Source organism: Chiloscyllium punctatum, chromosome 22, assembly GCF_047496795.1.
Source record: "Chiloscyllium punctatum isolate Juve2018m chromosome 22, sChiPun1.3, whole genome shotgun sequence".
Classification (NCBI taxonomy): domain Eukaryota; kingdom Metazoa; phylum Chordata; class Chondrichthyes; order Orectolobiformes; family Hemiscylliidae; genus Chiloscyllium; species Chiloscyllium punctatum.
The window spans coordinates 13887339-14158435 of record NC_092760.1 but is presented as its reverse complement, the minus strand read 5'-3'; the positions used below and the strand labels follow the sequence as shown (position 1 = coordinate 14158435).

At 42.8% G+C, this 271097-nt stretch overlaps 2 protein-coding genes across 2 annotated transcripts; both read left to right on the top strand.

Moving 5' to 3' along the window:
• The first annotated feature begins 15506 nt into the window (after positions 1–15506).
• Positions 15507–23430, top strand: fjx1 (four-jointed box kinase 1). The gene is made up of 2 exons (XM_072591840.1): positions 15507–16905; positions 22454–23430. Exons 1-2 carry the CDS (start codon positions 15931–15933, stop codon positions 22562–22564), a joined length of 1086 nt encoding a protein of 361 aa, XP_072447941.1. The 5' UTR covers positions 15507–15930; the 3' UTR covers positions 22565–23430.
• A 13929-nt stretch (positions 23431–37359) lies between these two features.
• trim44 (tripartite motif containing 44) lies at positions 37360–157486 on the top strand. The gene is made up of 6 exons (XM_072591841.1): positions 37360–38065; positions 62891–62968; positions 80363–80602; positions 82203–82222; positions 152081–152182; positions 155060–157486. Exons 1-5 carry the CDS (start codon positions 37634–37636, stop codon positions 152163–152165), a joined length of 855 nt encoding a protein of 284 aa, XP_072447942.1. The 5' UTR covers positions 37360–37633; the 3' UTR covers positions 152166–152182; positions 155060–157486.
• Positions 157487–271097: the final 113611 nt, after the last annotated feature.

Here is a 271097-nt window from a genome sequence, read left to right as displayed (position 1 = left end):
ATGTATTCTGACGTCTCTTTGTTGCATTCTGTTATTCACGTTGCAAGTCTGATGTAACTATTAAGCATTGAAGTAAATTGGATAAGTGTGAATGCATTTCCTTGATGGTACACAATCAATCTAATGCTTACCTTACTACCCTGACTTATCAATACAATTTATTAATGCATCTCTACAGCTTTCCATTCATTATCTGAAATGTACTTTCAATATAAAACACCAGTTTAGAACTTGGTTCGGTGAAGAAAGGGAATTCAGATATTGTATGCAGCATAACATGCCAGTATAACTTCTATATGATAAAAATTACACAACATCAGGTTATAGTGCAACAGGTTTAATTGGAAGCACACTAGCTTTCGGAGCGACACTCCATCATCAGTTGGTAGTGGCACCTGATGAAGAAGCGTCGCTCCGAATGCTAGTGTGCTTCCAATTAAACCTGTTGGACTATAACCTGGTGTTGTGTGATTTTTAACTTTGTACACCCCAGTGCAACACCAGCATCTCCAAATCATTCTATATGATATGCAATTACCTCTTTACATTATTGTTCCACACAAGATCATTTTAATCCATGTGACAGATATTTATTGTGAAAATCTTTTTAAAGCACATTTGGACATATGACCAGTTGTTAGAGGTATGTTCTTTACACAGAGAGTGGTGAGTGCGTGGAATGCACTCAGTGGTAGTAGACTCAGATACATTTGAGACATTTAAGCAACTTTTGGATAGGCACATGGATGGTAGTAAAATGTTGGGTATGTTGGTTAGTTTGATCTTAGAGTAGGATAAAAAAGTTGGCACAACATCGAGGGCCAAAGGACCTGTACTGTGCTGCATGTTATATGTTCTAAATCTTTTGATCACTTTTTGAATATTAAGAGCTTGAAGTATTACATGCCTGAACAAGTTCCTGAGACTTGATGCCCAAAACGTCAACTCTTCTGCTCCTCAGATACTGCCTGACCTGCTGTGCTTTTCCAGCACCACACTGTGTGACTCAAGTTACTGACAGCTTGACAGAGACATTAGGAACAAAAATGAAAAAAAATGCATCATTATCTAAGCCACATGTTAATGAGCACAAAATGCAAATTCCTCCTCAACCCAACAACTAAATTAAGAAAGAAAGTATCTAAAAGACTGTAGAAAATGTGGTAAACAGTAATTAGATTAGTTAACCTTGGATTGGAAGCATCTGGAACCAGAGGTAATTGTTTAAGGAAAAAGAACACCTATTTAAAAACAGAGACGAAAGAACATATTTTTTCTGTGTGTTTTGAGTCTTTGGAGTTCCATTCCTCAAAAGGCAGTTGATGCAGAATGTTTAAATATTTTTATTATACTAGTTTTTTTTTATAATATTTAAGGAAGAGATAGATAGATTCTTGATTACCAAGGGGATGAAAGATTATTTTAAAAAGGGAAGGAGGCAAAAACAGGTAACGATAAGCCAGTTAGCTTAACATCTGTTATTGGGAAAATGTCAGTCTATCCTAAAGGATGTAACAGCAGAGCATTTACAAATGCATAACACGATGAAAAAGTGTCAGCATGGTTTTATGAAAGGGAAATCATGTCTGACAAGTTTACCAGAATTTTTTGAGGAAGTAACAAGTAGGCTAGATGAAGGGGAAACAGTGGATGTATATATTTGGATTTTCAGAATGCAGTTGGTAATTAATAACGACTGGCATGACATTTGACAACTTAATAAGATGAGTGCATCAGGTTGGAGGTAGTATATCAGTATGGATAGAGGATTGGTAAGTTAATAAAGACAGAGAGTTGGGATAAAGGGGGCATTTTCAGGATGTCAATTTGTAACTACCGGTGTGCCACAGCAATAGTGCTAGTGTCACAATTTATTACGATTTATATACTTTATTTGGATGCGAAAAGTGAATGTACTATAGCCAGGTTTACAGTAGATGGGAAGATAAGTGATGAGAATGACACAAAGAGTCTGCAGAGGGATAGATAGACAGGTTAAGCGAGAGGGCAAAATCGTGGCAGATAGAATATATTGTGAGGTTATGCACTTTGGCAGGAAAAATAGAGGAGTTGAGTATTATTCAAATGGAAGAAAACTGTAAAATTCAATAGAACAGAGAGACTTGGAAGTCCTCATACACAAATCACATCAAAACTAGCATCCATGTTGGATGAATACTAGGAAAGAATATTGGTCCTTATTTTAAAGGGAAGGGACTATGTAAGTAGAGAAGGTTTGTTACATATGTACAGGTACTAGCTGGAACGCTATGAATAGTTTTGGATCCCTTATCTAAGGAAAGATGTACTGACATTGGAGGCAGTTCAGATAAGGTTCATTAGGCTGGTACCAGGAATGGGATGGCAGTTGTCTTGACATGAGAGTAGAGTCATAGAGATGTATAGCACCAAAACAGATCCTTCGGTCCAACTTGTCCATGTTGACCACATATCCCAAACCAATCTAGTCCCACCTGTCAGCACCCGGCCCATATCCCTCCAAATCCTTCCTATTAATATACCCATCCAAATGCCTTTTAAATGCTGCAATTGTACCAGCCTCATCAGAGTTTAATCCAAACACTTATGTCTAGGATTGTCACTGAACTTAGTGTCCTAATTTAGTTTTACTATCTTCTCCCCTTCTCTGGAGTACTTCTTTATACATACATCTTCTGCAAGAACTTCACAAAACTGCTCTCAAACTGGAAAAAAAATCTTTTTTCCAAGCTGCAGGTACTTATCTTATTTCCAGAATTTCTAACAGAAACCTTGATGCAAAATAGTTTACCTTGTTTAGTTGTAAGCAGTCCTAAGGTAAATAAGCCCATTTGGTCAGAAAGGTGCTCCATCAAGATGTCATAGAGTCAAAGAGATGTACAGCATGGAAACAGACCCTTCGGTCCAACCCGTCCATGACAACCAAATATCCCAACTCAATCTAGTCCCACCTGCCAGCACCCAGCCCATAATCCCTCCAGACACTTCCTATTCATATACCTATCCAGATGCCTCTTAAATGTTGCAATTGCACCAGCCTCCACCACTTCATCTGGCAGCTCATTCCATACACGTACCACCTTCTGCATGATAAAGTTGCCCCTTAGGTCTCTTTTATATCTTTCCCCTCTCACCCTAAACCTATGCCCTCCAGTTCTGGGCTCCCCCACCCCAGGAAAGAGACTTTGTCTATTTATCCTATCCATGCCCCTCATAATTTTATAAATCTCTATAAGGTCACCCCTCAGCCTCCGATGCTCCAGGGAAAATAGCCCCAGCCTGTATGACCTCTCCCTATAGCTCAAATCCTCCAACCCTGGCAACATCCTTGTAAATCTTTTCTGAACCCTTTCAAGTTTCACAACATCTTTCTGATAGAATGCAGACCAGAATTGCACGCAATATTCCAAAAATGGCCTAACCAATGTCCTGTACAGCCGCAACATGACCTCCCAACTCCTGTACTCAATACTCTGACCAATAAAGGAAAGCACACCAAACAACATCTTCACTATCCTATCTACCTGCGACTCTACTTTAAAGCACTCCTAGGTCTCTTTGTTCAGCAACACTCCCTAGGACCTTACCATTTAGTGTATAAATCCTGCTAAGATTTGCTTTCTCAAAATGCAGCACCATGTATTTATCTAAATTAAACTCCATCTGCCACTTCTCAGCCCATTGGCCCATCTGAATAAGATCCCGTTGTAATCTGAGATAATCTTCTTCACTGTCCACTACACCTCCAATTTTAGTGTCATCTGCAAACTTACTAGCGATACCTCTTGTGCTCAAATCCAAATTATTTATATAAATAATGAAAAGTAGTGGACCCAGCACTGATCCTTATAGCACTCCATTGGTCACAGGCCTCCAGTCTGAAAAACAACCCTTTACCAACACCCTCTGTCTTCTACCTTTGAGCCAGTTCTGTATCCAATTGGCTAGTTCTTTCTGTATTCCAAGAGATCTAACGTTGCTAACCAGTCTCCCAAGGGGAACCTTATTGGATGCCTTACTGAAGTCCATACAAATCACGTCTGCCACATTGCCCTCATCAATCCTCTTTGTTACTTCTTCAAAAAACTCAATCAAGTTTGTGAGACATGATTTCCCATGCACAAAGCCATGTTGACTATCCCTAATCAGTCCTTGGCTTTCCAAATACATGTACATCCTGTCCCTCAGGATTCCCTTCAACAACTTGTCCACCACCGAGGTCAGGCTCACCGGTCTATAGTTCCCTGGCTTGTCCTTACCACCCTTCTTAAACAGTGGCACCACGTTTACCAATCTCCAGTCTTCTGGCACCTCACCTGCGACTATCAATGATACAAATATCTCAGCAAGATGCCCAGCAATCACTTCCCTAGCTTCCCACAGAGTTCTAGGGTACACCTGATCAGGTCCTGGGGATTTATCCACTTTTATGCGTCTCAAGAAATCCAGCACTTCCTCCTTTGTAATATGGACATTTTTCAAGATGTCACCATCTATTTCCCTACATTCTATATCCTCCCTGTCCTTTTCCACGGTAAATACTGCTACAAAATACTCTTTTAGTATCTCCCCCATCTCCTGCGGCTCCACAGAAAGACTGCCTTGCTGATCTTTGAGGGGTGAAAATGTGTTGCTGGAAAAGCGCAGCAGGTCAGGCAGCATCCAAGGAACAGGAGAATCAACGTTTCAGGCATCAGCCCTTCTTCAGGGCTGATGCCCAAAACGTCAATTCTCCTGTTCCTTGGATTCCTGAAGAAGGGCTGATGCCCGAAACGTCGATTCTCCTGTTCCTTGGATGCTGCCTGACCTGCTGCACTTTTCCAGCAACACATTTTCAGCTCTGATCTCCAGCATCTGCAGTCCTCACTTCCTCCTCGATAATCTTTGAGGGGCCCTAATTTCTCCCTAAATACCCTTTTGTCCTTAAGGTATTTGTAAAATCCCTTTGGATTCTCCTTAACTCTATTTGCATGTCCCCTTTTTGCCCTCCTGATTTCCCTCTTAGGTATACTCCTGCTGCCTTTATACTCTTCTAAGGATTCACTTGATCTCTCCTGTCATATGCTTCCTTTTTCTTAACCAAGCCCTCAATTTCTTTAGTCATCCAGTATTCCCTATACCTACCAGCCTTCCCTTTCACCCTGACAGGAATATACTTTCTCTGGACTCTCATGATCTCATTTCTGAAGGCTTCCCATTTTGCAGCCGTCCCTTTACCTGCGAACATCTGCCCCCAATCAGCTTTTGAAAGTTCTTGCCTAATACCATCAAAATTGGCCTTTCTCCAATTTAGAACTTCAACTTTTAGATCTGGTCTATCCTTTTCCATCACTACTTTAAAACTAATAGAATTATGGTCACTGGCCCCAAAGTGCTCCCCCACTGATACCTCAGTCACCTGCCCTGCCTTATTTCCCAAGAGTAGGTCAAGTTTTGCACCTTGTCTCGTAGGTTCATCCACATACTGAATCAGAAGTGTTTCTTGTGCACATTTAACAAGTTCCTCTCCATTTAAACTCTTAACACTATGGCAGTCCCAGGATTATGTTTGGAAAGTTAAAATCTCCTACCATAACTACCCTATTATTCTTACAGATAACTGAGATCTGCTTTGAAATTTGTTTCTCAATTTCCCTCTGACTATTAGGGGTCTATAATACAATGCCAATAAGGTGATCATTCCTTTCTTATTTCTCAGTTCCACCTGAATAACTTCCCTGGATTTATTTCCAGGAATATCCTCCCTCAGTACAGCTGTAATGCTATCCCTTATCAAAAACATCACTCCCTCTCCTCTCTTGCCTCCCTTTCTGTCCTTCCTGCAGTATTTGTATACTAGAACACTAAGCAGCCAATCCTATCCTGAGCCATGTTTCTGTAATTGCTATGATATCCCAGTCCCATGTTCGAAACCATGCCCTGAGTTCATCTGCCTTCCCTGTTAGGCCTTTGCATTGAAATAAATGCAGTTTAATTTATCAGTGCTATCTTGTTCTCTGCTTTGTCCCTGCCTGTCCTGAGTGCTTGACTTGCTTACTTTCTCAACTATACCAGCCTCAGATTGATCTCTTTCCTCACTATCCCCCTGGTTTAAATCCTCCCGAGTAGCTCTAGCAAATCTCCCTGCCAGTGTATTAGGCCCCCTCCAATTTAGGTGCAATCTGCCCTTCTTGAACAGGTCACTTCTATCCCAAACGAGATTCTAATGATCCAATAATGTGAATCCTTCTCCCATACACCAGCTCCTCAGCCATGCATTCATCTACTCTATCTCCTATTCTTGCCCTCACTAGCTCGTAGCACTGGGTGTAATCCAGATATTACTACTCTCGAGGACCTCCTTTTTAACTTCCTGCCTAACTCTCTGTAATCCCTCTTAAGAATCTCAAGCTTTTCCCTTCCTCTTGTCATTGGTTCGAATGCATACAATGACCTCCTGCTGGCCCCTCTCCCCCTTGAGAACATTCTGCACTCTCTGAGACATCCTTGATCCTGACACCACTCTGATTTTTCACTGCTGGCCACAGAAACGTCTGTCTGTACCTCGGATTAGAGAGTCCTTTAACACAATCAATCTCTTAGAACCCGACATACCCCTCGTTGCATTAGAGCCAATCTCAATACCTTTGTGCTATGTTCCCCTGTGAATCCATCACCCCCAACATTTTCCAAAACAGCATACTTGTTTGAAATGGAATAGCCACAGAAGACTCCTGCACTACCTGCCTACCTCTCTTACCTTGCCTGGAGTTAACCCATCTATGTGACTGTATCTGCAACTTTTCTCCCTTCCTATAACTGCCATCCATCACATCCCCTTGCTCTTGTAAATTCCTCATTGCCTCGAACTGTCTCTCCAACCGATCCATTCGGACTGATAGGATTTGCAACCAACCGCATTTATTGCAGATATAATCCTCAGTAACACACTTTTACTCAATGGAATTTAAAACGATAAGTGGTGACCTTATTAAGCATATAAGATTCTTAGAGGACTTAACAGGGCAGATATGGAATGGTTGTTTCCCCTTGTGGAGGGTCTAGGACCAGAGGGTGTAATCTCAAAAGAAGGGGTTGTATATTTTAAGACTGAGGTGATGAGGGATTTATTTTCTCAGGGTTGTGAATCTATGGAATTCTTTAGCACAGTGGGCTGTTGAGACTCTGACATTATGTATATGCAAGATTGAGGTAGACACATTTTAATCAGGATCAAAGGTGATGTGGAAGAAGGAGGAAAGTGGAGTGGGGGATGGTGAGATAATTCTCCTTGAATGATGGAGCATACTCGATAGGCTGAATGACCTACTACCTTTGTCTTAACGTTATATTATCGGAATATGCAGGAATGTAAAGTGAAGAGCAGAACAGGCTCAAAGGGTCAAGTGGTCCATTCTAGTTCCTTGGTTTTGTATGTCTGCACATTCTTAATCATAGAGATGTACAGCACAGAAACAGACTCTTCGGTCAAACTCATCCATGCTGGCCAGATATCCTAACCTAATCTAGTCCCATTTGCCAGCACTTAGCCCATCTCCCTCTAAACCCTTCCTATTCATATACCCATCCAGATGCCTTTTAAATGTTGTAATTATACCAATCTCCATCACTTTCTCTGGTAACTCATTCCATACTCGCACCAGCCTCTGCATGAAAAAATTGCCCTTTAGGTCCCTTTTAAACTTTTCCCCTCACACCATAAACCTATGCTCTATAGTTCAAGACTTCCCCATCCCAAGGAAAAGACCATCTCTATTTACCCTATCTATGCCCCTCATGATTTTATAAACCTCTATAAGGTCACCCCTCAGCCTCCAACGTTCCAGGGAAAACAGCCCCAGCTTATTCAGCACTCACTGTAGCTCAAATTCTCCAACCTTGGCAACATCCTTGTAAATCTTTTCTGAACCCTTTCAAGTTTCACAACATGCTTCCAATAGGAGGGAGACCAGAATTGCACACAATATTCCAAACGTGGCCTAACCAATGTCCTATACAGCCGCGATATGACCTCCCAACTCCTATACTCAATGCACTATCCTATAAAGGAAAGCATGTCAAATCACTATCCTATCTAGCTGAGATTCCATTGTCAAGGAACTAACCTGCACACCAAGGTCTCTTTGCTCAGAAACACTCCCCAGGACCTTAATATTATGTGTATAAGTTCTGCCCTGATTTGTCTTTCCAAATTGCAGCATCTTCTGTTTATCTAAATTAAACTCCACCTGCCACTCTTCAGCTCATGGGGCCATCTAATCAAGATCCCATTGTACTCTGAGGTAGACTTCTTTGCTGTCCACTACATCTCCAATTTTGGTGTCATCTGCAAACTTACTAACTATACCTCCTCTGTTCATATCCAAATCATTTATATAAATGACAAAAAGCAGTCGATCCAGCACCGATACTTGTGGCACACCACTGGTCATAGGCCTCCAGTCTGAAAAGCAACCCTCCACCTCTGTCTTCGACCTTCAAGCCAGTTCTGTATCCAACTAGCTAGTTCTCCCTTTATTTCATGTAATCTAGCCTTGCTTACCTGTCGAACGTCTTGATGAAGTCCATATGGATCACATCCACCACTCTGCCCTAATCGATCCTATTTTTTACTTTTTCAAAAAACTCAATCGAGTTCGTGAGACATGATTTTTCACGCACAAAGCCATGTTGACAATCCCTAATCAGACCTTACCTTTCCAAATGCATATAAATTCTGTCCTTCAGGATTGACTCCAACAATTTGCCTACCACCAATGTCAGGCTCACCGGTCTATACTTCCTTTGCTTTTCCTTACCACCTTTCTTAAATAGTGGCACCACATTAGCCAACCTCCAGTCTTCCGGCACCTCACCTGTGACTATCAATGATCTAAATATCTCATTAAAGGGCCCAGCAATCACTTCCCTACCTTCCCACAGACTCAGGAAGTGCAATTTTAAATTATAAATTGAAGTTCAGTAATGTTAAATCAAACACTCACAATCACATGCTTCAGTTTATTATTATATGGATTAGAGTGTTCAATCATGTTTGTGGGGAGGGAGGATTTTGAATGATCATTGGCATTTCTTGAGGATCAATCTTAAGGGAGGATATATAACATTCAAAACACTAAAGGGTTCAGACTACATTCAATAAGGAGAAATATAATGGCAGATTTCTAATTGCTTTTACTCTCATCAATATTGTTAAGATTAGTGACAGAATAATGACCTCCATTTATAGAGTCACAGAAATTTCCAGCTTGGAAACAGACCCTTCAGTCCAACGTCCATGCCGACCAGATATCCTAATCTAATCTAGTCCCATTTGCCAGCACTTGGCCCATAACCTTCTAAACCCTAACCAATGTCCTTTACAGTTGCAACATGACCTCCCAACCCCTGTACTCAATGCTCTGACCAATAAAGGAAATGCCTTCTTCACTATCCTATCTACCTGCGACTGTACTTTCAAGGAACTATGAATCTGCACTCCAAGATCTCTTTGTTCAGCAACACTCCCCAGGAACTTACCATTAAGTGTATAAGTCCTGCTCTGATTTGCTTTTCAAAAATGCAGCACCTTGCATTTATTTGAATTAAACTCCACCTTACACTCGTCCGCTAACTGACCCGTCTGATCAAGATCTCGTTGTACTCTGAAGGAACCTTCTCTGCTGTCCACTACACCTCCAATTTGGGTGTCATGTGCAAACTTACTAACTATATACCTCCTATGTTCACATCCAAATCATTTATATAAATGGTGAAAAGTAGTGGACCCAGCACTGATCCTAAATATAACACATTCTGCAAGAAACCCAGCAAGTGTGTTTATTATAACACAATACAAATATTGAAAATATCTGTGGTATGACTTAACATACTTCTCAAATTCATCTTAATGAAGTCTAGCTATATTCCATTTACTTATGAATGCCAGTTCAAAAAAGCCTTTATGGCAGAGGGTTGGAACTCTTGTGTCAGCAGCCATACTTTTGCATGAAAATGTTGTGCTGATAGATCTGAAGACATTTCATGATTGATCTTCGCAATGAAAGATGGTTACCCCTTGTGTGAGAATTTTTCAATTTGAAGATTGGTTTTGACAGATCAATCACACCTTCTGTTCTCTTCCTCAAGGCATATTTGCATGGGCACTTGTTTCTATTACATTTTCTTTTGCTCAGTACTGACACCAAAGGAAATTGTGTTTTCTAAAACTCTATTTCCAGTATTTGAGTTTTTTTGAAGCCACTGAATTCTGGATGAATTAGAAGAAAAATCATATGTTTGAATCTTAATCATCCTTGTGTATGGGAAATCATGTCTCACTCATTTGAGTTTTTGAAGAAGTAACAAAGAGGATTGATGAGGGCAGAGTGGTGACGTAATCTATATGGACTTCAGTAAGGCATTCAGCAAGGTTCCTCATGGTAGACTGATTAGCAAGGTTAGATCACATAGAATACAGAGAAAACCAGCCATTTGGGTACAGAACTAGCTCGAACGTAGAATACAGAGGGTGGTGGTGGATGGTTGCCTTTCAGACTGGTGGCCTGTGATAAGTGGTGTACCAAAAGGATCGGTAATGGGTCCACCACTTTCCATTATTTATATAAATGATTTGGATATGAACATCGAAGGTATAGTTAGTAAGCTTGCAGATGACACCAAAATTGGAGGTATAGTTCACAGCGAAGAAGGTTCCCTCAGAGCACAATGGGATCTTGATCAGATGGGCCTATGGGTCGAAGAGTGGCAGATGGAGTTTAATTTAGAGGTGCTGCACTGTGAGGTGCTGTACTTTGGAAAGGCAAATCAAGGCAGGACTTATACACTTAATGGCAAGGTCCTGGGGAGTGTTGCTAAACAAAGAGACCTTTCTCTTAACCCCACTCCCTACACATTTACAATCCCTCTTTCCTGAAATAGACCAATATTATCCACATACCTATTTAATTACAGGTCATACTTACATATGATACATAGGAGAAAGTAAGGACTGCAGATGCTGGAGATCAGAGTCAAGAGTGTACTGCTGGAAAAGCACAGTACGTCAGGCAGCATCTGGAAAGCAGGAGAATCGATGTTTCAGGTATAAGCCCTTCATCAGGAATGAGGCTTGTGGTTTGGGGCTGATAGATAAATGGGCGGGGGTGGGGTTTAGGGAAAGGTAGCTGAGAAAGTGACAGGTGGATGAAGGTGAGGGAGAACATTATAGTTCAGAGGGGGGAGTGATGGACGGGTCCGGAGGGCTGTGCCAAATTGGAGGCTTGGGACTGGGATAATGTGGGGGGAAGGGAAATGAGGAAGCTGTTGAAATCCACATTTATCCCGTGTGGTTGCAGGGTCCCAAGATGGAATATGAAGCATTGCTCCTCCAGGCATTTGGCAGTGGTGGAGAGCGAGGACCTGTATGTCCTTGACGGAGTGGGAGGGGGAGTTGAAGTGTTCAGCCACGGGGCAGTGGGGTTGATGAGTGTGGGTGTCCCAGAGATTTTCTCTGAAATGATCTGCAAGAAGGAATCCTATCTCCCTGATGTAGAGGAGACCACACCAGGTGCAACGGATGCAATAGACAACATTGGTAGGGGTACAGGTAAATTTCTGACATGTGGAAGGATCCCTTGGGGCCTTGGACAGAGGTGAGAGGAGTGTGTGGGTGCAGGGTTTGCACTTCCTGTGGTGGCAGGGAAAGGTGCCAGGAGTGGGGTTTGGGCTGTTGGAGGGTGTGGAACTGATGAGGGAATCATGGAGGGAGTAGTCTTTTTGGAATGTTGATAGGGGTGGGAAGGGAAATATATCTCTGGTAGTGGGGTCCATTTGAAGCTGATGGAGGATGATGTGCTGTATGCGAAGGTTGGTGGGGTAGAAGGTGAGGACCAGGGGTGGGGGTCGGTTCTGTCCTTGTTGCATTGGGAGGGGTGGGGTTCAAGGGCGGTGGTGCATGAAGTGGAGGAGATGCGCTGGAGGGCATCGTTGATCACATGGGAAGGGAAGTTACAGTCGTGGAAGAAGGAGGCCATCTGGGACATTCTGAGGTGGAATTGGTCACCCTGGGAACAGATGCAGTGAAGGCGGAGGAATTAGGAATAAAGGATGATACTTTTACATGAGGTAGGGCAGAAGGAGGTGTAGTCTAGGTAGCTGTGGGAGTTGGTGGGCTTGTAGAATATGTCTGTGGCTAGTCGGTCGCCAGAGACAGTGATGGAGAGGTCCAAGAAGGGGATGGAGGTTTCTGAGATGGACCAGGTGAATTTGAGGTCAGGGTGAAAGGTGTTGGTAAAGTTCAACCTCCTCATGGGAGCACAAGACGGCACTGATACAGTCATTGATGTCATGGAGGAACAGTTGGGGGGTGGTGCCAGTGTAACTGTGGAAGATGGATTGTTCCACATATCCGACAAAAAGGCAGGCATAGCTGGGTCCCATGCGGGTGCCCATGGCTACCCCTTTGTTTTGGAGGAAGTGGGAGGATTGGAAGGAGAAGTTGTTGAAGGTGAGGACCAGTTCAGCCAGGCGGATGAGGTTGTCAGTGGAAGGGTACTGGTTGGGACAGTGTGAGAGGAAGAAACAGAGGAATTGGAGACCTTCATCATGACGCATCGATGTGTACAGGGACTGGATATCCATGGTGAAGATGAGGCGTTGGGGGCCAGGGAAATGAAAATCTTGGAGAAGGTGAAGGGCATGGGTGGTGTCGTGAGCAGAGGTTGGGAGTTCCTGGACTAAGGGGGAGAGGACAAGGTAGGAAGAGATGAGTTCGGTAGGACCGGCGCAGGCTGAGACAATGGGCAGTCAGGTTTGTGAATATTAGGAAGGAGGTAGAATCGGCAGTGCAGGGTTCATGGACAATGTAGTTGGAGGCTGTGGATGGGAGTTCCCCAGAGGTGATGGGGTTTTGGATGGTCTGGGAGATGATGGTTTGGTGATGAAAGGTGAGGGGGCAGTAGGAGGAGGTGCCTGCGAGTTGGTGCCTGGCTTCAGCAGTGCAGAGGTTGGTATGCCACACGACTACTACACCTCTGCCACTCCTCCCACCACTCCTCCCCCGATTGTGGGTTTGATGGCGAGATTGGGGTTGGAGCAAAGGGAGTGGGGGGGCTGCACATCATGAGGGAGGGAGGTTGGAGAGGTTGACACGGTCGATGTCACAGTAACAGTTTGAAATGAAGAGGTCAAGTGTGGGTAACAGTCCGGGGCATGGGGTGTATAGGTGGATGAAGTGTGTTGGAGATGGTAGAAGGGGTCCTAGGTAGGTGGGCGGGTGGCTTGGTTGAAAAAGTAGGCATGGAGGCAGCGGAAGAAATGTTCAAGGTTGCAGTGTGTGTCGGAACTCATTAACCTGGGACTGTAGAGGGATCAAGGTAAGGCCTTTACTGAGGACTAAACGTTCGTCCTCAGTGAGGGAGGTGTAGCAGGCCACCTGAGTGTTTCTGTGAAGTTCCGAGAAAGTCCAGGATGCCAACTGAGTCAGTGGGTGCCATGGAGAGGGGCTGCTAATTGAGTGAATGGGGGGGCTATGGGGTGTTGGAAAGAGGGCTCCTCAGCGTGAGTTGGGGGAGATTGGGAAGAAGGGTTGCTGAGTGAGTGTTAGGGAGGATGTGTGTGCAAGTTGTCAGTGCTTGGCAAACCTCCCTGGCAGTAGGAGTCTCTGCCTTTATTCCTGATGAAGGGCTTTTGCCCGAAACGTCGATTTCGAAGCTCCTTGGATGCTGCCTGAACTGCTGTGCTCTTCCAGCACCACTAATCCAGAGTCTGGTTTCCAGCATCTGCAGCCATTGTTTTTACCTTGTAAATTGGAAATGTCAGCTGTGTACAAAAGACGGCGCTAGTCTGGGTTTCGAGTTAAAACACTTTGGAGAGGGGAAATTAGGTGCGTTACTCTGATCGGAAATGATCCGGATGAGACTGTCTAATTCTGACACTGGCAGTGACAAGGTTTATGCTGCCTCAACTCAAATAAAATGTGTTCGATCCGGCTGACGAAAGTTAGCACTGAGCGTGTTAACAGTGAAACTGGAGGATATCTACTTTCCACAGACATCTTCCCCGCAAATCAAACTGCAACCTGGAATTATCAACACTTCATCAAAAGCAAAACAAGCCTGGGCAGACCAGATCTCTTCCCGCTGTCTTTACTGGGTACCCTTTAAGCAGGTTGTTGCTGGAATGAAACATTCCTAAATTTTCTCCAATTTTACAGGGCACCCAGACATGGTCTCTCATTGGCATTTACAGTTGAAACAATAATTTGTATATGTAGAGAACCACTTTATACAAGTCAGCAACGAACTCTTGTTTGTGCTGCTTGAGAATAGCGCGTATAAATTTTGTATACGAGCAGGTTTGTATGCGTGCGTGTGAATGTGTGGAAAAGTGTGTGTTATTCGTATCAGTTGAGTGTGGTTAACAATGAGAGTGCCTGTGTCTTTGTGTGTCTGTGTGTGGTCGAGGACTGTCTGCGCTGTGGAATTTGCCGAAGGACTTCGTTAGATTCGGGGCGGCAGAAGACATCCGAAATAGATAAAGCTAAAACAAACATTGCCACCTCCAGGTTCTACGAACCAAATTGGGACTTTCCTTCCTCGTTATCTGGTTTGGTTACAAGTTTGATCATTGCTCCGTTGTCAGCCGTTGTCAGCTTAATAATGCACAGGGCAGATAGGAATTGGTGAACAGAAAAGGAAATTACGTTCCTGAGATAGATGATCTTACATCACAGAAGGGGATCACCGAGAGGAGGGATGAGGGCGTTAAATTGCCCAGCGAGTGAGTGGAAAAGGGAGACAGGGAAGGGGAAACTTGGGATCGGAAATGAGAGATATGGAAAGAGGAAAGAAGAAACAAAATCAGAAATTGCTGGTAAAACCCAGCAGGTCCAGCAGCATCTGTGGAGAGAAAGCAGACCTAACGTTTGGGCCCATTGACCCTTCCTCAGAATGGGAGAGAAGAAAAATTGGGGAAATGAGAATAGAATGTGGGGAGAAAAGTAAAGAGGGAAGGGGGAATTTATTCGATGAGAGGGAGGAGAGTGAGGGTTAATTACGGGAAGAAGAGGGTGTTAATCCTGAGGAGAAAGAGATGGGCAGTGAGGTGGCTCACTGGTTAGCACTGCTGCCTCCTAATACCATGGACCCCGGTTCGATTTCACCCTCTAGATGTCTATGTGGAGTTTGCACATTCTCCCCGTGACTGCGTGGGTTTCCACTGGGTGCTTCGGTTTCCTCCCACAGTGCAGAGACGCGCAGGTTAGGTGGATTGGCCGTAGGAAATACAGGGTGACAGGGCTAGGGATGAAGGGTAGGACGCACATAGGAGGGAAGGTGTGAACTCGAAGGGCTGAAAGACCTGCTCGACACTGTAGGGATTCTGAGAGGCTTAATTCTGGGGGGGGGGGTTTAATCCGCCGAGACGGAGAGCTGGGCGACGCATTGAGTGCTTACCTTTTGAGCAGGAAGGGGTTAAACTGAGGGAGGGGTTTAACCCACTGAGCAGGAGGGAGGGGTTACGCCAGTGAGGAGGGGAGGGCCGGGAGCACTGGGTTGAACGCGAGCACTTCATTGTTGTGGCGAATATCCGCCGACCCGAAGGGCTGCTCTTTTTTAAAAAGGAGTTGGACGATCCCAGCCTCTGATCACATGGGGACTGCTTCAACAACAGAGTGAGAGCAGTCGGTGCCCGGGAACTGAGTTGCCGTCTTTGCGAGCGCCTGGAGTGTGTATCGGTGTGAGAGAGAAGAGGACGAGGCTCGGGCACTGAGCTCAGAACCCCCCCCCCCCTGTCCCCACCACCCCCACGGTCCCCTCGCCTCTTCGTGTGTCGGACGGCGGCGGAGATGCGAGAGGGTGGCTGGCCGGTCAGCCGGAGCTGGGAGCCCAGCTTCCAGGCTGAAGAGGGACCGAGCTCTTGGGGATTGAGGAGGGTCAGGGAGACGGCACCATGAACCGCCCTCCTTTGACTGGCCGGGCCGGGATGAGGTTGCTGCTGGCCGCCCTGGCTCTCCTCCTTCCCCCGGCTGTGCTGGGCGAGTCCGCCTCCAGCGCGCCGAGCCGAGCGAAAAGTTTGCGAACTCTGCTCGCCGCCCCCGCGGTGCCGAGCCGGGGGCCCCCAGCCGGAGGGGTCCCTCCCCGGACCCACGGCCTGGACCGCTCTCCGGCCGCCGGTTTCTCCGAGTTGCACGTCAAGCGCTGGCAGCTGAAAGCCCGCTCCTCCCGCCTGGTCTCCCTGGAGCCAGGCTGCGGGAGGTTGTCCAACAGGCTGGCCAGCTTCTCGGATGGCACCAGAGCCTGCCTCAGGTATGGCATCAACCCCGACCAGGTGCTTGGCGAGACTCTCTCCTTCTATCTCTCCAGGCTCCTGGGTATTCGCAATGTGCCGGCCCTGGCTCTGTCCAGGGTCAACACCAACACCGAGCAGTGGCTGGGGGTCAGACGCGATGTTCAAGACTCTCAGTGGGCGGATAAACCCATCGTCAGTCTTAGCGAGTGGATCAGCAACCTCAGCGAGGTGGTGACCCCGCCATCCCTTCGGACAGAAGGGAGGACGCTGTACCCCAGCCTGGAAGACCTCGATGATGTGACCGACCGAGAGCTGGTGCAATGGTCAGACCTCATCCTTTTCGATTACGTGACCGCCAACTTCGACAGACTGGCCAGCAATCTCCTGAACCTGCAGTGGGACCCCAGGGTAATGGAGAGGTCGACCAATAACCTCCACCGGACGGCGAAGGGGGCTTTGGTTTTTATCGACAATGAGGCGGGACTCGTCCACGGTTACCGGGTGCTGCCCATGTGGGACCGGTACCACGAATCACTCCTGAAGACAATCTGCATCTTCCGGAAGGAAACCGCCAGGAAAATCGCCGAGCTGCACAAGTCCCAGAATGTTGCCCAGCAATTATTGGATCTGTACAGGGTAAATGAACCCCTGGCCTCCCAAATGGGATTCCTGTCTGAGGAACATGCTCAGATGTTGCAAAATAGGACTGACCGTTTGTATGAACACATACTGCAATGTAAAGCTAAATATAGTAAATAAGTTTTCATGGCTGTTTAAATTTTAGGTCTTGTTCTACAGTTAACCCCCTCCTCCGACACCACCCCTACCCTATGTTTTTGATTACAAGGAAATCGTACTCCAGCCATATGGGTGATATTAACCAATAGACCACAAGGAGGTGCTCTTGATAAAAATTATGAGAGATGTCTCTGACTAATTCTATGGGCAATTGATAAACTCCTGGCCTGAAGGAAGGGAAATCTAAATTTGTATGTTGCAGAGGGCTGGGAGCAATGTGTTGAGCAGAAGCTGGTTGTGGATGTGGGCTAGCTGGGCCTGGCATGATGAAGCAGTGACAACGTAAATCAGAGAAGGCATTGGGAGATTCTCATTCAAATTGTGTACACATAAACATTCTTATTGTAACTTGGTTTTATTGTAACATCTTGGAAGTCAAATTCGTAACTTAAAACAGCTGCCAATTTTAAACTCAATCTCAACTTTGAGTTGCCAAGTTGCTTGTGTCGCCCACTTGCAAATTTAATTCTTCCTTGCACAGTTTTAAGCTGAGTATACACCATGAATTTGTTGTTCTGGAATTACTCTAAACAAAATAAGACTCTGTTTCCTTTTAGTTTCTGCAACGTAGCTGCTTCCCATCAGGTTCTACCACATGCCTAGCATATAAAGTGACATGATTATCTCAATGCAGTTCTCACCTTTCTCTTGCCTGATTCATTAAGACAATCCAGATAGTTGCATGTCCACTATTGTGTAAGGAGTCACACATTTTAAAGTTAAAATATAATACATATTGCATTACAAATTGTTGATGGTAGAATCTTATAAGTAGGAATAGTCCATTTAGTATCTTAAGCTTGTTTGCCATTCAGTAAGATTAGGGCAAATCGGCATATTAATTCCATATCCCAGCCTTTGCTCCATGTCCTTTGATGCCCGAAACATCGATTTCGAAGCTACTTTGATGCTGCCTGAACTGCTGTGCTCTTCCAGCACCATTAATCCAGAATCTGGTTTCCAGCATCTGCAGTCATTGTTTTTACCTTTAACAAAAAAGGCTAATCTTGTTAGATTTTCATTGGCTCAGTCTTTTGGGGGAAGAGTTCAACTTTGTACGAAACATTGTAAAGAAATGTGCTTCCTGATTTTCCTGCGAAATGTATTAGTTCTTATCTTAAAATTACAGGCCCCTTATTCTGAATTCCAACATTAATCATTATTTGCCAGCAATCCTAAATAATGTTAAGAATTGTTACTGCATATTTGAAGCTTGATTGAGTAGCCTGGGTTCACCATTGGAATATTCAGTTATTATATGAACATAACACTATCAGTTCTAGTTTCATTCAGTCCAATTGAAGCCCACTTTTCTCTCTCTCAACTTGACAGACAAGAAACAATTGCTCTTGGCTCATCTGTGCCACATAGTAGAAATAATTGCTCGTGCCTGGGTCATGTCGTGAAACAGTGAATCTGTTCCAGGCACTGGAATATTAAAGTGCCAGATTAAAGGGGACTGTCTTACAAACTCAAAGAAAAAGTTGCCCATCTCAGATGCATCGGCGGAATGAAATGAAAATTCCATATTTACCACTAGTTTGATTTTTGATACATGTTATATTTTTTAAAAACCTAACCAAGAAGTAATGGAACAACACGGGAAATAAATTGGGAATTTAAAATAGGAAAATATACATTTCCCTTCAGAATCTTGCAGCAATGATGTGTAAATAGTTATTTTTGTGGGTGTCACTAGATCACCAATAATTAAATCCATCCAAAAGATTGCAACAATTTCGAGTTTGGAGAGTATATGAATCATAATAATATTCTAACTTTTTGAATGTGAAGCTTAGTCTAGTCAAACAGAATTGACTTTGGTTATAACTGTAACCAGGCTTGTCTCTCAAACCGACTAATTTCTATTTGGAAATGTGACCAAGCACTAATGCAGTCAGCATCTGCCTGACACAGGTTAGGTCCAGTTTGGAAATGAGACAAATACATTGGTAAGCAGGGATTAATATTTTAAAGCATTGGCACAAGAAATAGTGGAAAATGAGAATTGTTTTTCAAAGAGGGTTGTTAATTTTTTTGTAATATGTAATGGAGTGTTGGAAGTAAATACAGTAGGAGCTATCAAAAGGTAATTAACCATGCACTTAGAGACTAATTTTCAACATTATGGGAAAAAGTTGGGATTTGGGACCAAATTTTACAGCATTTTTATTTTTTAACAAAAACCCCACATGGTTCTTCTACGCTGTATGAATCTATGATATGGAGTTAGTTTTGTTTCTAACTGTGATTCGGATCCAGTACTATCTAAAGGGAGCTGATAAACAATCAGACATGTTGTAACTGAAGTTCAGGCTTGTGATGGCTTCTTGTGACCTGTGAATCTTAATTGAGTATCTTTGAAATGCTCAGAGAAATTAATTGATCAATTTGTGAAATATACAGACGTGTAGGATTTACTTAACTATTGGAAACTTTGAAAGCTTGAATGTACCAGAATCATGCAAGCAGGCAAGTGAGTTCTGTAAAGAGTTCAGAAGTTGCAGTTTGCTGTCTATATACATGTGGTGCTTATTAGTTCAGACAAAGCAATCTAAACCTAAAGCAGTTTTTAAATGCTTACAGTGTTGACCAGATTTACGATGTTACAATGAAAACATTTGGTTTAGAATGAATAAGTATTAACTGCTGCTTTGAGCCTTCAGTAATTTGACCTGCTCATCTCAGTATACGAATTGAGTTGTTACAGTGTGTATAAGGTGTTTACATAGGCTTACATACCACATACAGAAACAGACTATTCAGCTAATCATTCTACATTGGTATTTTAAATATATTAGAAATGACTAATGACAGGGTCAAGCCTCTTGCTTGTAACTGTGCTGATAGTCTTGTGATTTTTTTTTTGTTCAGGGAAGGGTGATTGAATGTGACTGGAAAGGTTGCCACATGCTAGATTATGGTCTTAATATAAAATGAGGAACCTTCTGGTTTCAAAGCAAATGCCTGACAGCATGTTGCATGTTTTTTTGTGTTGACATTCAAGGCAGCGAAGTTCCAAGGAAATGGCTATATACCACCTGTGTCTAAAATGAAAGCCGTCTGTTGCACATTGATGCTGCTTCTCTAAGAAGACATTGTAAAGCATATAGGTTAGAGGCAAAATGCAAGTCATTTTAATAAATTAATGTTTTATATTTTAATCATAATCCAGCTATTTTAATTAAATCTGCTATTTCTACTGGTTAGACACGAGCAGTTGAGGAATAATGAGGCTGTAAAGCAACATATCTAAATGAAAATGAGATTTTGAAGCGAATAGCGAACCATTAATCTGCTATTTACTGTTGTAGATTTATTGTCATCCATAAAGAAAAATACTCTTCATCTTTTCAAAAACCATCCAATCCAAACTGTTAAATAGAAGATGTTATCTGTACATTTCCTCATATCTCGCAGGCAACACTTGATTAAGCAATTTTTGTTTTAGAATTGCTGTCAGAAACGATCTGAGTGGAGATGATTTGTGTAGCAAGTTCCTCATCTTAAGTGGCACCCTGAACAGATCCAGTCATAACCCTGTGAAGTACAGAGCAAAATAGACTGAAATACCAATACTTGAGCAGACAGCAGTGACAATTTTATGGTCATTTTGTAGGTCAGAGTTCTCCATTAAACTTCGTGTTTAGACTGAGCTTCCATCAAAATCAATGGGTATGAATGATTGGGAGTGAGGAAGCACGGGTGGGTGTCTCCATTTTAAAATCTGTAACATATTCATTAAAACTGCAGTACACTCTGTAACCTCATGGACAAGTTGGTTGATAATTGACATGATAGCTTCGTAACTGCTCCATTCATATTACAATTTTATCATCTCTTAAAAAATATTCAGGAAGTTTCTCAGGTGGAACAATAAGTAAACAAATTACCTTGTGTGGTACTAATGATACATACCAGTGTCGATAATTCAGTGTTCGACCTGTGCTGAATTATCAGTTTCATGGATATTTTTAAACATACCTTCCCATAGCCTTGGCCAGATTTGGCACAAGCATGAGTGTCTTTTAAAATTTAATATAATTTCCAAGTAAAGTGCAAGGACTATAAAATGAATCTTTGCACAGCATTCCAACAAGGTAAACAGTGCTCTTGGTTAAACCGTACTCAATGTACCTGTCATCTCCAGATAGGCAGAATAGGCAAGGGCAGAAAATGTGGGAGGACAAATGAGTTCTAAGGATGTTGTCATACATGCTTCCCCTTTAAAAACATTTAATGGTTGCTGTTCATTACTTCCTACCTGCCCGCCCTCTAACCTCTGCTCACACACATACTGTCACATAAAACTGTCCATGCAAGGTATAATTAGCTCTCTCCAGGTGAAAAGCATAAGAAAAATAAAAATGTTTTCTTTGTCCCTCTTCTGTATCGTGAAAGGAGAAAGCAAGTGAAAGTGGTAAGAAAGAATATGAAAAATTAGTTGCTTGGGAGCACTACGTGTGGGCACGTGGATGAGATCTGGGATCTTGTGACATTAACTGGGTGTAGATTGTGCCCCCACCCTGCCAGTCCTCACAACTAATTCAGAGGACAGATGGGTGGTCTAATGTACTTTACTGTATCCATACATCCTTCCTGTAATTACACGCACAGTGCAGTGGTGGGAGGATTACATTATGGAGCAGATGAAAGAATATAAGCAGAGCACACACTAAGAATTACATACTAAATGGAATTTTCAGCATAAAAAAGACTTTGAATGGTCTATATCTGTGATTATGCTTTGCATATAATGTATATAAATAAATCATAAATGTCTCTCCTTTATTCAGTTTGCAGAAATGCAACTGGTTATCTGTGGTGTGGATATATTTAAGAATGATTATGGGTGAAGGGATGGGATATGATTTTGTAATGGATACTTTCTGTGGCACTGCCAATCAATGACATCTGCTTGACTCGCTCTTTTATTTTCTTGAAAAACTCTGTAGTATTGTTTTTGCTCACATATTTAAAGTGTGACAGTTACTGATTAAAAAGAAAATCTTTCGCTTGATTATCAAAAAAGCTGATGTGTTGGTTGCAGACCTAAGCCTGAAATTTTCTGTGGTGAAACCTCTGGAATCGCAACTCATATCAATTACTTTTTTGAAGACATATTTAAAAATGGGGTCAGATTCCAATTCAATCTGACTCTGCTATGGCAAGGAGTAAGTTGTGAGTCAACAGCCGAGGAGTTTGTCTCGTGTACTTAGCCACAGAGTGGAAACCATTTATTTTAATTTATTGGAAGAATCTATTAGGAATTTGAAAACGCATATTGGTTCTAGAATATACATTTGGTTTTTGTTCCTCTGGTGGTAATGTATTGTTAGCACAGCGTATGACTGCACCAATTCTATCCCCTACTGATTTATTGCAGAATAGGCGCCTGCACAGTGCAAGATGGATGCAATATGGAAGGCTTCATCAATTCAGTTCCTTTTCATCACATCTTGCCAAACATCCATTCCAGATATTCTTCAGTCTTTGAATGGAGAATCTTCTACAATCAATAGCTTAAAACTGTATTTCCCTGTCCTACTTCCACGGCTCATCTAGAATTGATATTTCAGTCATTATACCACGATGCTATTTTCAGTCTTTCACAATTCCAGGGCATTTCCTGAAGATTGAAGAATATAGGTTTCTCTAGTTCTTGGTAATCAAATCCTCCAGCACTAGGAATCAAATGTATGGCCCTTCTCTGGGTGACAGTGTTTACTGTCTTGAAACATTCCTAAGGTCTACTTCACCTCATGGTTACTCCAAACTAGATCTAAAAGTGTCATCTCACTTTAGGAGGATTTTCTGTGGTCACAATGTTAGCGACATCATGAACATTATGGAAAGTTTTTTTTATGTTTGTTATTTCTGGTGAAATAATATTAAATTGTAATCTTTATAATTTTACTCAAAATAGTGCTCAGATGTCACCAATGCATGTTGATTGTTGAAAGTCCTTCTCCAACAATTGAATAGCTACCACTTCAATCTTGAAGTCTCCAGGTCACTTTACACAGACTCAGAATGTGGTGGTTCCGCAATGTGTAGCTGACATATGACATCTTTTACTATCTGCACACCACTCAGCACCAAGCCCTTTCTTTAATGAGAAGCCATTTATATTTGAAGTCTGTGGCAATGTATAACTTTTATTTAAATTTCTGCAGTGGCCATTTGATGTCAGTGGAAAAGTGAAACTTTGTTTATTATTCACAATTGTACAACATTTCTCTAATGCACCTTATATTTTGTTAATATGTTTTTAAGGATGTCTGAATTATTGTATTAAGATATTGGAAGGCTTTATCAAACTAAAATGCCACGCATTAAAATAAAAGCCCATTCCTTTTGTCATTCTGGACTTTGTTGCCATCAATTCTAATTTATTTGAACTAGGGATTTGAGCACCCTGGGAAGGCCAGTATTTGTTGCTTATCCCTAACCATCTTTCAGAAGGTAGCAGGGACTGCTGCAGACTATCTGGTATAAATACATCTATGAAGCTGACAGGGGGCTTCCAGAATTCTGAGCAGTTGCCGTCAAAGAACAATAACCTAGTTCCATGTCAGGATGATAAGTGACTTGGAGGGAAACTTGCAACCACTGGTTGTTCTCATGCTTTTGCACTTGTCCTTTTGGTGACAGAGATTGTAGCTTTGGTACTATTTGGGGAGGCTTCATGATTTGTACCATGGCATATATGGTCCACAATGCTGCTAAATTCATTATCAGAGAAATAAACATGTGCTTGAATTTGCAAGAGCAAAAATAACACCCAAAATGTAATTCCCAGAAAAAAAGTCATTATTTCAATCATTGGATCATAGCAAAAGTAAACTGCAGAGATCTTTTTATAGAGGGTAACAGAAAGAGGGACATATCTAAGTGTAGTTGAACAAAGGACATTACAGTGGTTACAGATGGATCACAATGAATGTATAAGGATGCACAAGGCACAAACATGTCAGCAGATCTCCCTAAGACATAAGAAATAGGAACAGGAATAGGCCAGTTGGTACGTTGAGTCTGCTCCACAATTCAATAGGATCCTGGTTGATCCAACATTCTTTGCATCTATTTTCCCTGTAATCCTTGATTCCCAGATTGATCAAGAATCTATCTACCCCAACCTTATAAATACACAAGGATTCTGCCCCCACCATTCTCTGTGGCAAGGAGTACCAAAAGCTCACGACCCGAAGAGAAGAAATTCCTCCTCATCTCAGTCTTAAATTGCACCCTTTTATTCTGAGACTATACCCTCTGGTCCTTTACTCTCCCTTCAGGGCGAACATCCTTTCAGCATTGACCTTGTTAAGCCCCTTAAGAATTGTATGCTTCAATGAAATCACCTCTCATTCTTCTAAACTCCAGTGAGTACTATCCCAAGCTGTTTAGCTGTTAACCTGTTAACAAAAGAGGTGAAAACACAGAAAAAATCTCCCTCGATTCTTTCAGGGAGTCCAAAAGTAAATAACAATGATCCCTCCCCCCCCCCAACAAGATGGGCACCATATCAAAATCAAAAACAAATAAAAAAGTAGAATGAAACATACAGAATCTTATTAAATCAAAATGGCATAGTCTAGGCCAATGATACACTCCAGCCCCTGTAGCGCCCACTGGTCTCAAAAGGCTTCAACTGTGCCGGTGAGACATGTGAAGACATTTTTGGGGATCATTCTAGCCAAACTTCTTTTCATGAAATGATATCTATCCTAAAATAAGGGCTCCAAAACTGCTCACAGTACTCCAGATGTGGTCTCACCAGCACCTGATACAGTTTCAGTTTTATCTACTTTTACACCCCAACTCCCTTGAAATAAGGACCAACATTCCATTAGCCTTCCTGATTACCTGTTGCACCTGAGTGCTAGCTTTCTGTTTCATGTCAAAGTATCCCCAATTCCGTTTGCATGGCAGTTTACTGCACCTTTTCTCCAAATAAATAATATGCCTTTGTTCTTCCTTCCCAAATGAACAACTTCACATTTTTCCACATTTTACTTCAATTGTCAAGTTATGCCCATCTATCTATTTGTAAAACATGTCATTCCACCTATTTTGTGTTGTTTGTAAATCTGGCTACAGTACATGCACATCCTTCCTCCAAGTCATTAATATATATTGTAAACATTTGTGGTTCAGGCACTGACCCCTGTTGAACCCCACATGTCACAGATTGCCAATAGAAAAGAGAACTCCTTATCCCCACTCATTAATTCCTGCCCATAAGCCGATACTCTGACCATGTCAATATACTACCTCCAATACCATGGCTCTTATGTCTTAACTCTTTGTGGGGTACTTTGAATGTCTTCTGGAAGTCCCAATACAACACACCTACTGATTCCCCTCTATCCATTCTGGTTAAGACTTTCTTGAAAACCTCCATAAATTAGTCAGACACAATTTCCATTTCATAAATCCATGCTGACTCTGCTTGATTAGATTATGATTTTCTAAATGTTCTCTTGTTACTTTCTTAATAATTGTATCCAACACTTTTCCAACAAATGAGTTAGGCTAATCGGCCTATAGTCACCCACTTTTTGCTGCCTGTTCTCTTTGATTAGCGGTGTCACAATGGCAGTTTTCCAATCCTCTGGTACTTCTCCAGAAACCCAAGAATTTTGGAAATTTACAACCAATGCATCCACTATCCATACAGTTACCTCTTTTAGGATCCTAGAATGCAAGCCATCAGGACCAGGGGACTTACCTGCCTTTTGCCCCATTAGTTTGTGTAATAGTACTTTGAGTGATGGTGATTAATTCCTTCTCTATATTCTTTAGAATTAATGGGGTGTTTGATGTATCTTCTATTTTAAAGACTGATGCAAAATAATCTGTTTAACTCCTCAGTCATTTTATTGTTCTCAATACTGTCTCCCTAGATTCATTTTCTAAGGAGCTGATGTTCACATTGATCTCTCGCTTCCTTTTTATAAACTTAATGAAATTCTCATTGTTAGTTTTTATATTGCTCGCTAGTTTGCCCTCATAACTTATTTTCTCTGTTTTCATTATCATTTTAGTCCTCCTCTTCTAGATTCTGAACTTTATCCCAGTCTCTTGGGCTGTCATGCCTTTGGCCTCCTGGTACGTAGAACATAGAACATTACAGCGCAGTACAGGCCCTTCAGCCCTTGATGTTGCGCCAACCTGTCATACCAATCTGAAGCCCATCTAACCTACACTATTCCATGTACGTCCATATGCTTGTCCAATGACGACTTAAATGTACTTAAAGTTGCCGAATCTACTACCGTTGCAGGCAAAGCATTCCATACCCTTACTACTCTGAGTAAAGAAACTACCTCTGACATCTGTCCTATATCTATCACCCCTCAATTTAAAGCTATGCCCCCTCGTGCTCACCGTCACCATTCCTGGAAAAAGGCTCTCCCTGTCCATCCTATCCAACCCTTTGATTATCATATATGTTTCTATTAAGTCACCTCTCAACCTTCTTCTCTCTAACAAAAACAGCCTCAAGTCCCTCAGCCTTTCCTCATAAGACCTTCCCTCCATACCAGGCAACATCCTAGTAAATCTCCTCTGCACCCTTTCCAAAGCTTCCACATCCTTCTTATAATGCAGTGACCAGAACTGTACACAATACTCCAATTGCGGCCGCACCAGAGTTTTGTACAGCTGTAGCATAACCTCATGGTTCCGGAACTCGATCCCTCTATTAATAAAAGCTAAAACACTGTATGCCTTCTTAACAACCCTGTCAAACTGGGTAGCAACTTTCAAGGATCTGTGTACCTGGACACTGAGATCTCTCTACTCATCTACACTACCAAGAATCTTACCATTAGCCCAGTACTTTGCATTCCGGTTACTCCGACCAAAGTGAATCACCTCACACTTGTCCGCATTAAACTCCATTTGCCACCTCTCAGCCCAGCTCTGCAGCTTATCTATGTCTCTCTGTAACCTACAATATCCTTCGTCACTATCCACAATTCCACCAATCTTAGTGTCATCTGCAAATTTACTAACGCACCCTTCTACGCCCTCATCCAGGTTGTTTATAAAAATGACGAACAGCAGTGGACCCAACACCAACCCTTGTGGTACACCACTGGTAACTGGACTCCAGGATGAATATTTCCCATCAACTACCACCCTCTGTCTTCTTTCAGCAAGCCAATTACTGATCCAAACTGCTATATTTCCCATAATCCCATTACTGCGCATTTTGTACAATAGCCTACTGTGGGGAACCTTATCGAATGCCTTGCTGAAATCCATATACACCACATCAACTGGTTTACTCTCATCTACCTGTTTGGTCACCTGCTCAAAGAACTCAATAAGGTTTGTGAGGCACAACCTACCCTTCACAAAACCATGCTGACTATCCCTAATCAACTTATTCTTTTCTAGATGATTATAAATCCTATCTCTTATAAACTTTTCCAACAGCTGAAGTAAGGCTCACGGTCTATAATTACCAGGATTGTCTCTACTCCCCTTCTTGAACAGATGCCGCTCTTTTCAACTTTATACTCCTTAACTTCTTTGGTTAGCCCAGGGTGGGTTTAACCCTGTTTTAAAATCTTTTCTCATAACTGGGATACATTTATTTAAGAATCACACATTACCTCCTTAAATATCTGACCCTGCCTGCTACTGTTATTCCTGCAAATCTATCTGCACAGTTCATTTTAGTTAACTCTATCCTCATTTCATTGGAAGGCACTTTATATAAGTAAAGTAGAATTGTTTCTGACCCAAGTTTCTCAGTCTTGATCTGAATATTAAAATCCATTACATTTTGATTACTACTTCTTAGGGGATCATTCATTCTGAGGATATCTATTAAACATACCCCATTATACATTGCCAGATCGAAGACAGCCTGCTCTGATTGATTCCCTGATATATTGCTCTGGGAAACTATCCCAAATGCACTCTATGAATTTATTATTGTAGCTACCCTTTCCAATTTGATTAACCCAATTGACACAATGACTAGTTACCCATAACTATTGCTCTATCCTTTTTTGCATGATAATAGTATTTGCTAATTTAGAGATTTCCTATTGAATTGCTACTGTTTTGCGAGTCTGCCTACTACTGCTTCCAATGTCTTCTTTCTCTTGCATCATCTAAGTCTAGATCATCTCTCCCATCTGGCCTCATTTAATCTCTTATGAACAGTGCTAGCTCACCACCTTTTCTATTTCCTGTATCTCTCCAAAAGGTCAGTTATCCCTGAATGTTCAGTTTTGATCTTGATAGAGATGTACTGCATAGAAACAGATGCTTCAGTCCAACTTGTCCATGCTGACCAGATATCCCAAATGAACCAAATTGCCAGCACTTGGCCCTTATTTCTGTAACCACTTCCTACTCATATGCCTTTTAAATGTTGTAATTGTACCAGCCTCCATCACCCTCTCTGACACTCATTCCATATGTACACCACCCTTTGCATGAAAAACTTGGCCCTTGAAGGCCCTTTTAAAGTTTTCTCCTCTCATCTTAAACCTATGCCTCTAGTTGTGGACACACAGCACCCCCCCAAAAAAAAAAACTTGTCTATTTACCCTTTCCACTCCCCTCATGATTTTGTAAACCTCTATAAGTCTCAAGGGAAAACAGCCCCAGGCTATTCAGCCTCTCCCTATAGGTCAAACCCTCCAATCCTGGCAACAAACCCTCCAACCCTGGTAACATCCTTGTTTATCTTTTCTGAACCCTTTCAAGTTTCACAACATCCTTCCTATTGGAGGGAGACCAGAAATGCGCACAATATTCCAAAAGTGCCATAACCAATGTCCTGTACGGCTGCAACACAACCTCCAAACTTCTATACTCAATGCCCTGACCAATAAAGGAAAGCATACTAAATACCTTCTTCACTATGTTATCTACCTGAGACTCCACTTTCAAGGAGCTATGAACCTGCACTCCAATGTCTATGTTCAGCAACACTTCCCTGACCTCACCATGAAGTGTATAAATCCTGATTTGCCTTTCCAAAATGCAACACCTCACATTTATTTAAATTAAACTCCATCTGCCACTCCTCAGCCCATTGGCCCATCTACTTAAGATCCCGTTGTGCTCTGAGGTAACCTTCCTCACTGCCCACTTCATCTCCAATTTTGGTGTCATCTACAAACTTACTAACCATACATCCTATGTTCACATCCAAATCATTTATATAAATGATGAAAAGCAGTGGGCCTGGCACTGATCCTGTGGTACACTACTAGTCACAGACATCCAGTATGAAAAGCAACCCTCTGTCTTCTACTTTCAAGCCAGTTATGTATCCAAATGGCTAGTTCTCCCTTTATTCCTTGTGGTCTAACCTTGCTAGCCAGTCTACCAGGAGGAACCTTGCCTTACTGAAGTCCATATAGGTTACATTAATCACCCTGCCCTCATCAATCCTCTTTGTTACTTCTTCAAAAAAACTCAATGAAGTTAGCAAGACATGATTTCCCATGCACAAAGCTATGTTGACTATCTTGAATCAGTCCTTGCCCGTCCAAACGCTGGTAAATCCAGTCCTTCAGGATCCCCTCCAACAACTTGCCCACCATTGATGTCAGACTCATCGGTCCATAGTTCCCTGGCTTTTCCTTACCACCTTTCCTATAAATAGAGGCACCACATTAGCCAACCTCCAGTTGTGTCATCCAAAATTCTTAGCAAGGGGCCCAGCAATCACTTCCCTAGTTTCCTACAGAGTTCTTGGGTACACCTGATTGGGTCCAAGGGATTTATCCACATTTATGCATCCTTGTAACCATATTTCCAGAATGGTTATGAGATCATATTAATTTACTTCAAATTGCATCATCACTGCATCTACCTTATTCCAAATGCTTCATGCATTAGCATACAAAGCCTTGAAGTTTGTTCTATTATCAAATTACCCTATTGTTCATTGGTACAAGAAAGCAGTCACACTTGTCCCTTCCTTTTATTTTCTGGTAACAATCAGCCCCAAGACAAACTTGTGTGGAAAATACAGCAGCCAATGTTTACACAACGTGTTCCCCCAAAAAAATGTATGATGATGACAAGGTAATTTCTTTTGTGATTTTGTTGAAAGGATAAGTGTTGGTCAGCATACAACAGATAAGTGGCCTGATCTATTCAAAATAGTGCCATGGGATCTTTTACAATCACTTTATGCTGCAAGCAGCAACTCAATTTAACTTATAATCTGAAACACTGAGTCCCAGTACAGTATTCCCTCAGAACTGCTCTAGTTTATCAGCCAATATATTTGTTTTGAAGTCTCTGGAGTAGGACTTCCACTCAAAACTTTTTGACTCGGATAAGATTGCAACCAAATGAGCCACAGTTGCAGTATTTAGCATTAGTTCCGTTTCTCAATTACAAGTTTCTTTGAATGTTTTGTATTTTCACCTCTTCTTTAGCTGCCTTTGCTTTTAAGTTTGGCTGCGTTTGCTGATGTTGCTGACACATGTTGTTCCTCCTTTCCACCCCCATCCTCTCTCCCCTTGCCCGTTCTTCTCTCCTTTTCCCTCCCATCCCACATCTTTTCTCTCTTCCCTCCCATCCCATGTCCTCTCTTCCCTTCCTTCTTATCCTCCATTCCCACCCCTGCCATCCTCTCTCCTCTAAAAGAAGCAATTAGAGTCAACTGAACATAATCTTTATGTTCGAATTATTTTTGTAACAATGCGTGTTTAAGTTTGTAACTGTAAAATCCTTGAGAATTTCTTACTTAAGACTATGTACTGATTGAATGTATAAGGATATCTCATTACTTCACTCGTTATACACACCCTGTCTGACAATTTATTTCAATCAGTGATCTTCTCTCTTAGTTTTCTATAGTTCTGAAGTTATAAACAACGTTTCCATTACATCTTTACTTCAAAAAAGGCACCAAAAACCACAGAGACAAAAACATCTGATGAACAGCCCCTTCAAAAGAACAAATAATCAATGTTTGATTTAATGAGTAACCTGCACCAATTAAGTGAAAACTGAAACGATGAGCTCAAGAGTATCAGTCACGGGGGGAGGGGGCCTGACAATATATATATCCTTAACCTAATCAAATCAGCAAATAAAGCATCTTCTTCTTAGCAAACAGTCATAAAAGTAACAATAACAGACAATAATGAAGAGGATTGGCCCAGAGCTAATTGACACCTTAAGGAACCACTCAGAAGATAGTGAGATGTGGCGTTACTTCTCAGTTCTAAGGGTCCCACATTATGCCATTTCAGTCTTTCCTGGTTCAATGAACAAAATGGGTGAGCTAGATATTTTATGCAGAGTTACAAATGGAAATCTGTTAAATCTTTGGAGGAAGCTCCTTGGAGCTCTTGTGTTCTCTTAAATTTCCATCTGCGAAATCAGAAGAGGAGGCCGGTCTTCATGAAGAAGTAAGTTACTATCTCTGAACCTTGCAAGCAGAAGCTGTGATGTTGGTACCATGTACATGTTGTGGTTGTGTTCGCCGAGCTGGGAATTTGTGTAGCAGACGTTTCGTCCCCTGTCTAGGTGACATCCTCAGTGTTTGGGAGCCTCCTGTGAAGCGCTTCTGTGTTGTTTCCTCCAGCATTTATAGTGGTTTGTACCTGCCGCTTCCGGTTGTCAGTTCCAGCTGTCCGCTGCAGTGGCCGGTATATTGGGTCCAGGTCGATGTGCTTATTGATTGAATCTGTGGATGAATGCCATGCCTCTAATAAGCACATCCAAATACCCAGCAGATAGGGTTTTTGGATATTTAAGTTATTCTGCATTCTGTTCTCTTTGTGTTTCATTCCGTAATCTTGGAAATAAATTTTGTTTTGTTTAAAACTAAGGTGGTTTGACCAGCTGCATCACTTCTGGAATATCCATGTTACACCTGGAGAATTTATGTAAAACTGGAAATATAATGCTATTTGAGTAACTGTGTTTATGTAATAACTGGATAGTTAGAAAAATGCATTTAGTTCATTGATGTTCTTTAATGAAGAAAATCTGTGCTGTTCTCATTTAGTTCATCCTAAATATTACTCCAGACCCACAGCAATGTAGTTGACTCTTAACTGCACCAGAAACAGCTGAACAAGCCATTCAGGTGCCTCAACCATCTTCTCAAAGATAGTTAGGGATAAGCAACAAATGCTATAATATCCATTTATCATTAATTTTTTTTAAAGCAAAGCCTTCCAGTGAAATTGTGCACAATGGTTCAGACCATAGAGATGTTTAAACCTAGCATACTGGGAATTTCACATAAACCATGTACATTCTATTGTCCAAAATGAAAAGACTTATGCACACCCTAATACAGCTATTGCTGACAGGTCAGTCTATTTCCCTGGCAGCATATATTACTGCCATGAAATATTGGGTGGTTGCTATCTTGGCTGACAAGCCAGTGTTGTAAGGAGATTCCATTGCATTAGTTGGGGGTCAGTTAACTCAATTGGCTGGATATAACAGTGTGGGTTCAATACGCACACTGGCTGAGTTTACCACTGAAGGACTCTCCTTCTTAGCCTCTCCCATCGCCAGAGGTATGGTGACCCCTCAGGATAAATCACCACCAGTCGTTTCTCTATTCAGACAACATGCCTTTAACCTTTTACTGCAGTGATCTCGCATTCATTCTTCCTTTAGCAAAAAAATGGTGCTGGAAAAATTGATAAAATGGAAAGCTAATAAATACCCAGGGTCTGATAATCTATATCCCAAAGTACTTCAGGAAGTGGCCTTGGAAATAGTGGTGTTTATCTTCCAAGATTCTTTAGACTCTGAAATAGTTCCTACAGATTGAATGGTAGTGAATCCAACCCCACTATTAAAAACGGAGGTCGAGAGAAAACAGAATTATAGACCAGTAAGTTGAACATCGGTCATGGAAAAGAGCTAGAGCCCAATCATCAAGGGTTTTATAGCAGAACACTTAGAAAAGAGTGAGCACGGATTTACAAAAGTGAAATCATGCTTGACAAATCTGCTGGAATTGTTTGAGGATGTAACTAGTAGAGTTGAACGGGAGAGCCAGTAGATGTGTCAGAGTATTGAGTACAGGAATTGGGAGGTCATGTTGTGACTGTACAGGACATTGGCTAGGCCACTGTTTGAATATTGCATGCAATTCTGGTCTCCTTCCTATTGGAAAGATGTTGTGAAACTTGAAAGAGTTCAGAAAAGATTTACAAGGATGTTGCCAGGGTTGGAGGATCTGAGCTACAGGGAGAGGCTGAACAGGCTGGGGCTATTTTCCCTGAAGCGTCGGAGGCTGAGGAGTGACCTTATAGAGGTTTACAAAATTATGAGGGGCATGGATAGGGTAAATAGGCAAAGTCTTTTCCCTGGGGTCGGGGAGTCCAGAACTAGAGGGCATAGGTTTAGGGTGAGAGGGGAAAGATATAAAAGAAACCTAAGGGGCAACGTTTTCACCCAGAGGGTGGTACGTGTGTGGAATGAGCTGCCAGAGGAAGTGGTGGAGGCTGGTACAATTACAACATTTAAGAGGCATTTGGATGGGTATATGAATAGGAAGGGTTTGGAGGGATATGGGCTGGGTGCTGGCAGGTGGGACTAGATTGGGTTGGGATATCTGGTCGGCATGGCCGGTTTGGACTGAAGGGTCTGTTCCCATGCTGTACATCTCTATGACTCTAAGTGGTTTTATGTGGACTTACAGAAGGCTTTCAACAAACTCCACATAAGGGATTAATGGGTAAAATTAAACTACATGGCATTGGGGTGATGTCTTGAGACAGGGGGTACCACAGGGGTCAGTACTGAGGCTCCAACAACTATTCACAATATATGTTATGATTAAGATGAGGGAATGAAATATACAAAAAGCTGGATGGAAAGGTAAGCTATAAGGAGGAAGCAGGAATGTTGCAGTGTCATTTGGACAAGCTGAGTGAGTGGGTGAATGCATGGCAGCTGCAGTATAATGTGGATAAATGTGAGTTTATCCATTTTGATAGTAAAAATAGGAGCGCAGATTATTGTTTGAAAGACTGTAACTGGAGAGAGGGGAATGACCTGGGTGTCCTCGTGCACCAGTTGCTGTAAGTAAGTGTGCAGATGCATCAGGCTGTAAAGAAGGTAAACTGTATGTCGGCCTTCATAGTGAGAGGATTTGAGTATAGGAAAAAGGATGCCTTGCTGCAATTGTACAGGACCTTAGTGAGACCAAGGAACTTTGTGTGTAGTTTTGGTCTCTGTATCTGAGGCAGGATGTTCTTGCTCTAGAGTTTACCAAATTTATTCCTGGGATGGCAGTATCAACATATGAGGGGGGAGATTGAGTTGGTTAGAATTATATTTGCTGGAGTTAGGAAGAATAAGGGGCAACTCTTATAGAAATCAGTAAAATTCTAACAGGACTAGACAGGTTAGAGCAGGAAGGATGTCCGTGATGATTGAAGAGTCCAGAACCAGGGGTCATTGATTAAGGATAAGGGGTGAACCTTTTCAGAATAAGAGGTGAAATTTCTTCACCCAGGGAGTGGTGACCCTTTGGATTGAGGTCTAAACAACATGTTTTCAAGAAGGAGATAAATTTAGATCTTGAGGCTCAAGGGATAAATGGAGAGAGTGGGATTAGTTTATTGAGTTGATGATCAGCCATGATCAGGTTACTGAGCTCAATGATCAGCTGTGATCATATTGAATGGTGTAGCAGGCCTGAGAGGTCAAATGGCCTACTCCTGTCTTCTATGTTTCCATGACATTTTCAACTCTCTGACTGAAAGTTATCACATCCTGGCAATTTGTCAACTTACAGTTTCATCGATTTTTCCAATACTACATTTTAACCATTATTAATTTCTTTTAATTCTACACATCCTCTAGATTGTTCAGTCTTAATTATTTGAGGAAGATGTACTGTGGCTATGTTCACAGTCAAAGGCACTAAAGAGTTATTTAGCTTCTCTGCCATTTTCTATTCCCTATTATAACTCTCTTGTCTCTGCCTATAATAGACCCACATCTGTCTGTTCAAATCTTTTCCTTATCACATATCTCTAGATATAGATTGTATATTTTTAAAGATTCTTGTGGTTTTATTTTCATATTGATTCTCTCATTCTTTAATAAATTCTTTATCCTCCTTTGGGTGATTTCTAAAGTTCTCCCAGTCTTCATGCTCACACATGTTTTTTTGGCAATTTTATAAGCCTCTTCTTTTGCCCTATTACCATATTTAACATTCATTGCCAGCCATAGCACTCTTACTTTTTCTGTTGTGTAATTTAATCTTAAATGAATGCATGTTTTTGATAACCAAGTATTAACTATTTAAATGCTCGCTATTATATATCCACCATCAAATCTTTTAATATATTTTTCCATTCCATTATAGCCATTTCCTCTTCATTTCTTCATAATTCTCTTGTTGAGATTTATAACCCTAGTTTCAAATTGAACTACATCTTTTTCATACTGTTTGAAATATTCAATCATACTATGGTTACTATTACCTAAAATTTCTTTCAATATATGCTTATTAATTAGTACCTTCACATTACATAACACTAGACTAAAATAATCCCATGACCTTGTTACTTCCTGAACACGATCTTAAGAATGAATTTTTCCTTGACAACATTGGTGCTCATTAGATTTACCCAGGCTATGTAGATTGAAGTCTTTCAGATTACTGCACTTGTCTTGCTACACACACTCTACTTTTCTGATTTACACTGTGTCCTACTGAGATCCTGTCTCACTAATAACTGGCGTTGTCCCTTACAATCAGCACTACTTCCACCCCATTCCCAATGAAGGGCTTTTGCCCGAAAGGTCGATTCTCCTGCTCCTTGAATGCTGCCCGTCCTGCTGTGCTTTTCCAGCACCACACTCTCCACTACTTCAACCCCAGCCCCACCATCCCATTGATCTCTCCACCCTGGAGGCTTCCAGCCTCTATTCCTGATGAAAGGCTTTTGCCTGAAACATCAATTTTCCTGCTCTACGGATGCTGTCTGATCTGCTGTGCTTTTCCAGCACCACTCTGGTCTAAACTCTGGTTTCCAGCATCTGCAGTCCTCACTTTTGCCTACTTCAACTCCTGTCTTGTGTCGCCTATATCTGCTAAATGTCAAATATCCTTTCGTATTAGTTCCCCCTGTATTGATCACTCTGCAGCTATATTTCTATAATGGTAATTAACTTGAACCCTTTTAGTATTTCTAGCAGTATCATTATCCCATTGCAAATGTTGCTTGCACTCATACAATGTTTTATTTTTTTAACACAATTTGAATATTAAACCCGAGTTGATTCTAGGATTTGTTTCTGCTGATTTCCACTTTCATTTATAGCTTTTCTTCATATTTTACCAGCTTTTTAAAAATATTTTGGAATTGCCTTGTAAATTCCCATTGAACAATAGCTTAATTTAAACCTTCCCGGATTGCATTAGCATATCTACCGAGAAAGGTATTTATTAGTCCCTGTCCTGTACAGGTGTCACATATCCTCCTAGTTCAGGTTTCACTTAGCCTGGAATTGGTCCCAGTGCCTCAAATCTAAAACCGTCCCGCTTGAATCTGTTTTCCAGCGATCTGTTCAGTCGCTTGATCTTGTATTTTATATTCGCTAGCATGTGGTCTTGGAAACAATTCTGAGATTAGCGCCTTTTCGTAGTCTTGGCCAGCTCCCTAAACCCTATTTTCAGAATCTCCGCGACCTTTCAAAATTAAAACTTTAAATAAAGAATGGCCTACACCGCTCTTGATATCCTGAGGGGACAGCATACCATTCTTAAGTGACATCTGCAGTGGCAGAAATCATTCCTCTAATAAGTGTACCTTTTCTGGTCAATTTGAACTTAGTCCTCTGGTTCAACAAGACAGAGCACTAGCCACTGCTGCCCATGGCACAAAACCATTCTGGCTCTTACCAACTAACACTTTGTCCTAGTCTTCAGACATTCTGTTGAGGGTCTGTTAAACTGTTGTAGCAGTTTCTCCATCCCAGTTGCAAAAAGAACCACGTCAAGGGTCGAACCACGTGTAAGTAAAGGAGTTTCTCAGAGCCCCTGGCAACCTATGCATTCCCATCAATGCTTCAGAAAAGGGAAGGCGGAGAAGAGAACTGGAATAAGCTTCTAAAATAGATCCAACATATCTGGCCATCTATTACTAATCGCTTTTATAATTGTGAATGGCCCTGAGGTCTAGAAAAATAATCCTTACTTTACATTCAAATTGGATTGATTTCCCAGCTATGCAAGTGGCGTTTTGAAATCAGGACGCTTTTTTTTACCCTCAGCTGTCAAAGGTCTCCGAGGTGCCGTCAAACCAGGAAGTTGTGTGTCTTTTAAAAAAAAGAAAACGAGCTGAGAACGCGATTATCAACCTTTCCGCTTCCTGTAGTGCCTGTTCCGTGATAAATATTTTTTTTTCCCCATTTTCCCTAATCTTGTGGCGGGTTGAGGGAAGCAGGCTGTTTTTTTATTTGTTTGTTTGAAGAGAGAGGTGATCAGAGGTTTGCACTGGGACAGATACATTGTGGCGGCGTGGTGTGTGCCGCTGATGTACATTGTTGCAGCAGCAGCAGCAGTATATAGTGGGCCCGAATGGCGAGCGAGGGTCCCAGCAGCAGCAGCAGTACTGGGTACACAGACGAGCCTGCCCCGGACGGCTTCTGCGATGTCTGCGAGCCGGACGAGGCACGGCCCGCCCTCAAGCTCTGCGACGTCTGCTGCCTGTCCTTCTGTGAGCCGCACGCCCGCCAGCACGACGCGAAGCCGGCCTGGCGCCAGCACGGGCTCCGGGACTTCCAGGCAGCCGCCGAGAGCCGAGAGCCCCGGCCCACGGACGCGGCTGGCAGCCAGGGAGCCGCCGGGGGAGACGGCAAGCAGGGCGAGAGGAAGAAATGCGTGGATCACAACCAGGAGATCACACTGTACTGCAAAGACGACGAGAAGATCATCTGCGTGTTGTGCGCCCTGGGCCCCCACTGTCAGCACCAGTTGATCACGTTGGATGAAGCCTATCTCGCCCTCAGAGTAAGTTGCGGGCAAGCTCACAGGGATCCCACTAAAATAAGAGAAAAAAGTTCGCCGCTGTATTTCTGGGGGCATACTACATACTTAGAATACACACGACCATTGTACATTGTCGTCAGGAAAGGCCCCTTGTGGTAGTGCCCCTACCTCTGAGCTAGGAGGGTTCACATTCCACCTGCCGCAAAGGGTGTGTAGTAAAGTTACTGAACAGAATGATTGGTGACTACCGACAGTGCAGTCAGGTTGGTGTCTGGGTGGGATGGTGTTCGGAGGGTCTGTGTGGACTCGATGGGACAAACAGCCTGCGTCCACAAGATAGGGATTAAATGATTCTACCTCAAAACCTTTCAGACCCCGTGCTCCTGTATGGGGATCAAACCCATTAATGGACGCTGACAGCAATTCCTTTTAGACTGAATCACCACCGCTCCTTAAGGTTTCCCTTCACTACAACCTCCACACCTGAGACACCAACAACTTGGATTTGTGTAACCCTGAACATCATAAAACCTTGTAAGGCATTCACAGGAACATTGCAAAATGAGGTATGGCACCAAAACATAATGTAAGAACATAAGAACTAGGACCAAGGGTAAGCAATTCAGCCCCTTGACCCTGCTGTACCATCCAGTATGGTCATGGCTAATCTCATCTTGATCTTAATTCCATTTTCCTGCTGGCTCTCTATTACCCTTCAATCCATTACTAATTAGAATCAAACTCGAGTTTAAGAACTCTTTAATGTAACAAATCACGTCAAATAATATTGCTTAAAAAAAACATATGAGCTGCTGAGATCATTGTTAATCCTAGTCTACCATTGTTTCCAGTATTTGGATTCTTTTAGCTTCGATCTCAAGCTTTGTTATTCATTCACAGGAGGTAAAAGTGAGTTGCTTTCTTGAACTGATGCATTCTTGCATTGCACCTATAGTGCTGTTAAGGATGGAGTACTAGAATTTTGATTAAGTGAAAATGAAGGAATGGCGGCATAGTCCCAAGTTAGCATGACATTTGGAGGGAAAGTTACAGATGGTGCTGACCCCATACATGTGCTGCCATTTCCCTTCCACAAGGCAGACATTATGTGGTTTGGAAAGTGAAGTCAATTTGGTCATTTGTTGCAGTGCATAGAGTCATAGAGATGTACAGCATAGAAACAGACCCTTCAGTCCAATCCATCCATGCCGACCAGATATCCCAACCCAATCTAGTCCCACCTGCCAGCACCCGGCCCATATCCCTTCAAACCCTTCCTATTCGTATAACCATCCAAATGCCTCTTAAATGTTGCAATTGTACCAGCCTCCACCACATCCTCTGGCAGTTCATTCCATTCATGTACCACGCTCTGCGTGAAATAGTTGCTGCTTAGGTCTCTTTTATATCTTTCCTCTCTCACCCTAAACCTATGCCCTCTAGTTCTGGACTCCCCGACCCAAGGGAAAAGACTTTGTCTATTTATCCTATCCATGCCCCTCATAATTTTGTAAACCTCTATAAGGTCACCCCTCAGCCTCTGACGCTCCAGGGAAAACAGCCCCAGGCTGTTCACCCTCTCCCTGTAGCTCAGATCCTCCAACCCTGGCAACATCCTTGTAAATCTTTTCTTAAACCTTTTCAAGTTTCACAACATCTTTCTGATAGGAAGGAGACCAGAATTGCACACAATATTCCAGCAGTGACCTAACCAATGTTGTGTACAGTCGCAACATGACCTCCCAACTCCTGTACTCAATACTCTGACCAATAAAGGAAAGCATACCAAGCACCTTCTTCACTATCCTATCTACCTGCGACTCCACTTTCAAGGAGCTATGAACCTGCACTCCAAGGTCCCTTTGTTCAGCAACACTCTCTAGGACCTTACCATTACGTGTATAAGTCCTGCTAAGATTTGCTTTCCCAAAATGCAGCACTTCGCATTTATCTGAATTGAATTCCATCTGCCACTTCTCAGCCCATTGGACCATCTGGTCCAGATCCTGTTGTAATCTGAGGTAACCCTCTTTGCTGTCCACTACACCTCCAATTTTGGTGTCATCTGCAAACTTACTAACTGTACCTCTTATGCTTGCAAGCAAATCATTTATGTAAATGACAAAAAGTAGAGGGCCCAGCACTGATCCCTGTGGCACTCCACTGGTCACATGCCTCCAATCTGAAAAACAACCCTCCACCACCACCCTCTGTCTTCTACCTTTGAGCCAGCTCTGTATCCAAATGGCTAGTTCTCCCTGTATTCCATGAGATCTAACCTTGCTAATCAGTCTCCCATGAGGAACCTTGTCGAATGCCTTACTGAAGTCCATATAGATCACATCTACTGCTCTGCCCTCATCAATCTTCTTTGTTACTTCTTCAAAAAACTCAATCAAGTTTGTGAGACATGATTTCCCACACACAAACCCATGTTGACTATCCCTATGCAGTCCTTGCCTTTCCAAATACATGTACATCCTGTCCCTCAGGATTCCCTCCAACAACTTGCCCACCACTGAGGTCAGGCTCACTGGTCTATAGTTCCCTGGCTTGTCTTTACCACCCTCCTTAAACAGTGGCACCACGTTTGCCAACCTCCAGTCTTCTGGCACCTCACCTGTGACTATCGATGATACAAATATCTCAGCAAGAGGCCCAGCATTCACTTCTCTAGCTTCCCACAGAGTTCTCAAGTACACCTGATCAGGTCCTATACACTTTTATGCTTTTCAAGACATCCAGCACTTCTGCCTCTGTAATATGGACATTTTTCAAGATGTCACCATCTATTTCCCTACAGTCTATATCTTCCATATCCTTTTCCATGGTAAATACTGATGCAAAATATTCATTTAGTAGCTCCCCCATTTTCTGTGGCTCCACACAAAAGCCGCCTTGCTGATCTTTGATGGGCCCTATTCTCTCCCTAGTTACCCTCTTGTCTTTAATATACTTGTAAAAACTCTTTGGATTCTCCTTTATTCTGTTTGCCAAAGCTATCTCATGTCCCTATTTTGCCCTCCTGATTTCCCTCTTAAGTATACTCCTACTTTCTTTATACTCTTCTAAGGATTCACTCGATCTATCCTGTCTATACCTTACATATGCTTCCTTCTTTTCCTTAACCAAACCCTCAATTTCTTTAGTCATCCAGCATTCCCTATAATTACCAGCCTTCTCTTTCACCCTGACAGGAATATACTTTCTCTGGATTCTTGTTATCTCATTTCTGAAGGCTTCCCATTTTCCAGCCATCCCTTTACCTGCAAATATCTGCCTCCAATCAGCTTTCGAAAGTTCTTGACTAATACCGTCAAAATTGGCCTTTTTCCAATTTAGAACTTCAACATTTAGATCTGGTCTATCCTTTTCCAACATTATTTTAAAACGAATAGAATTATGGTCACTGGCCCCAAAATGCTCCCCCACTGACACCTCAGTCACCTGCCCTGACTCATTTCCCAAGAGGAGGTCAAGTTTTGCACCTTAAAATCCCCTACCATAATGACCCTATTATTCTTACAGATAGCTGAGATCTCCTTACAAGTTTGTTTCTCAATTTCCCTCTGACTATTGGGGGGGTCTATAATACAATCCCAATAAGGTGATCATCCCTTTCTTATTTCCCAGTTCCACCTAAATAACTTCCCTGGATGTATTTCCTGGAATATCCTCCCTCAGCACAGCTGTAATGCTATCCCTTATCAAAAATGCCACTTCCCCTCCTCTCTTGCCTCCCTTTCTATCCTTCCTGTAGCATTTGTATCCTGGAACATTAAGCCGCCAGTCCTGCCCATCCCTGAGCCATGTTTCCGTAATTGCTATATTATCCCAGTCCCATGTTGCTGACCATGTGTCTTGTAGATGGTGCACATTTCTGCCAGTATGTGTCAGTGGTGAAAGGAGTGAATGTGAAGATGATGGATGAGGTGCCAATCAAGCCAGATATTTATCCTGGATGGTGTAAGCTTTCTAAGTCTTGTTGAAATTGCACCCATCCAAGAAAGTGGGTAGTGTTCAATCACTCTTCTGATTGTGTCTTGTAGATAGTGCACAGACGTTGGGAGGTCAGGTGGTGAATCACAGCAGCAGAAATCCCCCAATCGCTGACTTCCTTTTGTAGCCACAATATTAATATAGCTAGTCCAGTTTAGTTCCTGGAAAATGGTTATCAACTTGATTGTAGTTCAATAGTAACACCTGGAATGAGCAGAATGTCTATTGAGGAAAATCTAGAAAGGCTAGGCCTGTACCATATGGAGTCTAGAAGTGTCAGAGCTGACTTAATTGGAACATATAAGGTCATGAGGGGACTTGGGTGGGTAGGAGTTGAAAGGATGACTCTCTTATGTTAGTACCTAGAACTAGGGGGACATTGTTTAAATGGGCAATGCCATTTTTAAGCTGAGGTGATGAAACGTTTTTTCTCTCAGATGGTTAGGAGTCTATGAAATTCCCTTCCCTTAAGTGCAAAATCCTTAATTATTTTCATGACAGACATAGATCCTCATTATCAGAGGTATGCAGGAGTCGAAATGAAGTTAAAATAATCAGCCATGATCGTATTGAATGGCGGAGCAGGCTCAAAGGGCAGAGTGGCATACAGAGGTCCTTGCTTATATGATTGGAGGGGAGGGGAGTGGCAAGTTTCTGTTTTGTTTGAGATGGTAATTGGCACTTGTGTGGCACGAATTTTATTGCCAAGCCTTGTATATTCCTTTTTATGTATTCTCTTGTGATATGTGGGCATCATTGGCTGAGCCAGTGTTTATTGTCCATCCCCATTGAGAAGGTGGTGATGAACTGCCTTCTTAAACTGCTGCAGTCTGTGTTATATGTAGATCCACAATGCTATTAGGGAGGGAATTCCAGGATTTTGACCAAGCAACAGTGAAGGAACAACGATATATTTCCAAGGCAGGATGGTAAGTGACTAGGAGGGGATCTTGGAGGTGATTTGGAAGATGCTTTCTTAGGATCTTTGGTGAATTTCTGCAGTGCATCTTGAAGATAGTATACACTGCTGCTACTGCGTGTTAGTGGTGGAGGGAGTGGATACTTGTGGGTGTGGTGCCAATCGAGCAGACTGCTTTGTCTTGGATAGTGTCAAGCTGCTTTAGTATTGTTGGAGCTGCACCCATCCAGGGAAATGGGGTGTATTCCATCACACTCATCATTTTTGCATTGCAGATGTGCATGAGGGACTCAAGAGGTGAGTTACTCACCACAGTACTCCTAGCCTCTGACCTTCAGTGGCCACTGTATTTATATGGCAGGTCCCTTTGAGTTTCTGGTCAATGGTAACCCCGAAGATGTGATAATGGGAGATTCAGTGATATTAACATCATTGAATGTCAAAGGGTAGTGGTTAGATTGTGGGGTGCAAATGTTACTTGCCACTTGTAAGCCCAAGCCTGGATATTGCCCAGATCCTGATACATTTGAACATGTATTTTCAGTATCTGAGGAGTCATGAATGTTGCTGATTGGTGAATCACTAGTGAATATTCCCACTTATGACCTTATGATGTAGGGAAGCTCATTGATGATGCAGCTGCAGATGGTTGGCCGTAGGACATTACCCTGAGGAACTCATGCAGAAATGTCCTGTTGCTGAGACAACTGACCTCCAACAACCACAACCATCTTTCTATGTGCTAGGTCTGACTCCAATCAGCAGCAAATTTTCCCCCAATACCCATTGATTCCAGTTTTGCTATGGCTCCTTAATGCCACCCTCATTTGAACATGGCCTTGATGTTAAAGGCTGTCACTCTCACCTCACCTCTAGATTCAGCTCTTTTGTCCAAGTTTGAACCAAGGCTGTAATGACGTCAGGAGCAATGGAGCCCAAACTGGGCATCAGAGAGCAGATTATTGATGATCATGTGCTGCTGATAGCAGTGTTGATGACACCTTCCATCACTTTACTAATGACCGAGAATAGACTGACAAGGTGGTAATTGACCGAGTTGGATTTATTCTTTCTTTTGTGTACAGCAGATACTTGGGCAATTTGTCATATCTTCGATAGGTGCTAATGTTATAACTATACTGGAACAGCTTAGCGAGGCAAGTGGCGAGTTCTGGAGCACAAGTCTTCAGTACTCTTGTTGGAATGTTGTCAAGTCCCACAGCCTTTGCAATATCCAATGTCTCCAATCAATTCTTGATATTATGTGGAGTGAGTCGAGTTGTCTGAAGACTGGTAACTGTGATGCTGGGGACCACTACAGGAGGCCATGATGAATCATCCATTTGCACTTCCGGCTGAAGATTGCTTCAAATTGTTCGACCTTATTTTTTGCACTAATGTGCTGGGCTCTTCCATCATTGAGGATGGAAATATTTGTGGAACCTCTTCCTCCAGTGAGTTATTTCATTGTCCACCATCATTTATAACTGGATGTGGCAGGACTACAGAGTTTAGATCAGATCCGTTGATTGAGGGAATGTTTAGCTCTGTCCATCATAGAGTCATAAAGATGTACTGCATAGAAACAGACCCTTCGGTCCAACTCGACCATGTTGACCAGATATCCTAAATAAATCTAGTCCCGTTTGCCAGCATTTGGTTCTCATCCCTCTAAACCCTTTGAATTCATATACCCATATGCCTTTTAAATGTTGTAATTGTACCAGCCTTCACCACTTCCACTGGTATCTCATTCCATACACACACCACCCCTTAGGTCCCTTTTTAAACTTTTCCTCTCTCACTATAAATTTATGCCCTCTAGTTTTGCCCCCCACCCAGGAAAAGATTTAGGTTTTACACCCTATGCACGCCCCTCATGATTTTCTAAACCTCGATAAGGCCAGCCTCCAACTCTGCAGGGAAAATACCTCCAATCTATTCGGCCTGTCCCTTTAGCTCAAATCCTCCAACCCTGGCAACATCTTTATAAATTTTTTCTGAACCATTTTAAGTTTCACAACATCCTTCCTATAGCAGAGATACCAGAATTGCATGCTGTATTTAAAATGTGGCCTAACCAATGTTCTATACAGCCACAACATGACCTCCCAACTCGTATATTGAATACACTGACCAGTAAAGGCACGAATACTAAATGTCTTCGCTAGCCTGTCTACCTGGGACTTCACTTTCATGGAACTATGAAACTGCACTCCAAGGTCTCTTTGTTCAGGAATACTTCCCAGGACCTTACCATTAAGTGTACAAGTTCTTCCCTGATTTACCTTTTCCAAAATGCAACACGTCACATTTATCTAAATTAAACTCCATCTGCTACTCCTCAGCCCATTGGCCCATCTGATCAAGATCCCATTGTACTCTGAGGCAACCTTCTTTACTGCCCAACTACACCTCCAATTTTGAGGTCATCTGCAAACCTACTAATCATACCTTCTGTGTTCAAAGCCAAATTATTATGTAAATGACAAAAATCAGAAGACCTAGCACCAATCCTTTTGGCACACCGCTGGTTGCAGGCCTCCACTCTGAAAAGCAACCCTCCACCACTCTCTGTCCCTATCTTCAAGCCAGTTCTGTATTCAAATGGCTAGTTCTCCCTGTATGCCATGTGATCTTGTGATCTAACCTTGCTAACCAGTCTATCATGAGGAACCTTGTCAATGTCTAACTGAAGTCCATATAGATCTACCTTTGTCAATCCTCTTTGTTACTTCTTCAAAAAGCTCAATCACGTTAGTGAGACATGATTTCCCATGCATAAAGCCATGCTGACTATCCCAAATTAGTCCTTGCTGTTGCAAATACATGTGAATCCTGTTCCTCAAGATCTCCTCCAACAACTTGCCCACCTCTGATGTCAAGCTCATTGGTCCATAGTTCCCTGGCTTTTCCTTACCACCTTTCCTAAATAGTGGCACCATGTTAGCAAACCTCCAGTCTGGAAACTCACCTGTCGCTATCAATGATACAAGCCAGAGGATCAACCCTGGTTCAATGGGAAGTGCAGGAGGGCATGCCAGGAGCAGTTAGGTGAAAGTAAGAACTGTAGATGCTGGAGATTAGAGGTGAGAGTGTGGTCCTGGAAAAGCACAACAGGTCAGGCAACATCCTAAAAATGAGGTGTCAGCCTAGTGAAGTTAAGTCTGCAAGCCAAACAGCATAAGCAGCAAAGCTTCACTAGATTGACACCTTATGTTTTGGTGTGCCTGGCACTGCTCCTGGCATGCCCTCCTGCACTCTCCATTGTACCAGGGTTGATCCCTTGGCTTGATGATAATGGTTGAGTGGGGTTGAGTGCAACCATGAGGTTGTAGATTGTGATGAAGTACAATTCTGCAGTTGATTGCCCACAGTGCCTCATGGATGTCCAGTCTTGAGTTGGTAGATCTGTTTGAAATCTGTCCCATTTTATCATAGTGATAGTGCCACACAATACAATGGAAGTTTTTCTCAATGTGATGGCAGGACTTTGTCTCCACAAGGATTGTGCAGTGGTCACTCTTACTGATGCTATCATGGGCAAATGCATCTATATCTGGTAGATTGGTAAGGATGAGGTCAAGTATGTTTTTCCCTCACGTTGGTTCCCTCACCACGTGCTGCAAGCACAGTCTAGCAGCTACGCCATTTAGGACCCATCCAACTCAATCAGTCGTGCTGCTGCTGAGCCATTCTTAGTGGTGGACGTTGAAATTCCACATCCAGAGTACATTTGTGTCCTTGCCATCCTCAGTGATTCTTCTCAAGTGTTGTTCAATATGGAGGAGGATTTACCAGCCAAGGGAGGGCGGTACATGGTAACTAGTAGGAGATTTCTTTGCCCATTTTTAATTTAAAGCCATGAGACTTCTGGGATCCAGATTCAATGTTGAGGATGCCCAGGCCAATTCCCTACTGATTGCATCCCACTGTGCTGCTATCTCTACTGGGTAAGCCCTGCTGGTGGGCAGGACATATCCAGCAATGGAGATGGTGGTGTTTGGGACATTGTCTGTCAGTATAACTATGTCAGACTTGACAAGTCTGTGAGACAGCTCTCCCAGTGTTGACACTAGCCCCCAGCTGTTAGTAAGGAGGACTTTGTAGGGTTACCAGAGCTGTTTCTGCCATTGTCTTTTCCGGTGCTTGGGTCGATTTTGAGTGGTACATCCGGTTTCATTTCTTTGTTGAGACTTCATAGCGATTGATACAACTGAGTGACTTGGTAGGCCATTTGAGAGTTTTTGGATGTAGGTTTGTTCGCTGAGTTGGAAAGGTTCATTTCCAGATGTTTCGTCACCCTACTGGATAACACCTTCAGTGGGCCTCAGGCAAAGCACTTTTGAAAATTCCTCCTTTCTATTTATAGGTTTGTTTTTTTGGGTTGGTGATGTCATTTCCTGTGGTGAAGTCACTTCCTTTCCCTTTTCTCAGGGGATGGTAGATGGGGTCTAACTCAATGTGTTTATTGATAGAATTCCGGTTGGAATGCCATGCTTCTTTGTTTGGCTTGTCCTAGGATGGATGTGTTGCCCCAGTCAAAGTGGTGTCCTTCCTCATCTGTATGTAATAAGTGGAGGAAGGACATCACCAACCCAAAGAAGCCCAAACATATAAATAGAAAGCAGGAATTATCAGCAGTGCTTTGCCTGAGGCCCACTAACCTTCCAGCTCAGTGAGCAAACCTACATCCAAAACCTCAACCTGAGCTACAAATCTTCTCAAAACTCATTTGAGAGTCAACCATATTGCTGTGGGTCGGGTCTGAAGTCACGTGTAGATCAGACCAGATCAGGCTGGCAAATTTCCTTCCCTGGAGAACATGAGTGAGCTAGATGGGGTTTCCTGACAATCGACAATGGATTCAAGATCATCAGTAGATTCTTAATTCCAGATATTTTTTGATGAATGTAAATTCAACCATTTGCCATGGCAGGATTTGAACTAGGGTCCCCAGACATTAGCTTCAGTATCAGAGGAGTGACAAGTGGTGCTGAACATTGTGCAATCATTGGCAAACATCCCCATTTCTGACTTGACAAAAGGAAAAGTCATTGATGAAACAGCTGAATATGGTTCAGCCTGGGATACTTCCCTTAGGAACTTCTGGAGAGATGTCCTGAGACTGAGATAATGGACCTCCAGCATTCACAATCATTTTTCTTTTGTGGCATGTAAGACTTCAACCAGCAAAGACAAAATATAGCAGGAGGAAACAAGTCAATGGTAGCCCCGAAGATTAGGATGAAATAAGAATCCAACAAAGGAGAACTGAAAAGATAGTAAAAAGAAAGAAAGAAAATAAAGTACAAGACAAACAAGCGAGGAATATAAAAAGTGATAATAAGAGCTTATTTAAATATATACATAGGAAGAGAGAGGTCTAAGTGAACATTGGCCCTTTAGAAAATGAATCTGAAGAGAGAGTCCTGGAGAACAAGGAAATAGAAGAGGAGTTGAACAAATATTTTGCATTAGTCTTTGTGGTGGAGGATATGTCCATCATCCCATTCATACTAAAGAATAAGGGGAGATGAATTATTTACCATCACCATCACTAAAGAAGTAGTAATAGACAAACTAGTGGGACGAAAGGCAAATAAGTTGCCTGGCCCTCATAGTTTACACCCTAGGATCCTAAAAGAGACAGCTCCAAAGATAGTGGATATGTTGGTTGTAATTTTCCAAAACTCCTTAGGTTCTGGAGAAGTAGCAGGATTAGAAACCTGCTAATGTGACACCCTATTCAAAAATGGAGGTACGTAAAAAGTAGGTAACTATAGGTTGATTAGCCTAACATATGTTGTTCGAAAAGTGTTGTAATCAATTATCAAGGAAGTATCAACGGCATATTAAGAAAATTATAATCAAGTCAAACTAAATAAGCATGGCTTCATGAAAGCAAAATTATGTCTGACAAATTTGTTGGTGTTTTTCGAGGAGGTCTCAGGAGGAGAAAAGGTTGGTGAGCAAAGGCTATACAGGTTGGGACTCTACTCATCAGAGTTATATAAATGAGAGGCAATCTCATTGAAACACATAGGATCCTTAAGTGGCTTAATATGATAAGTGCTGAGAGGGTGTTTCTCCTCATGGAAAAGTCTAGGACCAGGCAGCAAAGCCTCAGAATAAAGAAGTGCTAACTTACCGACAAATTTACAGAGGTGTTTTCAGAGTTTAGGGTCCAAGCGTCTGAACCATCCACAAATGATGGATCAAAGAAAGTCACAGATACATTGGCCAAAATTGGAGGAGCACATGGATCTTGGTGGTGGGGGGGGAGGGTGGGCAGGCGGGGGCGGGGGCGGGGGTGTTATAGAAAATAAGAGTGAAAGTGGATGAGACTGGGGACAGTTTTGTAAACAAGGAGAGAATTTTTAAATTGTCAAACCGGAGTAAGTGGGATGAAAAGCATTTTCATCCCTACAGAGAGGGTAGCAACAAAATGGAATCCAGGCTTGTTTGGTGATGTCATATTGCCCAGACAAACAATTGCCTTGCTCTGCTGCAGGAGACACCAGCTAAAGAAATGCTGTCTCTATTTTCTGAGATTCTAATAATTTGTGTTTATTGTTTTGGCAGAGTTTTGCACTTGCGGAGTGGAGGGTCGCAGAGTGAAGGGTAATAGCTGTTGGAAACAATGTTTTCTTGCTTTTACCAACAAAGTGTCATTCCCCAAAAGTGGTGAAACATAAATTAAATACAGGTGAAGCCATTATTGTTGCATATTCCACCTCTATGACATGCCACATACTTGACCCAAATCAAAGGCATATGGGTGAGTTTTACAGGGTGACCAAAGACTTAATAACCCTAGTAAAGGATCAACATTTTAAAGAAATTAAACTGAAAATGGGAGGAGGAGTGTTTAAAACAACTAATTAGGGACCTGGAGGAAGCAATTTGTGTTCGCTGCCAACTGTAGTGAGTGCAGAGTGGTCTCCACTGCTTGTGCCTGGCCCTAACCTACATAACATAATTCTCTAACTGGGTGGGTTCTTATGAAGCATAATATCAGTTAATTGTTGAAGGAAACCATTTTCTAAGATAGTTTTGATTGTCAGAGGGGCTCAATGACTTTTTTTCTCCATCCTGTTTGACCCTAGGTTTGTCTGAGGTTTTGTTTTCCTTTTCTCAGGTTACATATTGATGAGGATCAGGGTTCCTGTTGGGTATGCAGGAAATGTTAAGTCTTGCTTTTTCCATCGTCGTAAGTGTGGGACAGGCTCAGTAGGCTACTTGTCCTTTCCGACCCAGCATTTCTACAGTCAGTGGGACATGTTCAGCAAACGTTTAAACTACCTGAACCCAAACAGGGAAACTGTGGAAAACACCTCAGCACAACATTGTGGAGAGGTAAGATTTAGGGTGTGAGAGTGGCCGAGAGAGCCTTCGGGGTCAAATCCACTGCCAGTGACTGCACCAATTAACCGACAAAGCAGTACTCTCTTTTTTAGTCCCAGTTGATGACCAGCTGAATAACTGAGAACTTGGCATCGCCGTCAGTGGCTAAATAAGGGACATTAATTATGGGCAGAAGGCAAAGAACTGTACGTTCTAGGAATATGAAGTAAAAATGCTGGGAACACTTTTAGCAGGCAGCAGCAATGGAGAGAGGGATGAAAGGGTTAATTTTCAAACTAATGACTTGTTGACAGATCTGATGAAAACTCATCAACTCGACACGCTTGGACGTTTGCTTTCCCACTGATCCTGTACACTATCGATGCTCAGTAGCTGTAATATTGTTCTTTAATGGAGAGAGGAATCTGTGGCAACATCACAGCAGCCAATGCTACTACACATTGCCTTTTAAGATACAGCGTGTTGTTATTTATGTTTTTTCCACAACTTTCTGTGGGGAGGAAAAGATTCTTTATTGCTGGTTTCAGTTGCACATCTACATGCAGATTGTAACAATACATCTCTCAGTAAGTGGTTGTTAATTTATGCAGGGTATTAAAAGCTAAATAATGGCTCCTTTCATACAGGGCAAGTACAGTCTTGCAAGAGTTTGCTTTTCTTGGGTATAAGCCCATTAACTGCGGGAGTTACTTTAGATCACAAAGTACACTCTGCACTGGACAAGTGACAGAGGATGTGGTAGTTGGCATCTATACTCAGTGAGGTCTCATAATCAGTGATGACATTTCTGTGGAAAACATCCAAAATGGGACCATTTTACCAAAAGTCAAAATTCCCAACAGTCAATTGTCATAAACTAACAGTAAATGTAACCTTTGCTGCTTTAGTTGCCTTTTCTGGAACCCACAATGTGATTGAGACTGGACATTCATGGCTTTAAATGCTGTTGTGCCACCTATTTTTTTAACTGTCCCTCTCTGTACAATAGTAGCCGTGACCTGTGTTTTAATGTCCACTTACTGAATAAAGAAAGGCTCTGTTCACATTGTAACCAACGGTCATCTTCACCTTAGTCAGTAGGATGTTAAATTGACAGTACAGATCACCAACTGTTACGTAACCCATCTGTTGTCCATCTGCAAAAAGACATATTGATGATTTCATCGAAATGTTCAAAATTTCAAGGGCCTTTTAATTAGGGAGATCAATATCTGCTTTGAGTTGTTGGTAATGAATGGCAACAGACATAAGATTATTGTCAAAAAAAGAGCAAGATGAGGTCAATTTCTTTGCATAGTGCATTCTGACTTTGAGTGCACTGCCTAAGAAGGTGGTACTGCAGAAGCCATCTGAACTTTCAGAAAAAACTTGGATACAAACACGAAAAGAAACATTTGCAAGCCTCTGTGAAATGAATAGATGAGGCTAATTGAACAGCTATTTGGAGAGTTGGCACAGGTATAATGGGCTTCTGCTGTAACATTATATTATTCTGAATCTATACTCTGGATTGACTGTTTATATGAAAGCTGTCACTGATGCCTTGCAGGAGTAACAAAAACGTTAGTAGATGGTAACTTTTGTGTGTTCTGTAAAGTATCGGGACACTTGGTTTGAGATAAATGTCGAACGTGGAGTATCCTGTTGAGATGTTTGGTTTGAACAATAAGTTTTCACAACATAGAGTCAAGTAGGAAGCAGAGCTTTTATTATTATCACAAGCACGTCACTGGGGAAATAAAATGAATAATGCTCAATACAATGCACAATAATGCACAATGCACTATACCATAGAGAAAGTGAAGAATGGTTTGTCAAACATTTCTTGTGAAGGCACCTGTATCCCTATGCATTGAACAAATCAGAATTATACACAATTGAAAGAGAGGCTGGAGGTAAATTGTTAAAAAGTAGATATTTTTAATCAACCTGTTCAGACGTATTATAACAGACTTCTGGAGCAGGTGAGACTTGAATCTGGGCTTTTTTGCTCAGAGATAAGGATACGGTCATTGTGCCACAAGAGCCTCTTAAAATTTCTTTTAATCAACTTAGTCAAACATGTTATGACACTTCTCTGAGTAAGGTAGGACTTGAACCTGAATCTTCAGGTCCAGAGGTAGGAACATTAAGCCTTAGTTATTAAAAAGAAAACTTCATTTTATTCAGATACTTTGAGAATTAGCCATTAATTGTTTATTTATTGTGTTTAATTGTTTGCAGGTGATGAACATTAATTGGAAAATAAATAACAGTTTGTAGGTTAGGAATTGTGTAACTTTATAAATACATGTTATAAATGTTTATAAAGATGGGCTCCAGTTCTGTAATTTACCACTTGGCTTCCTGAGATATAACAGGTCGTCTAAGGGTGAAGGCTGGGAGTTAAGAAAAAACATTGAGGGCGTGGTTTTGAGCTTGTTATTATCCTAAGAAAAGTAAAGTCAGAAGTACAATATTTTGTGAGCTGAATGTTAGCCAGTCAAATAATAATGGTGGTTTGGATCTTCTTCTGAAGTTTTTGGATAAGATTTGGAAGAAAGATGATCTATTAAATTCCTGAAGCATGGTAGGACTTTGCTAAATTCTGGAAAGCAGATTGTGCACGGAGAAAGAAATCATGGACATTAACGGCTTGTGCAGACGATTGACAAAATTCAAGTTGGGAATCCCTGCATAAGTACTTGTGTTTAAATTGCTACATTTTACTAATAAGCCCCATATGATTTTAGTTAGTGTTGAGTCATCAGAAGGTCAACCTTTTGACAATATCTGGGCAGTGTGTTATGATCCTTGAGGAGACCAGTAATTTTTGACAAAGAAATTCAAACTCAATTTATGAACTGAAAGAATTTCACCACAAGACTATTGTGTAAGAGTTAAGTAAAGCAAGTCTGCTAACTTGACACAAGATTTTGTGAACACTTTTGTTCAACCCAACCTACGAGGTAGTGAGAGCAGGAAGAGGAGAATAGAGAAAATGAATGCATGGCTGAGGAGCTGGTATATGGGGGAAGGAGTTACATTTTTGGATAATTGCAATCTCTTTTGGGGTAGAAGTGACCTGTACAAGAAGGATGGATTGCACTTAAATTGGAAGGGGACTAATATACTGGCAGGGAGATTTGCGAGAGCTGCTTGGGAGGATTTAAACTAGTAAGGTGGTGAGGGGTTTTACCCAGGGAGATAGTGAGGAAAGAGATCAATCTGAGACTGGTACAGTTGAGAACAGGAGTGAGTCAAACAGTCAGGTCAGGCAGGGCTAATAAGTTAAACTGCATTCATTTCAATGCAAGGGGCCCAACAGGAAAGGCAGATGAACTCAGGACATGGTTAGGAACATGGGTCTGGGATATCATAGCAATTATGGAAATATGGCTCAGGGATGGGCAGGACTGGTGGCTTAATGTTCCAGGATACAAATGCTACAGGAAGGATAGAAAGGGAGGTTGGCGGGGGGGGGGGTGGCATTTTTGATAAGGGATAGCATTACAGCTGTGCTGAGGGAGGATATTCCCAGAAATACATCCAGGGAAGTTATTTGGGTAGAACTGAGAAATAAGAAAGGGATGATAACCTTATTGTGATTGTATTATAGACCCCCTAATAGTCAGAGGGAAATTGAGAAACAAACTTGTAAGGAGATCTCAGCTATCTGTAAGAATAATAGGGTAGTTATGGTAGGGGATTTTAACTTTCCAATCATAGACTGGGACTGCCAATTTTGACGGTATTAGGCAAGAACTTTCAAAAGCTGATTGAGGCAGATGTTTGCAGGTAAAGGGATGGCTGGAAAATGGGAAGCCTTCAGAAATGAGGTAACAAGAATCCAGAGAAAGTATATTCCTGTCTGGGTGAAAGGAAAGGCTGATAGGTATAGGGAATGCTGGATGACTAAAGAAATTGAGGGTTTAGTTAAGAAAAAGGAAGTATATGTAAGGTATAGACAGGGTAGATCAAGTGAATCCCTTAGAAGAGTATAAAGGAAGTAGGAGTATACTTAAGAGGGAAATCAGGAGGGCAAAACGGGGACATGAGATAGCTTTGGCAAATACAATTAAGGAGAATCCAAAGAGTTTTTACAAATAAGTTAAGGACAAAAGGGTAACCAGGGAGAGAATAGGGCCCCTCAAAGGTCAGCGAGGCGGTATTTGTGTGGAGCCACAGAAAATGGGGGAGATACTAAATGAGTATTTTGCATCAGTATTTACCGTGGAAAAGGATATGGAAAATATAGACTGTAGGGAAATAGATGGTGACATCTTGCAAAATGTCCATATTACAGAGGAGGAAGTGCTGGATGTCTTGAAAAGCATAAAAGTGTATAAATCCCCAGGACCTGACCAGGTGTACCCGATAACTCTGTGGGAAGCTAGAGAAGTGATTGCTGGGCCTCTTGCTGAGATATCTGTATCATCGATAGTCACCAGTGAGGTGCCGGAAGATTGGAGGTTGGCAAACGTGGTGCCACTGTTTAAGAAGGGTGGTAAGGAAAAGCCAGGGAACTATAGACCAGTGAGCCTGACCTCGGTGGTGGGCAAGTTGTTGGAGGGAATCCTGAGGGACAGGATGTACACGTATTTGGAAAGGCAAGGACTGCATAGGGATAGTCAACATGGCCTTGTGCGTGGGAAATCATGCCTCACAAACTTGATTGAGTTTTTTTGAAGAAGTAACAAAGAAGATTGATGAGGGAAGAGCAGTAGATGTGATCTATATGGACTTCAGTAAGGCGTTCGACAAGGTTCCCCATGGGAGACTGATTAGCAAGGTTCGATCTCACGGAATACAGGGAGAACTAGCCATTTGGATACAGAACTGGCTCAAAGGTAGAAGACAGAGGGTGGTGGTGGAGGTTTGTTTTTCAGACTGGAGTCCTGTGAGCAGTGGAGTGCCACAAGGATCGGTGCTGGGCCCTCTACTTTTTGTCATTTACATAAGTGATTTGATTTGGATGAGAGCATAAGAGGTACAGTTAGTAAGTTTGCAGATGACTCCAAAAGTGGTGGTGTAGTGGACAGCGAAGAGGGTTATCTCAGATTACAACAGGATCTGAACCAGATGGGCCAATGGGCTGAAAAGTGGCAGATGGAGTTTAATTCAGATAAATGTGAGGTGCTGCATTTTGAGAAAGCAAATCTTAGCAGGACTTATACACTTAATGGTAAGGTCCTAGGGAGTGTTGCCGAACAAAGAGACCTTGGAGTGCCGGTTCATAGCTCCTTGAAAGTGGAATCGCAGGTAGATAGGATAGTGAAGAAGACATTTGGTATGCTTTCCTTTATTGGTCAGAGTATTGAGTACAAGAGTTGAGAGGTCATGTTGCGGCTGTACAGGTTATTGGTTAGCCCACTGTTGGAATATTGCATGCAATTCTGGTCTCCTTCCTATCAGAAAGATGTTGTGAAACTTGAAAGAGTTCAGAAAAGATTTACCTGGATGTTGCCAGGGTTAAATGGTTTGAGCTATAGGGAGAGGGTGAACAGGCCAGGGCTGTGTTCCCTGGAGCGTCGGAGGCTGAGGGGTGACCTTATAGAATTTTACAAAATTGTGAGGAGAATGGATCAGGTAAATAGGCAAAGTCTTTTCCATGGGTTGGGGGAGTACAGAACGAGAGGGCATAAATTTAGGGTGAGAGGGGAAAGATATAAAAGAGACCTATGGGGCAATTTTTTCACAGTGTGATACACATATGGAATGAGCTGCCAGAGGAAGTGGTGGAGGCTGGTACAATTGCAACATTTAAGAGGCATTTAGATGGGTATATGAATAGGAAGGGTTTGGAGGGATATGGGCCAGGTGCTGGCAGGTGGGACTAGATTGGGTTGGGATATCTGGTCGGCATGGACGAGTTGGACCGAAGGGTCTGTTTCCATGCTGTACATCTCTATGACACTCCATGTTTGACATTTATCTCCAACCAAGAGTGTCCCTACACTTTACAGGATCTTTAGAATTACTTCACTTCTCCTGGCATGAAATCAAGACATTTTGTTTCTACTTGTCTCAAATCTGCTACAAGGCTGATTTAAGCTATTTATTCCTGTGAAACATCACACAAATTAAAAACACAAAACCAAAAGAAAAAAATCTCCCTCCAATCTGTCCCCGTTTCAGTTTGGAACACTGCAAGACATCTGAGAAAGAGATTTAAACTAATTAACTTAACCTTCAAAATGGACTTGTTGGGCCAAATGGCCTGTTTTCACAGTGTAGGAATTCTATGATGATGGTAATGATCCGTTTGAACCATATGAATAGTGTAAAGCTGTAGATTTGCTGTCTCCATCATGAAACTCAAAGGGGCAAACTATTGTTTGCTGTCTTCCAACTCCAATTCAGACTTTATTAAATGAACATATTTCCATTCAGATAATTTCAATTTCTAAACTCAGACATATTTGTAAAACAGAGGAATCATAAAACATGATTCATAACCAATAGAACATTGAACAGTACAGCAAATGGGAACTGGCCCTTCAGCTCACCAAGCCATTCATCTGCCTCACATGGTCTGTATCTTTCTATTCTCTGCCTCTTCATGTGTTTGTCTAATTGCCTCTTAAGCGTTGCTATCATATCTGCTTCCACCACCTTCCCCAGCAGCATGTTCCAAGCACCTTACATGCTCTGTGTTAAAACAAAAGCTTGCATTGCTCATCTCCTTTAAAATTCCCCCTCTCACCTTAAATATATACCCCTTGCTATATGACTTTTTCACCCTGGGAAAGAGACTCCAACAATCCACCCTATCCATGCCTGTTATAATTTTATATACTTATATTAAACTGCCCCTCAGCCTCTGATACTTAAGCAAAGACATTCCAAGTTTGACCAGGCTCTCCTAATGCACTTCAGTCCAGGCAAAAACGGTGATAAAAGTCTTTTGCACCCTCGCCAAAGCCTCCACTTCCTATAGTGTAGTGACCAGGACTGCACACAGTATTCCAAATGTAGCCGAACTAAAGTTTTATATAGATGCCATGGCTTGCCAACTTTTCTACTCACTGCCCCAACCAATCCAGACAAGCATGCCGAATGCCTTCTTTATCACTTACTTCACTTCTTGTTGCCACCTTCAGGGGTCTATGGATTTGTACCCCAAACTCCCTCTGTATATTACTTCTACTAATGGTCCCGCTTTTTACTGTACACTTTCCTCTTATGTTTAACTTCCCAAATGTATCACTTGTCCAGATTAAACTCCATCAGTCATTTCTGCATTCAATTTTCCTACCGATCTATATCTTACTGTATCCTTTGACAACCTTCCTGACTATCCAGACCTCCACCAATCGTCATGTCACCTGCAAACCACTAGTTGTACCATCTATATTTTCATCCAAATCATTTATGTTGCAAACAACAGAGGCCCCAGCACCAACCTTTGTGGAACACCACTGATCACAGACTTCCAGTCAGGAGAAAAGTAATCCTCTGTCTTCCATGCTCTAGCCAATTTGTATTCAACTTACCAACTCACTACGGATCCCATTTGGCTTAATTTTCTGGACCAGCCTACCATGAGGGACGTTGTCAAATGCTTTCATAAAGCCCATGCAGACAATATCCACTGCCCTACCTTCAATCATCTTCGTCACTTCCTCAAAAAGCTCAATCAAGTTTGAGAGGCAAGATCGCCACCACACAAAGCCGTGCTGGCTATCCATAATAAGTCCATTCTTTTTGAAATGCAAGCGAGTCCTGTTCCTAAGAATCTTCTCCAATAATTTCCCTACCAGTGATGTAGGGCTCACCGCCTTATAACTTCCTGAATTATTCCTGTTGCCCTTCTTTAACAAAGAAACAACATTGGCTATTCTTCTGGGAGCTTGCCTGTGGCTAAAGAGGATACAAAGATCTCTGTCAAAGGCCCAGCAATCCCTTCCCTTGCCTCCTTCAGATGCTGGGACTTACCTACCTTAATGTTTTCGAGACACCCAACATCACCATCTTTTTAATGTCAACATGCCCTAGAATTTCAACATACCCCTCCCTAAAATTACTATAATCTATGTCTTTCTCCTTGGTAAATACCAATGCAAAGTACTTATTATAGATCGCAACCACTCCCACACATAAATTTACTCCTTTGTCCTTGAGTGGACTTAGCTACCTTCTTGTTCCTAATAGTTGTCCCCAAGTGAATGTCATAGATTATTCCACAACAAATGAATGAAGGAGGAAAGGTAGCAGATTGACTCTGCTGCCTTAAAACAAATGCAGTAGAGAAAGCAAATCTTTAAAATTAACATTGGTGGATGCTAGCCATCATCTGTTTGATTGTTTAACAAGGAAAATAAAAGCAAAGGTTAAGCTTACCAGACCACAGGACTGCTCTTTCATTAGAGGGAGATGACTGGTGGTAGTTTAACCTTACTGTCACTATGTCTCAGGTGAGGGGATAGGATGAGAAAGATGGTAACCTCAATGGTGCAAGAATTGAACTCACACTGTTATACCAAGTAGGAGTAAATTAATTGTTGCCGAGAGGAGGGGAATCCCACATTAACTGAAGGCTTTTGATTTAATTTGTGTTAAAGTTTTAGTTGTATAAATATTAACTCTTTATTTAAATGGAGAGAAGAGAATATGTTCATTGTTTTATTTTATAGTGTTGATCAACATAATCTAGTGATTTCATTTGAATCTGTAGAAATACAAGCTGTGGTTGTTGAACTGTGGAGGTAGCTGATCATAATGAACAATACAATAAACAAATAAGTATAAATATTAAGCTGTGTGTAAAGTTGAAGGACAAAACTGGAGCCAACCACTTTCTCAGTTATGATATCAGCTGTGTAATTGCACATATAATCCTGATGCAGAGGTGCTGATGTTGGACTGGAATGGACAAGGTCAGAAGGCACACAACAACAGGTTATAGTTCAAAAGGTTTATTTGAAATCGCAAGCTTTCAGAGCACTGCTCCTTCATCAGGTGGAATGAAGAGAAGCACACAGGCACAGAATTTATATGCAGAGAGATAAAAGATGGTATAAATGGTGTAAGTGGCTGAATAACAAGTCTGCAGGTAATCAAAAGTGTCAGATGGTATGAATAAAGTATCAACAGCTGAATAGCAATGGAAGGGATCACCTATGATCCAATTAATTGAGGTAGGGAGAGAATTACAAAAAATTAAAAATAAGATGGTGCTGGAGACAAACCAAATGGCTGGAATAATATGATAGGTATAAGAGTCACATGCCGAGGGTCTAACCAAAGTAACAAGTAATCCAAAACTGTACAAACTAATGCAGGTAGAGAGACCATTGCAAGTTATCAAGGTGATGGTGATATTAGTAAGGAAGATTTTACAAATACAGAAGAGTATGGTGGGGTTACATGTGGCACGACATGAACCCAAGATCATGGTTGAGGCCATCTTCATGAACCTTGGCTATCAGTTTCTACTTGCGATTCTGCATTGTGGTGTATCTGAAAGGCCACTTTGGAGGACGTTTACCCAAAGATCAGAGGCTGAATGTCCTTGACCACTGAAGTGTTCCCTTACATGGGAGGGAATATTCCTGTCTAGAAATTGTTGCGCAGGATCCATTCATCCGTTGTCGTAGCATCTGTATAGTCTCACCAATATACCATTCCTCAAGGCGTCCTTATTTGCAGCATATGTGATAGACAACATTGACCGAGTCACATGTATCTGCCATGTATGTGATGGGTGGTGTTCCCATGTGTGATGGTAATATCCACGATGATCTGGCATGTCTTGCAGAGGTTGCGATGGCAGGGTTGTGTGGTGTTGTTGTCAATGTTATCCTGAAGGCTAAGTAGTTTTCCCCCTGGTCCTAGAGTCTGCCAGACAAATGCCTTAAAAATGAAATATTGGCATTTTCCCACATTATACTCCATTTGCTTACTTTTTTCCCCATGTACTTAAACAATCAATATATCACTAAGTTGCTTCTGTTTCTTGCACAATTTGCCTTTCTACCTATTTTTATGTTGTTTGTAAATTTGTTTCCAGTACATTCACTTCCTTCCGCCAAATCATTAATATGTATTGTAAACATGTGTAGTCTCAGCACTGTCCCCTGCAGAACCCACTGGTCACATGTTGCTAATGTATAAAAGAACCCCTTATCCCTATTTGTTGTTTCCTGCTCAAGCCAAATTCCTATCCAGGCCAATATATCCTAGCATCATGTGTTTCTCTTACCTTATGATGTAACCTTATGAAGTATCTTGTCAAACAACCTTTGGAAGGCCAAATGCAACATGTATACTTGTTGGCCTGGTTCCCCCCTTAGTCGAAGCAAAACACTCAGAGACCCAATATAGTTTTACCTCCTTTGTCTTTATTTGGAGCCCTGAAGGGAGAGAGAATGATCACCCACCTGCCCATGGTCTTCTCTCGAACAACAGTTTCTCAATTAACTATATAGTCATTTTACAGGGAGGAGCATCCAAATAAGGCAACATACATGTTAATTGGGTGACTGTTAAAATCAATAAATCAGCAGTAAAGATTAAGCCATCTGCTGTTACGCAATGAATAATTGACTTTATATAATGAATGCTTTTCACCTTGTTACATACTGAATGCTACCTCATCTTGTTAAATGGCTCTACATAGCGAATGATTTTCCACCTTGTTAACCCATTACCCTGGCCTCCAACACCCCAGTGTTAACTGTAAGTTCTTGTCTGATCTGAGGCATGCTGAGCTGATCTTCTTGTTTCACAAAACTCAGAACTTAACTCTTTCTCTCTGCCTGCTTATACCCTATACACATTCTCATTCTGGTTCCCCTCTATCCATTCTGGTTGAGGCTTCCTTGAAAAACTCTAATAAGTTAGTCAAACATGATTTCCCTTTCATGAAGGAATATTAACTCTGCTTGATAAGATGATGATTTTCCAAATGTCCAGCTGTTACTTCCTTAATAATTGATTCCATTACTTTTCCAATAATAGATATTAGACTAATTGGCCTATAGGTAACCACCTTTCTCCCTTTATGAGTAGGGGTGTCACATTAGCATTTTTCCAATCCTTCGGTAATTCTCCAGAATCCAAGGGTTTTTGTGAAGTTACAACCAATGTATCCACTACCTTGCATCTAGTACCTCTGAATCTGCCTCTTCTAGGATGCTAGAATGGAAGCCATCAGGGCCAGAGGGATTATCTGCCTTTAGCCCTATTAGTTTGTCTAATACTACTTCTTTAGTGACAGAGGTGGTACTTAATTTCCTACTGATATTCTTTAGCATTGATGGAATATTCAAAGTATCTTCCACCATAAAGACTGTTGCAAAATATCTGTTTAACTTCTCTGCCCCTATTTCCTTACTCCTTATAGTCATCTCCCCAGATTCATTTTCTAAGGCTTCAGTTTTCAAGCCTTCCTCCAGCAACTGAATGTGTATGCTGACAGGGAACTGGAATACTGAGGGAGCACTGCATTAATTTTCCTTAAACACATGCTTTGACTGACTATTCAATGAATCTTAAAAATCCCAGGGAGTACTTGATGAACGATAGGGAGTTCTCCCAATTTCTTGGCCAATGTTCATCCCTCAAGCAGTGCAATCCAAAAAAGGAATGAACTGTTCATTCACCTATGCACATGATAGTGATGATTGTATTGCAAAGCAATGAACTATATATGAATCACTCAGATCTTTCAGTGAAATATGATGAAGCACTATGTAAATGAAGGTCCCTTTACTGAGCTGTTCCTTTTCTGCTAATAGTAAAGGTATGTTTCTAATCCTGCCAATTGGATTCAACTCTAGTTCAATATCAATGAATCCAAAATTATATTTTGTGGGAATCTGTGTGTATTGGCACTAATCTATACTAGTACTTTTGGATTATTTTGCAGGACTGCCAACACACTTCTTTTAACCACTTATCAATTTCGTACTTAATGCACGTGGTTCTCAGAGATAGAAAGGAGAGAGATATCGCAAGTGTTGGCAAGATTGACTTTTCTGATTGAAGTTGGAGAGTTTTTTTTATCGCTGTGACACAGAAAGTTGATGTTTAATCACTAAAGGGGCAAGATTTCCATTTATAAAGGTTTGTGATTCACTTGCACAAGTACACAGAGTCTGTCATGTGCTCATATTATGATGATCACAGTGATCACTAGCTTTTACTAGTCCCAGTTCCTATCCAAACAATATGCACTTGATCTCAAAGCAAAATGCTGGATGTGAGATTGTTTCTTACATTTCTGCTAACAAGTGAATAAGAAATCATCTTTTCCTAGTTTTCCAAAACAAAAGTTGCTCCTCGGCTGGGACCCCACCATCGTTCCTTGGTGACTGAAGTTAGACTATCCCCGTTCCCCTTTTGTTCTCCAGTGTTCATTTCCATTTAGGGAATAAATTACTCTTTCAAAGGTATAAACTTACTTTTTAAATATCCTTCACAGTATGTTTAATAGGATACAAAAGGGCGTGTGTATATATAAAAATGAAATAACATTGGGATATCCCTAGTGTCTTGTACCTATGAGGTCAAAAGCTGAAAGCTAAGCTGGGTGTGTTTGGACTTCTTTATGATTTATCTCCTTTCCTCTTCCTTAGAATCGACCTCCGATTGACCTGAAGGGTGCCATGCTGGAGATGGTGGAACGATTGAAGATGAAAAGCTCAGACCCAAATGTAAGTGCCTACTCCTCTGTATCAATACTCTATTCTTTTTTACAGATAGTTCCTTGCGCTTGAGCTAACATGAGACACCATTCTTAAAATAACGTTAGGCAAACAGGTGATATCTCGTAGACAATTTGTAGCTAAACAACGGGTGATGTCCTGGCTAATATTTCTCCATTGGTCAACACCATCAAAAACAGTTTATCTGGCTATTTATCTCCTTACTAGTTGTGGAACCTTCTCATGTGTTACATTCTGACTAAGTAATAACACTGATACTGTTTCAACATTGTATGATTCAGTCTGATGTGTTCTTAGAAAATTCACTGTACATATAGATCTTTGAGATAAATAAATACAGCAGTTGTGATCTTGTAGTTCATTTTAAGTTTTAGTCAAGAATAGAGTTCATACACTATCCCTGCTTCACAATTTCATGTCAAGTCTGACCCAGTGGTAATACTGTCGCCTCCAATTAGAGGTTGATCATTTCCTGTTCAACTGCAGTGAATTGAACATATAATCTCAGTTGGCCCTTCAGTACATTCTGAAGTGCCATCTTTCAGATAAGATGTTTTTAAAAACTGACCTGCCACCAGACCTCTGCTGGATGTAAAAGATCCCATCGCACTATTCAAAGCAGAGGAAAGGAGTTGTCACCCGTATTCTGGTCAATATTTACTGTTTGAACCACACCAAGGAACAAATTATCTCGTCATCATCACATTGATAACTTTGCTTTGTTGAAACTGGCTTTGTACTCCCTACATTGCAATAGTGACTACAATTCAGAAGCACTTAACTGGTTTTAAAGTTTTTTGAGATGTCCTGAGGTCATAAAACAACAATAATTAAAGTAACATAAAATGTTCCAAGGCACATCACAGCAACATTTTAAACCAAAACATGACGCTGAGTGACATAAAAAGAATTTAGGTTGAAAAGGTTGGTCAAGGGGTTGGGTTCTAAGGAGCAACTTAAAGGAAAAAAGTGAGGTAAAGATGCAGACAAGTGTAGAGAGGAAATTCCAGAGTCTAGGAGTGAGGTAATTGAAGGTATGGTCAGTAATGCTGGAGTGATTAAAATTGGATAGAATTAGACAGCAAAGATACCTTGGAGGATTGTGGAGCTGGAGGTGATTTCAGAACTAGTGTGCGGTGAAGCCAAGGTGGAATTTGAAAACAAGGATGAGGATTTTAAAATCAAGACATTGTTTGATCAGGAGCCAGTGTGGTCAGGGATAGGTGAATGGACTTGGAGCAAGTGGCCAAGCGTGTACACAGAGTCACACACCACCAGAAGAAATAGGGGCAGAATTAGACCATTCGATCCATCAATCCTGCTTTGCCATTCAATTATGTCTGTTGCGTTTCTTAACCCCATTCTCCTTCCTTCTCCCCACAACCCATGATCCTCTTACTAATCAAGAAATTATTCATCTTTGTCATAAGTACACATAGTGACCTCCCTTCCAATCATCCTTCCTGGAAGGGGTTTTTCCTACTGATTCAACCCATTCAATTGTTTGACCTTCCTGCCACCTCAGAGACTAAGGTTTGGGCTGTAAGACCCATAGTTGACTTTTCTGTAATGGTCAATTAACCGTTAAGGGCCCCATCCCTCAAAGGTCTGATTAACTGTGTTCCTGGTACCTTTTTCACTCAAAATAGGGTGGCCTACCAGCTGGATTATGTGTGTGGAGAGGCCTTGATCTGTCCAGTCTGGGGTAATTATTGACATAGATTTTGAAAATCACCTCCTTGTCGTTGCCTCTGTTCCCTCCTACCTCATAAACCCTAGCCTATGACCAAACATCCCCACTTCACCCACCCATCCACCCCAAAAGTCACTTGCATTACTGTTCCTTCTGGTCTTCAGTGCTGTTGTGCAGCTCGCTTTCTTATTTGTGTCTCGCTCATAAAGATGTCCTCTCTGCACATTGAAAAGAAAGGGAAAATCCTGCCCTTTGTTTCAGTGGAGCTTTGTCATTTTATTTGGCAGTTCTCATAACTCATGAATACTTCTGTGTTCTAAAGTCAGGGATTAGGGTTAACCTTAACATTAACCCATCCAGCTGAATATTGGTTTTCAGCAACCACCGTGTTAAGCCTTTTGATAATTTCAATTTGATCAGTTCTCATTACTTTTAAACTGTATGGAGTTTAATTTTTTTCAAATCTGTCCTGCAAGACTATTTTGTCAGCCCAGGAACCTATCTACTAAACCTTTGTTGCACTCCTCCTAGGCTGCCCTTATATAAGGGAGCAAACTGTGCATTATACTCTGGGTGTGGTTTTGTAAAACTCTGATTCCAATTCTATTCTTAGGGTGGAAAATTGTCAGGGGAGGTGGTGGGAGTTGGTACTCAGTTGGTGGCTAGCTGAGTAACCAGTTGGAAGCCTCCCCCTATCCATCTATCCATAACATATTACAGACAGGCTAAGTTGAAGCAAATTAGGACTTCACCCTCTCGAACTCCAAAACAATCCCATGCTTTAGGCATGATTTTCTCAATTTTACTCAAAATATTTGTTTTATGTCTCTGCCCTTTCCTTATTTCCCCTGTTATAATTTCATTTGCCTGTGCACCTCATGAATCCATGTTTACTTTCACATGTTTTTCTAGATACATATGTAAGGGAACAACAGCAATCTGTTTTTGTATCTCTCGTGATTATATTCTTTCTTTTCAATTTCTTAGTCCTTCTTTGCTCAACTCTAAAATCTTTCCCATCTTTAGGCTTTTGTTAATGTCGTAAACTTATTGATTTGATGTCATATTATCTTTAATTCTCATGAGCTGCAGTTGGACCACTCTGTATGTGGGGGATTAATAACATAAAAGCCACTAGGCTAAAAGAAGGCTCCTTCAGATTCTGATAATCAAGTTGAGATTTGAACCCAGACAATTGCTATAATTTTTGTGCTTTTAGGATAGAGATTTATTGTCATCAGTTAAGTATTTCAAATTTACATTTTTAATTGCTCCTTTCTAATAATCAGTTTGCTTTTCAACTTCTTATTGCATATATTACACAACACTCCTTGAAGTCAGTAATGTTGTATTTCCCACCCACTTTCTCAGTGTTATCTGGTATGCTGCCATTGTTGAGCCACTTGCTGTGCTCTGTGCTCATAGTAGCTTCAAGATCTATAATTTCTCACAGTTGTGTAGGAATTAGCTCCTTCATTCCAGAAATTGTATTTGTCAGATGGCCTACACCAGGAATCCGCCACTTCTCTACTGCTTAATTATTCCTCTAGTTGTTCAGCATCAGCCGGTCAGCACTGAGGAGAGCTGCAGATTCTATTTTTTGTATCCAATGCATTCTACTCCTATAACAAGCGCGGCTAAGTGAGGCAATGAGACAGAACACAGATTAAATGTGACGTAAAATTTCCTTGACACTGCCTTATCAGAGGTTCCCACAGCAAATATAGCATATGTTGAAAAAAGACAAAGCTTGAATCTGCATAATCAAATATTCCCAAGTTATTGCATAATAAAATTCCAATGTAGAGATCTCCATACCATGATAATATTCCTTCGCGCCAGTCTCCTGTCTGAATACCTTCCCATCCCATCACTGCAATGAGCCTAGGCCTTGTTGAAAGGTGCTGAGACTACCCAAAGTCATGGCAACTATTTTATCGACCTTTTGCTATTACTGAAACTTTGCATCATCGTGCTCTCTCTTAATTGTGTGTAATCTTAGGCAGGTGGTGGGCACTAATTGGGGATTCACTTGTGCCATCTTAAGTAAATGTTTGCTTATAATCTGTAAATGTGTAAAGGAATGCTTATATAACTGTATAAAACTGTATATCCAGTTTTAACGTACGCCAACTGGCTTTCTAAAATATAAGGAAAAAATGGTTGCCAAAAGATGAAGAAAACTAAGAAAAAATAAATTCAAATGAGAAATTATGATCCTAGAGGCTATTATAGAGTGACAGAAAGCAAGTATAAATTGTTGGATTGTGATTACCCTCCAATGTTCTTAAAGTCTGAAGTACCTCATCAGAACAAGGAAGTCGAAATATGGATATGACTTCCATCCCTAATCTTATGAATAAATGTAAATTTAATTAATATTTTACAGTAAGGTTCAGGTCTTGGACTTCAACAATTTACAATCTAATACATGATTGGTAAGCAGGGACAGAGTGTATCATAACAAAATTCATGAATGATTCTAAGATAGGTGGGAAAAGCAGGCTATAATGAGGAGATAAAAGTTTGCAGATGGATTTTGATAGGTTAGGAGAATTGGGCCAGAATCTGGCAGAAAGAGTTTAATGTGGATAATGTTGTTCATTTTGGCCAGAAAAATAAAGGGACAAATTATTACTTAAATGGGAAGCAAATACAAAGTGTGTCAGTGCAGAGAGATCTAGACGTCTCTGTACAAGAAAGTTGGTCCCCAACAACAGTGGACTTCACCAGTTTCCTCTTTTCCCTTCCCCCTACCTTATCCCAGTTCCAACTTTCCACCTCAACAATGTCCTTATGACCTGTCCCACCTGTCAATCTTCCTTCCCACCTATCCACTCCACCCTCCTCTCCGACCTATCACTTCACCCCCACCTCCATCCACCTATTGCACTCTCAGCTACCTTCTCCCCAGCTCACCCCCCTCCCATTTCTCCCTCTACCTCCGAGGCTTCCAGCCTCTTTACTGATGAAGGACTATTGCCCGAAACATTGATTTTCCTGCTCCTCGGATGCTGCCTGACCTGTTGTGCTTTTCCAGCACCACTCTAATCTTGACTCTAATCTCCAGCATCCACAGTACCCACCTCCGCATGGTTTCCAACAACAGCCTATAATAAGAAAGGCAGTTGGAATCCTAGCATTTATGCAATGTCTGGATTATAAAAGTAAAAAAAGTGTTGTTGCAATGATATCAGATGTTGGTGGGACCATACCTGGAGTCCTGTGTCCAGTTTTGGTCTCCTAACTTGTGGCACTTGAGGCAGTTCAGAAGAGGTTTACAATGTTGATTTTGGGTATGAAAGGAGCAGTTGAATAGCTTGGGCTTGCAGTTGCTGGAGTTCAGAAGAATGAGAGGGGGATCTGATTGAGGTGCATAAAATGCTAAAGGGGATTGATAAGGTGAACATTGAATAGATGTTCCTTCTTGTGGGACAGTCTTGAATAAGAGGTCATAGATTATAGAGTAAGAGGAGCTATGTTCAAAACAGAGATGAGACGAAACTACTTCTCAAAAGGATGTGAATCTGTGCAACTCCCTGCCCAAGGGTGCAGTGGAGGCAAAATAAATCAACAGATTCAAGAAGGCAATAGATGGTGTTTCTGATGAAAAGTGGGATAAAGGGCTATGGGGAGTTGGCAGGAGGGTGGAATTGATACCAGGATAAAATCAGTCATCAACATGTTAAATGGCAGTGTGGGCTCGAATTGCCTGCTCGCACTCCTAATTCCTATGTTCACATGTGTTACGAAAGCAGAGATAACATTTTAGTTTTGATTTAGATTTGTTCTTGTGGGCTTGATATTTGAAAATCAGGAGGCCTGTCTGTCAATGTGTGTGTTTTTAATGAGGTTTTCTAACCTTTGAAATGAAGAGACAGGGGTAATAGTTTAGTGCGTAAAAAAAGGTAGCAAAATAAAGTGTTGTTAACTCGCAACAGGGGTCCAAATACACACACACAAGTCTGGAAGTAGGTCAATTAGTCAGTGTTTGTGTGTGTACAAACAGAGAGTGGATGTAAAACTTCATGTTAAGAAATCCTGCGAGGCTATTGGAACTGAAGTTTAAGGAACTCCTGCTTACTGTTTATTTCAACCTAATCATGAATTTAGTTTGTAGTTTATTTCAGGGGTCTCAGGGAGCAATCCTAATTCAAGAAAAAGTGTCGCGTCAATGTGCAGAAATTCATCAGAAGGAAACTGCCTACAGAGTTGCCATCTGAACAGGAAGCCTTAATGTGGAAATTGTTGTAAATCTTTGCTGAGGATTTGGTGTTTGTAATGACACAGCTCGGATAGAAGCTATAGTGTCAGTTGAAATAAAGGCAAACTATAGCAAATGCTCGAAATCTGAAACAAGCACAGAGTGAGAAACACAGCAGGTCCAGTAGCATCTGTGGAGAAAGAAGAACAAGGTTAACCTTTTGAGTCTGATAGAAGTCTTTGTCTGAATTAGTTTTAACCCTTTCTGATGGTTGTAATGAGATATTTCCAACCTATTCTGTTTAGTGTCACATAGTTCACACTTTTCTCTTGTTTAAACAATGTTGTATGCTTTATGTTGAAGGCATTCTGGGAGACTATTGTGAACAGATCAGTAACTGACTTTCACAGGTTAAAAAAATTGGATCTGTCAAGGCAGGTTTCATACTGGAATTCAATTTGTCCATCAGGTGGGATCACAGTACTTAGCAAAGAGGAACAAGATATGGTTTTGGTGTTGTCACTTTCTCCAAAAAGTGAAATACTTTGTAAAATAAATGACAGTTGGATAGTGAAGAAGAATTAGTCTTTATGGACGAAATTTGCAGGAAATATTATTTGTTTATTATAATGAAGCATGGTTAGACCTTGATAGATTCCCGAGAACAGATAGTCATTCCACGAAGAGATATATCATGGATGTTTTGAAGGATCGATAAAATTCCGTTTAGATATCCATGGATCAGTACTGCCTTTAAATCGCTGGATGGTGCTGAGGTACCTTACATGGGAAAGGATCCTAACCTGACTGCTGTTCAGTTCTTGAAGAGGGTGGATTCTGTTGGATGAGATATTTGCTGTTTTGAAATTGTTTCTGTGGAAGCTAACATCCCCTTCACCTTTTGTGGAACAGATTAAACATTCTGGATTACCATCAGGAGTAGAGAACACAGTGATTGCCAGATTTCAAAATGGCCCAGACATTAGACAGAAACATCAATATAGCAGAGGGACAAAAGATAGGCAGAATAAGGATGGAAGCCCCTTAACAGATCTGGCTTTTGCAGCAATAAGACAGAATTGGAAAGTATTAACAGGCAAATGAATCCCAGGAACATCTGAAGAACACAACAGATGATTTAGTGTGACTGAAAATTTATTGTGTGATGAAATGCTGAAAGTGGAGAGGCCGGGTCTTGAAAATGACACCAACGTTCTGAGGAGTGGTTTCAAGATATTGTTGAATCCAAGGAAATTTTTACTTGTCACAGAGAATTATGATCATGAATGAGTCATTTGCCTCAGTTTGATTGTACTGGATTAAACTGGTTAAAAGTGTTATGTACACACGCAAGTAAACAGGACTGGTTTAAAGTAAAGGAGTATTTGCTTTACATTTGGGGATGGCAACACATTGAGTTAACAAAAGAAAGTTATGATTGCATATAAAATAGCTGGAGTAAGCCATTTACAGATAGTGATGTCGGGCTGAATCTTTTGGCACTGTTACTTTCTTGTGAGTTTCATGAGTGGTTTTTCTCTCCATGAGGCTGAGCAAGTTTTCTCACACTATCATCTCAAACCTGCCTCATTAGCTATCCACCATCCCCTTATGGCACCCCTTTTGTCAAATGCTGTCCCACTTGCTATGGCTGGGATGTATTGGATCCTGTGCCATCTTCGAACCCCAGCCATGGACCTGTTCATGTGGTAGTAGTCTGGAATTGCCCTTCATCCTTGATATAACTGCGCAGCAGCTGTAACTAAATCTTCTGACATCTTCTTGCACTCATATATTCCTAAACCTGTTGCTATTTAAGCACCAGGCCCCTCAGCTTATCTGGCCTTAGCCACATCTTTAAGTCACTGCTGCTTTTTCCCATGGCCTACTACAGCCCAGCATCTCATCATTGTTCAAAGTGGAACAATCACATACAAAGAAACTTTCAGTTGCCTTAAAAAAAATCATTTTTATTTGCAAACATCTAAACAAAACAGAAATCAAATAAACATAAGCAGCATTTGTCTCAGAAATAAGCTACCTGTAGTTCAACAGTCTTACAATCAGTGAATGATCATTGCACCCAGCTACTACGAAAGTACAGCGCATTCTGTATGGAATATGCTAAGATGGCAGACCTGACTGTCATCTTCAGCCAGCTTATCATCTGCTCCACAATGGCGCTGGATGATAATGTTTCAGTCAGCAGCTTGTGGAAACATTAGCTATGATCACAGTGGGTAATCCTTGTCTTTCAGTAAAGACCATTGTAAAACATCTGGATCCTCACTCATAGCCAGAACACAAATGTTCTCCAGGATATAGGCATTCTGCCAACTCCAGGATACCAGGCACAAATGTGTATGAAGTGAAGCCAATAATCACTTGTACATTGATAGAATTCTATTCTGTTGATGAAGTGATCACAAGCATCATTAAAAACAAAGGTATCTCTGGGTCACAATGCACATGGCTAATGCAAGATCTCACACAGTGCCCTGGGACATTCAATTGGTTCCCTCTCAACCTGTACAGTAAGCATAATACAAGACTCTCTTAAATGTAAAGGTACCTTTTTCAATGATGCCTATCATTGCATCCATTTCACCAAGATATCTGTCTGCAATAGGCAAAGACCAGCAACATCGTCAACGTTGCTCGTGACCAGCATTTCACTCCACACACTTGTACACTGCATACATTTCACATGCACAATGATCTGAATGAAAATGATTTCAGTGATTTGGACATGATATGGCAGTTATGTTTAAAAATCAGTCAATCCGTGGTTTACTCTGTCAGGACAATTTTGTGGTGTTGTGATCCCAGTTAATGATATTACTGAACAAAGTCTAAAGGCTGATTTGAAATCTGGCTTGACAGATCATATTTTATTTTGTTTTAGTTTTCGTGAGTTTTTTGCTGAAACATAGGAATGTCATGTTGCTGATTGAAGTTAAACAATAAACCTAAAGTTTTTTTTCAGCAAATGGCATTGAGGTAAAATACTGTCTAATAAACTTTTAAGGATTTTGAAACATATAATAGAAATTTAACCCCACAATCCCAAAACACTCTTTTACGAATTCCAAAACTATCCCATCCACATCACCAAAGTACAGTACTCACTCCAAAAAAATTCTAATACTTACGTAAATCATGACTTCAACTTCCACTCTGGAAAATCTGAAAGCTTTTTTCCTCGGGCTATTAAACATCTGCGTTTTTATGTTCATGGCTTCAAATAACCTCATCAGAGTTTAATCCAAACACTTATGTCTAGGATTGTCACTGAACTTAGTGTCCTAATTTAGTTTTACTATCTTCTCCACTTCTCTGGAGTACTTCTTTATACATACATCTTCTGCAAGAACTTCACAAAACTGCCCCCAAACTGGAAAAAAAATCTTTTTTCCAAGCTGCAGGTACTTATCTTATTTCCAGAATTTCTAACAGAAACCTTGATGCAAAATAGTTTACCTTGTTTGGTTGTAAGCAGTCCTAAGGTAAATAAGTCCATTTGGTCAGAAAGGTGCTCCATCAAGATGTCAAAGAGTCAAAGAGATGTACAGCATGGAAACAGACCCTTCGGTCCAACCCGTCCATGCCAACCAAATATCCCAACTCAATCTAGTCCCACCTGCCAGCACCCGGCCCATATCCCTCCAAACCCTTCCTATTCATATACCCATCCAAATGCCTCTTAAATGTTGCAATTGTACCAGCCTCCACCACTTCATTTGGCAGCTCATTTCATACACGTACCACCCTCTGTGAAAAAGTTGCCCCTTAGGTCTCTTTTATATCTTTCCCCTCTCACCCTTAACCTATCCCCTCTAGTTTTGGACTCCCCAACCCCAAGGAAAATACTATGCCTATTCACCCTATCCATGCCCCTCATAATTTTGTAAACCTCTATAAGGTCACCCCTCAGCCTCCAATGCTCCAGGGAAAACAGCCCCAGCCTGTACGACCTTTCCCTATAGCTCAAATCCTCCAACCCTGGCAACATTCTTGTTAATCTTTTCTGAACCCTTTCAAGTTTCACAACGTCTTTCCGATAGGAAGGAGCCCAGAATTGCACGCAATATTCCAACAGTGGCCTAACCAATGTCCTGTACAGCCGCAACATGACCTCCCAACTCCTGTACTCAATACTCTGACCAATAAAAGAAGGCATACCAAATGCCTTCTTCACTATCCTAACTACCTGCAACTCCACTTTCAAGGAGCTATTAACCTGCACTCCAAGACTCCAAGGTGTCTTTGTTCAGCAACACTCCCCAGGACCTTACCATTAAGTGTGTAAGTCCTGCTAAGATTTGCTTTCCCAAAATGCACCACCTCGCATTTATCTGAATTAAACTCCATCTGCCACTTCTCAGCCCATTGGCCCCTCTGGTCCAGATCCTGTTGTAATCTGAGGTAACCCTCTTTGCTGTCCACTACACCTCCAATTTTGTTGTCATCAGCAAACATACTAACTGTACCTCTTATGCTCACATCCAAATCATTTATGTAAATGACAAAAAGTAAAGGACCCAGCACCGATCCTTGTGGCACTCCACTGGTCACAGGTCTCCAGTCTGAAAATCAACCCTCCACCACCACCCTCTGCCTTTGAGCCAGTTCACCATAGCCACAGGAATATCAACAATTTAACTATATGCACAGAAAAAAATCTATATGTCACTAATTCAAAATTCAAATCCAAATTTAAAAATTCAGATTCGAAATAAATTGTTAAAAATTTAAATCACACAATCTACATCACAATATCCTTTGAACAATATCCTTTTGTTTCATGTCATTTTTAGATAAATAAAAACCAATTTTCTAAAATTTGCATAGATTCCTCATCATATTTGTCAAAGGTCAAAATCCTGATGAAAGATGCAGATAATTTTGATGAAGTGTATAGAAGGTGAATACTAAAACCTAAGTGAAAAGGGTGAAAATTGAACAGAGTGGCAGAGAATGCCACCATATTTTATGAGAACTTTTCCATTGGTACACAACTTTAATGAGGTAATTGCCATGGATCTATGGGATTAAGACAAGGACAAGGGCAACAGTATTTACATTTATCCTTTATAGATCCTAATCAACTTTTGCCTTTCTTCAATTATACATATCAAGGACAAAAGGATTATGAAATGCAAAGTTATGGTGAAATGAACACAGATTTAGACTAGGAGGACCAGGAAAGTTTCTGATTGGTAAATTCTCCTCCATTATTAATGTCAATTTCAGGGACATCTGGAAAAAAAAATATGAACATGATTGCTGAAATCCTTTCAGCAGTCCCCTGTCTGGACCTAACTCCAATCCTTAGCAATAAAAGCCAAAGTATAATTTGCCCTCTTAATTATTTGCTGCACCTGCATGCTAACTTATAGTATTTCATGTAAAAGAAAACCCAGATCTCACTATGCTGCACTTCTTTTTAAAGGCTGTCTTCTCTTAAATATTGTTTTTTCCTACGAAAATGCATGACCTCTCCAATTCCTACATTCTACTCCATTTGCCTAGTCTTTGCCCATTCACTCAACCAGTCTATATCCCCTTGTAGATTCATCACACTGTGCCCTACCACTTATTGTCGTATTGTCAAACAGAGGATGACTTAATCAAAGAACCAAATTAAAGGGAATTAGACAGTTGGAGAGAGTTTGGAATTTATTCTGAAGCACCAGTTAGATGAATTGGCCATACCAAATTGCCCATGGTGTTGTGTAGGTTAGGTGCGTTAGTCAGAGGAAATGTAAAGTAATAGGGTAGGGGAATGGGTCTGGGTGGGATATTCTTCTGAAGGTCAGTGTGGACCTGTTGGGCCAAATGGCCTGTATCCACACTGTAGGGATTCTGTGATTCTATGATCACTAGATGAGGGGCATTTGGATTTAACCCCCAAGTGGACTTGCAAGTGAATATGCAGATGGAATAACAGGATAAGGTGAGTTTGGTATTCTGAAGAGAGACTGGGTGATACAGATGTTAGCATGAACTCTCCTATATGTGATAAAGTAACTTTGAAAACATTTTTGAGCGTTTTTGACCGCACATCAAGGCATGAATAAATCAATCCACACAAGGCATATTTATGTAGGACTTTACTTTTCAAAAGAATTGTTTCTGAAACTGTTCAAAGAGACAACAGATGCAGATGGTAAACTATAGACTAAAATGAATCTGTGGCCTGAATGATGCCCTCAGTGTATGGTATATTTGGGTAAGATCAGCTCAAAATTGGCTGTGTTCAACTAAGAGCAGATTCCACAATATTTTACTGATATCATAAAGGAAAAGTTACAGGTATCTTCATGATGCAAGTTGAAGGTTTCGAACAGTGTCACACTGCAGGATTTGAAAATGTATCAATTGAGATTAAGTGTTATTAATAAGATTGGAGCAGAGGTAAAATTTAGAGTCAAATGTTTTAGGCTTTTAATTATGTTGGTTTAAACTTTGAGCAGAATTGGTCTGGAATAACTTTTAAATCAACAACCTACTCAGACTACAGCAAATGTTAGTTTTGATGTGTTTGGAGTTAAGTAGTATGATGTTGAAACATCTATAGCTAAGAATATTTAAAGGGGGAAATAAAATATGAAAAATATTTTAAATCTGGAAAAGTGTGGATGATTTGTCATATTTAAATTTCAGGGAGGCATTTGATAAAGTACCACGTCAAAGATTATTGTGAAAAGTAAAAACTCACTATAGGGAATAACATATTGGCATGGATAAATGATTGGTTAGCTCACAAGAAACAGACAAATAACTCCTTTTCATGTTTGGAAAAATGTAACAAATGATGCGCCACAGAGATCAATGCCAGCGCCTGAGCTTTTTACAATTTATATAAATGACTTGGTTGAAGGCCGAGGTATTTGCTGATGACACAAAGCTCATTAGAAAAGCAAGTTGTGAAGAGAGTATAAGGACTCGACAAAGACATATGGATAGTAAAAGTAAGTTGACAAAAATATTTTGTATAAATATGAAATTGTCCATTTTGGCAGGCACAAGTACATTATCTAAATGGTGAGAAATTTCAACCTCTGACTTGCATGTGTCCTAATATATAAATCACAGAAGTGTAAGTGCAGCAAGTAATTAGGAATGCGATCGTTTATCATAAGGGAAATTGAATACAAAAATACAAAGGTAATGTTTCAACTATAAAGGACTTTGGTTTGATCACATCTAGAGGATGATGCACACTATGGGTCACCATATTTGAGGAAGCAGGCAAATGTTTAGAAAGCAGTTCAAAGAAATTTGACAAGTAATAATGGGAATGGGGAGTTTGTCTTATTAGGAAAGGTTAGACAGCTTAGTCTTGTATTCACTGGAGTTTAAAGTCAGAGGTGAATTGAACATGGAAGATCTTGAGGGGTCTTGACAAGGTGGGTTTTCACTTGTGGGAGAATCTAGAATAAGGGGTGACTGTAAAAATAAGAGGTTGTTCACTTAAGAACATGACAACCATTTTCTGTCAGAAAATCATGAATGTTTGGAATTCTCTTCTGCAAAGGTAGTGGAAGCAGCATCCTTGAATATGTTTAAGGTAGAAGCAGATGGATGCTAGATAAGCAAGAGGATAAGACGTTATCAGGGATAGGCAGCAATGTGCAGTAATCAAATCATCCATGATTTTATTGAGCAGCAAAGCTGACTCAAGTGACCCACTGGGGAGTGGTCCACTTATGTTTGTACCTCGATCAAATGAAAGCCCTTCAGGCACTTGGCAGCAGAGAAGCTTGTGGATGTGGGTTTGCTCACTGAGCTGGAAAGTTCATTTTCAGACATTTCATCATCAGTGAGCCTCCGGATGAAGCACTGGTGGCATGGCCCACTTTCTACTTATGTGTTTAGGTTTCCTTGGAGTGGCGATGTCATTTCCTGTGGTGACATCATTTCCAACGGTGATGTCACTTCCTGTTCTTTTTCTCAGGGGGGTGGTAAATGGGATCCAAGTCAATGTGTTTGTTGGTAGAGTTCCGATTGGAATGCCGTGCTTCTAGGAATTCTCATGCAAGTCTCTGTTTGGCTTGTCCTTGGATGAATGTGCTGTCCCAGTCGAAGTGGTGTCCTTCCTCATCTGTGTGTCAGGATAGTAGAGAGAGTGGGTCATGTCTTTTTGTGGCTAGTTGATGCTCATGTATCCTGGTGGCTAGTCTTCTGCCTGTTTGTCCAATGTAGTATTTGTTACAGTTCTTGAAAAGTATTTTGTATCTTGGGATCAAAGCCCTACCCTCTGAGAGCTGCCGACAAGGCAGAGACCAGCAGCTCTTTCTTTCAGCAGCACCAGTGGGAGGTGTTGGTTGCTGTCAGTGAGACACCCACTGGAGACAAATCTCTGGATCTCAAAATAATGCTGAGTGATGTCAATCCAGGAGATTTGTAGGGGGACGATGCAGCGAGCAAAAGTAAGAGAATGGTTCTCAACAGGCTCCAATTTTCTAATGCTGCGTCCCTCAGTCAGGCACTGAGTGACTTTGCCTGAGGGAACTACCCAGGAGCCTGCAAAATTTGTGCTCCCTACAAGCCAAGACCCACCAAATGCACTTGGTTCACACCTGTGGCAGAGGGATCGGAAGGCTATCCACAAGCTTACTCTCCATGGGCTTAATCAGGGTGAATGTGGGAAGGTGACAGAGTCGAACCCATCATCTTCTCACCTGATTAAATCCCCAAATACCAGTCAAACATTGTCCAGGCAGTGAATTAAACTCTGTCCAATGAGTGAGAAGAGTTTATGAATTGACCTTGCTAATTTGGAACAAAGAGAAAAGGGAATTGTTCAAATTAACTGGTTGACTCTAAGTAATCAACCGTCTAATTCATAAGAAGAAATGCATGAATGGAAGAAGTAGTTTGGAGCAGGTGGGCATTACTCAGAGATTCACTTGAGCCCCCATAAATAAATGCCATGGCTGTAAGAGTTCAAGGTGCTTGTTTGGAATCTATAACTGTGAGTAAAAGTTTTTATGTGTGCAGAGATTTGCTCCAGTTATGTCCTTCATTAATTGGCTTTCCTGAATCTAACACCCCAGTTCAGGATCCCAAGAAGGCTGTTTTATCACAGGCAATGTCATCCATCTGTTTGGAAGCAGTTATTTAGTCTGAGAAAGAAGAAAATGGTAGAAAGAGTACTATACTAGTCTGGGTTTGTCGTTTTAAGAGCAGTCACCTTCCAGGAAGCATCAGTTCTCAATTGTTACCTTCTATTGTTAGCAATGTGATAACTCATGATGCCAGAAGGTTCATCAAATTTCAGCCTGTCTTCATTCAGCCTTTCTTCAATGGCAGCAGTCCCTAGTGAAGGTGACCATACCTATATTGGTGTGTTTCATTTATCCTGCCACTGCACCTGTCAGGTTTGGGACATCGCTTGCCCTTGACACAGTTGTGTTTGACAGCAGTGAGGAACTTGGAAGCCTTTGTGTAGTTGTGTCATCTGAAGGCTACTGTCTGATTAGCAGAAAGCACTACATGGCATTCAATTAAAACTTTTCTCCCAGAAGCTTTCAGCCCTGACAGGATCTCACGGTTCACTGCCTTTTTTTCTGCTGCTCTACTCACAGTCATTGTTCCCATTCATAGATTCAACAGTCTATACAATAACTGTAGAATTGTATTCTGAAGCCATTTCTTTTTTAAAAGTGTTTCAAAATAGCTAGACTCATTCTCTATATACAGAAATTGGAAAAAACCTGTTCCCCTTGGAAAAATCCTTGGTTTCTAATGAAGTCTCTGAGGATAATGAAGGGAATTTGTCAGATGATGTAAGAATATTTATTATATAGACAATAATGTCTCTGTAGCTAGTCAACCTCAGTAAAGAATGAGGTCAAAGAGGGGGGAAGCCACTTAATATATTTCTCATTGTGAATCCCTGCAGTTCTGCATCTGTCTTTGGAATGCACACCCACTGACTACATCAATTTCACAAAATACCACTTTATATTTCACAGAAACTAAGCTATAAAAGCGTTGAAACGACTGATGTCTGCTACATCAGCCTCCTCATTTATTTCAATACAGCCTGCTATCGCTCACTATTATACCAAAGCCCCTCACTGTTTCCTATTCCAAATCTCACTCGGCACAATATTATCTGATATATATCAGGCCTACCATTCGACAAAGTATTGTCTAAAATTGCACACTGCTCATTCAATGCATTGGTATGGGCTCTCAAGCTTTTTGATTCCAAGGACTCCTGTCCCATTTATAAATATTCCAGGGACTCCTGAAACAAAACACAGGTTCATTCTTCTGTGTAGAATTAATCGTGTATACTTATTTTGTTTTGTGATTTATCGCATTCTTTCCATCGCCATGCTGCATGAGAGAGATTGGAAACTAGATCTCAAAAGTTTTCAGAGAACATAAGCTTTTCTATTCTGCCACAGGATGAATGAGGTCTTAAAGCATTTGTCTTAATATGTGTTTTTGGACACAATTCTGTTACAGAATTAGGAGAAATTCTTCTTTATTGATACTCAGTTTGTTGTTAACTACTGAGTAAGCAAAGGTAACAGTCATGTCATAAAGCAACATCAAATGCAGTAACATTTCTGTCATTACATATCCTTTCATGAGTGTGTGAGAACCTCTCAGTGGATGTAATCCATCAAGTTCTTTATTTAAATAAGAAAAATGACCTTAATATATTGCAGTCAGTGAGTGTATTTATTAGCTGATTTAAAACATTTTTAATCAATAACTAGTAGTAGCTGCAATTTTGTTTTCAGCTCTGAGAAAGTGAAGAGACAAACTAACAAAATTGAACTTGAACCAGTCCCTAAACCCAAGCGTTGCTGGCACCTATTGGATTGATTATTGATTCTACTTCAAGGTTGATTATTTATTATCCACTTTATGGCTTCTCCTTATCAAATGGACTAAGAAAATCCTTTTGATGCCTTAACATTCTGTTTGTCCCCTAGTCCAATTCCGGCTGTAATCACTGCGTCGATTGGATTTCCAGCACCTGCTCAAAGCGCCAAATAAACTGAACATCCAGATTGTCCATAACTCAAAAGTGCAAATTAAGCATAAATTTTAGTCAGCTGGACAGATGAATGGATCATAGGATAAAAGAAGTGCTATTGTGTCTCTTGCCTGTCTGAAATTTTCTGATGGATGCCTAAGGAATTGTGGACCCTTTGTTGGGAGCTCCTGTGATATGGCAAATCCTTTATGCAGTACAAGACAGTATTGTCTGATGTAGGATACCCCTCATGTAATACAACATTGTCTGATGTATATCCTTATTTAGTACAAAATTGTCTGATGTACCACGCTGTTAATTCACTCTGTCTGATATAGCACACTACAAATTGTGTGACAGCCTTTACTTCCTACATGTTATTAGATCTACATCCTTCTGTCACTACCGTACACTCATATCCTCAATCAGTGCCACACTGTCTGTCCAATGTGTTTTCTGACTGACCTTTTATTGGTGCAGGTGACTCAGGGACAGATGGAGGACTGCATTAAACAGGAGTTTGCTAAAATGAGGCAGTTGGTGACTGAGGAAGAGCGCAAGGCCCTTCACCTGGTGGATCTACAGGAGGCAGTGGCCACAGCCCACGTAGCTGAGCTGATTGCTGAGATTAATGTCACCATGGAGAAGCTCACTGAGGAGATGCAGGAGATCACAAGACAGTTGAATGCCTTCAATCAATTGGCACTGCTGAAACCGAAGGTAAGTGATGTGCACTCACTGTATTTGTAGAGAGGCTGAATGAGAAAAATGGAAACGGTTGGTGAAGACTAGTCTTACTGGAATTAAAGTTCCCACTCCCAATTATACCATGTCAATACTGACACTATCACTAATTACTGCTCAGGTAAAAGGCCAGGTAGAGAATAGGAGCTAACTACACAGCTCCTGTGAACATTGTAAAGACATGATAAATTACACAGATGCTCAAGTAAATTTTTGTTGATTTTGAAAATCCTGATTGCCGGTTTGATTTTCCCACACGTCCTTGCCCACAGCCTACATCTGCTGACTTCCATGAATTCACTTTCTTCTAGAGTCACTCAGCATGGAGACAGACGCTTCAGTCCAACCAGTCCATGCTGACCATGATCCCTACCTAAACTTTTCCCACCTGTCCGCACTTGGCCCATATCCTTCCAAGGGCAAAAGTGAGGACTGCAGCTGCTGGAGATTAGAGTCGAGAGTGTGGTGATGGAAAAGCACAGCAGGTCAGGCAGCATCCAAGGAGCAGGAAAATCGACGTTTGCCTTTGGCCAAAAGTTGATTTTCCCGCACCTCAGATGCTGCCTGACCTGCTGTGCTTTTTCAGCATCACACTGTCAACCCATATCCTTCCAAACCTTTCCTATTTATGAGCTTATCGAAATGTCTTTTAAACATTGTAACTTTACCCACATCCAACACTTTCTCTGGAAATTGATTCTACACATCAACCACTCTCTGTGTTTAAAAAAAAATGCCCCCATGTCTTTTTTAAATCTTTCTCCTCTAACCTTAAAAATATGCCTCTTTGTCCTGAAATTCCCACCCTAGGGAAAAGATATTTGCTATTTACCGTATCTATGTCCCTCATGATATTATAAACCTCTAAAAGGTCACCCCTCAACCTATGATTCTCCAGTGAAAGAACTCACAGCCTATCCAGCCTCTACTTCTAACCAGCAACATCCTCATAAATCTCTTCTGAACCCTATCCTGTTTAATAATATCTTTCCTATAACAGCGCAACCAGAACTGGACATAGTACTCTAGAAGAGGCCTCACCAATGTCCTTCGCAATGTCAGCATAACATCCCAAACTCTCTGCTCAAATGTCTGAGCAATGAAGGCAAGCGTACTAAATGCCACTTAACCATCTCTTATACATGTAACGCAAACTTCAGAGAGTTCTGTTCCTTATGCCCTGCTGTAATGATGTGGGTCAAATACTTGCTAACACCCCCCATCATTGCCGGCCATTTTGGATGGTAGGTGTTGATCCAATTCGGTGCTCAGTCCCACAGAAAGCTAGACAGCTCATGCATGTTTAACCTGCGTGACCAAGATCTTTGTGCTTCCCCTGAAGAACATGATCTCTTACAAAATTGGGTACAGATCCTAAGGGGGTGGTTAGATAGGGCAATGTTTGTTGTACGAGTTAGGCTTGTAGTACAATGGCATTTTACATCATGATTTTAATGTAAGCCATATTTCCCAATAGACGGGAAATATAAAGAAAGCCCATTGTGTAAATGTACAGAATAGTGTGATTATAATCAGTTGGGTGACTAACACTGAACCTTTGTATTGTTTCTTGCAGGTTATTGAAGAGAAACCCAGGTACTGTGGTCCTTATTGTTAATGTTGTGACAAGAAGCATAGCAATTTAGAACTTTGATTCATAAACATGGTCGTTGTGTGTTAAACAGGGAATGACACAGTCTGTATGAGGCTATGCACAAGAACTGATGTACAATGTTTGAGTTGGTAGAAAGTAAAGAGGGTCTAAATTTCAAACGTCCCACACACTTCCATTTCTAGTTTGAACTGAGGTGAATGTTGTGGGGAGTGGTCACTGATATCCTTACACTCAGGTGGTGGATTGAAACCTTTTAATGAAGCTGTTTGGGTTTATTTTCACAGGGATTTTCTTTTTAACCAAGTTGGCAAGGTGTCATGGTCCTCAGGAAATGTGGCAGGAGACCTGAAAGATGAAGATCAGTAAAATCAAAGTCTTTTAAGTACTACTAATCAAGTTGGGAGAGGTCAGACTGTTTACCGCTACCACAACAATTGATCCAGTAAACTCTGCAACCCCACCTCCACCACTTCCCCTGAACATACCGCCCAAAATCACTAATCTCCCCATGATCACAAACTCTGCTCTGACTCCATCCTACCCTGCAATCACATCAAAGCTCCCAATCCCTACTTTATCCCCATCCCCTCAATCACTGAAAATGAGGTAGGTTTTCAGGCAAGCATTCTGAAACAAAGGGTTGGATATTCCCTGTTCCAGTTTTGTGTGCTTTTTGTGGTGCAGAGTGGAGGTATACATAATTAGATCAAGTCTCCTATTACGGACTAGTCTAAATCCACGTATCAAGGAGATAGCCTAGTCCCCACCTTTTATCTTACTTAAAAACAAGTGTAAGGCACTGCATTCCAGATGTGCTTTGATTGGTCAAATAACTAGGCTTTAAGCAAAACACACTTTATTCTTACACCACAGTTAAAATACAAATAACGAAAGAAGAATCTGCAAAACTTTAACTCTGTTAAAATATTTCACCAAATAATATATATTTTAACTACTACTCATCAACTGTTCCAATTAGCAACATCCCATAAGCATACCCTTGGCAGGGGCAAATTCTGCAAAATAGCTTTATTTTCTTGCTGTCTCCTCCAGTCTAGGAGAAGGAACACTGACAGAATGAATCGAGCAGCAGAGAGAGAACTCAAGTTTATGCAGCAGCAGAGAGACAAAGCGATATCTAGCAGCGTCAATTCCAAAAACCCCATTTCAACAACTGAAAGCAAAACTAAAACCCTAGATCTGTGTGAGCATGACTCAACACAGTCATGCTTCTTTTATCTAATTTTTTAAAAAAGCACAAAGCTTTCCGTGGAGTAAACACGGCAACACCTGGTTTACAACGTACCTCTTCAAGAGAAACAAGACAGAACAAATCCCTCTTAAAGGCACATCTTGTCACACTCCATCTGACCAACTTCCCATCCATGTTGAACTCAACCCCAAAATATGGAAAGTGAGCAGATGCAGAAATTGGCAACACATTGACCACATGTAAATAAACAAATAAGAATCAGTCGTGTTTATTGAAATCTCAGTTTACTATTTCCCTGCCCATGCAGGGTAGTATAGTTGGTGTGGGAGGCTGGTGGTTGACGGCAGTGCTTTGTTTTTTAACCAAGGTTTTATAAATGTAGGAAAGAGAGGGGAAGCCATATTGTAATGGGTGTCCTTTGTGCATCAAACTCACCTTTCCCCCTCAGTCCTGTGAGAAGATACTCTGCCCATTCTTTCTTCCCCACATGAAATTGAAGAGTTTAGAAGTTCAGAAGAATAAGGACGATCTCTCTGATATTTACAAACTTCAAACAGAAGGAGACAGGAAGGATGTTCTGGATACTGGGTTTAGAACCAGGAGTCACAGTCAAAGGATACAGAGTAAGCCATTTAGGACTGGGATGAGAAGAAATGTCTTTACCCAGAGAGAGGTGAGCCCCTGAAATTCTCTGCCACAGAAAGCAGTTGAGGCCAAAACATTGAATGTTTTCCAGAAGGAGTTAAATATAGTTTTTAAGGCTTAAAGATGAAAGGGAGAAAGCAGGAGTTGAATGATCAACCATGTTCATATTGAATGGCAGAGCAGACTTGAAGGACCTGCACCTATTTCCTACATTTCTGTTTCCAGCACCCACAGTATTTTGTTTTTACTTGAGCTACAGAGCTCAGTCTCTGCCAGACAGCTGGATTTACTGACTAATCTGATTGACCAGTCAGCTGTGGAAAGTGTAACCTCCATCCAGTGAAAGCTGTAAGTTCCCCACTGTATTACCCTTTGGTTATGGTTGAAAAGTGTGGAGGTGGAAACAGCACAGCAGGTCAGGCAGCATCCGAGGAGCAGGAGAGTCGACGTTTCAGGCATAAGCCCTTCATCAGGAATGTAGTGGTGGAAGGGGGCTGAGAGATGCATAAGGGGAGGAAGGTCGGCTGGCGATAAGTGGATGCAGGTAGGTAGTGATTATGATAGGTCAGTGGGGCGGGTGGAGAGAATGGGTGGGAAGGAAGATGGACAAGTAGGTCAGGTCAACAGAATAGTGCCAAGTTGGAGGGTTGGATCTGGATGAGGTGGCAGGCGTGTGGAGATTTGGAAACTGAATGTTGATGCTGTGTGGTTGTCGGATCCCGAGGTGGAACATGAGGCTATGGGACAGGCTTGTCACAGTCTGTCAGCTAATCACTGGCTTACCTTCCAAAGAGCCAAACCAAGATTTTTAGCCCAAAATCTCTGACACTGTGAAATTGAAGCTCTGCAATTGTGGAAAATCCATGATTCAGGGTTTCCCAATCACATCTCCTCACACCAAATTACCCAGCCAAATAAGTAGAAGTATTGGAGTGGAGAAAGATTTGAAAATATGCAGGGAGCCATGCTGCCCATCACATCCACACCAGCTGAAAAGAGTTACCTAACTTCATTCTGCTTTCTAATTCTTGGTCTAAGGCTCTGTAGATTATGAAACTTCAGGTGCATATGCAAGTTTTATTATAATTCACTTGTGGCTGACTAGCATTTATTGCCCGATCCTAGTAGTCCTTGAGAAAGTTGTAGTGAGCTGCCTTCTTCAACCATGCAGCCCACATACCCTTAGGGAGGGAATTCTAGGATTTTGACCTAGCAACAGTGAAGGAATGGCAATATAATTCCAAGTTAGGATGGTGAGTGGCTTGGAGAGGAACATGCAAGTTGTGGTGTTCCTATGTAACTAGATGGAAGAGTTCATGCATTTGGAAGGTGCTGCCTAAGGAACTTTGGTGAATTTCTGAATTGCATCCTTTAAATAGTCCACCATTGAATGTCATGGAGGGTTAGTTTCATTGTTTCTTGTTGGAGCTAGTCATTTGCGGCAAATGGTCTTGATCATTGTGCAATCATTGGTGAACAGTACACTTCTGATCTTATGATGGAAGGAAGATCATTAATGAAGCAGCTGAATATGGTTGGGCCTAGGACACTAATTTGAGGGACTCCTGCAGAGATGTCCTAGAGCTGAGATGACTGACATCCAACACCCACAACCTACTTCCAATGTGTGTCAGGTATGACTGTAACCAATAGAGAGTTTGTTACCTGTTACCCATTGATTCCAGTTTTACTAGGGTTTCTTTGATGCCACACTTGGTTAAACACAGACTTGATGTCAAGGGCTGTCATTCGCCCATCACCTCTGGAATTCAGTCCTTTTGTCCATGTTTGACCCAAGGCTGTAATGAGGTCAGGAGCTGAGTGGCCGTGATGGAACCCAAACTGGGCGTTGCTGAGCAGGTGCTGCTTAACAGTATTGTTAATGACACTGTCCATCACTTTACTGATGATCAATAGTAGACAGTAATTGGCCAGGTTGGATTTGACCTGCTTTTTGTGTGCGGGGCATACCTGGGCAATTTTCAACATTCTCAAGAGTATCCTCAGTGTTATAATTCACTGGTTCTCGCAGCATTCTTGGAGACCTTCTGTATTATTTCTGGTGCAATCATATCCTTTTAGTAGTGCACTGACCAGAACTATGTGCCTGCTCCTAGCTGTAGCCAAACTGGTTTTTAATCTGGTTCTAACATAACCTCCCTGCTGCTTTATTATAGCCCTCAGCCAATAAAGGCAAGTATGCAGTATACATTCCTCAATGTCTTGTTAACCTGCCTTGCTGTCTTCAAGGATGAGAGGAGGCGCATTCCAAGTTTCCTTTTGTTCCTCTGTAATTCCTCAGAAATCTGCCACTTACTCTATATTCTCCTGCATTGCTTGCTTATTCCTCCCAAGTGCATCACTTCATACCCAGCAGAATTCATTTCAGGAAGTTGAGGATTTCAACCAAATGACTGTGAAGAAATTGTGATATACCTCCAAGCCAGGATGATGCCTGATTTGGAGGGTAGCATGTAGATACACACATGCACATTTCTATTTGACATTTTCCTGCCAACATGATTATTACCTTGATATCTTCCTACACTCAACCACTTTCTTCCTTCTAGTCATCTGCATGGCTTATATTTTGTATCATCTGAAAATCTCTTAAGCTTGCCCTACATTTACATCTAAACCATTTAATAGATAATACCAAAAGCAAGGGACCTAGTATTAATCCTGCAGAAACGCACCAGAAACAAACTTCCAGAAACAGAATACCTGTAAATAATTGTTCTTTGACACCTGCGACTGAGCCAATTTTGAATACTATTCACCACTTTCTCCTGAATCCTATAGATTGTTATTTTTCTGACCAGTCTTTTCACTTGGGTCCGTGTCAAAACCCATATAGGTACATCCGGTGCATTGCCTCAGGAAGCCCTCTTTTTACATCCTCAAAGAAATTCAATCCTGAAATTAGTCATACATGACCATCCCTTAACAAATCCTTGTTGACTTCTGATTAACCTGTGCCTTTCTAAGTCTTGATTAGTACTGCCCCTCAACTTTTTTCCAATATTTTCCCACCACCAAGGTTTGGTTATCTTGCTGTGTTTACTCGTGGTCTCCCTTTCTCCCCTTTGAAGTTTAACAGTACAAGGTTAGGAATTCACTACTCTGAGGCATACCTGTAGTCAGAGAGGCTTGGAAATGGATACTTTCAGCATCTATTATTTCCTTCCTTTCTTCTCTTGCATTTACATTTATATTTAATTGAGGTTTCAGAATTTATTCAATTTCAAAGGTCACAAGTCCTTAACATTTATCCTCTTACAATATTTAATCTCATCCAATGTTTCACACTTCTCCCTGTAAATGTAGTGTCTGCATCATCCCTCTCTTTTGTGAGGATGGAAGCAAAGTATTCATTAAGATGAGGTGAGTTACTGCACCTTAAGCAATAGGATTTGACTGTGTGTGTGACATGGAGCCCTAACAAAACTGGTGACAATGGAAATTAAAATGAAAACACTTCACTAGCTCAACTCAGACCTAACACTAAGGAGGATGGGTGTGGTTGTTGAAGGTCAGTCAACACTGTCACAGGACATGTCTGCAGACGTTCCTCAGGATAGTGTCTTAGGCCCAGACATCTTTAGCTGCTTCATCAATAACCGACCCTCCACCATAAGGTAAGAAGTGGAATGTTCACCATCATTCGCAACTCCTCAAATACTGAAACAGTCTGTGTTCATGTGCGGCAAGATCCAGCTTTAGCTCTTAGGTGGCAAATAACATTTGCAGCACACAAGTACCTGATAATGACCATCTCCATTGACAGAATCTAACCGTTCCCTTGATGTTCAATGTTACTATCACTGAATTCTCCATTGTCAATATCCTGTGGGTTTCCATTGACCAGAATCTGAACTGGGTTGCCCTATAAGGCAGCACAGTGGTTCAGTGGTTAGCACTGCTGCCTCACAGCGCCAGGGACCTGGGTTCATTTCCAGCCTCTGGTGGCTATCTGTGTGGAGTTTGCACATTCTCTCCGTGTCTGCGTGGGTTTCCTCCGGGTGCTCCGGTTTCCTCCCACAGTCCAAAGATGTGCAGGTCAGGTGAATTGGCCATGCTAAATTGCTCATAGTGTTAGGTACGAGGAGAAAGTGAGGACTGCAGATGCTAGAGATCAGAGCTGAAAATGTGTTGCTGGAAAAGCGCAGCAGGTCAGGCAGCATCCAAGGAGCAGGAGAATCGACGTTTCGGGCATGAGCCCTTCTTCACGAATGAAGAAGGGCTCATGCCCAAAACGTCGATTCTCCTGCTCCTTGGATGCTGCCTGACCTGCTGCACTTTTCCAGCAACACATTTTCAGCTCTGATCTCCAGCATCCAGCATCAGGGGAATGGGTCTGGGTGGGTTACTCTTCGGAGGGTCGGTGTGGATTTGTTGGGCTGAAGGGCCTGTTTCCACACTGTAGGGAATATAATCTAATCTAATATCTAGAACATTATACTTCCAAGTGACTTCTGTGCCATGAACTCATGTACCTTATTCACAAAGCTTCTTGCATTGAATTATATGTTATGTCACCAATTACTAAACAACTCCTTTGTCGAGTTTCTAATCCTTGGTTTGTCTGTCTTTCATACTCAATTACTGGTTTCACATTTTTGATTTTACTAATGTTTAATTATTGGGCCCTGTGTCTTATACTGAGCCTGAAAGGTAAGGTGAAGTCACCATAATCTTACCAGTCCGTAGGGCTGCTCTCTCACTAGAGAGACAACTGGTGGTTGTTTAACCTAAGAGTCACCATACCTCAGGCAAGGGCAGAGATTGAGAATGATTGTCCTTTGTGCTGTTGACATTGCTGCATCCAGCCAACTGAGCTAAGCAATGCTCACTAGAAAGACCATTCAGTGTGCAATAAAGACTGACATGGATACAATGTATTATCTGAATCCTTTCATAATATTCCAACCTGTAGTATAATATGAATAAACTGTTTAAATTGCTTGATTAGATTCTGGTCTATAACCTCATCGTGTATATTTTACAATGTTATTGTACTAATTTGGAATATAATTGTGTTCTCACCTAAAAATAGTGATGCTACTTTCTTGATATGTTTGAAAGAGTTTGCAACTATTTAGATTTTATTCATTCCCGAAATGAGTCTGAGGACTTTAACCCTGAAAATTGGGATTCTTTGCATAATGATAAATATTCTACTTTAATGTTCCCTTGGCTCTCACTTACCAAAATATAATCATGAACATCAGAGCATTTTGATGTTCCAGAATACTCCAAGGGGGGCTGCCTCAGATTGTGCTAACATTGAGTACCTTTTAATATCCTTAATATCCTCCTGTTCTCATTGAAGCTTGCAATTATCGTCAACTATGATTTCATTTTTTTTGTCTGTATCTCCCAAATCTAAACGATTTCTGCAATAATGTAAGGTTACATAGGACACAGCTTTAAACATGCTGTCAACTGAATACATTTTGAGCAGTTTGAGCTTCAAGTGAGACTTTAGTTTTTTAGCCAGCTTCTATCTGATGAATAATTGTTATATAATTGATATAAGCACCAACAATACTGGGTGGCACAGTATTTATAATCAGAAGATCTCCAACAACAAACACTGGTTTGAACCAGTGCTAAAGCTTATTTTGAGGTTAGCAAGTTATAGCTAATGTTGTTGAACTCCTTTCAAGGTTACGTGAATGTGGCTCGCAAGGTATCTTTAATCACTAAATTTCAGCATTAAGTCCAAAAACAAATTAGAGGAAACCTACAACACCATCAATAATATCCTCACTGGCATAACCTTCACAAAAGAGAAGGAGAACAACAACAAACTGCCACTCCTAGGTGTCACAGTAGAGTGAACACTCAATGAGGAACTTCAAACCTACATCTACAGGAAACCAACACATACAGACCAAATACTTAGCTACAAAAACAATCACCCCAACACCCACAAACGAAGCTGCATTCGGACATTATTTCACTGAGCCACCACACACTGTAGCACTGAGGAACTACGAGCAGCAGAAGAGACATGGGTTGGTACCTGGGATTTCAATGTTGTGGCTATTACGGAGACCTGGGTAGAACAGGGACAGGATTGGCTATTGCAGGTTCCAGGGTTTAAATGTTTTAATAGGGTCAGAGGTGGGGGTAAAAGAGGAGGAGGTGTGGCATTGCTTGTCAAATATAGTATTACAGCGGTGAAAAGGACGATGGATGAAGACTCGCCATCTGAGGTAGTTTGGGCTGAGGTTAGGAACAGGAAAGGTGAGGTCACCCTGTTAGGAGTTTTCTACAGGCCTCCTAATAGTCCGAGAGACATAGAAGAAAGGATTGCGAGGATGATTCAGGAGAAGAGTGAAAGTAATAGGGTGGTTGTTTTGGGGGACTTTAACTTTCCAGACATTGACTGGGAAAGCTATAGCTCGAGTTCGTTAGACGGGTCGGTGTTTGTCCAATGTGTGCAGGAGGGTTTCCTGACACAATATGTAGACAGGCCAACAAGAGGTGAGGCCATACTGGATTTGGTTCTGGGTAACGAACCAGGCCAGATGTTAGAATTGGAGGTAGTGAGCACTTTGGGGACAGTGACCACAATTCGGTGACTTTTACTCTAGTGATGGAGAGGGATAAGTGTGCACTACAGGGCAAGAGTTATAGCTGGGGGCAGGGAAATTATGATGCGGTGAGGCACGACTTAGGATGCGTGGCTTGGAAAAGTAGGCTTCAAGGGAAGGGCACAATTGATATGTGGAGCTTGTTCAAGGAGCAACTATTGAGTGTCCTTGATAAGTATGTACCAGTCAGGCAGAGAGGAAAGGGTAGTGTGAGGGAGCCGTGGTTTAATAAGGAATTGGAATCCCTTGTTAAAGGGAAGAGGGCGGCCTATGTAAAGATGAGGCGTGAAGGTTCAATTGGGGCAATTGAGAGTTATAAGGTAGCCAGGAAGGATCTGAAGAGAGAGCTAAGAGCAGCAAGGAGGGGACATGAAAAGTCCTTGGTTGGTAGGATTAGGGAAAACCCAAAGGCTTTCTATAGGTATGTCAGGAATAAAAGAATGACTAGGGTAGGAATAGATCCAGTCAAGGATAGTAGTGGGAAGTTGCGTGTGGAGGCTGAAGAGATTGGGGAGACACTGAATGAATACTTGTCGTCAGTATTCACTCAGGAACAGGACATTGTTGCCGATGTGAATACTGAGTCACAATTAATTAGAATGGATGGCTTTGAGGTATGTAGGGAAGAGGTGTTGGAAATTCTGGAAAGGGTGAAAATAGATAAGTCCCCTGGGCCTGATGGCATTTATCCTAGGATTCTCTGGGAAGCAAGGGAGGAGATTGCAGAGTCATTGGCCTTGATTTTTATGTCCTCATTGTCTACAGGAATAGTGCCAGACGACTGGAAGGTAGCAAATGTGGTTCCCTTGTTCAAGAAGGGGAGTAGGGATAGCCCTAGTAACTATAGGCTGGTGAGTCTCACTTCTGTTGTGGGCAAAGTCTTAGGGAGAATTGTAAGGGATAGGATTTATGAACATCTGGATAGGAATAATGTGATCAAGGATAGTCAGCATGGTTTTGTGAAGGGCAGGTCGTGCCTCACAAACCTTATTGAATTCTTTGAGAAGGTGACTAAGGAGGTGGATGAGGGTAAAGCGGTAGATGTGGTGTATATGGATTTTAGTAAGGCGTTTGATAAGGTTCCCCATGGTAGGCTACTGCAAAAAATACGGAGGTATGGCATTGAGGGTGAGTTGGAGGTTTGGATTAGGAATTGGCTGGCTGGAAGAAGACTGAGGGTAGTAGTTGATGGTAAAGGTTCATCTTGGAGTGCAGTTACTAGCGGTGTTCCACAAGGATCTGTTTTGGGACCATTGCTGTTTGTCATTTTTATAAATGACCTGGAGGAGGGGCTAGAAAGTTGGGTGAGCAAGTTTGCGGATGATACGAAAGTCGGTGGAGTTGTTGACAGTGAGGAAGGATGTGGCAGGTTACAGCGGGATATAGATAAGCTGCAGAGCTGGGCAGAAAGGTGGCAAATGGAGTTCAATGTAGGTAAGTGTGAAGTGATTCACTTTGGTAAGAGTAACAAATAGCTGGGGTACTGGGCTAATGGTCGGATACTTGGTAGTGTGGATGAGCAGAGGGATCTTGGTGTCCATGTGCACAGATCTCTGAAAGTTGCCACCCAGGTAAATAGTGCTGTGAAAAGGCATATGGCGTACTGGCTTTTATTGGTAGAGGAATTGAGTTCCGGAGTCCTGAGGTCATGTTGCAGTTGTATAAGACTCTGGTGCGGCCGCATCTGGAGTATTGTGTGTAGTTTTGGTCGTCATATTATAGGAAGGATGTGGAGACACTGGAACGGGTGCAGAGGAGGTTTTCCAGGATGTTGCCTGGTATGGTAGGAAGATCGTATGAGGAAAGGCTGAGGCACTTGGGGCTGTTTTCATTGGAGAAAAGAAGGTTTAGGGGTGACTTGGTAGAGGTGTACAAGATGATTAGGGGTTTAGATAGGGTTGACCATGAGAACCTTTTTCCACGTATGGAGTCAGCTATTACGAGGGGCATAGCTTTAAATTAAGGGGTGGTAGGTATAGGACAGATGTCAGGGGTAGATTCTTTACTCAGCGAGTCGTGAGTCCATGGAATGCCCTGCCAGTAGCAGTGGTGGACTCTCCATCTTTATGGGCATTTAAACGGGCATTGGATAGGTATATGGAGGATTGTGGGCTAGTGTAGGTTAGATGGGCTTGGATCGGCGCAACATCGAGGGCCAAAGGGCCTGTACTGTGCTGTATTTTTCTATGTCCTAGAAGTACAGCGTATTCAAGAAGAACGGGTACCCAAAAAACACAGTCCGCCAGTTCCTCAGCAACAAGCCCAAATAAGCAGACACAACACGCCCAGAAACCCTAGCCACTTTCCCCTACATCAAAGACATCTCTGAAATGACTTCCAGACCGCTCTTAACTCTTCTGCTGAACATCATGGTAGACCACAATCTTATCAACACACTTAAACAGCGGCTAATGAACTTAAAAGACCCTGTACAAACAACAAGCAAAACGAATGTCATTTACAAAATACCTTGTAAGGACTGTAACAAATATTACATTGGACAAACAGGCAGAAAACTAGCCACCAGGATACATGAACATCAACTACCCACAAAAAGACATGACCCACTATCACTAGTCTCCTTATATACAGATGAGGAAGGACACCATTTAACTGGGACAACACATCCATCCTAGGACAATGTTGAAAATCACACAACACCAGGTTATAATCCAGCAGGTTTATTTGGAAGCACTAACTTTCAGAGCACCACTCCTTCGTCAGGTGCTTCAGCAGCACTCTAGCCAACACTGGCACTCCAATCCTCAGACAAGCCAAACAGTGACACCCACGAGAAGCATGGCATTCCAACTGGAACTCTCACAATAAACACATCAATTTGGACCCCATCTACCATCCTCTGAGAAAAGGAACCCTCTGAAAGGCATCACCCACTCAAACAAACCTAAATACATCAATAAAAAGTGGAACATACCACCAGCGCGCACTGATGATGTTACCGAGGATCATGACGAAATGTCTCAAAACAAACCTTCCAGCTCAGGGAGCAACTTACATCCAGAACCTCAGGCTGAGCTACAAATCTTTTCAAAAATCGCCTTTGGCTATTTTCTGTTTATTCGACCTCTGCAGCACTTTGGGATATTCTTCTTGGTGAACAGCACAAGCTGTTGATGTTATTTTTATTCATTTGTGGGATATGGGTGTCGCTGGATGGGCCAGAATTTATTGCTCTGCCCCGAGTTGCACTTGAAAAGGTGGTGGTGAACAGCCTTCTTGAACCACTGCAGTCCATGTGCTGTAGGTTGACCCACAATGCCATTAGGGAGGGAATTCCAGGATTTTGACCCAGTGGTACTTCAGGAATGATGATATATTTCCAAGTCAGGCTGGTTAATGGCTTGGAGGGGAGCTTGCAGGGGGCGGTGCTCCTATGTATTTACTCCCCTTTATGTGGAAGTGGTCATGGCTTTGGAAGGTGCCATCTGAGGATTTTTGGTTAATTTCATGGTGGATATCATTGAGTCATAGAGATGGAGAGCATGGAAACAGACCCTTCGATCAAACACGACCTTGCTGCCCAAATATCTTAAATGAATCTACTCACCCATATCCCTCTTAACCCTTCCTATTCACATACCCGTGAAGATACCTCTTAAATGTTGTGATTGACCCGCTGCACTGCTCCACAGGCACCACTGTTGCATGAAAAAGTTGCCCCTTAGTTCCCTTTTAAATACTTCCCCTCTCACCTTAAAGCTATGCCTTGTAGTTTTGGACTCACCCACCCTGTCTATTTGCCCTATCCATGTCCCAAATGATTTTATAAACTCCTATAAGGTCACCCTCTCCACCTCCAATGCTCTAGGGATAACAGCCCCAGACTATTCAGCCTCTCCCTATAGCTCAAACCCTCCATTCCCAGGCAACATTCCTGTAAATCTTTTCTGAACCCTTTCAAATTTTACAATATCCTTCCTATAGCAGGGAGACCAGAATTGCACGCAGTATTCCAAAAGTGGCCTAACCAATGTCCTGTACAGTTACAACATGACCTCCCAACTCCTATACTCAATGCACTGATTAATAAAGGCAAGCATACCAAATGGCTTCTTCACTATCCTATCAACCTGCAACTGCACTTTCAAGGAACTATGTATCTGCAATTCAAGGACTCTGATCTGCCACACTTCCAGGTCCTAACCTTTTAAGTGTATAAGTCCTGCCCTGATATGCCTTTCCAAAATACAGCACCACACATTTATCTAAATTAAACTCTATCTGCCACTCCTTGGCCATTTGATCAAGGTCCTGTTGTACTCTGAGGTAACCTTCTTTGCTATCCACTACGTCTCCAATTATGTGGGCTTCTGCAAACTTAGTTAACATACCTCCAGTGTTTATATAAATGACAAAAAACAGTGAACCCAGCACTGATCCTTGTGGCACACCGCTGGTCACAAGCCTCCAATCTGAAAAGCAACCCTCCACCACCACCACCACCCTCTGTCTTCTACCTTCAGGCCAGTTCTGTATCCAAATGGCTAATTCTGTCTGTATTTCATGTGATTTAACCTTGCTAACCAGTCCTTCATGAGAAATCTTGTTGAATGCCTTACTGAAGTCCATATCGATCATGTCTACTGCTCTGCCCTCATCCATCCTCTTTGTTACTTCTTCCGAAAACTCAAGTTAGTGAGACACTATTTCCCATGCACAAAGCCATATTGATTACTTAGTCAGTCTTGCCTTTCCAAATAAATGTAAATCCTGTCCCTCAGGACTCCCCCAACAACTTGCTCACCACTGATGTCAGACTCACTGGTCTATAATTTCCCGGCTTTTCCTTTCCACCTTTCTTAAACAGTGGTACCACGTTTGCCAACCTCCAGTCTTCTGGCACCTCACCTGTGGCTATCGATGATACAAATGTCTCAGCAAGAGGCCCAGTAATCACTTCCCTAGTTTCCCGCAGAGTTCTAGGGTACACCTGATCATGTCCCAGAGATTTATCCACCTTTATGCATTTTAAGACATCCAGCACCACCACCTCTATAATTTAGATATTTTTTAAGATGTTGCTACAGAGGAACCTCGATTATTCGAAGGACAAGGGCAGGGAGTATGTCATTCAGTTATTCGAATGCTGGATAACATAGTGAGCCAAGCATCGGGACCTTGCAATCTTGTTTGTATAATCCGAAATTTGGTTAATTGAATGCCGGATAATCGAGGTTCCACTGTATTTCTTTCCCCATGTATTATATTTTGAATATTCTTCTCCACAGTAAACACTGATGCAAAATATTTGTTTAGTATTTCACCCATCTCATGCGGTTCCACAATTAGGCAGCCTGGCTGACCTTTAAGGAGCCCTATTCTCTCCCTTGTTGCTCTTTTGCCTTTAATGTATTTGTAGAATCCCTTTGGATTCTCCTTAACTCTATTTACCAAAGCTATTTCATGTCCCCTTTTTTCCCTCCTGATTTCCCTCTTATGTATGCTACTGCCTTTATACTCTTATCGGGATTCACTCAACCTCTGTTGTCTATACCTGAGATATGCTTCCTCCTTCTCCTTGACCAAAACCTTGATTTCTCTAATCATCCAGCATGCCCTACACCCTAACAGAATCGTACTGTCTCTAGACTCATTATCTCATTTTTGAAGGCTTCTCATTTTCCAACTGTCCCTTTACCTGCAAACATCCAGCCCCAATCAACTTTTGAAAGTTCCTAGATTAGATTAGGTTCCATACAGTGTGGAAACAAGCCCTTCGGCCCAACAAGTCCACACCAACCCTCCGAAGAATAACCCACCCAGACCCGTTTTCCTACATTCCAGTGATCCAAAAATGTGAATTCTTTTCCCTGTACCAACTCCTCAGCATTTATCTACTCTGTGCTCCTATTCCTACCCTCACGAGCTCATTGTACTGGGAGTAATCCAGGTATTACTACCCCTGAGGACCTCCTTTTTAAATTCCTGCCTAATTTCCTACATTCTCTGCTCAGAATCCCATCCTTTTCTCTTCCTGTGTCATTAGTTCCAATGTGCACAACAACCTCCTTATGGCCCCACTCCCCTTTGAGAATATTCTGCACCCTCTCTGAGATATCCTTGATCCTGACACCAGGGAGGCAACACACCATACTGATGTCTCGATGTCGGCCGCAGAAACATCTGTCCCTGACTAGAGAATCCCCAAATACAATCGATTTGTATCGATTTGACATGTCCCTCGTTGCATACGAGCCACCCTCGTTACCAGAAGCCTAACTGTCAGTGCTACAGTCCCCTGAAACTCTGTCTCCAGCACTTTCCAAAACAGTATACCAGTTTGAGATGGGGACAGCCACAGGAGACTCCTACACAACCTGCCTCCCTCTTCTACCTTTCCGGGCAGTAACACATCTACTTGATTATCTTTGGTTTATCGCCCTGCCAGCAACTGGCATCCATCACACCCCCAGCTCCTGTAAATTTTTCATTGCCTCTAACACCCGCTCAGACCATCCATGCGATCGGATAGGATTCACAACCAAACACACTTCCTGCAGACATATTCATCAGTAACATGGAAACTCTCCCTGATCTCCTACATCCAACAGGAAGAGCACATCACTCTACTAAAGGTCATCTTTGCTTCGTAACAATCTACAGACCCAGAAACTTGCACAGTCTTACAGCTCCAGGCTAACTTAGAACCTAAATTTTTCATTTTTAAAGTTTAATCAATAGACAAATCTCAATAAAAGGCATATAATCAAAAAGGAACCCACTCTACTATTGTATATTTCTAAAAAAAAGACTCAGTAATATTACACTTTAAAACTAGCCACTTAGCTACTCTCTGGCTGTGAGCTTCCATACACAGGTTTCTGCAAAGTCAGCTGTGAATTTTGCTGTTTGTTAAAAATTTTTTAGACAGCTCCAATGTCCAGAGCTATTTGAATTCTAACAGGAGAACAGTCAACTGTGCAGATTCACTTCTGGATCTGACAGCTGTGTAAGTTTATTTCTTTGTGTGAATCACTTCCTATGTGGTCACTGCCATTGTCTGTCTTCCTTTTAAAATTCCATTGTTTTGACTTTTTCCCCCCCAAGGTTTCAACACAATGCAACAGCTTATAAAACAGTATATTACTCCTCCTAGAATCCGAGGAAACCAGCTTCAACACTGAAAATACCTCAACAAAGGAGCAATTCTTACAGCCACAATTTCTTCCCATCCCTCCATCTTGGATTACCCAGAATTAGGTAGATCATCAGCTGTGAACACCTCTCACTTGCATTATGATGCACAACCTCGAAGTATACATGTATATACTGTTATTCTTCTGCCTCTCTTATATCCAGTATATATGTATATTTTTAATGTGTGTATTGCAATTCCTGCACTGCAATAACACATAGTATTCATTAAATGTGTGCACATGTTGCAGTTTCTCATATAAGAACAAAAAATGTGGAGAAACGCAGAAAATCAGGAAACGTCTGTGGAGAGAAACAGTTGACATTTCAGATGGATGTCCTTTCATCTGAATTGAAGAGAAGTAGAAATGTAAGTATCAAAGTGAGGGGAAGGGGAGAGGGAGAAAGACAAATAAGGAAGAAGCTTTGTGGTAAGATGGAGACGAAAAAGATTTCACAGTGCAGCGGTCAGATGAAATGGTATTGGATACAGTAAAGGAACAAAGGTTGTACACAAATTAGGCATGAAATGCTGCAGTAGAAACCACCCAGAACAAAGTGAATGGACAAGATAAAGATTAACTCAGCAAAATGAGAAAAAAATGGAAGAAACATATTGCAAGAGGTCAAAGCTGACGTTATGATCTAAAGTTGCAGAACTTGTATCTTAGTTAATATAGTGTATGTTTTGATGCTGCAATTTCTCCTACCTTGTGCAGGTATACTGTGTATGTGTACATTTATTTACATGTACACTGGTCCTCAGGCCTTTGTTGGTAGTTAATATGAGCTACTGTTGGATTAGCTCTTAGAGAGTACATGAGCAGGTGCGTGTATCTAAACTTCATTTGAAAGAGATGCATCGTAAATCAGTCCCCTGTGTTTGAGAACGCCAGGATACATGGAGGGCTGTTATACAATGAACTGGAGCAGATGTTTAAAGTCGTTCACTGCAGCAATTTGCAAACAGGAACAGGCACCATTAGACCATAATAAATGTAAACAGTGCTCTGGGGTTCATTTCTAAAGGAATCAAATTTCAAACAAAGGGAAATTATGTTAATCTGCAGAGAACTTTGCTAAGGCCTCAATTCTTGTCTAATATTACAAAAAAGATATAGAAGCACTCAAGTAAATGCAATGGAAAATTGCAATAATCATACTAGAATCCAAAAGTCAGGATAGATTGAGCAGATTCCACTTCTTTTCCACAGATAAATGAAAACCAAGAGATGGTCTGATAAAGGTTAAGATTATGATAGGATAAACATAGATAAAATGATTCCTATTTTTTGGCAAATCCAAATCTTGGGGCAGTATTTTTAAGATCATCAGTCATCAATCCAATAAAGAATTTAGGAGAACCTAATGTATCTAAGGAGAGTAGTTGGAATATCGGACTCAATACAACGTGGTGTACTTAAGGTGAATAACATGCATATATTTATTTCATGAGGAAGAAATAGGAGGATGTGTTGCAGAGAAGTAGGAGGAAGGGTATGTGGAGCATAAGCACAGTCATAAATCAGTTGGACTGAATTACTTATTTCTGTGTTGTAAAATTCAGTGCTGTCCAATGTCTTGCTTCTTGCTGCCTCCTTACAGCATGACTGCTTAATGTGCAGCAGGATCTGTCCTTGTATATCAGTGAAAGTATGCTGCTTGGTGCACAGCCTTACACTGCTTCAGTCTGCAACCTATTGCTTTCTGCTTAATTGTGCACTAACAATAAGGTAACCTTAAAAGTATACCACACGTTTTTCCTGCCATCATCATTTTTGAAAATAACTATCGGAAAACCTGTGCTTCCTGTGCAATCATATAGAATTGCTGTTAACTCATCAAGCAAACCAGAGAAGATAACAACACTGCACTAATTCATGTTCTATCTTCCAGTGCAGCACGCTGCTTCACTTTGTCTCTGTAGCTGCAATACTAAGGAAACCCCAGTGACCTTAGTTGAGAGATTTGTCTGGGGAAGCTTTGTTCTATTGCTGCTAAACTCCAGTGCCAGTATAGGTACTGATGTGATGCAAACAGGATTATCTTTGGGGTCAAAGTTTCTGGCATTCTGCCTTGGTTCCCTATACTTATGTCAGCTGTGGCTGAGAAAAGGTTATGGATTAAAGAACCACCACAGGCAAGCATTAAAACCTAGGCTGACACGCCGTGCAATACTGAGAAAGTGCTGAACTGTCAGAGGTGGTGGAGTTTGGATGAGAAATTAAATCAGACCCTAACTGTCACCATAGGATGATTTTATAGCATCATTTCAAGGCAAAACAGGGCTCCGTGCTCTGGTCAATATTTGTCACAGAACGTGCCTCACCAAAACTATGGTTTGGTTGTCATCTTATTGTTGTTTGTGTCAATTAGTTCTGTGCCCTTTTGCTGTAAAACTTTAGAATACAAGGCTCATCATTACTGTTGGTGATTGTAGTGGGCAAATAATTGGCACATCGATCGAACATTTTTTGTTTGATTTTCACTGGAGGTTGTAACTCAATTAATAGAATTGGCAGAAGAATATCTGTCAAATGTGTTCAGCACTCATTGACTTTATCAATGATAGTAATTTCTACCCTATTCTCTCAGCTATGTCAATAACATATTTTCTTATAGTGGAAATCAAAACTTATTGCATACGACATCCATTAAAAGAGTCTGGAGTGTGCTAAGAGATGGCTTGCAAAACATTGACTCAATTTTAGGCTCTCTCAGGATCTGGCTGCCTACTGTCTAGAGTTTGCAATTTCTTATTCAATATTAATATCTCTACTCACATTTCCCAGAAGATGCATGTTGTATAAGGAATTTTCTTAAAAAGTAAGTGAAAAGGGTGAATTCAGATGTAGGGTATATGGTAGTGACAGTAGCTGAGACTAGCAATGAACTGGGCATAGCAAGGGAGATAAATATTCCAGGTTATAAGACTTTTGAAAGGATAAGGAAATTGGAAAAGGAGGAAAAAACAACAAAACTGACGAGGAATAACATGACAGATGCCATCAAGGGTTGACAGTCAGGAGAAACTATTTGGGTAGAATTGAGGAAAACCAATAAATGCAAAACTTTGGATGCAATGTCAAACAGATCCCTGAATATTAATGATAAATCAGTAAAACACAAAAATGCGGAGTTTTGGAAAAACCTATTACAAAAGGCAATGACTATTGGAATCTTAACTTTTATTTAGACTGAGGAAAACAGCACATCTCCGGTACAAAAGGAAAATTGCAGCTTAGTCTTCATAAGAATGTATAGATGGGAGAGCGAAAACAGAAAATAATGAGCCTATTAATCTAATGTCAGCTGGAGGAAAATTATTAGAATCATAAACAGAGAAAGGCAGCATGGAACTGCCTACCTAAAAATTAGCTGAATTATTTGAGAAAGTAAATAACATGCTTGATGAGGAATATTGATATATTTTATTAATATGAACTTCTAGAAGGCATTCAGTATTTTACCCCGCAGCGATAAAAGTGTTTGCAATTGGAGACAAATTATTTGATGTGCTAGAGAATGGATGAGAATGTAAAGAGAACAGGCAGAAGGAACAATGGGAGCTTCCTCTGATTGGCAGGTTGTGTCTGGTTTCTTCCAACAATCTGTACTTTACTGTGAACTGAGTTTTTCAGTGTTTTTCAAAGACTTAGATGAAGTAATAGAAGGCTGTGTATTCAGGTTTCCTGATGGTATTAAATTGAGTGGCAGAGTAAATAATGTGAATAGAAGCAGAAGATTGCAGAGATATAGTGATAGATTGAGGAATTGAGAAAAACTTTGACAAATAAAGCTCAAACTGGTGAAATTTGGTCATTTTCTTTGAATCAAAGAAAAACAGTGCTTTCAAAATAGTGAGAAGCTAAGAACTGCGGAGGACCAGAATGATTTAATAGTCAATTGGAAGAGGGGTATAGGGGAAGCTGGAGCCGAGATTGAGAGAATGGAACAGTGAAGTTGGAGGGGCTGATGTCCAGGGTGTGGTTGTAGAAAAGAAAATGGGAAGGCCACAAGGGCGGTGTTAGTGTGCTCATCTCAGGGTGTTGACTGACAGAGTCTTGTGGTTCACTTGCAGCCTTTCATTTATCTCTGCCGAGACTGATTTTGGACAATGTCCTTTACAGTGTATAAAAGGAAGGGCCAATTGAGCCTGCAAGTTCCTTAACATAGATATAAACATTCAATAAAGAGTGAATGTAAAAGCATCACATTGTTTCTTCCACAATAAAGGGAATGTCCCTAACTCCCCTGTAACCGTCAATTGAGCTGCCAGTACATCTAGCTTTTTGAATAGACTAAGCTCAACAAACAATGCACACATGAATAAAGTGAAACTGATGTCGTGTGAAATATTTGCAAGTGAAATTTAATTTTGAGAAACACCCTTGCGACCTTTGTTCTCTCAAATCTTATGTTAATGTTAATTGAAAGTTGTGGCTGTGATGCAGAACCTCTCTATTTGACCAGGAGACTTTTTATTAGGCTGTTCGTAGATACAGTGCAGCGGGTCAGGCAGCATCCAAGGAGCAGGAGAATCGACGTTTCCGGCATGAGCCCTTCTTCATTTCTAGTGCATCCAAATCCTGAGAACATGTTGCTTCACAGAGAGCATCTGATAATGTATTTGGTTAATTCTTGTGTAGTGCTCCTTCACCTCGTTCTTTTAAATATCTTTGGAGAGAGAAATTTAATGTTTCAAGTTCGGTATAGGACTCAAAAATTTTGACTATGTGTCTCTCTCCATAGTTACTGCCAGACCTGCTATGTTTCTCCAGCATTCAGTGTTTATTTCAGATTTACAGAATCCTTAGTATTTTGCTTTTATTATCTAAGTATCTCGTAATTTTGAGTTGTTTGGGATCCAGCTACAGTGAATGGGACATCTTACAGATAAAGCCACAAACCACAAGATGAGGAAAGCCATACCTTCGCCGGATTTTCTCAACTAATGTTGAGAAAGCTGCATTTTATTGACAATTCTTTAGATTAGATTAGATTACTTACAGTGTGGAAACAGGCCCTTCGGCCCAACAAGTCCACACCGCCCCGCCGAAGCGTAACCCACCCATACCCCTACATCTACATCTACCCCTTGCCTAACACTACGGGCAATTTAGCATGGCCAGTTCACCTGACCTGCACATCTTTGGACTGTGGGAGGAAACCAGAGCACCCGGAGGAAACCCACGCAGACACGGGGAGAACGTGCAAACTCCACACAGTCAGTCGCCTGAGGCGGGAATTGAACCCGGGTCTCTGGCGCTGTGAGGCAGCAGTGCTAACCACTGTGCCACCATGCCACCCATAGTTTCAGTTTCAGTTAGGAAAGTAGAGGGAGTGACGCTTCTCGTACAACCACTGTAATCCTTGTAATAATTCTACTCCTGAGATAGTATCAGCTGGGAAATACTTGTGCATGAGATGTGGGTGTTGTGACTAAGCCTTTGTTTATTGTCCCTAACGGTTTCGGAGAACATGGTGAGCTGCCTTCATGATCTATTTGCAGTGCTTGTGATGTTGGGAAGAGAGTTCGGGATTTTGACCCAGTTCATTTACATAAATGATTTGGATGCGAGCATAAGAGGTACAGTTAGTAATTTTGCAGATGACACCAAAATTGGAGGTGTAGTGGACAGCGAAGAGGGTTACCTCAGATCACAACAGGATCTGAACCAGATGGGCCAATGGGTTGAGAAGTGGCAGATGGAGTTTAATTCAGATAAATACAAGGTGCTGCATTTTGGGAAAGCAAATCTTAGCAGGACTTATACACTTAATGGTAAGGTCCTAGGGAGTGCTGCCGAACAAAGGGACCTTGGAGTGAAAGTGGAGTCGCAGGTAGATAGGATAGTGAAGAAGGCGTTTGGTATGCTTTCTTTTATTGGTCAGAGTATTGAGTACAGGAGTTGGGAGGTCGTGTTGCAGCTGTACAGGACATTGGTTAGGCCACTGTTGGAATATTGCATGCAATTCTGGTCTCCTTCCTATCGCAAAGATGTTGTGAAACTTGAAAGGGTTCAGAAAAGATTGACAAGGATGTTGCCAGGGTTGGAGGATTTGAGCTATAGGGCGAGGCTAAGCAGGCTGGGGCTGTTTTCCCTGGAGCGTCGGAAGCTGAGGGGTGACCTTATAGAGGTTTACAAAATTATGAGGGGCATGGATAGGGTAAATAGACAAAGTCTCTTCCCTGGGTTGGGGGAGTCCAGAACTAGAGGGCATAGGTTTAGGGTAAGAGGGGAAAGATATAAAAGAGACCTAAGGGGCAACTTTTACACGCAGAGGATGTGGTGGAGGCTGGTACAATTGCAACATTTAAGAGGCATTTGGATGGGTATATGAATAGGAAGGGTTTGGAGGGATATGGGCTGGATGCTGGCAGGTGGGACTAGATTGGGTTGGGATATCTGGTCGGCATGGACAGGTTGGACTGAAGATGCTGTACATCTCTATGACTCTATGATAGTGAAGGAAAGTATTTCCAAGCTAGGAAGGTGTGTGGCTTGGATGAAAACCTGCATGTGGTGCTGTTCCCATATATCTGCTCCTGTGTTCTTCTAGGGATGGAGGTCATGTGTTCAGAAGGTGCTGTCTAAGAAGTCTTAGTGAGTTGCTGTGGTACATGTTCTAGATGGTATGCTCTACGGCTATGGAGTGTCATTGGTGGAAAGAGTGATTGTTAAAAGTGATGCACGGGGCCAATCTGTGGGCCTCTGTAGCCACAGGCAAGTGCCAGAAGAATGGAAGACTGCTAACATTGTCCCATTATTAAGAAAGGGGGTTGGCTAATCAGTCTAACCTCAGTTGTCGCGAAGTTGATGGACAAAATGCATCTGTACTTGGAGATTTAAGTCAAATCAAATCAAAGATCATGCTGACTATCCCTGATTGATCTATTATTGTCACATGTACACAGATAAAGTGAAAAGAATTGTTTTGCGTGCTATCCAGGCAATTCATACCATACATAAGGGTAATAGAACAGAGTGCAGAATGTAGTGTTACAGATATACAGAGAAGGTACAGAGAAAGATCAGCTCTAATATATGAGCGATCCATTCAGAAGTCTGTTAACAACAGGGAAGAAGCTGTTCTTGAATCTGTTAGCACATGTTTTCAAACTTTGATATCTGACAGAAGATGGTGGAAGAGAATATAACTGGGCTGGGAGGGATCTTTGACTATGTTTTCCTGAGGCAGCAGAAAATATAGGTGGAGTCAATAGATGGAAGGCTGGTTTGTGTGATGGACTGGGAGAAGTTAAAGATGTCTGTAAATACTCCTGCCAGTTGGTCCATTAAGGGAAGATTGCATTTGACAATTTTGATCTAAATTTTTGCAAAGGTAACCGGGAGTATTGTTGAGAGTAATACATGTGATGTAGTCTATGTGGATTTTGGTAAGGCGTTTGATAAGATTCCTCATGGCAGACTGTTCAAGAAAATACAATTCTCTGTAATTTCTTGCAGTTTTGGGACAGTTGCCATACCAAGCTGTGATGCATCTGGCTAGGATGCTTTCTATGGTGCATCTATAAAAATTGGCAAAAGTCATTGTAGACATGCAGAATTTTCTTAGCCTTCTGAGAAAGTAGAGATGTTGGTGTATTTTTTTAACTGTAGCGGCAACTGGAATGGACCAAGATAGATTGTTGTCGATCTTTACTCCTAGGAACTAGAAGCTGTCAACCATCTCCACCTCAGCACCCATTGACGCTGACATTGAGGGAGAAATTCTTGTCTTTCCGAAGCTCTCTGTCCGTTCTCACACTCTGTCTCTTCATTATTTAAGACCTGACCAATTATGGTGGTGTCATTAGCAAACTTGTAAATGGAGTTAGAGCAGAATCTGACCACGCAGTCATGAGTGTATAAGGAGTATAGTGTGGGGCTGAGTACACAGCCTTGCAGGCCACCGGTGTTAAGAATTAAAATGGAGGAGGTCTTGCCACCTATCTTTACTGATTGAGGTCTGCAGGTCAGGAAGTCGAAGATCCAGATACAAAGAGGGGGAGCCAGATGAGTTTGTTTGTGGGGATGATATTGAAAGCAGAGCTAAAGTACAGTTTGGTGTAGGTCTTCTTGTTATCCAGATGTTCCAGGAATGAGTGTAGGGCCAGGAAGATAGTGTTTGATGTGGATGTGTTGTACATGTAGGCGAATTATAGAGGAGCAAGGCATTTTGGTAAGTTGGAGTTGGTGTGTTCCATGATTAATCTGTGGAAGCATTTTATAATGATGGATATTAGAGCCACCAGACAGTAGTCATTAAGGCATGCTGCCTGATTTTGTTTTGGAGCTGGATGATAGTGGTCTTCTTGAAAAAGGTGAGAGTCTTACATGATAGTAAGAAGAGATTAAAGATGTCTGCAAATACTCCTGCCAGCTGGTCCCTTAAGGGAAGTAAATTTTTGCCAAGGTAGCTGGGAGTATTGTTGAGCGTAATGCATGTGATGTAGTCTGCATGGATTTTGGCAAGGGTTTTGGTAAGATTCCTCATGGCAGACTATTCAAGAAAATACAAGCTCATGGGATCCAAGGCAAAGTGGTACATTGAATCCAAACTTGGCCAAGAGGCAGGAAGCAGAGGGTGGTGGTAGAGGGATGTTCCCGTGATTGGAAAAATGTTTCTAGTTTGCATTGCTGAGGCTCTTCTTATTTTTGGGGGGGAGTACATTAATGATTTGGACTTAAATATCGGGGGTATGTCTGTTCAAGAAGTTTGCAGATGACATGAATATTGATAGGGTGGTAGGGTCCTGCCTGAAACGTCGATTTTCCTGCTCCTCGGATGCTGCCTGACCTGCTGTGCTTTTCCAGCACCACTCTAAACTTGGTAAATAGAGAGGTTAGCTGTAAACTGCAGGAGGATGTCAATGGACTGGTCAGCTGGACAGAGCGGTAGCAAATGAAATTGAAACTATTAAAGTGTGAGGTGATGACTAAGGAAGGGCTAACAAGTCAAAGGTTTAAACAGTGAAGCATAGGGCCTTAGAAAGTACAGAGGATTCTTGGTGCTTAGCCACAGATCCCTGAAGACAGCAGGACAGGGAGAAAAGATGGTTAAGGAGACATATAAGATACTTGCTTCTATTAGCCATAGAATATAAGAGCAGGGAGGTTATGCTGGAACTGTATTAAACAAAAGGTCTTAAGTAGAGTACCGCATCCAGTTGTAGAACCATTGAATTTTACAGTACAGTTCTGGTTCCTACATTTAAAGAAAGGATACACTACACAGAGTGCAGAACAGATTTACCAAGATGTTGCCTGGCTGTAGAGGCTGAGCTGTGAGGAAAAATTGGATAGGCTGTGTTTAAGCAGTGAAGCAGAGGGGATCTGATAGAGGTGTAAAAGATTATGAGGGGCCTGGGAATGCACTTTTTTCATTAGTAGAGGAGTCACTAACCAGGAGGCATAGATTTGAGGTAAAAGGTAGAGAGCTAAGAGAGTTGTGGAAATATCTTTTCCCCTAGATGTTGTTGAGAGTCGAAAGTGTCTGGAGCCCTTAGACTAAAAGGTGGATTAGACAGAAACTCTCCTAGCATTTCAACAATATGTTATGAGTTTTTCACTAGTGATAAAGTACAATCAGGATAGTTTCATTTTGTGTGAGACTGGTCACAGCTCATAGATACAGTGCTTTTAACTTCTTTTAAATGAATGCAAGCACAATCAAGCTCTCCCTTCCCCATCTCATCACACGAGTATTGTTGCAGGTGAAACTGCATAAAGGCAGGGAGCCAACGTAGAAATAAGGCAAAACTAGAGAACTTTAGAAAGGAATATTGGTTCATTTAATCAATATGTTCAAGGATGGCAGTACAGCAAAGAAAAGATTGGACAGAGGACATTCAATTAATTGCTACCATGTCATTTGTTCTGCTTCATTATCTCTGTCTCATCTACATTTGCTTTGTCTTGTAGTTTCTTGCCATTCTGACTTTGCTTCGTGCATTCTGCCATTCTCATTTACTTTGCCTGTCTCTTTTATCGTGCTCTTTCTGTCATTCTGGTTCCCTTGTTTACTTTTTCTTCTGTTTATAATTTATTGCTTACTTTATCTCTTTCTGCTTCAACCGTGCTTTGCACCACCCCTTGTGCATCTCTCCCCATTCCTTTGTTTGCTCCTCTAACTTTGTGACCCTTCCCTCTCTTGCTGTGCCTTTCTGTATGTGTTGGACTCAGTCTTATGTTCCTCCTATCTGATTAAATTACACCACACACATCCAGCTAATTTTATTTGATGTTACTTTTTTTTTTCATTTGTGTACATTCATGCTAAACACTTGGGCACATGCACCATAAATACTTTACACTTGATTGTAGTTGACTTCTGTTTGCTGGATACTAACCTTCCAATCCTGATAGGATGCAAATTTGACTGTCTTTTCAAAATGATGATCATTAGTTAACCTAATAAAAGAGAATTTGTGCTGGCTACTGAAGGTGATCTAGTTATAGAAGTTTGCTGTGTTCTGTCTCTCAGTATGTCGGTATTACTGTGTGTACGTGAAATGCATGGGATTGGATTCGACAGGCTGAACTTGGCAATGCTGTTCTGGTCATTAATTTTCCTTGAAGCATAAAATAATCAAATCAGAAACATTCGGACAGGCTGAAATCTGAAGGAATTAGGGAAGGACAATATCTACTTGTGGGTTTTCTTCACAGATTGGCAGAGCCTGTGAGAATATTGCTTGTTTCCACCTTGTTTTAAGGACCTTGGAGTCCAATTAACTCTCTGGGCAGACATTACTCAGCAGTCAGAACAAGTCGAGCGTAAAGCTGTGAGATGGAGTAAGAGACAAAAGGCTGAAGCAGTTGTTTATCAGCCCTGCCTCCAAATTCTTAGTTGTTTCTTTCGCCACTTTCCCGCTGTGTGCTCCCACACCTCAGGCAATCAGCCCTTTGCGTGTGCAGAAAACATCCAAGAAAATATGTTGTTCTGTGTTTTGATTCATCTCCTTCCTGCTGCAATTTTAGCCCCCCTGCCATCCTACCCAATTTGTAGACCATGCATTTGAGCATGTCCTGAAGAATAAACTCTCTTTTCACTTTGCAGTGGACTCCTGTTTAATCTGCCACCATATCTCATGATACTTGGGTAAACTGCATCCCCGATTGAATGAGTTGGCCATGCAGTTTACCTGGCCACGTTTCACTTGGGAGACCTCTGTGGTTGCTTTAGAACCTGACAGAGGTCCACTGTTGTGTCTGAAAGTTTCAGTGGATCCTACCTCACTTGTTGGAGCCTAACTGGGTTCACTGCAAACTTATATAGGTTGAAAATTGCAAGCTTTCCTCTCTTTCTGTCTCAATAATAGATTAGTTGCATGGTTTAGCTGATTTACTTTTACCTGTTTCCTTGTGCCCCCAAGTGCAGGGGGGACATGTAGTTTCCATGGCGACAAACCATATTGGCTTGATTTGCTTTAATTTCCGCAATTATCATCACTTATTTTGATTACTGAATTGAAAGAAGAGGGGGCATTAACATAGTACGACAGAAGTTGATAGATTTTTTTTCCCACAAACTATTCAGTTGAAGTGTGAACTATGAAGTAATTTATTTTCCTCAACTGCCTTTCCTTACCTATTGTTTGGTTGTGTCTCTTCATTAATGCGAATGCAGCAGTTTGTGGAAAAGTTCAGTAACTATCTCATCTTACAGAGCCCTCTGGGAACCGAGCTGTCAACTGTTTAGTGAGGCAGTACAGAGGAAATCTTATATTAAGGTCCAGAAAACCTCTACAGAGTTTCTATCCTGTGAACTTATTGTGAAGATAGAATTTGAAGAAACATAAAAAATAAATCATCTGAAGGTGTTTAAATTGAGGTCTGTGGCAGAGCCACCAACAAGCAGGGCAAGGGTTTTCCATGGGACCAATTGCCTTCGTCTCCAGGAGGGAATCCAGGTGGAAAACAGGTACCAAGCAATGACGAGGAGACCAGCATCCTCAATTCCCCACAGCTGAGAGCACATTCAACCTTTGTCAATAAAAACATTATGAACCTAAGAATGATCTTTTCCCTGCTACCCCGTAGTGTGCACCTCGCAACTCCAGTCAGCTCTCAGTCACTTTCCTGTCTGAGCCCCAATTTCTCTAACTTAGCTCGTAGCTCAGTGCTGTGACATGATGAATCAGTTCCTGGTTTTTTTTTCTCTGAACAATATCTAAGGCTAAATGAATCCTGGTTTCACAGCAATTACCCCAGTACTGTTCATGGTGGAATTCAAAATTCATTCTCAACAGGAGCAGCTGATTTAGAACTGACCGTTTCTCTCGTACTAGACCACATATTGTTCGAGCGCTGTAATAGTGATTTATGACGATAACAACTCCATTGTCACTGCAATAAAATATGATCATAAAGGTGAGAGACAAATTAGACAGAACATTCCCTTTCCCCATCCGTGATGTGGAGGTGCTGGTCTTGGACTGGGGAGGACAAAGTTAAAAATCACACAACCCTTGGTTATAGTCCAACAGGTTTGTTTGGAAGTAAAAGCTTTCAGAACGTTACTCCTTCATCAGGTAGCTAGTGGGGCAAGATTAAAGGACACTGAATTTATAGATAAAGATCAAAGTATCACACAACTGATGTGATGTATTGAACAAATCTAGATTGCTGTAAAATCATAGAGTCATATAGGAATACAGCACAGAAATAGACCCTTCGGACCAATCCATCCATGCCAACCTGATATCCTTACTCTATCAAGTCCCATTTGCCAGCATCCAGCCATATTCCTCCAATCCCTTCCTATTCATATACCTATCCAGATGCCTTTTAAATGTTGTAATTGTATTAACCTGCATTACTTCCTCTGGCAGCCCATTCCACACACGTACCACCCTCTGCGTGAAAAAGTTGCCCCTTAGCTCCCTTTTATATCTTTGCCCTCTCACCCTAAACCTATGCCCTCCAGTTCTTGACTCCCACACCCCACGGAAAAGACTTTGTCTATTTACCCTATCCATGTCCCTCATGATTTTATAAACCTCTATGAGGTCGCCCCTCAGCCTCTGACGTTCCAGGGAAAATAGTCCCAGCCTGTTCAGCCTCTCCCTATAGCTCAAATCCTCCAACCCTGGCAACATCCTTCTCAATCTTTTCTGAACCCTTTCAAGTTTCACAACATCCTTCCAATAGAAAGGAAACCAGAATTGCACACAGTATTCCAAAAGTGGCCTAACATGACCTCCCAACTGCTGTACTCAATACTCTGACCAATAAAGGAAAACATACCAAACGTCGTCTTCACTATCCTGTCTACCTGCAATTCTACTTTCAAGGAGCAATAAATCTGCACTCCAAGATCTCTTTGTTCAGCAACACTCCCTAGGACCTTACAATTAAGTGTATAAATCCTGCTAAGATTTGCTTTCCCAAAACTCCATCTGCCATTCCTTAGCCCATTGGCCCATCTGATCAAGATCCCATTGTAATCTGAAGTAACATTCTTTGCTGTCCACTACACCTCCAATTTTGGTGTCATCTGCAAACTTACTAACTGTACCTCTTATGCTCGCATCCAAATCATTTTTATGAAAGATGAAAAGCAGTGGACCCAGCACTGATCCTTGTGGCACTTCAATGGTCACAGGCCTCCAGTCTGAAAAAAAACCCTCCAGCACCACCCTCTGTCTTCTACCTTTGAGCCAACTCTGTATCCAAATGGCTAGTTCTCCCTGTATTCCATGAGATCTAACCTTGCCAACCAGTCTCCCATGGGGAACCTTGTCGAATGCCTTACTGAAGTCCATTTAGATCACGTACACCACTCTGCCCTCATCAATCCACTTTGTTACTTCTTCAAAAAACTCAATCAAGTTTGTGAGACATGATTTCCCACACACAAAGCCATGTTGACTATCCCTAATCAGTCCTTGCCTTTCCAAATACATGTACATCCTGTCCCTCAGGATTCCCTCCAACAACTTGCCCACCACCGACGTCAGGCTTCTTGGTCTATAGTTCCCTGGCTTGTCTTTACTACCTTTCTTAAATAGTGGCACCACGTTTGCCAGCCTCCAGCCTTCTGGCACTTCACCTGTGACTATCGAAGATACAAATATCTCAGCAAGGGGCCCAACAATCACTTCTCTAGCTTCCCACAGAGTTATCGGGTACACCTGATCAGGTGCTGGGGATTTAGCCACTTTTATGCATTTCAAGACATCCAGCACTTCCTCCTCTGTAGTATGGATGTTTTTCAAGAAGTCACCATCTATTTCCTTCCATTCAATATCTTTCATGCCTTCTTCCACAGTAAACATTGATGTTAAATACTCGTTTAGTATCTCCCCCATCACATGTGGCTCCACAGAAAGGCTGCCTTGCTGACCTTTGAGGAGCTGTATTCTCTCCCTAGTTATCCGTTTGTCCTTAATGTATTTGTAAAAACCCTTTGGATTCTCCTTAACTCTATTTGCTAAAGCTATCTCATGTCCCCTTTTTGCCTTCCTGATTTCCCTCTTAAGTATACTCCTACTGCCTTTATACTCTTCTAAGGATTCACTCGATCTATCCTATCTATACCTGACATATGCTTCCTTCTTTTTCTTAACCAAACCCCCAATTTCTTTAGTCATCCAGCATTCTCTACACCTACCAGCCTTCCCTTTCACCCTAACAGGGATATACTGTTTCTGGACGCATGTTATCTCATTTCTGAAGGCTTCCCATTTTCCAGCCATCCCTTTACCTGCGAACATCTGCCCCCAATCAGCTTTTGAAAGTTCTTGCGTAATACCGTCAAAATGAGCCTTCCTCCAATTTAGAACTTCAACTTTTAGATCCGCTCTATCCTTTTCCATTTCCATTTTAAAACTAATAGAATTATGGTCGCTGGCCCCAAAGTGCTCCCCCACTGACACCTCAGCCTTATTTCCCAAGAGTAGGTCAAGGTTCGTACATTCTCTCATATGTACATTGACATACTGAATCAGAAGATTTTCTTGTAAGCACTTAACAAATCCCTCTCCATCTAAACCCTTAACACTATTGCAGTCCCAGTCTATGCTTGGAAAGATAAAATCCCCTACCATAACCGCCCTGATATTCTTACAGATAACTGAGATCTCCTTTAGATCCCTTCTTCAACAAAGACACAATATTAGCCATTCTCCACTCATCTGACACCTCACCCATAATTACAGATGGTACACATATCTCTGCAAGTGGCTCCGCAATTTCTTCCCGAACTTCCCAGAACATTCTGGGACACGCTGGGTCAGGTCCTGGAGACTTATCCACTTTTATGTATTTTTAGACTTCCAGCACATGCCCTTCTGTAATGTGAACTATTTTGAAAACAGTTCTTCTCGGGCCTTAAGCATCCTGCTTTAGGACACACACCCTCCCTGGTTCAGACTCCCCTCGGGCCTTACCCATCCTGCTGTGGAATACAACCCTTCCCGTTATAGACTCCCCTCGGGCCTTACCCATCCTGCTGTGGGATACAACCCTCCCCGGTATAGACTCCCCTTGGGCCTTACCCATCCTGCTGTGGGATACAACCCTCCCCGGTATAGACTCCCCTTGGGCCTTACCCATCCTGATGTGGGACACAACCCCTCCCCGGTCCAGACTCTCCTTGGGCCTTACCCATCCTGATGTGGGACACAACCCCTCCCCGTTCCAGACTCTCCTTGGGCCTTACCCATCCTGATGTGGGACACAACCCCTCCCCGGTCCAGACTCTCCTTGGGCCTTACCCATCCTGATGTGGGACACAACCCCTCCCCGGTCCAGACTCTCCTTGGGCCTTACCCATCCTGATGTGGGACACAACCCCTCCCCGGTCCAGACTCTCCTTGGGCCTTACCCATCCTGCTGTGGGACACGACCCCTACCTAGTGTGTTCTTTCCTTGGACTTTACCCAATAGCTAGAAGGAAATTAGGAAAAATATGTAGAGAGATCTCAGATATAGGTAAGAATAATAAGGTTGTAATAGTTGGGGAAAGGGGGTGATACAAGATAGCCTTGGCAAATAAGGTTACGGATAATCCAAACAGATTCTGCACATACATTAAGAGTAAGAGAGCAAATGAAGAGAGTAGGGTCCCTTAAAAATCAAAGAGATCAACTTTGTGTTGAACCTGAGGTGATGGGAGAGATATTAAATGAATATTTCACATCAGATTTTACTATGGAGGAAGAAATGGAGGCTAGAGAATGCAGGGAAATAAATATTGACTGTTGGGGGACCTATAATGCAGTGACTTTCACTGGATGACTTTTCAGAAATATCTTCTCTAGACACAGCGATAATGTTTTCCTTAATGAAAAATGCCACTCCCCCTCCTGACTTGTCTCTCTGTCGACAACATCTAAAACCCAGAACTTGAGCTGCCAGTCCTGTTTATCCCTCAGCCTGGTTTTTGTAATAGCTATGATGTCCCAATCTTTTGTTCCCAAACATGCCCTGAATTCATCAGCCATACCTGTAGGACCCTTACATTGAAATAAATGCAGTTGAAAACTTCAGTTACTTATTTTTCTGACTTGCTCTTATCTGTCTTTTCTACTTAGCTTGCTCTTTCTGGATTCATAATCATCCTTATATATCTTTCTATTTACAATGCTACTCATCCCCTTGTCCAGTAGTTCACAGTCTTCCTTAATAGATCTAGCAAATCCCCCCGCTAGGATATTGGTCCATTTCCAGTTCAGGTGACACCCATCCTTTTTGAACATGTCTTTTCTGTCTGATGGTTTTTATTTGATGTTGCTCTAAATTCTTCTCTCTCTACTACCTTCTCAAATCTATCTACGTTGAGGAGAGTCGAGACAAGGTCATTGCCATTTCATGAATAAGTAAAATAAAAATGTATAATCATTTTTAATTGCAGGGAGAATCATTATTATCCTATTATACTGTTAACAACAACATAACAATTAAGTATGGAAATTAGTCACCATTTTGAAATGCAAATTGCATTAATATTGGACTTGACTCAAAATATATTCTGGCTAAATGGTTTTTGAACAGTATCGTCAATGCTTTGTTTAGATCAGAATATTATTGTACTCTGGTAAATAATTCTAATATTCACATGCAAATTATATTATTTGGACACAATTACTCAGGATCTGCAAATTACCACGTGTGTAGGGAGATAGAGAAATCAATGTGCATTTCTGTAGAGCTTTTCTTGACTTTGGGCCATTCTAATGATCTTTTCATTCAAATCTATAGTTCACTGCTGAAATATTCTTTGTAATGTAAGAATTGTACCTCCTTATTAACACTCAAGCAAACTAGGTAATTATAGCAAAGGGAACAAGAAGCACTGCAAGGTTCACTAAAGAGAAAAAGAATTTGGAGTTAAAGAGAGTTTGTTGAATCTTGACAGAAATACACAACATCAAGAAAGCTCTGCTAGTGGGGAAAGCAAAAATAATAGGTCCAAAACAGATCTGGTCATGGTGTGGAATAGATTATAAAATCCATGAGGAAATGAGAGAGCAAGAGCATAATAAGACAGAAGCAGAAGAGAACATGATCAGAGAGAGGACAGAGACAACAGGTGAACAAGAAATCAGCATCAGTGATGGAAGAACATAGCAAAGGAAGGAAGATGGATTGTGGAACCAAATAGGATGGGAATACAGAAGAGAGAAAAGATGGCGAATAGACTTGGGGAGTGGAAACACATTTGGAGAAAGGAAGAACATGAGCCAGGTTTGGGAAATAAGGAGGGTGATATAGGGCTCTGACAAAAGAGACAGTGAGATTGTGATTAGGGTGAAAGGGGCAGTGAGTAGAGAAATGGTGGAGTGTGAACAAGGGAGATGAGATGGACAGACAGACAGAGAGGGACAATGAAGACTGAGGGAAAAAAATGGACATGGAGGAGGGTGAGTGAGGACATAGAGAGAAAGGGACAGTGAGAAGGGAGAATGAGAAGAGATTGAAGAGTGAGAAGAGATTGAGAAAGGGACAGTGGGAGGGGAGAATGAGAAGAGATTGAAGAGTGAGAAGAGATTGAGAAAGGGACAGTGAGAAGGGAGAATGAGAAGAGATTGAAGAGTGAGAAGAGATTGAGAAAGGGACAGTGAGAAGGGAGAATGAGAAGAGATTGAAGAGTGAGAAGAGATTGAGAAAGGGACAGTGGGAGGGAGAATGAGAAGAGATTGAAGAGTGAGAAGAGATTGAGAAAGGGACAGTGAGAAGGGAGAATGAGAAGAGATTGAAGAGTGAGAAGAGATTGAGAAAGGGACAGTGGGAGGGAGAATGAGAAGAGATTGAAGAGTGAGAAGAGACTGAGAAAGGGACAGTGAGAAGGGAGAATGAGAAGAGATTGAGAAAGGGACAGTGGGAGGGAGAATGAGAAGAGATTGAGAAAGGGACAGTGGGAGGGAGAATGAGAAGAGATTGAAGAGTGAGAAGAGATTGAGAAAGGGACAGTGGGAGGGAGAACAGAGAGAAATGGATAGTGAAGAGTGAGATGTGAGAGTAATGATAGAAAGAAGTAAGGTGGTTCTACAGGAATTGAGATGGGAGAACCCCAGTGTCCATATGTGGGTCAGTTTTAGCGGAGCAATTCAACAGATGTTCAAGTTACAGCTGGCTGGGTCACTGTGTGTAATTGTGACAGTAATTGTATTCAGTAATAACAATTTATTTAGTGCCTCAGACAAGGTAAAACATCAAGATGTTTTTCAGGAAAGCAGCATACATTGAATGTATAGTTGTGTGAAAAACATGCTTGCAGCAAGAACCCTTACATAGTGAGCACGGATCAAAATGAGAGATGTGCTTTCTATATTTTCAATACAGTTGTCAAAATGTTTATTTGCCAGTATTAGAGTCACAGAGACAAAATAAATTCTTAGGAGCCGTCTTTCATTATAGTCTTGGTTGGAGAAAATTGCCAGCAATATTTATTGCCCCCAGTAGCTTTTCAAGTTTTTACAATGACTTCTGGCCAAACAGACAGGAAGGTCAATCCCTATGTGTACTGTGTTAATTGAAAAATCTGTCAGAGGTACAGTACTTGTCTTATATTGATCTTCGTGTGGCTGCATTAGATTGAGTTGATAGAGGGAGGAGCTGGCCTGTGATACTGCTTTTTATCATTTAGGTTTGGACAAAATTCAATTGTCCACCCCTACATGGTGCAACAGATGAACATTACATTGCTCATTCTCAAATGCTTGTATGTCCTACACCAGTTGAACCCAGGGGGTGATGTAGAATCTGCATGCAAATTTTAAAAAGAATGATACATTTTAATATGATTGTAAAATAAGATTCATCAGCAGAATTAGAAATGGAGCCAGTTATGTCAAGTGAGACATTTTTGCTTAAACAATGAAGAGCATTTAGAAATTAACAAGATATTTGTAAAGGGCGATTGAAAGGGGCAAAATAAAGATGTGCCTTGAGTATGACAGAAATGATTAAAAAGTGCCTGAGCAGTAAATCTGACATTGTAGAGGATGGAGTGATAACTGTACAAAGTGCGGGATGGAGAGACACTGCTTCTATCGTACTGATTAGTATTCTGCTCAGTCCAGGTACCTTGGTTACAATAGCACATCATTTTCTCACTCTTGAGTTTTGAATTACACTTCTAAATACATTAGAGAGAGTTCATTTTTACTACCTATGTAATGGTCTGAGAGTGGTGTTAATTCCTCTCTAATTAGGCTATTAAAGGTCAGGGTAGATTCCTATGTTAAAGGGGATTGTTTTTCTGACCATTACTTATTAAATCAGATGAATTTTAAGAGCTGGGAGGCTGTCAAATTGATCACACTAGGTGCCAGAAGAGAAATTAACTACTTCAGATCCTTTCTCCAATGAAAGCTGTTCTCCCACCCTTCCTGAGCCTCTGAGAAAAGATTAAGCCCTCAAGATATCGTTGATGTGTAAGCATCTCTGCCAGAGTCAGACTGGCCCTTTAGCTGACCATTTCTGTCTCTTCCGTCAATATTCACAGCTGCAGATGAGGTCATCTGGCATTGCCTCCAGGTCAAGGACTGCGCCAGCAATGAGCCAAGTGGCCCCATCAATAGTTTTGTTTTGTGTGAAGAGTGCTTGTGTACTTTAATTTAACAGTAATATGCATGCTTTTTATTCAGCTCATGCAGTCTCTTCTAATAATTCTGATCACATGTTGGATTTAGATGGAGAAGGCTATTCAGCCCATCTCCAAAACCCTATCCAGACCAAAGACCTATATTTTCCTCATCTTCACCCACTGTCTTTGCTAATCCTGTACAACAGTTGCATTCATTCTAGTGCCACCTTTTAGTTACTGGTACAGGAACAGAGGAAGAGAAAATTCAATTAAATTCCTTTATTTGCATGGAAATAAATGTCTTCCTTTGAAGTAAAGCACCCTTGTCACATGAGAGGCATTACCAAACTTTAGGAGAATGTCAGGGAAATGTGGACAGAATCAAGATAGGAGGTGAAGCAATAAGGAGAATATGAAAATAATTGGGTAGGTCAGTGGTTAGCATTGCTGCCTCACAATGTCAGGGACGCATGTTCACTTCCAGCCTCTGGTGACTATGTGGACTTTGCACATTCTCCCCATGTCTGCGTGGGTTTCCTCCAGGTGCTCAGTTTTTCTCCCACAGTCCCAAGATGTGCAGGTTAGGTGGATTGGCCATACTGAAATTGTAGTGTTCAGGGATGTGTAGGTGAGGTGGATTAGCTATGGTAAATGTGGGGTTACAGGATACAGTAGGGGATGCTGTGGACTTGATGGGCCAAATGGCCTGTTTCTGCACCATAGGGGTTCTATGATTTAAGAATTGCTTATCAAGTTGAGAAGTTGGGAATAAAAGAAAAAGAGTTACATCGATATAATATCCTTCATGACTTCAGGACACTCCACTTCAAGAGATTGCCATTGGCTGTAAAATCACTGTTTATGAGGTGCCACAATACAGAAAGGTCCTTAAAACAGCAAGGAGGTAACATCTAGTTAATTTGTGTTAGGGCTGTTGTTTGCAGGACTCTAGAAAGAACAATCCTGTTCTTTGAATAATGCTACTGGATCTACTAAAAGCACTTGAGATAACAGACAGAGGCTTGGATTTTCCTCACCTGAAAGACCAACTAAATTTGTGTCTCCCAACATTGAGCAAATCTGTGTGGTAGAACAAAGAGTGAAGCATATGGGACCACTTTTTTATGCTTTCCCTGCAGTCCCCCTGCCTACCACTTCTACCAGCCCGGAAATATGGCAGGTTGCAATTTGATACTCACTTAAAATGACATGCTTGCTATTTAAATACCTGTTGAATATTCACATTTCTGTGTCATTGCTGTTTTCATCAAGGTGAATGGGTTCCTGAAGGGTATGGAAGTTTTACCACCTAAGTCAATTTGTGAACCATAGACAAAGCCAACTACAAGGAGTTGGAAACCTGTTGTCAGGTTTTAAGTTTAATAGCTCTTGCCATACTGAACCATCATGAAATAATGGTGTTTGATAACTTAACTATGTTTTCAGTACAATAGGATTCCATCCTTAAAGATAAGAGACCAGCACTGTGTAAAAGTTCAGATACACTTGAGTCCTCTCTCAAGTTAATAAAGTCTCTATCTGCATTCTGCAGTGTGGATAATTTGACGTCAGTATACATATAGGAACCGTGTCGTTTGATCTTCACATCGATTTAATTTACTTATCTGTTGAGCTTTTGAGACACTCTTCCAATCTGCACTAAGTACATATATTTTGCGACATGTAATTCTTATGCCTTTTTCATGAACTGTAGAAAATAGCCAGCCATTCCAAAATCCCTGACATTCTCAAAAGAAACAATAAACACAGACGTGAAAGGCTTGTTGAAGAAACCTTTAATCTTCCAAACATCTTATAATCTTATCCAAATGTGCAGAAAGGCATTGAAAAGCAACTTCAAAGGAAGACACATACTATAAGTTAATAAAGTCAATCAAGCGAAGCTGACAGTCCCATTCAGGTTGGGTAAACAACGAGTGTTGGCTGAATGCAGTATAGTCCGTCTTGGAGATCAACTATAATGGTACCATTTGGCAGGCTAGCAGTCTGGCCATTTGTTTAGGCTGCCTCTGTTAGTATAGCGGTGAGGTGTGAGGGTTAGAACATATGACAACCGTGACTAAAACGGGGCCAATGACTCAATATATGGAGGCAAGCCTTTTCAGTTAGCAGCCTCACCATCCCACCACCATTTAATCTACCATGGGAGGTGGCATACCAGACCCCAGCCCGCAGCTGACTCCCAGAGACTAAACAGGTTTATAGAGACTGAACAGGAAAGTTGGGTTAAGGCCAAGATAAGATCAGCCCTGATCATATCAAGTGGGAGGATGGCAGGACTTGGGGTGCTAACTTGCCAATCCTGCCCCTAGCTCTTATAATCTACAATGCCAACTAAATAGGTTCCCTGGTGGAAGGTGATGCGACTTCACATTCTTAAACTGAAGACAGATATCTGACTCAGCACTTCTGACAGTTCAGCACTCCCTCAATCTACATCAATGTGCCAGCCTAGCTTTCAGAGTCATGACCATCTTCATATCTATATTATCAGTGATCAACCCTTTAACGCAAGGAGTATCAGGAATAAAAGTGATGAACTTAGAGCATGGATCAGTACCTGGTGCTATGATGTTGTGGCCATAACAGAGACCTGGGTTTCAGGGGCAGGAATGGTTGCTGGATGTTCCAGGGTTTAGAGCATTTAAAAAGAATGGGGCGGCGGGGGGAGGTGGTGGGGGGGGGAGGGGGGAGGAGGGGGTGTAGCACTACTAATCAGAGAGGGGATCACAGCTACAGAAGCTTCCATTGTCGAGGAAGATCTGCCGACCGAGTCAGTATGGGTGGAAATTAGGAACAGCAAGGGAGCAGTCACCTCTTTAGGGGTTTACTACAGGCCCCCCAATAGCAGCAGGGAGGTGGAAGAAAGCATCGGTCGGCAGATTTTGAAAAAATGTGGATGTAGTTGGGTTGTTGTAATGGGTGACTTTAACTTTCCCAATATCGATTGGAACCTCCTTCGAGCAGAATATTTGAATGGAACTGTTTTTGTAAGGTGTGTTCAGGAGGGTTTCCTAACTCAGTACGTTCACAGGCCGATGAGGGGAGAGGCCATTCTAGACTTAGTGCTTGGAAACGAGCCAGGGCAGGTATCAGATCTTGTGGTGGGAGAGCATTTTGGTGATAGTGACCATAACTGCCTCACATTCTACATAGCTATGGAAAGGAGAGGATTAGGCAAAACGGGAGGATATTTAATGGAGAAGAGGAAACTATGATGTGATTAGACATGAGTTAGGAAACATGGATTGGGAGCAATTATTCCATGGTAAAGGCACTATAGACATGTGGAGACTGTTTAAGGAACAGTTGTTGCGGGTGATGAATAAATATGTCCCTCTGAGACAGGCAAGAAGGGGTAAGATAAAGGAACCTTGGATGACGAGAGCGGTGGAGCTTCTCGTCAAAAGGAAGAAGGTAGCTTACATAAGGTGGAGGAAGCTAGGGTCAAGCTCAGCTCTAGAGGATTACAGGCAGGTGAGGAAGGAGCTCAAAAATGGTCTGAGGAGAGCCAGGAGGGGACACGAGAAAGGCTTGGCAGAACGGATTAGGGAGAACACAAAAGCATTTTACACTTATGTGAGGAATAAGAGAATGGTCAAAGAAAGAGTAGGGTCGATCAGGGATAGCATAGGAAACTTGTGCGTGGAGACTGAGGAGGTAGGGGAAGCCCTAAATGAGTTTTTTGCTTCTATCTTTACAAAAGAAACGAACTTTGTAGAGAATGAAACCTTTGAAGAGCAGGTGTGCATGCTGGAATGGATAGAGATAGAGGAAGCTAATGTGCTGAAAATTTTGTCAAACATTAAGATTGACTAGTTGCCAGGCCCAGACCAGATTTGTCCTCAGCTGTTTTGGGAAACGAGAAATGCAATTGCTTCGCCACTTGCGAAGATCTTTGCATCCTCGCTCTCCACTGGAGTCGTACCTGAGGACTGGAGAGAGGCAAATGTAATTAAATTAGATTAGATTACTTACAGTGTGGAAACAGGCCCTTCGGCCCAACAAGTCCACACCACCCCGCCAAAGCGCAACCCACCCATACCCCTATATTTACCCCTTACCTAACACTACAGGCAATTTAGCATGGCCAATTCACCTGACCTGCACATCTTTGGACTGTGGGAGGAAACCCACGCAGACACGGGGAGAACGTGCAAACTCCACACAGTCAGTCACCTGAGGTGGGAATTGAACCCGGGTCTCTGGCGCTGTGAGGCAGCAGTGCTAACCACTGTGCCACCGTGCCACTCTCTTCAAGAAAGGAAATAGGGAAATCCCCAGCAATTACAGACCAGTAAGTCTCACATCTGACGTCTGCAAGGTGTTAGAAAGGATTCTGAGGGATAGGATTTATCTGGAAGAGCATGGCTTGATTAAATGCAGTCAACTCGGCTTTGTGAGGGGCAGGTCACAAACCTTATCGAGTTCTTGGAGGATGTGACTAGAAAAGTTGATGAGGGTCGAGCTGTGGATGTGGTGTATATGGACTTCAGCAAGGCATTTGATAAGGTGGGCTCATTCAGAAGGTCTGGAGGAATGAGATACAGGGGAACTTAGCTGTCTGGATACAGAATTGGCTGGCTAACAGAAGACAGCGAGTGGTAGTAGAAGGAAAATATTCTGCCTGGAAGTCAGTGGTGAGTGGTGTTCCACAGGGCTCTGTCCTTGGGCCTCTACTGTTTGTAATTTTTATTAATGACTTGGATGAGGGGATTGAAGGATGGGTCAGCAAGTTTGCAGACGACACAAAGGTTGGAAGTGTCGTTCACAATATAGAGGGCTGTTGTAGGCTGCAGCGGGACATTGACAGGATGCAAAGATGGGCTGAGAGGTGGCAGATCGAGTTCAACCTGGATAAATGCAAGGTGATACATTTTCAAAGGTCGAATTTGAAAGCTGAGTACAGGATTAAGATTAGGATTCTTGGCAGTGTGGAGGAACAGAGGGATCTTGGGGTGCAGGTACATAGATCCCTTAAAATGGCCACCTGAGTGGGCAGGGTTGTTAAGAAAGCATATGGTGTTTTGGCTTTCATTAACAGGGGGACTGAGTTTAAGAGTCGTGAGATCTTGTTGCAGCTCTATAAAACTTTGGTTAGACTGCACTTGGAATACTGCATCCAGTTCTGATCACCCTATTATAGGAAAGATGCGGATGCTTTGGAGAGGGTTCAGAGGAGGTTTTCCAGGATGCTGCCTGGACTGGAGGGCTTATCTTACGAAGAGAGATTAACTGAGCTCGGACTTTTTTCATTGGAGAAAAGGAGGAGGAGAGGGGACTTAAATTGAGGTATACAAGATAATGAGAGGCATAGATAGAGTCGATAGCGAGAGACTATTTCCCAGGGCAGAAATAGCTAACACGAGGGGTCATAGTTTTAAGCTGGTTGGAGGAAAGTATAGAGGGGATGTCAGAGGCAGGTTCTTTACACAGAGAGTTGTGAGAGCATGGAATGCGTTGCCAGCAGCAGTTGTGGAAGCAAGGTCAATGGGGACATTTAAGAGACTGCTGGACATGCATATGGTCACAGAAATTTGAGGGTGCATACATGAGGATCGATGGTGGGCACAACATCATGGGCTGAAGGGCCTGTTCTGTGCTGTACTGTTCTGTGTTCTATGTGACCCTTGATTCTGGGCAATAGAAAATGTGGCATGAGGAGGAAAAGTACTGGACAACAGGGCCTGGAGTGAGCTTTTATCATCCATGCATGTCCAGGCTAGGAATTGTGCCTGCTGGGTTAAGGAAGATTGTATTAGCAGAGTTGACATCCAATGGAATCCACGAGAGAGCTCAGTCTGTTCAGCTGATGAGAAATATTCGAGAGTTACAAAATGTGTCAAATTGGAGGCCAACCTAAAGTGACATGATCGCAGAACCAACTTTAATGTTGGTTCATGACCTAAGGGGAGGTCTAGAAAAGGTGTAGGGGCTAATGGGATTAAGCTGTCCTTTTAAAAGGAGCTCTGTGTGTCCTCTTGCATTTGATACAGGCATTATAGTTAGCCCCAGTATGTTGGACTCAGGGAATGGCGTAAGCAGCAGCAGAAGTAATTTACATATTGGAGGGTAAAAGATCAAAGGCTCCACCTGAAGAATGTGCATTAGGTTCCATCACCCCGTTTCCACATAGATTTTGCTGCTCCCTTACCCAAACATTTGTAGAAACATCATAGAAAGTGTAGGCCTGAATGTGAAAGCAGTGACTGAGAAAAAAGCTTAAACAGCAGAGATTGTGAAAGGGGTGAGTGGGAGATGCAAGCAAGACATACGCTGCGGTATTTAATGTAGATGATGGGAATTTCTCGCAGTGGCTGGAGGGCCAGTGAGAGTTTCACATTGCCTCCTTTCAGGAAGGCTTTCCAAATGAAGTAACAGTCAAGCACTGAAGTGGCCAACTTGAGGAATTCCCTGACTCCAGGCCATTGGGGATAGATGCCCCATCTCACCAAGAGCTGCTGACCAAATAGAGGCCAACATTGCATTACTTAGCAATGTATTTAGGAATGCTGAGAGCAGCCAGTAATGCATCCAAGCCCAAGATCACTGAGGAACCCAGGCCACAAGTGAGTGACAATGGGGTGCGGTTTATAGGGGTAGGAAATTGGCATCAGCGGCAAGGGTTTGCTCAGAGCACAACCTCTCCCTCCTTCTGATGCTGGCAGTGTTCAGTCAAGCACTGAGGGCCTTTGAACATTAACTACACACACACATATATATATAATAAAAACCCCGGTAACCCCTTGTCCCCATCCAATCACCCAACACCGGAAGCCTGCAAGTAAACTACCTATAGATTTACATTTTCCCACATGGTGATTCCCAGGACCCCATCAGTGATGAAACAAGGCCTGTCTGCAGAGGACTGGAAAGCTGCCCACAAGCTTCTCTGCCGTGCAGAGCCTGAAGGTTCCTTCACCAGCACCCTACCACTCGATTAAATGCTTTCCTGCTACCAAATCCATCTCTTGAGAAGATATTAAATGCCTTTCGCAGAGAGAAAAAGCAAAATAGTTTACAAGGGGCCTGTGAATCACAGAGACACAAACAGATGTGGAAAGGCCAAAAGACATAAAAGGGAGAGGAACTTGAAATATTTGTGCTAGACACATAGAAAACCAACACATAGGTACAGTGGGTAACCAGGAAGACGAATGGAATGTTGGCCCTTATTTCAAGGGGATTGGAGTATAAGAGTGGGAAAGACTTACTAAAACTGTACAAGTTGCTGGTGAGACCACATCTGGAGTACAATGTGCAGTTCTGGTCCTTTTATTTAAGGAAATATATTATTTCATTGGAGGTAGTTCAGAGAAGGTTTTACTAGGATGATCCCTGGTCTGGAGGGATTGTGTTCTGAGCAAAGGCGAAACAGGTTGGCCATCTACTCACTGGAGTTTAGAAGAATTGGAGGGGATCTCGTTGAAACATTTCAGATTCTTAAGTAACTTGACTGAGTAAACGCTGAGAGGATGTTTCCTCTCTCAGGATGGGAGTGTCCAGCACCAGAGGGCATTATCTCAGAATAAAGGGGCACCAATTTAAGATTGAGATGAGAAGGAATTCCTTCTTTCAGTGGGTTGAGTGTCTTTGCAACTCCTTGCCACAAAGAGCTGTGGGGGCGGAGTCCTTGTGGAATTTAAAGCTGCGATAGATTTTTCATTAGTCAGGGATTTGGGAGTTATGGGGAAAGGACAGGCAAGTGAACGTGAGGAATTTTGGATCAGCTATGATCCAATTGATTGGTGAGGTGGGCTCAAGGTGCCAAATGGTCTACTCCTTCTTCCTATTGCTTACAATCTTATGATGTTACAGAGCTCATTCGGGGGAGAAAGTTTTAGAGATGGTCAAAGCAAGAGAGAAAAACAGGAAGAGATATGCTAACTAATTCAGTGGTTTATCCAGTTTGTCCTAAAAGCAAAACTAAAACACCTCGCATTAATTCATATGTAATACAGTTCAGTCAGGCATTTAAATCCCTTCACATTTGAACAGTACAATGAGCAAATATAAAAAGTCTCCAGTGTGTTAGCTGTGAAATAGAAGCTGTTATTGAGGTCTGAACATTTAACCAATCTGTTACACATTTTGTTGTTGTAAACACAGGCAAGATATTATAAATGACACAAGTTGAATAGCTGCATAGAGAATTCAGTCTTCCCTCAAGCCAGATTTGCGATAGAAAGAAGACTCCAATATGCTATTAGCATACTGAATGAGATTGACCTGCTGCACTTTTCCAGCAACACATTTTCAGCTCTGATCTCCAGCATCTGCAGTCCTCACTTTCTCCTGCTGAATGGGATTTGCCTACCTCCACATTAGCCAGGGGCCTCCAGAAGATACACTGCTGAGTTCTCAATGTATCCCTGGAGAAAAATCTTTTGAGACTTGACCAAAGTTTGGATTGTCATTTTCTTTGAATGTTTATCTCTTCCTAATATAAAAATGCTGAAAATGGGGGGGAAAGGTCAGTTGACAGTCAAGCATCATCCAATCAGATAAAGTCTTCTTACCTTCTGGTTGCTAGAGGAAGGTAGCATGTCACAAGGATGGATGTTTTAGCTAATAAATGGCTAGAGTGTGGGAGCAAATGATGAAATGTTTAGGAATACATTTACGCGCACACAGCACCATCTGTCATACCAAATCATATTTCTATTTGCCTGTACCATATTTCCTTGAAGCAGTGTGGAACTCAGATCAAACACTTCCCAAAAGAGGGGGGATGTAAGTGAATCAATATTGCTTTCCTCACATCTCCAAACACTTGCATGCAGTAATCATATACTAGGGTTAGGATGAACACAGGATGAGCTTATTCAAGCTTGTGTCACCTCTCAAACTCTCACTGCATCTATCTGTTGCTTTATGGCTTTGTATCTTCCTCACTTTCAAACATTTACCCACATTTTTCCTGCAAATGGCCTCTGCTGTGCTCTGTATGAACAATCTTCTCCTAACACACACATACTGATCATTTTAAACTGTTGATTTTCTTGTCATTGATGTCCTAACTGGAAGTTTTTAGCCTTTCACTGTCAAAAAACTCTTTTTAATTTTAAAAAAATTAGTCTCCTTATAGCCTACACTGTTTTTGTGGAAATAGTTCCAGTATAAGAGTCTCTCTTCATGACAATAATTGACAAACGAAACAATAGTGCAAGTGGTTCTGTCATTCCAGGGATGATGCAACAGTTTAAGAGCTGGTGGAGAAAAAGTCAGAGGCATGTCATATCCTGACAAGATCGAACAGGAATGGAGCAAAACATCAATGGAGCTGAAATCCCTTTGCCTGTTAGCAGCACTGACAACTATCATCCAATGATTAAAGTGACATAGTTAAAATGAGAATTCAAGTGTGTTCAATATCATGACGAGGGCCATCAAGCTGATTACTTTTGTCAAATATAGGTCCCATATTTCCACATAACCATTGAAATATTTATTGTGAGTATAGCTGTGTAGAACACTGCATGAGACTACTTTCTATCATACCAATCAAACTACTTGTTAGCAATCACCTGTAATTGATTGCCACTCGAGTCAAATCCTAAAGGAATATTGGAGTAATTATTTGATGCTTTTATCATGTTCAGACAGCCTACAAACCTGCCTTTAATACAGAAGTAAAAAATAGAATGTCATCACTGAGATCCGTGTCATCCTTAGTCAGCCTGGCTTCAAACACACTGGGCCAATTATTCAAACCACTTTAACCACTGGATGACATTGTCAGTTCTGCTGGTGGGCAAATGGTCTGTGGTCCCATCAAAAGTTTTGCTCTGTTTCTGTTTGATCTTGTCAGCATAGTTCAGACCACTGCAGGATTTCTGATGAGTGACTTGTGGTGGATTATTCATCTCAAGGGCTTTGGTAATTTTCAGAGAAAAGCAGAACGAATCCTTTCCTTCCTTCAACTTTGGGGAGTAGTACATTGCACTGGTCGAGCCGCAGGTGAATAATGCTGTCTTTGGTGGTGATCACTGCACTTTTCCATCACTGCGAGTGTGACAGTTTCCCAGACAGGAGAGAGCTATCAATCGCATGAAGAATCTCAGGATGATATGCTCAGTTAAACCTGTGATCTGTTGTCTGGTCGAAAGAGTATTTTCACATTTTTCTGTTTGAGTTTCAAAGCTCGAGAATTGGCTTTTTTTTTGCAGTTATTTGTTCACTGAGCACAAAAACGGGGTTGGTTTCACCAATTCATTGGCAGTAAGCACAATACCTAGTTCCATAAAGACAAGTTAATTACATAATGGTTGCACTCAATTAGCAAAATGTTTACTGTGTTCACTGACCAAACAGCCTGTTTGAAGATGGATACTGGTTTGTACAGACACTGATGTTTCCATTTGATATCTTATTAGAGACAACACGCTGTTTAACAGTCAGCTTACTCTCTTCAATGGTACTCACTCAGTACCAGTCACCCCAGGGAAATGGGTCAGATCAGAGCTTCTCCAGAATTACTCATCCAGCACCAGTCTCCCAGGAGGATGGGGCAAATGTTTTGGAATGCCCCTTACATAACACACATACCTCAACAGTACTCTTAGCTGTGATTCAAACCTGTTAAAAAGAATTGTGAAGGAGCACAGTTTCCCCTCACCTTTCAGAATGGATGGATGTACCAGATGGAGAATGTGTGCAAATTACTGCAGTGTGTCTCTGGAGCAACGTAACTCTGTGCTGACAGTTATGGGAGTATAGTATAGTATAGACTTACTATGTTAACCCATTGCCATCTGATTTAAACTTTTCAAGGTACCAAGGATGCACTACACAGTTAGCGATGTCTCTTTTAGAGGAGATGTTAAGTCGTCTTTCTGAGCTGAAAGTGAAAGATTCCATAGCAGTAGTCTGAAGAATTGCAGGGAAGTGCTCTACTCACAGTTATTGTATTATTGTAAGCCTAGTATTAAAGGTTTACCAGGATGCTGCCTGGACTGGAGGGCTTGTCTTCGGAAGAGAGGTTGACTAAGCACCAATATTTATCCTAAAAATGATAAATTATCTATTTGTTGTTGCACTGTTGTTGTGGGAGCTTGCTGTGCACATATTAGCTGCTCTGTTTGCAAATTCTCAACAGTAATCATATTTTAAAAAGTATTCATTGGTTGTCAAGCTCTTTGGGATATTCTGAGTCCTGAAAGATGCCATAGAGGTTTGTGTCGTTTGTCCAGGATAGACAGCCACATCACAGGAGGAGAGAAATAAAGACAAGAGTAGCAGCGATGACTAAAGTAGGGCTAAGTGCAGCAGGATTGCACTATGCTGAAGAGAATATGTAGGCTCATGTTAGATTGTTCAGCACTTATCAGAAGAGGTCAATGTTCCCTGCAAAAACTGTTACAAGGACTCTTTCCTCATACTCAATTACAGGCATTGTGTGGTGCTTGTATGAACTTGTAATAAGTGCTTCTAATGGCAGCTTGATACCAGATATCTTGTCAGAAACATTGCGAAATTCAGCAGCAGTGATTTCAGGTACTCTGAATTCAGCCAGGGCATCTTTGTTAATGCTCTACATTCAGAACATAGAACATAGAAAAGTACAGCACAGAACAGGCCTTTTGGCCAACAATGTTGTGCTGAGGATTAATCCTAATGTAAAATAAAATAACTTAACCTGCGCACCCTTCAATTCACTGCTATCCATGTCCATGTCCAGCAATCACTTAAATGTCCCGAATGACTTTGCTTCCACCACCACTGCTGGCAACGCATTCCATGCATTCACAACTCTCTACGCAAAGAACCTTCCTCTGATGTCCCCTCTATACCTTCCCCCTAATATCTTAAAACTATGACCCCTCATGCCAGTCAATTCTGCCCTGGGGAAACGACTCTATCTATTCCTCTCATTATCTTGTATACCTTGATCAGGTCACCTCTCTTCCTCCTCTCCAGAGAGAAAAGTCCGAGCTTAGTCAACCTCTCTTCCAAAGACAAGCCCTCCAGTCCAGGCAGCATCCTGGTAAACCTTTAATACTAGACCCCATAATACAGTAACTGTGAGTATATAGACCTCCCCGCCTCTCTACCTTTAACTTCCTTCCAGGCTCTCTTTAAAGCTTATCTCACCTATCCGAACCTCTCCTTCACTGACGGTGTCAGTTTTTGTCTGATTTATGCTCCAGTGAAGTGCTATGGGGTGATTTACTGCACTAAAAAAGGACAACTTGGGGTGGCTGCCCTGTCCTGTTGCCACTGCGGTGAAATGTTCAGAAAAGATACCTGTGTCCATCTGTTTGCCATAAATGCCATTTACTTAACTGACTTAGGATTCTGAAGGTCGGTCCAGGCTCCTGTCTGGATTTTCTCACAGGGAAAATGAAAACACTGCTTCCAATACACACTTCTGTCATTTCAGGTTTCTTGAATCTGCACTCAGCTGGTTGAGTAGCATCTACTGAGTGGAAAACAGAGTTATCATTTCAGACAAAATGTCACCCAAGCTGAAAAGTTAACTCTGTTCCCCATTCCACAAATGCTGTCCAGCCTGCTGAGTACTTCCAGCATTTTCTGTTTTTATTGCTGACACACTCTGACTGGACAGCTTGTTTCTGCTCCATAATTTCTGTGTTTCAAAACCAACCTTGAGATAGTGAAGTGTTGGCCTGGATTTTCCGATGGCCAGACAGTTGTTATTCCAGTCATTACCCTATGGAATTCCCATTGGAGCAGACTCCAAAGGAATTGCCTGGCAATGGACAATTCACCTACATTTGGAACCTTCTGAAAGTCTTAACTTCATCAGAACTCTCTGATTTAAATAAAGTAAAATAGAAGCTCAGAAAAATTAGACTATTATTTACATAGTCTAACTCCCAGGTAATTGTTAAACTGATGCCATTCTTAGTCAAAAAATGTGGCACTGGAAAAGTACAGCAGGTTGGGCAACATCCGAGGTGCAGGAGAATCGATGTTTCGGGTGGGGTTGAAGTAGCTGGGAAGGCAATAGGTAGATGGAGGTGGATGTTTAATAGTGATAGGTTGGTAGGGAGGGTGGAGTGGATAGGTGGGAAGGAAGATGGTCAGGTCGGACAGGTCAAAAGGGCAGTGCCGAGTTGGAGGGTTGGATCTGAGATGAACTGGGGGAAGGGGAGATGAGGAAACTAGTGAAGTCGATGTTGACGCTGTGTGGTTGGAGGGTCCCAAGGCGGAAGATGAAGCATTCTTCCTCCAGGCATTGGGTACCTTGACCTGTCCTACTTGTCCATCTTCCTTCCCAACTATCCGCTCCATTCTTCGCTCCAACCTATCACCATCATCCACCACCTGCAACAGCCTATCACCTTCCCAGCTACCTCACCTCCACCCTCCTTTTATTTCGCAGCCCCCATCCCCCTCCCACGTTTCTATGAAGGGCTTATGCCAGAACCATCGATTCTCCTGCTCCTCGGATGCTGCCTGACTTGCTGTGCTTTTCTAGCATCACACTTTTGGACTCTGATCTCCAGCATCTGCAGTCCTCATTTTCTCCTGATGCCATTGTTAGCTCACACAGTCCCAACAGCATTCTTCCCAAAGATTACTGAGAACCCCCAGACCCTACCCAGAAATCCCACTGACCCTGTCCCACCAACACCCTCCTTCCCCCACCACTGGTTCCTCACTCCTGGACCCAACTCCCCCTTGCCCCGTCAAGTCGCGCCACAATCCTCACAACGTGATCCCCAATTGTCCCTGCCAGATCTTGTTTCAGATGTAGAAAGCCCCCTTCCTTACTTACCCCACTCTGGATCTGACCCAATCCATCATTCACTCTGGATCTATATTCCTTCACCCTGGGGATCTGAACCCTTACCCCACTCCAGACTTGCTCCCCCTTCCCCTGCCCCTCTTTTCCCCCACTCTAGACCCGGTCTGTCTGCACCTCTGCCCAGGTCACAGCCTATCCCTTCACCATCTCTAGACCTCCAGTCTGTGACTCTGCATACCCCTCTCCTGGCATACCCTAATCACTACCTCACTTACCAAGCCCCTGTCACGTTACTCCTTGAAATTCTATCCACCTGGCACTCTATACCCCACCCAATAGCATCCTACCCCTGGCATCCTGCCTCCTGCCCATGAGCAACTGTCAAAGGAGCAACTATCAAAGTGACTGTGAGGAGTTTTAAATGTCCTGTCATCCTATCCACCTGTCACTCCACCCCTCTGTTACCAATCCCTCCCCACAACTGGCATCCTGCTTACCTGACATTCTATACCATATCTGGCACACGAACCTCACCCTTCACCTTATGCAGCTGTCAAGGGGACTGTCAGGTCTTTGAAATGTCTGACTGCGGAGCTGACTGCTGTGAAAAAAGGGGATGGTTTGCCTTCCCCTGACAGCTCGATGCTGCAAACAAACAGTCAGAATGGAATACGGCTCTACACTTCTGGGGGAGCCCTGAGTGGAATCTCTTGTCAGAATTACAGAGCTTTGTTCTTTCATTTAAAAAGAAGGGGTGGAATGGCAATCGGTGTAAGACAGTTAATTCCTGGAAAATCCATCCCATTGTATTGTTGAAGTCCCTCAGCAGCTGAATCATACGAGTCCTTACGTTGGTGGAGTGCGTATGACGTAGCAGTTAAACTCCAAGGTCGTGTCTGTCGGTGAATGTTAGCTCTTTCATCGTGAATTTGAGTCTGAATTTAAACCAGCTACTTCATTGCCACTCCAGCCTGACAATTAGCTGTCACCACCATCTCTGAGAGATCTGGTAATCCACCATGGAAACTAACCAGTACTTGATGCAGCCACTCCCCATTGTGTATCCCATCCAGCACCTCCTCAAGATGGCATACCCTGCATTAGGAGCTCTCTCTGCGTACAGTGGAGTGGAGGCAATGCACAGCCATCTTTGCCAGAACCTTCTATTAACTATAGAGCTAATCAAAGCAAAGAGGACCATACTTGCCCTCTGAGGTGAAGAAAAGGGAATTAAACAGAGGTCATTAAAGTTTTGACAGTCTAGAAGTTATATTTGTTATCACACACTGAAAATGTTGATTACTTTTAGAATGTAATTGAAATGTCAAGGAGATCATTACCAAGGTAGCAATAATGGTTTCATCCTCTGAAGAGTTGCCATTGCCAAGTCTTTACCTCTCCTATATTCCCTTCCAGTTCAAATTGGTGAATTCTCCTTGGGTCCAGTTCACTATCAGTGATGAGGAATTATCTCCTAGATCTCCCAAAGTATTATGGTTTTTGCTGAACTAAGTAGGGGAAGCTTACTTCAACTGATTTTTGGATATTAGTAATTAAGAAGCATTGAATTAAAATCAACGCTGCAAAAATGAATGGAGGTAATTTTTTTTAAAGTTTCCATATGATTGGGTTCTGTTAGCCGTGCTACAGTGCTGGACTAGGGGTCCAATTTCTTCTAGAATTGAAGTTTGTAAAGCTAAGATAGATAATTATTTTGAATAATAAAGGAATTAAGGGATGCGGTGATAGCCTGCATAAGTGGAGCTGAGTCCATGAAAAGATCAGCCATGATCTTATTGAAGGCTTGAAGGGCCAGATGGCCTACTCCTGCTCCTGGTTCCTATGTTCTAAGTGATTTTTTAATGCACGTTGTTATTGGAATGTTAGGCCTAGAAGCAGCAGTGGCAGGAGAATCCATAGTTATTTGTGAAAAGGAAGGGGATAAATATATGAAAGAAAATTCAAAGCAGGCTTGGGAAAAGTGGCAGGGTAATGGGATTAAGGGAGGATTAACTAGCAGTTTTACTCCTGTGCGACAAAACATTGCCCTTTGGCAATTTGCTGCTACAGTGCTTCCACTCTCACTCGGGCCAAACGTCAGGGGATCCAAGGACATTCAGACATACGTTTTAATGCGTTTCTCTTGCATGTCAGTTTATGAAGTAGTGGTACTCCATCACATCAGGGTGAGGTGTGCCACCACCAACCACTGCTGCTGAGATCAGAGTGAGATGAGCCAGTGAGAGTAGCAAAGAAGAATTACACCAGACTTGAAACATTAGCTCTGTTTTCTCTATCTCCAAACAGTTGCTGCCAGGCGTGTTGACTCTCTCCAGCGTTTTCTGTTTATTTCAGATTTCCAACAGCTACATTATTTTGCTTTCATTACAATGAGGAACTGGCCTGTATCTCCCAGTTTCAATCCATCTCCTGGTTTTAGTTAACAGGGTCTCAGGCAGAATGGCAGGGACGGGCCACAATGAGACCAGTGGGTTAGGATGAGGAAGATTCACATGGTCCTGATCTCGACCTAGTGAGCCATACAGGAAAGCACACTGTTTATTTGAAAATCATCACTTTTCAGCATGTGGGCATCACAGGCTAAGCTGACATTGTGTGCTTGTCACTTGTTGCCATTTAGATCCCAATCGTGAGCTGTCATCCCTAATCATTACAGTCCATGAAAGCATTACCCATTATTGTTTGATAGGGAATTTCAGGACTTTGAGCCAGTGGGGATGTAGGCAGTGGAGATCTGGCTGAGGAGACCTTCCAGTTTGGATGGTTGTCATTGTCTCAAAACAGCTACAGAATGATCACTAAGCCCAGATTCCCTTAGGGTGGTCTACATTCATGGTACAATAAGTATCAGAGCCTTCAGAGGGGATAAAAGAATGTTTGCTTTTGAAATTGCAGCAGATATGAATATAATTAAATCGCAATTTTTTTTGGAGTCTTTAACCCACTTCTGGGGGGTTGGCAGGGATTAACTATCTTCCGCTGTGTTACAGCAACTACTCTGGAGATTCCGCAGGTAATTGCTTGCTGTAAATTATACCGTTACCATGGAGATGGTGTCGTATGCGCTGAAGCGTGAAATGCTTTAGTGCTGAAAATGGGAAAGATTCATGGTCCTGTCATGTTTTATTTCTTCATATGTGGCACCTCTGAAAGGCTTATAAAATACCGTATTTTCTCGAATAATCGCTGGCCCTAAACCATCTTCATTAACACACATTATTGTAACGTAAACACTCTGGTCCAGACGGTAAGAGATTTCTCTGCTACTCAGTAACATTTCCCTATTTTCTGACTCTGCTTAATAGGTCAACTGACAGTTAGTTTGATTGCTACGGTCAGGTCTACTCCTTACTGCACATGAAAGACAGAGGATCTCAAATATCTGACAAACATGAATATTCTTCATGGATGGGCCTAGCCACTTGTTCATGGACTTGCTGGCCTATAGTTTGCAGCCATGGGTATGTCCTCTCCCTGTCATCTGCCAGTTGCCTGTGGACCAGTCTGCAGTCAAATCTCTTCTAAAAGATTATTCTTCATTAGATGGCACCATACTCAGGTGACCCCCTACTTACCTGGCACCCAACAACCTGGCAACTTACACTCCTACCCATTTGGCAGCCCATTTAATTTGTACCATACCCAACTGGCATCCTACTTAACTGGCACCCATCCCTTCTTACTCTCCCAGTACCTCTAATGTCACATTTACCTTATGTACTTAGACATCAAGACCTTTAAAGGTCTGAATACGGCAACTCCTGTTGGAGAGAGGAGACATGAATTGCCTTCCTCTGACAGTTCGGTGTTACAAAACAACCGTCAGAATGGGAACAGCTCCACATTTCTGGGGACCCTTGATCAGGGTGTCCTGTCTGAAATGTGGAGCCTGAAAGAAAAAGTTGCCTCAAAAAATCCATCATACTACACTATTACTTTGAACTGATTTGGAGATGCTGGTGTTGGACTGGGGTATACAAAGTTAAAAATCACACAACACCAGGTTATAGTCCAACAGGTTTAATTGGAAGCACACTAGGTTTCGGAGCGACGCTCCTTCATCAGGTGGTTGCAAGGAACGTCGCTCCGAAAGCTCATGTGCTTCCCAGTTAAACCTGTTGGACTATAACCTGGTGTTGTGTGATTTTTAACTTTGAACTGAGTTTTGCAATGGTGTTAACTCGCTGCACCACCAAGACCACTATTATGATTTGTTGCTCTGAAAGCTCGAAACAAGGCATATGGGTTGTGGCTGGATGGTACCCAGGTCCATCTGTACGAGGAATATGTATAAGTGAAGCTATTACTGTGTCACAAGTTATAGCCCATGAGTGTTTTCGTTTTCACATCCTTGTGGATATGTTTGCAGCCCATGAAGGTGACATTCCTCTCAAGTGTAAATCACATCACGTGTTAGTAAATGAAGATGAATTGTCTCGGGTGAACTCATTTAAACCTGAGCCTCTCCGTGCCCAGAAAATAAATCAACCATCCTAAGACAGAGTTACATCCTTTTTTTTTCCACTTAACCAATTAGACTGCTACTCATCATCCCTTGTCATGTTCCTCACCAATGTTGCTGATTACTAACACATGTACGTGTCTCAAAACACAATCACCAATCATGCACAGTTGCCAAAAACAATTAATATGCATCACCAAGCTATTAAGCAATGTCATAATCTAATCAGGATAATACTGACATACGCAGTTCCTGTCAGGCACCACAGGATACTATTGGCATGCCTTTGTATACAGTCTTGGAAGAAAATACATTTTGCAGTAAATCAGAATATGCATCTACCTTAAAGGATATGAAATAATGACCACTAAGACACTTAATGACAAACTGGCTCGAGTAGGAGCTAAATTTTTGGGACCTATGAAGAAGAGTGAATCTGAGAGGAGTAGCAACATGAATAAAATGCACAACTCCAATAAAAAAAAGGAGTGTAGTAAGTTGAATCAGTCAGTGAACACATGATAAGTAGAAATAAAGATAACAAAGCATGCGCAATTTCCTAAATTTTAGAACAGTTCCCAAGGATTGGATGGTTGTAAACATAACCTGGCTATTTAAAAAGGAGGAAGGGATCAAAGAGGGGCGAGAGGCCAGATGGGTTAACATCAATGGAAAACAAAGGATTGGAATCTGTTAGTGATAATTAGACACACCGAAAATCATAATATGATTAAGCAGAGTTAACCTGAATTTATGGAAGAAACATATTTGTTCACAAGTTTTTTTTTTACAAGACTTTCTTCAGGAGCTTGCTTTGTTTTTGTTGCCACTGAAATAACTCTGCAGAGGCTGGTATCCCATCACCAAATCACACTTTATTTACTTGTGGAAAGTCCTTGACACTGATCCAGCTCCCTCAGACCTACCTCTCTAGATGAACAGGATGTCTGACACTCATGTTTTATCTGTCAGCCAGATTAACTGCCTCAATCAGGGAACTCCTATTCTGTGAGGTCCACCTAGCTGACCTCATTACAGTCACTAAACCCATAGCTTTGCTTTTATATAACACTGTAAAATGTTGTAAAGAGGTGCAGTTTTCAGATCGAAATGTGAATGTGACTGACCTGACAAATCAACTTCTAAAAACAATGCTTAAAAAAACTACAAGCATAAAAAGTAATTAATGTAATTCTCCAGCATACACTTTTCCACAGACGTTTCACAAAAAATCTGAAAAGAGCAAATCTTGAGGCACCAGTGCACTGAATTAACGTACAGGACGCAAAGTTAGAATCATAGCTCCTGAGATGGAGGATTTCAAGACTGGTGGGGGCAGGAAGGGGTTTTTTTTTTATATAGATATTTTTATTAGAAATTTAACGTTTTTACAAGTTTACAAAAATAAACAAAACTCTCAAGTACAAACATTGATATACAATTAAATCTTAAATATATAATAACCAAAATTTAACAAAAGAAAAATACCGAGGAAAAAAAACAAAACTCAACTAACTACTAATCTAACCTACAACTAACCAGAGTGTATATTTAAGTCTCTTACATTATTCAAATAAGAGAAAGAGAAAAAAAAACAACGGATAACACAGAAATTGGGTCGTGAGATACCTGCTCGGAATGTGTTAACATCAAATGTAACAAAACCCGTATTCATACAGGATTCCTCTCCCAAGGGGCCCCGGATCAGCCAGGTTCGTAATCTCCATTAAATAAAAGCTCTTGTTAGGAGAGCCAAAATATCTGTATTCATATAATTCAAGAAGGGCTACCATATTTTATAAAATAATTTGGTCTTTCGGTGCACCATATTTGTAAGGAAGTCAAGGGGAATACATTCAATAATTAATCTGTGCCAATTTGAAAGTCCAGGGGGGGCCCTCAGCCACCCAGTTTACCAAAATATTTTTCCTTGCAGAGAAAAAGAGAATAGAAAATAATCTCTTCCCGTGCATATCCAGGGAGGGTAAGTTTGAAAAGCCCAAAAGTAGAGATACAGGGTCCACTTTAATATCCATTCCAAATATTTCTGTCAGGGTACTTGCTACTTTAGTCCAGTATCTACGGATCTTATGACAGGTCCATAGGCAATGTACAAGAGTGCCCACCTCTATTTTACATTTGGGACACATTGGAGATGCTCCTGCCTTAAATTTTGCCAATCGATCCAGTGCTATATGAGCCCTATGAAGTATCTTCAGCTGGGTAGCCTGAGTTCTGTTACAGATGGTGATTCTTCTGGTGATAGTGATGTCATTCCACGTTTCTATAGAGATTTCTAGTCCCAATTCCTGACCCCATGTTTTAAGCAGATTGTCTATATCTCCCGATACTTCATCATGTAGTAAATGATAAATAGTACTGATGGAAGATACCCCCATTGGTCGTAGTACTCTACATTCTCTATCTGATTTATAAAGACTATCTAATAACGTAGTCTTCTTCTGTATATAATCTCGAATTTGGAAGTATCGATAGAGGTCTCCATTAGGTAATCGGAATTTCTGACGCAGCTGTTCAAAAGACATCATGACCCCATCTTTAAATAGGTCCCCTAGACATGAGATACCCCTGGATCTCCAGAGTTTAAAAGTGGCGTCTGTAAACCCCGGTTGGAATCCCCATGCTCCCACTATCGGCGCATAGGGGGATGTTTTATGTGAGTTGCCCTCATTTTGCCACATTATATTCCAAGCCTTAATTGTATTTAGTATTATAGGATTTTTACAGTGATCCGTAATGATTTTCCTCTTGTCCGAAAATAAAAGGTTAAAAAGTGGGCATTTTACTTGAGAAGCCTCGATGTCCAGCCAGATTGATTGCGGGTCAGATAAGACCCAACCAGCTATGTAACTTAATAGGGAACTTAACTGATATTTCCTAAAATCTGGGAAGTACAATCCTCCCCTTGCCTGTGGAAGCTGTAGCTTCTTCAGCTTAATGAGGGGCCGTCTATGATTCCAGATAAAGGAACGCAACCAGCCATATAATTTACGTAGAGCCATCCTGGGCAGCATCACCGGAAGCGTTCTCATAGGATATAGGAGATGGGACAGGACATTCATTTTAATTAGTGCTATTCTACCCAGCCAGGAAATTGGAAGGTCTCCCCATCGCTGGAGGTCCTGCCTTATCCTTTCCAGTAAATGCACAAAGTTAGCCTTATACAACTGACCAAATACTGGGGTAATAAAATACCTAAATATAAGAAACCCTCCAGGGACCAACGAAAGGGAAAATGGGATCCGTCCAATAAGTGGGGTGTCATAGCAAGGCCACCCATTGGCATAGCCTCCGATTTTGAGAAATTAATTTTATAGCCTGAGAATGCACTAAATGTATTAATACTTTGGATTAAGCGAGGTATGGACATCAGAGGATTGCTGAGGAATAGAAGAACATCATCTGCATACAGGGTAATTTTATGTTTGTTTACCTGTACCAATCCTCGGGGCCGTTATATTAGGATCAGCCCGTATAGCTTCTGCTAGTGGTTCAATTATTAGCGTAAATAACAATGGCGAGAGAGGACATCCCTGACGGCAGCCCCTACCCACACTGAAGCTATCCGAACCTAATCCATTGGTAACCACAACTGCTTTGGGATCACTATTCAATGTTGAGACCCATTTGGTGAACACCTTTCCAACGTCAAACCTTTCCAATGTGTAAAACAAACATGACCATTCAACCCTATCGAATGCCTTTTCCGCGTCTAATGAAACTACTACTCCTGGTATCTTTCCCTGATGGCAGGCTTGAATCATATTCAAAACCCTTCTAATATTATTGGTGATCTATGGCCCTTATAAACCCCGTCTGATCCTCCTTTATGGTATGTGGCAGTACCCTTTCTAGTCTCAATGCTAACGTTTTAGAAAGGATTTTAAAATCTACATTTAGCAAGGATATTGGTCTGTAGAATGCACAATCTTCTGGATCCTTTCCTTTTTTAAGGATAAGAGAGATATTTGCCTCTTCCAGCGAAGGCGGGAGACAGCCCTGACTATATGCATAGTTATACATGTCCATAGTGGACCAGTCAATATTCCTGTAAATTCTTTATAGAATTCAGCTTGAAAACCATCTGGGCCAGGTGCCTTACCGCTCTGAAGTTGCCTGATTGCGTCAAGTATTTCTTGGACTGTTAGGGGAGCATTTAAGACCGATACCTGTTCTGAAGTTAGGTCCGGAAAGGTCAAATTTTTTAAAAAATGATTGCATCCTCCTAGTCCTGTCTTCACAATCCTGCGATTTATAGAAATCAGAGTAAAATTGTCTAAAGATTGCGTTAATCTTTTTATGATCATGAGTCAGAATACCCGTACTTTCCTTGATAGACATGATAGTTTGAGGGGCCTTTTTTTTCTTTGCAAGAAATGCTAAGTATCTACCCGGTTTGTCGCCAAATTCATATAACCTTTGTTTTGCAAGTAATATTTCCCTCTTAGCCGTTTGGGTAAGCGTAGTGTTTAGAGCTGTCCTAAGGGCCGTAATCCTTTGCAATTTGATATTAGAAGGTCTATCAGTGTATGCTGTTTCAGCTGCTTTTAAACGAGCTTCAAGCAGACGCTGTTGTTCTCCCTTTAATTTTTTCTGGGTCGCTGAGTAGGAGATGATCAAACCTCGCGTGTAAGCTTTGATGGTCTCCCACATTTTTGATGGATTGCTAGCCGTACCTAAATTAATTTCTAAAAAAGTTTTAAATTCTTGAGAGAAGTACTTTACAAATTTACTATCTTTCATTAGGAAGGGGTCCATACGCCAATGCCGAGGGGATGTCCCGTTGTTCCTCGCCTTGATTTCCATATATAAAGCAGCGTGGTCGGAAATTACTATACGACCTATTTTACAGGATGATATGGAATTTTAAAAAATCGAGGGGGCAAAAAACATATCAATTCTGGTCTGACATTTATGTGGATTGGAGTAAAAAGAAAAATCTCTGCCCTGTGGATGAAGACATCTCCATACATCTACTAATCCTAATTCTTTGTTCAGATCCACCAATTGTCTAGATCTGGGAGATACTCCTGCAGTACTCTTGGGAATCCTATCTATTTCCGGATCCATAATACAATTGAAGTCTCCCCCTATAATTGTATGACGGGCACCAAGAGCCATCAATTTTGAGAAGGCTTCCATTATAAATTTAAAGGTGTGTGCCGGGGGGCAGTACAAATTTAAAATCCCATATTCCTCTCAATTTATAAGGGCTTTAATCAGAATATATCGTCCAGATTCGTCTCTTATCTGATTTAGGATTTTGAAAGGGAAATTCTTCCGAATAAGAATAACAACTCCCATACTTTTTGAGCTAAAAGAAGAAAAAAAGGCCTGATCAAATCCACCCCGTCGTAATTTCAAATGTTCTTTATCCAACAGGTGTGTCTCCTGTAGGAGAGCTATATCAACTCTTTCTTTCTTGAGATTTGATAATATTTTCTTCCTTTTGACTGGTGAATTACTCCCCTTGACATTCCAGGTGCACCACTTAACCGACTGATCAACCATAATCGTCCAGGCAAATCTGAGACCCCTCGGGAGGGGAAACCCTATCCAGAACATCCCGAGCATAGAGCATATAAAATTAACAAAAATAAAGGCTCTCTAATACACTCACAACAATATAATAAAAAACTATTTCTAAATAATGAAAAAAAACATATTTAAATGGAGATTTTCCCCCTTGCTCCCAGGGGGTGTCACTTCCTTTCCAAAGGTCCATCGTATCCTCTCCCATCCAATGCCCCACCCTTGACCCAGGCGCTCCTCAATAGAATGAGGAGAATTCAGATATAATACAAAGCTAGAGTTAACAATGAGCACCCTACCCCCAGCCCCCCCCACCCCCCCCACCCACACCAACACCTGGATATATTTGGTAATGTTAATACCATGTATAAACATATATAACTATAAAATTACAACCTCAACAAGTAATAATTAACTATAATAATACAAAATAACAAGGGAAAACAACCCCGCTCCTAAAGACAGAGGTAAAATAGAATAAAGTAACCACCTCCCCCACCAACATTAACTAAACCCCCCGGCTTGTGTATACACACACAATATATGCATAGAATAATAATAAAAAACCCAAGGGGGGGGGGGAGAAAATTGTTAAATAAAGAACAAATAAATAAATCCCTGTCCCCACCCCCCAAGATAATATTAAACAGTAAGGTAAGAAAAAATAAAAAAAGGGGGTGATATAAACCGGAGTGGGGGGAAGGCAAACCAACATCCATTATCTCTTACAATTTATCTAAGAGAGTCCAAAAATTCCTTAGCCTTTTCCGGCGATCCGAAGTTATACACGGATCCTTCATGGTTAAAGCGTAGCGTCGCTGGGTAGCACAAGGAGTACTGAATATTTAAGTCCCTTAAACACTTCTTCGCCTCATCGAATGCCTTCCTCTTTCGGACCAGAGCTGGGGAAAAGTCCTGGAATAACATGATCTTGGATCCTTTATAGATCATGGCTTGGGAATCTTTTCCAAGAGTTCTAGAGGCTTCTAGGAGTATCTGTCTCTCCTTGTAGCTCTGCAGCCGGAACAGGACCGGGCATGGGCGCTGGTTCGAGCCGGGCCCGCATATTGCGACCCGGTAGGCCCATTCTACCCTTACCTGGCCTGATCCAGCCTCCAGATTTAAAAGCTGTGGCAGCCACTGCTCGAGGAACGCTGTAAGCTGGCCTTCCTCTTCTCGTTTGGGAAGGCCCAGCAAACGAATATTTTTTCGACGACCTCGATTCTCGAGGTCATCAGTGTGATTCTCTAAGGTCCGGACTCGCTGTTCGAGAGTCCGGACCCGATCCACGGCCGATTGCGCTGTAGTTTCGGAGATCGTGGCCTTTAGCTCCGCCCCTCCGACTCGGAGCTTGATTTCTTTAATGTCTCGGTCGTGCTTTTGCAGCACGGCCAAGAGTGAGTCCCATCGGCTTCAGGACTCTTCAATAAAAGCGTCGATCTTCGCATCGTGTTTGGAGATAATTTCCACGAGGCTCGCCATCGTAGGTAAGTCCCCCGGGGCAGCTGTGGACGCCTCTGCTGTGGCTGGAGAGGGTGGGGGAGGGGTTCCTGCTTGCTGAGAGCTGCAGGCTCCCTTCCCTTTAGTCATTTTTGCTAAAGATTAGATTGTTTAAATTTAATACTAAGCAACTAATTAAATTATATAGCTATTTTAAATGATTTGGTGAGTGTGGTGGGGGTGGGTGGCCCACTTTGCCCAAGTCTTGGGAGGAGCACTGTAGACTCAGACTTGCTGGGTCGCCTCCATTTTGGATCCCCCAGGGGGTATTTTTAAGGTGAAGGAGACCAATTTAAGAAAGACATGAGCAAATTTTTTACACAGCGTGGTTCGCCTGTGGGTTGAACTTCCTCAGGAATTGGTGGATGTGGGCAGAGTTACAAAGTTTAAAAGGCTCTTAGATAATTACATGAATAGGAAACATGATTTGGAGATGCCAGTGTTGGACTGGGGTGTACAAAGTTAAAAATCACACAACACCAGGTTATAGTCCAACAGGTTTAATTGGAAGCACACTAGCTTTCAGAGCGACGCTCCTTCATCAGGTGGTAGTGAATAGGAAAGGTTTGGAGGGATATTGACCAGGAGCAGAGTAGAGAGTAGAAATAATTTTTTATTTGTCATTTTTACCATATACTGGTACAGTAAAAGCGAGGCAGTGTTCCTTCAGCACCGAGGGTATTACATGGACAGCATAAACTACACACTCGTACATGGCATAAAGTGCATAAGAAGTGTAAAATATGCAAGTTACAATGTAATAGAAGAACGATAAATAATAGACACTTTTCTAGCAATAATTTGAAGTCATGCAAAGAATTTCAGATGGGAAAGAGTCCAATCATACTGTGTTAAGGAGCCTCATGACTTGGGGGAAGAAACTGTTGCACAGTCTGGCCGTGAGAGATTGAATGCTCCAGTATCTTCTGCCAGATGGCAGGAGGGAGATGAGTTTGAGTGAGGGGTTTATGAGGTGATCCACAATGCTCTTAGCCTTTCGGATACAGCATGTGGTGGAAATGTCTGTAATGGATGAAAAAGAGACCCCGATGATCTCCTCAGCTATCCTCACTATCTGTTTAAGGGTCTTACAATCCAAGTTTATGCAACTCCTGAACCAGGCAGTGATGCAGCTGCTTAGGGTACTCTCAATGAACTCTCTGTAGAATGTAGTGAGGAGGGGGATTGGAGATGGGCTTTCCTCAACCTACACAGAAAGTAGAGATGCTGTTGGGCTTTCTTGGTTATGGAGCTGGTGTTGAGGGGCCAGGTGAGATTCTCTGCCAGGTGGACGCCAAGAAATTTGGTGCTCTTCACAATCTCCACGGGGGAGCCATCGATGTCTAGCAGAGAGTGGTCACTCTGTGCCCTTCTGAAGTCAACAACTTCTAGGGCGGCATGGTGGCACAGTGGTTAGCACTGCTGCCTCACAGCGCTAGAGACCCGGGTTCAATACCTGCCTCAGGCGACTGACAGTGTGGAGTTTGCACATTCTCCCCGTGTCTGCGTGGGTTTCCTCCGGGTGCTCCGGTTTCCTCCCACAGTCCAAAAATGTGCAGGTTAGGTGAATTGGCCACGCTAAATTGCCCGTAGTGTTAGAAGCAGGGGTAAATGTAGGGGAATGGGTATGGGTGGGTGCGCTTCGGCTGGTTGGTGTGGACTTGTTGGGCCGAAGGGCCTGTTTCTACACTGTAAGTAATCTAATCTAAACTATCTCTGAATGTGGACAAGATGAAAGAGACAGGGTGTTGGCTCTGCACCAGTCCATTAGCCGCTACACCTCCTCTCTATATGCTGACTCGTCATTCATGCTAATAAGACCCACTAAAGCCATATCATCAGTGAACTTGATGGTGTGATTTGACCTGTACATCACTGCACAGTCGTGTGTCAACAGGGTGAACAGCAGTGGACTGAGCACACAACCCTGGGGGAGGGGGGCCCCGTGCTCAATGTGATGGCGTTGGAGATGCTGTTCCCAATCCAATTGACTGAGGTCTCCCAGTCAGGAGACAGGCAGGTGGGATTAGTTTTGTTTGGGATGATGTTCAGTGTAGACTGGTTGGACCAAAGGGACTGTTTCCATGCTGTATTACTCTATGACTCTAAGTCTGTTGAGGATGTAACTCGATGGTTAAGGGGAAACAGCATGATGCAGTGCATTTGTGTTTTTGAAAAGCATTTAGGAAGGTGCTACACAAGATCTTGTGACAGAAAATTATCACTTGGGCTAATAAACGGAATGAACTGAGGAGTGGTTAATGGACAGAAAGAGAAGAATTGAACGGGACATTTTTGAGTTGGCGGGCCGTAAATAGCAGGGTACTAGTACCTGGGCCTCGGGTATTTATAATCTATATCAATCGTTTAGAAATGGAGGTTGAGTGTAGAACATTGAAATTTGCTGACAGTACAAAATTAGACAGGAAGGTAAATGATGAGGAGAATGCAAAGAGGCTGCGGAGGAATTTGGACAGGTTAGATCGCCATAAGACGTAGGAGCAGAAATATACTATTCAGCCCATCAAGTCTGCTTCACCATTCAATTAGATCATGGCTGATTTGATAATCCTCAACTCCACTTTCCTACCTTTTCCCGATAATTCTTGATTCCCTGTCGATCTCAGTCTTGAATATACTAATGACCCAGCCTTTAAAACCCTCTGTGATAAAGAATTCCACAGATTAACTGAGAGAAAAGATTCCTCGTCACCTCTGTCTTAAATGTGCGACTCCATATTGTGAGATTATGACCTCCTATCCTAGACTTTCCCACAAGGTGAAATGACCACTTCACATCTACCCTATCAAGTTCCCTAGGAATCTTGTGTTTCAACTAAGTTACCTTTAATTCTTCTAAATTCCAATGAGTACAGGCCCAATCTATTCAACTTCTTCTCGTAAGACTATTCTTCCATGCCTGGTGTCAGTCAAGTGAATCTTCTTTGGACTGTATGTGTTTGCGTGGGTTTCCTTCCACAGTCCAAAGATGTGCAGGTTAGGCGAATTAGCCATACTAAATTGCCCACAGTGTTCAGGGATGTGTAGGTTAGGTGCATTAGTCAGGGGGAAATGTCGACCAATAGGGTAGGGGAATGGATCTAGGTGGGGTTTCTTTGGAGGGTCGGTGTGGATTTGTTGGGCAATGGCCTGTTTCCACGTGTAGGGATTCTATGATTCTATATCCATTGTCTTTCCTTAGATAAGCAAAACTGCTCACAGTATTATAGCTGTGATTTGATTAGTTCTTTGTATAGTTTTAACAGAACCTCCCTACTTTAATACTGCATTCCTTTTGAAAGGAAGACCAACGTTTCATTTGTCTAAGGGAGGAGAAAAAATAGATAATGCCTGACTCAGTGGTTTAACATTTTGTTTGGAGAAAATATGAATCTGTCAGTGCAGACAAAGGGATTGAACATTGGAAAAAATATTAGCTGAATGGAAAGGGTCAGTAAGAATATTTGAAGAATAGACTATGAAGGACTAATCTAGTCAAATTTATTGAGGTAACAAAAACAGAACTGAAGAAGGGTTACTAGACCTGATACGGTAACTCTGATTTCTCTCCACACATTTTGCCAGACCTGCTGAGCTTTTCCAGCAATTTCTGTTTTTGCTTCTGATTTCCAGCATTCACAGTTCTTTTGGTTTTTAAATTTATTGAGGTGATCACTAGCATGTAGCTGGAAACTGTCAATGAGTTTTGCCTGTAGTGGCTTCCTGAAAGCATCTAATACAGTTCCAGATTGTTAATAAAAATGAAAGTGTGCAGAATTGGAGGTAACATTTTAGGTGGGAGGTGCAAGTTAGAGGTAAAGGATGGGGGTATATTCTCTTATTACTCGTCATTGTCCACCAATGTTTCCCCGTGAATTTGTCCTGAGGGAATTATCAATAAACTTTCATCCAAGTCAAAGATACATAGGCACATTTTCACAGTAAGTTGTTTGATTGGAGCCAACAGCCACCTGCTCCCCATATCCACAGCTTCCAGTATGTGCCAGCCTCTTGAGAACCCTGACAACACATCCCTGACCCATTCACAGGATGCTTATGTCCTTCACTGCTGCCCCAGTAACTCATTGTAATGATGCAGCAAGGACACTGTGCTCAGGGACACACACTCCCAGAGAGCAGGGAAGGAGGTAGCAAGTGGAATGACAGTGGGTACAGAGAAAGGCAGCATATATGCCAGGGTTCCGGGTTGATGCTGAATTGTTCCTGTGCACAGCAGGAGTTTCAATGAAACAAGATAGACATGTATATTTCCAAATCCTTACACAACGCCCAAAAATCTCTCTCAGCCAAGTTGAAGTATTGGTCCAATTGCAACAGATGTGGAGAAGAACATGACACAGTGATTACAAATGTAGGTCAATAAACTTATCACTTGTACTATCACTTGCGGCTTATGCTTTTGCCGTGCAAGTAGTCCTGTTTAGTAGCTTCACCAGGTTGACACCTCATTTTCAGGTCTGCCTGATGTGTCCGGCACTCTCCATTGAACCAGAGTTGATCCCCTAGCTTAAGGATACGCTGGGCCACGAGGTTACAAATTGTGCTGGAGCACAATTCTGCTGCTGCTGCTGTTGGCCCACCGCGCCTCATGGATGCTCAGTCTAGAGTTACTAGATTGGTTTGAAATCTGTCTCATCTAGCATAGTGCCACACAACATGGTGTAAGGTATTCTCAAGATAAAGGGTGGGACTTTGTCTTTGTCTCAAACAAGGACTGTGTGGTGAGCACTCTTACCAATACCGTTATGGCCAGGAGCATCTGCAGCAGGCAAATTGGTGAGGATGTGATCAAATATGTTTTTCCCTCTTCTTGGTTCCCTCCCACCTGCCACAGACCCAGTGTAACAATTAAGTCCTTTAGGATCTGACAGCTCGATCAGAAGTTCTGCTACCAAGTCACTCTTGTTGAATACATTCCGCACCCTTACTGCCATCAGTGCTTACTCCAAGGGATGTTCAGCATGGAGAAGAGTTGAATCATCGACCATTATAGTGGCAGTCTATAGTGATCAGCAGGAGGTTTCCTTGGTCATGTTGACCTTGTGCCAGGAGACCTCATGGAGTCCGGAGTCAATATGGAGGCTCCCAGGGCAACTCACTCTCAACTGTATACCACCGAGTTTCCACCTCTGCTGCGTCTGCACTGCCAATGGGATAAGACACATCCAGGGATGGTATTTGGGACATTGTCTGTTAGGTATGATTCCATTGTATGACTATGTCAGGCTATTGCTTGACTAGTCTGTGAGACAGCTCCCATTTTGTGCACTGGCCCCCAGAAGTTAATAAGGAGAACTTTGCAAAGTCAACAGGGCTGTTTCAGCCATTGTTTTTCTCGGTATCTTAGTCAGTGATAGGTCATCCAACTGATTTCATTCTTTTTTTCTAGTGATAGATGCAACTGATTGTCTCACTTTGAGGGCAGTTAAGAATCAGCCATGTTGCTGTAGGCCAGTCACTAGTTTCATTCCCTGTGAAGGACACTAGTCAACCAGATGGGACTTCCCAACAGTCGACAATATTTCCATTTTTATCATCAGACTATTAATTCCAGATTGTTTTTGAAGTTCACGTTTCACTATCTGCCGTGGTCAGATTCAAACATGTGTCCGAGAACATTACCAGTCTCTGGATGACTGGTACAATGACACTGGTACTGTCGGTCATCGCCTGCCATCAGTGGATTTGCCACTAAAAGACCAGACATACCAACTCCTGCCATTTTGTTGGATGACAGCTGATTTCTTGGTGAAAACAAGCATTTATTGCTATCTCACGAAGAGAGCTCTGAAGTCTTGGGATTTTCACAAGTTGCAGTATCCTTAAACCAGTTACCAACTGTTAAACCCTTGATTTCTTTGGCTGACTCCAGCGTAATGTCTGCACATTTGCACTGGATTAGAATTGAAATGAAACCAAGTTAATAAGCTATTACTCTGCATTTGCCTTTCAATTGCTGCTCAGAGAAGCAGGTTAAAATTGAGCTATTGACTCTTTCTGCTACTTGGTGACTTTGTTCCGGAGAGTAGATCTTCAAGGCCCCAAGGCTGCCTTTTGTTTCTTTTCTGTATATTGTGCTCAGCTGCCAATCTTTCTCCAAATGAAATTTAAACATTTTTAAAGAAATATTTGATGATTGTTAAATGCATTGCACGCACAACATTACACTTACTGAATTATACATTTTCCTATACTCAGCTTTTGCATAAACTATGCATAATATGCCAAGATACGTACATTTGCAATAAAATTTTAAAAATTTAATGTAACAAAGCTCATGATATAGACCAAGTTATAATCCATTTTTAAAAATTAATTAGACTTTAATTTGCCTGTACTTCTATAAATTAAAATGGCCAAACATTGAACATGATTTTTCTTTCAAAATATTCATCAGAATACTGGGCAGCACAGTGATTAGCACAACTGTCTGACAGTGCCAGCGACCGAAGTTTGATTCCAGCCTTGGATGACTGTCATGTGGAGTTTGCACATTCTCCCCATATTTGTGTGCATTTCTTCTGGAGCCTCTCACAATACAAAGATATGGAGGTTAGATGGATTAGCCGTGCTAAACTGACCCGCAAGTGTTCAGGGATGTGCAGTCTAGGTGGGTTAACTGTAATAAATATGGGGTTTTGGGGATAGGATGGGATTCTCTTCAGAGGATAGGTGAAGACCCAATCAGCCAAATGGGATCTGCCTGCACTAAAGGCATTCTGTGATTCAATACATGGAACATATTGATTTTCATGTTCAGATGATTAAATGCAGGAGCATTCATTTTAATATATTAAAGTTATTATTATCTACATATGCAGCTTCCTGCTGTTAGGAGAATCCTTATTGATGTGTCTGAAGTGTCACCAATGGTTTTTTTTATACAAGTGATTCCCCTGGAGACCCAGTGAGAGCCAGTTTGTCCTGAGTCTAGATGTTGTTGTCACATCGTCATCTACAAGTGAACATGTTTTGAAATCTTTGGCACTTTCAATAGAAGATATATGTTTGGCCTTGTGATACTCAAGTGCCATCTGTGTCTTGGCTGCTTGTGTCCTCTTCGTCAAATCTATTAACTGGAACCAAGCAATAGAATCGTTGACTGCTGGTCTCCTAATCAGTCTACAGGATGAGGGAGACACTTTAACGATATTAATGTGGGGAGCCAATGTACAAGGTTCACCTTCCAATATCCAGAACTGGAGAATTGACAAATATAGACGCATTCAACTCACTTTCCTTCTTTATGGAAATGCTAAAGCAGCCTTATCATCAGCAAATCATCATATTTTGACCTTGTGCCAGAGAAGTGATGCATTGTTTCAGCACACTCACTGTATTACAAAGCTGAGAAAACTATTTTGAATAGACATTTTTCTTTATTCCTTCATGGGATGGGGCAAAGCTGCTGCTACTGTTGCCTCCAGCTCCTTGAGGCCTCTCTCCACCCCCACACTCCCCTCACCTCATGAGAGGCTTAATAACAATACACACTTCCTTATCATTCTATCCCCAAAGAGTTACGGTCACAGTATCCCTACTGTGTGGAAGCAGGGTATTTGGCCCATTGCATCCACACCGACTCTCTGAAGAGCATTCCACCCAGACCACCACCTCATCCCCATAATCCTGCATTTCACATGGCTAATCCACCGAGCCTCCACATCCCTGGACCTATGGGCAATTTACCATGGCCAAATCATCAAACCTGCACATCTTCGGAATGTGGGAGGAAGTCAGGGCACCGGGAGGAAACCCACGCAGACACAGGGCAAATGCGGAAACTCCACAAAGTCACCTGAGGATGGGGTCAACCTGGGTCCCTGGCACTGTGAGGCAGCAGTGCTAACCGATGTATTGCCCAGTAGGCTTTGACCAATAGCCTTTAAGACCCAGAAGCTGCCAGTCTCTGATTGCTCACCATGTAACAATCAAGGCTGAGGAAGAATGCAGTCCCACAACTCGCAGATCCCATTTATTTTTTTCAGTTACCAGGATGACCAATCAAATATCTCTGGTTTGAAGTAGAGATCCGTCAGGTTTCTTAATTAACACAACTACAGGCTTATTATCAAACAGAATGTTTTATATAACAATACTATAATTGGTTAATATACACAGTCGGTAATTAGGAAATACAAATATCCCGAAGGCACACACACTCACACACAATCTCTTGGGAAAGAGCAAAAATATAGACTTCTCCGCAAGGATTGGTTTTCAGACACAAGAACAACACTGAGGCTATGGGTTGTACTTGAAACAAAGGAATAAATCACAGGATGATCCAGAGGCTGTTGCTCTGATGTTCTGGCATATATAATCAAGCGACCCATTATGCATAATTGTTTCTGAAATCTTCTGGACACAACTTACTCAGGAACTACAATCTTGAGATGTTCTTTTGAAAGAGCGATTGAATGAACTGATGTAGAAGGTTTTCTTTTCAGAAATGAGAGATGAGCTGAGCAGCTTGTTTAGGTCAGCATTTCTCCAGTTCAGCTTGTTCTTAGTGGGGACGTTGTTCCAATTGGCCGAGATAAGACTAGAGCCTTCTCCAATCTAGTCACCAGTCTAAATAGCCCCAGCAGAGTCTCCAGCATAGCAAACAGTTATTGCAAGGTATCTGATTTCTCGAAAGCCTTGTTAAAAAATTCTCCGATGTGCATAGTAAACCTACACGGACCTCCTTTAAAAGATATCACTCTAGGTATGTCCACTAAAACTGGAAAACCTGGAATTTCCTGTTCTTTAGCCAAACCTTTGCTGGAAGTACACTATAAAGGAAATTTGTTCTGTTTGTTGCACCCAGATTAGAGCAGCAAAGTGAGAAATTCTCAGCTGTTGTGTATTTGTTTAAAATTACATTTCTGTTCTTTGGTTCCAAAGGGAAAACTCCCACAGAGACGATTCCCCTCCTCCAGGGAGAGGTGGCAGTTTTAGTGATGCTCCCAGTGCTAATGGACCTTGGTGAAGTACGCAAAGATGGAGGTAAGCTGACACCACAATTCATTCATTAATGCAGAGGGTTACAATTTGAACTTGGTTGTTTGGACAATGGATGATGTAGTCTGCACAGATTCATTGCATCCATAAATTCATCTTGGACTGGTTAAATGTAAGATTCTGATCTCATAGCAACAGGAACGTTGACACCTTTTCAAAAAGACCATGGTATTTAAAATTTCAAAGAGATGGAGCAAAGTAAATGAAAATGAATGTTTTTTTTTAATGATTTTGCTATCTAGAAGAAAGAGACATACAGCTCTTTTACACTGTTCAGTTTGGATTGAAATGAATTTACCAGCAGTCAATTATTAAACCCCTGAATGAGTTAATTACCTGCTTTTTGTCAATGATCAAGAAGAAGTCAGAACACAGGTTGCACATTATTTGGTTACAAATCTTAATTTTACAATTAACATTGTTTAGTATGAATGCATAGGTGTTAGCAGAGTTATCTTATATTTGAGGTTGTGAGTCATTAATGATTTAAGGTAATCAACAAAATGAGTAGCATAGGCTCCATAGGCTTTGCTATATCTCTGTATAAATCAATGCTAATGGATATTGAGTAGTAGTTATAGCAATAACCAGATTCTGAGGTTTTAAACTGGTACGGTTACTTAACGCTATTTTCTAAAATAACTTGCAGAATCGCAACTTTTAAGTAACCAGTCAAATAGCTTAAGTAATCAAGTGTGATTAACAATATGCAGGGTTCACACAACCTTACAAGTGCTGTGGTTGCCTCCCATTGCCTTTCGCCCTGAACAGCATGCATTTGCTTCCAGAATGCTAAATTGCGGAAACCCTTTGTGGCAACATTAACTGTTCCATTTGGATCTTCAGTTCCATAAGAACCTATCTAACACAAGAGTAATAATTACTGAGCTGATTTCACTTTCACCTTTCGTAATCTCAGACTACTCGTAGCACTACCTTATACTGAAGTGATTTTTACAGCACTTCAGCAAACATTCTTACAGAAAATGTTTCAAGGAAATAAAGTCTTCCTTTAAGTGGCAAAGACAGAAAGCAATAAAGAAAACCTACCTTAGAATGAGCTGTTTGTCCTAATGCCACACTGCCTTTCTTGTTTCAATTATCCGTTCGATTCAGAATTGATGCATTAAGCCAACAGTAGATTGGCACCACTTTTACAATTCACACTTTTTCCACAACTTTTGTTTTTCACATTTATGAGGAGTAGTGAGCCATTTGAATCTCATGATAAGTGCTCCTTCCCTCGACCTGCTCCAAGGATAATAACTGAAAGTGAATTGGTTCAAAGCCTATGTTAATTATTCAAATCAGTCTTCACTTTAACAACTGAGGGCCTCCATTGGGTAAGGGTGTGACATCCTTTCCTATCTCACATTTGTGGGTGCCCCACAAATGCCCCCCCTTTCCTGTCTCTGCACGGTGTGACAGTCTCCCCATTTGCCTGTCCCTACACAGGTGTGACAGTCTGTCCACTTGCCTGTCCCTGCAGAGTTGTGACAGTCCCATTCGCCTGTCCCTGCACGGGTATGACAGTCGCCCCATGCGCCTGTCCCTTCACAGTGTGACTGCCCACTCACCTGTCCCTGCCCGGGTGTGACAGACTCCCCATTCGCCATCCCTGCACGGGTGTGACTGTCTTCCCCCTCACCTGTCTCTGCTTAATGTGACAGTCTCCCCCTTAGCCTGTCCCTGCATGGGTGTGACAGTCTCCCCCTTCGCCTGTCCCTGCACGGGTGTGACAGTCTCCCCCTTCGCCTGTCCCTGCACAGGTGTGACAGTCTCCCCCTTCGCCTGTCCCTGCACAGGTGTGACAGTCTCCCCCTTCGCCTGTCCCTGCACGGGTGTGGCAGTCTCCCCCTTCGCCTGTCCCTGCACGGGTGTGGCGGTCTCCCCCTTCGCCTGTCCCTGCACGGGTGTGGCGGTCTCCCCCTTCGCCTGTCCCTGCACGGGTGTGGCAGTCTCCCCCTTTGCCTGTCCCTACACAGGTGTGACAGTCTGTCCACTTGCCTGTCCCTGCAGAGGTGTGACAGTCCCATTCGCCTGTCCCTGCACGGGTATGACAGTCGCCCCATGCGCCTGTCCCTTCACAGTGTGACTGCCCACTCACCTGTCCCTGCCCGGGTGTGACAGACTCCCCATTCGCCATCCCTGCACGGGTGTGACTGTCTTCCCCCTCACCTGTCTCTGCTCAATGTGACAGTCTCCCCCTTAGCCTGTCCCTGCATGGGTGTGACAGTCTCCCCCTTCGCCTGTCCCTGCACAGGTGTGACAGTCTCCCCCTTCGCCTGTCCCTGCACAGGTGTGACAGTCTCCCCCTTCGCCTGTCCCTGCACGGGTGTGGCAGTCTCCCCCTTTGCCTGTCCCTGCACGGGTGTGGCAGTCTCCCCCTTCGCCTGTCCCTGCACAGGTGTGACAGTCTCCCCCTTCGCCTGTCCCTGCACGGGTGTGGCGGTCTCCCCCTTCGCCTGTCCCTGCACGGGTGTGGCGGTCTCCCCCTTCGCCTGTCCCTGCACAGGTGTGACAGTCTCCCCCTTCGCCTGTCCCTGCACAGGTGTGACAGTCTCTCCCTTCGCCTGTCCCTGCACGGGTGTGACAGTCTCCCCCTTCGCCTGTCCCTGCACGGGTGTGACAGTCTCCCCCTTCGCCTGTCCCTGCACGGGTGTGACAAGTCTATCTTTACACCATGGTGGATGGTTGAATGGTTGTGTTTTTTTTCATCATTCCCACATTGGATCTAGAGGGAACCAACTGAGAGGAAATATTGACTTCCGGGGAGAGTAGTGGAACTCAGATCATACAGACTTGGCAATGCTTTATTAGTTAATAACAATAATCGTCTCTCTCCATTTGATTCTCTTCCAGGTATTCGTGATTATTTTTTCCAACTGGCTTCACCATTTTTCCAAACTGAAGTGCTTGATTCTGACATAGGATTCGATCAGTGTTTATACAATCAACAAATTGACCTGATGACGATTGAAATTTGAAGTTTCTTATTGTATGAGCAATGTTTTTAATCACTGGACATCAGTATCTCTGAGCTGGAAATCGAGGACGGCCCAAGCACCAGCAGCAAGAGATAATCATTATTTACAGAGTTGAAACCTGAATGGAGAGCCAGTCTGTAAATGACAACCCAAACAACCTCACTACAGATATTCTTCATACTCGTATCCTGCTACTGACTGGGATGTATTCAATTTACAGACAAGACTGTTATACACTGATTTAAACAGAGTCCAGGGCCGCAATTTTAATGAGAGCTTTATTTCAATTAGCCACACTCCATAAACACTCGCCTCACTGATTACTAACTTCCCATATTTACACAACCAATTCACACTCAATTAACTCTTCATTAATATACCTATCACTTATTATTTCATTCCATTAGGCTTGAGACATCTCTTCACACCATATTAGATGATGATAAAGTCTAAACCTGGAATTGAAGATTAATCTCTGCGACAGATGAAAAAATCTGAACGGGCAATGATGAAATGAACCAGGCAGGTTTCAGAGAGCATGTTTGCTTTCTTCGTGGTTTGGGAAGGCGGAGTCATGTAGATTGATTTATTGGATTACTAATGAGGAGTGGGCCTGGATGGAGGAACTTGGGGCTTTTTAAATTATTATTTACTTGAGGGACATGGGTGTTCCTTAATTGCCCTTGAGAAGCTGGTGGTGATCTGCTTTCTTGAACCCGCAGTCCATGTCCCTGTAGGTACACCCACAGTGCCCTAAGGAAGGGAATTCCTGATGTGATGAAACTTTTGAAAATACATTCAGATGTGGCAGTCTCAAACACGAGGTTGTGCAACCTTCCCCAGGCTCTTAATCCTTGTGATGTGTAGCCATTTCCTCATAAACGATCTAGACCTTTGAACCATTTTGTTCTTTTACCACATTCACACACTGTCGATTTACCTCCATTTAAGGCATTGCTTCCCAAACTTCTTTAGTTGATGGTTGTGTTTTGAGGATTTAAAATTGACCACTCAATGAAAGCAGTAAGAGTGGAAAGGTTGGGGTGGGTGGAGCTGTGAAATAGGATGGGAGGGCTTGTTAACTGTGATACAGCCATGGGGATAGAGGGCATTGGGGAGATGACAGACAAAATTAACATCTTCCCACTCTCCCATCTTAAAGAGATTTTTGATTAATTGCATTTTCACTGGCATCTTTAGAGCAGGAATCAGGTCTTAAAGATTGGTCAATTAGGTCATGCCTGCCTTTGAAATAGTTTGATGACTTAAAGGGGCCACCCAGCTGTTAGACCTCAGTTGGAGCTCAACAATAGCCATTACAAAATCAGAGCTCATAACTCCAGAACAGGAGCTTCCCACAGTTCAGAAAACTCCTGATTGTTCAACAAAAGAAATCCACTTTGAGTTGCACATTGGGGGTGACTTTGACAAGACTCATACCTATCAAAAGAGCCTTCAATTCTCTTGAACTCAGTCCAAATGTAATTTGGAGATATCTGATAAGTAATTGATGCAATTTCACTCAGAAATCAACGTCCCTGTGTAGAAAGCACTTTAAGACATTTCTCTGAGACTCGTTCCCATTTTGACGTAATGTATTTCTCCTTTACGTGAGAAATAGTCAAACTACTGAAGATGTTCGCTGGGTCGTAACTGCGTTGCTGGAGGCATCACTCAGAGGGATGGGGAATGAAGGAGCTTTTCTTCAGGTTTTCCTTAAAGATACAGCATAGTTCACTTGATCAGATCAGCCATATTGACTGCAAGGTAGCAGTGCCAATCGCAGTCTAATCATTCTCACTTGGTTGGTCGAAACGCCCTATCTCCTCTGATTTATCATTGAATAATATGTAGCAGAGCAGTCTGTGAAGCAGCAGAACTTTATTTTGTACATGTATGAAATATATGCTGCTTCGACCTCATTGCAGTAGTCCCTTATAATTGTACTCAAACAGATCACCAACACTTCCTCCAGGGGCCAGTGTGTGGCCATCAATCACAGCCTTTTCAATTTGTTTTTTGCTCTTAGAGAATTGTAAGCAGCCAGTATAATAGAGTCTTTGTTCAACATGCACTTGCCTATTACTCCTCTACCATGAATTAATGCAACTTGCTAAGAATATAGAGCTCAGTAGTGCCCTCGGAATGGGCAAAGGGATAGTTTCGTGTAACAGGCTGCTTGACAGAGGTTTGAACCATTGGAAAAGGTGTAAATAACTATGCTGTAGAATAGATCTCTGAGCATTCTACTCAGAACATATGCGATTTTTGTTCATATCTGTAATAAAAAGTTTTTATATAACTTACAGGTGTATTGTTAATTTATTCCAAATGGGAATTGGAGATCTTATGACTTAATTCTATGTTCTCCTCCGTATCATCCCGGCTAGTCATTATAAAATGTAATATTGATGTTTATGAAAATGGATTAAAAATTACAATGGGCCAGAATTTGATAACAGACCTAACAATTTATGGATAATGCACTTAGTTAATAATGTGCAAATTGGTGAGCAACTTGTGGCAAGTAAGAATGAATTGTAAATCACCACATGTTGCAGAATTCATCCTCCATTATCTTTGTAAAAACTTCTGCTTGTACCTGACCTCTCTGTTGTTATTATGGAGTCACTGCAATTGCATATTAATTGTCCATGAAACTCACCATAGAATGTGGTATCCATTATTAGAATCAATATCCTTTTAACAAAATGACAATATAAACTAGTGAATTTTGTATTCTGCTAGTAAATTGGTGTTATTAAAAATATCGAATTTTACTTAAATGCTATTTTCCAAGCTATCTCTCTCAGTCCAGCTTTTTCTCTGCCTCTCCTACTTCCTCTTTCTATGCATAATATGGCATTGAATTCACCCCCTTTATATTTCCCTCGTCAGTGTTTCCTCTCTTTGTTTCTCCATCCCTAAGGCTGATTAGTTAAGGTGAGACAGTTTGTCTCATTTGCAGATCTCCCAGGTGCTGCCTTGGCCTCAAGATGGTGTCATTGGCTTACAACTCCAGCAACTTTACGGGGAAAATATTTTTGAACTAAGAGGTGAGGAAAAAGTTTAAGAAATGAGCCCCATCATTTTACATTCACAGTGAAACAAACTTAAACTTGCAACTTAACAGTCAGGAAACTTTGGGTTAAATCTTACATTTTGTTTTAATTAAGTGCAAGTTGTGTCAAGTTTTTTTTTGGGAGGCTATCATGGCGAGTTCTCAGACTGGATTTTACCAAAATTGTCCCATTAATTACGTACCCTGCCCTGATGGCGTCCCCTCCAATTTCCAACGGAGCACCCTTCCCAGAGCAACTCAGCAGTCGGTGTTCCTGACATTTGCCCCAGACACGGCAGAAGAGGAGATCTGTACTCCACTTTGCATGCAGGGACCTGAAGGTCCCGCTGGAGGAGTGGTGCAGCGGCAAGACTCACCACCAACTCCCCTCCCCAGCAGGGGAGGCCATGATTGTACCCAGCCTGGTCTGCGGTTGCCACCCAGGTCAGTGCAGTCTCAGCCATCTGGAAAAATGGCCAGCAGTGAAGGATATAGGTCAATCACCTTCTCCAGCGTCCACTCTATCTCTAATACTGTACCCACCTCCCACCAAACCTCATTCTCTCCCACTATTGCAAATCCTCCAACATCTATCTTCATTCACCCCAAAGCCTGACACCACAAACTCTGCAAACCATCTGTGCTGCTAGTTACTTACTCACTCGGGATAGTGAGGCAGTGTGGATCTCGCAGCTGCTCCTGGGATTGCAGGCTTAGTTAAAGATTTATTATAGTTTTGTTATAAAAGTTATATTAGTAAATCATAATCACTATGATAAGATTTTTATTCATTTTGTTTCATTAACATTCAAAAACAAGCAAACAAAAATCAAGCTATTTTATTTCAAATGGACTTTTTTTTTAAATGAGCTTTTCAGCATCTACTGTGAATGGCTAAGGTTTTTTTATTCTAAATTCAGAAGTTAAAAAAGAAGATATATCTTTTAGAGAATTGTTTTAACATGGCTTTTTCAAAGAAAACAGACTTCTGCAAAGTGTTTTTTTTAAAATAAGGAGTTGTGTTTTCATTCTGGGGAGTCCTACACGTGGTTAGCTTTGGAGAAGATTATTTTCCTTTGAGGAATTTATTGAAGAGGAGTCTTTTTTTATTCAGTTAATCAGTTTATTGATTTATTTAAGCTTTATATGTTTGAGATATATATTTTAATTTTTTTTCCATTTTAACATTATTCTCTAGAGGTATTGAAAGATAGTTTATTTTGCTGTAGTTGTAGGTATGTTCACTGAGCTGGGAAGTTGATTTGCTGACGTTTTGTCCCCTGTCTGGGTGACAGCTTCAGTGTTTTGGAGCCTCCTGTGAAGCGCTGCTGTACTGTGTCCTCTGGAATTTATTTGGTTCCGTTCTCGCTGCTTCTGATTGCTCATTGTAATAACCGGTATGTTGGGTCCAGGTCTATCTGCTTATTGATGGAGTCCGTGGATGAGTGTCATGCTTCTAGGAATTCTCTGGTCTGGCTGTCCTCTCTTTGGCTTGTCCTATTCTTGTTGTGTTGTCCCAGTCGAATGTTTGGTCATTGTAATCCGTATGTGTAGCCATTAGGGACAGCTGGTCATGGCGTTTAGTGGCTAGTTGATGTTCATGGATGCAGATTGCTGGTTGTCTGTCTTTCATTGTGTTTCGTGCGGTCTTGTAAACTATGTTTATACTCATCCGTGGACTCCATCAATAAACACGTTGACCTAGATCCAATATACCAACCACTTTAACGAACAACCGGAACCAGCAAGAACAGAACCAAATAAATTCCAGAGGACACAGTACAGCAGCACTTCACAGGAGGCTCCAAAACACTGAAGCTGTCACCCAGACAGGGGACAAACAGTCAGCAAATCAACTTCTCAGCTCAGTGAACATACCCACAACTAAGGCAACTGGCACCGGAGTTACAAATGGGTTTGTAGAGATGTACAGCACGGAAACAGACCCTTCAGTCCAGCTTGTCAATGCTGACCAGATATCCTAACCTAATCTAATCCCATTTGCCAGCACTTGGCTCATACCCCTCTAAACCCTTCCTTTTCATATGCTCATCCAGATGCTTTTTTAAATGTTTTAATTGTACTAGCCTCCGCCACTTCCTCTAGCAGCTCATTCCACACACGTACCACCCTCTGTGTGAAAGTGTTGCCCCTTAGGTCTCTTTTATATCTTTCCCCTCTCACTCTAAACCTATGCCCTCAAGTTCTGGACTCCTCCACCTCCGGGAAAAGACCTTGTCTATTTACCCTATCCATGCCCCTCATGATTTTATAAACATCTATAAGATCACCCCTCAGCCTCCGACGTTCCAGCCTCTCCCTATAGCTCAAATCTTCCAACCCTGTCAAGGTTCTTGTAAATCTTTTCTGAACCCTTTCGAGTTTCACAACATCCTTGGAAGGAGACCAGAATTGCACGCAATATTCCAAACGTGGCCTAACCGATGTCCTGTCCAGCCGCAACATGACTTCCTAGCTCCTGTATTTAATGCACTGACCTTTACTCAAACGTTGAATATTTTATTTTATATATGAGGCATTATGAAAGTTCCTTTTTCAGGCTTAATTTAGTTAAGGCTATATATGAGGTACAGAGTGAAAGGGCTAGTAGATTTAGAAAGATTATGACACAGCAGAATCAGATAGATAGGTAACTGTCAGGTAAGGTAAGAAAGTAGTCCAAAAGTCTCCAGTGGCTATTCCTTTATCAAATAGGTATTCAGTTTTTGGAACTGTAGAAGGTGATAATCTCTCTGAGGAAAATAGAAGGGGCATTTAGTTATTGGACACTTGGAATGATTCTAATGTTCAGCAGCATTTGACAAGGTTTAATAGAATTATTATTGTAGGGGTCTCCTGTCAGGGGCATAGACAGGAGATTCTGTGGCCGAGAGCGTACGTTTAGGATGGTTTGATGCTTTCCTGGTGCTAGGATTAAGGATCTCTCTAAACGTTTCAAGCATATTGTTAAAGGTGAGGTTGAGAAGCCAGAAATTATTGTACACATTGGTAGGAGTGACATTTTAAGGGAAAAGACTAAAACAGCAAAGAGTAAATTTAAGAGGTTAGGTAGAAGATTAAAAATAAAAACTTAAAAGTAGTAATTTCTGGTGTACTCACAATGCCAAACTCAAACAAAGGAAGGAACAACAGGTTAACTAAGATAAATCAATGGCTGGAGAGCTGGTGTATTGTTCAGGGATTCAGGTTTTTGAGCAATTGGAATATCTTTTGAGATAGAAAAGACTGTTCAAAAAGTATGGGCCTAACCTAAACTGGAAAGGGACCAATATCTTGGCAGGGAGATATGCTCATTCCAGTAAGGGAGACTTTACACTGATAGACAGGGGAAGTGGAGGAGTTCTAATTAGCAGTGTAAACAGAGAGTTTGTTGGGAAAGGTTCTGAATGTAAGAAGAGCATGTTTGTTAGAAAAGAAAGACAAGAGAGAGTCAGAGTAACTCTGAAGAATAAATTACATTTATTTCAGCGCAAGCGGTCTTACAGGTCAGGCTGATAAACTCAGGGCATGTTTAAGAACATGGGATTGGGATGTCATAGCTATTACAGAAACTTGGCTGAGAGATGGACAAGATTGGCAGCTCAATGTTCCACTTTTTAGATGCTATAGGAAGGATACAAAAGGAGGCAAGAAAGGAATACATTACTGCTATAACTAGGGGAAGATATTTCTGAAAGATCGTCCAGTAAAAATATTTGGGTAGCAATCACAGATAAGAAAGGAAAGATCACTTTGATGGAATTGTACAATAGGTCATCCAATATTAAGACAGAAATTGAGAAACAAATACATAGGAAGACTTCAGATATATGTAGTGTCGATAAAACATGGAGCAGGTCCAGCTCCACATTTTATCGACTCTGACTTTCTAGCATCTACAGTCCTCACTATCTCTCAGATAAATGTAAGCATAATAAGCTTGTAATAATGGGGGTTTTAATTTTCCAAACATTGGTTGGGGCTACCATAATGTTTAAGCTTTGGAGGGTGAAGAATTTGTCAAGTGTGTTCAAGAAAACTGTCTTTATCAACATGTGGATGTTCCTACTATAGAAGAAGCAAACCTAGACCTTCTTTTGGGCAATAAGGCAGGGCAGGTGACTGAAGTAAAAGTGGGGGAACATTTTGGGTCCAGTGATCATAATTCTATGAGTTTCAAAATGGTTGTGGAAAAGGGTCAGCCTTCCATGAAAGTTAAAGGCTTTAATTGGAGTCAGGCAAATTTTAATGGCATGAGTCAAGAATTATCAGAAGTTGATTGGAGTAGACTGTTGCAGGTAAAAGGAAGTCTGACTGGTGGGAGGCAATCAGGAGTGTGATAAAGAGAGTTCAGTGGCATTTTGTTCTTATTAGAAAGAAGGGTAAGGCTGGTAAGATTAAGGAACAATGGATAAGATATTGAGATTCTAGTCAAGAATAAAAGAGAATCTTATTTTACACATCGACTGTATGGTTCAATTGAATCTCTTAATCAATATAAGGAGTGTGGGGCATTCGCAGAATCCCTACAATGTGGAAGCAGACCATTTGGCCCATCAAGTCCGCACCAGAACTCCAAAAGGCATCCCACCCAGACCTACCTCATACCTGTGTAATACTGCATTTCCCATGGCTAATCCACCTAGCCTGCACATTATGGTCAATTTAGCATAGCCAATCCACCTGACCTGCACATCTTTGGACTCTGGGAGGAAACCAAAGCATCCGGCAGAAACCCACACAGTCATGGGGAGAATGTGCAAAGTGCACACAGACAGTTGCCTGAGGCTGGAATCAAACCCAGGTCCCTGGAGCTGTGAGGCAGAAGTGCTAACCACTGAGACACCATGCTGCCTATTCTTAAGAAAAATATCAGGAAGGCAAAGAGAGGATATGAGATAGCATTGGCAGTTAACGTTAAGGATAATCCAAAGTGATTCTACATATACATCAAGAGCTAAAGGGTAACTAGAGGGAGGGCGGGGCCTCTTAAAGATCAAAGAGGTCATCTTTGTGTTGAACCCCAGGAAATGGGAGAGATACTAAATTAATATTTTGCATCAGTTCTTACAGTGGAGAAAGAAATGGAGTCTTGAGAATGCAGAGAAATAAACTTTGATGTTTTAAAAGCTGTTCACATTACAGGAGAGGATGTTTGAGAGATCTTAAAGAATATAAAGGCAGATAACTCTCCGGGACCTGATCTAATATATCCCAGAACATTGTGGGAAGGAAGAGAGGAAAAGATGAAATATTTGCATAATCTGTAACTACGGGTGAGGTGCTTGGTGACTGGAAGGTGACTAATGTGGGTCAAAACGTGTGGTGCTGGAAAAGCACAGCCAGTCAGGCAGCATCCAAGCAGCAGGAGAGTCAATGTTTCGAGCATAAGTTCTTCATAAGGAATGTGGGGTGGGGGCAAGGGGGCTGAGAAATAAATGGGAGGGGATTGGGTCTGGGAAGAAGGTAGCTAGGAATGTGATAGGTGGATGAAAGTGGGGGTGATGGTGATAGGTTGGAGTGCAGGGTGGAGCAGATAGGTTAGAAGGAAAACGGACAGGTAGGACAGTTCAAGAGGGCGGTGCCGAATTAGAGGGTTGGATCTGGGATAAAGTGGGGGGAAGGGGAGGAGAAGTGAGGAAACTGATGAAATCGATATTGATTCTGTGTGATTGGAGGGTCCTTAGGTGGAAGATGACGTATTCGTCCTCCAGTCATCAGGTGGCAAGGATTTAGCAGTGGAGGAGGCCCAAGACTTGCAGGTCCTTGGCGGAGTGGGAGTGGGAATTGAAGTGATCGGCCACATGGCGGTGGTGTTGTTTAATGCATGTGTTCCAGAGATGTTCTCTGAAACGTTCCGCAAGTTGGTGTCCTGTCTCCCCAGTGTAGAGGAGACCACATCAAGAGCAACAGATACAGTAGATGAAGGGTTTGGAGTTGCAGGAAAATCTCTGCCACATGTGGAAGGATCCTTTGGGGCCTTAGATGGAGGTGAAGGGTGAGGTGTAGGCACAGGTGCAGGGCAACTAATGTATCTTTGTTCCCTGGTTTCTTCTTAAAACCTTACATAGAACAAAGACCTGTGAGTCTAACTTTGGTAGTGGGTAAATTGTGGGAGGTGATTATACAAGGTGATTATAAATTATACAATTTATGAACACTTAGAGAGGCAAAAATTGATTAGGGAAAGTAAGCATGATTTTGTGTGGGGAAAATGATGGCTCACAAACAGTGCAACCGACATTGTTTATTTGGATTTTAGTAAGGCTGTTGACAAGGTTCTGCATGGTAGACTAATTAGTAAAGTTAGGTTACATGGGATTTAAGATAAACTTACTAATCGGATACATAATTGGCTTAATAGCAGAGGACAGAGAGTAATAGTGGAGGGCTGCTTTTCGGACTGGAGGCCTGTGACCAGCGGTGTTCCACAGGGATCGGCTCTGGGTCCTCTTTTGTTTGTCATTTATATAAATGACTTGGTTAGTAAGTTTGTGGGCGACACCAAAATTGGCGGCATACTAGACAGTGAAAAAGGTTTCCTAAGATTACAAAGGGATTTTGATCAAATGGGTCAATAGGCTGAGAAATGGCAGATGGAGTTCAATCTGGATAAATGTAAGGTATTGCATTTTGGTACAGCAAACAAGGATAGGGTTTATACAATTAATGGTAGGGCATTGGGTCGTGTTGTACAACAGAGGGACTTAGGGGTGCAGGTATATAATTCTTTATTTGTGACACAGACTTTAGGCAGGTTGGTTAAAAAGACGTTTGGTACACTTGCCTTTATTGCTCAGACCTTTAAATATAGGAGTTGAGAAGTCATGTTGAAGTTGTACAGGACATTTGTGAGGCCTTTTCTGGAATATTGTGACCAGTTCTTGGTCGCTCAGTTACAGGAAGGTTATCATCAAGCTGGAGAGAGTTCAGAAGAGATTTACCAGGATGTTGCTAACTATGGAAGGTTTGAGTTATAAAGGTAGGCTGGAACATTTTTGTTTCTAATTGTCTTTTCCTTGGGAGGGGAATTTCAAGATGAGGAGGTACATTTTTAAGGTGAGAGGAGAGACACTTTAAAAAGACATGAGAGGCCAACTTTTTACACAGAGGGTGGTTTGTATGTGGAATGAACTTCCTGAGGAGGGGCTGGATGTGGGTACAATTACAACTTTTAAAGACGTTTGGATAAATACATGAATAGGTAAGGTTTGGAGGGATATGGGCCAGGAGTAGATACGTGGGACTAGTTTAGTTTGGGATTATGTTTGGCATTGACTGGTTGGACAGAAGGGTCTGTTTCCGTGCTGTATGACTCTATGACACCTCCTTAGCTGCACCTGCAGTAACAGTGAGACCACATACTTTCATCTCCCTTAATACCTGCCTCTCTCTCATTCCAGGAGGAAAATAGCCTCCAGTTGGGCAGGAAGAGTCATGACAGATAATATGCAGCCCATCATTCGGCTCCTCACCCGTTACGAGGAGAGGGTCCTGACTCTGATCATCCTGAGCAGCCCTGGACTGGTATCAGAGGCTGCCTTTGACTGCCCTTATCAGGATCTCCTTTAACTTGACGGAGGTCTGCTAATAACAATGGCAAGATTCTGGATTTTGTGTCTGGATGAAATGGCACAGCAACAATGTTCCTACACACAGACTTTGGATTTTCACATAGAAGGAAGTCAAGTTAGTGGTAATGGAGCAAGGCCAGACAGCAATGGAGCCTGATAGACTGAGCAGACAAAACGCAAAAAGACAAGGAACGGCAGGGATTATGTGAGCATAAGGTAGTTTCAGAGTGAGTGGGCACTATGACAGTGAGGGAAGAGCCTGGAACTACAGCCTGATGTAGCTGATGGGGGTGTGGGGTGGGGGTGTTTCCCTGATCACACAGTGTCCTTGCTACAGAGTTACACTGAGAATTATGGGGCAGCCTGTGGGACGGCACTGAAGGACTGAATCATCCTCTAAGTGACTCAGAAATGTGCCATGAGGGTTTTTAAGAGGCTGGCAGTGGGGCCTGTAGCCACTGACCATGAAACCTTCCCTGAGATGTTGGGACCCAATTGCCAAGATGGCAAGCATTGGGAGAAAGAGGTAAATTGAATCTGCCATACGTTCAGTCTGCTCTCCTGGCCTAGTTTTCTCAAGTCAAGTTTGTTTGGCGAGTTTGTTAAGATGGGAGACTGAATGTTAGTGAAGTGGATTGTGGCACTGATTAGGTGTTTAGTGAGCAGTAATGACCATCAGTAGACTTGTTGCTGCTGCCTCATGCCAATCTCACCGTGCTGCTGGTGAAAAGTGTAACATCTTGCATCAAGATGGGCCTTTCCTGTCTTGTCACCTGATTCTGTCATAAACATCATCATAGCCCATGTCATTCAAACCCCTATAAAACACTGCCCTCTGGAACTATGCTCTATGTGAATTCATTTCCAGCTTATGTTTGAGCATAAACTAATGGAGCTAACTGCCACTCAAATTGATGCAGCAATTGAGCACAGTCGGTGTACCCACAGTCCATATCATTACTAGCCAAAGCATATTATTGCTATTTGTTTGGGCAGTGAGGCTTGGTTTGTATCAGGCATTTCCTTCTCCATTTCCCAATGCCATATGCCACCCCTTCCCAACGTTTACTAAATGGTAATGTTCCTAATAGTGCATCTGCTATGAGGGGAAGGCTATCTATATGAGAGCATTGCTAGCTACTCATCCTCAAATAGGCCTGGACTTCAATTGGACTGTGCAAGCATGTTAGGAAAGTTATATTTTGGATTGTAAGTACTTGTATCATATAAATTGCCAGGGTTTGAATATTTGCAATACAAATTTGAACATAGAACTTAGAATAGTACGGCACAGTACAGGCCCTTTGGCCCTTGATGTTGTGTCGGCCTTTCTTCCTCCTCTAAGATCAGACTAACCTATATACCCTTCATTGTACTATCTTCCATGTGCCTATCCAAGAGTCGCTTGAATGTCCCTAATTGTCCGACTCTACTACCACAGCTGTCAGTGCATTCCATGCATACACCACTCTCTGTCTCTGACATCTGCCCTAAACGTTCCTTCAATCACCTTAAAATTATGCCCCCTTGTGGGAAAAAGTCTCTGGCTATCCACTCTATCTATGCTTCTCAACATCTTGTACACCTCTGTCAAGTCACCTCTCATCCTTCTTCGTTCTAATAAGAAAAGCCCTAGCTCCCTTAGCCTTTCATCATAAGACATGGCCTCCAGTCCAGGCAGCATCCTGAGAAATCTCCTCTACACCCATTCTAAGGCTTCCCCATCTTTCCTATAATGAAGTGACTAGAACTGAACACAACATTCCAAATGTGGTCTAACCAGGGCTTTATTGAACTGCAACATAACCTTGTGGCTCTTAAACTCAATCCATCCACTCATGAAAGCCAACACTTCTTAACAACCCTATCAACCTGGGTGGCAACTTTGAGGGATCTATGGACATGGACCCCAAAGTCTCTCTGCTCCTCCACGCTGCCAAGAATCCTACCTTTAACCCTGTATTCTGCATTCAAATTTGACCATTAAAAGTGAATCACTTCACACTTTTCCAGTTTGAACTCCATCTGCCACTTTTCAGCCCAGCTCTGCATCCTGTCAATGTCCCATTACAACCTCCAACAGTCCTCCACAATATCTACAACTCCACCAAACTTTGTGTCATTGGCAAACTTACTAACTCACCCATCCACTTCCTCATCAAGTCATTTGTAAAGATCACAAAGAGCAGAGGTCCTAGAACCAATCTCTGCAGAACACCAGTGGTCACCGAGCTCCAGGCTGAATACTTTCCATCTACCACCACGCTCTGTCTTCTATGGACCAGCCAATTCTGTATCCAGACAGTCAGATTTCCCCATACCCCATGCCTCCTTACATTTTGATTGAGCCTACCATGGGAAATCTTATCAAACACCTTGCTGAAATCCATGTATACCACATCCACTGCTCTACCTTCTTTTCAATGTGTTTTGTCACATCCTCAAAGAACTCAATAAGATTTGTGAGGCATGACCTTCCCTTCACAAAGCCATGATAACTACCTCTAATCAAACCATGGTTTTCCAAGTAATCATAAATCCTGCCTCTCAGAATTCTCTCCAATACTTTGCCCACCAGTGACGTAAGACTGACTGGTCTGTAATTCACAGGATTATCCCTATTCCCTTTCTCGAAGAAGTGAATAACATTTGCCACCCTCCAATGATCTGGTTCTAGTCCAGTGGACATTCAGGACGCAAAGATCATCACAAAACGCACAGCAATCTCTTCCCTCCTTCCTGTTATAAGCTAGGGTATGTCTAGTCTGGGAGAAAGTGAGGACTGCAGATGCTGGAGTTCAGAGCTTAAAATGTGTTGCTGGAAAAGCGCAGCAGGTCAGGCAGCATCAAAAGAGCAAGAGAATCCACGTTTCGGGCATAAGCCCTTCTTCAGGGATCCTCAACCTTAAGTAAGCTTCCTTCTTCCTCTTGACTAGGCGTTTCACATCCCTTGTCACCCAAGGTTCTTTCAACCTACCATCCTTTCCTTGCCTCAGTGGGACACACCTGTCCAGTATTATCAGCAAGTACTTCCTAAACAACCTCCACATTTCTGTCATGCATTTCTCTGAGAACATCTGTTCCCAATTTAGGCGCCCCAGTTCCTACCTAATAGCATTGTAATTCTCCCTCCCCCAATTAAATACTTTCCCATACCATCTGCTCCTATCTGTCTCTATGACTATAGTAAAGGTCAGGGAGTTGTGATCACTATCACTGAAATGGTCTCCCACCGAGAGAACTGACACAGGGTATGGTTCGTTACCAAGCACCAAATCTAACCTTTAGTGAGCCTATCTACATATTATGTCAGGAGCCCTTCCTGGACACACCTGACAAAAACTGCTCCACCCAAACTATTTGATCTAAGTCGTTTCCAATCAGTATTAGTGAAGTTAAAGTCACCTATCACAACAACCCTATTACCTCTGCACCTTTCTGAAATATGCCTCCTAATCTGCACCTCCATGTCTCTATTGCTATTGGGGGACCTATAGAAAACTCCCAATAAAATGACTGCACCTTCCTTGTTTCTAACTTCCACCCGTACTGACTCAGTAGACAACCCCCACCCCCTGACAATCTCTCTTTCTGCAGCTGTGATACTATCCCTGATTAGCAATGCAACTCCTCCACCTCTTTTACATTTCCCTCATCCCTTTTGAAATGTCTAAACTGTGGAACATCCAACAACCGTTCGTGCCCCTGTGATATCCAAGTTTTTGTAATGGCCACAACTTCATAGTTCCAAGTACTGATCCATGCTCTGAGTTCGTTCCCCTCATTGCTGATACTTCTTGCATTAAAATAGACACACTTCGTGAATAGGGTCCCCAAGTGTAAAAGTAAGGAAACCCTGCTAAATATTCACTGGTTAGGTCTCAGCTGTGCTATTCTTGTCACCACTCTCGGAAAATTGACAGGAAATCAAAGAGAGTAGCGATGAGCTTTAGTTGAAAGTTATTGGACATGAGCTATATTCACTATTTAGGGAGATTATAAAAGTTAGGATTATTCTCCCTAGAGCAGGGGAAGTTAATAGGATATATTGAGTCATAGAGCTGCACAGCATGGAAACAGACCCTTCAGTCCAACATATCCATGCCGACCAGATATCCTAAATTAATCTAGTCCCATTTGCCAGCATTTGGCCCATATCCCCCTTAAACCCTTCCTATTCATATACCCAGGCAGATGACTTTTAAATGCTGTAATTGTACCAACCTCCACCATTCCCTCTGGCAGCTCATTCCATACAGGCATGAAAACATTGCTCCTTAGATCCCTCTTACCTTAAATCTATGCCCTCTAGTTTTGGACTCCCACACCCTAGGGAAAAGACCTTGGCTATTCACCCTATCTATGCCCCTCTTGATTTTATAAACCTCTATAAGGTCACCCTCGGCCTCCGACACTCTGAGGAAAACAGTCCCAGCCTATTCAGCCTATCCCTATAGCTCAAACCCAGGCATCTTCCTTGTAAATCTTTTCTGAACCCTTTCAAGTTTCGCAACATCCTTCCTGTAGCAGGGAAACCAGAATTGAACACAATATTCCAAAATGGCCTAACCAATGTCCTGTGCAGACGCAACGTGACCTCCCAACTCCTATATTCAATGCTCTGTCCAATAAAGGAAAGCATACCAAGTGCCTTCTTCATTAGCCTGTCTACTTGTGACTCTACTTTGAAGAAACTATGAACCTCCAATCCAAGGTCTCTTTGTTCAGCAACACTCCCCAGGACATTACCAAAGACTCATACCATGTCAAACACTTTTGTTGCACTTAGTGGTAGAGCATGTAGCAACAATGTGTTTCTTCTGGCAATGGGTTGGTAACCAGACATGATTTGTTAATTATTTTAAACCTAACAGTAAAAAGGAAAATTGAAAACGTTTCTCTCAAACACAAGGTTATTAAGGACAAAAAGGCACTACCTGGAAAGATGGTAGCATTAAGTTCCATAGGAACTTCAGAATAGTAATTAGATATGTACTTGAACTAATTTGAAGGTTTATGAGAAAATTTGGGGGTGGGCGACTAAAAATGACTGCCCTTTTAAAGAGCTTGCACAAGCTTGTCAGACTGAACAGTCTCCCTCTATCTGTGCTATAATATCCTAACTGCATATCTATAAGATTTGGCACAAAGACTCTGGGTGAGGTTTCTTTTTGAAGTAATATTAAATTAAGTTCTACACCTAATATTGCAGTTCAAAGTGATGCTTAACTGCGAACTTCAGAAAGTTCTCTCAAAAAGCAAATTATGCAAATGTAGTGATTCAGAAACCTTTTACTCTAATAAATGTTTGAACCAGATAGACAAAGTGGTCCCAACTCCTTCTATTGAAGTTCAGTTTTATAATATTCCACCAGAGCCAATCCCAACATAACAGAGCCAATTGCAAGAGTCTAGTTCAAAGTCCATCGTATTGAACTGAATTCCACAAGAGCCGATCCATGCAGTCTCACATTTGCAGTTACCAAAGTTGCAAATACGGTGCCAAACCTCTTTATAAATGATTGCCATTGAATGATTGTCACTTTGTTTATCTATCTGGTTCAAACATTTAATAGGATTCCAATTTAAATTCATTTTCACTCCTTTGCTGAAGGAAGCTCTCCTGTTGGAATTGTCTTGCCTAAAGTGGAATTGGTACGAGATGTTCCATTATATACAAATATACGTAACAGTTCAGCTCGAAACTTTCAATAAAACCGAAAGAACTGAAGATGCTGGAAATCAGAAACAAGAACAAGAAATTGGTGGAAAGCCTCAGCGGGTCTGGCAGCATCTGAGCTAACGTTTTGGGTCAGTGACCCTTCTTTGGAATTTTTTAAAAATATAGAGTCATGGTCGAGAGAGAGAGAGAGAGAGCAGAGGAGGTAGCTGCAAGCTGGCACTCAGCCAAAGATGTCAGTACACCCTACGACAACAGCACCACCCTTGTCAGAAGGCTTAACGACAAAGTCGGATGGATCTGACAGCATGGAGGTTTTCCTTTAAAAATTAATTCCCTTCACCTTTGATGCAGGAAGGGAGCGGGAATAGAGGGGAAGAATCCCACAGAACAATGATTGTCTGAAAGAACAAGTCACTTTCCCTCTTCTTGTTAAGTGAGAAACATCGTATATTTATATTGCGTCCTTTAGGTATCTACCTTGTCAAGTCCCGAAGAAACATATAGGTTTTGAAAAATCACCTCTCACTATTCTAAATTCCAATGAGCATAAGCCCAATCTGCTCACATTCTCCTCAACTCGTTCATCCCAGGAATCAGTTGAGTTGAACAGCTTCAGTGCAAGTATACCCCTGCTAATATCAGGAGATCGAAACTGCACACATATTCCAGGTATCATCTCGTTATTACTCCATGCACTTGCAGCAAAACCTTCCTACTTTTCAATACATAACCCTTGCAATAAGAGGCAACATCCTATTTATTTCCCAATTACTTCTACCGCTGCGTGCTAAGTTCCTGATTCACATCGAACCCTAGACCCCTGAACTGTAGCACTCTGCAGACCTTCTTTATTTAACTATTCTGCTTTTCTATTTTGCATGTCATACTCCACTGGCCAAATTTTGCCCACTTGCTCAATCTATCCCTTTTTAGACTTCTCATATCTTTCTCACAAAGTGCTTTCTTACCTAGCATTACATCATCTGCAAATTTAGTTGCAATACACTCAGGCCCTTTTTCCAAGTCGCCAGTAACATTTGTAAAGAGTTGATGCTCCAGTACTGGTCACTTGGTCATAATTTGCCAACCTATAACTGACAAATTAATGTCTTTTATTTTCCTTTAAACATCCTTTGGGGACATTTCAGAAACTAGCACTCTTTTAGCCGATCACTAATCCTTGCAGCAACATATTGAATTTGATACCACATTCAAATTGTTAGTGAGCCTCAAATGGTGGATCCTTCTCATGGAGTCTTTTCGTGGTTCAAAGTTTGGTAGAAGATTTGTAGCTCGTTGTTGTGGTTCTATTCGCCGAGCTGGGAATTTGTCTTGCAAACGTTTCATCCCCTGTCTAGGTGACATCCTCAGTGCTTGGGAGCCTCCTGTGAAGCGCTTCTGTGCTGTTTTCTCCGGCATTTATAGTGGCCTGTCTCTGCCGCTTCCGGTTGTCAGTTCGAGCTGTCCGCTGTAGTGGCCAGTATATTGGGTCCAGGTTGATGTGTTTGTTGATAGAGTCTGTGGATCAGTGCCATGCCTCTAGGAATTCCCTGGATGTTCTCTGTTTGGCTTGCCCTATAATGGTAGTGTTGTCCCAGTCGAATTCATATCCTTAGTAGCCACACACACAGACGACAAGCAACATGAATTCGACTGGGACAACACTACCATTATAGGGCAAGCCAAACAGAGAACAGCCAGGGAATTCCTAGAGGCATGGCACTCATTCACAGACTCTATCAACAAACACATTGACCTGGACCCAATATACCGGCCACTACAGTGGACAGCTCGAACTGACAACCGGAAGCGGCAGAGACAGGCCACTATAAATACCGGAGGAAACAGCACAAAAGCGCTTCACAGGAGGCTCCCAAGCACTGAGGATGTCACCTAGACAGGGGACGAAACGTTTGCAAGACAAATTCCCAGCTCGGCGAACAGAACCATAACAACTTTTCGTGGTTGTGATGTTTTGCCTATTCACATATATCTTCACATCTCTCTTTGATATGTCAGCCACACCATCCTCCTCTAATGCCGTTCCTCTGTTTTTCAATGAAGTTTGATTTTACTTATTAATTTTGTGGGCTGTGGGCATCACTGGCTGGGCCAGCATTTATTGCCCATCCCTATTTGCCCTTGAGAAGGTGATGGTGAGCTTCCTTCTTGAACTGCTGCAGTCCACCTGCTGTGGAATGACTCGCAATGTCATTAGGGAGGAAATTCCAGGATTTGGACCCAGCAATGGTAAAGGAACAGCTGTTATGTAGATACCAGGCTCTCAATACTGGTATTTAGATACCGGGCTCAGTAGGCACAGTGGTTCAGTGGATAGGTGGAAAAGAAGATAGGCAGGTAGGACAAGACATGGGGACAGTGCTCAGCTGGAAGTTTGGAACTAGGGTGAGGTGGGGGAAGGGGAAATGAGGAAACTGTTGAAGTCCACATTGATGCCCTGGGGTTGAAGTGTTCCGAGGCGGAAGATGAGGCGTTCTTCCTCCAGGCGTCTGGTGGTGAGGGAGCGGCGGTGAAGGAGGCCCAGGACCTCCATGTCCTCGGCAGAGCGGGAGGGGGAGTTGAAATGTTGGGCCACAGGGCGGTGTGGTTGATTGGTGCGGATGTCCCGGAGATGTTCCCTAAAGCGCACTGCTAGGAGGCGTCCAGTCTCCCCAATGTAGAGGAGACCGCATCGGGAACAACGGATACAATAAATGATATTAGTGGATGTACAGGTAAAACTTTGATGGATGTGGAAGGCTCCTTTAGGGCCTTGGATGGAGGTGAAGGAGGAGGTGTGGGCACAGGTTTTGCAGTTCCTGTGGTGGCAGGAGAAGGTGCCAGGATCGGAGGGTGGGTATTAGGGGGGTGTGGACAACAGCACTGTGTGTCTGGCATGTATATAACAGCACTGTGAACCTGGTATCTATATAACAGCACTGTGAACCTGGTATCTATATAACAGCACTGTGAGCCTGGTATCTACATGACAGAACTGTGAGCCTGGTATCAATATAACTGCACTGTCAATTGGGTTTCTATATAACAGCACTGTGAGTCTGATATCTGTATAACAGCACTGTTGAGTATGATATCTACACACCAGCACTGTGAGTGTGGTATCTATTTACCAGCACTGTGAGCCTGGTATGTATGTAACAGCACTGTGAGTCTGGGATCTATATAACAACACTGTGAGAATGGTATCTATATAACATCACTGTGAGTCTGATATGTGTATGACATCACTGAGTCTGCTATCTATATAACAGCACTGTGAGTATGGAATCTGTATAACTGCTCTGAGAGTCTGCTATCAATAGAATTGCACTGAATTAGAGTTTTAGAATTAGAATCCCCACTGTGTGGAAACAGGCTCTTTGGGCCAACAAGTCCACACTGTCCCTCTGAAGAGGGACCCACCCAGACCCAGTCCCCCACCCTATATTTACCCCTATGAGGTACCTAGGCTAGATATCCCTGCACACTACAGGCAATTTATATATTCTGTGCTGTTATATAGATACCAGACCCATAGTGCTGTTATACAGACACCAGGCTCATAGTGCAGTTACATAGAGACCAGACTCACAGTGCTGTTATACACACCAACCAACCCAACCAGCCCATGGCCTCCTCCATTGCCAGACCATGGCAACACGACGGCTGGAGGAAGAGCGCCTCATCTTCCACCTAGGAACCCTCCAACCACACGGGATAAATGTAGATTTCTCCAGCTTCCTCATTTCCCCTTCCCCCACCTTATCGCAGTCCCAACCCTCGGACTCAGCACTGCCTTCTTGACCTGCAATCTTCTTCCCGACCTCTCCACCTCCACCCCCTCTCCGGCCTATCACCCTCACCTTAACCTCCTTCCACCTATCGTATCCCAGTGCCTCTCCCCCAAATTCCCTCCCCCCCTACCTTTTATCTCAGCCCGCTTGGCACACCAGCCTCATTCCTGAAGAAGGGCTTATGCCCGAAACATTGATTCTCCTGCTCCTCGGATGCTGCCTGGCCTGATGTGTTTTTCTAGCACCACACTTTTCAACTCTGGTACTCCAGCATCTGCAGTCCTCACTTTCTCCTGGTATATAGATACCATAACACAGTGCTTTTATATAGAATCATTTTCTCAATCCTGTTATATAGATACCAGGCTCACAGTGTTATTATATAGATACCATATTCACAGTGCTGGTATATAGATACCAGACTCACAGTGCTGTTATATATATATCAGACTCACAGTGCTGTTATATAGATACCAGATTCACAGTGTTGTTATATAGTTACCATGCTCACAGTGCTGTTATATAGATACCAGACTCACAGTGTTGTTATATAGTTACCATGCTCACAGTGCTGTTATATACATACCAGACTTACAGTGCCGATATATAGATACCCAGACTCACAGTGCTGTTATATAGATATCACACCCACAATGCTGTTATATTGATACCATTCTCACAGTGCTTTGAAGAGATACCAGACTCACAGTGCTGTTATGTAGATACCAGACTCACAGTGCTGTTAGATACCAGACATACAGTGCGGTTACATACATGCCAGGGTCACAAGGCTGTTGTACAGATACCATACTCACAGTGCCGTTATATAGATACCCAGACTCACAGTGCAGTTATATAAATACCACACTCACAGTGTTGTTATATCGATACCAGGCACACAGTGCTGTTATATAGATTAGATTACTTACAGTGTGGAAACAGGCCCTTCGGCCCAACCAGTCCACACCGCCACTCCGAAGCGCAACCCACCCATACCTCTACATCTACCCCTTACCTAACACTAGGGGCAATTTAGCATGGCCAATTCACCTGACCTGCACATCTTTGGACTGTGGGAGGAAACCGGAGCACACGGAGGAAACCCACACAGACACGGGGAGAATGTGCAAACTCCACACAGTCAGTCACCTGAGGCGGGAATTGAACCTGGGTCTCTGGCGCTGTGAGGCAGCAGTGCTAACCACTGTGCCACCGTGCCGCCCGTATATAGATACCAGACTCAAAATGCTGTTCTATAGAGATCAGACTCACTGTGCTGTTATATAGATACCAGACTCAAAATGCTGTTCTATAGAGATCAGACTCACTGTGCTGTTATATAGATACCAGACATACCGTGCTGTTGTATAGATACCAGACATACAGTGCTGTTGTATAGATACCATATTCACAGTGTTGCTATATAGATACCAGACTCACACTGCTGTTATATAAATACCACACTCACAGTGCTGTTACATCGACATCAGTCTCACAGTGCTGTTATATAGATACCAGACTCATAGTGCTATTATATAGGTACCATACACACAGTGCCATTATATAGATTCCAGACTAGCAGTGCTGTTATATAGATACCAGACTCACAGGGCTGTTATATAAATGCCACATTCACAGAGCTGTTACATGGATATCAGATCACAGTGCTGTTATATAGATACCACACTCACAGTGTTGTTAAATGGATACCATACTCACAGTGCTATTATATAGATACCATACTCACAGTGCTGTAATATAGATACTGGACTCACAGTGCTGTTATATAGGTAACATACTCACAGTGCTGTTATATTTATACCAGACTCACAGTGCCATTCTGTAGATATCAGACTCACAGTGCCGTTATATAGATACCAGACTCCCAGTGCTGTTATATACATGTCAGGTTCACAGTGCTGTTATATGGATACCGTACTCACAGTGCCATTATATAGATACCAGACTCACAGTGCCGTTATATAGATACGATACTCACAGTGCTATTATATAGATACCATACTCACAGTGCTGTTATATAAATACCACACTCACTGTGCTGTTACATGGTTATCAGACTTACAGTGCTGTTATATTGATACCCTACTCACAGTGCTGTTATACAGATATCAGACTCACAGTGCTGTTATATACATCGCAGACTCACAATGCTGTTGTAGAGATACCATACTCACAGTGCTGGTATATAGATACCATATTCTCAATGCTGTTATATCGATACCAGGGCCACAGCGCTGTTGTATAAATACCAGACTCATAGTGTTGGTATATAGATACCAGACTCACAGTGCTGTTATATAGATACCATACTCACAGTGCTGTTATATAGATACCATACTCACAGTGCTGGTATATAGATACCAGACTCACAGTGCTGGTATATAGATACCAGACTCACAGTGCTGGTATATAGATACCAGACTCACAGTGCTGTTATATAGATACCACACTCACAGTGCTGTTAAATGGATACCATACTCACAGTGCTGTTATGTAGATACCCTACTCACGGTGCTGTTATACAAATACCAGACGCACAGTGCTGTTATATAGCTACCCTACTCACAGTGCTGTTAGATGGATAACAGACTCAGAGTGCTGTTATTTCGATACTAGACTCACAGTGTTGTTATATAGATACCAGGCTGACAGTGCTGTTATATAGATACCATACTCACAGAGTTGGTATATAGATGTCAGACTCACAGTGCTGTTATATAAATAGCACACTCACAGTGCTCCTATATAGGTACCAGACTCACAGTGCTGTTATACAAATACTACTCACAGCGCAGTTATATGGATACCATATTCTCAATGCTGTAATATAGATACCATACTCACAGTGCTGTTATATAGATACCAGGCTCAAAGAGTTGGTATATAGATGTCAGACTCACAGTGCTGTTATATTGATACCATGCTCACAGTGCGGGTATATAGATACCAGACTCACAATGCTGTTATATTGATACCATACTCATAGTGATATTGCATTGTCTTGCTGTTTAGCACAGACATAATGTCAGGAATCTTTCCTGGTTTCAGTAGTGCACTGTCAAGTCAAAAAGAGATAGCCTTCACCCACGGGGTCCCAGGAAGGAAATCAAGGACACCCTCCATTCCCAGTCCAGAGACCTGGAAACAGTTAGACATCTGATCGGGGCAATCAGAGTGTAGGTGGTGAGTAGCTAAATATCTGTCGGCTCACCACCTGCCCTGATTCTTCCTGCCCTACAGGGTGCAGGATTACCCCAGCAATGAGAAAGATGCAGGTAACTCACGGGAATGAAAGTGGATGGTACAGTTCTCACTGTAGGTGCAGGTGGGAAAGTGTCTAGAGTGAGTGAGTAAGCAGCACAGGGGGCATGCAGAGTTAGTGATGTCAGGGTTTGGGGTGAGTGTGAGAAAGTGTTGGAGGATTAATGAGAGTGGTAGAGACTGAGACTTGTCGGGGTGTAAGTACAGTATCAGAGATAGACTAAGTGTGAGATCACAGCAGGAACATGGCTGACAGACTGGAAAAGATCATTGACATATCTCCTTCACTGCCGGCCGTTCCTCCAATTGGCTCTTTTAGCCCAGATGGCAATCTCAGGTCAGGCTCAAATGAGGCTCATTCAGTAAGATACGGTAAGATAACACAATAGGTCTCACCATGAAAATCCCTCCAAATAACTCAGTGCAGCTCAGACTTGGTCAAAAATAAATAAGTTTCAGTCCAGTGTCTATTTGATACAACTGGAAGTGTTAGTTAATCTCACCCAGTGCTCCCTTCAGGGGTGTTGGCCTGGGATTGAGCAAAATCAGCCAAGATGAGCTGACTGCTTATTAATCCATACCTTGTTACCTTAAGACAATCACGGAAGTATGTTTCCAAAATTATCACATAAAGTTGGCTTCCATTTTCCTGCTGAGTTCCTCCTACTGTTCTGTTGAGCAGGAATTGCTTATTTGAGGATTAACGAGCCATTGAATATAGACTAACTAATTTTTTGCAGTTAGTATAATTTCTAAGATGAGCAAAAAAAATTTATTCACAAATCAGTCATGGGAAAATCTGCCTTCAACATTGCTGCAAGTAATATTTAAATATAATCTTTGGATTTGGAGCTACAATTTTCGAGTCAAAGGGAAGTCAATTCCTTCAACCACATCTACCACCAAAGCCCCAACACTCCCAAAACTGCTGAGCATTTCATTGGTAAATCAAACTGAACTGAACCATCCAAAAGATCCGGTACCCTATTGACAGACATAAAACCCTATCAGAAGAGGACAGGAAAGAGCTAACCCCTCTACCCAGAAATGTTTTCAGGATTGCCCTGCTGAACTTTGAAACACACATTTCCATCTTAATATTATGGAGAGGTGGGGGTGTTGCTGAATTAGGTACCTGCTCTGCAGTAGCTGCACATAAACAGAGGCTACTGGGTGACTGAAATAATTCCACAGAGGCCGATATCCTGTCACCAAGTCCCCCTTTATTTACATCTGGAGAGTCCGTGACACTGATCCAACACCCTTAGAGCCAGCTCTCAGAGTGAACAGGATGTCTGACACCCCTGCTGTTATCTGTCAACCAGGGTCCCTGACTGGACCAGGTTGACCATGGAGCACTGGGTGAGATTAACTAACACTTCCAGTTGTATCAAATAGACACTGGACTGAAACTTATTTATTTTTGACCAAGTCTGAGCTGCACTGAGTTATTTGGAGGGATTTTCATGGTGAGACCTATTGTGTTATCTTACCGTATCTTACTGAATGAGCCTCATTTGAGCCTGACCTGAGATTGCCATCTGGGCTAAAAGAGCCAATTGGAGGAACGGCCGGCAGTGAAGGAGATATGTCAATGATCTTTTCCAGTCTGTCAGCCATGTTCCTGCTGTGATCTCACACTTAGTCTATCTCTGATACTATACTTACACCCCGACAAGTCTCAATCTCTACCACTCTCATTAATGCTCCAACACTTTCTCACACTCACCCCAAACCCTGGCATCACTAACTCTGCATGCCCAATCAGGGGACTCATATGTTATGAGCCCATAAGACATAGTAGCAGAAATTAGGCCATTCAGCCCATCGAGTCTGCTCCGCCATTCTATCATGGCTGAAACGTTTCTCATTTCCTTTCTCCTGCTTTCTCCCTGTAACCCTTGATTCCCCCTGGCAATCACAAACCTATCTATCTCTGTCTTAAATATAGTCAATGACCAGGCCTCCACAGCCTGCTGTGGTAGTGAATTCCACAGATTCACCACTCTCTTGGTGAAGACGTTTCTCCTTATCTCAATTCTAAAAGGTCTTCCCTTTTCTCAGAGTCTGTGCCCTCGGATCCTAGTCTTTTCTATCAAAGGAAACATCTTCTCAATATCCACTCTGTCTAGGCCATTCGGTATTCTGTAAGTTTCAGTTAGATCCCCCCCTCATCCTTCTAAACTCCATCAAGTCTAGACCCAGAGTCCACAAATGTTCCTCATATGTTAAGCTTTTCGTTGCTGGGACCATTCGCGTGAACCTCCTGTGAACACGCTCCAGGGCCAGTCCATGCTACCTGAATTATGGGGCCCAAAACTGTGCACCAGACTCCAAATGTCATCTGACCACAGCCTTATAGAGCCTCATTAGTACATCCCTGCTTTAATATTCAAGTCCTCTTATAATAAATGCCATCATTGCATTTGCCTTCCTAACTACTGACTCAACCCGCAAGTTTACCTTGAGAGAATCCTGGACACAACTCCCAAGTCTCTTTGCACTTCAGAATTCTGAATTTTCTCCCCATTTAGAAAATAGTCCATGCTTCTATTCTTCCTACCAAAGCGCATGTCCTTACACTTTCCCACATTGTACTCCATCTGCCACGTTTTTGCCCACTTTCCTAATCTGTCTGTAGCCTCCCATTTCCTCAATGCTACCTGTCCCTCTACCTATCTTTGTACCATCTGCAAATTTATCCCTCAGTTCTTTCATCTTTATCACTAATGTATAAAGTGAAACATTGTGGTCTCCACACTGAGCCTTGCGGAACTCCACTTGTCTCCGGCTGCTATCCTGAGAATGACCCTTTTATCCCCACTCTCTGCACTCTGCCAGACAGCCACGCTTCTATCCACCTGACTGACCTGTTACAATGACTGCAGTGACATTAGAGTCATAGACTCATAGAGTTCTACAGCATTGAGCCATGTCCTTTGGCTCAAACTGGTCTATGCTGACCAAAATATCCATCCACACTCACCCCATTTCCCTACACTTGGCCCGTATCCTTCTAAACCTTTCCTATCCATGTCTTTGTCCAAATGTCTTTTAAATGGTGTTCGTGTACACTGCTGCCTCACAGCGTCAGGGACCCAGGTTCAATTCCCGCCTGAGGCAACTGCCTGTGTGGAGTTTGCACATTCTCCCTGTGTCTGCATGGGTTTCCTCTGGGTGCTCCGGTTTCCTCCCACAGTCCAAAGATGTGCAGGTTAGGTGAATTGGCCATGCTAAATTGCCCGTACTGTGAGGTGCATTAGTTAGGGGAATGGGTCTGGGTGGGTTGCTCTTTGGAGGGTTGGTGTGGACTTGTTGGGCCGAAGGGCCTGTTTCCACACTGTAGGGAATCTAATCTAATCTAATCAATGTACCTGCCTCAATTACTTCCATTGGCAGTTCATTCCATATTCAAGCCACCCTCTGTGTAAAAAGGTTGCCCCTTGAGTTCCCTGTCATTCTTTCCCCACTAACCTTAAATGGATGGTCTCCAGTCCTCGATTCCCCAACCCTGGGAAAAAGATTGAGTGCATTCACCCTATCCATGCCTCTCATGATCTTATACGCTTCTATAAGCTCCGCTCTCCTTCTCCTATGCGTTAAAGTTGAAAGTCCTAGCTTGTCCAACCTCTCCCTATGACTCAGTCCATTGGGTCTGGGCAACATCCTTGTTTCAGGGTCTCAACAACCTCCCAGAGATCTAACGTACAGGAGAGAAGGACAGCAACACCACAATGAATCAATGTTTAAGGAGCTGGCAGATGTTGGTAAGCACGTGAAAGCAGATGAGGGAGTCATCAAATAACAGCAGAAGAGAAGGTTTGATAAGAAAAAGAACGAACCAAGAAGAAAGAAATACAACTGCTGAAGCTTGAAGTCACGCATATATTGGCATGTACTGAGAACATATTGGCCGGATCCTCACAGGATGAGAGCTGTAGCAGACAGGCAGCAACAACAGATTTGAAAACAGGGTAACAGTTTGGTAGCTTCATGAACTATCTAGCAAGATTCTTGCCAAATATGTTATCAGTGTGCGAACATCTACACAAGCTCTCTGCTTAAGGATATGCAGCAGTTACTAGGGCAGGAAGTAAGAAACAGCTTTCACCCAAATCAAAAAACAAACTAGCAACAATAGCTTAACATGCTGTGGACACCATCAAGCCGGAATGGACACTGATTTGGAGAGACAGATATCATGCTCTGATCAAACTCTAATCACAGGGAAGGAACATCACCTCAGGAATCGAGAAATAACAAACTCACAAGCATGTTACAAAAGCAATCCCAAACACTATAAAGATAATGGATGAAATGTAAATGTAGCAACTGAGAAAAGCGACACTGAATAGAATTTTTTTAGATTAGATTCCCTACAGCGTGGAAACAGGCCCTTCAGCCCAACAAGTCCACACTAACCCTCCGAAGAGCAACCCACCCAGACCCATTCCCCTAACACTACGGGCAATTTAGCATGGCCAATTCACCTAACCTGCACATCTTTTCTGTGGGAGGAAACCAGAGCACACCCACACAGACACAGGGAGAATGTGTAAACTCCACACAGCCAGTTACCCTAGGCAGGAATTGAACCCAGGTCCCTGGTGCTGTGAGGGAGCAGTGCTAACCACTGAGCCAGCGTGCCACCCTAGCAGAAAGATTTTATTCGTAAATGATCATTTTCTTTATTGACCACATACAATGGGTAAATGGGAGAACTTGTAACTGCAATGATAATGTATACAATCTTGTTTTGTGTATTTTGTAGACAGGCGGGTGGTTGCATTTGTACATTGTGCAACTGTGGCTTTCCATAATCATATGAGTTCTTTTGCAGCTTGCTTTTGCTTTAGTTTTGAGTAGCCATTAAACCACCTTACATGAAACAGTTCAAATGATGCAAACAGTTGAAAAGTCCTCAGATTCACTTAACATCTCTTCCATAGAGTTGTCCACCCATACCTCCTTTAAAACTCCACAGATCAACAAGTGCAGCTGCAACTTTTATCCTTATGGGACAAGAGAGGGGAATCACTCAAAGAGAAAGTCCGGTTGAAACTTCTGCGAAGAGTTATCACAGTTGCTGCAATAAAGCCACAGAAACTCAAGCTGCCATTATTGCATGCAACTGAATCTCCCTGTGTTCAAATCTTGCAATAATTGAAATATACGCATTTAGAATTTCTACTTTTTAATTAATCCTGGTTTAAATGCAAAGAATTATTCAACTTCTTTCAAGCTGCTTCACCCCCTTCTATGATTTACTTTCTTGTGATTATCAGCAGCAGCATTCGTTGAGATAAGCAGCTCCTGCAGGAAAATAATATCTGGATTTAAATCCATTTGGTTTGCAAAAGATTAAAATGCAAATGGAGCTGAATGGAATTTAAAGGGATTATTTATTTCTATGGTGCCCACACTCTCATCTGTCAATCATAATTTCACATTCCACACAGCAGAGGATCAGACCAGGTGTCAGTTTTAGTTAGTGCTTTATTCATCAAGCTAAGTGCACGTTGGATCAGTGACAGGCAGGGTATGTAATTATTGAGGACAGCGGTTTCAGGCAAGAGAATGATTCTTAACCGTAACCATTATTCCTGTGTTCTCCTCATCTGAAACCGTTGAGTTGACAGACTGGTTTCTGCTGTGCGTGTATGGCACGACCACTGTGCTAAGTGGGATCGATTCAGAGCCAACAGCTCACACAGGGCCTCCTTCAAGTATCAGGGGCCATCAGCAGCAACAAAATTAAATCAGGGTGTGGCAGTATTCATCACTCCATCATTATCCAGTGACCTTACTTCACAGCTTCCAAGCTCCTACTACCCCAACTACATACCACTTCTTCCTCCTTCTTAAGATCCATCGACAGGACTTACCCCAACAAATTGATTGCTTTTACCTGTCCTGATCCAGAAAATGGCTGGCCTTCATACCTTGACTCTATTGTTTTAATCTCCCCTTGTTCAGTCTCTCCCCATCATCCTGATGCCCCCTAGCACAACTGAAATGTTCAAATTCTTGGCCAGAACCATCTCTTCCTCACTGGGGACATCTAACCTCTCTCTCCTACCTCCAGCCCTGGTCAGGGGTGATGTGAGAGCTTTCCATTTCCTCCTTGACCAGAGATACAACAGTTTTCTTGGGCCCTTGGAGGTTGATGCCAGTGATGGAGACCATGGTGTCATGTTGGTGATGGGATAGGGTCCTGTCATTGAACATCTCACATCTCATCTCGCCTTCTCCAACCTATGGCTCCCCAGTGTGTCCAAACTGTGCCTGACAATTTTAAGAGGTATGTCAAATATGCTCTTAAGTCATATATTCGCACAGCAAGGAAACAGACTCTTTGGTCCAACCCGTCCATGCCGACCAAATATCCTAACCTAATCTAGTCCCATTTGCCAGCACTTGGCCCATATCCCTCTAAACCCTTCCTGTTCATATACCCATCCAGATGCCTCTTAAATGCTATAATTGTACCAGCCTTCACCACTTCCTCTGGCAGCTCATTTCATACACTCACCACCCTCTGCATGAAAAAGATACCTCTTTGATTATTTTTAAATATTTCCTTTTCACCTAACCTATGTTCTGTTTGGACATCAAAGGAAGTATTCACCTGCACCCCTCGGTTTCCTTGTTCAGCAACACTCCCCAGGCCAGTACCATTAACGGTGTAAGTGCTGTCCTGCATTGCCTTACCAAAATGCAACACATTGCATTTATCTGAAATAAACTCCATCGGCCATTCTTCAGCTCATTCCTCAGCCCGTTCGACTCAGGCTCCTTCCCTGAACTCTTATCCCAGTTCAATGGTGACGGTTTTGATGCATACTCCTGCTCTCATCCTGAATTGTAAGACTTCCACAAATTTGCTTCTAGTTTCCACCCTGCTCTCACCTTCACATAGTCCAGCTGTGACCATTCCCTTCCCTTCTGGATCTTCTTAATTTCTATTTTTGGGGACAGGCTGACCACCAATACTCAATTTAATTGTGCCCACAACTCCCTCAATTCAACTTCCTCACATTGTAAAGACTCTGTTCCACTCTCCCAGTCCTTCTGTCTCTGTCAAACCTGCACTGATGTTTGAACATTCCACATGGGATTAACCCAAGAATTCCCTGCGTTAACCTTCAGTCACCCTCAATACCTCATCCCCCTCTCCATGCGAGTGTAGGAGAGGTAAAGCCATATACTTTCACCATTCAAGACACAAACACTCCTTCCAGGTGAAGCAACTATTTAATTGGACTTCTTTCAGTGTCCTACAGCGTACTCATCACTTAGTGCGGTCTTGTCACCACGGTGAACATCAAAGGCAAAATACCTCGATTCATTTCATAAGCATTGCACCCAAGCTTTCAGAGCCCCTCATACCAACATCTCTGTCCTTGACCTGCTGCACTGTTCCAGTGAAGGTCAAGATAAGATTGAGGAGCAGCAACTCTGTTTTTACTTCGATACTTCATGGCTTTCGGAACTCAATATGAAGTTCCATGTTTACAGACCATAAACTCTGTCCCACATTTTAGATTAGATTACTTACAGTGTGGAAACAGGCCCTTTGACCCAACACTGACCCTCTGAAGAGCAACCCATCCCTCTACATTTGCCCCTCACCGAACACTATGGGCAATTTAACATAGCCAATTCACCTAACCTGTTACACATTTTTGGACTGTGGAAGGAAACCAGAGCACCCAGAGGAAACCCACACAGACACGGGGAGAATGTGCAAACTCCACACAGACAGTTGCCGAGGTGGGAATTGAACCTGGGTCTCTGGCGCTGTGAGGCAGCAGTGCTAACCACCGTGCCACCCCCTTCTTTAACTGTTTCAGCTTTTCACTCAGTTTTCCTTTTGGACCCCTGGTCTGGGCACACTTTTTGTTTCTTTGCTCCTTTTCTTGCTCTACCACCGTTTCCCCTGGAAGATTTTTTTTTGTCATTCAGTCTCTACTGTCTTCTTACCCACTGCACTTTCTCCTTTCCCCACCCACCCCCAACCTCAAACCCAAATTGCATTATTAATTCTCCTAGTTTAGATGAAAGTCATAGAGTCATACAGTAAGAAAACAGACCATTGAGCCCAACTGGTCCATGCTGACCAGATAACCCAAGCTAAATTAGTCCCATTTGCCTGTATTTGGCCCATATCCTTCGAAACCTACTGTATCTATGTACCTGTCCAATATTCAAAGTTTGTGAGAAGATTTGTAGCTTGGGTGCTCCTCGTTGTGGTTCTGTTCGCCGAGCTGGGAATTTGTGTTGCAGACGTTTTGTCCCCTGTCTAGGTGACATCCTCAGTGCTTGGGAGCCTCCTGTGAAGCGCTTCTGTGATCTTTCCTCCGGCATTTGTAGTGGTTTGAATCTGCCGCTTCCGGTTGTCAGTTCCAGCTGTCTGCTGCAGTGGCCGGTATATTGGGTCCAGGTCGATGTGCTTATTGATTGAATCTGTGGATGAGTGCCATGCTTCTAGGAATTCCCTGGCTGTTCTCTGTTTGGCTTGTCCTATAATAGTAGTGTTGTCCCAGTCGAATTCATGTTGCTTGTCATCTGCGTGTGTGGCTACTAATGATAGCTGGTCGTGTCGTTTCGTGGCTAGTTGGTGTTCATGGATAAGGATCGTTAGCTGTCTTCCTGTTTGTCCTATGTAGTGTTTTGTGCAGTCCTTGCATGGGATTTTGTACACTACATTGGTTTTGCTCATGCTGGGTATCGGGTCCTTCGTTCTGGTGAGTTGTTGTCTGAGAGTGACTGTTGGTTTGTGTGCTGTTATGAGTCCTAGCGGTCGCAGTAGTCTGGCTGTCAGTTCAGAAATGTTTTTGATGTATGGTAGTGTGACTAGTCCTTTGGGTTGTGGCATATCTTCATTCCGTTGTCTTTCCCTTAGGCATCTCTGGATGAAATTGCGCAGGTATCCGTTTTTGGCGAATACATTGTACATTCTTCCTCTTTTTGTAGTTCTGGTGTACTGCAGTGTGTTGTGGCCCTTTCGAATAGTGTCTTGATGCAACTTCTTTTGTGTGTGTTGGGGTGGTTGCTTTCGTAGTTCAGGACTTGGTCTGTGTGTGTGGCTTTCCTGTATACCTTTGTGGTGAATTCTCCATTAGGTGTTCTCTGTACCATCACGTCTAGGAAGGGGAGTTGGTTATCCTTTACTTCCTCTCTAGTGAATCGGATTCCTGTGAGTGTGGCGTTGATGATCCGGTGCATGTTCTCTATTTCTGTGATTTTAATGATTACAAAGGTGTCATCCACATATCTGACCCAGAGTTTGGGTTGAATTTGTGGTAAGACTGTTTGTTCTAATCTTTGCATTACCGCTTCTGCTATGAGTCCAGAGATGGGTGAGCCCACAGGTGTGCCGTTGATTTGTTCATATATTTGGTTGTTGAATGTGAAGTGTGTTGTGAGACACAGGTCCAGTAGTTTGAGTATGCCGTCTTTGTTGATAGGTTCAATGTCCTGTTGTCTGTTCTGTATGTCCAGCAGGTTGGCTATTGTTTCTCTGGCTAGGGTTTTGTCGATAGAGGTGAACAGTGCCGTTACATCGAATGAGACCATAGTTTCTTCCTTGTCTATGTGTATATTTCTGATGATGTCCAAGAATTCCTGTGTCGATTGTACAGAGTGTCTGGATCCGCTGATCAGGTGTTTCAGTTTCTGCTGTAGTTCTTTAGCCAGTTTGTGTGATGGTGTCCCTGGTAGTGATACTATGGGTCTGAGTGGGATGTCTGGTTTGTGTACTTTAGGTAGTCCATAGAATCTGGGGGTGTTGTTGCTTTTAGGTTTCATTCTTTGTAGGTCAAACCTGGTTATCTGTCCGTTTTTTTGTAGTTTCGTCAGTGTGTTGTTTATCCTATTGGTGAGCTGTGGGGTGGGGTCAAACTCCCTCTTTTGGTAGGTGTTAGTATCTGCAAGTAGTTGTTGCGCTTTTTGGATGTACTCTGCTTTGTCCAGGATGACCGTCATTCTGCCTTTGTCTGCTGGTAGGATGATTATGTTCTTATCGTTTCTTAGTGATTTTAGTGCTTCCCTCTCCAGGACGGTGAACCTGTCAACAACATACTCAAACTACTGGACCTGTGCCTCACAACACACTTCACATTCAACAACCAAATATATGAACAAATCAACTGCGCACCCATGGGCTCACCCATCTCTGGACTCATAGCAGAAGCTGTAATGCAAAGATTAGAACAAACAGTCTTACCGCAAATTCAACCCAAACTCTGGGTCAGATGTGTGGATGACACCTTTGTAATCATTAAAACCACAGAAATAGAGAACACACACCGGATCATCAACGCCACACTCACAGGAATCCGATTCACTAGAGAGGAAGTAAAGGATAACCAACTCCCATTCCTAGACGTGATGATACAGAGAACACCGAACGGAGAATTCACCACAAAGGTATACAGGAAAGCCACACACACAGACCAAGTCCTGAACTATGAAAGCAACCACCCCAACACACACAAAAGAAGTTGCATCAAAACACTTGTTCAAAAGGGCCACAACACACTGCAACACACCAGAACTGCAAAAAGAGGAAGAGGAACACCTATACAACGTATTCGCCAAAAACGGATACCCCCGCAATTTCATCAACAGATGCCTAAGGGAGAGACAACAGAACGAGGACATGCCGCAACCCAAAGGACTAGCCACACTACCATACATCAAGAGCATTTCCGAACTGACAGCCAGACTACTGCGACCACTAGGACTCATAATAGCACACAAACCAACAGCCACGCTCAGACAACAACTCACCAGAACGAAGGACCCAATACCCAGCATGAGCAAAACCAATGTAGTGTACAAAATCCCATGCAAGAACTGCACAAAACACTACATCGGACAAACAGGAAGACAGCTAATGGTCCGCATCCATGAACACCAACTAGCCACGAAACGACACGACCAGCTATCCATAGTAGCCACACACACAGATGACAAACAACATGAATTCGACTGGGACAACACTACTATTACAGGACAAGCCAAACAGAGAACAGCCAGGGAATTCCTAGAGGCATGGCACTCATCCACAGATTCAATCAATAAGCACATCGACCTGGACCCAATATACCGGCCACTGCAGCAGACAGCTGGAACTGACAACCGGAAGCGGCAGATTCAAACCACTACAAATGCCGGAGGAAAGATCACAGAAGTGCTTCACAGGAGGCTCCCAAGCACTGAGGATGTCACCGAGACAGGGGACGAAACGTCTGCAACACAAATTCCCAGCTCGGCGAACAGAACCACAACAACCTGTCCAATATTGTAATTGTATCTGCCTCCATTGCTTCCTCTGGCAGCTCATTCCACATATGCACCACTCTCTGTGTGAAAAAGTTGTCCCTCAGGTCCCTTTCAAATCTTTCCCCTCTTACCTTTAACCTCTGAACTCTAGTTTTGGATTCCCCTACTCTAGGGAAAAGGCCTTGGCTATTCACTCTCTCTGTGCCCCTCATGATTTATTAAACTTCAATAAGGTCACCCCTCAGTCTCCTACACTCCAGGGAAAATAGCCCCAGCTTATCCCCTTATAACTCAACCACTCCAATCCCAGGTAATATCATTGTAAATCTTTTTTTTCCACCCTTTCCAGTTAATTACATCCTTCCTATAGCGGGGTGAAACGTCGACTTTCCTGTTCCTCGGATGCTGCCTGACTTGCTGTGCTTTTCCAGCACCACACTGTCAATGTCTTGTACAGCCATAACATGTTGTCCCAACCATGTACTCAATGCTCTGACCAATGAAGCAAGCTCGCCAGCTGCCTTCTTCACCACACTGTCTACCTGTGCTGCCATTTTCAAGGAATTATGGACCTGAACCCCTTAGGTCTCTTTATGTTCAACAACACTCCCCATGGCCCTACCATTAACTGATGAAGAGCTTATGGTCAAAATGTCGATTCTTCTGCTCCTTGGATGCCACCTGACTGGCTGTGCTTTCCCAGCACCACACTCTTCGACTCTGATCTCCAACATCTGCAGTCCTCATTTTCCCCCATTAACTGCGTCAGTCCTGTCCTATTTTGTCTTATGAAAAGGCAATACCTTGCAGTTACCTGAATTAAACTGTATCTGCCATTCCTTGGCCCACTGGTCCAGTTGATCAAGATCCTCTGGTACTCTTAAATAACCTTCTTCACTGTGCACTATACCACTACACCACCAATTGTGGTGTCATCTACAAACTTACTAACCATGCTTCCTATATTCACTCCCAAATTATTTACATAAATGATGTACAACAGTGGACCCAGCACCAATCTTTGCATCATACCACTGGTCACAGGCCTTCAGCCTGAACAACAACCCTGCACCACCACCCTCTGTCTCCTACCATCAAACCGACTTTGCATCAATTTGGTTTGCTATCCCTGGATCCCAAGGGATTTAACCTTACTAGCCATCTATGTGGTGGAACCTTGTCGAAGGCCTTGATAAAGTCCATTTAGACTGAATCTACTACTTTGCTTTCATCTATCTTCTTGGTCACTTCTTCAAAAAACTCGATCAAATTTGTGAGGCATGATTTTCCCATGCACGGAGCCATGTTGACCATCCTGAAATGTAACAATATTTCTCTCGACTGGTGCTGCCAGACCTATTAGAGTATTTCCAGCATCTCCTGGTTTTATTTCAGCCCATTGCCTGGATATGCCTCCACTCACCATCAGGAAAATAATGGAAGATGGGGCCTGTAGTCCATCCAAATGGCATTTACACGCCAACAACATGCCCACTCTTGCTCTGTTCAGGCTCCAGATCTCACTGAAGATGGTTGTGGCCGTTGGTGGTCAGTCATCTCAGTCTACAGCAATTCCTCAAGGCAGTGTCCAAGGCCCAATATCTTCAGCAGTTTCATCAATGGCCATTCTAGATATTGAACTGGACTAGCTATATAATCACAGTGCCTGCAAGAAATGGTCAGAGGCTAGGAATACTGCGGTGAGTAACTCACCGTCTGATTTCACCACTCAACACTACACGTGTCAGGAGTATGATGAAATGGTATCCACTTGAATAGATGAATGAAGCTTTTGAAATATTTAGAAAGCTCCACACCAACCAGAACAAAGCATCCCACTTGATTGGCATGCCAACCACAGCCATCGACAGCTGTGTGCCATCGACAAGGTGCACTGCAATAACTCAGCAAGGTTCCTTGACAGCACCTTCCAAACCCGAAGCATAGGAGGACAAGGGCAGCCAAAACATGGGAGCAATCCTCCATGGTGGTCAATCATCTCTTGGTAGCATGGTGCCTCAGTGGTTAGCACTGCTGCCTCACAGCACCACGTACCAGGGTTTGATTCCAGCCTCGGGGTGACTGTTTATTTGGAGTCTTCACACTTTCCCCATGTCTGTGTGGGTTTCCTCCAGGCGTCCAGTTTCCTCTCACAGTCCAAAGATGTGCAGGTTAGGTGAATTGACCATGCTAAATTGCCTGTAGTGTTCAGGGATGTGTCAGTTAGGTGCATTCGTCAGGGGTGAATGTAGAGTAATAGGGTGGGGGAATGGGTCTGGGTGGGTTAATCTTTGGAGGGTCGGTGTGGACTTGTTGGGCCGAATGGCCTGTTTCCACACTGTAGGGATTCTATGTTTTTATGAACACCCCCTGCAAGTTCCCCTCCAAGACACTCACCATCCTGACTTTGAAATATATCGCCGTTCCTTCACTGTCACTGGGTCAAAATCCTTGAATTCCCTCCTTAATGGCATTGTGGGTCAACCCACAGCACACATACTGCAGCGGTTCAAGAAGGCAGCTCACCACCCCCCCCCTCCCCCCTCAAAGGCAACTTGGGACAGGCAACATATATTGGCCTTGCCATGACACTAGCACTCCATGAATTGTTTAAAAATAGTTTACCACCCTGTGTGCAAACTTTAACAAAAAAGATAAGGTTTTAGAAAAATACTTTCATTGACAGGACTAATGCTGCATTCTGAACCACATTCCTTATTGAGAGATTAATTCAGATAACCATATTAAAACTGGTAGTGCTGCAAATATCAATCTCAGTTCAAATGATAGTGGCCGCTGCCTTCAAATTGCATTGTATAAAAATAGTATCAATTATTTATTTCAAGACATTGCAGATTAAAATTCACGCTCCCTTATTTCACAAATAATGGTTACAAATGAACGGTATTATTCTGTCAAATTGCATAATCATCTTACCAAATTCAGTTGCTGCTCTCGTTAACCCTTGCTGGGCGTTTTGTACTTTGTAATGTCTGAGCCTGTGACTGGCGTTTATTACTGGTAAGGGTTTGGGTTTGCAGTATTGAGGACGCCATTTATTGATGTTAAAATTTGTAAAGGTCTAAAAGCCTGAAACATTAAACCTATTTTTTCACTCTCCACAGGTTCTGTCAATGCAAGAATACAATAATTTAGTTTGGAACTCCCTTTGACATTGTTGGAGAGCTCCTTTTTGACTTTGGGTTTTGTTCCATTTTTGTTCTCACTTTCTACTGTACGAGTTGATGCCATGACTTGGTCAAAGTACCGTTTGGATTTGGGTTGTCAGAGGAGCGACTTTGATTCACATAGAAACAGATTATCAGCATCCTCAATAATCATCACCCTGCCATTAAACTTAAACCTATAACACACAAGGGAAGCTTTAATATCCTGGACATCATAATATTTAAACAGACAGGAGACAACAGGAATAAGTTGGCAAGATTTTCTTTTCATAGCTGTCTAACACTTCTCTCACAAAATAATATTTCTCTAAATGCATCTTCCATGGATGGGTGAGATCATAGCTAATGGATTTCAATCAGAGATTTAAAAAGCTGGAAGATTTTAAGACAAGATTTCAACAGTTCTCCTGGACAATTCCTTCAGCAGTACAGATAAGATTTGATGCTGCTGATCTTCAGCCTGTTGAGTAACTATACCATTTCTGTCAAGGTCCCTTATCATTATATGCATCGCCCTTGGCCCTGGTATGCTTTCTGTCATACATGGTGATACAATGGGTAGCCTGCTCCTCCTGGGAACAAAGCTCCTTTGTACAAACATTCCTCTAGTCTTAAGTAATTTTAACTGTGAAGTCCGAATAAGGAGTTGAGTCTTCAGTTTTCTATTTATAAGTAACTCTTGTTATGGGCCTGACCAGACCCCCTCAAAATGTATTAATAAGATAGCCTATACCTAACCTTTTCATATTTTAAAGATAAGCGTAAGGTTCTGTATGTAAGTTTGCTCGCTGAGCTGCAAAGTTCATTTTCAGACTTTTTATCACCATACTAGCTAACATCATCAGTGAGCCTCCAGTGAAGCACTGGTGTTACTAACCTGTTTTCTATTTAGGTTTCCTTGAGTTGGTGATGTCAGTTCCTGTAGTGATGCAATTTTTGGTTCTTTTTCTCAGAGGGTGCTAAATGGGGTCCAAGTCGATGCATTTGTTGATAGAGTTCCTGTTGGAATGCCGTGCTTCTAGGAATTCTCGTGTGTGCCTCTGTTTGGCTTGTCCTAGGATGGATGTGTTGCCCCAGTCGAAGTGGTGTCCTTCCTCATCCGTATGTGAGGATATTAGTGAGAGAGGGTCATGTCGTTTTGTGGCTAGTTGGTGTTCATGTATCCTGGTGGCTAATTTTCTGCCTGTTTGACCAATGTAGTATATGTTACAGTTCTTGTAAGGTATTTTGTAAATGACATTAGTTTTCCTTGTTGTCTATATTGGGTCTTTCAAGTTCATTAACTGCTGTTTTAATGTGTTGGTGGGTTGTGGCCCATACAGACAACAAGCAAATGCAATTTGATTGGTTAAACTAATTGATATTAAGCAAAATGCAGTTTATTCATATGCTACAGTTAAAATACAGCAATCAAAGAAAAGTAAAAGAAAACTGCCTTATCTGTAACTCGATTGGAAAACTTTACAGAATAATAGATTAGTTAATTACTAAACAGTAACTGCTCCAATTTAGTAATATCCCATAAACAGATCCTTGGCAAAGGCACATAGGTTGTCTCACATGCAATTCCAGCAGCAGGAAGAGAACCCTCAGCTTTTAGCTGTAACAGAAAGAAGGAAAAAATTGCTTTCACTTGTTCAAAATCGCAGCGGCAACTGCTACTGAGAAACAAAGAAACTAGGGATCCTGATTCTGAGTGAGCTTGACCCCACCCAGTCAGGCTGCTTCTATTGTTCCAATTGTTTTAAAAAAGACAAGGCCTCACAAAATTTTTTTTTACATTTTTAAATAGCCATCTTGGACCGTCTGTCTTAAAAATCCTTCTTTAAAAGAACCTTGACAAAATAGAACTCTTAAAGCCAAAATATTATCACACTCGGCGGTGATAACCCACGCCAAATCATTGAAATGAATTAAATTAACATTTATTGTCACATGTGAATAAATGAATACAGTAAAGTATTTATATATCTCCACTTACAGAGCCATCTTGGGTACAAAGGTACCTTGGTACAGCTCCTTCGGTTACAAGATCTTAGAAATTAGAGAAATTAAACGTCCAGCAATGCAGAAATAAACATCCAGAAAAATGCACTTCCAATCCAGAGCACGCTGGCACCTTACCTCCAGCCTGCACCAGGCCCTGGATCCAGACTGGGCCAGGCTTCACCTTAAGGATTATGAGGCTGAGAGTTTGCTCCAGACTGCCGTGCTGGGCCGAGAGGACACCATGCTGGGCCAAGAACCGGGAGGTCGCCCCGCCACCCCAGATGGCCACGAGACCAGGCTGGAGATCACCACGCCAGGCCGGAAGGCTGCGTCGTCAGGCCAGGAGGTTGCCATGCCAGGTCAGGTGTTGACCGGAGGTCAGGAGTTGTCGCTGTAGGCCGGGAGTCATTGAGAGTCAGATGCCGGGAATCGACGAGAGGCCAGGAGTTGTCATCAGACGCCAGGAGAGAGGAAGAAGGAGGAAAAGACCAAGGAAGAAAAGAGAAGAGTAGAACGGGAGGATGAGCTCGGGCTGAAGCGCACTACTTTGCAGCCACCTTGGTATTGAGGGGTGGACCAGTCAATTAAACAATGTCTGGAACTTACATTGTTCCTCCATCCAGCAAGGTGAGCTGGGATTCCTCGGTGAGCTCCTGACATATTCAAATTCGGAACTAGCTAAAAGTTGACAGAACAACTTCTGAGCAAACCGTGATCCATTGTCTGATGCCAACATATCAGGTATTGTGAATGAAAGGCCCTGACATTTGTGTATAGATCTGTAACATTTTAATTTCAATCCACTGCACAAAATACTTACCAGAAATAAGGTAAGAGCATGCGTCAATAATAAATAGGCAGTTTCCAACCCATTCCCACAGTCTGGTCGGGAAAGTAGTTGTGAAATGCTGTTGATGCTCAAAACAGGACTCCATTGCCATTGAGTGACAGCATATTCTTGGTCCTTCTTTAGTTCCTGCTGCATTTGATTGAGTTTTGAGTTGCTGTCCTCTGTAGCACGGTGCTCCTGGGAATCTGATTTAAACTCATCAACAAATTCATTGCAAAGCTTAATAGTCACTCTAGGGAGATGCCTGTAGGTTCTCCTGCACATATATCATCTCATAGGCAAACCTTACAAATTGAGGTCAGAACCTCTATCTCCATTGTCATCTCTTTCTCATCTAATAGGTCGGGCAGTGGATTACAGGCCATATAAATAAGCACGTACAGGTCAACAATATAATCTAAAAAAAAATCTCTTGCACACCTTCACTGGAACTGCCTCCATGTTTGACAATGCTGGAGAGATGTAATACAGCAGTTTCTGACAGTGATTTGATTGGCCCAGGAAGAACACCATTTCTGCGGCTGTAGCTGAAGCATCCACAGCCATGCTGGGTGGGTTGTAGTCAGCCAGGAGATGTGCAGACATCAGCATGCCATTGATTTTACGGAAAGCAGCTTCCAAACTGTGAGCTCCAGTGCCAGCCTTATGTCCCATGCATGAATGAATGATTTTATTGTCATGTGCATTTTACAGTGAGCAAAACAGTAAAATACAGTGGGAAGCTTCTCCACTGTCACCTTGACCCAGCACCATTTGCATAGTTCAAGAATAATTTTGAAAAATACTTTGCTTAAAGAGAGTCCATCAGTCCTCATCAACAGCATTCCTGATCGAGAGCTTCCGTTCGAAACATCGATTCTCCTACTCCTTGGATGCCCCCTGACCAACTATGCTTTTCCAACACCACTCTCTCAACTCATCATCAACAACACCGGTGTCGCCATCCCTCCTTCACCACCTTGCCATGGCCCGCACCAGACCTAACCAACATCAAAGTCAATCCTAGGGCACCATATTTCACCACTGGGCCTGCCTCGCCAACCTTGTCTCTGCCGAAGTAGCAGTCACTGATTCCAATGCCAGGTCCCACACTCACTCCAGAAAGTAAGTAGGGGCTCACTCGAGTGCTCCCTGGGCCCACTCGTCACCCCCACTGAGGTCCGCACTGAGCCAACGTCATCTGAGCTTAGGACAAGAGGTAAGGAAAGGAAAGGAGAAGAGAAAAAATAAACAAGAAAAGGGAAAAAAAGAAAAGAGGGAAAAGGAAAATGATCAGAGAGGACAAGCACCAACTCAGGAGGCTTGCATTACTGCCATCTTGGTGACCTCAACCTCAAGGAGATGCCTTGAGCATTCAGTTGTAGTGGTGAAAACTTCACCAACTGATTCACCATTCCAAGGAGACTTTGCAGGTGATGGACTGATTTCAGAGTGGGAAATTTCTTAACAGCCTTCGTTTTCTGTGAGTCTGGCACTATGTTGACAAAGTGTCTCAAGGAACCTCTTTGTATTCATTCAAGACACATGGGTATTACTGAAAAATGTGTTGCTGGAAAAGTGCAGCAGGTCAGACAGCATCCAAGGAGCAGGAGAATACTCCTTTGATGCTGCCTGACCTGCTGCGCTCTTCCAGCAACACATTTTTCAGCTCTGATCTCCAGCATCTGCAGTCCTCACTTTTTCCCACATGGGTAATGCTGGCTAGGCCAGCATTTATTACCCAGAGGGCAGTTAAGAATCAACCATGTTACTGTGGGCCTGGGGCCACATCTAGGCCAGACCAGGTAAAGATGGCAGTCTCCTTCCTTAAGGAATATTGGTGAACCAGATGGATTTTTCCTGATGATTAACAATGGATTCATGGTCATTTTAATTCCAGATTTTTATTGAAATCAAATTCCACCACTTGCCATGGCAGGATTCAAATCTAGATCCCCACAACCTTCCCTGGGTTCTGGATTAACAGTCCCATGATAATACCACAAGGCTGTTGGCTCCCAAATGGATTCTTTTGAAAATTCACATGAGATTGAGACTATGCCCTCTGGTCTTAGATATTTTAAAACTGCATGGACCCCTGTGGTCATGTCCTTTGACTGGGGTGTTAGACATTCTATACCTTCTTAATGAATAAACAGGGTCTGTTGAACTGTGTCTGGAGCTCAGTGATCCCAAATGCCAATCTGTTGCAATCAAACCTCCAAAATGGTGTGGTGATGGCAGTAAGTGCCCATGTAATGACACCTGCCATTGGCATTGAATTTAGTGAAAACACGACTCTTAGGCAATTTGGTTAAATTCTCATCTCTTGTCGACATGGTGTGGATTTCCTTCACTGCCATGTTAGCCCAATGCACAAGTGAATAGACCTTCTGGGTTTGCTTCCCAAATGAGCGCGCCCAAACACCTTTCAGTTGGTTTGGACACCAGGGATACAGTGACCATTCTGACCAATTCCTCAAGTTGCTTCTGATTTGTTGAGGGATATGGAATTGTCCTGGGTGTGTCCAGACACATAATGAGTTTCACATCCCTTGCTAGCACGCTGCTGTGTTCAGTATTGATTTTCCCTAATCCTGTGAACAATTTGAAGTAACCCCTTGCAAGGGAAACTTTGCTCTTGTACTGTTCTTGGGGATCTTGTGGGGGTCTATGTTCATAGATCTTTGAAAGTTGCCACTCAGGTGGATAGAGCTTGTAAGAAGGCCTATGGTGTATTAGCCTTCATTAGCAGAGGGATTGAACTTAAGAGTCGTGAAGTGATGTTGCAGCTGTACAGGACCTTGGTTAGGCCACAGTTGGAGTACTGTGTGCAGTTCTGGTCGCCTCACTTTAGGAAAGATGTGGAAGCTTTGGAGAGGGTGAAGAGAAGATTTACCAGGATGTTGCCTGGAATGGAGAATAGATCGTTCGAGGATAGGTTGAAAGTGCTAGGCCTTTTCTCATTGGAACGGCGAAGGATAAGAGGTGACTTGATAGAGATTTATAAGATGATCAGAGGAATAGATAGAGTAGACAGTCAGAAACTTTTTCCCAGGGTACAACAGAGTGTTACAAGGGGACATAAATTTAAGGTGAAGGGTGGAAGGTATAGGGGGGATGTCAGGGGTGGGTTCTTTACCCAGAGAGTAGTGGGGGCATGGAATGCGCTGCCTGTGGGAGTAGTAGAGTCAGAATCATTGGTGACCTTTAAGCGGCAATTGGATAGGTACATGGATGGGTGCTTCAGCTAGGACAAATGTTCGGCACAACATCATGGGCCGAAGGGCCTGTTCTGTGCTGTATTGTTCTATGTTCTATGTTCTATGTTCGACTTTTAGGAACTTTTGAAGAGTGCTGAGAGACAAGCATTCATTCATGATGAAGAGTGAGATGTATGGCTTATAGATTATGTCGAAAACCATAAGATGTAGCAGTAGGCTATTCAGCCTATTGAGCCTCCTCTGCTGTTAAATGGGATCATGGTTGACCTGATAATCCTCAACTCCACTTTCCTGAATTTTACTCTATCCCTCTTGATTCCCTTACTGATTAAAAATATCTCTGTCTTAGCCTTGGATATAATTAATGGCTCAAGCTTTTTTGGAAAGGACTCCACAAATCCGCAACCCTCTGTCTTAAATGGGTGACCCCTTACTCTGAGCTTATGTTCTCTAGTGCCAGACTTTCCCTCAAGAGGAGGCAACCTTTCCACATCTATCCTATCGAGTTCTCTAAGAATCTTGTATTTTTTTTCAATAATGTTCCCCCTGAGTCTTCTAAACTTCAGTGAGTACTCAACCTCTCCTTATAATCTAGGCCCTCCATTCCTGGTATCAGCTCAATGAACCTCCTCAGACTGCCTTCAATGTCGGTATATCTTTCCTTAGATAAGGGATCCCAAACTGTTCATAGTATTCCAGCTGTGGTATAACTGGTGCCTTACATGGTTCATTCAGTTCCTCTATTCTTTCTGCCAAGGTGCATAATCTCATATGTTTTTCCCACATTCGATGCCACCTGTCAAGTTTTTGCCCAGTCATTAGCTCATCTCGATCTCTCTGCAGATTCTTGTGTCATACTCAGCTCTTGCCTGCCCACCTATTCTTGTCTTATCTCCAAACTTGGCATGAGCACATTTGCTTTCTTCAGGTAATAATTGTCAGCTCTAGGAGTGCATGTAGTATATATTCTAATTCCAGTGGTTCAACTGCATTAAAATCTTTGTATTAGTAAACATTTAACTTATTAATGTTCTGAAACAGGGTTCAGTACATCATCAGGATATTCATTTTTTACTCATTTAACATTCTTTTCTCATTTCTGGGCACTGCTTGTACTCGCAAGACTTGTTTTGTTCCACATCATTGACATTGACTGATAATTTCTATGAGGTAAAAACAATGACTGCAGATGCTGGAAATAAGATTCTGGATTAGTGGTGCTGGAAGAGCACAGCAGTTCAGTTTCTATTGTTTGACCCAATCTATATACTGGTTTGACATGTGTGCCTTTAGAGCCTTTATAACTTACATTATCATTCTTTTAAATGTCTATGATTCTTCCTTTCGTCTGCTTCCAGCAAATTCAAAATAGTTTCCTCCAAAGTCACACCATCTTCATTGAACAATAATAATCTGATAAAGATTCATCAATTATTCCCACAATAATTCTAAATCTTATGAATTCGGATGTCAAAACACCATTATCACCGTTTCCCACAAATCCAGAGCAATTATCAATGGCATTATCCACAGACTCCTTTCAATGCTGTATTGTGCTGTTTCATTAATTTTATTTACTCAAAAATAATTGTTAAAACCTTTTAGATCTTCTGCACAGAGTCTGTGCCTTCTTTCATGATTTGACAGTTTGTAATGTTATTGTCTGTAGGTCAAATTGCATACATAAATGTAATTACCTTACACAAAGTCATAGAGATCTACAGAAAATGACCCTTCAGCCCATCGACTCTACTCCAGAGAAAAACAACTACCTACCTATTTTAATCCTATTTCCCAGCACTTGGCTCATAACCATGTATATTTTATTCAGTTTATGATTCAGTATTTAAATTTGAAGCATTTCTGCATCTTAAAAACTGTTTTCTTCAGGATGTACAATCCAATGTTCTATTTGACCCACCTCTGATATTACCTGTTTTGATAGGTTATGTGAGTAGGCAAGGATCTGGCAGATGCAATACAATGTTAGTAAATGTGAGGTCATCCATTTTTGCAAAAATAACAGCAAAATGGACCATTTAGATGGTGAAAAATTATAGTATGCTGCTGTGCCTAGGGACCTGGGTGTCCTTGTGCATGAAATGCAAAAAGTTGGTTTGCAGGTGCAACAGGTAATTAAGAAGGCAAATGGAATATTGTCCTTCATTGCAAGAGGGATGGAGTTAAAAACACAGGTGGGTTATGCTCAGCAGAATAAGGCTCTGATAAGGCCACATCTGGAGTACTATGTACAGTTTTGGTCTCCTTACTTCACAAAGTATGTGCTGGAACTGGAGGGAGTGCAGAGGAGGTTCACTAGATTGATTCCGGAGTTGAGGGTGTTGGCTAATGAGGAGAGACTGAGTAGACTGGGATTATATTCATTGGAATTTAGAAGAATGAGGGGAAATCTTCCAGAAACATATAACATTATGAAGAGAATAGATAAGATAGAAGCAGGGAGTCGTTTTCACTGAAATGTGAACTAAGGGACACAACCTCAAAATAAGGGAGAGCAGATTTCGGAGGAACTTCTTCACCCAGAGGGTTGTGAATCTGTGGAATTCTCTGCTCAGTGAAGTGGTTGACGCTACCTCGTTGAGTGTTTTTAAGGCAAAGATCGATTGTTTTGAAGAGTAATAGAATTCAGGGTTATGGTGAGTAGACAGAAGTGGCGCCGAGTCCACGAGAAGATCAGCCCTGATCTTATTGAACAGCAGAGCAGGCCAGATGGACCAAATGGCCTACTCCTGCTCTGAGGAGTTCTTACAGGGAGTTTTATCTCTGTTTTTATGTCTTCCTGGTGAGATTATTTAACCTGCTTCCTTTAAAGTTTCTAAATTCTGCTGTAACCTCTTTCCCTTGGAGACTGTTTCTCCTCTAAACTGCAATGTTGTTTCATTCTCTATTTCTTAAAGCTTTTAAGCTGAGTGCTGTAAGGGAAAGTTGTTGTTCTTCCTTCTCTTAATTTTGTGAGTAATCAAGAAAAATGGCCTCGCTTCTTGGGCGTTTTCCTGCAATTATAAAAGTCGAGATGCAGTTTCCCATCTCTAACAGCCAAAATGGAAGGTTCCCAACGTCCTCGCCGACAAAGTGATTGATTTTCTGCCTTCCACAGCCTACATATCACTATCTATGTTTTTTTTCTGTAGCTATCCAAGTGAAACGTGGGCATCTCCTGTACCACAGTTTAAATTATGGATGACCCACTCTAACTGCAGCCTTCCAAGTGTTTGTCTATTAACCTCAGGCTGTTTTACATTTTACACTATCCCTTTTGTCTTCATGTTGTTACTTAGGCTTTCGCATTCCTTTCACTCTTGATTTATTACTGGATCCATACCTCATGGTGAAAGTGAGGACTGCAGATGCTGGAGATTAAGAGTTGTGAGTGTGGTGCTGGAAAAGCTCAGCAGGTCAGGCAGCGGCTTTGGCCCGAAATGTCGATTTTCCTGCTCCTTGGATGCTGCCTGACCTGCTGAGCTTTTCGAGCACCACACTCTCAACCCATACCTCATGTCAAGAACATTCATAATAAGCTGTAAATGTTCCTTTCTTTCACTTCTACCTTCCTCGGTCCATACTTTCTCCCAGTGATTTCTACGCTCTTCCCTTGACAATGGGGATTTCTAATTTTACTGACCTCTGATCGGTTCAGCTTCTAGGTTAACATCTGACTAGGAGCGCTTCTAGTTAGATTTCCATTTCCCAGTGGAATCTGTAATTTTTATTTCATTATTTACGTAAAGGATGTGAGCATCACTGGCTCGGCCAATACTTATTGCCCATCCCTTGACAAGCTGGTGGTCAGCTGTCTTCCTGAAATGCTGCAGCCCATTTAGTGTCGGTTCTCTTAAGGCCACATAGAATCAAAGAGACGTACAGCACAAAAACAGACACTCCAGTCCAACCTGTCAGTGCCGACCTGATATTCTAAATTACTCTAGTCCCATTTGCCAGCATTTGGCCCATATTTCTCTAAACCTTTCCTATTCATGCACCCATCCAGATACCTTTTAAATGTAGTTGTACCAGCCTCCACCACTCCCTCTGGCAGCTCATTCCATGCACGCACCACCCTCTGTGTGTGAAAATGTTGCCCCTTAGGTTCTTTTCAAACCTTTCTCCTCTCACCTTATGTTTTGGACCCCACCCCCCCACACCACCCCAGGAAAAAGACCTTGCCTATGCACCCTATCTATCACTTTATAAACCTCCATAAGTTCATCCCTCAGCATCTGGCATTCCAGCGAAAGTAACCCAAGCTTATTCAGCCACTTCCTATAACTCAAACCCTCTCATCCCTGCAACATGCTTGGATATCTTTTCTGCATCCTTTCAAGTTTCACAACATCTTTCCCATAGTAAGGAGACCAGAATTCCATGCAGCATTCTAAAAGTGATTAACCAATGTCCTGTACAGCCACAACATGACATTCTAACTCCTATACTCAGTGTATTTTTGATTGTGAATTGAACTAGAAAGTTTCAGAAGCTGCAGTTTGTGAAAAAGTTGCTGCACTTTTAAGAGCATCTTACCAACATTCATTGTAAATGCTTTTTACACAGCTATAGTTAAAAATCAGAACACCAGCTTACAGTCCAATAGGTTTATTTGGAAGTACTAGCTTTTGGAGCGCTGCTCCTTCATCAGGTAGCTACGAAAGCTTGTACGTCCAAATAAATCTGTTGGACTATGACCTGGTATTGTTTGATGTTTAACTTTGTACACCCCAGTCCAACAATGGCTCTTCCTCATCATGGCTACACAGCTCTAATTCATGCAGTAGCCAGATGGAGGCTCTAGTTACAGATGAGTTGGAGCATTTCTTCTCTGTACTTTTCAAAATATTCAACATTTGTGACAACTCCAGGGTTAGCGGGCCTTGATTTCCGGTCTCCTGCCCCAGTGAGATGTAACATGGACCAAATGGACTGCTGGAAATTCAAAATAATTTTACATCAGAACTCCCTCTACAGGTCTCACAACTCACTGCATCACCAACTCCGAACAATACTGCCTAGCAACATGGCCTCCTGGTGAACTGACACCTTGATTACTTTCAAGTGGAAATGAAATCCATTTTTCCACATTCACCTGATCTAAACTGTACTGCTGGGAGAAATTAAGGACATTAAGTCTGAATTTAAAATGCAAGGCAGAAGGTTCTTTTTCATTATGTTCAAATTGTCTATCTGCTGGTGTAAAAACACAGCCTGTTCCCAGCTCCCTCAGTGACCCTCGGTTTGCTGTGGGCTCTAACATTCCTGTAGGGGAGAAAGGTGAATATCAATGAGGATAAAGTCAGGGGGAAGTGGGGATCTTGCGAATACACAGTCAGATGGTGTCTTATGAGAACAAGGAGCATGTATGTAAATTATATGAAAGTTAGACTAGGAGGAGTGAATCTCTGAAATATGTTAACACCTGAAGTGTGTGTGTGTGCGCATATGTGTCTCTATGCCTGTGTGTCATTTGTAGGATGTGTGTGTATGTGTGTACATCTGTCTGTGTATGTATTTCTCTGAATGTCAATGTATGTTTGTGTATGTGTGTGTACATCTGAGTGTGTACCTGTTTATATGTTTGTCTGCATATCAGTGTGTGTTTCAGTCTCTGTGTCTGTGTGTTTGTTTACATGCTCATATGTGTGTCAGTCTGTATGCATGTCTATCTGTATCATGTGTATGTCTGTGTATGTGGCTCTATCGGTGTACGTGTTTGCGTAGTTGTCTCCATCTGTGTGACCCTGATAATATCTGTCTGTGAATCTATGTGTTTGTCACACTGTCTATCCAAGCATATGTATGTCTATTTCTATGCCTGCATTTTTGTGTGTGTGTGTGAGTAACTGTGTGAATGTCAATATGTCTGTGTGTGAGAGAGAGAGAGAGACTGTGGGTCTCTGTGTCGATGTCTGTACCTCCGTGTTTGTGTGTCTGCAGGTGTGTCTGTGAGTATGTTTGTGTCTATGAAACTCTGTCTGTGTCTATGTATATGAATCTATGTCTATGTTTGTGTCAGTGTGTGTGTCTATGCCTGTGTCTATGTGAGTGTGTGTCTATATGTGTGTGTTTATATGTGTGTTTGTCTATGTGTGTGCATGTGTGTATCTGTCTGTATGTCTGTACATCCATCTGTGTCAGTGTGTGTGTGTGTGATGTGTCTATGCGCCTGTATGCAAATGTTTGTGTGTGTCTCTGTCTGTCTGTGGGTGTATGTCTATGTGCATGTGTGTCCCTGTGCACTTTATGCCTATGCCTGTTTGTATATGTATGTATGTATCTGCCTTTAGGTATACCAATGTGTGCATTCATTTGGACCTACTTATGTATGTTAATCTGTATGCATCTGTGTAAGGAAGTGTGTGTCTCAGTGTCTATGTCTGTATGAATGTGTCTCTGCATATGTATATCTGTTTGTGTCAATGTGAGTGTGTGTATCTCTGTGTGCCTGCATGAGTCAGTATATGTTTATCTCTATGTCTGCACATCTATCTGTGACAGTGCGTGGGTGTCTGTATCTGTGTGTCCTAATGTGTGTGTACCTATGTTTGTGCATCTGCCTGTGTCTGTGTCAGTGTGTGGGTCCGAATGTGTGTGTGTCAGTGTGTGTGTGTGTGTGTGCGCACATGTGTGTCAGTGCATGTGTATATATGTGTGCATGTGTCAATATGTGTGTGCATGTATGTGTGAATGCGTGTGTGTGTGTGTGTGTGTGTCTGCCTGTGTCAGTGTGTGTGTGTGGGTCTGTATGTCTGTGTGGTTTCTTTCATGTCTTCAAAAGGGAACTGGACAAGGAAATGGATTCACAAGTAACAAACATGGGACCCATTTAATCTCGTGCTCTGGTTTTGATCACCTGAGGGGGAGGGAGAAGACTTTTTCCTTTATTGACCTCGGATTCTTCTTACCCCCTTCTTTCTTTAGCAGAACGCTGCATGGCTGTGAGAATGGGGAATGTTTAGACGGTGATGGAGGTGGGGATGGGGGTAGGGGTTGTGTGGGCAGATTAGGTGAAGAAACTGCTTTGAGCAGGTGAAGAAAGCCAATAGTACAAGTGTGGAGATCGTCATGCTGCTAAAGGCACAAAGTGATGTGAGGGACTTCCCAGTGTCCTAGAGTCGTAAAGATGTACAGCACAGAAACAGATCCTTCAGTTTAACTCGTCCATGCCGACCAGCTATCCTAAGCTAAACTAGTCCCATTTGCCAACACTTGGCCCATAACCCTCCAAACCCTTCCTAATCATATACCCAGTCTTTCAAATGCTGTAATTGTACCGGCCTCCACCGGTCCCTTTTAAATTGTTCCCCTCTCACACTAAACCTATGCCCTCTAGTTCTGGATACCCCCACCCTAGAGAAAAGACCTATCCATGCCCCTCATGATTTTACAAACCTCTATAAGGACACCCTTCAGCCTCTGACGTTCCAGGGAAAACAGCCCCAGCCTATTCAGCCACTCCCTATAGCTCAAATCCTCCAACCCTGGCAACATCCTTGTAAATCTTTTCTGAACCCTTTCAAGTTTCACAACATCCTTCCTATGGGAGGCAGACCAGAAATCCACACAATATTCCAAAAGTGGCCTAACCAATGTCCTATACAGCCGCAACATGACCTCCCAACTCCTATACTCAATACTCTGACCAATAAAGGAAAGCATAGCAAATGCCTTCTTCACTATCCTACCTGCCTGCGATTCCACTTTCAAGGAGCTATGAACCTGCACTCCAAGATCTCTTTGTTCAGCAACACTCCCCAGGACCTTACCATTAAGTGTATAAGTCCCACCCAGATTTGCTTTTTCAAAATGCAGCACCTCGCATTTTTGCAAATTAAACTCCATCTGCCACTCCTCAGCCCATTGACCCATCTGAACAAGATCCCATTGTACTCTGAGGTAACCTTCTTCACTGTCCACTACACCTCTAATTTGGGTGGCATCTGCAAACGTACTAACTATATCCCCTATGTTCACATCCAAATCATTTATATAATTGATGAAAAACAGTGGACCCAGCACTGATCCTTGTGGCACACCACTGGTCACAGACTTCCAGTCAGAAAGGCAACTCTCCATCATCACACTCTGTCTTCCACCTTTGAGCCAATTCTGTATCAAAATGGCTAGTTTGCCCTGTATTCTATGTGATCTAACCTTGCTAATCAGTCTCCCACTGGGAACCTTGTTGAATGTCCATATAGATCATGTCTACCATTCTGTCCGCATCAGTCCTCTTCATAGTGCTTCATAAAACTCAATCAAGTTTGTGAGACATGATTTCCCATGGATAAAGCCATGTTGACTATCCTAATCAGTTCTTGCCTTTCCAAATACATTTACATCCTGTCCCTCATGATTCCCTCCAATAACGTGCCCACCACCGGTGTCAGGCTCACTGGTGTATAGTTCCCTGGGTTTTCCTTACTACCTTTCTTAAATAGTGGTACCACGTTGGCCAATCTCCAGTCTTCCGGCACCTGTGATTATTGATGATGCAAATATTTCAGCGAGGGGCCCAGCAATCGCTTACATTGCTTCCCACAGAGTTGTAGGGTACACCTGATCAGGTCCTGGCAATTTATCCACCTTTATGCATTTTAAAACATCCAACACCTCTTCCTCTGTAATATGGACATGCTTCAAGATGTCACCTTCTCTCCACATTCTATATCTTCCACATCCTTCTCCATAGTCAACACTGATGTGAAATACTCGTTTACTATCTCCTCCATCTTCTGCGGTTCCATACATATGCTATGAATTTTGCTGTTATTAACGTTTCCTAGATGCACTTCAATGTCCAGAGATATTTGAACTCAAACCGCAAAAGCAGTAACTGTGCAGATCCACTAGCTCCCAGATAAACCAACAGCCCTCAGGAGGGGGTGTGCGGAGAATGTGTTGACAATGCGTCGGGCCCACTGCCAAGTGACTGACGGTTATTGAGGGTCGTAAATACCTCCTGGGGTGTGAATGAATGTGAAAGGTTGCGAAGTCAGGCAAGGGGGAAGAGAGTGGGCCAGGAAAATTGATATCTGCAAATTCTCCAGTACTAGTCCCATGTTCCTGGGAAAGCAGTTTCATGATCTCTATCTGCAAGGTTTGTTGACATATCCTTCTGCTAATCAGAATTTGCTGCTTCTTGATCTTCCTTCTTTTCGATCTTCTTTGTGCAGACATTTTCACTCATTTGTGGGAGGCACAGGGTGACGGGTTCACATTTATAAAGGTCTCTGACTTATTCATTAGCAATCATAACTTACAGAAACCGATGTGGGTAAATGAGCTGGCTTCCTGCAAGCTTGAGATGTTTGATACAGTTGAGCAGAAACCTTCCCTGATGTTTACTTCTGATCTGAGCATTCACATCCACAAGCTGTTCAGCTCCCTGGGAGACACATCTGCTAAAGAAACAAAGGCCTTAGTCATTGACAAATGGTCACTAGTTCACAGATCTCTATCACTGGGCAAACCTCCATTTGTAGACAGCCCCCTGGCTCTAGTTTACTTGTATATAGACTTGTCATCTCCTTCTCCCACCGAATGAACCAGCAGCTGTGTAAATAGCACTTACAATGAGTTGCAGGTAATTTGTGTTTAAACAGTCCTATCACCATTTCAGTCCTCAGGCAAAAACAGAGAAAAATAACAAGATAACAGTCTCTACAAGAAAGATGGTGCCACAAATCCCCTGATGTCTGACTAAGTCTAAGGGCCAGATCTGTACAAGGTCAACCAGTATTGGTGCATCACAAGAAGATGTAGTTGATTAGATGGCAGCACTTGGGTACAATTTTCATTTCTTTAGGGAGACAATGTTACAAAGATTCTGGGGTGCCCTGTAGATACAAGTTTACAACCCAGCGTAGCCTCACATGCTGCCTTATAGAGTCTTAGATTCATACAGCACGGAAACAGACCCTTCGGTCCAGCCAGTCCATGCCGAACATAATCCTAAACTAAAATAGTCCCAGCTGCCTGCTTCTGGCCCATATCTCTCCAAACCTTTCCTATTCATGTACGTACCCAAATTATTTTAATTGTTGTCCCTGAACCTACATCCACCACCTCCTGTGGAAGTTCATTCCACATGCGAACCGCTGCCTGTGTAAAAATGTTGCCCCTCATGTCTTTTTTAAAATCGTCTCCTCTCATCTTAAAGATGTGCTCTATAGCCTCTCAATCCCCCACCCTAGAGAAAAGACAACTCCCATTAACCCTATCCACACCCCTCATTATTTTATAAACCTCTCATTCTCATCCAAGCCAGAATAACATCATCAGATGGGGTGGGGCTTAACACAGTCTCCAACATTAACTCTTTCAGACTGTCACCTGACACAATATCTCTCTCTAAGCTGTTTCCTCTTAGTTAACATTTACACTTTGGCAGGAAGAATAGAGGTGAATATTATTAAATGGAGAAAGTTGCAGTGTAGAGGGAGTTGGGAGTCATTGTCCATGAATCACAAAAAGCTAACATCCATGTTCAATGAATAATAAGGAGTGGAAGTGAAATATTGGCCTTTATTTCAATGGCATATAAACGTTAAGGAGGTTCTGCTAAAAGTGTGCAAAGTCCTGGTCAGATCACAGCTGGAAGTCTGTGGGAGTTTTGGTTCCCTTATCTAAGGAAAGATTGGCATCGGAGGCAGTCCAGAGAGGTTCACTGGGCTGATACCAGGTATGGGAGGGACTGTCTTATGAGGAAAGGTTGAGTAGGTTGGGCCTGTACCCATTGGTTTAAAAGAACAAGAGGGGACTTCATTAAAACATACACAATTCTTAGGGTACTTAACAGGGTAGATGTGGAGAGGTTGTTTCCCCTTGAGGGAGAGTCTTGGACCAGAGGGCGTCATCTCAGAATAAAGTGTTGCCTATTTAAGACAGAGATGAGGAGGAATTTATTTTCTCAGACAGTAATGACTTCTTTATTGGAGAGGACTTCTGAGGTTGGGTCATTAAATATAGTCAAAGCTGAGATAAACATGTTTTTAATCAGAAAGAGCATCAAGGGAGATGGGGGAAAAACAGGAAAATGGAGTTCAGGATTGTCAGATTTCATTGAACTAAATGGCCTATTCTGCTCCTATGTATTAAGATCTCTGATATGCCCCATTCCTGGCTGAACCTGGAAATGGGCATTTCTCTGACAGATCCTCATTTCCCGGTGGGATTTGTAATTGTGCCTGTGGGAGCAGTAACCTACAATAGTAGATGATAAAACCCCACGGTATGGGGTATAACCACCAACAACAGGCTGTGCTCTTGTTTATTTCAGATGCAGTCCTGGCATAGCCAGCACTGGAAAGATGCAATAAAAGACTGAGTGGATTACCGATGCACAAGACTCTCATTAAAATGCTGTTTGACCCACTAATCAGTCATTGCCTTGCAGTAATCTGTCTTGTACAGAACCACAATGTGGAGCCTTCTAAAATTAACAATATGTGGAGTTGGTGGTGTTTGGAGAGTCCTGGGGGAGGCTAAATGGAACAGAGGGAGCAGGCAAGGCTTCACTGTGACCAGCACTCAGCAAACCTGGCTCGATCAGAAGGAGCTATACCCATTATAGAGCCCGACCATCACTACCATTATAGCACATCTCACAAAGGCCTTCACAAACAGACTCGAAACTGAGGTGAACCGTGAGCTCAAAGTGCTGCTCCTCAACAGCTGAGTCACTCATAGACTTCCTTTCAATCAAACGGCAATCTGTATCTGATCAACAGAGCAGCTCCAGAGCGTAATGTGGATAGTGGAGGGTGTGAGGAGCAGAGTTTGGATAGTGGAGGGTGTGAGGAGCAGAGTGTGGATAGTGGAGGTTGTGAGGAGCAGAGTGTGGATTATGGAGGGTGTGAGGAGCAGAGTGTGGATTATGGAGGGTGTGAGGAGCAGAGTGTGGATAGTGGAGGTTGTGAGGAGCAGAGTGTGGATTGTGGAGGGTGTGAGGAGCAGAGTGTGGATTATGGAGGGTGTGAGGAGCAGAGTGTGATTTGTGGAGGGTGTGAGGAGCAGAGTGTGGATTATGGAGGGTCTGAAGAGCAGAGTGTTGGTAGTGGAGGTTGTGAGGAGCAGAGTGTGGATTGTGGAGGGTGTGAGGAGCAGAGTGTGGATTATGGAGGGTGTGAGGAGCAGAGTGTGATTTGTGGAGGGTGTGAGGAGCAGAGTGTGGATTATGGAGGGTCTGAAGAGCAGGGTTTGGATAGTGAAGGGTTTGCTTGCATGTACTAAGTTAGATTTTCCATTAACCCTGTCCCCGCCCTCATCAATATCAAACATATTTCTAAAGCCAACATCCTCAGTATTGATACACGACTTGTATCAATCAGGAAATGCTTCACATTCCATCCACAACGGAGTGGGACCATTCAGCACAGCCATTTTGATGCCGACCATTTCCTCTGCATAATCTTCTAACGACGTAGTTATTTTCAAACCAGTCCAGCAACGGTTGCAGTCCATCTGGAAGCGCATCAGCCAAATGTTCAATAGCTTCATCAATGTTTTCAATCGGAATAAATGCGAGACCAATTATCATTTTAGCTCTCAGAGAAAACTCCGAGTCAATGTTAATTGGCCCTGCATTTATTCCGATTGAAAGCATTGATGTGCTTCCAGAAGAACTGCAATAATGTTGGGTTTTTACAAGAGATTGCCCATAATTTTGAATAAATGTCATTTTTTTAGAATTTTCGTAATTAACTTATTTCTTTTATTATTTTTTCTTTTTAACATTTTTACTAAAGAGAATAAACACTATTTTTATTGCTTTCATTAATGCTTTTAACTAAGTCTGAAGAGGAAAAAATATGAGCTGCGCCAAAATATTTCTGTGCCAAAATCCACACTCTGCTCCTCACACCATCCACAATCCACACTCTGCTCCTCACACCCTCCACTATCCACATTCTGCCCCTCACACCCTCCACAATCCACACTCTGCTCCTGACAACCTCCATAATCCACACTCTGCTCCTCAGACCCTCCATAATCCACACTCTGCTCCTCAGACCCTCCACAATCCACACTCTGCTCCTCACACCCTCCACTATCCAAACTCTGCTCCTCACACCCTCCACTATCCACACTCTGCCCCTCACACCCTCCACTATCCACACTCTGCCCCTCACACCCTCCATAATCCACACTCTGCTCCTCAGACCCTCCACAATCCACACTCTGCTCCTCACACCCTCCACTATCCAAACTCTGCTCCTCACACCCTCCATAATCCACACTCTGCTCCTCACACCCTCCACTATCCACACTCTGCCCCTCACACCCTCCATAATCCACACTCTGCTCCTCACACCCTCCATAATCCACACTCTGCCCCTCACACCCTCCACTATCCACACTCTGCCCCTCACACCCTCCATAATCCACACTCTGCTCCTCACACCCTCCACTATCCACACTCTGCCCCTCACACCCTCCACTATCCACACTCTGCCCCTCACACCCTCCATAATCCACACTCTGCCCCTCACACCCTCCATAATCCACACTCTGCCCCTCACACCCTCCATAATCCACACTCTGCTCCTCACACCCTCCACAATTCACACTCTGCTCCTCACACCCTTCACTATCCAAACTCTGCTCCTCACACCCTCCACTATCCACACTCTGCTCCTCACACCCTCCACTATCCACATTCTGCTCCTCACATCCTCCACAGTCCACACTCTGCTCCTGACAACCTCCATAATCCACACTCTGCTCCTCACACCCTCCACAATCCACACCCTGCTCCTCACACCCTCCATAATCCACACTCTGCTCCTCACACCCTCCACTATCCACACTCTGCTCCTCACACCCTCCACTATCCACACTCTGCTCCTCACACCCTCCACTATCCACACTCTGCTCCTCACACCCTCCATAATCCACACTCTGCTCCTCACACCCTCCACTATCCACACTCTGCCCCTCACACCCTCCACAATCCACACTCTGCTCCTCACACCCTCCACTATCCACACTCTGCTCCTCACACCCTCCACAATCCACACTCTGCTCCTCACACCCTCCACTATCCACACTCTGCCCCTCACACCCTCCATAATCCACACTCTGCTCCTCACACCCTCCATAATCCAAACTCTGCTCCTCACACCCTCCATAATCCACACTCTGCTCCTCACACCCTCCATAATCCACACTCTGCTCCTCACACCCTCCACTATCCACACCCTGCTCCTCACACCCTCCATAATCCACACCCTGCTCCTCACACCCTCCACTATCCACACTCTGCTCCTCACACCCTCCATAATCCACACTCTGATCCTCACAACCTCCACTATCCACACTCTGCTCCTCACACCCTCCATAATCCACACTCTGCTCCTCACACCCTCCACAATCCACACTCTGCTCCTCACACCCTCCACAATCCACACTATGTTCCTCAGACACTCCACTATCCACATTCTGCCCCTCACACCCTCCATAATCCACACTCTGCTCCTCACACCCTTCACTATCCAAACTCTACTCCTCGCACCCTCCACAGTCGACACTCTGCTCCTCAGACCCTCTGCAATACAAACTCTCCTCCTCACACCCTCCACAGTCCACACTCTGCTCCTCACAACCTCCATAGTCCACACTCTGCTCCTCACACCCTCCATAATCCACACTCTGCTCCTTACAACCTCCATAATCCACACTCTGCTCCTCACACCCTCCATAATCCACACTCTGCTCCTTACAACCTCCATAATCCACAGTCTGCTCCTCACACCCTCCACACCCACACTCTGCCCCTCACACCCTCCATAATCCACGCTCTGCCCCTCACACCCTCCATAATCCACACTCTGCTCCTTACAACCTCCATAATCCACACTCTGCTCCTCACACCCTCCACAATCCACACTCTGCCCCTCACACCCTCCACAATCCACACTCTGTTCCTCACATCCTCCACAATCCACACCCTGCTCCTCACACCCTCTACTTTTCACACTCTGCCCCTCACACCCTCCACAATCCACACTCTGCTCCTCACACCCTCCACAATCCACACTCTGCTCCTCACACCCTCCATAATCCACACTCTGCTCCTCACACCCTCCACTATCCACACTCTGCTCCTCACACCCTTCACTATCCACGCTCTGCTCCTCACACCCTCCATAATCCACACTCTGTTCCTCACATCCTCCACTATCCACACTCTGCTCCTCACACCCTTCACTATCCAAACTCTGCCCCTCACACCCTCCACAATCCACACTCTGTTCCTCACATCCTCCACAATCCACACCCTGCTCCTCACACCCTCTACTTTTCACACTCTGCCCCTCACACCCTCCACAATCCACACTCTGCTCCTCACACCCTCCATAATCCACACTCTGCTCCTCACACCCTCCACTATCCACACTCTGCTCCTCACACCCTCCACTATCCACACTCTGCTCCTCACACCCTTCACTATCCACGCTCTGCTCCTCACACCCTCCATAATCCACACTCTGCCCCTCACACCCTCCACTATCCACACTCTGCCCCTCACACCCTCCACTATCCACACTCTGCTCCTCACACCCTCCATAATCCACACTCTGCCCCTCACACCCTCCACTATCCACACTCTGCCCCTCACACCCTCCACTATCCAAACTCTGCCCCTCACACCCTCCACAATCCACACTCTGCTCCTCACACCCTCCATAATCCACACTCTGCTCCTCACACCCTCCACAATCCACACTCTGCTCCTCACACCCTCCATAATCCACACTCTGCTCCTCACACCCTCCACAATCCACACTCTGCTCCTCACACCCTCCATAATCCACACTCTGCTCCTCACACCCTCCACTATCCACACTCTGCTCCTCACACCCTTCACTATCCACGCTCTGCTCCTCACACCCTCCACTATCCACACTCTGCCCCTCACACCCTCCACTATCCAAACTCTGCTCCTCACACCCTCCATAATCCACACTCTGCTCCTCACACCCTCCACAATCCACAGTCTGCTCCTCACAACCTCCATAATCCACACTCTGCTCCTCACACCCTCCACAATCCACACTCTGCCCCCACACCCTCCACAATCCACACTCTGCTCCTCACACCCTCCATAATCCACACTCTGCTCCTCACCCCCTCCACTATCCACACTCTGCTCCTCACACCCTCCATAATCCACGCTCTGCTCCTCACACCCTCCACTATCCACACTCTGCTCCTCACACCCTCCACAATCCACACTCTGCTCCTCACACCCTCCACAATCCACACCCTGCTCCTCACACCCTCCATAATCCACACTCTGCTCCTCACACCCTCCATAATCCACGCTCTGCTCCTCACACCCTCCACTATCCACACTCTGCTCCTCACACCCTCCACAATCCACACTCTGCTCCTCACACCCTCCACAATCCACACTCTGCTCCTCACACCCTCCATAATCCACGCTCTGCTCCTCACACCCTCCACTATCCACACTCTGCTCCTCAGACCCTCCACAATCCACACTCTGCCCCTCACACCCTCCATAATCCACACTCTGTTCCTCACATCCTCCACAATCCACACCCTGCCCCTCACACCCTCCATAATCCACACTCTGTTCCTCACATCCTCCACAATCCACACCCTGCCCCTCACACCTTCCACAATCCACACTCTGCCCCTCACACCCTCCACAATCCACACTCTGCTCCTCAGACCCTCCACAATCCACACTCTGCCCCTCACACCCTCCACAATCCACACTCTGCTCCTCACACCCTCCATAATCCACACTCTGCCCCTCACACCCTCCATAATCCACACTCTGCTCCTCACACCCTCCATAATCCACACTCTGCTCCTCACACCCTCCACTATCCACACTCTGCCCCTCACACCCTCCACAATCCACACTCTGCTCCTCACACCCTCCATAATCCACACTCTGCCCCTCACACCCTCCACAATCCACACTCTGCCCCTCACACCCTCCACAATCCACACTCTGCTCCTCACACCCTCCATAATCCACACTCTGCTCCTCACCCCCTCCACTATCCACACTCTGCTCCTCACCCCCTCCACTATCCACACTCTGCTCCTCACACCCTCCACTATCCACACTCTGCCCCTCACAACCTCCACTATCCACACTCTGCTCCTCACACCCTCCACTATCCACACTCTGCTCCTCACACCCTCCACTACCCAAAGTCTGCTCCTCACACCCTCCACTATCCACATTACGCTCTGGAGCTGCTCTGTTGATCAGATACAGATTGCTGTTTGATTGAAAGGAAGTCTATGAGTGAATCAGCTGTTGAGGAACAGCACTTTGAGCTCACGGTTCACCTCAGTTTCGAGTCTGTTTGTGAAGGCCTTTGTGAGATGTGCTATAATGGTAGTGATGGTCGGGCTCTATAATGGGTATAGCTCCTTCTGATCGAGCCAGGTTTGCTGAGTGCTGGTCATAGTGAACCTTGCCTGCTCCCTCTGTTCCATTTAGCCTCCCCCAGGACTCTCCAAACACCACCCACTCCACATATTGTTAATTTTAGAAGGCTCCACATTGTGGTTCTGTACAAGACAGATTACTGCGAGGCAATGACTGATGAGTGTGCATGTGTGAACCATGATGAAAAGGCTTGGTGGTGTGCTGGAGCTGTCACAACAGATCATCATTCTGAATGGGTTAATATTAGTTCTACCCATTCGACTGATCTCTCACACACTGCGTAGATGGAAATAAGGAATTCTGCTCCGAGGGAGTGTGTGGATCTGTACAGCTCCCTAAGGTAATTAAGCTCAAGGCAATACAAAGACAAAATAGGATTGGTGACATCAAGCTATTCAAACAATCCTTCTGCAGTACCTCATACAGGTTAGGGTGGCACGTATCATAAGATTCTAGGAGTGGTCATTAGGGGAATACTACACTGAGGAACAGGGATAGGATGAGGTATGTTGACAATCTAGAAGGCTGAACTCTTCATAGGCAGCAATATAAGTGTTTTCTTTCAAAATTCTCCAATAACTATTTCTAAAACAAGACAAAGCAATAAAATAAGGCTACAATATTTTGAATGGCAGGCATCTGCTTTATTTCCTCACAGATCAGCCTAGAGTTGGGAAAGCCTATCTTCAGAGACTTGGTTGAAGGAAGGGCATGATTGACAATGAAATGTTCCAGGATATAGATGCTTCAGACAGGACAGGGAGGCAAGTAAAAGCGGGGGCAGGAGTTGCATTGCTGGTCAGGGATGATATCACGGCTGTGCTAAAGGAGGACAATATGGAGGGCGAGAGCAGTGAGGCATTATGGGTGGAGCTGAGAAATAAGAAAGGTGCAGTTACATTGTTGGGGCTGTATTACAGGCCTCCCAACAGTGAGTGTGAGGTAGATGAACAAATAGGTAAACAGGTTCTGGAAAGATGTAGAGGCAACAGAATGGTGGTGATGGGAGATATTAATTTTCCCAATATTGACTGGGATACACTTAGTGTCAAAAGTCTGGATGGGGCAGAATTTGTAAGGAGCATCCAGGCAAGTTTTCTAGAGTAGTATGTCAATAGTCCAATGAGGGAAGGGGCCGTATTGGACCTGGCGTTGGGGATGAGGCAGGCCAGGTGGTAGGAGTTGCAGTGGGGGATTTCTTTGGGAATATTGACCACAATTCTGAAAGTTTTAGAATATTCGTAGACAAGGATGAGAGTTGTCCTAAGGGAAGAGTACAAAACTGGGCCAAGGCCAATTATATCAAAATTCAGCAGGAGCTGGGAAATGTGAATTGGGAGCAGCTATTTGAAGGGAAATCCACATTTGATATGTGGGAGGCTTTCAAAAATAGGTTGAAGATAGTGCAGGATAGGCACATCTTTACTCTGGATCACATTGACATAAGGAGGGAAGATGTGTTGGGTAGCTAAAGGATGTTCAGGTGGATAAATCCCCAGGACTGAACAGGATCTCTCCTGGGTTGCTGAGGGAGGTGAGAGAGGAAATAGTTGGGGCCCTGACAGATATCTTTATAGCATCCTTAAGCACAGGTGAGGTGCCGGAGGACTGGCGGGTTGTTCATGTTGTCCCCATGTACAAGAAAGGATATTCCAGGTAACTACAGACCAGTGAGTCTGATGTCAGTGATGGGAAAGTTGCTGGAGAAGGTACTGAGGTATAAAATCTATTTATATTTGGAAAAGAATGGGCTTATCAGTGATAGGCAAAATGGTTTTGTGCAGGGAAGATCGCGCCTTACCAACTTAATAGAGTTCTTTGAGGAAGTGACTAAGTTGATAGATGAAGGAAGGGCTCTAGATGTCATATGCATGGACTTTAGTAAGGCATTTGATAAGGTTCCCCATGGTAAACTAATGGCAAAAGTGAAGTCACGTGGTGTGCAGGGTGTTCTCGCTAGGTGGATAAAAAACTGATTGAACAACAGGAGACAGAGAGTAGTACTTGTAGGGAGTTTGACAAAATGGAGAAAGGTGACCAGTGGTGTTCCACAGGGATCAGTACTGGGGTTGCTGTTGTTTGTGATGTACATAAATGATCTGGAAGAGGGCACTGTTGGTATGATCAGCAAGTTTGTAGATGACACGAAGATTGGTGGAGTAGTAGAAAGCATAAGGGACTTTCAAAGAATACAGGAGAATATAGATAGACTGGAGAGTTGGGCGGAGAAGTGGTAGATGGGGTTCAATCCAGGCAAATGTGAGGTGATGCATTTTGGGAAGTCTAATTCTGGAGCGAACTATACTGTAAACAGAAGAGCCTTAGGAAAAGTTGGTGAGCAGAGAGATCTGGGAGTGCAGGTCCATTGTACCCTGAAGGTGGCTGCACAGGTGGATAGAGTGGTTAAGAAGGCATATGGTATGCTTGCCTTCATCAGACAGGGTATTAAGTAGTAGAGCTGGCAGGACATGTTAAAATTGTACAAGACTTCATTTAGAATACTGTGTTCAGTTCTGGCAATCAACATTGAAAAGGTGAAAGAGGGACACTTTGTACCCAGTTCATGGATTAGACCAGGCTGCATCTCAGGGCTGCCTGCTTACTGTCTTATCACTCACTCCCTCATGCTCACACGACCTGCCTTGTGCCAATCAACACAGTCTTGCCTTGCTGCTCAGCAGTCCTCAGTAAACGGGCTGAACAGTGCAATGTACGACAGCCTGCCATGTTCCAGCAGCTTACATAGCACACACACACACTCACACACACACACACACATACTCACACACACACATACACACACACATAGCACACACACACACCATGTATAGTAGGTAGGCAGGCGTGTCTCTGTGTATTCAGGGAGTGGTCCTCACTGAGGTCCATGGAGCTACCCATCAGTACTGGCACTGTGGGTCTGGGGCAATCCTCCCCATACCAGTGCAGAGGGTTGGCCACAACCTGGCATCTAGAACGGGAGTGTCCTCAGTCAGGGGATCCTCAACATGAGACCCTTAGTCAGGGGGTCGTTAGTCAGGGGGGGTCATTGTCAGGGGGGTCCTCAGTCAAGGGACCCTTGGTCAGAGGGTCCTCAGTCAGGGGGTCATTTGACAGGATGGTCCTCAGTCAAGGGATCCTTGGTCAGGGGGTCCTCAGTCAGGGGGTCCTTAGGGGGTCCTCAGTCAGGGAGTGCTCAGACAGTGGGTCCTCAGTGTGGGGGTCCTTGGTCAGGGTGGCCTCAATCAGGAGATCCTCAGTAAGGGTGTTCTTGGGGGGGGTTCTCAGTCAGGGGTCTGTGTCTCTTGGGGAGTAGCTGACAATGGGCAGACTAATGGGGGAATAGGGCTACTGCAGTCAGGCATCAGTCAGGAGCCTGGGCTTGCATCGTCCGGGCTACTCGGTTAGGTCACTCAAGAGGGAGGCTGTGTGGGGGCATGGTCAGTCTGCCAGCTCCATCACAGGGGGCAAGTCCAGAATGAGGCAAGACGGAGATTGTGAAAGGGGCAGCTAGGGGGTGTGGTCAACTGTATCTGCAAGAAGGGGAGACGGCAAAGCATGGGCAGGAAGGTGTGAGGGCAGAGGGATATCACATTGGAAGCCAGAGTGGGTGGGGCTGTTTGACCGTGGTCAGATTTCAACAAGGCACGCCTACCTGGCATGGTAACTAGAAGGGCTGATGCCCGAAACGTCGATTCTCCTGCTCCTTGGATGCTGCCTGACCTGCTGCGCTTTTCCAGCAACACATTTTCAGCATATGCCTGGGGCTGAGGGTGAGAGGTGGGCAGTAAATGGGAATGGGCTGTGCTGTGACCTGGGGACCTGGGAAGACCAGGGACTAGCAGGAGTGAGAATGGAAGACTGGTTGGGTGGGGGATTTGCCAGCACGTACAGATGGAGACTGGGAGCTGCTGGAGGAGGATCACTCACTCCTGCCTTCCGAGTGGGCAGTGACTCGGCCTGTGAAGGAGGGGGCTGCGGAAAATGGGGATGGTGTCAGAAGAGGGTCAAAGGTCAGTATGTTCCTCTTGCTTCCAATGGTGCCGCAGTCTGTCGGCACTCAGAGCTCCAGCCATGAAACCTGATCACCAAACCATTCAGGCTGCACAGGGGAGACTCCTAACCGAGTGTTGTGTTAAACTAGCAGTGGTTATGCAAAACCAATCGGTGTCCAACTCCCAGAGTGCAATCCTTCTTCCTCTATGTTCCTTCTGGGATGGGGGGGAAGCCAGTTAGCAGTGAGACCCCCTTGGCAATGGAGCTTGGTATCAGGACAGGCTGGGCAATCTGAGAAGGTGGGGGCTTCTTTTCAAAGGCAAGCCTGAACTTTCCAGGGTTGGAGAAGGACAAGCAGAGTGAAAGTAGAGGTCCTGGTGCCCCCCCCCCCCCCCACCTCTGGCATGTCCTGAGGGGAGACCTCTGAGAGGCCTGTGTATAGTTCCTCCTTGACCTGGCATTGTCCTGGACACCTGGAATGTGTGTCGAATTCCACTGCTGCCATTCCTTTGGTCCTGAGCAGCAATGGCTGGGACAATGATAAGCTGGTGTGTGTACACCCTGAGGGTGTGGACCTGGCTCTCCATGGCAGTGCCAACATGCCCATGGATGTAGCCAGTGATCACTTGCTTGAGGCAGCTGGGGACCACTGTGTATCTGCACTGCTGTAACCTCTAGGCGATCCCTGTCTGGGTCTCTTACTCTTCCCTGTACGTGTGGAGGAAGTGGCTGAGTGCTGACATCACAGGGTCTTCCCTGGTCTGGGACTGAGCAGGGGCCTGGTACCCAGCAGATCCCGAGTTCCAGCAATCTGGGACATTTCTTCCTCAGCCAACTGTGAAGCTGTCATCGTGAGATGTTTACCAGATTGTGCCCCCAAACTTTCTAAATGCGAGCTCTTATCAAGATGTCAGTATCAGAGCTTGTTGGGGCGCGGGAGGCAACCTTGCTGATACTCCCTCAAAAGCTTCAATCCTCCCAAGATCAGAGGTTGAGGAGTTGGTGGAACACAGGTCGCAAACTGAGACACAAGGGAGCGAAGGCTTAGCATCTTTGGTTAGAAGTGACGTGGAATGAATGAGATTGAAAGTGGGGTTAATGTGGAGAGTCACAGTGGATTGAAGAGTGATGTTTACTCAATCGACAGGGCATGGGTGCTCGGCATCCCCACATGAGCAGTCCCACTCTTCCCCTGTGAGGGACAAGACTTTCATTTTATAGAGGGTGAGAGGAGCCTGATGGACTCATCACTCTGTCCTATTGTGGGCCCTAATGAGAGAAAGGGAAGAAATGAGGGAGGTGAAACTGGATGGTGCAGCTGGTGGTGTTGGCACAGGCAGGGGTGAGGCGGTGAGTGAGGAGGCAGCAAGTTGGGATTACTTGTGTGGGAGGAAATGCGACTGAATTTGGGAAGATGTTGCAGGCAGCAGTGAGAGTGGCAGAGCCTCGGTGGAAGGGGGCAGAGGCAAGATGGTGGCACTTACTATGACAAAGTGGAGAAGGCCATCAACCTTCCTATGGCAGTGTTGGCTGTAGCTCCACTGGCACTGACCTAGGTAGTGACCTCCAACCAGGCTGGCATGAGAAGTCCTGCAGAAAGGGGACTTCTCTCTTTTGTACCACTCCACTGACAAGGCAGCAGAGAATCACAGTGCCATCCTCCCATTTTTGCAACATGGTCCAAAACATCCTGGAGTGAGTGGGCATGGCAGCTGTTCTTGTCTGGGTGCCCAGCAGTCCTTTAAAGATGGCACAGGAGCAAGGGGTTTGGGTGGTATCCTAGGGGTGGTGAGTTGCTCTGGGAACAGTGTGTGATGAGATGGGACTGGGATTGAACCAGAGAGGCACCACAGAGGGGGGGGGAGGGGGAGGTAATTAATGGAGTGGATTTGGCAAGATAAAGAGAGAGAACCCATTTGGCAAAATAAAACATTTCACCCAACTCAGAATTAGCCAAAAAAATGTAAAATTTAGCCCAAAGGCTAGCTTCAAATGTTTTAACAAGTTAACTTTCAAAGTCTGAAGACCATACATACATCTGAAATTTATCTTCCCTCCTCTCCTCCGATTTTAACTTTCCGAGAAGGAAATTTAAGCCATTGGAGATATGTTCAACATGTTACATCAAGTAGCAATCAACAACAGAAAATCAAGACGCAATCGAGAAATAGGAATGTCAAGAACAACTTAAGCACTATCACGAGAGGACTAACATATTTAAAGGTTGATAAGTCTCCTGCATCTGGTAAGTTCTATCCTAAGAGTTGTCAAGGAAAAGGCTGTAGAGTTAATGGATGCATTGATTGCTTTCTACCATCATTCCTTAGATTCTGGGATGATCCCGGTGGATTGGAAAATTCAAGAAAGGAGAAAGGCAGGAAGAATTAAACTAATGGCCACTTAGCCTAACATCTGCCTTTGGGAACATGCCAGAATCCAAGATTAAAAACATCATGGGATTTCGAGTATTACTGTACGATCAGGCACAGCCAACATGGTTTTGTGAAAGGGAAAGGGAACTGATAAATTCATTAGGCAATCTTCAAAGATGCAAGACAGGGTTCTGCATGTAGGAAATCAGGCAGGAGGTTAAAAAGTAAGTTCTCGAGGGTTGTAATTACTCCCGGTGCTACAATCTAGTGAGGGTAGGCGTAGGAGTGTTGAGAAAATTACTTAGTCTGAGATTTCCAGTTTTGTTTCAAGAAGCTTTATTTTTCGTGAATTCACGGAGAGGCTGAGACAGTGTCTACTGTCTAATGGCAGCCTCTCAAGCTTAACAGTCAGCCAATACTTATAAAATGATACAAACAACTTTGCTGACTTTCCGCACTTAACAATAATTCAAGATAAAGATAAGCACAGTTCAGCTATTGCCTTTTGCTCAAGGACAGAAAAGCTAACGAACCTGGGAAACATCCTACTAACGAGCCCAGGATATAATTCTTATATTTTGTCAAATTATAATTACACAACCTCAGTCTTTATCTCCAGCAGTATTTCCCCTCTAAAGCGAGAGGGTGAGAGCCAAGAATACTTTTACCTTGGTCAAGTATCCCATCATGCAGCAGTATGCCAAGTTCTTCCTACTCCCGCAAAGAGGATGGAGCAGATGAATGCGTGGCTGAGGAGCTGGTGCAGGGGAGAAGGATTCACATTTTTGGATCATGAGAATTTCTTCTGGGATGGAAATGACCTGCAAAAGAGGGACGGGTTGCACCTGAATTGGAAGGGAACAATATTCTTTCAGGGAGATTTGCTAGAGCTGTTCAGGAGGCTTTAAAATAGTAAGGAGGGGTGAGGACCCAAAGCAATAGTGAGTCTGAGGCTGGTACAGTACAGAAGAGGAGCAAATCACTCCTGCAGTCCTCCATTTCGCCTCGCAGAATTGGATATTCAGCAGAGTTAAGAAGGACTTGGAGAAACTTGATTGAAAGTGTGGTTCGACAGCTACATATTAAGTGCCACTGGAAAATGAAGTTAGATACAGAAAAACAGAAGAGTAGAAATACATTACTCAACTGCTCTTGATGTTGAATGCTGTCACCCAACTGAACTATGGTAGAAATTGAGCTCCTGGGGTACAATGGAGATGGTCATGAACAACCATGGAGGGAATTTCAAAGTAAAGGTGAACATTTTACAACGAATGTGAAGAGAAACAGGGAGCAGCAGGTGTTGGTGAGATTGGGAGAGAAACATGAGGAAGATTTGGCAGAAAATAAGTTCTGGATAGTGGAGATCTGAACGATTTGGTATTTATGTTGCAACTTAGAAATATGGTGAGCAGAGTGCTGGAGAAGTTGAAGCTTGCCAAGAGTTATGCCACCATATGCTTCAGATGTCAAATGGTGCAACAAACTCTTGAAGTAGTGTTTTAGACTGCAAGTTTGTCTCACTCTGCCTTTCATGAACAACATGAACTAGTTTAGTCATTAAAAATAACTAAGCTCATTCTTTTGATTGATTTGTGCAGAGGTACATGGGCAAAAAAAAACCTGTCAATCACAGAGCCTTGGCTTTTCCAGGGCCAGGCAACATCTCACTAATTACCGTTCTTTAATGCATCCTGTGGTTATCTGAACACAATGAAGTAGTGTTATCCAGATGCATATACCTCAATTCATTGATGATTAAACAGACAACCAACCAATGCAAGAGCTATCCACTCTTTAGCAAATAATCTTGCAACAGCAAAATCAATCCTACAGTAATGTTATTTCAAGGACCTAGCACCCTGGTGTAGTCATGTAAAATCATTGGAATATTTACTATTGAAAAGTGTCTGCAAGACCTGTGTAGTGTTTCAGGTGTGTTATGATGAACTCCTGTACTTGCCAGAGACTGTTGCCGCTTTTCTGATATGAATGACAAGTGAATGACCTGGCTGCCACTGGTTTTGGACATTGCCATTGAAGCTTTTTGACATGAAGGTGGAGCAGAGGCTTACAAAATTATGAGGGGCATGGATAGGATAAATAGACAAAGTCTTTTCCCTGAAGTCAGGGAGTCTAGAACTAGAGGGCATAGGTTTAGGGTGAGAGGAGAAAGATATAAAAGAGACCTAAGGGGCAACTTTTTCACACAGAGGGTGGTACGTGTATGGAATGAGCTGCCAGAGGAAGTGGTGGAGGCTGGTACAATTGCAACATTTAAGAGGCATTTGGATGGGTATATGAATAGGAAGGGTTTGGAGGGAGGTGCTGGCAGGTGGGACTAGATTAGGTTGGGATATCTGGTCGGCATGGACGAGTTGGACCAAAGGGTCTGTTTCCATGCTGTACATCTCTATGACTCTACAACTCTAAATAGTCAGGGCAGGCAAGTGCTTGGCAGAGAAAGAGGTAGGACTGATAAATTAAACTGCATTTATTTCAATGTCAGAGACCTGACAGGGAAGGCAGATGAACTCAGGGCATGGTTGGGAACATGGGACTGGGATATCATAGCAATTACAGAAACATGGCTCAGGGATGGACAGGACTGGCAGCTTAATGTTCCAAGATACAAATGCTACAGGAAGGATAGAAAGGGAGGCAAGAGAGGAGGGGGAGTGGGGTTTTTGGTTAGGGATAAAATCATTGCTGTACTGAGGGCAGGATATTCCTGCAAGTCCATCCAGTGAAGTTATTTGGGTGGAACTGAGAAATAAGAAAGAGATGATCACCTTATTGGGATTGTACTATAGCCCCCAGTAGTTAGCGGGAAATTGAGAAACAAATTTATAAGGAGATCTCAGTTATCTGTGAGAATAATACAGTTATAATGGTAGGGGATTTTAACCTTCCAAACGTAGACTGGACTGCACTGTGCTAACGGCTTGGATGGAGAGGAATTGTACAAGAAAATGTTCTCTATTTCTCTTCCCTCCTTACCCATTCCAGCCTATCCTCCCGGGAACTAACTGCATTCTATGCTCTCAGATCCAAACCTGACTCTATAATTAAGCTTGCTGATAAGGGTGGTGCTGTTGTAGCCTGGTGGACTGACATCTACAGCTCTCAGGCACCTCCTCCTATTCCCCCTCTGGGCCATGACCTCACCATGGAACATCAGGCCATTGTATCCACCACCGTCACCGACGGCATTTATCTAGTGATCTCCACTCTGCCTCCAGGCTGATAGTTTCCCAACCTCGTACAGCTCACTACTACCTCCTTCCCAAAATCCACAAACAGGACTGCCCCAGGGACACCCACTGTTTTTGCCTGCCCCGGCCCCATAGAACCCAGCTCTTTCTACCTTGACTCAGTTTTTTCTCCCCAGTGAGCCTGACGTCAGCGGTGGGCAAGTTGTTGGAGAGGGTTCTGAGGGATAAGATTTACATGCATTTGAAAAGGCAGGAACTGATTACCAATAGTGAACATGGTTCTGTGCGTGGGAAATCATGTCTCACTAACACTGATCGAGTTTCTTGAAGAAGATTGATGAAGGCGAGGCAGTGGTCATTTTCTATATGGACTTCAGTAAGGCATTTGACAAGGTTCCGATTGGTAGACTGGTTAGCAAAGTTTGATCACATAGAATATAGGGGGAGCTAGATTGTCTGCAAATTAGCTCGAAGTTAGGAAAGACAGAGTGGTGGTGGAGAATTGCTTTTCAGACTGGAGGCCTGTGACCAGTGGAGTGCCACAAGGATCAGTGCTGGGTCCACTGTTTTTGTAATTTATATAAATGATATGGATGTGAGGTAAGTTTGCAGATGACACCAAAATTGGAGGTATAGTGGACAATGAAGAAGTTTGTCTCGGAATACAACAGAACCTTGATCAGATGGACCAATGGGCCAAGGAGTGGCAGATGGAGTATAATTTAGATAAATGTGATGTGTTGCATTTTAGCAAGTCAAACCAAGGCAGAACTTTTGTAGTTAATGATAGGGCCCTGGGGAGTATTACCACACAAGGGGACCTATGTATGCTGGTGCATAATTCCTTGAAAGTGGAGCCACAGGGAGATAGAATAGTGAAGAAGGTGTTTGGTATGCTTGCCTTTTATTCATCAGAGCAATGAGCTCAAGAGTTAGGAGATCATATTGCAGCTGTGTAGCACATTGGTTAGGTCACTTTTGGAATACAACATTTAATTCTGCTCTCTCTCCAACTGGAAAGATGTTATGAAAGTTGAAAGGGTTCAGAAAACATTTACATGGATTTTGCCAGGGTCGGAGAGTTTGAGGTATAGGGAGAGGCTGAATAGACTGGGGCTGTTTTCCCTGGAGCGTCAGCGGCTGAAGGGTGACCTTATAGAGGTTTATACAATCATGGGAGGCATGGATAGGGTGAATAACCAAGGTATTTTTCCCAAGGTAGGGGACTCCAAAACTGGAGGTCATAGGTTTAAAGCAAGAGGGGAAAGATATAAAGGAAACCTGAGGGGCTACATTTTCATGCAGAGGCTGGTTCATATATAGGATGAGCTGTCAGAGGAAGTCGTGGAGGCTGGTACAATTATTCAAAGTTTGGGAGAAGATTTGTAGCTCGGGTGCTCGTTGTTGTGGTTCTGTTCGCCGAGCTGGGAATTTGTCTTGCAAACGTTTCGTCCCCTGTCTAGCTGACATCCTCAGTGCTTGGGAGCCTCCTGTGAAGTGTTTCTGTGCTGTTTCCTCCGGCATTTATAGTGGTTTGTCTCTGCCGCTTCCGGTTGTCAGTTCCAGCTGTCCGCTGTAGTGGCCGGTATATTGGGTCCAGGTCGATGTGTTTGTATAATGGTACAATTATAGCATTTGGATGAGCATATGAATAGGGAGGGGTTAGAGGGATATGGGCTAAATGCTGGCAAATGGGACTAGATTAGGTTTGGATGTCTGATCAGCATAGATAAGCTGGATCAAAGGGACTGTTTCCGTGCTGTATAACTCTATGACATAACAATCAGGTACTTTAAGGGGAGCCTTTAAACAGTGGATGGTGTACTTTGATTTCCAAAAGATGTTCAATAAGATGTCAGATTGTAGGTTCCTGCACAACACAGCAATTTCTACTCGTGAGGGTAGCAAATGATCATAGATAATGGGCAGACTAATTAACAGATAACAGAATCAGGAATCACTGCGACATTTTCAGGATGAGAATATGTAAGTAATTATGTTGCCATTGGGATCAATGCTGGGACCTCTACTGTTGTGGACCGACACGAACGACTTGGAAGACGGGACTGACTATTGTAGCTGCGCTTGCTGGCGATACAAAGAAAAACCAATTGTGGGGAGGATGCAACGATTTTATCTGGTTCTGAAGAAGGGTCAGGGGACCTGAAACATGAACTGTTTCTCTCTCCACAGATGCTGCCAGACCTTCTTCTGTTTTTGTTTGTTTCTTTGAACTTGAAATCACAGGAAATGAATATTTAAATAATTAAGTTAAATAGGTAAACAATTAAGGAGGAAAACAGGATGCTGGCCTTTATTGCAACGAACATGGAGTATAAAAATAGAGAAGTCAGTTCCAAGTGCACAGGTTCTCTCCACACCCTATGTACAATTTTGATCACCTTGCAGGTGGGACAAACGTTGTATTAGAAGCAGTTCAGAGGAGACTACCAGGCTGGTTCCTGGGGTAAGGATTTTGTCTTCTGAGGAGAGCTTGAGCAGTCTGGGTGGCATGGTGGCTCAGTGAATAGCACTGCTGCCCTACAGCGCCAGGGATCCAGATTCAATTCCCTCCTCGCGCAACTGTCTGTGTGGAGTTTGCACATTCTCCCTGTGTCTGCGTGGGTTTCCTCCGGGTGCTCTGGTTTCCTCCCACAATCCAAAGTTGCGCAGGTCAGGTGAATCAGCCATGCTAAATTGCCCCATCGTGTTAGGTGCATTAGTCAGGGGTCAGTGTAGGGTAGGGGAACTGGGTGTGGGTGGGTTACTCTTTGGTGGGTTGGTTTGAACCTGTTGGGCTGAAGGGCCTGTTTCTATATTGTAGGGAATCAAATCTAATCTGGGCCTAAACCAGAGAGAAACCGAGCTGAGAGAACTGTCCACTCCCTTTTCATTGTACAAGTGATTTTTTTTTACATTTAAAAGCCTTCAGCCTGAGGTAGTATCTGTTAGCTATAATCAAATTGGCCCTAAAACCCTTCAACCTCAGACCTTTTGGAGTCTGTGTCATTTGTCACCTCCCTGACAAAAAAACCCAAGGACTGCATAACCTTGTTAAAGGAGCAGCTTTGTCACAATAGTGAGACCTATATTAGGTTTTTCTAACTTTATTTCATTTCATCTCAACATGGATCCTGTGGTCTGCCCATGGTACACACTAGGTGGGTTGCTATGGGAGCTGAAAAGGTCCACAGGGCTGGACATGGGTGAACAGGTGTTCACAGTGAGTGCTGAAGAGCCTAAAATCACACATTTAAACAAGAGCAAAATCTCGGAAACCTGAGGCAGGTCCCCTAACAAGCATACCTCAGCACTTAGCTGCCTCTGTCGTGCCCGATGCTCTGTTCTCAGAGTTAGGTGGTGTAGTTCTTGCCCATGCCCACCTTTCTTCACCAGCTACGCCAACATCCCATCCCAACAAGGAGAGAGAGGGTGGGTGCTTTTTTTTTAACCAAAATCCCAACTCCGGCCGCTCTCCATGGTAACACAAATCCTGCCAGTGTATTTATCCAATGAGTATGAGAGTTAATACAAACCTTTCAATTCCCTTGAGTATGAAAGATTAAGGAGCAAATCAACCTAAGATTTTTTAAGAGGATGAACAGAATTGATAGAGCAACCGTTGAGAAAATATTTGCTCTGGTGGGAAAGTGTAGGACAATGGAACCTCATCTTAATATTTGAGCTATGCAATTTATGAACTACGCTGGAATCATTCCTTCACAGTGGGATCAATTGAAAAATTCAAACATCAGATTGTTTGCCAAAAGCATTAGGAGTTATGGAACCAAGCCAAATGACCAAGTCATATCCAGACCTAGTCTAATTCAAACTGTGAAAAAGACTCAACTGCTTCTGTTCCTCTGAATGAGGAAGGTCCAGTCTGTGCTAGGTTGGCTAGTTTCAGCCATCATGGTTATCATTTTTTGCTGCCTCTTTAGGGTTCGGTAAAGACTCCCGCCCTGCACTGCATTATAGCAAGCCCCCTGTTAAAAGACTCTGTGCAAACTGCCTGCTCCCTCTCATTTTCAGAGTAGACACATGAAGAGTGGTCATTTTAGCGATGCAACTGTAGGGGAACCTTGAAAATTAAGAACACAATCCTTATGTGGGGTGGAACAGATTGTAAATGCACCTCTTAAAATAACTCATGAGGTTATTAAGTCGCAGCTGAAGGAATGTGAGGGAGAGAGAGGATACTGTACTCCCCACAAGATGTGATGACTGCCTCTGAGCTACCTTTTAAAATCTTCACATTTCTCATTCTTTTTCTTTCCAGTTTCCTTTCCCCCTTGGTGGTTCTTGCAACGCCTCACCTTAGATCACAGTAAAGCAGCATATGGAGTGGCAAGACAAATCTAAACCACTCAGAATGCTGACGATCTGGAAATTGGGACAGAAAATGCCGGTAGTCTTCAGAAGGTCAGGCAGTAACTGGAGACAGAGATACATTAAGGCCTACCAGACTTTGATATCAGTGTAGATAAGAGGTGACCACTTGCACTGTTGACATCACACCAAGAGGGCATGACTAAGAGGGTGCACCTGGCATCACATGATGCTATATTTATAACAATAATAAAGATTTTTATATTTAATTGTGGTAAAATTTGCCACTTACTGTCATTGTAATTTGAGCCAATATGATTACCCAAACCTGACACCACGCAATTTCCATAACCAGCTGGTGTAAGCCAAGTTGTGCTTGCCCTGGTAATGCTTGATGGGACACCCTGGGGAAAGTTCAATCTGTATCAAATCTGCAGAATGTGCAGACAACAAGTATCATCATGACTGGAATCATTCATCTATAAATAGATGTAAATGAAGAAGGAAATGGCAAGACTTCTGACTAAGTATCCAGTGCAGCCTTCTGCCTCATCAGTAAACAATCTCTTTTAACCTAGAGGCTTCATCTCTTACAGATCAATAGGACAGTTTATAGTGTCTGTACCTGCACACAAAAGGTGAAGTTACGGAACCATTTTAGAGTTGATTATTGATATTCGTCTTTCTCTTTGATTTTCTCAATCCCCTGTGAACTCAGCCATAAATAGGGAATACTTGTGAGGGCATTATGGAAGCTACCTTTTCAGGATGCAATTATGTGATACATTGACAATGAAAGGATAAGGTTGGGGCCAAAATGATTGCGACAGGCTTGAGTGATATAGTTTAATTTTCTATCCCATCAGATTGTTTCAGAGTCATGGACATGAGCTTTATAGCAAATCGTTTGACATGTCCCCATGAGGGGGCTTTAACAGAAAGAGTTTGAGACACCCCGTTAATACAGAGACTAATCACATCTACCACCCCTCACCCCCGTTAGATCTGTCTCTGAAATGAGATAGTCCAGGGGAGGTTGGGAGGTCAGTATGTGGCTGTGTAGGTTTCCCTTATGACCTTTGTATTGTCAGTAGTCGACTTGGGTTCTATCAAGAATGATATCAGTTTCCATCCAAGCCCATGCTTATAGCTGTTGCCTTGTGAAAATTTATTTTAATATTCTCCACTCATCAGTACTGACCTCCTTCACTGCTGGCAATGCAATGCACAAAGGTCACACACGAATCAACAAAGAAACTGGAAATGAATCTAAATGCAATGCACTGAAAACCAAGAATTGGTCCAAAACTTAATATCTATTTAATGGCAGCTGGTCGAGAGATTGGTATCAATGCTCATATGTTGAAAGGGGATGACAAGAAGTGAGCGGGAGGAGGGAAGGGGGGGGGGGGGAGGGGGTGGTGGGGCGGGGGGGTCACACATTAGTTAACAAATCCTCCAAATCCTGTGAACAATAATGAACGGTAACAAAGACTGACTGTAAATACTGACAGGCGCTGAAGAGTTGATGCTACGGTCTCTGAATAAGTAACGATTGTGAAAGCTTCCTGTCATAAACAGTAGGAAATGATAGGGATGAGATTTCAGGCAGAGCCAGCGAGTCTATCGATCAGCAGACCTGTCAGCATGAAATTCACAACCAACTAATCCTTGTAGTTCGCTCACATTCTGTGAACCCATCATCTTTAAGAGGTCAGAACTCTAAAGACCAGTCCTGGTTAGAATCCACTCTTTTCTTTGTGCAGCCCATCATTACAGTGACTTTGTCATAGACTTGTCCTTACTACCTCCTTTGCCCAGACACTCTGTTGTGTCAAATGAAGGAACTTAAGAATTATTTTTTCTTGCAGAAATTCACCAAGGCTCCTAAAATCCCGCTGTTAATCTTATCACAATGCTCATTGCTGATCTATCCAGCTTTGCACATCTTTTGTTTCCAGTCAGCCATTTTGAGCCTCCAATCGCTATTCAGTTTGGTCATGGGCAATTTTATCTCTGCTTCACATAGCTGATGTTACACCAGCGAGTTGTTTCCTTTTCAGAATGCATTGCAGAACACTCGAGAATGCTCACCCCATTTAGGAGCACTTGCAGTGCTAAGTTAGAAGGTCATGGGTTCAAGTCCCACTCCAGAATGCTGAGCATGGTCGAGGCTGAGTGGTACTGCAAAGGTGCTGCACTGTCACAGGAGACGTCTCTTGACTCAAATGGTTAATCCCAAGGCCCCATCTGCCCTCTCAGTGGCTGTGAAAGTTCGCAGGGCACTTCTTTGACAAAGATCAGTCAAGATATTTCCCTCCAGTATCAAAAACAAGTGAACTGCTCAAGTGTTTGGTATATTTTGAGACCTCGCCCTGCACAACATTAGTCATGCATCGAAGCAAAAGGTTTTCAAATGTATTATAAAAAATTCTTTCGGTTGCCCTGGGGAGATAATAGGCATTAAAGAAATGCAGATTTATTCCTTTTTTAGCATGGTGAATCAAGCAGAAAGCTGTACACTTACAATTTGTTTATTAGATGGGTAAGGAGCACGTGAACATACAGAAATAGACCATTCAGCCCTTCAAATCTGCTTCACTATTCAATAAGATTGTGGCTGATCTGTTTATGCTTTGAGTTCCATGTTCCCACCTACCCTGATAACCCTCGATCCCCTGCCTAACATGAGACTATCGGCCTGGACCTGAAACTGTCTCAATGATCCTGCTTCCACCTGGAGCAGAGAGAAACAGTGTAATCACCATCTTCTGAGGTGAAAATAAAATTCCCCTCCGTTATACAAGTGTGACTGCTCATTTTAAAACAGCATCCCCTGGTCCAGGGCTCACATCGTCACTTCCATACCAACCCTGTCAAGACCATCAGGATCTTAAAACTTCAAATAAATCACCCCTCAGTCTTACAAACTCCAGTGAAAATAAGCCCAACCTATTCATTCCAGGTACCAATCTAATAAACCTTCTCTGAACCACTTCCAATGCATTTCCATTCTTCCTCAATTAGCCGACTAAAAGGTCAATATTCAAAATGTGGTCTCAACAATGCCTTATATAACTAATGCAAAACATCTTTACTTTTGTGTTCAAAGGCTCTTGTAATAAAGGACAGCATCTCATTAAGCTTCTGAGTCACTCACTATAGCTGTACATCAATTCGGGATAGGATAATAGACAAGGTCTTTTCCCTGGGGTGGGGGAATCCAGAACTGGAGGGCATAGGTTTAGGGTGAGAGGGGAAAGATATAAAAGGGACCTAAGGGACAACTTTTTCATGTAGAGGGTGGTGCATGTATGGAATGAGCTGCCAGAGGAAGTGGTGGAGACTGGTACAATTGCAACACTTAAATCTGGATTGGGGTCTGAATAGGAAGGGTTTAGAGGGATATGAGCCAAATGCTGGCAAATGGCACTAGTTTAGGTTAGGACCATGGGCAGCATGGTGGCTCACTGGTTAGCACTGCTGCTTCACAGTGCCAGGGACCCTAGTTCAATTCCAGACTTGAGCGACTGTCTGTGTGGAGTTTATACATTTTCCCAGTGTCTGCGTGGGTTTCCTCCCACAGTCCAAAGATATGAATTGGTCATGCTAAATTGTCCATAGTGCTGGGTGTATTAGTAAGGGGTAAATGTGAGGAATGGGTCTAGGTGGGTCAGTGTGGACTTGTTGGGCCGAAGGGCCTATTTCCACACTGTACGGAATTTAATCATATCTGTTCGGCATGAATGAGTTGGACCAAAGGGTGTTTCTGTGCTGTACATCTCTATGACTTAATATAGTAGAACATCTTCACCACAAAATTCTGCAAACATTCCCTGTTTAGTTAATATTCTGCTTTTTATTTTAATCCTTCCTGTGTTAAAATCCCAGCAGGTGTTATTATGGAATGACCTGCTCGAAGCCATCAAGATATTAGCAGGAAAGGACAGTGTAGATAAAGATAAACAAACCCCACGAGTTAGGGATTCTGGAATTATTGCCAGACCATTCTGCAGAGGTTTTAGGAAGCACATCTACACTCAAACTCTCTTTCACAAGTGGCAGTGGATGTTGCTAATTTTAAATCTGAAATAGACTTTTGTTAGGTAAGGATATTAAAGAATACAGGCCAAAAGCAGGTATGTGGAATTAGGCCACAGATCAGCCCTGAGGCTTGAGGGTCTGAATTGCCTCTTCCGATACCTACATTCCTACTACTGGACAACTGATTTATAGATAACTCAATTTGAAAGATTTGAAAGAGCTGATAGAGCCAAAAGCCAAAGCTTTTGTTACACGAGATGGATTTTAGTAATGCAGTGTCATGCTATTTGGAATGTAAAATGCACCAGTGACATTCCATTGGCAATTGACTAATATAGTATTTGAATGACAATGGTGAACTACCTGGAGAATGCTATGAAACACTTGTAAAGTTTCATTACAATTCTCAGGTGGGACTAGTACCTGCTGGCCTTCTGCCCATTCCTCATTGACTGATATTTGAGACAGTCTCCCTTTTCTCATTAGTATACTGTCTTTCATGTAATAAAACACGAGAATTGATTCTGATTCAAATCCTGAGATTGCTGTTGGTTTAACTCTTTCAATTCCAATCTGGTTGTAACATTTCTATTAAAGAAGATGGGCTAAGTATAATTACCTCACTCTCTTACATTTATCCATTTTTATATCAGTTTTCAAAAATTGCATCCAGTAACTGAATTTTCACACCATCCTTCTGTTCCATAGAATCCCTACAGTAAGCTATTCAGCCAATCGAGTTCCCTACTGACCGCCCGAAATGTATATCTCACCAAGACCCACCCTGTAAACCTGCGTTTCCTATAGCCAATCCACCTAGCGTGCACATCACAATTTTAAATTACCCAACCTAACTAACCTGCACATTTTTGGACTGGGGGAGGAAAACCATGCAGACCCAGGGAGAACTTGCAAACTCCACACAATCAGTCACCCGAGGCTGGGATCAAACCCAGGTCCCTGGCGCTGTGAGACAACAGTGCTAACTACTAAGCCACCACGCCATCCTCACAGACTCCTCTTCTTCCTGTCTAATGCTATGGGCCTGAGATCTAGTCATGGCCCAGTTAGGAAACAAACCAAAATATTCTTCCTGTAACATTTCAGGTTCCTTTACCACCACTCATGTGGCAAATATTCTTGAATCTGCCAGGTCATTTCCAAAATAAAATAAAACACTTCTATAGGAGTTTGTTTCACCACTCGCATTGCAACAACTCCATTTACCAAGTCACTCTCCAACTCTGAATAATGGGACTGGTTTGCAGTATCCATCTAAACCTCCAATTAATATCTTCTCCTTCATTAACCCACCGAAAGGATGAAGAGGTTCATCAGCCAGCATTAGTGACAGACCTGTTCCAGTATATCTCAATATCCTAATTGGTTTATCTCCATGATTTGGACCATAAAGGAAGATCTCCGCTTTTAAAACAAAATATTCAGAGTCTCCAGTGTCTTGATTCTCTTTGTCATCATTCAGAGAAGAGTTCTCATGATTGTCCTGAACAATCTCTCTCTACTTAGTCCATTGGAAAGAAACATATTCTGTCTATGCTACCACTATGTTTATAGCATGCATTTCTTTTCCTGGTGCCTTTTCTGAACTGTTATGACCATAAACTATCTGTATGGGGTTATCATACATCTGTATGAGCTGCCAGAACTGCTCTGATCTTTAACCCTTGCAGGAAAATCATTTCTGAATTCTTCCATGGTCATAACTTCCCTCTCAACTTCAAATATTCTCTTGAGCTTTAGTGATCTCAACCATTGATCCCACAGTAATTCTTTTTCCCTTGCAAATTCTACAAATGTTCTGATTCAGTTGATTTCTTGTTGTCCGAAATGTTAATTGATTGGCTCCACCTGGAAATCCAAGTACAGTACATCAACATTTTATCCTTTATCCCCAGCAAGAAGAATTTGAATAATCCTTCAAAGAATTAGATTAGAGCCCCTACAATGTGGAAACAGGCCATTTGGCCCAATATGTCCATACTGACCCACTGCAGAGTAACCCACCCAGACACATTCCCCTACGTTTACTAATACACCTAACACTATAGGCAGTTTAGCTTGGCCAACTCACCAGACCTTCACACCTTTGAATTGTGGACCGAAACTGGAGAACCCGGAGGAAACCCACACAGACACAGGGAGAACATGCAAACTCCACACACACAGTCACCCGAGGCTGGGATCGAGCCTGTGTCCCTGGCGCTGTGAGGCAGCAGTGCTAACCACTGAGCCACCACCTGCTGGTTAACCACGATTTCCCTTTTCCTTACTGACTCTTCCAATCTACCTTTGAATTTTACCAAGTGCCCAGTTAGAACCTTCTTGCTGATCTATTCCAATGCCTTCCACACAGGAGATATTAAGCTAACTAGCCTGTAGTTTCCTGTTCGCTGCCTTCCTACTTTCCAGCTTGATGGAACATTTCCGGAATCCAACTAATTTTGGAAAAGAACATCTATTACTGATTAGCCATTTCTTTTCAGACCCAAGGATGAATCCATCTGCACCGAAGGAATTTGCCAGCTCCATTAGTTTGCTTCGTGCCACAATTCTTGTGATTGTAATTTTACCAAATTCATCTCTTCCTTCTGATTCATGAGTATTATCAATTTGTTTTTAATATTCTCTAAGGTAATGACAGAATATTTATTATTCATTATTAAATATTTATTATAGATGATTATGTTAAATATGTTATGAGTTGGTTAATTATTATTAATACTATTACCATTGTTAATTAATACAAGGCAATGGCCTAGAGATATTGTCACTGGGCTGTTCTGGGTTTGGGTTAGAATCCCACCATGGTAGATGGTGGAATTTGAATTCATTAAAAACTGAGAATTAAGAGTCTAATAATGACCATGAATAACCCATCTGGTTCACTAATGCCCTTTAGGGAAGGAAACTGCTATCTTTACCTGGTTTGGCCTACATATGACTCCAGACCGAAAGCAATGTATTTGGATCTTAACTGCCCTCTGGGTAGGTAGGAATGAGCAATAGAAATGCGACATGTGGAAGCAGACCCCTTAAGTGCACACCGACCCTTGGGAGAGCATCCCACCCAGAAACCCCACCATCCCTACATTTTCCATAGTTATCTGACCCTAGCCTGCATATCCCTGGACATTATGGGCAATTTAGCCTAGCCAATCCACCCTAACCTGCACATTTTTGGACTGTGGGAGGAAACCAGAGCAAATCCACACAGGGAGAACTTGCAAGCTCTGCAAATCACCCAAGGCTGGAATTGAACCAGGATCCCTGAGGCAGCAGTGCTAAACACTGAGCCACTGTGCTACCTAGCCAGTAATGCCCTCTTCCAGTGAATGACCAAAAAAATTAGATATATATTACTACATTTTTATTCATTACAATGTCATTTCTCTACTATCTATTATTTCCCCATTCTCTAGAAGGTCAAGACTTAGTTTACAATCTCTTTTCCTTTCAGGCTGCCTTGCCAAACTCTGGCCATCAGTTTTGACATTTCTGACTAGTTTCCTCTTGTGCCTAATTTAGTTAGTCATTGTCTGCTGTTCTTCATATTCTTATCAATCATCTGACCTATCACTTACCGATACACAATTATTTGCTTTATCGTTCAGTTTGATGTCTCTTGGCGATAATCAATCCCCAGTGCTGAGACAAAAAACTGAAGTTGCTGGAAAAGCTCAGCAGGTATAGCAGCATCTGTGAAGAGAATTTGAAGTTAACGTTTCAGGTCCAGTGACTCTTCCTCAGAACTGAGTTCCGGCACTGAGACACTGGCTACTGTTGAGCTGCTCAGCTGGGCAGGCCACATAGTCCACATGCCTGAAGCAAAAATTCCAAAAAGAAGTTCTCTACTCTGAGCTCCATCATGGCAAATGGATACCAGGAGAGCAAGAGAAAATGCTTCAAGGATTTCTCTGGAGTCTTGTAGAATATTTTGCTAGAGATCACCCAAACTGGAAAAGAAGCATCTGCATAGGTGTCAGCCATCTTGAATATCTCCACAAGGAGAGCTCAGCAACAAACAGTGGAATGAGAGAATGAAGACCCAAGCATTGCACCCATGTAGCTCTTCAAATACCACCAACCCCACCTCTAATAGAGTGAGTGGATCCAGCATCAGAACATCTAGTCCCCTCAAAACTCACGCCGTCAGAGTGGAAGAAAAATATCCTCCATTTTGAAGGTCAGAATGAGAAGAACTCCAAAGTCCACTGTAAATGTAATGTCCATCACTCATCCCCTAGTCCTATGAGACATCTTTCTCACTCATCATCATTGACACTTGAACCACAACCCAATATATTCAAAATCCCTCAAGTCATCTAGGCTCCTCTGAAGCCTTATCCCTCTGGCCTCCCATCTTGTGCTTCATCTATGTAGTGATAGTAACAAGTAGAGTCAGGTGGACCTCATAGAATAGGAGTTCCCTGATTGGGGCTATTAATCTGGTCCACTCTCAGACCCTTGGCTGACAGATATAAACAGGAGGGTTAGACATTCTGTTCACTTTGAGAACTGGCTCTGAGGGAGTTAGATCAGTGTCAAGGACTCTCTATCTGTAAATAAAGGGTGACTTGGTGTCTGGATACCGGCCTCTGTGGAGTTATTTCTGTGGAAACTAGGGAAAAGTCAGGCTCTTGGCGTAATTTGCTCACAACAGTCGTCTTTGAGTTAGGGTAAGTATTCTTAGCATCATTCATCACTTGGGAAGCTTGACTCATTCGATCCTGTTACAACACAGGGTAAACCCCTCTGATGATTTAAACCCAACACACAAGGAAGCTCACCTCATGTCGTAATCTGTTACATTTCAAGAGGCAAAGAACTATCCCTGATTTCACTATTTAAAGTGAAAATGAACAATTTTATCCTTTAAGTCCAACAGAGAACATTAAAACCACTACCTACAACTCCTTTCTCTTAAACCTATCTTTTAACTCCCAGTCTACCATACTGGTCTAATAAACGCCCCCCACACACGATTAAGACTTACACAAAAAAAATCACGTTCCAAAATCAGTCAGCTTTGTCAACTTACCTTTGTAGATTTTCCTCTGTAGATTTTTCTAGGTCGGCTTTTCTTTGATCTTCTGCAGCACAACATTTCTTATAGACAGGTACCCTTCAGAGAGCTAGTCTGCTGGCAGTCTTTACCTGTCAGTGCTCTTGGCAGTTCTCCCCCTATCTGTTCAAAATGTCTGGTTTATACCCCAAAACATTGGATTGTTTCTTTGGTTTGATGTCATCAAAATACTTAATTCAAATTCAATTGGATTTTGGTATCTGGGGCATAATTTAAACTGATTGGCCAAATTTGAATTTGTTTTTGTTCCATGGCAATGCAACTCCAGCTATTTATTTCAACCATATGTTACATTTTTAAATTATTCAGCACTCTCTGTGCTTTCAGTTGGTCCTTACCAACTTTCTCTCTCTCTTAAAGGTACAGTACACACCTACACCTCCATAACACCTCCCCCTTAAGAAAAAAATGAACAATCATAATGAAAAGATGGCTTAATTTTTTTTCTATTCCTTAACCACATTATCATTACATACAGATAACTTTAATCTAAGTTCATTTTAACTTCTTCCACGTATATATAACATTGAATAGATACCAATCTCATCTATACTTTATCAATTAAATCCACGATGATGCATCTGCGATTACATTCTTACGCTCTGCAACATGTGCGATTTGTAAGTTAAAAGTCTGTAACATAAGACTTCAACAGAACAGTTTCATATTCTTGTCTTTAAAACATTCCAAGAATGTAAATGGATTGTGATCCGTGTACACAACCGTCTCCAACACATTGTTCGTGATGTACACGTTAAAATGTTGTAAGGCCAGTACCAAACTCAATAGTTTTTTTTTCAATTGTGGAGTATTTCCTCTGCTAAATGCTGAGTTTCTTCGAAAACTAACCAACTGGCAGGTCAGTCCTATCCTCATCTTCTTGTAGGAGTACAGCTCCAACTCTTGTGTCACTAGCATCAATGGCAACTTTGAAAGATTTTGAGGTGTAGCTAAAATGGGTGCAGTGGTTAATATTGCTTTGAAATGGTTGAATGCCTACTGGCATTGCTTTGCACACTGAAACTTTGTGTTCCTCTTTAGCAAATTGGTTAACGGTGCCTCTACACTGCTGAAGTTTCGAACAAACTTCTGACAGAATCTACTTAGTCCCAAGAATCAAAGAACCTCTTTCTTCGAGGTTGGTCATGGAAATTCCTCGATGGCCTTTGTCTTTGTGTTCCATGGGGTCAACCATTCATGACCAATGTTCTGTCCCAGAAACATCACCTCTGTTTTCGTGAATTCAGTTCTGTTTAAGCTTATCACCAGTTTTGCTTCTCATAGTCATTCAAAGAGCTCTGCCAACTGTATCATGTGATCTTTCCAGGACTTACTAAAGATCACTACATCATCCAAATAGACTTCACAGTTTGTTAACACAGTCACAACTCTGTCCATGAGTCTTTAGAATGTGGTGGATGCGTTCTTCATTCCAAAAAGCTTCACTTTAAACCGATATAGCCCATTTGGGGTTACAAACGCAGAAATTTCTTTCATCATCTCTCATAAAGGTACCTGCCAGTAACCACATAGTAAGTGCAACTTGGTGATGCAACTGGTTTGTCGGACTTTCTCGATACAGTCCTCCAATCTTGGTATTGGAAATGAGTCCAATTTTGTAACGGCGTTGACCTTCCGATAATGCATGCAAATTATTGAGTTCCATCCGGTTTGGGAACTACGACAATTGGCAAACTCCACTTACTCTGGCTTGGTTCGATTATATCCTCGTCCATCATGGCCTCCACCTCCTTCTGGACCAGTCTGTTTGAAAGGATAAAGAAAATAGGTGTGGTTTTTTTATCAGAACAGTACTCTCTATGTCTACTTCATGTACAATAGGATTAATGCTCCCCATCTGATTCCTATATATGTCCTCTTACTGCAGTAACAAACCTTTCAACTGTGTTCTTTGCTCCTGAGACAGAAAGCTTACTAACCTATCCCACTTCTCAAGGACTTCTTCATTTTTTAACATATTTTGAGGCATATCAATATTTATATCATCTGGATTTGATTTCTCACTCTGAGGGACAGTAATTAACAGCTCTTTATCCAGTTCTTTCTCTCTTCTGGTTCTCTAAAATAGACCTACACTATCAATTATAACCCACGCGAAAGGTTCCTCGAATGCAGGAATTGGCAACAAAGGGGCTGGTTTTACTACCGTCTGTGCCTTACATATCATTTGGCATGTATGACACGTACAGCAAAAATTAACCATATCCTTCTGCATTCCAGGCCAATAAAAATGCTTTTGTAGCTTAGCCTGAGTCTTTTGTACCCCTAGGTGACCTCCTACAGATGGTTCATGTGTGACCTGTAATACCTCCTGTCTGTATGCTACTGGCAACACAATCTGGTGCACTTTGGCCCAGTTCTCCTCTGCACTAACCTTCCATAGTTTCCATTTCTGTCTTGGGATTCTATCTTTCAGATAATAACCCTCAAGAACATTCCCTACCCCCTTTTCAGAGTACACATCCACATATGTACCTTTTATCATCTTGTCTTTCTGCTGCAAGTCCCTAAGCCCTTCGGGACTAAACACTTCTGTCTGACCCTCTGCCTGTTCAGGTTTTTCCTACACCATTAGGTCAAACAGGGTGCCTGCTAACTGAACCTCGACTCCTTCATCTTTCACCATAGCTTTAGTTTTGTGCTGTGACTTTTCTTTTAACTCTTCAGTTTCTTGGTCTTCCTTGGGCTTTTCCACAGCAAGGGGTGTCACTCCCACCTTGGACGCTGCTAAATCATTCCCAGGAATAAACTGGATTCGTGGAACTGACACTCTGTCAATCCTGCACTGTGTCCACTGTGACTCCTGCAGTCTTGACTTGGCACTCCAACCCGATTTTACAGAGGGAAACGCTAAATTTCTGTGCATCTATCCCACAAATAACCACACTCTTGGGTAACAGATCAGAAAGAGTGCAAATTCGCTCATCTCTTACTATTACAGACTGGTTACAACCTGTATCTCTCAAAATTATTACTTCTTGCCCTTCTCCCCCTGTTCTTTTTGAATAAACATTACCCACAGAGGCAAATTCTTTGTAAAGATCAGGTACTAACTCCATACCCAGCCCGTACCTAGGATGTGCACTCTCCTGCAGCTCCTTGTCTCTTCTTGGGGTCTCCTTTACTACCTCCACTAATGCCATTGGCTGAGCTTCTTTTACCACATCTTTTCCCACAGTGCCTTTTGGAATTGCACTGTAACTCTATGTGTCCCACTTTCTGACAGTGAAAACACCCGAGGCCTTTCACCTCCTGATACAGGACTTTTGCCTGTAACATCGATTTTCCTGCTCCTCGGATGTTGCCTGACCTGCTGTGCTTTTCCAGCAACACTCTAATCTTGACTAATCTCCAGCATCTGCAGTACCCACCTCTGCCTTTCACCTCCTGTCCACCCTCTCAGGCTTCTTTAACCTGTGGTAAACAATTACCAGTGTTCTCTACTCTTTGTTTCATAGTGTAGGATCTTCCCTGTTCCCAATTTCTATCCCTCACAGGATGAAATTCTTGCCGGAAGTTTGTCTTATACACCAGCATGGACTCATCTGCTAATTCTACTGCCCTTCTCTTTTCCTGAACTTTCTGTTCCTCCACGTGAATTCTTACCATCTCTGGAAGTGAGTTTTAAACTCCTCCAGCTGAATAATCTCTCTTAGAGCCCCATAGGTCTTATCTATCTTCAAGGTCCGCACGCCTCTATCAAAATGACCATGTTTAATTCTTTTGAACTCAACATAAGTCTGACCTGGTTTTTTCTTTATGTTTCTGAATCACTGCCTATATGCTTCTGGTACCAATTCATAAACATTTAAAAATAGCCTGTTTAACTTCTTCATAATCTCTTGACCCCTCATCTGACAGTGCGACAAATAGCTCACTAGATCTGTCTACAAGTTTAGTCTGAAGTAGCATTATCCATAAATCCTCAGTCCATCCCATCTGCCCAGCCAATGTTTCAAATGAAATAAAGAAGACTTTGACATTTTTCTCATCAAAATGTGGCAGAGTTTTGACATACTTGTATATATTGCTACCTACTCTTTTAATCTCCATCCTGTTAACTTGACTTTGCTGACTAAGTCACAACTTCTCAAGTTCAAATTCTCTCTCTTTTTGCTCAGCTAAGAACCTTCTCTCTCTTTCTCTCTCCCTTTCTTTTCTTTCTCTTTGCTCAGCTAAAAATCTTCACTCTCTCTCTCCCCCCCCCCACTTTCTTTTTCTCTCTCCCTTTGTTTATATTCTAACTCCATTTTCTTCAATTGTAATTTAAATTTTTCCAACTCTACTGCACTTATCTGTTTCTCTGACACACCTAAGTAATTCCCTTACAGTTTTTGTCCTTGGTTAAACCCAATCCTAACCTCTTTGCTAATTCTAAGATTATGGTCTTTACGGATGTAAATTTGTAATAATAACATACCACAATCTTTGATAAGTCTTACTTAAAGAGGACGAGGTAGTGTCATCCATAGCTTCTGGCTGAATTGAACAGGTTTGGAGGGCTGAAGGGCCTGTTCCTGTGCTCCATTGTTCTTTGTTCATTCAACCAGGTAGTCAGGTAGCAAATGCGGTCTCATTGAGCCACTTCCCACTCGCTGATACAAGATTGGTGGACGAGTCCATAATGGTTTTAAATTTTCTGAACACACTCCCAATCACAGCTGACAATATCATATTCTGGTCGCAGAAAGACCCAGTCCTGGCAAAACTGAAACAGCTGGTGGTGATGGGGGAAACCAAAGGGCAGTCGTAACCAGAATTGAAAATCTTTTGGACCCTGAGAGACCAGATCACAGTAGAGGATGGCATATTATTATGGGGAACAACAGTGATTGTTCCGAGCTAAGGTTGCTGCCAGTTACTGGCTAAACTCCACCACGGTCATCCAGAGGTCTCCAAAATGGAGATGCTGGCAGGAAGTTATGTCTGGTGGCCAGAATTGGATGCTGACATAGTTGCATTGGTAAGGCAGTACCCAGAGGGCCATCAAAGACAAAACTTACCACCAGCAGCTCCCCCACATTCATGGATGTCCTGTCAAAGTGGCTGGACATGCATAGAGTTCATTCTTCAAACGGGGAATGCTGTACACATCTTTTGCAATAAACAGACTCATGGAAGTGTTGGTCACAGACAATGGGGCCATTGTTTGCCAGCATGGTATTGAAATATTTCCTAAAGTGTAATGGTATTCGACATATAAGGACAGCTCCATACCATCCATCATCCAGTGGTCTGGCATAAGGAGCAGTCTAAACTTTGAAGGCATGCTGAAAAAAAACAGCCTACAGCTTCTCTAAATACCAAACTGACCTAGTTCCTAGTTACTTGTAAGACCATCCCTTCATGTAACTACAGGGATAGCTCCAGCAGAGTTGCGAATGGGGAGAAGACTCTACACCAGGTTAAAGCGGATCTTCCTGAACCTGGGGGAGGGGGAAATGGCATCAGGAACACCAATGCCAGACACAAGGCTCCACTAAGTGAGAGAGACTGTTGGTGGGACAAAGCTTGGTGTAGGAACCATGGGATTGGCCCTGCATGGTCAATGCGAAGTCAGGTCCAGTGATGTATAAAGTTTGTGTAGGTGTAATGGTCCTGAACAAGCGCATAGACCATATGAAAGCTGCAAACCTGCACAGACTGCAACAGTGAAATGTGACCGACGCTTCAACAGCCTCTCCCTCTGTTCCAGAACTTCTCCATCAAGTGTTGAAGATATCTCAGAATCTGAGGTGGACAAGGTGGATGCTGCCATATTGACGCCTTCGCTGCCTGAAGAACACTCTGGGCGCAAGAGGTGAGCTATGTACATTTCACGCCACCCGTAACAGAGACTGAGTTGGAGGAACACTCTAGGAGAAGTTACTAAAAAAAAAATGGCCTATGCCCTTGGACTCAGAGGGAGAGGGATGTCATGATTATAACGAGGTCAGTCAGGTGGATCTCATAGAATAGGAGTTCCCTGATTGGGGCTGTTAATCTGAACCAATCAGGGAGTCCTGGCTGACAGATATTGTTAGGAATGTCAGACATCCTATTCACTCTGAGAGCTGGCTCTGAGGGACAGTATCAAGGGCCCACCATGTGTAAATAAAGGGTGGCTTGTTGATGGGATACCGCCCTCTGTTGATTTGGTTCACATGGTTTCACCACTGCACTTGATACAGACACCAGACCTGGCATCCTGTCCCAGTTCTGAAAAGCAACATAGGGGTGCGGGTACATAGATCCTTGCAAGTGACGTCTCAGGTAGACAGGGTGGTGACGAAGGCATTTGACAGGCTTGCCTTTGTGTGAATTTTAACTTCATTGTTCAGAGCATGACTGGACCATAGGGAAGGACACAAGAACATTAGTTTGTTGCTGTATAATATGATGCAACAAATTTATTTATGTTTATAGTCCTGCAGTGCCGGAGGTAATTCAGATGGCAAAGAGCATTCCCACACTTTATTCCTGGGACAAGTTCTTCCTTCTGTCACTAATTCTGGACCAATTATTGGCCAAGAGCCACCAACAAAAGGGTGGGTGTTTGCAAAAACATATTTGTACATTGTATACATTCCCTTCACCAAAGCAATGTTATCTTTACGAGTTGCTTTCACCTTAGATTGAGTAGTTATTAAACGCATTGCGTGAAACATGGCAACAGAAGCATGAAGCTAAATTTGTGCAGCTTTTCAGAGGTATAAGAAATTCAGCTACTTGCAGAATCTTAAATTGTTGAACAATTCGAACTATAGTCTGCAGCTTTGAACAATTAGATTAGATAAGATTACAGTGTTGAAACAGGCCCTTCGGCCTAACCAGTCCACACCGACCCTCCGAAGAGTAACCCACTCAGGCCATTTCCCTCCCACTAATGCACCTAGCACTATGGGCAATTTAGCATGGCCAATTCACCTGAGCTGCACATCTTTTGACTGTGGGAGGAAACCGGAGCACCCGGAGGAAACCCACGCAGACACGGGGAGAATGCGCAAATTCGTCAGAATGGCTGTGCGTTTCCAGTTCCTGCTGCTTTGGATGTGAAAAGCAAAATGAGACAAAATTGGAATTTCTTACAATCAAAAGGCAAAATAATGAAGCAGTTTCAGAATTCGACAGAAAAACTGAATAAATAAGAATATCCCCAATCAAATGGGAAGTTTGAGGAAGCAGTGAAAGTCATCAGAAGGATCATAAACTAAATGAGCACAGACCCATCCAAATCAGTTCTAGAATGGAGAACTACACATAATGAAAATATAGAAAGCAGTCCAGTCAAATGACTACTGTCACACTACACCCAGACTACACTCTCAAGAGCTAACAAACTGCTGACCCAAGAAATTCTAACAGGAGTGAGGGAGAAAATCAAAATGACAGAAAGCCATTCTCTAATGGAACTGCCAAATCATTGCCAGAGTTTAGCGCTGGAAAGCCAGCAGGTTGTAAATGTTAGCAATATTAGGGAAATAATGCAATAAGCTCTAAGGCATCCTAGATTTCATTAAAGAGCAGATAAAAACATCCTGGAGAAACTTTGATGACCCATTTTGACCACTCTACTAATATTAATTTTAAAAGTATGTTTTCAACTTCAGAAGTCAGGGGGAGTGTGGGAATATTCAGGAGTGTGAGGCAACACTGACTTATCTAGCTGAATCCGGTGAGTTTGGACAACTGAATTCTGATTTCATTAAAGATGGGATTGTCTTAGGCAGGAGAATCTGCCATGGAAGCACATTTACTGAGGGAGGAGAAAGTTATCACCATGTGCAGAATTTCTGAGGTTGTCAGTCATTGACTGAATTTTAATGAGCATGTGAATCTTCCAAATTCATTAGAAAGCAACAGCTCAACACACTCTGGAAATCATCAATGCAACAGAGGCACCAAACCTCAAAGTCGAGATTCTTGCTCAAATCAAGCAAACTACATGACAAGATGCTGCAGGAAGTCGTGATGAAAGGATAGCCTGAAATCATCAAGGATACATCGATTGCTATAAGACAGTATCAGGTCTGCAAAGATGAAGTGATCGCCCAAGATAAGATTACGAGAGGTATAAATAGGATGGACTGGAAGGCACTCTTTCCATTAGTAGAATTGTCAATAACCAGAGTGGGCATTGATTTAAGGGAAGGGGTGGAAGTGGGGAGTGGAGAAGAAATAGTTTCACTTCTCGGGAAGTGGGAGTCCAGAACCCTCTGCCTGAAAGGTTCTGAAATGACCTGAAGGATAATCGAGTCAGAAACTCTTGTAACACTTAAACAATATTTAGATGTTCATTTGCATTGTCATCTATGGCCAAGAGCTGGAAAATGGAATTAGTATCACCAGATCTTTGTCAATGGTCCTGGACATGACGGGACAAATGGTCTCTTTCTATGCTGCAACTATCTATGAGTCTATGGCATCTGGTACAAAGGAAACAGAGTCATTTTTTTGGTGAGGAAGTGAGTAAACAGATGCTATATCAAATCCATACAAGTCATCCAGGAACTACAGCCAGCCTGAGGAAGTGCTGTATTGGCCAAGCATAAGCAATGAGATGAAGGGCCACATTAGACAGGGCAGTATCTGTAATGATTACCACGATAAGTACATTAGAGATGACACATGGCATCCCGGACAGACCATTAATATAGCTGGGAATAAAGCTTTTCACCCTCACAGGGATTGATTATCTTGTTATAATAGACTACGTTTTGATCACTGGGAGTTGTCAATGAGCAGTGAGAGTGTAGAATACCTGAAAGAGCACTTAGCCGGTACAGCATCTCACAAATTGACTGACAATGGCCCTCAAGATATACGAGCAAGGAATTCAGAAACTTCATGAAAGATTGGAAAGTTCAGCACCATACACCATTTCACACCAGCGCCAATCAAATGGGAAGTTTGAGGAAGCAGTGAAAATCATCAGAAGGATCATAAACTAAATGAGCACAGACCCATTCAAGTCAGTTCTAGAATGGAGAACTACACATAATGAAAAAGGGAAAGCAGCCCAGTCAAATGACTCATGTCACACTAAACCCAGACTACACTCCCAATAGCTAAAAAAGCTATTGACACAAGAAATACCAACAATAGTGAGGGACAAAAGCAAAATGACCCAAAGCCAATCTTTAATGGAACTGGCAAATCATTGCCAGAGCTTAGCATTGGAAAGTCAGCCAGGCTGTAAATGTTCAAAGCTCTCAACAAGAATCAGCCCACATGGCAAGTGCATTGTCTACTTGTCACCTTGAGTGTATATGGTGATTGTGCAGGGTTAACTCTATCATTGAAACGACGGACACCAATACACACACAGGGGATCCTGAGGGACAGGATGTACGTATATTTGGAAAGGCAAGGACTGATTAGGGATAGTCAACATGGCTTTGTGTGTGGGAAATCATGTCTCACAAACTTGATTGAGTTTTTTGAAGAAGTAACAAAGAGGATTGATGAGAGCAGAGCAGTGGATGTGATCTACATTGACTTCAGTTTTGCAAGGTTTTTGCAAAGGCATTTTGCAAGGTTTCCCCATGGAAGACTGGTTAGCAAGGTTAGATCTCATGGAATACAGGGAGAACTAGCCATTTGGATACAGAATTGGCTCAAAGGTAGAAGATAGAGTTGGTGGTGGAGGGTTGTTTTTCAGACTGGAGGCCTGTGACCAGGTAGAGTGCCACAAGGATCGGCGCTGCATCCTCTACTTTTTGTCATTTATATAAATGATTTGCATGTGAGCATAAAAGGTATAGTTAGTAAGTTTGCAGATAACACCAAAATTGGAGGTATAGTGGACAGTGAAGAAGGTTACCTCAGATTACAACAGGCTCTTGGTCAGATGGACCAATGGACTGAGAAGTGGCAGATGGAGTTTAATTTAGATAAATGCAAGGTGCTGAATTTTGGAAAAGCAAATTTTAGCAGGACTTATACACTTAATGGTAAGGTCCTAGGGAGTGTTGCTGTACAAAGAGACTTTGCAGTGCAGGTTCATAGCACCTTGAAAGTTGAGTCGCACGTAGGTAGGCTGGTGAAGAAGACATTTGGTATGCTTTCCTTTATTGTTCTGAGTATTGAGTATAGGAGTTGGGAGGTCATGCTGCGGCTGTACAGGACATTGGTTAGGCCACTGTTGGAATATTGCGTGCAATTCTGGTCTCCTTTCTATCGGAAAGATGTTGTGAAATTTGAAAGGGTCCAGAAAAGATTTACAAGGATGTTGCCAGGGTTGGAGGATTTGAGCTATAAGGAGAGTTTGAATAGGCTAGGGCTGTTTACCCTGGAGTGTCGGAGGCTGAGGGGTGACCTTATGGAGGTTTATAAAATCATGAAGAGAATGAATAGGATAAATAGACAAAGTCTCTTCCCTGGGTGGAGGAGTCCAGAACTCAAGGGCATAGGTGAGAGCAGAAAGATATAACAGAGACCTAAGGGGCAACCTTTTCACACAGAGGTTGGTACGTGTATGGAATGGGCTGCCAGAGGAAGTGGTGGAGGCTGGTACAATTGCAACATTTAAAAGGCATCTCGATGAGTAGATGAATAGGAAGGGTTTGGAGGGATATGGGCCGGGTTCTGGCAAGTGGAACTAGATTGGATTGGGATATCCGGTCAGCATGGATGAGTAGGACCGAAGGGCCTGATTCCATGCTGTACACCTCTCTGACTCTATGACTTTATAACTAGAGAAGCTGCAGAAGCTGATCAGTTATAAGTGATGTGAACATCAGTCCCAGAGATCCATCATTCCCAACAATGGAAATGGACCAGCAACAACTGTTGGCATGATAATTACACGATTCTCAGAGAAGAAACATTGTCCAGGAATGAGCTAAAACCAAATGAACAACTAATGATGACATATACATGTACCATTAGATGACCTGCACAATTTAAAGACAATGCACACGTGCAAATACTGTCAAAAGTTGGACGGACTAGAATTAATACACGGTTTAATTGATGAATAGTATATGCATATTGGATAAGTAGAGTAACTCATATCTGCAAATCATAATGCATGCAACTTTTTAAATCCAAAGGGGAATGGTTAGAGAAAAGCTCTATATTGTACATACTGGCTTCCCATAGCCATGTGGTCTCTGCTTAACTTGCTTTCACTATTGATTGAGCAGCCACTAAACCAGACCTGGACATTTTATGGCCCGTGGGCCATATCCGGCCCTTTGGTCGTTCCTGTCCGACCCGCATGAGGTCAATCTTAAACTAGAACATAAATGAAAAAGTATTTATGCCATGCACGCAATACAACTGTGTTGCTTTTGTTTTGAAAAGGATGCTTTTTATGTTTACCTATGGATGCACATGCGCGTGTATGTCCGTGCATGAACAGCTAAAAGTGATGCTTACTGGTTAGCCCTCAAAATGTCAGCTCACGCCAAAAAAAGGAAGGTTGATGCAGAATGCCGCGTTTTTAACAAGACATGGACTGCTAGATATTTATTTACAGAAATTGAAGGTAAAGCCGTGTGCTTGGTTTGTGGTGCACAGGTCGCTGTGTTCAAGGATTATAATTTGAATCACCACTACATGACCAAACACGCTGAGAAGTACAACAACTTGTCTGATCAAGAGCGGGCAAGGGAGTTGGATGCTTTGCTAGCTAAGCTGCATAACCAGCAAAGACCTTTTACTAAACTTCACATATCCAGAGATGCAGCTGTCAAGACAAGTTATGTCATATCCCACAAAATCGCCAGAAACAGTAAACCATTTTCTGATGGAGAGTTTATTAAGGAGTGCTTGTTGGACTCTGCAGAACTAATATGCCCGGAGAAAAAGGAGGCATTTGAGAATGTGCCCCTCTCCCGACGCACTGTGACGAGAAAGATTGGGGACATCGCGAGAAATCTGGAGCTTCAGCTGCAGCACAGAGCGGTCAACTTTGACTTTTTTTCCTTGGCTTTGGATGAGAGCTGCGACGTACGTGACACAGCCCAGCTACTCATCTTCGTATGTGGGATAACTACGGACTTTAACATCATGGAGGAGCTGGCAACCATGCAGTCAATGAAAGGAACAACAACTGGTAATGATTTGTTCACGGAGGTAAATGTATGTTTGGACATGTTGAGACTAAAATGGGACAAGCTGGCAGGTGTGACAACGGATGGTTATTCAAATCTAATGGGAGAAAATGTTGGAGAGTGCAGGATAAAGTGACAGAAATTGACCCTGAACAGAAATTGGTATTTTTGCATTGTATTATACATCAGGAAGTGTTGTGTAAGTCAGTGTTAAAAATTAGCCATGTGGTTGGTGTTGTAACTAAAATAGTTAACTTCATCAGAGCAAGAGCTTTGAATCACAGGCAGTTTGTTGCACTTTTGGAGAAAAATGAGACTGAACATCATGACATAGGCTACCACACAGCTGTCAGGTGGCCCAGCCTGGGCAAAGTGTTGAAAAGTCTATGGGGCCTGAGAGAAGTGATTCAAGATTTCTGTGAAGAAAGAGAATGGCATTCCACAGCTATCAGATGCAGACTGGATCGCAGGCCTTGGTTTTGCTGTTGATGTGACTGCACTTATAAATGAACTAAATGTGAAACTGCAGTGCAAGGGCCTTTTTGTGCATGAAATGTACAACTTGGTGAAGGCTTTTATGAGAAAGTTGCAGCTTCTCTCAAGCCAAATGGAGGACAACATTCTCACCCACTTGCCAACACTGAAGGAAGCCGCACCTTCAGCTGATCACCTCCACAGCTACTCATCTATGTTAGAAGCACTGCAGGGTGAATTTTCAAGGCGATTTCAAGACTTTAAAATGGTTGCACATGATTTTTTTCCCCGTTTACATGCAATGTGGAGAATGCACCTAATGATGTTCAACTTGAACTCATTGACCTGCAGTCTGACACACTTCTGGCAGAGTACTTCTGGTCACTTCTGGTCAGTCTCACTGTTTGATTTTTACTCTTCCCTCAAAGAGGAGAACTTTCCACACATGAGCAGGCATGCTCAGAAGATTCTCGTCCTCTTTGGGCCGACCTATATATGTGAACAGACATTCTCAGTGATGAAGTTCAACAAATCCAAATACAGATCCTCTATCATTGATGATCACCTCTCAGCTGTCCTTCGTATATCCTCCTCAGACATTCAACCAGATCTCAGTGCACTTGTTCAAGCCCAAAACAGACTGGATATTTCTCACTAAACAAGTAAAATGAACTGAAAAACATCAAAAGCACTTATTGCTTTTTGTATAGAGTTATTTGTTGTTTGTAATATTGAACAATAATGAAACAACTTTTCATTATTGGTTTGTGAGATTAATGTTAAAAATAAAATGAAATACTGAAATTATTGTTATTACTGTTTATTTCTTCTACATTTGACCTACTCCACAATTTCATATCTTTATTGTAACAGAATCTTTTGATTATAAGTTTCAGTGCAAAACTATATAATTTAGCACTTTTTACAATGGGAGAAAATTAATACTGAGCAGAATTATGTTCAACTTATTGTTGGTTCGGCCGCCCAACACAACTCAGGTTTCTCATGTGGCCCCTTGGAAGAATTAATTGCCCACCCCTGCACTAAACACACTGCATGAAACAGCAGCAACAGAGAGAAGGTAAACTCAATCAAAGAATTGCCACAGACTCCTGAGCGGAGATCAACTTTGTGTGGACATCTGGGGCAGGCTAGAGTCAAAACCCATGGCAGTGGCTTAGCCCCTCATGACAAAAGCTGCATGTTTTGACTTTTAATTGAAAGGATCATTAGGTCAGAATAGTAACAAGTGACAGATCCACGACAAATAGTTCGCAACCTCCGCTCAAATTGAACTTTAGCCACTTTTGCATGAAATTCCTCTTCCAATATAATAGGGTGTGACCACAAGCAATCAATTATGGCCAGAATTGTCCAGCAGTAGATATGAGATAGTAAGTGCCTTTTAGCTCTTTAAACATAGCCATTATTTTACACCTACATTCAGGTGCAGTGTAGGCTATCGAACAATAATGGCTTCACAAATTTTGCAAAATATATTGTATTGACTGATTGTAAAGTATCATCATAAACTGTGATGCATAAAAAGGAACCATCCTTTGAAACATTTTGCTTTTGTTTTTGGCCATTTGTATGGAGACCTTGTTCTTTCTGTAATCAGAATAATTAACCGTATTTTGACAAGGAATGCTAAATGGGCCCTTGGTTAATGAATTGTTGTGAGACTGTTCAGAAACCTGAGCATTTCGCTAACTGAGAATATTATTGACTCCTCCCAAATGTCTCTCAACTAGTTAGATTGAGAAGTGTTTAGTTCCACTCTGTTACCTGATGGAGAAGGCATTAGAATCTCAGTGTGTGGGAGTTAGAACACACAGCAGCATACTTTATCAATGAGTGCAGTCGGTTGGAAAACTACGCTGCTACAGTAATTTGAGCACGTCAACAACAATCTGATAGCAACTTTACATTGTAAAATATCCATAGGTATGTCACAGGAGCGTTACAAATCAGAATTGACACTGAGTCATCATATAAATAGATATTAGAGCGAATGACTAAGGAAAAAGAAGTGGAGAGGCAGAGGAGAGGTACCAAATGGAAATTATACAGATTGGAGTTTGAGCAACTGAACGGCTGCCAATAACGAAATAATTAAAATCAGGGATGTTCAAAGACCAGAAGTGGAGGAGTGTATGGATTTCTGATCAATGGCAAGCCCCCAGGATGTCAGGTTTCAGTAATGTTAATGCCATTCAATGTCAAAGCAAAATGGTGGGGTGGGGGACTCTCTCTTGTTGGAGATGCCATTGCCTGGCATTTGTGTGGTACAAACGTTATTTTTCACTTAAAAACCCAAACAGGAATGTTGTCTAAGTTAGCTGCACATGGGCATGGGCTGTTTCAGAATCTCAGAAATCATAAATCATAAATCATAAACCAGGGAACATCCCCTCCACTTGCATAATTAGTCTGATCAGAGAAGATGTCACATTCTAACTTTCAAGATATGGACATCTTTGAACTTGAATTTTGAAAAGTGATAACGTGGTATTAATCATTTACTCCTATTTCAATGTTTGTGTCCCAAGGAACTTGGCACGTGGAGTGAGACAACATTTCAAGGTGCTGCGAATGGTTATGAAAAGGGAATTTCTGATGACAGAAAGCTAATTATTAGCAAGACTATAGTGGGAATAGGTGGATGGAAAGATTTATTTTTCATTTCAGGCATTTTTGACAGGAGACTGAAGTGGGAAAAGGACTGCTTTAAAAATCAAGGATTGCTACTCATTTTTTTAAAATAAGTGGTCCTAGTTACAGATGAGTTAGAACCAAGGGAGTGAGTACAAATGGAGATTCAGCTGGCAAACAGTAGCTGATTGGTCAGTGAAATGGCCACCAGTTACAGTTATAGAGTCATAGAGCTGTACAGCATGAAAAAAAACCTTCAGTCTAACTTTTAAGTGTTGTATTGTACCAGATCGACCACTTCCTCTGGCAGCTCATTCCATACATGCACCACCCTCGACATGAAAATGTTGCCTCTTAGGTCCCTTTTAAATCTTTCCCCTCTCACCCTAACCCTATGCCCTCTAGTTTTAGAGTCCCCCACGCCAAGGAAAAGACTTTGGCTATTCACCCTATCCATGCCCTTCAGGATTTTATATAACGTCATACACCTCTCTCTAACATCACCACTCAGTCTCTGACACTCCAGGGAAAATATCCCTAACCTATTCAGCCTCTCCCTATAGCTCAAACCCTCCAACCCTAGCAACATCCCTTTAAATCTTTTCTGAACCCTTTCAACTTTCACAACATCCTTCCAATAGGAGGGAGACTAGAACTGCACACAATATTCCAATCATGGCCTAACCAATGTCCCGCTCAGACACAAAATGACCTTGCAGCTCCTATACTCAATGCACTGACCAATAAAAGCAACTATACCAAAAGCCTTCTTCACTATCTTATTTATCTGTGACACTACTTTCAAGGAACTATGAACCTGCACTCCAAGGTCTCTTTGCTCAGCAACACTCCCCAGGACCTTACCATTAAGTGTATAAGTCTTGCCCTGATTTGCCTTTCTATAATGCAGCACCTCACTTTTATCTAAATTAAACTCCATCTGCTACGCCTCAGCCCATTGGCCCATTCGATCCAGATCCCATTGCACTCTGAGGTAATCTTTTTCGCTGTCGACTACGTCTCCAATTTTGGTGTCATTTGCAAACTTACTCACCATACTTCCTATGTTCACATCCAAATCATTTATATAAATGACAAAAAAGAGTGAAGCCAGCACAGATCGTTATGGCACAGCACTGGTCAGAGGCCTCCAGTCTGAAAGCAACTCTTTGTCTCCTACCTTTGAGCCAGTTCTGTATCCAAATGGCTCGTTCTCCCTGTATTCCATGTGATCTAACCTTGCTAACCAGTCTCCCATAGGGAACCTTGTCGAACACCTTGCTAAAGTCCATATAGGTCACATCTACCACTCTGCCTTCATCAATCCTCTTTGTTACTTCTTCAAAAAACTCAACCAAGTTAGTGGGACATAATTTCCCACGCACAAAGCCATGTTGACTGTCACTAATCCATTCTTGCCTTTCCAAATACATGTAAACACCTTCTCTCAAGATTCCGTCCAATAACTTGCGCATCACCAATGTCAGGCTCACCAGTCTATAGACCCCAATTTTTCTTTACCATCTTTCTTACCGACCTTGGCACCACATTAGCCAACCTGCAGTCTACTGGCACTTCAGCTGTGGCTATCGATGATCCAAATATCTCAGCAAGGGCCCAGCAATCACTTTCCTAGCTTCCCACAGAATTCTAGGGTAGATCTGATCAGGTCCTGGGATTTATCCACCTTTATGCATTTTAAGACATCCAGCACTTCCTCCTCTGTAATATGGACATTTTTCAAGCTCATGCTACTTTTTCCTCCACATTCTCTATATTCTATATCCTTTTCCACAGTAAATACCGATGCAAAATATTCATTTAGTATCTCCCCATCTCCTACGGTTCTACACATAGGTGGCCAAGCTGATCTCTGAGGGACCCTATTCTCTCCCTAGTTACCCTTTTGTCCTTAATGTATTTGTAGAGTCCGTTTGGATTATTTGATAAGAGATAACATTACTAGTATACTTAGGGAGGATATTCCTGGGAATATGTCCGGGGAAGTTATTTGGGTAGAACTGAGAAATAAGAAACAGATGATCACCCAATTGTTTGGATTATTTGATAAGAGATAACATTACTAGTATACTTAGGGAGGATATTCCTGGGAATATGTCCGGGGAAGTTATTTGGGTGGAACTGAGAAATAAGAAACAGATGATCACCCAATTGGGATTGTATTATAGACCACCGAGTAGTCAGTCGGAAATAAGAAATGTGTCGTAACAACTTTGAACAGGTTGATGAGGGAGGTAACCAGGCAGATGCTGGAGATCAGAGTCAAGATTAGAGTGGTGCTGGAAAAGCACAGCAACTCAGGCAGCATCCAAGGAGCAGGAAAATCGACGTTTTGGGCAAAAGTTCCTGATGAAGGTCTTTTGCCCAAAACATCGATTTTCCTGGTCCTCGGATGCTGCCTGACCTCCTGTGCTTTTCCAGCACCACTCTAATATTGAGGGAAGTAACTCTTAAAATGGACACTCAGGAGAAGATGATAAATTGCTGCAACATCCCTTGTCATCCTGACTGCTTCTGCTTCAATAACAGGTCTCCAACATTTGAAGCTTTTCTTTCACAGAATCCAACTCCCTTTGTTTTCAAAGACAACTCCTGAATGTAGTTCTAGCCCCAAACATTTTCTGTTCAGCAGGAACGCCAAAATTCTCAAGACTGCTGATGTGATTGAGCCACATCATGCGAAATCAGATGCACAAAGTGTAGGGCAGGCAGAAAACCAATCAATTCTCCAGATGCACAGCCAGGATGATGAAGGGTGAGGCATTCTCGCATCTTAAGCAACTTTATGGGACAAATGGTCATTTCTGAACACTTCCTTTGGGCAATGAAGCTGTAGCACTGGTTGAGATGAGCTGTTCCCTTTGGGAAGTGCTGATGGAACCATTACTATTTTATTTCCATTCTTCCAAAGCTGAAATGAGACACATTTCTCATGATCCCAAATTACAAAGGAACCTAGATGTCTGGGATTTCAATCCCGGATGTTCCCAGTTATTCCATTATGCAGCCTCTCCCTGAGAATAGGTTCAGAGAATAGGTCTTGTTGCTCAATAAGGTAAAAACAATAACTGCAGATGCTGGAAACCAAATTCTGGATGAGTGGTGCTGGAAGAGCACAGCAGTTCAGGCAGCATCCAAGTAGCTTTGAAATCGACATTTCGGGCAAAAGCCCTTCTTTTGCCCGAAATGTCAATTTCAAAGCTACTTGGATGCTGCCTGAACTGCTGTGCTCTTCCAGCACCACTAATCCAGAACTTGTTGCTCAATAGTCAGCCATGCAACCTTTCTTCTTCCAGTTTTGTAAGCTACTGCATAATGAAGGCACATTAATGTTCAATCACTTGCAACTCTTTTCTCTTCAAACAGAGCAAAGGAATATTAAAGGCTTTCCACATCCAATGAACTCCTGCAATTGTCAGGACCTTGATACCAGGTAGAGGTTCTGCCTACTATCAATAGGGATGGAGTAGGAAATGGGAAGACTCCTTGTTAACCACATAGCTGCATCCAAGCAATAGGAAATTCCAACATTGCTACTTATTGTTTGGGAAATTTAAGGACACTTGTCACGGTGGCTCAGTGGTTAGCACTGCTGCCTCACAGCGCCAGAGACCTGGGTTCAATTCCCGCCTCAGGCGACTGACTGTGTGGAGTTTACACATTCTCCCCGTGTCTGCGTGGGTTTCCTCCGGGTGCTCCGGTTTCCTCCCACAGTCCAAAGATGTGCAGGTCAGGTGAATTGGCTATGCTAAATTGCCCGTAGTGTTAGTTAAGGGGTAGATGTAGGGGTATGGGTGGGTTGCGCTTCGGCGGGTCAGTGTGGACTTGTTGGGCCGAAGGGCCTGTTTCCACACTGTAAGTAATCTAATCTAATCTAAAAGGAAATCCAGATCACTTTTCAGCCTTTCTGCTTGCAGAGTCTCCCAATTTATGTTGTGTTTCCATGCTCCAGAGACACACTCCAATCTTTCATTCCCCAGTCTTAGAGAACCTTTTTCTCTTCCAGGTCCAATCTCCAAACCTGTACCAACAGCTCTGCAATTGGTCTCATTATTCACCATTTTTCACAATTCCTTCCAACTGGACATCTTCAACACATTTGGAAACCATTGGGACTGTCCCTCACTACAATCTGAAGCGGTACTGGAATCAACACTGCCCCGACAATGTTCATCATCTTCTTTCAGGTTCCATTATCTCCTTTCCATCCTGAAACCCCACCAGTTGGGTAACCATGGTCATGATGGCTCAGTGGTTAGCACTGCTGCCTCAAAGCACCAGGGACTTGGGTTTGATTCCAGACTTGGACAACTGCGTGGAGTTTGCATATTCTCCTCATGTCTGTGCAGGATTGCTCTGATTTCCTCCCACAGTTCAAAGATGTGCAGGTTAGGTGGATTGGCCATACTGAATTGTCCAGGGTTGTGTAGGTTAGATGGGTTAGCTATAACAAATTGCCCGTGGTCTCCAGGGATGTACAGGCCAGGTGGAGTAGCCATGGGAAATACAGGGTTATTGGGGTGGATGCTCTTTGGGGGTTCAGTGTGGACTCAATGGGGCAAATGGTCTGCTTCCACATTGTAGGGAATTCTATGATTTCCTTCCCTGTTGTATATGGTCATGGTTGTGAAGAGGTTGATGATTAGATGATGATTAGATTCCCTACATGGGGAAACAGTCCCTTCGGCCCAACAAGTCCACACCGACCCTCCAAAAAGTAACCCACCCAGACCCATTTCCCTCTGACTAATTCACCCAACACTGTGGGCAACTTAACATGGCCAATTCACCTCGCCTGCACATCTTTGGATTGTGGGAGGAAACCAGAGCACCCGGAGGAAACCCATGCAGACACAGGGAGAATGCCCGAGGCTGGAATCGAACCTGGGACCCTGGTGCTGTGAGGCAGCAGTGCTAACCACTGAGCCACCGTGCCACCCGTTACATTAGCTTCCACCCACTTTATTAATCTCACATACTGTAGGTGGAAACTGTATACTACAGAGAGAGCAGATGAACCTGTACCAGCTCTCTAAGGTCCTGGTGATTTTGTTTGAGCAAATGGAGTCGTACTTCTTGCTATCTTGCAGTAAACCTTCCTGTTATCCCTTCTTTAGAGACTCAGCGGTAGAGTATCCTCAAACACTAATCCCTCGATTGGCCCAAAACAAAGACAAATGAGGATTGTTGGCAGCAAATTAACTCTGAACAACCCTTACCCAATACCAATGGTAGAGTTGGCCAATAGCACAATGTGAAAGCAGCAATCACTTAGGGAAACATTACATGGTCCGATGTTTCAACCCTGGCTCCACCAAGGGGGAGAAAAACTCCAGAAGAAAATAAAGGCAAATTCAATCAAGTGTGTTCGAGCACGTTACCACCGTCAGGAGACACAGGCAGTCAGTCAGCAGCTGAAGTGGAATTATCAACAGAAAGAGAGGGAGCAACAACTTTAGAAGAAGGAAAAAGGCAGTCAGATAGAAAATACAATTGAGAATCCAGAGGAATACAGCAGGTTCAGAGAGGAGGTGGAAAAGGCTATAGGAGAAGCGAGATCGAACACAGATGGGATATGAGTGGCCAGCAGAGAGGGAGCTGTGCAGGTATTGGCTAGTGCTGGCCAGTCATTGGAGTGGAACATTGGAGTCGTACACACACACACACACCTAAGATGTTGGTGACACAACACACAGACTGGGTACTGCCTGGTCATCATGCAACATTGCCAGCTCACTGTGTGCTACACTTCCTTGGCACTATCAGTGCTGTGGAACTAAGTGAGGCTGGCACACCGACCTACACAGACAGTCAGCTGGGTGGACAGTGGGCAATGATGAAGGGTGAAGGGATGGGAGAGCCTAAGGTCAGCCAATACCATGGACACACATTGCCAACCCTGCTCCCACATGATGACATTCATTCTCAGGTTCGGGGTGGTGCCCAATGCTTCTAACTGACCGCCTGGTCAGTGGCAGTGTTTCAATGCCACGACAAGTGGTAATTCCCCAGTCGCCAAGTCATGGGAGCCTCAACGCCCCTGCAGGAGCTGTCACAGTCTTCTCCAGTCAGGGAGAATGCCCTCTCCTCATGGTAGGGTAAAGGCTTTAAAATCCAAACCCCAGCACCAGTTCATCTTTATTCTGTCCCCCTGTGGTGGGATGTCTTCTCCTGGCATGGCCCTAAAAAGGGGTTAAGTGGTGAATGGTGAGTGATGAGTGGTGGATGGCATGGCTATTAGTGCTGGGGGATGTGGGAGGGATGGTGTTGAGGTGTTCTGAGGGAGTGAGGAGGCAGCAGGAAGGGGAGATGGAGGACCGGTGAGGTGGGCGGACAGGGGAGTGAGTTATGGAAGATGTCCCATGCAACAGAGGAAGTGTTAGAGCAGATGCTGTGGTGGGAGATGGTGCAGCAATGGAGGTAGAGTGAGTGTGAGGTGACGAAGAGCAGACTATGGCATTTTTACCCTAGCGGAGAGGATAAAGCCATTGAACTTCCTTCAGCACTGTTACTTGGTCCCCTGAACAAGGCACAGTCCTGGATGGCAATCTCTGATCAAGCAAACATCAGGTGCTAGTGTGGCCATTTATGCTTCTCTTCCAGGAAGAGGTTGGCCCTCCTGAGCACCAACAGGATCTCTTGATCCCTGTCAGGGAACTTCTGTGCCAATATCCCCTAGTCAGCCATTTCCATCATAAGGAAGGCTGATGCCAGGGCTCATGAATTTATAAGGACCAGGACTCAGGAATCAAGCCACAAGATTAGCAGGCAAATTTAGAAAGCCCACAGCCCGAGAACTTTATTTCAAAATTTGTGGAGAAGTAAGCACTTATCGTTTTAAACCATGACAGGTGGAAGATGACCATGTTATCCTGGAGGAGTTGGGAAAACTCCATCTTGGCTGCAGAAGGTAGGAAAATCCTAGAAGAAGCAGGTAGCCACCATTTTGATGATTATAAACGGCAGGAAACCTTATTAAGGTGGGAAAATGCAATAAGAAGTGCAGTTTTACACAATAAAGCACAGAGTTAAAAAGCTTGAAAGCTGTAGATTAGAACAGAGCAGCCAGTAATAAACCTTAAAGCTTTGTTGAAGAATTTAATACAGTTTTACAGAGTTAAAAACGATTGGCAGAAATGGGGAATACTACTCAGAGACCAGCAAGCTCTACTGTAATTCAGTTTAAAACACTTTTCATTGATATAAGAAATATAATGTTAAAAAACAGCAGATTACAAGCAATATTGCAATGATACAGATTTAAAACAGCCTTACAGTAACAAGATTAACCAGCACATTGACAAGATGTAAAAGAAGGGGGAATACAAGTTTGAACATCATACTTGCAGTGATCCTCTGGAAAAATGTTGCACACTGTTGTGAGGTTTTCCACTTTGTAAATATTTCCCCAATGTATCAAAGATTTAGCTTAGTTCTGATTTGATAGATTTACTAAGTTTTCCATGACAACTAATGTTGCATGCTAATATAACTCAAGTAGGTTTTATCAAACAAGATCTTCTCCTTCAGAACTACAGTTGATTGCAACCATACAGGTAGGGCCAATTTACAAACCTTCGTGTTTACGAACGAGATCCCACACAGAGGAGTATTAATATTAATTTTAAAGATCTGATATGCGAACACTTCCTCAGACTTACAAACAGCTCTTTCATATTGTACTGCATTGTGTTCTGACTTGAACGGAACCCATTCATAGCCTGGGGATGACCTGTAATTTTCTGGACAGGATCTCTTGCAGGGCATTTTCTGTCATTTTCTCAATGGCATTTGGTCTAGAGTTTTACCTGCTGCTGTGTCATCCCTTTCAAATAACTTTGTACCACATTTTCTTCAGCCTTTTCAATCTTTTGGCCTTTTGTCCATATTCAACAATTCCTTTCCTCTGTCCATTAGGGTCTGATTGATTTTACTTGTTTTCTACTCCAATGTTCTATTTTGAACATTAACACCTAACTTTGACCGTATCCATCAATCTTTTGCTGTTATGTAAAGCATGTTGAATTTCTCACTTCTTGCAGCTTTCATGAGCTGGGTAACAGTCCATGATAATTATTTCTTAATGATTGATAGCTCTCTGCTTTGAGCAAAGAATGATTCCTTGTAAGATTAATTTTCATTCACTTGTCAGTAATTACACCTCTTTCCTCCTGGACTCACTGAGAGTAATGTTAAAGTCCCACCTGAGGTGGGGTATTTACTGCTTTATGGGTAGATATTCCTAATTTAACAGTCACAGTTCAGTGACCTGGAGTAGTCAGGTGTGACCTTAGGATAGAGGAACAAAAGAAGAATTAGAGAAAACATGAAGAATGTGGTCTTGTGAGGTAAACTTCACCAAGGCACCCATATTCCCCTAGACAGGGTCTTACGTGTTCGCCAAGTTCAGTGGTAGATGTTTTGAGTTTGACTACTTATTGTAAGTAACATGGTAGGCCATTCAGGACACAGCTGCTTCTGTGCCTTCTGCTCAAGTATGCAACAAATATTCCATGCTGTGATGTGCTGTAATTGCTGCTGGTCTGATTATGATTTGGAGATGGCAGCGTTGGACTGGGGTGTACGAAGTTAAAAATCACACAACACCATGTTGTAGTCCAACAGGTTTAATTGGAAGCACTAGCTTTCGAAGCGCTGCTCTTTCAGCTAGTGCTTCCAAATAAACCTGTTGGACTATAACCTGGCGTTGTGTGATTTTGAAGTCTGATTAGTCATTTTATTTCAGCCTGTAGGTTGAAATAAAACAAAGTTGAAAAAAAATTTCCATTCCTGACTAGCGTTATTTTTATGTAACACCACATTTCTGTGTGTGTCTCTAATGTCTGTCTAATATTGCTTTGTGCCTGCTATCACTATCAGTCTGAATTCACTGCCTGAATTTGACTATCTGTATTCACTGTCTATCCAATATCACTTTTTGTCTGAACTCAAGAGAATCTGATATCACTGTGTGCTTGATATCAGTGCCTGTCTGAATTCATAAACTATATGATATCACTATCAAACTGAATTCACTCTGAATTCATTGACTATCTAAATTCACTATCTATCTGAATCCACTGAGTATCTGATATCACTATCTGCTTGATATTGGTTTCTGACTGAATTTACTGATTATATGAAATCACCACAAATCTGAATTCACTCTGAATGGAAGCACCTCACCACTTCAGAGGAGACATTAGCACCTACCTGCGAAGAGGAATGGAAGTTCCGAACCCATTGATACTGTCAGAATGTTGCTTTGTGTACAGAATTAGGACATTTCTCCGGTTAGCATCATTGTAACTAGATTACTCCATTTCCAGATACGTTCCAGATACATTGTATTTTCCCCATTTCTAATTAGCCTCATTGGACAGGATTATTATAAAAACTGGTTTCAACCTCAGCTTGAGGAAGAGAAATTCTGATCTACCTGTACAGACTGTTAGTTCTGCGTCAGCCTACTCAATATTTCTTCCAGCGATTTCACTTGTAATAAACAGCTTGTCAATTTCACCCAATCTGGTTTGTGTGGTCTCTACTTTATTGGGTAAATTTCTCCAACACTATCTGAATTCATTGCCTGCCTAAATTCACTGACTAGTTATGATCACTCACCTGCTCCCATCCCTGTCTAATTGATATCATTGTCTAGCCCCGAGCTGAATCTGTCTGTTGTCTGCCTAATTGTTATGAAATAATACTCAAAATCGGTCATTTTGAGTTTGTTCAGTTGCAAGAATTGAGGCTTTTGACAATTATTCTGATGTAGGCATGTAAGATATCCCCGATCCACTACAAGTGCTGCAGTAGGAGGGCCTCACTGAAACTGTACCTTTTTGTCCAATTTCTGGTGAGTGACAGATTGCTGCGAGGTCTTTGATCACTGCATAGCTGTTTCCCAGGGCCTCGCTGATTTCTCTGATTCCGGGTTCTTTGCCATTAACTGGGTGTCTCCAACTAGTTGCCTTGCCCCTCTCTCTTATTACTGGGTCTTGGATCTCTCTGTCTGACTATGGATCACTGATCATTATTCTAGGCTCAACCATCTTCAGCTGCTTCATTAATGTCCTTCCCTCCACCATAAGGTCTGAAGGGGGAATATTCGCCAATGATAGTATAATGTTCAACACCATTCATGACTCCTCAGATATTGAGTCAACTATGTACAAATGTAATAAGACCTGGTCAATATCCAGGCAAGTAACATTCGTGCCATACTTGTGCAAGGCAATGACTATCTCCAACGATCTAACCATCGCCCCTTGATTTTCAGTGGGGTTCAAAGTTTGGGAGAAGATTTGTAGCTCGGGTGCTCGTTGTTGTGGTTCTGTTCACCGAGCTGGGAATTTGTGTTGCAAACGTTTCATCCCCTGTCTAGGTGACATCCTCAGTGCTTGGGAGCCTCCTGTGAAGCGCTTCTGTGCTGTTTCCTCCGGCATTTATAGTGGTTTCAGTGGGGTTACTATCACTGAATAGGTGAAAGTGCGGACTGCAGATGCTGGAGATCAGAGTCAAAAAGTGTAGTGCTAGAAAAGCACAGTCAGTGAGGCAGCATCCGTGCAGCAGGAGAGTCGACGTTTCAAGCACAAGCTCTTCATCAGAAACTCATAATTCTGATTAAGAGATTACACTCAAAATGTTGACTCTCCTGCTCCTCAGATGCTGCCTGACTGGCTGTGCTTTTCCAGCACCATCACTGAATACCCCACTCTCAACGTCCTGGAGTTAACATCCATCAGAAGCTGAACTAGACTCACTATATAAATCCAGTGAATACAAGAGCAAGTCAGAGCTAGGAATCCTGCAGCGAATAACTTCCCTCCTGACTCCCATGTCAGGAGTGCGATGGAATACTTCCCACTTACCTGGATGGGTACAGCTCCAACTACACTCAAGAAGTTTAATGCCGTCCAGGACAAAGCAGCCCAATTCTTGACATATAGTGACAGCAGTGTGTATCATTTGCAAGGCACACTCCAGCAACTCACCAAGGCATACCTATCACAAATGAACTTGCAGCTGTTCAAGCAGGCAGTTCACCACCACCGAGATGGACAATAAATTCTGGCCCAGATACCTCCAGCTTGTGAAAGAATATAGATAAATGATTCTTAGCTCTATTTAGTGCCTACTGAATCTAAGGTTACTGGATCTTTTATTGAGCTCTTCTGTGTCTCTCTTACATTGCTCTTCCTCTGTGATCACTGAATCTCTGTATGGTGACTGAGAGTAATTCTCTCACTTAGTGACATAATATCACATATCTATCAAATGCAGCTTGAGTAACCAAAATCATCTATTGTAAGTTATGAAAGCTGGCTAGGTAGTTTGCAGAGTTGACATGTTGTGGGAAAACCAACATTTTGTTGTGTTAAAGTGTTGACGGTTTTATTTCACTCTGACTGTGAGACCTTAAGAAACAAGGGCAAAAATAGGCTGATCAAGCCTGCTCTAGTATTCAATGGCCCAAGTGATGTTCCTCATGCCCGCTTTCCCCGTAACCCATATTTCCTTGAATGACCAAGAAACTTAAGTTCTAAATCTGAAAAAATTACTAATAATGACCCCCCCAGCGACTTGACCGCGACTCGGAACAACAAGTTCTCCAGCAGCAACGTGACGTCAAGGATGCCTGGCCTGACTGGGCCTGAGTCACTTACCTGCAGGAAAGGAAGATTTGCTCCATCAGCACCTGGACACTACCCAAACAACGGAACCCACACCACCAGGACCAGTCTGCAAGGAGACCAGACCAGCCCAGATCCAATCTACAACCTCGCGGCGTCCCGCTCCTGAACGGACCCGACACACTTACCTCACACCTTTATTGTATTGTCTGAGACAAGATGTCATCCTTTTTATTTATAAAACCTGATGTTATCTCAAGAATGTGACTGAAAACATGCTCTGGGATTTACATATTAATGAACCAAAACCTGCAACCCATTCGAAAAGATGAAAGACTGAACAGCAATCTAGGTTTGATCAATATATCATCCAGTTGCATGACACTGTGACTTTTTGCTCTAAATTCTGTGTCTTATAATCCTGCTCCACAGCTACCTGATGAAGGAGCAGTGCTTCGAAAACTAGTGCTTTCCAATAAACCTGTTGGACTATAATCTGGTGTTGTGGAATCTAAGTATCTCAGCCTTAAATCTACACCATGACTCTGCTCCCCACCCCCCACCGTGGCAAGGAGTTCCAAAGTATCTCAAGAAATTCCTCCTCATTTCAGTTGAAATCTTTAAACTAGCACCCTTTTTTCCCTGAGACTTTGCCCTGTGAAAGCTAAGCTTTACTTCACATTCATTTAGTGTTTGCAGTGATTTGGAAAGTCACACAAGTGAAAACAACAGATGAAATAATTCACGGCTTCTCCCTCTCTTTCAAGCTGTAAGTTAGCTTGATTTGAAACTTCTGTCTGAATTATGTTGGAATTATTGAGATCTACCTGTTAAATTCCAAAAACGACATTCATTGTAGCCATGTTGAAGCTTTGGTTGCTGTAAGTTGTGAGAGAGTCACTGCTGCTTCCAGTTATAAGGTGGTTGCACTAATATTTGGCATTTTTGAATCTCTGATCAATTTCAAGGAGTCAGTGATTTGAACAACTCTGACAGTTTTATTTTCTTGGTGACCCCTCAAATGTGTGACCGTGAAGACAAGTCATTTCTGCTGCTGTGTTAAGATAACAACACAAATTTTATCATTGGACTGTCATTTAAAATTGTATCAGAGTGCTTAAAATTTTAAGTTTGTTTAAAAGAGTGATTGATGACGTCTCGCTTTAACTTTCTCAAATTCAGAGAAGATAATTCAACAATAGGCTGTGAGATTTCTGGTTTCAGATGAACTTTCTTTCCTTATGTTTAAAGCTATTATTTCATACTATTTTCAGATGCTTAGCTGTCTACGTGGGGTCACTAAATCAAATGGACTTGAGTTGAGGTTTTGTTAGAAGTCTGATGATAAGTAAGTGTGTTGTAATGCAGTAATCCCAGAGGACCACGGGCCTGCTCCCTCATTAGAGTGAGACATGGGGTGGTGATTTATCCCAAGGGTCAATGCCTCAGGCAAGGGGAAGAGGTTGAGAAGGAGAGTCCTTCATGGTGACCTCTGCTGGTTGGGGAATTGAACACATGCTGGTAGCATCACAAACTGGCTCTCCACTCAACTGAGCTCTCTTTACACCTGTCAGTTCCACTCCCCAGTTGGATCTCTCTCTCTCCTGTCTCTCCACTCCTCCCTTCTCTCTCTCCTTTCTCTTTATCCCATCTCTTTCTCACTCTCTATCTCTTCTATTTCTCTCTCTCCAGTCCAGATTCTCTTTCCCTCCACATTCTATCTATGCCCTCTTTACAGTCTTATCCAATCCTGTCTTTCATTTCTCTCCCTGTCCCACTGTATCCCCCTCTCTCCCTCTTTTCCTCTCCAACTCTCAACCCTCTATTTCCCTCTCGTTCTCTGTCTATTCTCTCTACAGCCTCCCTCCCTCTCTCTTACAACTCACTCTTCCCCTCCCCACTCTCTCCTCCCCCTCCGCCATCCCCTTGATAGCATCTCAAGCCCCTCTATTCCCAGCCCACACAATCTCACTACCTCTCTATCCCCCTCCACATTCTGTCTATTCCCTTGTTCCATTCTTTTTTATTCTCTATCTCCCCTCCCCATGCTCTCATCTTCTCTATCCCCCCTTCACCCTCTCTATCCCCCTCCTCATCCTCTCTTCCCCCCTCACTTTCCCTTCCCCCTCACCCTCTCTATTCCCTTCCTCTCTCTACCCTCCTCACCCTCTCTATCACTCCCTCACCCTCTCTATAACCCCTCACTCCCTCTATCCCCCCACCATCTCTTCCTGCCTCTTCACTCTCTCTCACCCCCTTCACTCCATCTCCATCCCCTCACTCACTTTATCCCGTTTCTCTCTCTCTCTCTATATCCTCACTGTCTTTCTCTTCCCCTCTCTCTTCCTATCCCCTCTCTATAACACCTCACACTCTGTCCCTCTATCCCCTATCCCTCTCGCCCCTCCCCCCTCCCACTCTATCCCCTGGGTCACTCCGTCTCTCTCTCTCTCTCTCTCTATCCCCTCAGTGTCTCTTTCTCTAACCCCACTCTCTCTATCCCCTCAATCTCTCTCCATCCTCTCACACTCTATTCCCTGACAAACACACGCTCCATCCCCTCACTCTCATACTCTCGAACCCCTCAATTCCTTCAACCTCTCACTCTCAATCCCCACACTTACTCTCGATCCCCTCACTCTAGCTCTATCCCCTCACTCTAGCTCTCTCTATCCCCTCACTCTCTCCCTACCTACCTCTATCCACTCACACTCCCATCCCCTCACTCTCTCCCTATCCCCTCACACTCTCTATCCCCTCACTATTCCCCCTCTATCCCCTCACTCTCTCCCTCTATCCCCTCACTCTTTAATCCCCTCACTCTAGCTCTCTCTATCCCCTCACTCTTTATCCCCTCACTCTAGCTCTCTCTATCCCCCCACTCTCTCCCTACCTACCTCTATCCCCTCACACTTCCTATCCCCTTACTCTCTCCCTACCTATCTCTATCCCCTCACACTTCCTATCCCCTTACTCTCTCCCTACCTATCTCTATCCCCTCACACTTCCTATCCCCTCACTCTCTCCCTACCTACCTCTATCCCCTCACACTTCCTATCCCCTTACTCTCTCCCTACCTATCTCTATCCCCTCACACTTCCTATCCCCTCTCTCTCCCTACCTACCTCTATCCCCTCACACTTCCTATGCCCTCACTCTCTCCCTACCTACCTCTATCCCCTCACTCTCTCCTTAACCCCTCACACTCTCTCTATCCCCTCACACTTCCTATCCCCTCACTCTCTCCTTAACCCCTCACACTCTCTCTATCCCCTCACTATTCCCCCTCTATCCCCTCTCCCTCTATTCCCTCACTCTCTCCCTCTATCCCCTCACTCTCTCTCGATCCCCTCACTCTAGCTCTCTCGATCCCCTCACTCTCTCCCTACCTACCTCTATCTCCTCACACTTCCTATCCCCTCACTTTCTCCCTACCTACCTCTATCCCCTCACACTTCCTATCCCCTCACACTCTCCCTCCAACCCTTCACTATTCCCCCTCTATCCCTCATTCTATCCTCTCACTATTCCCTCTCTCCCTACCCTCTGTCTGCCTCTCTATCCCCTCATTCTTTGTCTCTGTCCCCTCATTCTCCCTCTTTATTCCACCCACCCCTAATTCTCTCCCCTCAATCTCTGCCTCTCTGTTCCCTCACTATCTCAATCCCTGTCTCTCACTCTCTACCCCCTCACTCTCCTTCTCTACCCTCTTATTTTCTCTCACTCTATCCCCTCACTCCTTCTCTCTCTGTACATCCTCTCACTGTCTCTCACACCTTCACTCCCTTTCCCTCCTTCCCTCTATTCCCTTCACTCACTCTCTATCCCCACTCCCTCTCTAACCCATGTCATTGATTTGCACTCTATCCCCTCACTCTCTCCATATCCTCACTCTCAAACTATCCCCTCACTGTCTCTATCCCCGTCACACACATACTCCCTTTGTCCCCTCTCTCCTCACTCACTCTCTATCCCCTTACTCTCTCCTCCCTCATTTTCTCTCTTTCCCCTCACTCTCTCTTCCCTCCACCCTCTCTCCCTCTATTCTCTCACTCACCCTAACCCCTCACTCATACTCTCTATCCCCTCATTCTCTCTCCTCACTTACTCTCTCTATCCCCTCACACACTCCCTATACTCACTCCTCCCTCACTCTCTCTATCCCCTCCCTCTCTCTTTCCTCCACCCTCTCCCTCTATTCTCTTGCTCTCCCTAACCCCTCACTCACACACTCTATCCCCTCACTCTCTATCCCCTACTTATCCTCTCACTCTCTCTCCTCACTCACTCTCCCTATCCTCTCACTCTTTCCTCCCATACTCTCTCTATCCCCTCACTCACTCTCCTCACACTCTCCCTATTCCCCCTCTCCTCAGTCTCTCTATCCCCTCCTTCACTCTCTCTATCCCTTCCCTATCCTCTCACTCTCTCTCCTCCCTCACTCACTCTCCCTATCTTCCCACTCTCTCTATCCTCCCTTACTCACTCTCTATCCTCTCACCTCTCCCTATCCCCTCACACTCTATCCTCTCTCACACTCTCTCTATCCCCTCACTCTCTCTGTCCTCCCTCACTCTCTCTATCCCCTAACACTCTCTCCCACCTCTCTCTCCCCCTCACTAACACTCTCTCCCACCTCTCTCCCCCTC

Bases quoted from the DNA above. Each gene is read 5' to 3' on its own strand.
- fjx1 (XM_072591840.1), top strand. From the start codon at position 15,931: ATGAACCGCCCTCCTTTGACTGGCCGGGCCGGGATGAGGTTGCTGCTG. The intron at 16,906-22,453 runs GTAAATGAACCC...GATTTATTGCAG, and splicing joins AATTATTGGATCTGTACAGG to AATAGGCGCCTGCACAGTGC.
- trim44 (XM_072591841.1), top strand. From the start codon at position 37,634: ATGGCGAGCGAGGGTCCCAGCAGCAGCAGCAGTACTGGGTACACAGAC. The intron at 80,603-82,202 runs GTAAGTGATGTG...TGTTTCTTGCAG, and splicing joins TGGCACTGCTGAAACCGAAG to GTTATTGAAGAGAAACCCAG. The intron at 82,223-152,080 runs GTACTGTGGTCC...TTGGTTCCAAAG, and splicing joins GTTATTGAAGAGAAACCCAG to GGAAAACTCCCACAGAGACG.